We start from the raw sequence: 280,324 nt of genomic DNA on the forward strand, positions 1-280,324 counted from the left end.
TATTTTATATTTTCCTGTTCCATTTAATGTAAACTTCAGTTTTGTTTTGTTTTTAATATCTAGAATGGGAACAATCTTACTTTCATTACCAAACACTCAGGAGTGTCAGTCTCAAAATATAATTTTTCAGTTTATTATTCAAGAAATATTACTCTTGGGGTGGATTCATTACAGTTACAGAGCAAGTTTCTGCAATGAGTTAGGTTGATTGACAATGAAATCAGTCAGATCTCATAAAAATACCCAGCTATTGTGAAAACCTTTTCTTCACTGTGACTGGGGTGGGAAGGTTGCCCCAAATATTCAAATGAATTCTTTTCTTTTGAACCATTATTTCTATAACCATCAAATTGATTGATTTATACAGAATAAGGCAAAAGACTTATCTTTCATAAAAAAAAGATGTACTCTTATTGCTGAGACTTCAAGAGATTCACCAGGCTTTTTAATAAACTCCATATTTGCATGTAAATGTGGGTGTGGATTTGAGTAGGCAGTGGCAGCAATTCATAATTAAGGAGGATTGTTTAATTTTTTAAAATTTGTGTTCATCCACCCACAAATTATATTTTGTCCTCTGCAAACAAAAAGTAAGAAAATATGTGCAGTGATATACTATTTATCAAATTCTGCTGCAGGGAATAATTATATCTAATTTTTAACATTTTCTTCTATAATTGGGCTTGATAAGTTCTGGGTGAGGTTATCCTGAAGAAAAAAAACCCACTATCAATATGAATAGTTTTGTAATAAGTATGTTCCCTAACTCCGAAATATTTTCTCTTTTGCCAGACACATTCCCAACTTTATCTCTCTTCCCCTAACTATATTCTAGCAGTTAAAACTATTTACACTCCTGAATACAGCTTATAACTTTCTTTGCTTTTCGTATTCCCTCTGTTCTTAACACTCTCCTTTACCCCACATCCATATTTGTTTGTTAAATTCTTACCTAGCTTTCAAGTCCTATTTCAAATGTCACCTTTTTTTTTCAGTCACCTCATTAAATTTTCCTTATTCTGCCTCTATCAAATGTGATCTCTTCTCCTTTACTCCCCCATAGGGCATATTTTGGAAGACCTTTCCTATGGCAAGTGAGATATTATGTCTACTAACTTACTAAAATACTAAAATAATTTGAAGGCAAAGACTATATTGTTTTCAATTTTTCAGCTCAAACATCTAATAGAACTCTTTATGTACTATAAGTTGGGAATTTTTAAAAATAGTTTTAATTAATAGTTTAATTGAAATACCTCAGTTCCATTTCCATTATAACATTAGGCAAACAGGGTGAAGTGACATGCCCAAAATCATATAGCTAGTTAGTGTCTGGGGCCAGATTTCAACTCAAATCTTCCTAACTCAAGGCCCAGGGCTCTAAACACTATACCAGGTAGCTTCCTTCTGAAAATTACTTAGATATGTCTTATTCAATGAGCACATAGGGTTCTGGTTAACTATTAAGATAGATTTAATAGGTAAGGAAGGAGATTCAGTAGCCAATTTATAAATACATTAAAGGAAATAGTAGTAGATTTCTAAAAGAAATTGTTATTTTCTTTTTACTAAGAAAACAAAGATAGAACTTATTATTTTATGTATTTTTAAATTAGTCACAAAATTAAAATATATATATATACATACAAGTACAAGCATAGGCTTATACTCTATATAAATACACATATTTCTTATTTGATCTTCATATATAGGCTTGTTACTTTTGTTCTGGTATCACAGCCCCACCATTTTTATTACAAGTGAGACTCTATGGAAGATGAACTAAAATTCATCATCACTACTAGAAAAAAATCTCAATGGGATAAAGTCTTGTTTAAACCATCTTTGTATGTGAAGTACAATAAATGCCCACATACACATATCATATATGTATATAACATTTATAGTATATATATATATATATATATATATACATATATATATATATATTACATTCATACTGTCCTTCAAAGATTTATAGACTATATTGGAACTTTACTATATAATTCTATATGAGAAAGTGAATCAGACCCCCCCTCAATCAATTAAAAAAAAAGTACAAGAAGGACATAAGGTTGTAAAGATTTTTTTTATAGGGAGACTTCAAGAACAAGTTTGTCTCTAATGACAAACCCTCATATCATTGTGGGGAACTCAGAAATTAGAAACTAGAATTTCAAACAATTCCATCCAAGGAAAATCCTTAGATTCATTCAGTTCATGTCTTCCTGAATATTTTTCCTGTAAACATTAAATATATTAAATCTATTACACAAAATGTCATGGATCATACCTTGATGATAGAACAAATAAAATGTATGATTTTCTAGAGAGCATTCAATACAATGCATTATGTAGATTGGGAAAATCTTTAAGATAGGCAAGGGATTTTTTTTTGAAGAATTATGTTCATTTTCCAAGTCAGACTTTTTTTAAAATCAGAACTAATCATGAAAACCCTTCTTGGGACTTCTAGAACCATAGTTGATTTATATCTAAGTCAAAATCTCCATTGTCTCAAAAATAATAAGTGTGACAAATGAAGTAAAAGAACCACAATCAAAAAAGAAGAGGAAAACTATCACAAGGAAAAGTCTGCAGAAAAAATCAATAGTGACTGAAAAAAATGAATAAGCAAAAGAAAAAGAATCATAATAAATCTAAATAATCCAATGAGATAAAGGAAGATGAGGTGAAATCTTCAGAAGAAAGGAATAATCCTACAAAACTACAATTAGATCCTCTCAAGTAGAAAAACCTCCAGAGTAGTTAAAAATCATATTAGAAGAAATAAAGGAAGAAATAATGAGAAAAATAAGAGCTCTTATAGAAAAAAAAGAATCTAAGAATTATTGGCCTCCTAGGAAAAACATGAGACAAAAGCCCAAATATCCTATTTAAAAGAAATCTTACAAATGAACTGTCTGGATATTTTGAAAATAAAAAACAATACACACACACACACACACACACAAACACATATACACACACACATATTATATATATATATAATATGTGTGTGTGTGTATATGTGTATTTGTCAGGGAGAAGATTGAGGTTAGATTAGCCTCAGATAATAGAGTTAGAACAAAATCCTACCCTGCTCATCATAAACTCTCTTTTTCTTTTTTTTTTTTGTTTTTTTTTTAGGTTTTTGCAAGGCAAATGGGGTTAAGTGGCTTGCCTAAGGCCACACAGCTAGGTAATTATTAAGTGTCTGAGACCTAATTTGAACCCAGGTACTCCTGACTCCGGGGCCGGTGCTTTATCCACTGCCCACCTAGCCGCCCCATAAACTCTCTTTAGAAATGCAAAGGACTTTCCTTTTTATGTGCATGGAGAGAAAAAGAGACAGAGACAGAGAAGTGGACAGTAATTTTTTTTAAGTCTACTGAAATAAGCCTATTTCAATCACCCCTCATATTTGGCATATTTTTATATCACAGAAACTAATGAATCAAAAAGTTAGAGGTAGAATTTGAATCCAGGTCCCTCCAAATCTGGTGATCTCTGTTGATTGCATATGCCCTTCAGCACAGAGTATGAGTATAAATGTTTTCAAATGTATATTTCATCCTTAGCACAACAGAGACTAAGCTCTGGGGACAGCCTTAATGTTTTCTTGAGATGTCAGACTTTGCTGCTTATCACATTCTTTAAGTTTTTGCCACTTTTTTTCAAAATTAGGATTGGTGGGAAAAAGGAAGGGAAACATAGACCCAGTAACATCCATAATTATTCTCTGCCTTTTGCAGGTCACAACAAGATGACTTTTTTTTTTAAGCATACATCCCCAGTAGATTAGATTATGTTACTGGGAATGTATAGTGGAAGGGTCCAACCTCCCATTCAAGCATATGGAGATGTTCTTTGATTGTTTCTTGGCAGTTTAGGGAGAAAACATCTTATAATCAGTTGCTAAATTGGAATTAAATGTACATAAAAGGGTCATGAACAGAAGAAATCTTTTTTTCTTCTCTGGTGGTTTTTAAGTGAGGGGGAAGAAGAACTGCTTTTGGGGAAAGGGTGATGATGGAACTTCAAGCTCACTTTTTAAAAAAATATCTGTCCCTGAACACAGGGTATTGTTTCTTTTTGTATCTTTTGGCATTATGCTATCCTAATCTTAGGCGAATGAGTATCAGAGACAGAGGGACCCAGTTACAACAGGGAGTTGATAACCCACTTTATGTTGACCTTGTCAGACTTCAAGTAGAATTCCATGTATATTTCTGGGTGCTATAGTTTAATAAATTAGAGAGATTTTTTAGAGGGTTCTTTACATATGAGAGTCAATTAAAGAAATATAAGGGTGTTTAACCTGAAGAAGAGATGACTTAGAGGGGCCAGAGGAGCATGGTAACATAGAATGAAAATGCATGGATGGAAGGAATTGTGGATATATAGCTTAGAGAAGAAATAATTCAGGGGGTGGGGCATGACAGCTGTTTCCAACTTTTTACTTTTTCTTTTTTTCTTTTTTGTTTTTTTTGCAAGGCAAATGGGGTTAAGTGACTTGCCCAAGGTCACACAGCTAGGTAATTATTAAGTGTCTGAGGTCAGATTTAACTCAGGTCCTCCTGACTCCAGGGTGGTTGCTCTATCCACTGTGCCACCTAACTGCCCTTGTTTCCAACTTTTTAAAGGATCATCATATAAAAGAGGCATATAATTTGTTCTGTTTGGCCCAACAGGAGCAATAGTTACAAGGTATAATAAGGCAACTTCAGGCTTGGTGTAAAATAGAACTTTCTAGTAATTAGAGCTGTCTAAAAGTGTAATAGGCTGACTAAAGAGATAGAATGTTTACCCTTCTTAGAGGCCTTTAAGCAAAAACTAGATGGCCACTTGTAGGATATGTTATAGGGGGTTCTATTCATTTATGGGTTGTATTAAAGGTCAACTCTCTAATTCTATGTTTCAGTGAAATACAAATTCATTTATTTATTTTTTATTAAAGATATTATTTGAGTTTTACAACTTCCCCCCATCTTACTTCCCTCCCCCCACCCCATCACAGAAAAGCAATGTCAGTCTTTACTTTGTTTCCATGTTGTACATTGATCCAAATTGAGTGTGATGAGAGAGAAATCATATCCTTAAGGAAGAGACAAGAAGTCTAAGAGGTAACAAGATCAGACAATAAGATGTCTGGTTTTTCCCCTAAATTAAAGGGAATAGTCCTTGAACTTTGTTCAAACTCCACCCCTCTTTATCTGGATATAGATGGCACTCTCCTTTCAGACAGCCCAAAATTGTTCCTGATTGTTGTACTGATGGAATGAGCGAGTCCTTCAAGGTTGAACATCACCCCCATGTTGCTGTTAGGATGTACAGTGTTTTTCTGGTTCTGCTCATCTCACTCAGCATCAGTTCATGCAAATCCCTCCAGGCTTCCCTGAAATCCCCACCCTCCTGGTTTCTAATAGAACAATAGTGTTTCCTGACATACATATACCACAGTTTGCTAAGCCATTCTCCAATTGAAGGACATTTACTTGATTTCCAGTTCTTTGCCACCACAAACAGGGCTGCTATGAATATTTTTGTACAAGTGATGTTTTTACCCTTTTTCATCATCTCTTCAGGGTATAGATCCAGTAGTGGTATTGCTGGATCAAAGGGTCTGCTCATTTTTGTTGCCCTTTGGGCATAGTTCTAAATTTCTCTCCAGAAAGGTTGGATGAGTTCATAGCTCCACCAAAAGTGCAATAGTGTCCCAGATTTCCCACAACCCTTCCAACAATGATCATTATCCTTTCTGGTCATATTGGCTAGTCTGAGAGGTGTGAGGTGGTACCTCAGAGAAGCTTTAATTTGCATTTCTCTAATAATTAATGATTTAGAGCAATTTTTCATATGGCTATGGATTGCTTTGATCTCCTCATCCTTAAATTGCCTTTGCATATCCTTTGACCATTTGAAATGCAAATTAATTTAAAAGGGAAACTAATACCTGAAGGAGTCAAGGAAAACCTCATATAGGAGATAGCCCTCAAGTTTTGAAAGAACTTTGTTATTCTATGAATTAGAAATAAGAAGGGCATATATTCTAAGCATAGGAGAGCTTGTGCAAAGGCAAGGAATTAATAAAGGAAATATTGTATAAGTGAGAGGACTTCTCCAGAGGAAAGACAAGTCTTAGAATCAGGAGTGTTTTACATCTTTCTCTGAGAGTTTTCCTTTAAAGTTTGACTCTGGGCAATTGATAACCCCAGTGTTCTCCAAACTTTTTTGAGCATGCACTGTTTTCAATGTGAAAACTGAATTTCAAGGTGAAATTTTTGAGCATGCATCCCTAGTAGATGTGTATTTACTTATTTATACATGATAGACTTGTATTGCTACATTGATTTGGATGCATACACAAAAAAATTTTAAAAGATAAGATCCAACTTAATAAAATTTGATCTTAGAGTCAATAGGAAACCCAGTGGAGTTAATTGAATAGGAAACTGACATGGTCATTCCTGTGTTCCAGGAACACTACTTTGGCAGCTGATGTACTGGAGTGTTGCTGCCCTAAGCAGCCTAGGCTACTTTTCCCCCAAAAGTTTTTGAAACTATCCATGAGACAAATTTATTCAGAGGACTATAAACTTAACTTGCTGACATAGATTTCTGATATCCTAAAAAAAAAAAAGAAAGAAAGAATAAGAAAAAGGAGGGCACAAATTGCCAATTTGCTCCTCCTTTAGGCTTTTGGCCAGCAGACCAGCTTGACCAATACTGGGCACAGGGGAGCAATAGTCATCTGAATCAATATTGTATCCTGACTGAATATATTCTTTCCCAACTCTAAATGTCCTTCCCCTATTACTGCTAAGTAAGCTTCCTTTTGTTAATTATCTATTAGTGTTTCATTTTGTTCCATTCTCAAATCAGAATTGCTATATTGGCTTGAGTCAGACTCAAGTTTTGGGTAAAAAGGACAGACAGAGAGAGACTAGAAGACCACTGTAATAGCCTAAGTAAAAAACAAGGAGGAATTGAGGTAGGATGATGACTGAGTAGAAAAAAGGAAGAGGAGGGAAGAGATATTATGAAGCTAGAAATGATAAGATTTGACAACCACTTGGATATGTGGGGAGAGAGATGATGAAGAGTCAACGATATTGCCAATGCAGTAAAACCTGGATGACTAGAAAGATGGTAACACCCTCAGTAGAATTATGGAAAGTTAAAAGAAGGGTAGGTTTTGGAGGAAAGATAATGTAATTAAAACTCAACTATTCCAGTTCACTTGGAATTGGTTATGGGAATGAGTCTCCTAACAGCTTATACGGCCTTTAGGATCATTTTACAATTCACACTTTGGAGACCACTGAGCTAACCTCCCAGTGTTCCAGGTAATTTTTAAAGTGAGATGCAAATTTGTATTGGTAAGAATTTCCATCTTTTGATATCTACATCTTTGAAATCACAGATCCCTACCAAAAAGCAAAGCAAAACAAAACCAACAACAAATTGACAAAGTTGAAATATAAACCAAGTGCAAAAGTAGAAAATCATGTTTACGGTATTTTGAAATAATGTTATTACATAGTTTTAATTGAAAATTTAATTTGAATGTGCATTTTTGTGGGGTAGGGGAGTTCAGTATTTGCTAGGCAGTGTTTTTTATGTTAAGACATTGTAATGCAAAGAACTGATAAAATTAAAATTAAACTCACTGTAAAAATTCTTCCCTCAACATAAAAGTAATTTGCTTCCTAAAGGCCTTAACATATTTGAATCTGAAAAGTAATTAATTTAATGGAAAATATTGTGAAGACTCATTAACAACCTGTTAGTTTTCAGTATGATTTAGTATTCAACTTCCAGTTAAATGGTAGGTAGTGAATCTAAACATAAAGAACTAAAAATCTAGAAGCCAATAGTGGCAGCTATTTGGTTCAGTGGATAGTGCTGAATCTAGAAGAAGGAAAACTAATTCCAATCTGATCTCACACATTTCCTAATTATGTGATCTTGTACAAGTCTTCTAACTTGAGTCTGCCTCAGTTTTCTCATCTTTCAAATGAAGATAATAATAGCACCTAGAGTTATTGTGAGGGGAAAAAAAGAGATATTATAAAATATGCTATAGAAATGCTATCTGGATATTATTATTGTATTATTACCACTATATTCTAATATATCCTGCTCCATGACTTTTGGTAAGTCTAAATTTTATTCCAAAATATTCCAAAATAAACTCATTGACATTTAATCCTGTCAAATTCTAGTGTTTCCCCATCTTGATTTTGTTGTTTGAATTAAGAACGTTTTTTAAAAATAAAAGAGAAAGTTCTGTGTGTGGGGGGTGTTTTTTCATTAATTTTTTTAAGACTTACAAATGGAATTCACAGCAAGAGCAGTAAGACTACCTCCAGAACTGAACAAAAGCCTGCTATAAATGACCATGGGCCGGCACTTCAGCAGATGGGGGCAGTCCACCCTCTGCCCCAGCAACAGCACAAGGGACTGGGTCATCATGTTATTTGTACTGATTGATTCCACTAATTTTTCCGATGATATGCTTGCAGAACTTGTGCAATTGAGTTCTGCCCTCTAACATGGAAGGACGAGGAGACAGGAGACAGGAGAAAAGAGAAGGGAAAAGTCAGCATTTGGGGACCATTTAAATCAATGTGGAATCAGCATATTACTGTGAAGTTGTTTTTGAGAAGGAACTATTGAATGCTTTGATTTCTCAACGACAGAGAATAGAACGAGAGTCTATTTTGTTCTCTCGACTGGGGCCAAAAGATTCCTGAGTGGACAATGCCATTTCTCTGGGGCAAGTAAAAATCTCCCTTTCTCCCAAAGAAATCTGGAAACCAACGAGGGAAAAAAAGCCTCTTTGGGAGGTCCTAAGGTCGTGAGCTGGGTACAGTAAGGGTCCAGTAAAAGAGAATTAAAATCTTCAGACTTAGCCTCCCTTTTGCTAGGACCCTCCTTTCTAATCCGAATGACCACGGGGAAAGCTAGGAGATGAAAGGGGCGGGGTAGGAAGGGAGGCGTGTCCAAGGGAGGGAGGATCTGCGGGGAGGAGGCGGAGGCTCCTGAGGATTGCATTGGGAACTGTAGTCCTAGGCATCTAGGTGCTGAGAAGCTGCCCAGGGACCGAATCCCCTGAATGTAACTACAATTCCCAGCGCTCTCTGGGCCCCAGCCGGGAAGTCCATGCGCAGTCAGTGCTACATTGTATCCTATTAGTCTGGGAGTGATGTCACCTGCGAGCTTGTAACATACTAGCTACTACTGGGGAAACTCTTTAAAAGGATCCCATTGTATTCCGAGCTGCCTTTCGCAGCAGTCGCAGGCTGTCCAGGTAAAGAGGGAGCCCCGCGCGGTGCACGGTCCCTCCCTATAGCTTACGGGGACTCAGATTCTTCTCATTCATTACGAGGCACAGAGGGCACGGTGAGGAAGCGAGCGGGCTGCGTGTTCGTCTCAGGAAGGGCGGTAGGTTTGCGGGATTTGCTCTTCCTCCCTGACTTACCCTCTCTTCCTCTCTCTCTCTCTCTCTCTCTCTCTCTCTCTCTCTCTCTCTCTCTCTCTCTCTCCCTCCCTCCCTCCCCCTCCCCTACCCCCTCCCCCCCCTCTCTCCTCCTCTCCTTTTCCTTGAGCTGAGGGAGGAAGTAGGTAAATTTTAAACCCGTCGTTCAGGTTGGGTATGGGTGGGTACTGGAACAGGACAACTCTGGGCTTTCGGGCTTGGACTGAGAAGTCTAACTGCCCCTAGGGTGGGGGTTGGAAAAATGGCTGCACCTCGGTGCAAAACTGAGGCGAGCTGGGAAGAAGGGAATTTAGGGGGAAAGATGAGGGTTGTTCACCATCTCCCTCCACGCCCCCCTTTTCTTTCATGTATTTTCAGATGTGTTTTTACACGAGGTAAATTGACCACGTCCAATGCGTCGCCCCTCCTCGGGGATTCGGTGAAAGCAAGGAGGCAAAAGAAATTTTAGCTCCAGCTTGATGCTGCTGGGCAGCGCTGCTATGGAACAACTCTCTTCCTTTCATCTAATGCCCCCTCACCCGGGGTCGGGGTGTTGGAGTAGCAAAGGTTAGGTTATGAGAAAAGGGGATCCCTGCCGCCTGGCTGCTCTGAGATTCAGCTCCTAGCCGTAGAGGAGAGGTAGTGAGGAAGACGAAATGCTCTGCGGCGCCCCCCGACCCCCATCTCTAAAAAGAAATCACCGTTTCTTGCGCCAGTTGTAAGGGCCGTGCAAAGTTCGAAGCAGATTGTCGGGGGCAATGTGCATGCAGGACGGCGGGGTGTTGTGGAAATGAGTCTGGTAGTAGCCCTACAGCTGGGAGGGCGGGAGACAGTGCAGGAAACGAATGGTGGTTAAAGCCACCGCAGTGGGTTGTGGTGCCAGCCACTGAGCTGTCTAGCTGGTTGTTCCCGTCCCCATCCCCAAGGCGGTGAGCATCTCCTCCCTTGCCCTCTCCACGGTTTCCGAGATGAAGGGCACCCGGGCCAAGCTTGCATCCTGAGGCATCAACTCAGAAGTGATCTGTTGATATCTCTTCGCTGGGGGAAGGAGGGCTGAAAAATCTGGTTTTCTCAGAATGTCCTGAGAAGGAAGTGGTGTTTGGCTGGCTAGGTTTCCCACCCTTTTGGATAAAGTGTTGGAGGTTAAGGAACTAATACCAGAAAGGTTTTCAGTCCTGCGTACTTTTTTCTCACCTTGTTCTTTCCCTAATGAAGTATTGTGCCTTTCATTTTTACTGCCTCCTCTCCTTCCCAATTCCCCCCCCCCCCCCCGTATTTATATTGTCAACTGGTTTTGCTCTGTTAATTGGATCGGTAGTTTATTGAAAAAATGATGCTGGGCTGTGAATTATTTCCTTGAAGAAGGAGGGGAGGATGAATTCCGTTGCTATGGTAACCCCTTTTAAGAGTGTCTTAATATCTCGGTTTTCTTGATGTCTAGCTTACTAGCCCCCGGGAAGGCATGACTTCGTGGGCGTGGTCAAATGCTTGCCCCCTGTCAAGCTTCTCTTCTAATTGTCCGGCTTTTTCCCATTTGCCCTAGGAAAATTTTCTTTACTGGCTTTTAAAAGGAGTTTTAGAGACTTGCATTTGAAAGTCCTTCTTTCCTCTTTGTTTTTTCCTCTGAAGCCTAATGTCCTCTCATTTATAAATTGTTTTAGAGGACATTGTTATTGAAACCAGTTCTAAGGCTTAGGTTTTTAAACAATCTACTCTCCCTACCTTGGTAACTGTTGTATTCTTCAAGACAATAGCCTAAGGAAGAATAATGTTAGAAACGGTTCTTTGACTGCTTACACTTTTCTGAGACTGAAGAAACATTCGGTATGTTTAATCTAATTTGTGGATTAGGAAATGAGTAGGCCCCAGTTAATAAATAATGAAAATGTCTTCTTTTCTGTGGAATGTGCTCTGCAAATTTGGTATTCGAATATCTAGATTCTAGGCCCAGTTTTGATCATGGCCAAATTGCTACCTCCTGAGATTAAGCTTCCTGCTCTGTAAAATGCAGATATTATTTTTACTAGCTACCTACCCACCAAAATGCAAAAATACATTTTGCAGAATTCATTTTGTAAACTTTGAAGTGCTATAGAAATGAGCTATTTTTAATGTGATAAAACTGTTCACTTAAAAAGGTACTACATATATAACCTAATTTAAAAGATTTTATTCCAGTAGACATTAAATGGTTCTAATCCAGTTTTACTATTAAATTGCTATGTCCTGAGCAAATAATCCAACTTCTGTGACTTTCTTCTTTTTAGGAATAAGGTGGCATATTATGACTACAGTTCACTCAAAATTAGAAAAAGAATATCTTAGATCAGAAAGAGACTGGATAAATTTGGAGAAGGGAAATGAACCTATGCCAGCATAATTATGTAGAAGACATTGTTGGAAGCAATTGGGGGTTTAAAGCCACAGGAGTGAATTATAATTCTCCAGTGATATTAAAAAAAATTCTTAATTACTTAGAGTTGTGCTTCAGTTTTAAAAATTCCAAATGATATATGTACAAAGACTGTTTAGTTAAATCTTTCTCAAAACAATAACTTGCTTCAATCTCCTTCAACCAGAGTTCCTGAGCCTGAAAGAAAACCTTTTTTAAAACAATAGCTGTGGCTGCCAATAGAACAAGCTTATTAGGGTCCAAAAGGAGCCTGTATCACTTCTTCTATGCCATTAATTCTGACTTGTGTTGACCTGCATAACAAATTCATTTATTGTGCTTTTCTTTATTTTTCCATCCTAAAGCTACTTGATGAGTTTTAAAATTGTCCGAATTTTATTTTCTCCCCCAAAGCAAATTCATCTCATTTACATATTGCAATCTTTATAAAATGAACTGTGAGGATAGAAGTGTAGTTTTTCACTGTGTCTTCTGTCTTTCTCTCTCCCTCCCTCCTTTTGTACTAGCTGTGTTCTATTCCTGAAATACTTTCCTCCTTCACCTTCATGTCTTTGAATCCTTGGCATCCTTTTGGATTCAGCTCAGATTCTACCTCTTGCTGGAAGCCTTGACTATTCTTTCCCCCTTCTTCTCCATTCCTCCCCCCCCCACTAGAAGACCAGCTGCTGGTGCCTAGGCTAAGGTTACCTTGTAGGAAGGAGTAGCACCTGTTTTGCATAGGTGGGGTCGGTTTCTCTTGTAAAGAAGCTAGAAGACTGTCCTCAGGATTTGATTGGGTCATATGATTTGGGCTTGAACCTTTTTTATGGTTGAATACCTTTCTTACTATTTAAATTTTTTAGGCTGCATAAATATGTCACCTTGAGGTCCAGTCTGGAGCCTGAATTATTGGATTAGCTTAAACTAGGCATGGTCCAGAAAACCTTTTATTATGGATGTACATTATCATATATAGCTATTTATATACATATTGTCCCTTCTATCCCAATGTAAGCTTCTTGAGAGCAAGGGCTGTTTGCACATTTTTTCTTTGCATTCCTAATACTTAGCACAGGGTCTCGCATTTTCAAATGCTTGATAAATCTTTGTTGTTCTCCTGAGTCTGAAGTCTATCACTTTGTCCGTTGCTTCTCATTTATACACTAAATGTCCATATACATTCATGTTGATTTAGGCATATCATAAAGAAAATACTAATGGCCTGAGAAGCGAAGACAAATTCACCAACTCTCTTTATTAATTATATGTGTGCACATTCATGTGCTAATTTATTTTAATAAGTGGGGTCTTAATTTCATTAGGATTGGGAACTCCCAAATGAAAACTCCTTTACCAATGTGGTTCAACATTTGCTCGATGACTTCTGGATTTAAGAGTTGCCTGGGTCACTGAAAGGTTAAATGAATTGCCTAGGGTAAATATATGTGAATATCTAGTTAAATGTAGTATTTAAAATATAGTGGTCTAGTTTCTTTCCCCAAGCTCAATTCTTTCCCATGTGACTTTTGACAGAACAATCAGAATCAGGATTAACTGAATTTACCCTCTACATTAGGTGAAATTGATTTCAGTTCATTTGATGAGGCAACTTGGTGAAGTAGAAGTATGGATTTGGTGACAGAGGACCTGGGTTCAAGTGACTATTGTTATTACCATTTAATCTCTCTGTGCAACAGTCTCCTGAAAAATGAGGGATTTGCACTATATGACCTTTTGAGACCCTTCTAGCTATTCAAATAACATTGTTTTAGGCAATTTTTCTAGTTTGAATTTTCATTGACTCCATTTCATTGATACTCCAAGGTTTTAAAAAGCTTTTTGTATTCCTTTATTAGTGCTCTATCTTAAAAATATTTTTTAAAAAATCCTTATTTTTGCTATTTCTTTGTTTTTTACATCAGATCTATTTCTGAAATATCATCTTTTTCTCTACTCAATGAGTCATCACCATGTAGAAGATTTAAGAAGGAATAGGGAAAGAGAAAGAAGCAGTTTAGCAAAACTAGCCAATTCAACCCCACATATTTGATAATTTGTAATATTACTTATCCACAACCTGTCTCCTTCCTCAACCCTATTCTCCCTCAAAAAAAAAAAAAAAGGAAGGAGGGATGGACATTTTCTCAACTTTTCCTGGTCAAGCCTATGTAGCAATTCATTGTCTTTTTGATTCAGTTTAATTCTCTATGCCTTAGTGAATACAGGTCTCCTAGGTGTCTCTGAATTTTTCATTTTGTCATTTTTTTTTTGGCATTCGTGATATTCATATACCACTATTTGTTTAGCTTTTTCTTTTTTATTCCCACAAAAAGAATACTGGTTTAATTATTTTAGTATACACGAGAACTTTTTTTTAAACTAGAATTCACAAGTTTTCTCAAATAAAAGTTGTTCAGCGGAATGCTGAGGAAGGTGATGGAAGGCTGACAAGAGGTTAGTCTACCAGAAACCTTTGGAAGGCCACTAATGGCTCCCAAGACACTGTTTAGAAGTGAGTAAAGTGAGTGATTTTATTTTGTTTTTGGTATTTATCATTTTACGCAGTCAAAAAACCATCTCTTTTCTGTGATGATGGAAGGTGTGATGAAGAATAAGAATATCATTTACTTGGTATTGATGTTGCTTTTTGGTTAGAGATGGACTATGGTCCTCAATATAAATTGCCAAGTGGAGTCAGAGAGAGAGGTATGTTAATGGCTCATTGGTTATATAGTTGACTGGCAATTTTAAAGTGTTGAATGAAGGTGTGCCAAGGAATTTAAATTCTTGTTTTGTGAAATAATCTAGTATGCTAACAATTTTCATGTGAACGTGGTTTTTATTTGAGTTACTTTTTGTCAAATTTCTTTTTATTTATGGAATTGTTGCTATCAAAACAGGATGTTACCTTTTGTAAATATATTTTGTGGCATAAAGATTTGGTGGCTTTGGCTTGAAGAATTTTTGGTCTTCTGTTAAATTATGTTTTAAAAGGTTGCAGTTGCAACTCAAATTTACCCCAAAAGCTGGTAACTACTGGGAACTTTAGGTGTTTGGTTCATGCAGTAATAACTAGCACTTGTAACTTCCATTGAGACTTCTTTTGGTTTTTATCTTACTTGTCATATTTCCACATGTTAAATTTGACCTTAAATAGTAGAAAATAATCAACCCAGTTCAGTAAACTTTTTATCTCAATAGGAGCCAGCAACCATAGGCTAAAAGTTTTTCATTTTGAATTTGGGGGGAGATTTTTCTTTGAATGGACCAGGCATTCTGACTCATTCATTATTTTTTTATTTAACTTTCCAACACTTCAAAGATGCAAGATAGAGCTTTCAAGAAACGAAATTCTCAAAGCCTCTACTCAAACTTAATATGCTCTTTTAAAAAATTAAATTTTATGACATTTAAGGTTTCAAACTTTCTTCCTTCCTTTGCCAGCCTGCACTAGAGAAGACCAACATTTGACTCAGATTTATATATGTAAAAATCATTCTTTGTATTCTTTTATTTGTCATTTCTTTCTCTGGAAATGGCCAGCATCTTCCTTCAAAGGGCCTTTGTATTTTTTTTTTGTATTTATACTACTCAGAATAACTTGGTTGTTCACATTTACTATTCAGACAATATTGCTTATATAAAATGTTCTCTTAGTTCTGCTCATTCTGTTTTTCATTATGTCATGCAGGTCTCTTCCATGTTTTTTCTAAAAATAACCTACTCAACATTTCTTACAGCATAGTAGTATTCCATCACAGCTTGTTTAGCCATTCTCCAATTGATGGGCATCCCCTAAATTTCTAGTTCTTTGCCACCATGAAGACAGCTGCTTTAAACATTTTAGAACATGTAGGTTCTTTTCTTTTTCCCTTGAACATCTTGGGGAACATATCTAACAGTGGTATTGCTGAGTCAAAGGGTAATACTTAATATACTCCTTATGATTTTTCTAGATGTGAAAATGATGTGGAATAGATTTTCCTATATGGCGGGGATGCTTAACCTTTTGTTTCATCTACTTCTTTGGCAGACTGTCAAGGTCTGTGTCATTCAGTTGTTTCAGTCATGACAACTATTGGGGTTTTCTGGGAAAGACACTGGAATGGTTTACCATTTCCTTCTCCAGTGCATCTTACAAATGAAGAAACTGAGGCAAACAAAGTTAAGTGATTTGCCCAGGTCACACAGCTACTAATGTCTGAGGCCAGATTTGAATTGAGTCTTTGTGACTCCAGGCCTGGCACTCTATCCAATGAGTCACCTAGCTGCCCTGAAAACCTGTTAACCCTTTCTCAAAACAATGTTTTAGATTCATGAAATAAAATACAGAAGATTACAAAGGAAGGGAATCTTAGAATACAGTTACCACACTTTGTTTTTTAAATTCTTAGAGCTCAGATTAAGAACCCTTGCTTTATGTGGAAAGATGAGTGATCATTACTTGAATAATAGTATGAGAATGGACCTCTTGACTGTTAATAATAACACACTATTCTAAATAAAAAAATATCTTATACTCTCTGGATTCATTTATAAATTCAAAAGTTGTACCCTTTATGTCAAAGACCTATGATTTCAGTGGTCTAGGAACTTCTTCCACTAAGGCAGATTTTAGACCTTGAAACTTACTGCGCAGCCCCCCCCCTCCCCACCCCACTTTGGATGAATTTTTATTCTGACTGTTTACATTTCCATGCTAAGGAGGCCAGGGTCCTTCTTGGATTCAGACTGATCAAATCTTTAAAGTCTGTCCAGGGTGGGGGACCTATATGGGAGTGTTGTGTTTTGCTAGGTGTAAATTCCTCCTTTATGTTTGAGACAGGGGGAAACTCAAAGGATAATATCTTGTGATAGAGAAATAATAACATCATAATAGTAGGAGCAGCCCTCTCATATGGTCAGGCCAGTGTTAGATGTTTGCCTTCATAAACAGCTACTGGTGATACGGTAGGGGAGAGAACTGGGCAAGTTGTTCAGTTAAATTTGAGTCAGGACAAAGGGTTAGTTCTCTTTGCTAAAATTTTGTTAACCATAAGTATTTTTTAATTGCTTAACTCTATTTTCCATGTTATGTGACTTAGTAGATAAGAGTGTTAATTTTGCTGGAGACAGGAAGATAGGAGTTCAAATTTGATAGAAGATAGGAATTTCAAATACTTATTAGCTGTGTGACCCTATAAAAATCACTAAACCCTATTTGTCTTAGTTTCCTCACCAGTAAAATGAACTGTAGAAGGAAATGGGGAAAAGTATCTTTGGCAAGAAAACCTCAATTTGGGTCATGAAAAATTGGAAAAATTGAAAAATGACTCAACAAAATCTATATTCCAGGCACTCATGCTTTTAGTTTTAGAACTTTTTTCATTAGAGGGAATCACTTATAATTTGGCAATAATGATATTAGCTAGAGCTAGGGAGAATACTGAATACTTTTTGCTATTCTAAATGAAAATTATTGCTAAATTATATCAATGATTGCAGTGGTCATAGAGGCCATTATCTTACAAGAGAGCTTAAAATATTAAGCATAGATAATGGTATTTATCTATAGCAAATGGGTAGGATGGCTTATATATATACAAGATATCAAAACTGAAGATACCATTTCAGTTTTCCTATTTTATGGATTTTGTTTGAGGGCTTAAATTTCTTCTTTCTAATAGAGACCTGATAACAATGGGAAACTGGTAGAGGTATATTAATACTAATCCACGAAGGAAATGCCAAATCCAGAGACATCTAGTTAAAAACTCATTATGGAAAAATGCAAGGAACTGGAAAAAAGTTATGCAACAGAAAAGAATGATTTTTTAAAATCAACTGGAAGAAGGTAGAGGAAGTGTAATATGATGGAGAGAACTATCAAATTTGGCATCAAGAGCAGGAGCTTTTTATTGCATGCCTATATGACTTTGATTAAATTTCTTGATCTCCCCGAGCCTCAGTTTGAATTAGATATAAAATCCTATGATTTTGCCACATTTTAATTTATCGTAGTTGGTGAGTTCAATGATTTAGAAAATGATGCAGTCTGAAAGCCCTGCAGAGAGGGAGAGTTGCCAAAAGTAACTATTGGTCATTTCCAAACTGTGATACTGGTAATTATTCTATCAAGCCATCAAATAAGAAATTTTTAACAATTGGTCACTAATTGAATTTTTGTGATTCAGGGATTGGTTTGGGGATGATACTAGAGATGCTATTTTTGTTTTGTAGAGTAGGTCAGCTTACTTGATGTTCTGGTGCCTCGCCTTTCTTTTTTTGTGGGATAATAATAATAATAATAATTTGTTTATATAATTCTATCCTTTTTTAGCACTCATTGTGTTTTAGACTAAAAAGAAGGAGCTAGAGGTGTAAAGCGTGTAGCCATATTGGTAGTCAACCACCATTAAATTTGTTTTAATGTCTTCAAAAGATGAAAAATTCTTATATTTGTCTCTACTTCAAAACAAGTTGGAATGGGCCTAAGAGATTGTCTTGCCCAACTGGCTGAACAGAAATCCCTAACAAGGAATGAGAAGTGGTCATCCAGCCTCCACTTGATGGGGAACAGACCTCCAGGGATGAAGAATAGATAACAATTCTTTGTGGTTAGAACCCACTGCTTTTTTATGCCAACTCCCGCTGGGAGACTGACTTTTATTTTAGACAATATATGCTCTTAGTTTGACCTAATTTCATTTCAGCATCCTTTCTGTAGCTGAAGTTTCCTTTCTCCCATGTCTCATCTCTATCCATTTCTATTCTCAGAATGTAATTTCAGCTCAAGGTATCAGTGAACTGTTTTATTGTTTTTTTCATTACTTTCACATAGCCTAGTGAGACAATGTAGAAAGCTAGTATTCACATTTGCACACCTCTGAATACGAAGTATACATATAAAAACATAGCTCCCCCTTTGCCTTTTAGTTTACAAAAAGAGGAGACTATTGTAGCATGGAGAGAGCTTCATATATTAGAATTCTCCAAGTTCTCCATGTGGAACAAGTTAGAAAAGTATGGAGAGAGTTATTAGGTTACACTTCTATCTTATCACTTGGTTCCCTCTGGGTTGTTATTGTTTATACTGTCTCCATAGCCCAGGAATCTCTTTAACTGAAAACATGCTTGAGGTATAAAGATACTAATATCTTGTCTTCCCTTCTTGTGACTGTACTTACTGATTGAGATTTTAATCTTTACAGCTTCACTTCCAATTGTCCTTTTTGTCCTAGACTATTTAACATTTCTGTTGACTCAAATGTCATACCTAATCAGATTTGCCAGGGACACAGGTCCAAGGAAGAGTTAATCATGCTAGATGTATCAGGATTCAAAAAACAATATTAAAGAACGAGAACAGAAGACCATATTTAATAAAAATGAAATGCAATAGGAATGAAGACAAGTTTTAAAAAAATCAGCTTTCCAGGTACCAAAATAGAGATAATGTAATTGGATGGAATTTCATCTAAATACTTAAACTCTCTGTTTGAGAGATGTAATGACTAGCAAGCTCAAGAGGGTCAGCATTGAGTTGCTTTTTTTTTTTTTTCTTTCTCATTGCTAGACTTGTGACTTCATTGATATAATGAACTTCCCATGAGGAAGGAAACTCCCTTTAACAATTCAGGCACCTGCCTTATAATTTGTTGCTAGAGGGTACTGAGAAGTTAAGGGACTTTCCAGAGAGGACCAGACAGGACCTGAATCCAGGTCTAAAGCTGGCTTCTCTAGCCCCAGCCACTGTGCAACACTGCTTTGGGAGGTGGGGATAGAGAACTTATGTTATTGAGAAGACAACAGTCTTCTCTAATAACTCTACTATCACCTGATCAGACCACATTTAGATATTGTTCAGTTCTGGGTGCCTCAATTTAGGAAGACCATTGAAAAACTAGAGAGCATCCAGATAAAGGTGCCCAGGCTGCTGAATGACCTTGAGTTCATGCCTAAATTGAAAACTGGCTGAAGAGTTTAGGAATGGCTTTTAGAAGAGAGGTGTTATGATTGGGCAGCATCTTAACAATCTTCAGATATTTGATATGCTGTTATTGGGTTGAGATGGGAATAAGAAAGACAAAAAAATGGAGACATATCTTGGCTTGATATAACGAAAACCTCTAAGACATTAGCACTGTCCAAAAGTGGAATAGCAATACAATTGGCTGTTTTTGCAGCTGGAGAAAGCACTACGATAGACACCCCTACATCAGTCTTTTAAAACTATGAATTGAGTGTGAGGGAGAACTTTGGGTGCCTTCCCATGGTGAAGAGGCACCAAAAGATAGGGAAGGAGCAAGAAAAGTGTTCCTTTGCTAATTAGCTAACAACTAACAGGGAGGGAGGCAGGGTCTGCAAATTTGCCATCTGGTAGATTCCTAATTTAACCAATTCCTGTTAAATAGATGCTGAAATGAGTTGATTCTATCTATGATAATGAAGGACTAAAAGTATTCTTCTTACAACTTTGAATGGGAAAAGGCAAAGTCTTTTCATCTAGCCCACCTCCCTGCCTCTGAAGGTAGTAGGGTCTTTTATCTGATTAAGATGGGGTTTGGCCAAATGATTTTGGAATATCCTTAATACAATAGGTAAATCCTGAATTCTTCTGATTTCAAGATGAGACCAACTTTAGATGCTTTCCCCTGAAAAATATAGGGGGGGGGAAGCTAGCTTGGGGAGATGTGTTAATTTTTCAAAAAAAGGGAGAATACAATGAGGAATAAACTTAATCCTTCTATTTTAATTTATTCATATTTAGTTAGAGGTTTTATAAGGAGTACTTTAGTCCTTAAATGAAAGCCTTTTGGTGATCTTTGTAGATGGATGTTAGGATGTTCCATGATTTTAGTAGATGGAATGTAGAGTAACTAGAATCTTTCATAATTGCCATTGTCCCTGCCTTATAACATTGACTTCAACTTATTCTCCTGGCATAAACCCTTCCCCCACCATTATATATTGTAGAGACTAGAAGAAAAATATGGTAAAGGAGATTATGATTCTACTTTGTTCTTGCCTGTCTTATTTAAAATTTGGGATATTTTTCTTTTAGTATTTGAAAATTACTTTTATTATGACTTTAACAAACATTAATATTTTCATATATACAAAAAAGGAAGGAAAGAAAGGGTTTTATGTGAAACTGTGAATCTCTGTTTTAAGAGTACATATTAAATTTCACCTGGAGATTAGGGGGTTTTGTTTGGCAAAGGGAATACATAGAACAAAGAAAAATTTTTTTAAATGTCACTTGGTCCTGTGCAATTCCTTTCTGTTTCTGTAGTGACTACATAGTAGCAAGAGATGAATTAATAAACATTATGTACTAGTTACTATAGATAGACACTGTATAAACTGCTTAGGATACAAAAAGGCAAAGGCTACTAAGAGTATGAATCACATTATTTTTAGCCTATCAGTAAACTTCAATTTAACATTTGAGAACTAAATTGAAAAATTCTCTGGTTCAGGGACTTTTTTTTTGTATCCCTGACGTTTAGAACAATGACTTGCACATGGTAGATACTTAATAAATGCTTATTGACTGTTGGTATTATAAATGTGAAATCTTTGTCCAGTGACCAACATGTTCCTGGAGCATCTGAATTGCATTAATTTTCACATTTTTTCTATAAATGAAGAAGGAAGTTATTGCTTAATGGAAGGAGGATAGGTACTCCTTGGAGAGGCAAGACAAGGAGTTGGCAAAGTGGAATTTATCTTACAGGAAAGGGGCAATGAGAGACCTTATTTCTTTTTTTAAAAATCCCTTTACAATTTTAGTTTTTATTTTAATAGTATGTTATTTCCAAATACATGTAAAGATAGTTTTCAGCATTCATTTCTGTGAAATTTTCTCTCTCTTCCCTTTCCCTTCCCCTTCTAAACAGAAAGCTATCTGCTATAGGTGACACATTCACAATCATATTAACTTATTTCCATATTAGTCATGTTGTGAAAGAAGAATCAGAAGGGAAAAACCACAAGAAAAAACCCAAAAAGCAAATAAGAAAAAAAGTGAAACTAACATGCTTTGATCTGCATTCAGACTCCATAGTTCTTTTATTTATTTTTTTTGAATTTTACAATTTTCTCCTTTTTCAATTCTCTCCCCCCACACCCCCACAGAAGGCAGTCTGATAGTCTTTACATTGTTTCCATGCTATACATTGATCTAAATTGAATGTGTTGAGAGAGAAATCATATCCTTAAGGGGGAAAAAATAAAATATAAGAGAAAGCAAAATTACATAATAAGATAATAGGTTTTTTTTAAAAAAAATTAAAGGTAATAGTTCCATTGTTCTTTCACTGGATATGGACAGTATTTTCTATCACAAACCTTTCAGAATTGTCCTTGATCACTGTATTGCTGAGAAGAGCTAAGTTAATTATAGCTGATCATCACAAAATGTTGCTGTTACTGGGTGTGATGATTAATTACTGTGTACAATGTTCTCCTGGTTCTGCTTACTTCATTCAACTTCAGTTCTTATAAGAGTTTCCAGGTTTTTTTTTAATCTGCCTGCTCATTATTTCTTATTGAGCTAGAGTATTCTATTATATTCATAAACCACAATTTATTAAGCAATTTTCCAGTTGATGGGCATCTTCTCAATTTCCAATCCTTTACCATCACAAAAAGAGCTGTTTTAAATATGCTTATATCAATGGGTCCTTTTACCTTTTTAATGATCTCTTTGCTGGATCAACGGATATGAACAATTTTATAGCCCTTTGGGCATAGAAGAAACCTTATTTCACATTTTAATTAGTCAATATAGCAAGTTTGCAAAAAAGGTTACCAGGAAAATAATTGTATTTCAAGCAACTGATTAGTTACTGATGGTAGAGAAGTTCTATGAAGAATTTTATAGACTCTTTTAATCAAATCAGCAAATATTCTGATACTTAAGGACTTAACTGCAAAGGTGGTTCAGAATGAAGAAAATAGAGACTTATAGACTATATAGTGGTCTCATACCTCTATGTCATGAATATTGTTTTTGAAAAAAGAATATAGTGCCAATAACATCATAAAGAATGACATAGATTATATTTTAATAGACTTGTTTTTAATATAATATATGTATTTGAATTAACTGTCTTTAAAGTTAGACAAGTGACTTGTCAAGCCAAGATGAAAATCAGTTTAAAAAAAGAAGAGAATTAAAAAATTAAAGAACTGTAGCTTAATGTGGGAATGATTTATCCCTGAATTATTTAAGAAAGTTTTTGAAAATCAAAAATAGGAAATGGACAACAGAAATGACATCAACACTGACTGAAATAATATCATCTAGATTAAATTTAACCAATGTACATTAGTTGCCACAAGAGAAAGACCAAAGGACCCCAGAAAGCACTAGTCAGCAAATATTTGACTTATTACCCAAACAACCAAAAAAAGTTAGTTCCAAATATAGCAAAGAATTAGATGTCTGTAAAAATCTCATGAAGAATGACTGATGATTATGAGCAAGTATCTTTTCATACAGCAGAGGGGATTATACTAGTAAAAAGGAAGTTTTGAACGGTATCCTATACAGGAATTTATCTCAAGAGCATTTAATAATGGTAAAGAAAGGAAAGCTACAAGTGAAAGAAAAACAAGGAAGAGATTTGCAAAAAACATGACAGATCATTTGATTTTCTCCTTCAGTGGTAATGGAAGTTACCTCACTTGGACTCTAACATTACAGTTTCGGATGTACCTTCTTTCTAAATGGAATTGGTATTAAAGAGGACTGTGGTTGGAAAAGCTATTGGATTTGGCCACTTCCTATATGGTATTTATAAAAGAGATGTGTACTTGATAAAAATATAGTTCTGAGGGTGTCGATAAAGTATCCAAATGTGGGAAAGGTATCAAACATTGGGAAAAATCTTGGTCTTTATCAAATTGAAAAAATAAAGTGACCAGGATTAAATGGTGATATATATATATATATATATATATATATATATATATATATAGTACCCATTTGTCCACTAATACAGCAACTTTCAATCATTTATACACGAATTGAAGAGAGCCTTGATAAACATATCAATAGGGAGCAAATAGTTTATTGTAGGAAATATTCAATAATAGACTTCATATTAATTACTCTGCTTCTTACAAAGAAGAAAGATCAAAAAGAAGATGGTCAAATAGAAGGAATGTGATCATCACTGATAATCTATAATTGAAGTGGACTATTCACATTCCTCTTGTCCTTCACAAATGGGAGTTAGTTTCTTCTGTATTGGTTCTGACAAGTTTCAGTTAGATGCTGAAAGGCTTCCTTTAGGCTCTATTGGTGTTTTCATCCAGTTGGTGAGCTGACCCTATCTCCTACTAAGAATCCCAGTGCTCCAAGAAGTTCATGATTCATATTGGTCCCCCCTCACAGTGATCATATACTATAGACTCAAGGCCTTTCACCTTCCTAATTGTTCTCACTCTGGAATATGTTGCAGGTAACTCTCTGGGAACTCTTAATGTGGAGGAAATAAATAGCTGACCTATACTTGTTCAATATTGTACATTGAGAACCTTTTTCACCCCTTTTATGGGAACTCTGGATATCTACACAAAGATGTTAGCAACTCTCCCTTAGGGCTCTGGAGTCGGAATATAGTGAACCAGAATCTAAGATAGGGCCAAATTCCCTCTCTTCAGGGAATAGACTCCCATAGGACTAAACCCAATGTGGGTTGAAATCTTAAGGGTCCTTTAATGAGCAATGATGAGGACTCTAGCTTTCATGGACCCCATAGCATTTTATGAGTATTGTTATACTTAAAGGAGACATGGCCAGGATCTAATGGACCAATTTCACTTAATCCTAAGTACTTGATTCCATTTGGGAGCCCTCCCAGAACTTTGGGTTCTTCTGAATTAACCTTTCTGAGCTGTCTGCTTGTCCTAGCATTGTGTAAGTACAAATTACATAACACAGGCTAGTAGGTAACATTAACTAGCTTATGTACACAGAAACTTTCAGATGAGGAAAATCACGGGAAAGCGAGAGTATTTTACAGAAAGATTCACTATGTTTCCTTTTCTCCACATCTCAAACCCTCTTGACATTATTCCTTATTTTCTCTGCTCTCTAATAAAATGACTCTTGTTCTCGACAAGTCATCAACCTATTGTAGTCTCATATGGACTACCCTAGAAACCTTTTAATTCATCTTTCTGCCTCAAATCCTTTCTTCTCCCCTCCATTCTCCTTATACTTGCCAAAGTGATTTCCATAATCTAATTATATCAATCCCCTGAAACTCCACTGACTTCCTGCTGTCCCTAGAATTCAATGTGAATTCCTCTGTGTAGCTTTAAAAATTCTTCAAAGTCTGATCCCAGCCTAACTTTTCAACCTTATGCTTCATTATCCCTCTTCCCACATTCCATGGTCAAATGAGATAAAACTTTTTTTTAGCATGATACCTGAAATAAGCAGGAATGCTTATTCCCTTCCTTTTCCCACATTCTGTCTTTCCCCACTATTTTTGCCCTTCCTAATACATGATACTTTTTTCTCATTTCCATGACTCTCCACTGACCATCTCCCATCCCTGGGATGTACTCTCATTTCACCTGCACTTTTATTTTGTTCTTTCAAATCTTTGCTCAAGTGATGTCTTATGCATGAAGTCTTTCTTTCTCCCCTCCTTTCACATTTATCTTTTGACATATTTACTTACATTTTCTTCCCCAATGAATGTAAACCCCTTGAAGGTGGAGATTTTCATTAAAAAAAAATTTTTTTTTGTATTTTGTCACCAGGAGTTCACATAGTATCTGGCATAAAGGTGCTTAAATCCTTGTTGGTTTATTGAAAAATGGTATTCAGTAACACTTAAAACACATTTGATATGTTCATAAAATGTTAGTTAGAAGGTCCAATGGAGATCATGTAGTCTCCTTCACTTGACAAAAAAAAGGAAACAGACCTTCAGAGGTTAAGTGACTTGTCCAGAATCTTACAACTAGGTCATGGCAGAGCTGAAACCGAAACCAGGGTTTCTTTTATATTATGCCAGCTGCTTTCCATCTCTTGGTCTTTTACTATGATAGCATGTTTGTTTCTTGGGAAAGCATACATATACATTATGCAATAGATGACTAAGAACTTACCAATTAAAGGTTATTTGCTTTGACAGGCAAGTTATTTCACGTTTTACATCTGTGCATCATACCTGTCTTAGCAAAGGAATGCATAGAGTGCTGTTAAAATAGTAAGTAGTAGTTTGTATCTCTAAATCACAGTAGAGAAGAAAAATGGTCAGAAAATGCTTAAAGTAGGGATGTGCTCTAAGGATATGCTTAAATGCTAAGGGATGTGAGTTAAATGTTTAACAGAATATACTCTTTAAAGCCCAGTCTTGATTATTAGCATTTTCTCCATTCCCTTAAGTCTAGACAATAAATGAAATAAAAAAAACCCAAGTGTGATTTGTAGAGCTTACTTGAAGAGTAAAAAGTTAAACAATCAGCTCTTAAAGTTTTCCTTTATTTAAAAAAAATTGCCATGTCAAAAATGAATGAAGTAATTAGTGAAATATATTTTGTGTAGTTAAGATAGTTTCAACTATATATCCTGATAAATACTGTTTCCTTTTTTCCCCCAAGTTTTATAACTATGTGGTGTTGAATACTCTATAAATAGGTTCCTTCATTTAAAAATACTAATTATAAATAAATATGTATATATGTACACACGTATATGAATGTAGATACAACACATGTGCATGTGCATATAATTATAGGGGTATGTGTGTATATACACACACACACACAAGCATGCACATATATATATATGTATATATATAAAACATATACATGCACACACAGATATATGTGTGTGTGTGTGTGTGTGTGTGTGTCTAGATATGTAGTGTTTTACCCTGGATTTGGAATCAATGGAAGTGGATTTCAATTCCACTTTTGCGAAGTACTATTTGTGGGACCTCAGGTATTCATTTGAATTTTGTCATCTTATTTCTTTAGCTTTAAAAGATGAATATTTGGACTAGATGACCTCTAGGATACTTTGCAATTTGCTAAATAAATCCATGATTCTAGGACTGTTAAAATTGGAACCTCATCTCATAAGTTTCCTCATTTGGGGAAAAATAATGCAATAAATTTAGAGATTTACTCCATTTTCACTGTAATCACTATTAAAGTTTATTGATAAACAAGATAAAATTGTATTAAGATATACCACTTAAATTCATTTGACAAATATCCCTTCAAGACATATTGGTTGATTTGAACCAGTTGAAATTTGGATTGTGCTTTATATAGCTTTTCCTATCTAAGCACCTAATAAATAGTTCATTTATATAGAAATAATCAAAGATCACTAAAAATTCATTGAAAATTCTAGATCTCTTTGAAAAAAGATTAACATCCCATGATCCTGTGAAATCAGAGTTGGAAAGGACCTTAGAGAAAAATCATTTATTCCAACTCTTCTATAGTCCACCCCCATTTTGTAGATGAGGAAACTGAGTCCTAAAAGAAATTAGTCAATGTAATGAGTAAATGACCAGTGGGGGATTCAAGTCTTCCCATCCTTTGTTCTATATATCAGATGTGTTGTAAATCAGAGCAAATATCATTAGCATAAATTATTTAATTGTGCTAATCTGGCATTTTCTGTTACATCCTAGTAGTTCCCAAATTATTGTAATTAGGAATTTTTTGAAGGAATAAAAAATAGAGTGGGAGGATAATGAGATTTACTATTTCTCTTAACTGTACTCTCATTGGGAGGATGGGGGGGTATAATATTCCAAATATTTTGAGGTGAAGAGATGCAGAAATTTTTATGAGTAGTTTATATGAGGAAGGAATATGTTATATCCATTATGTATTTATTGTGAAAATGTTATAAAAACGAGCAAATTCCTAAAATTTCTGTTATATTCAAAAGCATTGCTCATTCCTAATTTTTCTTAGTATGCTCTAATAGAATAGTATATTGCATTTGCCAGTTTGTTCCTTTTTTTTTTTTGGTAGCCAAAAAAGTATTATAAAGTACTTAAAATAAGTGTGAAATGTAGATATAGTGATAGTAAATAATAATACCGCAAGAAGTATATGCAGCTTTTTCACTCTCCTTAACTAGATACAGATATAATTCTACTAGAACAGAATGTTACATTCCCGGAATATTTTGGAGGAAAACCCAGGAAATCCACTTATTATAAGCACTGTCTCTATTTGATCATAACTTTGTTTGGATGATTGTAGGCACTGAAACTATAGTTCTTAACCGATCTATAGCTAGGAATTCTATAAAACCTATTGTATATTCAGTTGGAGGAGGTTGGAAATGTAGGTCTGGAAGAAAGACCTGATGGTCCTGGAACCTTGGGGGTATGTCATTCCAATACTGGTTGGAATAAAGGACTTCTTTTTGTCCCTTTTGTAAGAGTGAGGAGTAAGAAATCTACCCCATTGAATGTCAAAATCAGTTAAAACACATGACTTCTTTCTTAGTTTTATAAATTTTTAAAAAAAGGAAATACTAGACAATGAAACCCTTTAATATAATGTTACTCTTGTTTGTAGGCTCAGGTAAACATCTTGTCTCATAGGTTATTTTTAGGGATTTTACTATACTTAATAATATTAGGGAATATAATATAATCAAATATATATCAGAATTAATTAATGAGCAACGTGTTGCTTGGCGGATAGAGTGCTTATCCTGGTAAAATAATAAAATAAAAAAAGATAAAATATGAATTTCCCTCTTGGCTTTTTATGATCATGGATATGCAGCTGCAACTTCCCTACTTGTAAAATGAACATAATACCTGAATTATCCACTATCCCCACCATCCTGTTGTCCTGTGGTTCACGTGAGATAAGGCAGGTAAAATACTTTGCAAATTTTAGTCTATATTAATGTCAGCTGTTATTGACAAAAATGTCATAATAGAATTATTTGGCACAATTTATAGCAGGAAGTGAGGTAGATACATTGGGAAAGACTTTAAGTCATTTGCACTAAAGGACATCTTAATTACTGACCCTCTCATAGTCCTCCATGAATAAATAAATAAATATCTATTCCTAGAAGTCATTCAAATCAGAGAATGATGTGTGATTCATTGTAAAATTAATTTAAGAAGCAAAACAAAGTACCAAAGAAAATGTTTTTGCTGAGAACAAAGGATACTATGTAACTTCTGGAGGAAGGTGTGAAATTGACCACAGTATTTACCTTGAGTCTAAAAGGCTTTCAATAGCTAAATTTTCAGAAATAACTTTAATGTGAAAAAGAAAAAGGGGAAATGGTATGCACATTATGTTTGAGAACCTAAAAGTTAATGTCTTGGTTTATTTTTTCCTAATAGCAAAAAATTCTTGCTTTCTTAACTAAAAATATATTCATGAAATATATAAATGAGCATTCTTTTGTTTATATTTCTACTTTAATGAATTTTATTATGGAAGTTTAAGGGATGTTCTTTGTAAATAAACAATAATGTTCCATGGAATGAACAGGCTTTATTTAAAAAATTTTTTTAAATGAATACATACTTCAATAAACTTAAAAAATCTGACACATAATATTTACCTGAGAATAGAAAGTTGAAGTTACAACCTTGTAAAGTAAAAAGAAATAAGGGACAGCTAGGTAGCAATGGATAGAGCACCGGCCTTGGAGTCAGGAGTACCTGAGTTCAAACCTGGCCTCAGACACTTAATAATTGCCTAATTGCTTGGCCTTGGGCAAGCCACTTAACTCCATTTGCCTTGCAAAAAAAAAAAACCCAAAAGGTAAAAAGAAATGCATTTTCAAATTTTTAGAAAGATTCTAAAATTAACCAGATTCAGTTTTTTCCCTTCTGATTTTGTTCTACTGAAGAAATAGTGACGTAAATCTAAAATTAAGTAGATCAGATAAATGCAAAATCTAACTTCAACTATACCCATGACAAAGAAGTTTCTGTTATTCTGAGACAAACTCTTCTATAGCATCAAATTATTTAAAAGTTGTCTGTTTCAGAGGTATAACTGTTAAAGTTTAGAGCTTTTTATCATTTGAATTCCAAGAAATAAGTAGTTTTTGACAGAAAAAAATGCCTTTTTCAAATCAAAGGGAGTCCTGGTGTTGACTGGAAGAGATCTCAAGGATCATCTAGTCCAATTTCCTCATTTTTACAGATGAAGAAAGTGAGGTACAATTTCCATTATAAATAAGAAAATGGTTGCTTAAGCTGATTAAATGACTCCCCGTTTTATGGATGAGTATAGTGAGACAAAGGATAAGTGACTTTCCCAGGATCACCCTGGGCTTGAAAGCATCTGAGGCCAGATTTTAATTTGGGTTTTTCTTGACTCCAACTTGTACTCTAGAATTAGAACCCTGCTACAAGACTTAAGCACTCTCAAAGTTCAAACAGATAATCTATGACAGGACTTTGGCTAGAAGAACAGTGTCTTAACTCTGTCCAGTATTCTTTTTTTTAATTTCTTTAAGGCAATGGTGTTGAGTGACTTGCCCAAGGTCACACAGCTAGGCAATTATTAAGTGTCTGAGGTCGCATTTGAACTCAGGTACTCCTGACTTCAGGGTGGGTGCTCTATCCACTGTGCCACCTAGTTGTCCCCTCTGTCCAGTATGCTTTTTTTAAAAGAAAGATTGTATTTATTTTGAATTTTACAATTTTTCCCCCTATTCTTGCTCCCCCCCCCCCACAGAAGGCAGTATGTTAGTCTTTACATTGTTTTCATGGTATACATTGATCTAAGTTGAATGTGATGAGAGAAAAATCATATCCTTAGGGAAGAAAAATAAAGTATAAATTACATAATAAGATAACGTTTTTTTTTCTCCTAAATTGAAAGTGATAGTCTTTGTTCAGACTCTACAATTCTTTCTCTGGATACAGATGGTATTCTCCATCTCAGACAGCCCATAATTGTCCCTGATTGTGACACTGATGGAATGAGCAAGTCCATCAAGGTTGAACATCACCCCCATGTTGCTGTTAGGGTGTACAGTGTTTTGCTGGTTCTGCTCATCTCTTTCAGCATCAGTTCATGCAGATCCCTCCAGGCTTCCCTGAATTCCCATCCCTCCTGGTTTCTAATAGAACAATAGTGTTCCATGACATACATATATCAACAGTTTGTTAAGCCATTCCCCAATTGAAGGACATTCACTTAATTTCCAATGCTTTGCTAGCACAAACAGGGCTGCTAATGAATATTTTTGTACAAATGATGTTTTTACCCTTTTTCATCATCTCTTCAGGGCATAGACTCAGTAGGGGGTATTGCTGGATCAAAGGATATGCACATTTTTGTTGTCCTTTGGGTGTAATTCCAAATTTCTCTCCAAAAAGGTTGGATGAGTTCACAACTCCACCAAGAGTGCATTATTGTCTCAGATTTCCCACATCCCTTCCAACATTGATCATTGTCCTTTCTGATCATATTGGCCAATCTGAGAGGTATGCAGTGATACCACAAGAGATGCTTTAATTTGCATTTCTCTAATAAGTAGTTATTTAGAGCAATTTTTCATATGACTATGGATCGCTTTTTATTTCCTTATCTGTAAATTGCATTTGCATATCCTTTGACCATTTGTCAATTGGGGCATTTTTTTAAAAATTTGACTCAATTCTCTATATATTTTAGAAATGAATCCTTTGTCAGAAATACTAGTTATAAAAGTTGTTTTCCAATTTCCAATTTTCTTTTTTTAATTTATTTTTATTAAAGATATTATTTGAGTTTTACAATCCCCCCCAACCTTGCTTCCCTCCGTGCATCCCCCCCATGGAAAGCACTCTGTCAGTCTTTACTTTGTTTCCATGTTGTACCTTGATCCAAATTGGGTGTGATGAGAGAGAAATCATATTCTTAAAGAAGAGAAGTCTAAGAGGTAACAAGATCAGACAATAAGATATCTGTTTTTTTCTAAATTAAAGGGAATAGTCCTTGCACTTTGTTCAAACTTCACAGCTCCTTATGTGGATACAGATGGCACTCTCCTTTGCAGACAACCCAAAATTGTTCCCGATTGTTGCACTGATGGAATGAGCAAGTCCTTCAAGGTTGAACATCACTCCCATGTTGCTGTTAGTGTGTACAGTGTTTTTTTGGTTCTGCTCATCTCACGTAGCATCAGTTCATGCAAATCCCTCCAGGCTTCCCTGAATTCCCATCCCTCCTGGTTTCTAATAGAACAATAGTGTTCCATGACATACATAGACCACAGTTTGCTAAGCCATTCCCCAAATGAAGGACATTTACTTGATTTCCAGTTCTTTACCACCACAAACAGGGCTGCTATGAATATTTTTGTACAAGTGATGTTTTTATCCTTTTTCATCATCTCTTCAGGGTACAGACCCAGTAGTGGTATTGCTGGATCAAAGGGTATGCACATTTTTGTTGTCCTTTGGGTGTAATTCCAAATTTCTCTCCAAAAAGGTTGGATGAGTTCACAGCTCCACCAAGAATGCATTATTGTCCTAGATTTCCCCCAACCCTTCCAACATTGATCATTATCCTTCCTGGTCATATTGGCCAATCTGAGAGGTGTGAGGTGATGCCTCAAGAGTGGCTTTAATCTGCATTTCTCTAATAAGTAGTTATTTAGAGCAATTTTTCATATAACTATGGATCGCTTTTTATTTCCTTATCTGTAAATTGCATTTGCATATCCTTTGACCATTTGTCAATTGGGGAATGGTTTTTTTTAAATTTGACTCAGTTCTCTGTATATTTTAGAATTGAATCCTTTGTCAGAAATACTAGTTGTAAAAGTTGTTTTCGAATTTCCTATTTTCTTTTGATCTTGGTTACACTGATTTTGTCTGTGCAAAAGCTTTTTAATTTAATATAATCAAAATTAGTTTGTTTTGAATGATGTTTTCCATTTCTTCCTTGGTCATAAACTGCTTCCCTTTCCATAGACCTGACAGGCGTACTAATCTTTCGCCTACTAGTTTGCTTATAATTTTTTTTTTATGTCTAAGTCCTGTTTTCATTTTGATATTATCTTGGTATAGGGTGGGAGGTATTGGTCCAATCCAAGTTTTTTCCATACTAATTTCCAAATTTTCCCAACAGTTTTTAATCAAAGAGATTTTATCCCAATAGTTGGACTCTTGGGTTTATCAAAAAGCAAATTACTATAATCATTTCCTGCTATTGCACTAGTCTACTCCACTGATCCACCACTCTATTTCTTAGCCAATACCAGACAGTTTTGATGACTGATGCTTTATAATATTATTGAATCCCTGGAAATTCTTGACTTTTTAATTTCTCCATATAAATTTACTTATAACTTTTTCTAACTCATTAAAGTAATTTTTTGGAATTTTGATTTGGTAGGGCACTAAACAAGTAGTTTAGTTTTGGTAGAATTATCATTTTTATTATATTAGCTTGACCTATCTATGAGCAGTTGATGTTTGCCCAGTTATTTAAATCTGATTTTGTTTGTATAAGAAGTGTTTTGTAATTGTTTTAAAAAAATTTTTGAGTCTGCAGGTAGACTCCCAGGTATTTTAAATTGTCTGAGGTTACTGTGAACGGGATTTCTCTTTCTAGTTCTTTCTGCTGTATTTTGCTAGTCATATATAGAAATTTTGAGGATTTATGAGGGTTTATTTTATATCCTTTGACCTTGCTAAAGTTGCTAATATTTCTAGTAGTTTTTTAGGTGATTTTTTGGGATTCTTGTCTCTTCCTTCCCAATTCTAATTCCTTTAATTTCTTTTTCTTCTCTTATTACTAAGCTAACATTTCTAATACAATATTGAATACTGTCCAGTACTCTTAAAGAGTTAGATTGTGGAAATTTTTTAAACTTTAACATTTTTAATCATTGAGAATATTGACCGTTTACAATAAATTTATATTTTCATAAAGCAGAGGGAATGAGTGATTTCTTTTATGTGACTTCTTTTACTACTTTCCTTTGACCTTCAATGTCCCATTCTCTTCAACCTCCTTTACTTGGTGTGACTTTTCTCCTTCTTCCTTTTCCTTTTCCCCTTAAGGCAATTTCCTTTTTCAAAGTTCCTCCTCTCTCCCTTCTGAGTGAGAATTGGGGTAGGCTTGCTGGGCTTTCCTTTCTTGTTTGATCACTGTGTGTTGTTGCCTTAAACAGATTACTGAATTGGATTATGTGTCCTCTACTGAGTTACTGAGGTCTGTTGATGTCAGGAAAGACTAGCACCTCTGGTGTGAATGCTAGCCAAACTCTTTTTAGTATTGGGATATACCTTTGGGGTCTACTTGTTCCCCAACTCTCACCTCGGGGTCCAAGAAGTTGAAACATGTGTAGCAGCTACTCCCAGGTAAACCATTTCAGCAGATGGCCCAACCAGTTTTGAGGTAACCAAGGGATCTCAAACCCATCATTGAGAGTTAGATAAGTCTGTGCCTAGAACATGAAAACTTCTCCAAGCAGAATGGACAGAAGTGAATAATTTGTCCTTACAAACCTGAGAAGGTGGCAGAATCAAGCACTGTGGAGTACTTAGAGCTTGGTTAGACATAGCAGACAGCAAGCATCCACTGTATTCCTAGCCATCACCAGTTGTCTTGACTTTTTTCCTTGTTTGTAGACTTTGAAAATGCAACTCTGCAACTCTGCTTGATCTGTAGTAGAGCTTTCCGAGCTCTTATTGGTCCAATTAGTCACAGTTGGACACATCGTACTTTGACTCCAACATAGTGGTGTCGTTTTGGTCCTCTTTGAGAACACAGGATAGCAACCAACTGCCTTCCATGGTCATTTGGGGAAATAACTTGAGTTATTTTTTTCCCTTCCATAACTTGATGAAATATTCTCTTGTCTCATTTGAATCATTTGGATGATTTCTCCCTCTTCTTCATCTTTCATATGTTTTTTCATAAGTGTATGGCTTTTTAAAGTTTTCTGGTTAAATTGAGATTTTTCTTTTCTTTCTCTTCTCCATCTCCTTGATAGCATCTCCCTTTTATTGTTTAGTGTTTTTTTAGTTGTGTTCAACTTTGTGGCCCCTTTTGTGATTTCTTGACAAAGACACTGGTATAGTTTTCTGAGGACAAAAATGAGGCAATCAGGGTTTGCCATTTCATTTTATAGATGAGGAAAGTGAGGCAGATAGGATTAAATGACTTGCTAGTGTCTGAAGCTAGATTTGAACTCAGATCTTCTTTAGTCCAGATCTAGTACTCTATCCACTGTACCACCTATCTCCCTTAGATATGAATTACGATTTTTTTATCTTTTCTAGACAAATATTGCCAGTTTGTCAAGAATGGAAAGCTATCAGGATCTAGTGCTGATTGAATTAAAAAAGATTTGAAATCTATGAAATAGGTAGACTGTTGGATTTGGAATCAAGAAGACCTGAGTTCAAATCCTACCTCAGATGCTCACTAACTGATTACCCTGGGCAAATCACTTTGCCTCTGTGGGTTCATTTTTCTCATTTACAGTATGTGGATAACAACAGCACCCACCTTTCAGGCTTATAGTACAGAGCAAATGAATTGTTGAATATAAAGTATTTTGAAAATCTTGAGGTGCCATATAAATGTAGCTACATGACTTTTTGAATGCATCTTTAGTGAAACTATCCAAATCACAGAGATCACTAGAATAGTAATATGGAAATATGGAAATATAATAGTGGTTAATTTGATGATGTGAAATTAGAATAGCATAATTCTTTTGGCCATTACAAATGGTTGTAGGATTGTAGATTAGGAATTCTGTTGCATTTAGCTTGGTCTGATACATCCCTACTAAAATCTTTTAAGAGTGCTTCAGTATCATTAATTGTGTAGAAAAATTATTGTTTGACTAAATCAGATTTATGAATAAATGTTTGTCCTGGAAAAACAATAAAAATGGTAACCTAAATTTAATTCCCAAGAAGAATGAGGAATTAATAAGAGAGTGCCTAATGACACTTAATGAATTCAAGTTGCTTGGTCCAGGTTCCTCAGGTACTAGGGTAACAGGCTGATGTAACTGTTGAGCCACTGACAGGACTGAGAGATTATAGAGAACAGAAAAGGGTAAATTTTGTACAATTTTGTTTTGTTTTTTTAAAGAATAGGCAAGGGGCAGCTAGGTGGCACAGTGGATAGAGCACCAGCCTTGGAGTCAGGAGGACCTGAGTTCAAATCTAGCCTCAGACACTTAATAATCGCCTAGCTGTGTGGCCTTGGGCAAGCCACTTAACCCCACTGCCTTGAAAAATCTAAAAAAAAATAAATAATAGGCAAGCTATGTGCCAAACCTGACTTGTTTGTTTTTTAAAGAATTTTTATTTGATGCAGTGAGGTTTGAGTGACTTGCCCAAGGTCATACAACTAGGCGATTATTAAGTGTCTGAGACAGGATTTGAACTCAGGTCCTCCTGACTTCCAGGGAAAGTGCTCTATCCACTGTGCCATTTAACTGCCCCCACACCTGACTTATTTGTGAGGAATTAGAAAGAATCATTTAAAGACCTGGTTAGGAGAGGAAGTAGTGACAGCAAAAGCTAGAATATCTTTGTTTAAATCTACTCAGTTCATCATCCTTTTGAATTTGTTTTTAAATAAACACAAGGATGATATGCTTATCATATTCATGTGACATAAATCTAGAGAGGCATATCTATCACTAGATTTTAGTGACAATATGAAAAAAGAGTTTATAATCTAGATCAAGGGTTGGCAAACTGTACCTTTAGGGCCAAATTCAGTCCCCCCCCTTTTTTTTTTTGTTTAGCCCATGAGCTAAGAAAGATTTTTGTATTTTAAAAAAGAATAAAACTTTATTTCAAAATGTAAAAACTATTCTTGGCTCACTGGCCAAACGGGATGTGGGAGGAGAGCTGGCCCACCAACTGTGGTTTGCCAGCCCTTAGGCTAGAGAATCGATAGACTTTAAGATGTTTTTGATTGTGGAAAAATGTCAAGTCTTTTGCTTAAGTTAAAAAAAAATCATCTCCAAGTACAGACAGCAGTTTGTGTGAAAAAAAGATAAAGGGGGCTTTAGTGGATTACAAGCTTATTGTGAGTCAGTAGTGAATTGTGATAGCCAAAAAAAGCTAGTTAAGTCTTAATAAATAAATGTTTGACTTAATTTAATCATCCTGCAGCATTTATTAAGGACTCCCTATGTGCTAAGTAAGGGAGATACAAAGAAAGACAAAAGGAGTTTACTTTTTAATAGAGAGACATGTTATCAATAACTTGGATTAACAAACTATAGGACAAATTGGAGATAATCAACAAAGGAAAGACACTGGCATTAAGGGCTATTGGAGAGTCTTCTTGCATCAAGTGGATTTTAACTGAGAATTGAAGGAACTAGGATATGGAAATGAGGGGGAAAGTTATAGTATAGGGAACAACCAGTAAAAATACTTGGAGGGAGTTGGAGTATCATTTGTGAGGACCAACAGAAAAAAAACTAGTGCCACTGAATTTAAGGTTATGGCAGGGTGGGGGCAGTAGAAGAGCCTTAGTAGTCTTCAAATCACCCTCTCCTTAAAGCATGAACTCTTCCTTCAAAGTCCATTAAAATAGGGCAGTAGGTAATGTTATCTAGTTTAGGCACACAGAACCTTTCACTTAGGAGAAATGACTGAAGGTGAGACATTTTTGTACAAAGATAGTATTCAGCAGTATTTAACACAGTCACACACAAAAATCATAACATTTTAGAATAGAAAGCAACTATAAAACTAATAGGTTGAACTTCGGTGCCAGTTTTGCACAATTAGTGCAAGAGTCAGGACTTGAACATAATTCTCTTCCTCCCCCCCGCCCATTCAGTATTCTTTCTAATATATACTGCTGAGCATAGAAAGAAATGGATCGGCTAACAGAGACCTCATAATTATGAGAAGAATATATCTTTGAATGAAGAGAAACTTGTTGTAATTTTAAGGAAAATGTATTTCTATTCCTAGATAAATGGTTTAGGTGGCATTTCTGTTAGATTTCTGTTTTTTTTAAATTTATAACATTTCTTGACTAACTTTTTTTTAAAGGACAAGACAGAGTTTACAAAGCTGGCCTGAATGTTAGAAGCAAGTTACTTTTCCTATTTTTTTTTTGGTTTTTGTGGGCAACAGGGTTAAGTGACTTGCTCAAGATCATACAGCTAGTAAGTATCCAGTGTCTGAGGTCAGATTTTAGCTCTGATTTTCATGACTCTAGGGCTCTAACCACTGCACCATGTAGCTGCCCCCCCTCCTATTTTTATTATTTTTTAAGGTAATCAGAATTAAGTGACTTGCCCAGGATCACACAGCTAATAAGTATCTAAGGTAGAATTTGAATTCATGTCCTCCTGACTCCAAAGCTCTATCCTCTGAGCCACCTTCAAGTTGTCCTTCCCATTTTTATTATTAACTTTAAAAAAATCAATAAAAATGAGCATTTTATTATACAAAGGAAAAGAAATTCAACTATTCAAATCTGAATTTTTATTACATAGTTTTTTTTAGTGTATATTGTTTTATACAAAAACCATCTTGCTTGTTTATGTCCCTTTCCTAAGTTCCTTTTGCTCTCTTCTGGTATAGTTTTTGAAAATATCAATCATTGATATTCTGCTATTGGTCTGTTATGTGTGTGTGTGTGTGTGTGTGTGTGTGTGTGTGTATGTGTGTCTTCATTAATGTAGCTATCACTATCCATTCATCCTATCCATTTCCAACCTCTCTTGGTAACATATAATTGTAAAAAAAAAGTTATATTTTTGCCTTTCTTTTTACTAGAGCTGTAACTTAACTTATATTTGTGGCATGCCTCAATTTGTTCTAATGTTAGAAAGTCTTTCGTCTCCCAGCCTGAGAATTGTAGTTTACCAGAAGGAAACATCTGTGATTATTCCTCTGCAGTGGTCCCTTATCACCATTATTAAATCAATATGGTGACAAGGTGTCTGCTGAGCATGATACTTAAACTAAATCTTGTTCTGGTTTGGCAACTTCAGCCTCACTCAGATCTTCATAGTCAGCTACCCTTGGGAAGCACACTTTGATCTTTAGGATGTCTTTATGCCAGTTTATCTGTTCAGTTTGGAGAGTAGTTGACACAGGAAAGCTAGACTTGTATGACTGATAATGATTTGAAGACTATAAAGCCTCTGTAATAGAAGTGGAACTCTTTTTTTTTTTCTTACTTTTAACCCTTTTTAATAATTGACTTTATGCAAGAGATTGATATTTGCTAAAAATGTATTTTAGGTTGCTTAATTTTTCTTGCTAGAAATATTGATATCTTTTTATATCTTCACAATAAATTGTGATTATAATATTAGAGTTGGAAGTAGATGTTAGAGGTCATTTAATTTAATCTAACCTCTTTTTATAGATTAAGAAACAGAATCCCACAAAGGTAGTAATTTGTGTTTGGTAGAAAGGGGAGAGCCATCATTTGACCTCAGGTCCTCTCACTTAAAATTTAGCATTGTTTCCATCCTATGATGGAAATAGTAATTTACTATTATCTGATTTTTGGATGCAAGAAGAACATGGACATTGATGTTCTTAGACAAATGATGTTATTCTAGTTACTAGGTACAACCTTTTTAGTCTACAAAAAATTTCAAAGGGTCTAGTAATGAGATTTAACTCACTAATTTTGGCTTTTGGTGTTTCCTTGTCATTTCCAGTATATTCCTTCTAGTGGAGAGTTAACTCTAAAAGCTAAGGATATGAAGAAAAAAGGCTGTGAAGGAGTTTCTTTTGATCCAGAATCTTAACATCCTTTACATTTTGAGCTGGAAGAGTCAAAAAAAAGTGACTACAAAAGAGGAAAAATTCTCTTTAAAAACAAAGAAAGGGGATGAATGAGAGGTTTAAGGACAAAGTTTTGCCTATCTAGTACAACACGAGATCTTACTCTAGTGAAATAATCCTGAGTTTGAGATTTCTTTCCATTATGGAAATTTACCTTTGGGGTCTGAGTGGTCAATAGAAAAGGAAGGAGGTAATGACAGCCATCCTTGTTATTAAAATTATTTATCTCCTTAGTAGACTTCCAACTTTGCCTATCAACCAATTAGTAAACAGTATTAATACCAGTTTGTGCTGGTCACTGTGCTGCTAAGTGCTGGAGATAGAGAAAGGCAAAAGACAATACCTACCCTTCAAAACTTGACAATTTAATGGGAGAGATCACAGGCAAACAAATATATACAAAGCAAGTTATATATATATATATATATATATATATATATATATATATATATATATATATATGAAATAATGAAAAAGGGGGGCAGGCTTTCTATAGAAGGTGGAATTTTAGTTGAAATTTAAAGAAAGTGGCGGGGGGGAGAAGAGCATTCCAGGCATGGAAGATAGAGCCAGAGAAAATGCTTCAAAACCAAGCAACAGAGTCTTGTTCACTGAATAGCCATGGAAAGAACCACATGTTGCTAGAAAACCTTCATTTCTAATTTCATCCTTCCCTGGCCACCCCTCACAAGATCATGTTACCTCTGAGGTACTTAGGAATTAAGTTATATTATGGTTTATGGACTTATAATTATTTGTACATGGGCTCTATTTCTATATACATAGCTACACAATGAAGTTCCATGAAATAAGGGGACCTGTCTTACTTATCTTTATCTCTCCCCCTCATGCCTAGAGCACTGAGAGGATGAATAATAACCACTTAAGGAACATTTGTTGAATTTTAATTTTCATTGATGTTGTCTCTTGGAGGACACTTTTTCCAGCTGCTGTGGTTGGAGAGTTTCTCACTATTTGTTTTTGTATTTGGCTAAGGTCTTACCTTCACACTCTGAAAATTCTACCTTCTATATTGCCACATCCTCAATTGATGTCCCTAGATCTCTTCCAAAATCCTTCTCTTGGTATTTCTTCAGCTTTGTGGCTCACAGGATTGTAACTTTAGAGTTGAATCAAAGTCTGTTCAGTCAGTGTTTGAAAGACTATAGCTGGATGCTGGTCAGCTGGCAGCTGGTAGTATTGCAACTGTCCATGTTCTCTCCATGTTGTTCCTTAACTGCCTCATGCACAGGATGCTAATGTTTGTATCTGGCGTTCCTGAGCTTAGGATAACTGGGGTTTTGTGATTGTGGAGATGGGGAGGAGGAGCTTAAAATGTTTCTGGAATCATTCCTGCCCACAGTCAATGGTTTCCTTCCCAGCTGTATCTTCCTGTGCAACAGAAGAAAATGTTTCCCAGTCACTGCCAAACATTTCAGACAGGTAGGGTAGCTACCTACTGAGCCTGTGGGTGAGAACTGACCTGCCTGCATCATTCCTTATGTTACTGCTCAGGCTCTGATTAGGCTCTTTACAAGGAGCTGACAGAGGAAGGAAGAAGTCATAAAGCTCCAATACTTCATTTTAAAGTGCTGACTTCCTCTAATATTACCTTTGAACAGATTGGGCTTTTCAAGACTGATTAGAATAGTAATTGACTTACGTTTTGCTCTTTCTGGAAATTTATTCTGTTTTTTTTAATATTTTGAGCTGTTTTTCAGTTGTGTCTGACTTTTGTGACCTCATTTTGGGGGTTTTCTTGGCAGATACTTGGCGTGGTTTGCTGTTTCCTTCTCTTAACTCATTTTATAATTGAGAAAATTGAGACAAATAGGGTTAAGTGACTAAGTTGTCTGAGGTCAAATTTGAACTCTGAACTTTTTGACTCCAACTCTGATCTCCTTAATTCCAACTATCCACTGCACCACCTAGCTTTGCTGGAAAATGTCTTAACAGTCTTAAAAAAATCTCAGAATTTTAGACATGGAAGGGATGGACTTTTGTGGATCCTATAGTCCAATTCAGTGGTGCCAAACTTAAATAGAAATGGACTGCTAAACAATACCTTGTGGCTGCATATTGACATATAGAACCATATATGAATAATACTGATGTTTGTATTTATTTACTTTTGTTAAATGTCTTTAGTTACATTTAATTCTGTTTCTGATCACATTTCTGAGCTCCAAACAAGTTCAAAGTCACTGATCTAATGTTGAAAAAGCCGGGCAAAGAAGAATACAGAGGGACTATTGCCATGTTCGTAGAAGCTATATCACTCAGTGCATGGAGCCTATTAATTTTATTGGTTGCTCTGTTACATTAAGAGCACCCCAGGTCTTTTTCAAACAAGTTATTGTCTAACCATGCCAAACAAACATCTCGCATTTCTAGAACTGATTTTTTGAAATCAGATTATTGTTTTTTACATTAACTGACATTCATTTTAGTCCAGTACTCTAGATAAGTTTCTAACTTCTTTTGGATTGTGCCCATTAATATTTATCTTCAAATCACTTAATATGCTACTGTATACAAGAAAAATTAAAAAAGATGACCTAAAATAAAAGAAACCATATTAATATTTTTGTTTTAAAGTTCAAAATCTTTTAGCTTTCAACAAAAGTATTAGAATGTTTAGTGAAGGCAATGAATTGCATCAGTATGATATTTTTATAAATCATGATCTAATACATCATATGATATAGTGACTTGAAGATCTGGTTATAAGTTTAAGTTATTTGATAATTGGTTTTAGTGGTTGGTTATCATGCTTGAAAAAGATACTTCATCAAAATACATGGATCCAAGTGGAAGAAGTGAATCACATTCACCAAATTAATCAACAAGAAATCATTAAGTTCTTACTATGTGCCAGATAATTCATGTTACTCCTTTAGCAGTTATATCCATCTCATCGGTAGAAAGGTTTTTGCTGTAATTGAACTAGTAAATTTTCTATCCTCTCTGATGTTGTGGTCTCAGAAAGTCAGGTTTCAGGTTTGGGGGTAGTTGTTCATTTGAAGAACTGGGGGGCAATGAGGGGCAAAGAAGATGGCAACATGCCCAGGTAGATTCTGGTTTCCTTGGTTTGAAATGAATAGGCTTCTTCATTTGCTTCCAGTCTTTCCAGTGACTTTGAAGAGATCTTAGGAGGAGAGATGCAGATCTGAGAATGTTCCAAACAGTGCTTTGCTGTTAGTGCTGTTACTAGCAAGGACTTGTGTACTTGGTAACTGCCTCCAACTAGGAAGATTTTGACCTCTTTGAGAGCAAGGAATATCTTTTGCTTTAGAAACTTAAGCACTTTGCAAGTTTTCTGGCACATGGTAGGAACTTGATAAATATTGACTGACTGCTTGTACTTTCTACAACTATCATGGCTAAGCCCCTGCTGCTTCTGGGCTATTTTTTTTTTTTAGGTTTTTTGCAAGGCAAATGGGGTTAAATGGCTTGCCCAAGGCCACACAGCTAGGTAATTATCATACAACTCCTGGACTGATGAGCCTCTGTTGTTCTCTTGGAGGTATAAGAAGTTAGGAATGAAGTGTCTATTTATTGGTTGCCCTATTATATTAAGACCCCCAGGTCTTTTTCTTTTCTTTTTTTTTTTTAAGAAAGTTTATTTATTTATTTTGAGTTTTACAATTTTCCCTCCATTCTTGCTTCCCTCCCCCCACCCCCACAGAAGGCATTCTGTTAGTGTTTACATTGGTTCCATGTTATACATTGATCTCAGCTGAATGTGATGACAGAGAAATTATATCCTTAAGGAAGAAAAATAAAGTATGAGATAGTAAAAATTGCATAATAATATAATGCTTTTTTTTTCTAATTTGATGGTAATAGTCTTTGGTCTTTGTTCAAAGTCCATAATTCTTTCTCTGGATACAGATGCTATTCTCCATAGCAGATAGCTCAAAATTGTTCCTGGCTGTTTGACTGAAGGGATGAGCAAGTCCATCAGGGTTGATCATCGCCCCCATGTTGCTGTTAGGGTGTACAATGTTTTTCTGGTTCTGCTCATCTCTTTCAACATCAGTTCATGTAAATCCCTCCAGGCTTCCCTGAATTCCTATCCCTCCTGGTTTCTAATAGAACAATAGTGTTCCATGACATACATATGCCACAGTTTGTTAAGCCATTCCCCAAATGAAGGACATTCACTTAAATTCCAATTTTTTGCCACCACAAACAGGGCTGCTATAAATATTTTTGTACAAGAGATGTTTTTACCCTTTTTTATCATCTCTTCAGGGTATAGACCCAGTAGTGGGATTGCTGGGTCAAAGGGTATGCACATTTTTGTTGCCCTTTGGGCATAATCCCGAATTTCTCTCCAGAAAGGTTGGATGAGTTCACAGCTCCACCAACAATGTATTAGTATCCCAGATTTCCCCACGTCCCTTCCAGTGGTGATCATTGTCCTTCTGGTCATATTGGCCAGTCTGAGAGGTGTGAGGTGGTATCTCAGAGATGCTTTAATAAGTAATGGTTTAGAGCAATTTTTCATAAGTATGGATTGCTTTGATTTTCTCAGCTGTAAATTGCCTTTGCATATCCTTTGACCATTTGTCAATTGGGAATGACTTGTTCTTTTTTTGAAGATTTGACTCAGTTCTCTGTATATTTTAGAAATGAGTCCTTTGTCAGAAATACTAGTTGCAAAAATTGTTTCTCAATTTACTACATTTCTTTTGATCTTGGTTACAGTGGTTTTGTCTGTGCAAAAGTTTTTTAATTTAATGTAGTCAAAATTATCTAGTTTGTTTTGAATGATGTTCTCTGTCTCTTCCTTGGTCATAAACTGTTTCCCTTTCCATAGATCTGACAGGTAAACTACTCCTTGATCTTCTGGTTTGCTTATAATATTGGGGGGTTTTTTTATGTCTAAATCCTGTATGCATTTGGATCTTAATCTTGGTATAGGGTGTGAGGTGTTGGTCTAATCTAGTTTCATTTTCATTTCAGTCCAGTACTCTTGACTGGACTATGACTATAGCCTCTGACTTAGATTTCTTTTAGTGTGCTCAGACCTTTCTGAGTTGTAGGGAACACTTCTTTTTTTCCTTTTGCTTTTGTTTTTAGGTTTTTTCAAGGCAAATGGGGTTAAGTGACTTGCCCAAGGCCACATAGCTAGGTAATTATTAAGTGTCTGAGGCTGGATCTGAGCTCAGGTCTTCCTGACTCCAAGGCTGGTGTTCTGTCCACTGCCACCTAGCCACCCCTAGGGCACACTTCTCATCCAATGTTCCTTTAGGGTAAGGTCTTGTATTAGTCTGCAATGTATTGATTTGAATAGAAGTGTAAACTTTGGTGTAGTGATTACTGCTTTAATCTGAGAGGATCCTTTTGGATCTTGATTTTGGCATCTAGTGTGTTAGTTCCCCCCTTTCAGCTTTATGTAGCTGGCAGAATATTAAATTTTTGTTTTTATCTAAGTCATTGTTACAGATAGCTAAAGTTGCTTGGGTTCAAGCACAGATCCCTGAAGCATTCTGCAAGTGATCTCTTGTCAATCAATCAATATACATTTATTTAAGTTCCAAGTGGATCAGTTATGGACACTGACCATTCAACAGCTGAGACTCTCTAAGCATATTATTGTTAGGCTTATGTCTCCATTTTTTCATAAGAATAGTATGGAATATTTTGCAAAACGCTTCACTCAATCTTAACCCCATTTTAAAAAAGGAATAAAGTTAAGTGCAGCATAACCTGTCTTTAATGAAATTTAATGAAACCATGCTGGCTCTTTGTAGTTTCAATCCATTTCCTTTCCTAGATGACCATCTCTTTAATGTTCCATTTTAGAAATTTCCTAATGTAGTCAAACTCACTGGCCAATAATTCATCTACTTTTCCCTCTTCTCATTAAAAAAAAAGAATGTGGGTTAACATTTGTTCTTTTTCTAGTTCTGATTACCTCTTTTAGATATCTCTGAGATCTAGATATGACTCAATAGTCATATATGTACCCAAGGATGTAGTTCATCTGAAGCAAGTGACTTGAAATCACCAAAGGCTACTTAGGGTTCTTCTTATCTTCTTGTATATCTTGGGAACCTGCTTCTTTATTCTTTTTTGTTGTTGTTCTGTCATTTCCAATTCAAAAATCATCTTGATAATGACAATGTAAGAATTGAACAACTCTATATTCGATCCATTATCATTGATATATATGCTTGTAGAAAGCATTGAACCTAGAATTAGGATTCCTGATTTAGGAAGTTTCCACATTAGCTTTGTGACCTTGTCACTAATGACAATTTTCAGATTTCTCAATAAAACAGAAGTGATCCTTGTATTACTGTTTCTCAAGAGTATTATGAAGAAAACGCTTTTTTGTGTCTTTACATTTTGTGAAACTCATAGACAGTTATTCCTTCCTTTCAAGATTATTGGGATTATTTGCTCCCCTCCCCCCAAAAAAGGTGGATAGTACACTGACCCTGTAGCCAGGAGGGCCTGATTTCAAATCCAGCCTCAGATCCTTGACATATACTGGCTGTTTTGACCCCGGGAAGTCATTTAACCCCATTACCTCACTGCAACAAAAAGAGAAAGACAGAAAGTATTGATTGGAATGATTAGCAGTTTATTTAAAAAAAAATGAATCTTATACATTTGTAGAGAAAGGCTCAATGCAGCTTAGAAACAGAAGGATTAACTCATGTTACTGACCATCACTACTCAAAAACTTATATTGATTTATGTCTCATTGTTTTACCAAGTCCCTCCAATGGTGCAGGTCACAACTAATCCATGCCTATCTATCCTGGGAGATGCTTATCTGTTGCACTTGTCTTGTGGATAACTGGGTCCTAACCCACTAGAGACGATTCTCACTTTCTTCTGACATGAGGAAGGCATTAATCGAGTACTCTGTTAGCTCTTTTTTCACCATGTGACCAGCTCATTTCTTCTTAGCATCTGATTTATTGTATATATTTTAATCTTCTTCTTCAGAGTTCCACATTGCATACTTACCCTTTGTATGATACTCATTTTTAATTCTCTCTGGGTAGTTTGTATTCTCTGTCTAACTGCCATATAGCAATGCTGATAGAATGTGAATATTACAAATTGGTCCTTTGTTTTCATAGGGAGCTTGTAGTCCTCAAAGGAACTTTGCAGTCTTCTTCAACTGTGGGCCCAATTTGTCCATTTGTACTCCCTTTTTCTGATATATTTACATACACATAATTACATGGGGTTGAATAAATTCCATGGAGTATCCTTCCAAATGTATATTGTAACTTATACTATAAACATTTTTCATTTATGTGACTTCAGTAATCATGAATAAATCAGTTGTGAAAGTCTTTAAGCTAGTGTCTTGTTTTAGTGAATTGAGTGTTTTTTCATAATCTTACAAATTTACACAATGGGACTTTACATCCTGTCTTTCTGTTAATTGTGGAAGTTTCTCTCATGAAAGACAACTTATGGGAGGAGCCAAGATGGCCACAGGAGAAGAGCCTCTCCTAGGTGTTCTATCCATAATATTTCAAAAATCTTAAAATTATGACTTTAACTAAATTTCTGAGAGACAGAACCCACAGAAAGATCTAGTGAGGCAATTCTCCAAACCAAAGTAACCTGGAAAATAGTGGAAAGGCTCTGATCCATGGAGTTAGAAGGGACAGAGTGAAGAAAGGCAGCCCCAGGGTACCCGGGAGCTGTGGATCACACAGTGGGGGCAGTTTCCTGACCTACACCCCTGGTAGCACCGGGCATAAATTGGAGGATTGGGGGGAGCGAAACAGACACCTCTGCCAAAGCAAGTAGGCAAAGCCCAGGCCCTCAGGGCAGTTGCAGCAGTCAGCACAGTCAGCTCAGCAGCAGCACAGCAACAGTTCAGATCTAGGAAACACAAGCAGGCATGGAGCTGGCAAGCAGGAGCCCCCAGGCAACTAAGCCTTGCATGTTCCACCCACCAAAGGTAGGGGAGTGGAGAGAGAGACTTCTGAGGTCTGTCCTCTGTACCTGGAACAGGACTCTGGGGCTCTGACCACATTCAGATCCTGATTGAAGACTAGGCCCCCCAATAAGCCCCCCATAAAACAGCCCCCCCCAGCTTCATGACAGAGGGGTGTGCTTGTGGTCATTCACAGACCAGGAGGGAAGTCAGAGCTTCACATACTGAGATCCTTGTGGGGTGTGTGTGTGTGTTGGGGGGGTGTCCCAATAATATTCAAAAGCTCAGGCAGTACCCCCAAAACCAGGCACAGGCGGGAGAAATGAGCAAACAGAAAAGAGGACCACCATTGAGTAATACATTTTCTATGATCCCAAGAAGGATCAGAATATGCAATCTGAATATAAGGAAGTACAAGGTCAGGCTATGATAGTGCTCAAAAAATATTTTTGAAAATCAAGTGAGGGAGATAGGAGAAAAATTGGGAAAAGAAACGAGAGAGATGCAGGATAAAACACAAAAAAGAAGTCAGCAGCTTAGTCAAGGAGATCCAAAAAAATGCTGAAGACAATAACATGTTAAAAACCAGTGTAGGTCAAATGGATAAAACAATTCAAAAAGTTATTGAGGAGAAGAATGCTTTAAAAAGCAGAATTGGCCAGAAGGAAGAAGAAATAAGAAAGCTCTCTGAGGAAAATAAATCCTTCAGATATAGAATGGAACTAAAGAAAGTTGCTGACCTTATGAGAAATCAAGACACAATACTTCAATACCAAAAGAATGAAGAAAATGTGAAACATCTCATTGGGAAAACAGATTCTGGAAAGATAATTTAAAAATTATTGGAATACCTGAAAATGATGATCAGGAAAAGAGCCTTGACATCATTTTTAAAGAATTCCTGCAGGAAAATTGCCCAGATATTCTAGAAGCAGAGGGCAAAATAGAAACTGAGAGAATCCAGTGATCTCCCTGGAAAGAGATCCAAAACAGAAAAAAAACCCAGGTCCAGATCTCCTAAGTCTAAGAGAAAATATTACAAGCAGGCAGAAGAGCACAATTCAAATATCATGGATCTGCAGTCAGGATCACACAGGACTTAGCAGCAACTACATTAAGGGTTCACAGGGTTTGGAATATAATATTATGGAAGGCAAAGGAGCTTGGAATGCAACCAAGAATCAACTACCCAGAAAAACTGAACATCCTCTTCCAGGGGAAAAGATGGATTTTCAACAAATCAGGGGAATTTCAATTGTTCCTGTTGAAACAATCAGAGCTGAACAGAAAGTTTGACCTTTAAATACAGGACTCAGGTGAAGCACAGAGAGTAGAGAAGGGTAAAATATGAGGAACTTAATGATGATGAACTACATATATTCCTGCATAGAAAAATGATACTGATAATAATCATATAAAATTTCTCATTTAATAGAGCAGGTAGAAGGAGCTTATAAAGATGAAGCACAGGAGAGAGCTGAATTTGAAGCTATAATATATTGTAAAAAGGGAGTCAGTGGTTAAAAGGGAAATGAACTGAGAGAAAGGAAAGGTGGAATAGGCTAAGATAATTCATATAATAAGATATTTTTTTATTGCAATTAGCTATTGCAATGATATGGAAGGGGGGAAGGCAAAGGGGAATGAGGGAACCTTTGCTCTCACTGGAGGTGACTCGGAGAGGAAACAGCATATACACTTTATCGGGTATTGACATATAGAGTAAGAAGGAGAGGAGGGGGACAGGGGAAAGGGGGGGATGTGAGTGATGGAGGAGAGGGTGGATGGTGGGGGAGAGTGGTCAGATATAACACATTTTCTTCTTTATTTCTTGCAAGGGGCTGGGATTGGGTAATCTGTCTGGGACCATGGGGCCAGGTTGTTGCTGGGCCTTAGGGGTGGTATGTGGGCTTGGCCCCAGGGCTGGTGATCAGTCTGCTGCACCACTCAGCTACCCTACAGCACATTTAAGAAGAGGGACAGAGTGAAAGGAGAAAGAAAATATAGTATGTGGTAGTGGGGAAGTACAAATGGAGGGAGTTATGATCAGCAATGGCAAAGGTGGAAAAATATGAAAGTAGCTTTTGTGATGGACTTATCATAAAGAATGTGAGCCACACAAGAAAGAGCTGGAGGTGTTGGAACACAAACTGAAGCACATTTTTTTTCCTCTTTACTTTATTTCTCATGAGGGTCTATATTTTTTTGGGGGGGATGGGGATTATGTTTACTTTTAAACAAGAATGTTTTTAGTAACATAAAAAAGCATCATTTGTACAAAAATAAAAATAAATAAAATTTAAAAAAAAGACAACTTATTAATTCCATTGGGGATGGGTACCCTTGATTGATATATCTCTCATGAAGCTTTTGTATGGATGTCAGGGTAGACATTAATGAATAACTATTGATATTCTTTTGGTCAATGTTTTTATGTTATAATAAGCTTCTAGATGTTTTTCCATGCTCTCCTATCTTTCCCTCATTTACATTACTCTTTTATCAATCCCTCAACCCTCTTACATAGTTGTCTTTTTACAAATATTTATCCTCAATTATCCAATATATGGCAACCAAAATTCCCATGAAATATTTTTCTTCTTTTTATTTTTATATGATAAAACCCATTGTATATGGGGGAAAAAAAACCTTTCCTAGTCTTTTCCAGGTATGCCTATGGACTGTCCTTCAGTGTCAAGATTGAGATCTTCTAGCCATATGTCCACTCATTAGATTTCTCCTATTTGCAAAGCTCTCATATTTAGAGTGTTGGGAATCAGGTTGATTATTGGTGTTCTTCCCTGGTTCTCAGTATTTACCATTAGAAAATTAAGTGTAATAAATACACAGTTGCTTTCAAATCTTAGTCATCCATCTGATCAATAATCCCATAAGGTGTGATATTTTACTTGACATCAATTGAACTTGAAATTGAGATTTATATGAATGAATGTGAAACTTGACAGGTTTCACATTAGAATAGGACACCTTAGGCTTCTAAAAGCTATGTTTGGAGTTATGGAGATGGTCTCTTTGGAGAATACCATGTTCATAAAAATTTGTAAGTTTCTTTTACCTACAATGATAGTTGTTAATGTTGCATGGAAGTGAAATATTCACAACTGATGGAGGATGTGTCAGAGGACAGCAATAGTCGGTCTCAAGAGGAGGAAGATAGTTGGAAATTTTTTACCAAGATCGTGAAAGTTCAACATAAAATATTGTTCAGGGTGTTTTTTAATTATATTATTTCCGAGCTGTTATTTAGGAAGAAGGTAATTTTGGGTAGTCTGTAAACCTCAGTCTCCTCTGGGGTTGGGACTATTTCAAAGGTGCCTTCCAGCTCTAAATTATGTAATACTACTAATGGTATAGCTTATTTGTGCTCATTAAAGCAACAATACAAGAGCTACATTTGTAAATTTAGGAGGAAAAATGTGCTTTCTCTACTTTAATGTTGTTAAACCATAATTCCAGAAGGTAGGAAAATATTCATAGGCATGCAGATGATCCAAGGGAGTTCTCTCTTCCTCTTTCTCCCTTTCTTAGGAAAACATCTAATCAAAATTCATTTAATCCTCAGTGTCAAATGGCAGTTTTACTCTGATATATCTGCAATTAAGGAAAGAATCCTTTGAAAAAGATTGGCCCACTGACCCTCTCAGAGTAATAGTACTCTTAGATAATCAATACTTCCAAGATGTTTGTATCCTAAGAAAAAATTCCATCCTTCATCACCGAGAGATCAAAAAGATCCTTGTTTCGAAGAGGAGAAAATATTGATAGCTAGTGAAAATTTATGGGGGAAAAAACTAGCTTCATCTATTATAAAAATTCTGTCACATGAGAGAGGTGGATCAGAGAGATTACACAAGAAGGAAGAATGCAGTTGAATAAAAAAGGGAATAATCAAGAGTGAAGACTTTGAAAGAACAGTGACAGAAACTCTTGGTAAATCTGTGGAATGAATAAAAAAAAATTTAGATTTCTCCTTAAGCTATATTATTCCTGAAACAGTCAAAATAGGTCAGAGGCATTGGAAGTATTCCTTTCCCATTCTCTAAGAAAACTTGATACAGTGTTAAAATGTTGTGGGAGAAGAAGCTTAGTAGAGTCATAGGTGTAGGATATCGATTACTTTGTTGTCTTAGCCAATTGGTTTTGAGTAAGACACTGATTTTTAAAAAGAAACCATTGGTTTTTTTAAAAAAATATACTTAATATTGACATCGCTATTCTGCCAACTCTTGGGTATCCATCTTATTTGATTCTCACTGTAATTCTGGGAGAAAGGCATTATTATTATTATTGTCCACATTTTTCAGATGAGGAAACTGAGGTCAAGAGAAATTATGATTTACTCAGGATTATGCAGCTATTTAAGAATCTGAAGTAATTAGTGGCACTGATATGTCAGGGTCAGGACTGATCCCAGTTCTCATTGACTATATCTGACCCTCTGTTGGCTCTATCTCTCTCTGTCAGACACATTGACCTTCAAAATAAAGTTCAATATTCCTTCAATACATACACTCATATTCTGTTGTGTACAATTTTTTAAAAAAGCTGTTTTTTTCCTAATTGCTTTTTTTTTAACCAAGGACTGCACATTTTTGGATTTTAATTTGTTCAATAAATTCAATTCTTATTCTATTCAGTGAATTCTAAGCTTAATTAGAATTGGTTTAAATTGTCAGACTTCCAAGAGAAATTGGTTATTAAGAATGGGAATTCATCTTTCACTTTGGGTTTACTAGTTATAAGTTTATAATTAGAATTCCTCCCTCCTTAACCTCAGACGCATATTTATAATTCATAGATGTATATACAGTTGAGACCTGGTGCTTGTAACTAAATGTAATCCAAATAGTACAGATATAAAATTATATTAGCTTATTCTGGCAATTTCTGAAACAACCTAAAACTAAGCAGAATTGAATCAATATTCCAAATTTTATATTCAGCAGCTTAGAATGAATGTTCTTTGTAGTTGGCTGAAATAATACATTTTATTCTTCAAATATATATATATATATATATATATATATATATATATATATGAACCAAATATAACTTGGCTTTTGTAATGTAGATTTGTAAGCCCAATAGGCAAGGGGAATGTTACTATGCTCTGTATTATGTTGGCATTGATACTTATTGGTAGTAATAGTGTACATGTACAGTTTAAAGCATACCATCTTGTCAAAGCATAGGGCCACACTTGGAACACTGAGAAGGGATTCCACTCCCATATTTCAAAATCTCTGTTGGAAAATTCTATTTTATTGTAATTAATTAGACGTATGAAATCTTGTGGAAGTCAAAGAAATATCATGATAAGAATTTAAGCTTATCCTTTTCATATGCCCAGGTTCCTTTAGTGAAGTAGAAAAACAAGAATACTTTTTTCCCTTGTCATAGCAACCAAAAGGAACTATTTTTTCCTTTCTTCCCCTGTTCAGTTTAATTTCTTTGTTGTCATTTTTGTTTCCTCTCATAGTTTTAACCATCTACCAATGAAGTGACCACATGAGAATTTAGTCTCTGGTCCTAGCACTGATTTTCTTCCCTGAGCTGAAATCTTAAATCACATTTCAAAGTGGTCATCCTAGATACAGCTTTATACACACACACACACACACACAACCCTCCCCCTCTTACCCCTCCAACTCCCCTATTTCTGGCAAAGGCATTCTTCTAGCCTCCCAAATTTGCAACCTTGGTACTGTGGTAGATTTCTCACTGAACTGTTTACATTCCTCACACTGCTGATTGTTCCTTCATTTACCAAATCTAGCTTTATCTACTTCTACAATATCTCTTGAATCTTCTCTATATGCACACAACTATCACCTCTCATCTGTACAATACCAGTTTAGTAGTCCTATCAAAAAAGGAAATGAGGTGAGTCTGGCATAACTTGTTGATGAAACCATAGTGTTTCTATGGATCCTCCTCTTTATAGATATTGGACAACCATTTAAAAATGATCCTTTCTAGAATTACCCCTATCTTCAATGACCTATAATTTTATAGATTCTTTTCCCAACATCTGCAATACTCCAATGCTGTATTACCTTTTCCATTTCCTGTTTTCTTTTAGATAGTATTGACAGTAGCTTACCAGTCTTATTTTCCCTTTCTTTCAGGATCCAAGAAAGTATAGTCAGGTGATTTTTCATTCCTTAAGAGTAGGTAAGAGTTCCTAAGAAAAGTAAGATTCTTGAGAGTTTAGTTTATTTCATATTTTCTACTTTTATCCCCAAAGCTCAGCAAAATGACCAGAAATTTTGTTGATTGACAGTGTTTATTTTCCTTTTTTGAGGAACAGTCTCCCTAGAAAACTATACTACCCTTTCCTCTAGATTTCAAATTGTGAGAACTAGATCCACCACCCTTTCCTCATGCTTTCAAATCTGTTCTAAGCTAATGCTTGGCAGCTGGGGTGGAGTGTGGGAGTTACAACTGTTCAGAAATGAATCACAAATCTAGGAAAGACACTGAAGGTTGCATTCTTTGTAGCTCTGTTCAGATGCACAGAAATGTTCTGAATGAATTGTTCCTTCCTTGGTGATTAATCACAGTCTCAAGTCCCAGAACTGTTCTTTTCTTCTGATTCATTTAATGTAAGTATAACAGACAGAGCTTTCTTCTACATGGTTTATAGCCTGCTATCTTTGCATTGAGACCCTGCTTTGGTCATTTTTTTTTTTATCACTTTTGATTATTGTGACATCTGTTGTAGAAGCAACTATTTATATTGACTGTTCATGCTGGCATGAATTTCTCCACCTTTTTTTTCCTCAAGAAAGGAGATATTTTTGGCCAAATTCTTAGTCATAGACTACATTCCTTTTCCTGGATTTATAATCCAGGATTCTTTCAAGGGGCAGGAAAAATCTTTTGAAGAAGAAAGCTAATTTTCTAGATTCTTAGTTAGATAAAATTCCTTTAGTAGTTGGAATATGATTCAAAAAGAATTCCTATATTTCCATAACTATTGTTATGGTATCTTGTACCTAGTTATGAGTGGCTTGGATCCATGGTCAATTGCCATTTTATGTTAAGGTATTAGAAATTTCTAGAATAGAACAAGTTCTATTTTAAATAATTCCTTATTCCAAAATTGTCTACAACATTGTCCTCTCTCTAATGTTTCATTATTTCCTCTAACTATAACTACTCTAATACTATCAGTGATAGTCAATATTTCTAAAGAGTCTATAAAAAAGGTATTTAATGAGGTAAGATTAGAAAGGTTATTAAGTAGTAGTGGATGGATTTGAATGACTCTCTTATGTTTGGAGGATAGAAGAGGTTGGAAGAAAGAAAAATGAGAACTTTTCCCTATTGATGGGTTACTTTGTATGAAGTATTTTTTTTTAGGTTTTTGCAAGGCAAATGGGGTTAAGTGGCTTGCCCAAGGCCACACAGCTAGGTAATTAATAAGTGTCTGAGACCTGATTTGAACCCAGGTACTCCTGACTCCAGGGCCGGTGCTTTATCTACTGAACCACCTAGCTGCCCCTGTATAAAGTATTTCTAATTACTATTTCCCACACTCCTAATTCTTTCTCCTTGCTACTCTCTTTGTTTTTTGAAATTCTCCTTGCTTAGTAATTGTATATATCTGTACATTTAAATCTGGCATGCCTGCTTGACAAATGACTAGCAACTCAGAACTTAGATGGTTTTATCAGTCAGCTCTAGAACATTAATTGGCACAATTGACATATGAATTCTCTAGCTAGATAATTAGATATTTTTATATGACTAGTTTAAAAGGGACAAGGGGAGAATGAAATTTTCAAAATACCTTGTTGAACATATGTTGTTTATCTGATGGCCCTTCATTTCAACAGTGAATTGCCTACCTGATGGCACCCTAAATCTTAAAAAAATCTAGAGGAATGACCTCAAGGTAGAAGATGTCATTAGAGATTTAAGTATCAAATAGTAATTTCTATTTCTCCCTAGTGTGATCACTGGAAATAATTGTTTAGCAAAAATTCGAACTTGATGCATGGTATATGCATGACGATTAGTAAACTGATGTGTGATAAATAAAATAAGAAAAATTTTATAGCAAAAAATGAAGACTGGGACTACTTTTTCCCTTGAGATCTTTGAGAGTTGTTCAGTATGTCCTTTACAGCGCTTGAGAGCTAAAGATACTCCCTTGGTAATGATGGACAAGGAAATAATTATGAAGAAGCAAATCTTCTACCCCTTCAACAACTACTTCCCTTTTCCCTAACACTGCGGGGGAAAAGCAAACTAAGATTCAGTGGCTGAAAGAAATTAATTGGGTTAGACTTAGGCTGTAGAAGTATGGCAAATTCTTTGAAATTTTTTCTTTTTTATGAACTTGATCATTGTCAAACTAGAGAAAATTATATAAAAAGTATGAAATTTTGTTCTGTGCTTTTTAAGAGCATATAATTAATTTAGTAAAGTAGAAACAGAATTGCCTTGGTTTTGCTTCATCATTAATCTATTGGAGAATGACTTTTTTTTTGCATTTGTATCAATTTCCTAAATGTCATGGGTATCAGACCTTTACATGTGAAATTTGTCATATAGATAATTTTCCTTCCAATTCATTGTTTTCTTTCTAATTCTAATTTAATGAATGTTGTCCTCACAAAAGCTTTTCAATTTAATACAATTTCTTAATTGGCTCTTTAATGTTCTATGGCATCTTTATCCCTTAGGTCAAGGACACCTCCTCTTTCTGTATTTGTGAAAATTGTCCTCCTCCTTTCATTTGTTTATGACGTGACATTTTATATTTAGAACATATATCAATTTGAAGATTATTGGTTCAGAATATGTGAGTCTATGGAAGAATGTTCCATGTCAAAATTCCTGTATTTCCAAGGTATTTTGAAGCATTTCTGTCTAGCCTTTTTAACCTTTTCCCCCTCACCTTAGTTAAAGGGTCCAATATACAGGCAGATCTCAGAGGTATTGCACGTTTGGTTCCAGACCACTTCAATAAAGTGAGTCACAAAAACTTTTTGATTTCCCAGTGCATATAAAAGTTATGTTAACATGATCCTGTGTAATCCATTAAGTGTGCTATAGTAGTATGTCTTTTTAAAAAAAAACCTAATATATATTAAATTAAATTAAAAATACTTTATTGATGAAAGATGCTATTCTTCATCTGAGCTTTTGTAGTCTTAACCCTTTTGTTTGTGGAGTTTCTTGCTTTCATATTGATGACTGCTAACTGTTCAGGATTTTGGTTGCTCAAGGCTGAAGTGTCTGTGGCAATATCTTAAAATATTACAACAATCAAGTTTGCCACAGTGATTGACTCTTTCTTCCACAAAAGATTTCTCTGTAGTATGTGATGCTGTTTGATGGCATTTTCTTTGGAAATTGGAATCAATCCTCTCATCCTGCTGCTGCTTAATCAATCAGATTTATGTAATATTCTTCAACATTGTTGTGTCTCAAGAAATAGGAAAACTGTCAGACTCTGAGAGATGGGAATGGCTGGTAGGTGGAGCAGTCAGAACCCACACATTTATTAAGTGCATTGTCTTATTTAGGTGTGGATCATTGTTGTAGCCCAAAATAATTACCATAGTAATATCAAAGATCACTGTTCACGGATCACCATAACAGATAAAATAACAACTAAAAAGTTTGAAATATTATGGGAATTATTAAAATGTAACACTTTGTGAACACTTGCTGTTGGAAAAATGTTGATGATAGACTTGCTCCAGGCAAGGTTGTCACAAACCTTAAATTTAACATCTAGAGACATCTTGAGCCATCCTGATGTATAACTGGCCACTGGACCCAGATGACTCTGAAGAAGAAAGTGAATCTGGTGTCTTTGCACAGCACCTTCCTCACTCAAATCCAGTTCACATGTATATTTTGACATCACCTCCCTGATGCCATGATTTCTTTTAAAATGAAGAACCAACAATATTTAACAACCCTCCACACACACACTGAGAAGTACAATAAATTATAGTAAAATGAGATATGCCTGTATTCTCTGTAATAATTTCTTCTCAATAATCTAATAAATGTTATCTCTTTTGTCCATCTGAAGATCTAAGTTAGCTTATGATTCCTGAAGGTATCTTTTTAAGGGTACTGTTTTGCCTTTAAAAAAATTGCCAGTTGGACTTTTAGAAAGCATCCTTATTGATTTGTATGCATTTCAAGTGGGTGTGGTATGACATTAATTCTTTTTCTCACTTCAATCCACTTCCCATTCCTCCCCACCACTTTATCCTGACTGCTTCCAAAAAACAGGCAAAAAATCCCTAGTCTTTAGTATTGTTATGGTCTCATATCCTAACTCAAATTATTTGAAAACTAACTTGGTCTCTGTGTTGTACATCTTTGGGGGAGGGGGACACATGACAGATCGCCATTTATTGAGGTATTTTCAGCCCTTTAACCACCCAAGGATTTTGTGTTATTTTTGATTTTTAGAAAAAAATAGGTATTTTGATCATAGACTAAACCTTCAATCAAAAATGATATGAGGGGGGGACAGCTAGGTGGCGCAGTGGATAGAACACTGGCCCTGGAGTCAGGAGTGCCTGAGTTCAAATCCAGCCTCAGTCACTTAAAAATTATTTAGCTGTATGGCCTTGGGCAAGCTGCTTAACCCCATTGCCTTGCAAAAACCTTAAAAAAATTATATGAACCTAGATTGACGTTCCTCATAGAATCCTAAACTAAAATTCAAAGTTAATGCAATACTGCCCCCACCACAGGTCTTATACCATTATTAAGAGGCTCATTCTTGAGTGTTAGGAGGAAGAGGATATATTACAACAAAAGGCAACCTTCTCATGAGGAGACTCTTGACTTTTATTCTCTTTGCCATTTTCAAACTGAGATGTATTATTTTCTTGGAAGCATTCAAGAGGTATATTATGTGTATGTTACTATGTAACCGTACTACATACATCCAACTTTGTATTTATACTGTGTGTGTACAAAGTGTACACATACTATTTTATAGTATATGTAAACACTATATACACATATGTGTATATACTGCATATAAACTGTGTAAGTATAAAACACTCCTAATTACACCCAGCATAAGACATTTTCCCCATCATTCCCAAGATGAGTCATAGTAGCAATCTGTCTCTGTTGAATTAGATTCATTTCTTAAGACCTTTCCTTGTGGTCTTGGATATTGGATCCAGTCATTGTAAAGTAAAGCCCCATTGATTATCCTTTGTTCAGGACATGAACTCGAAACTCCAAACAATGCACAATCTCACCTTGATGAACCCCCAAACAAAATAGTCTAACATGGAGACCTCAACAGCTCCCAGTCCCTATAGAAACCATGCCTCTTATATCCATTACTGGATAAAAAGACTTACTCTCCCCACTATCTACTACTGAAGTCTGTTTGGACACAGCCCACTGCCATTCCTTCCTTCAATAAACAGCTTTGCATTCATTTCCATTTATAGTACCCATCTTCCCTTTTTCTGGTTGTTCACCTTTTGACCTTTCACTGGAGACAGATTTGAAAGATTGCTTTTTTCTTGCTACAACTTCCAGACTTCCCTGCCACCATTCTCAGCACCAATTTCTCCCAATTCAGATTCTGGTGACTGTTATCTACTAACCCCTAGATCATTCTCCTTCCTTTCTCAAAGAGTTCAGTACCTGGTTCACTGCTTTTAATATTAGGGGAATTCAACGTATATGCTAATTTTTCACTCTAGCAACTCACTTTTTCCCCCGATGTATTCAACTCTCATAATTACTTTCTTCTGTCTTCTAAGGTCAACTCTGACATTCCTTTATCTGATCATAAGCTTTTATCATTCCATCTTTCCCTGTCTGCTACTCTTTCTAACCTATCATTTATTCTCACTGAGATCTCTTTCCCACATCATTGCTCCTGTTCTTGGTCATTCTTAACTCTTAAGTTAACTAGTACAATTGTATAGCATTCTTTATTTATACCATTCTATCTTATTTTATTACTACTTATGTGCTGACAAAATCCAACTCGAATTATTCATGTCATTTGTCTTTTCTACATTTAAGTATTTACTATTGAATATAACACAACTGCCTTGAGTCCACACAAACTTGTTATCTAAGTAAAACTGGGCCCTCACTGCAGCAAGGCAATCCTTTTATTCCACCCAAATTTATTCCTTATTCCACTCCCCACAATGGCTCTATATTCTTTGAAGTCAAAGGACCTGCATTCAAATCATGTTTGTTTGATTTCATCATCATCATGCTCATTTTCAGCCCTTTATCTGTATTACAAACCTCTTGTATTCATACCCTTTTTCTTTTTATTTATTCCTTTGTCTGTTGAAGAGGTAGCTTTGTCCATATACCTTCAATCTCATTAGCTCCTGTCTTCTCTAGCATATTATCCCTACAATTATCCCCCTCACCCTTTTCTCCCATTTGATTTAGTGTTTTTAGACACTGTTCTATTTGGGTCATCTCTTATCTTACTGACCACTCCTTTGCTCTATCATTATTCATCTCATGTCTGTAACTGTGGGCATATTCCAAGGCTTAGTCCTAGACCCTCTTCTCTAATTCTTTGTGACTTTGTCTTCAACTTTAATCTTTCTCCTAATCTCCAGTGCCCTGTCTCCAATTGCCTACTGCATATTACAAAGACATTTCAATCTTGATATGTCCAAAACTGAATTCCTTTTTCCCCTTAAATTCATTTAAATTAAATTTTTAAAACTCCAAATTTTCCTATTTCTATGGAGAGTACCACTATCCTTCCATTGAGATGTGCAATCTTAGTATTGTCTTCAACTCCCTATACTCTCTCCCTCACTATATATATGTGTGTGTGTGTGTGTGTGTGTGTATGTATATATATATATATATATATACATATATATATATATATATATGTCTTATTTCTACTTCAAATGAAATAATATTTATAAAAATTTCTTAAGACAGTGGTTGGTACATAGTAAATATAAATGTTTATTCTTTTCCTTTCTCTACCACCTTCAAGCAACTTGCCTCTGTTCTGTTATCTTTGTCCTTCACAACCTGAGATCAGGCTCTCATTGCTTCTTTTTTTAATTGATATTTTATTTTATTTTTCCAATAACATGTTATGAAAGTTTGTCAACATTTATCTTCATGCATATGCATGTTTCATGTTACATAATTTCCTTCCATCCTGCCATGCCCAACCCCCTGCCCCTCAGCAGTGAACAGTCAGGTGAATATTATACATACACATCAGTGTTTAACATGTTTACAGATTGGTCATTTTCAGTCTAAAGAATTAGGATTAAGGGAAAAGAAAGAAAACCACAAGACAGGAAAGAAATACATGAGAATTTTTTTAAAAGTGAATGTAATATGGGGCGGCTAGGTGGCACAATGGATAAAGCACCGGCCCTGGAGTCAGGAGTGCCTGGGTTCAAATCTGGTCTCAGACACTTAATAATTACCTAGCTGTGTGGCCTCGGGCAAACCACTTAAACCCATTTGCCTTGCAAAAACCTAAAAAAAAAAAGTGAATATAATATGCATTCAGATTCTATAGGGTTTTGGGGATTTTATTTTGTTATTTTTCCCCTCTGGATAAGGATAGCATTGTCCATAGCAGGTCTCCTAAACCTGCTCTCTGAACTGCTGAGAGGAGATGCATCCATCAGGGTTGGTCAACTCACAATATTGTTGGTATTGTGTACAGTGTTCTCTCCCTTCACTCAACATCAGTTCTTATAATTCATTCCATGCTTCTTTAGAGTCTGACTGTTCATGGTTTCTTATAGAATAATAGTATTCTCTAACATTCATATACTATTATCTGTTCAACTATTCCCCAATTGATGGGCATCCCCTCAATTTCCAATCTGCTATGAATATTTTGAAACATGGGATTTTTTCCATTTTTTTGTTTTATTATTTTGTCTTGATACAGGCCCAGTATTGGAATTGCAGGGTCAAAGAGTATGATTTGGGCATAGTTCCATGTTACTCTCTAGAATGGTTGGATCAGTTCACAACTCCACCAACAATGTATTAATGTCTCAATCCTCCACAACCTCTCAACAATGATCATTTTCCTTTTCCTCATTTTGGCCAATCTGATAGATGTAAGGTGATACCTCATAGCTGTTTTAATTTGCATTTCTCTAATCAATAATGATTTGGAGCATTTTTTCTTATGATTTTATCTAGCTTTAATTTCTTCATTTGAAAACTGTCTGTTCATATACTTTGACCATTTAGAAATGAGATCTTAATCAGAACCCCAGTGTAAAAAATTGTTTCCCTGTTTTCTGTTTTCCTTCTAATTTTGGCAGCATTGGTTTTATTAGTGCAAAACCTTTTTAATTTAATATAGTCAAAATCATCCATTTTGCAATATATAATGTACTCTATTTCTTGCTTGGTCATAAATCTCTCCACTTAACACAGATCTGACAGTATTTCTTGGTTTGTTAATTGGTCTATGGTGTCACACTTTATGTCTAAATCCTGCACCCATTTTGACCTTATTTTCATATGGGGTGTGAGATTTGGGTCTATATCTAGTTTTTGCCATACTGTTTTTCAGTTTTCCCAACAATTTTTGTCAAATAATGAGTTCTTATTCCAGAAGCTAATGTATTTGGCCCTCATTGCTTTTTACATATTCTCTTTGCTTGAAGTTTCTCCCTTTTCCAATATGTCTTACCATATTGCTGCCAGTGTGAATTTTCTCAAGTGCAAATTTGGAAAAGTAAATAAAGCATTTACTCAGTTAACTCCTATTACCTCTGGAGACAAATCCAAACTCTTCTGTTTGACATTTTAAACTCCCCCAACCTATTTCAAACTTACTTTTCCAACCTTATTATGTATCACTCCTCCAAGCCAAACTGACCTTACTATTTCTTAGACACAATTTACTAATCTTCTTCATTATGACTTTGTAATGAATTCTGTCCTCATGTCTATGTCTCAGGTTTCCTAGTTTCCTACTCAAGTCACTCCTTTGAGAGAAGTCCAAAGGTCTTTTTACAACTGATGATCTCTCTGTCTCCCCTTCTGCAGTATAAATGGATTTTCTCCCATGTGCTCCTTGAACATAGCAACTAATCATAGTAACTAGGTTTTATGTAGCATTTTAAAGTTTGCAGAGCACTATCTTCTAAGAGAGTGGGCATTTTAATAAATATTTGTTGGTTAGTTCTAAGGCACAATGAAATCTGTTTTATTAAAACAATAAATCAACAACAGATATTTCTAGATGTCTTTTTTTTTTTTTGCTTAAGGAAACAAATTGAATTTAACAAATATTCTTTCAAAGGACACAAAGCTTAACCTAATTCCATATTGTTGTTGTTTGTCCTTCTTTCTCAAAGAAGACCATGGCTTGTTTGTTGTCCAGCATGCTTATTTAGAAGACTGACCCTGACAAATCTAGAGGGAAGGAGCTAAAAATTCCTTGCTATCAGACACCAATAAAGGTCCCTGGAGTGTGGGACTTGGATACGGCTGCTTGAAGTGTATTCCTTGGAGATGATTAGAGTTGAAGAGAAAGTTTCTCAGAAGAAATAGTGTCAACAGCTTCATCTACCCTCAATTCCCAGAGTTGGAACCTTTATCATCTGAACATTATCTTAACATTGAAAATATCTACAGTTTGCATAATATTGTGCTTAATTGTTAAGTAAAGTACCACATTTAGATAAAATGCTTTGTTGACCTTCAGGAGAGGGTGATGAAGTTGGGTATAAGACACAAATGCAATATTGTGTATTTTAGGGGCAAAACTACATGAAGCTTATAAGGGAAAACTAGTGCTAAGAATGGGAACAGTGGTGAACTATAAAGGAAGGGAGGGGGAAGGAAAAGGAAATTTAGGGAGAGGCATCAGCATAAAAAGAGACCAAAGCCTGGGAGAATAAAAAGGCTTACTTGTAGAGCTGAACTAGCCCAGGGTTGCTTGGTTTGACCTATACCAGTCTTCAGGGTTTGAGATAAAAACACCAAAATTAATAAGTCTCTTTTCTCTGGATTTAATCAGTCAACATTTATTAAGTGCCTACAATATACTGGATATAACTTTAAGCACTGGAGACACATATATTGTAAATACAAAGTAGAAAACTAGTCCTTCCTTTTGAATCCCAATAGCACCACAAAGGAAATGTGAGATGCACAAAATCTAAAGAAGTTGCCATCCCAAATTTTCTACTAGATAATGAAGTTATCCTATTGGGTCTTGGTAGAGAAGTTAGTCAAAGAAGTCCTAAGGTAGTAAGTATAACCAGGTGAGAATGAAATATCTGAGTTGGACTCTTTAAATGGAATAATATATATGTGCGTGTGTGTGTGTGTGTGTGTGTGTGTGTGTGTGTATTTGCATGTGTGAATATATGTAAAACAGATACAAAATAATCTGGAGTGGGGGGGCAATTACAGATGGGAGAACCTTAAAAGGCGTCATAAAAAAGATAGAATGTCAATTGATTATTGAAGGAGACCAGAGATTCCAAGAAATGGAAATGAGGACAGAATGCATACTAGTGATGGGGGGAAACCTAGCTACAAGCACACAGAGATGTAGAATACTATATCTGAGGGACTACAAGAAAACAAGTGTGTTTAGATTTAGTGTGGGTTAGGGAGAAATGCATAGTCAGATAGGTTGGACCCAGGTTTTGAGCGACTTTAAATGCCAAAGTAATAAATTGGCATTTCATCTTTCAAGTAATAAAAAGTTATGATAACTTACCTATTTGATATGATCAGATCTACACTTGGTATAAAACTTTAGATGTGGAAGATAGAATGGAAAAAGGAGAGACTTGAATCAAGGAGACCTACGGGGAATATAATATAAATATGATAATTCATGGGAGAGGGTTAACTTTGAGACCTTCAGCTGAGGGTAGTTGCTATAGAAATTGAGGGGACAAAAAGGACAAATATGTTATATAGAGATGTAGAAATCAGAAGATTTGTTACAGAATATAAGTTGGTTAAGATTTTTTTGACTTCACCAGTTACATACCTAAATGATCTTACTTTAGAACCTAGAATTTCTCAGTACTATATCATCTGCAATGAAAAATTTTAAATTGCTACTGACTACAAGAACCTGTGCCACTTCTCACACACTCAACCCACTTTCTATGAATTTTTTGTTTTATTCTCATCATTCCTTCTCTTCCCTAGTACCCTCCTTCTCAAAGAAGTTGAAAAATTTTGTAATCAATATATATATAGCTAATGACTGGAGATAGATATGGAGAGTTCTTGCATTGGAGGAATTTGACATTTTGCTTATAGGAGAGAATACAATTAGGGAGTAATGATAACAGAGGAATGTTTTGATTTGTAAGGTTACTGGGATAGTAGTTGGAAATTTGGGAAAACCAATTGGCACATTCTCTTAAATAGGTATGATAGTATTAAAAAATTAAGAAAATGTCTTAGCATTTATTCTTCTATAGCAAAATCTTATATGTCCCTTCTCAGCCTGTATCCCACACATATACAAATATGTGTGTATATATGTGCTTATGAAGAATAAACTTAAAGAGAATAATTTCAAAGCAGTTCATTTGAGGTGATTTGAAGGGGGCACTAGATGATGGGATCAAAAACATCTGGAAAATATGAGCAATGTGCAGCAGTACACATAGGTTCTTAATGTGTTTATTGGATTAAATATGTCATTTTTTATAGTAGTTGTTTCTAGAAAAAATTTTGATTTCCTCCTAGCTCTTCATTAATTAATGCTTTCATGTTGTCTTTCCATGCATGATAAGATAATGTTTAAGACATGAGTTTCTTGGATTATTATGTTATAGAACATTCACTTTTTTCTTCAACTATATTTTAAGAAGGACTTTTTAGTTCCAAATTTGTCTGATGATGCTTAATACCAGTAGGGTCTTGTAGCATATAACAGATTAGAAAGGAAGCAAAACACATTGGATTGAAGGCAAGTATTTTCATAAAAATAGAAAACAGTTTATGCCAACAATACAATATATTTTTTTCTCATTGCAGATGTTTCTGTAATTAGATATATCATAACCATAATGTTTTTGGGTAATAATGTTAGATATTTGTAAAGCACTTTAAGTACATTGTCATTTGATCTTTACAACAATCTTAACAGGAATAAGTATTATTGTCTTCATTTTATCGAAGAAAAAACAGCTCAGAATTTAAGAAGGTAATTTATGGTCAAACAGCTAGTAAACAATTAAGATGAAATTCAGACTTGGGTCTTTCTAAGCTCAAGTTCTTTACATCGAGGTCTGATGAGAGAATTTTATAATCTAACTTTTAATAAGTTGTGATTTTATTTTTTTTTCTAAGCTCAAATCAGCAGCATGCATAGTGATAAGTGAATCTGAATCAGAATAAAGAAGCACTGTTATTTTATCATGAGTTATAGTTAGACTCTCACTTTGATATTGCTAAACAGGGTATAGCTGATATGTCAAAATCTGGTTTTTGTATGTCTAAAACCATCTACTATTTTGTGCTCTGGAACCTTCAAACTTTGTAGATAAACTTTGTGTATCCTTCTTTCAGAGATGAAACTCAGCTAAAATTCTAATAACATCCTTCTCTTTTGATTCCCCATATCTATAACAATTTCTTTCTTGTATTAAAGAAAACCAAATCTAAAAAAAACTTTTCTTCTTTTATCAGATTTTTCCCCTCGCCCTTATACCATGCTAATTGGAAAATTATTGAGTGTGGGTGTTTGTATCATACAGATGAACAGATTATGTTGATGATAAATGTAGCATTCTCAGGAAATAGAGAAATTCATTTTTTGTGTCTTTGAAACTACTATTTGTCAACAGTTAATCTTTTTTAATTTAATATTTATTCTCATTTTGTACAAATAATGTTTTTATACATTAATAAAATATTCTTGTTTAAGAGTAAATAAATACCCCCTCCCCCAAAAATATAGACTCACTTGAGTGATAAAGTAAAGGGGAGAGAAAAAAATTAAAAATTAATAAAAATAATGGTAATAATTGTAGGTATGGCCAGGTAGCACAATGGAGGGAGCACCAACCCTGGAGCCAGGAGCATCCAAGCCCATATCTGGCCTGTACACCCAACAATCACCCAGCTGTGTGACATGCAAGCCACCCCAACCCCACTGCCCTGAAAAACCAAAAAAAAAAAAGAAAACAAAATACAAAATATAAATAAAATAGTAATAATAGTAGGGGTGGTTAGGTAGTGGACAGAGCACTGGCCCTTGAGCCCAGAGCATCCTGGTCCAAATCCGGCCTCAGACACCCAACGATCACCCCGCTATGCACCCCCAGGCAGGCCACCCAGCCCCATTTGCCCTTCACCCCACCCCCAAAATAATAATAATAATAATAATAATAATAATAATAATAATAATAATAATAATAATAATAAAGTGCTTCATTCTGTTTTCCAACACCACCAACTCTGTTGTGGGTGGATCACATTCTTTATGATAAGTCCATCACAAAAGTTACTTCCGTATTTTTCCACCATTGCCATTGCTGATCACAACTCCCTCCTTTGGTATTTCTCCACTACCACGTACTATATTTTCTCTCTCCTTTCACTCCGACTCTGCTGTAGAGTAGTTGAGTGGTGCAGCAGACAGATCCCTGGCCCTGGGCCCAAGAGACGCCGAGCCCCCATACCACCCTTTAGGCCCAGCATCCACCTGGCTCTAGGGTCCCAGACAGGCAATCCAATCCCAGCCCCTTGCAAGAAATAAAAAAGAAAATGTGTTATATCTGACCACTCTCTCCCCATGGTCCATCCTCTCCTCCTTCATTCACATCCCCACCCCTTCCCCCATGTCACCCCCTTCTTACTCCAGATGTCTATACCCCATTGATTATATATGCTGTTTCCTCTCCTAGCCACCTCTGAAGACAGCAAAGATTCCCTCATTCCCCCTTGCCTTCTCCCTTCCATGTCATTGCAATAGCTCATTGTAATAAAGAAAAATCTTATTATATGAGATATCTTGGCCTATTCCCCCTCTCCTTTTTCTTTCTCCCATTACATTTCCCTTTTTTCTATTGACTCCATTTTTTATACTATATTTTATCTTCAAATTCAGTTTTCTCCTGTGCATCATCTACAAAATCTCCTTCTACCTGCTTTGTTAATTGAGCAGGTTCATTTGAGTATTATCAGTGTCATTTTTCTATACAGGAATACATGCAGTTCATCATCATTAAGTCCCTCATATTTTACCCTTCTCCACTCTCTATGCTTCACCTAAGTCCTGTATTTGAAGATCAAACCTTCTGTTCACCTCTGGCCATTCCAGCAGGAACACTTGAAATGCCTCTGATTCATTGAAAGTCCATCTTTTTCCCTGGAAGAAGGCGTTAAATTTTGCTGGGTAGTTGATTTTTCAGTTGCATTCTAAGCTCTTTTGCCTTCCAGTATATTATATTCTAAGCCCTATGAGCTTCCAATGTAGTTGCTGCTAAGTCCTGTGAGATCCTGATTGCAGCTCCATGGTATTTGAATTGTGTCCTTCTGGCTGCTTGTAATATTTTCTCTTTAACTTGGGAGTTTTGGAACTTGGCTATAATATTCCTGGGGGGTTGGTTTTTTGGTATCTCTTCCTCAGGGGGATCTGTGGATTCTCTCCATTTCTATTATTCCCCTCTGCTTCTAGGATATCAGGGTAATTTTCCTGTACTAATTCTTTGAAAATGATGTCAAGGCTCTTTTCCTGATCATGACTTTGAGGTATTCCAATAATTTTTAAATTATCTTTCCTAAATCTGTTTTCCATATCAGTTTTTTTCCCCAATGAAATGTTTCACATTTTCTTCTTCTTTTTTTAAGGTTTTTGCTAGGCAAAATTTGAATCCAGGTACTCCTGACTCCAGGGCTGGTGCTTTATCCACTACACCACCTAGCTGCCCCTACATTTTCTTCTAATTTTCATTCTTTTGGATTTGAAGTATTGAGTCATGATTTCTCTTAAATTCAGCCATCTCCCTGAGTTCTATTCTTTGTCTGAAGGATTTGTTTTCCTCAGAAAGCTTTCTTATCTCTTTTTCCATCTGGCTAATTCTGCTTTTTAAAGCATTCTTCTCAATAAGTTTTTGAACTGTTTTATCCATTTGACATAAACTGGTTTTTAGCATGTTATTTTCTTCAGCATTTTTTTTTTGGATTTCCTTGACTAAGCTGCCGACATCATTTTCATGTTTTTCCTGCATCTCTCTCATTTCTTTTCCCAGTTTTTCTTCTAACTCCCTCATTTGATTTTTAAAGTCTTTTATGAGCTGTCATAGCTTGAACCCAATTTCTGTTTTTCTTGGAGTCTTTAGATACAGGAGCTTGTGCTTCCTCATCTTCAGACTGAGTGTTTTGATCCTTCTTGGGCTCACAGGCAAAATATTTCTCAATGGTGTTCCTCTTGTTTCTCTGTTTGCTCATTTTCCCAGCCTAAGCCTGTTTTGGGGGTGCTTCCTGAGCTTTTGGGACACTCCCAGAAGGATCTCAGTGTGTGAGGCTCTGTCCTCCCTCCTGGTCTGTGAATGTCTATGAGCATTCCCCTCTGCCATGGGGCTGAGGTGGGGGGAGGCCTGCTGTTCTATTGGGGAGGCTAGACTGCCATCAGGTTCTGAATGTGGTCAGAGCCCCACAGTCTCATTCCAGGGGCATAGCTCAGCAGTCTCTCTCTTCACTCCCCTCCCTAGGTTCAATGGGCTCATGCCCTGGGGGCTCTGCTTACTGACACTGCCTGCTTCTGTTTCTTGGATTTGGACTGCCCAGGAGAAGCTGCTTGCTGTGTGCCCTGAGGGTTGGGCTTCATGTCCTTGTTCTGGCAGAGGTCCTCGCTGTTCCCCCAAGTTGTGCCTGGTGCTCCCTGGGGCACAGATCGGGAAAGTCTCCTGCTGCTGTGAGCCACAGCTCCCAGCACCCTGGGGCTGCCTCCAGGAGGATGAAGTTTTTCACTCTGGCAGGCTGCCCCTCCAACCCTGGGGAGCATAGCCTTTCTGCTCTTTTCCAGATTACCTTGAGTAGGAGAACTGCCTCACTGGGTCCGGTCCCTCTCTGGGTTCTGTCTCTCAAAAATTTAGTTAGAGTCCTTAGTTTATAAATTTTATGAGAGCCTCTTTTTTTTTCTTCTTTTTTTTTAGGTTTTTGCAAGGCAAATGGGGTTAAGTGGCTTGCCCAAGGCCACACAGCTAGGTAATTATTAAGTGTCTGAGACCAGATTTTTTTTTTTCATTTTTAAAAATAAGTTTATTTAGTTTCCAATTAGTTTTGGGTCTGTATCTCCCTGGTCCAGTATTGATTTTTATTGCATTATGATCTGAGTAAGATGTATTTACTATTTCTGCCTTTCTGCAATTGATCATTAGGTTTTTATGCCCAGTACATGGTCAATTTTTGTGTAAGTGCCATGTGCTACAGAGAAAAAAAAGGTATATTCCTTTCTATCCCCATTTTTTCCTCCATAAGTCTATCATATCTAGGTTGTCTAACAATCTGTTTACCTCCTTAACTTCCTTCTTGTTTATTTTATGATTAGATTCATCTAAATCTGAGTGTGGGAGGTTGAACTCTCCCAATAATAGAGTTTTGCTATCTATGTTTTCCTGTAGTCCTTTCAGCTTCTCCTCTAAGAATTGAGATATATCCCATTGGGTGTATTCTTATTCAATATTGAAATCACTTTACTATCTATATCCTTTTAGGAGAATATAGTTTCCTTCCTTATCTCTTTTAACACTATCTATTTTTGCAGCTGCTTTGTCTGAGGTAAGGATTGCTACCCCTGCTTTTTTCACTTCAGTTGAAGTAAAATATATTTTGCTCCAACCTTTTACCTTTGCTCTATATGTATCTCTCTGCTTCAAATGAGTTTCCTGTAAGCAGCATATTGTAGGATTCTGGTTTTTAATCCACTCTTCTCTTTGCTTGCCTTTTAAAGGACAGTTCATGCCATTCACATTCAAAGTTACAATTATTAACTCTTTATTGCCCTCCATGCTATATTCCTTCTGTTTGTTATTTTTCCCTTTATCCATATTCCTCAGTATTTTGTTTCTGAATACCATCCTATTCAATGTGCCTTGCAAAAACCTAAAAAAAAAAAATTAACTTTTAAGCTAAGTTTGATGAGAGGAAGATTCAGGTGGTTCTCAGCTCCTCCCTTCTTGCACTAGTTATTACAATAGGTCTTTAGTACCTCTTCAAGTAATGAGATTTACCCCATTCAGTCTCCACCATCCTCCTGTTTCTTTAGTGCCCCCCCCTTTTTTAAAGAGGTATTGTTTTTAAATCATTCTATCTGAGTCACAAAAAAGTTATAAGTGTCCATGACTTCTGGCTAAGTCTATTCTCTCTAATAGAATTACAATTCTTATGAGTTATGAGAATCTTTCTCCCACATGAGGATATTGGATACCAATTTCTTTTTCTTTACCCACTCCCCCTTTTTTAACCTTTACATGTGTATCTTGAACCTCCTGTTTGATGTCCAAATTGTCTATTACGCTCTGGTCTTTTCACCAGGAAATGTTGGAAGTCTTCCATTTCTTAGAACCAAACAATAGGACAGATAGTAGACAGAGCAAATCTTCAGTCATTCTGATTCATATCTGGCCACTGGACCCAGATGTCAGGGTCTTCTTCAAGAACAAAAGACAAACTTCATCAGAACTGGGCTCTGGGTGCTTGGAAGCCTGAAGGTCCTCCTTCCTCATCCTTCATACTCCTTTCTTAGTGATGGACAGAGTCTTCTGGCAGTATCGCTGCATGTATTTTCCCGGCAGAGACACTGCAGTCTCCTCTCCAGAAGGGGGTCTGCCAGGAGGCACCTTGCTGAGGCTGGGTTTGAACTCAGGCCTTTCTGGTTCCAGTTCACACGTCCCTCTCTCCTTGGCTTCTCCCCTTTGTGCTTCCTGTCCCAACGGGACTACAGCGGGGCCGTGCCCAGGCCTGCACTTGGGGGGCTCTGCCCAGGCCGCTCAGAGGACCCAGATTTGAACCCAGGTACTCCTGACTCCAGGGCCGGTGCATTATCCACTGCACCACCTAGCTACCCAGATGAGAGAGCTTCTAAGAGACATTCCTCTCTTGTCGTCATCTTGGCTCTGCCTCCTGTCAGCAGTTAATCTAATGTTAACTGAAGCAATGAACCTGTACTTCGTAGAATTCTGAAAACTACATATTGAAAATGTTCTCAAGTGAGAAATTGTGCTAGATTATTCTTCAGAAAGATGAAAGTTTTAAACCTGTAGATTTTGTCCTAATTTTCACATTTTTCTTCTCTGGATTCCCCTCAAAATATACCTACAACTCCCATTCTTTTTATTAAATTAAATTTAATTTTTTCAGCATTGATATTATTTTATTGTTTATTGTACTTTTTGAATATTATTTTCTTTTTTCAATTACATACAAAGATATAGTTTTTGATGGTCCTCTTCTTGTAAGCTTTCGAATTCCACATTTTCCTGCCTCCATCCCTTCCTTCTCCCTTCCATTGAAAACAAGTAATCTGATATAGACTGTACATGTACAATCATGTTGAGTATATATCCTTATTATGTTATGAAAGAAGAATCAGAACTAATGGAAAAAAGAACAAAAAACAGAACAAGTTATCTTCCTTTATTTCTCTCTTCACTTTCATAGATTCCTAGAAACAGCACTCAATCTACATTGCCTTCACTTTCTCACTTTCCATTCCTCATTCCTTTGAATGAGTCTCATCAAAGTCATCCATGATCTCTGTGAATTCTAAGGTTTTCATGACACTGGACTTTCTCTGTCTTCCTTGTATAATCATCTCTCATGTTCCATCCCTTAGAACTTATGCTCCCCTCCAATTCTCCCCTCTCCATCCTCTGTATTGAGACAGATGTATTTTTTCTCATATCACTTACCTATTGGATAAAACGATATTTTATAGACACCTTGAACTCAACATATCCAAAACAGAACTCTTTCCACCTCAAACTCTCTTCTTTCTAAAACTCCTATTTCTGCTGAGGGTACCACAATCTTTCAGTCACCAAGGTTTGCAGTTTTAGAGTTGTTTTCAACTAATCACTTTCACCATTCACCATTCACCACATTTTAGAAAATTACCCAAATCATTGAGAAGATAGTGACTTCCTCATGGTGGGACTTGAACCTATGTATTTCTGAATCCAAGTAGATAGGGTGCTGAGACCACAGTCAAGAAGAGTTGAATTAAAATATGATCTGACACTTAATAGCAGTATGACCCTGGGTAAGTCACTTGACATGCCTCAATTTTCTCAAATGTAAAAGAGGGCTTTCCAGGGCTGTTAGGATCAAAGGAGGTAATATTTGTGAAGTATTTAGTCCAGTCTCTGGCATATAGCAGACACTTAACCAATGCTTGTTTCATTCCTCTCTTCCTTCTTTCTTTACTCTCTACAGTGAATTGAAAATTTTCTGTGACACTTATAACTTTGGAATTTCATCAGCTAAAGAAAAAGGTTTCCCATCCCCTAAAAGGACCACAGCATAATTTCTTTCTTTCTTTTTTTTTCACAGCATAATTTCTAAATAGGTTGTCCTGGAAGTCAAGAAAATTGGGATTTGAATCATGCCTCTGACATATATATTGGTTGTATCGCTTTGGTCAAATGTCTTAACTTTTTAGTTAATTGCTGATAATTAGTAATAGTTTTCTTAGTGGAATTTCCCAAAGAAGTCACATGATTATTTGGTTTTTTTTGTTTTTTTTTTAAAGGTCATACATAAAGATGTTTTATGAATACCATCTACTTCATTAAAAATTAGGAGCTAACTTGGTGCTTGCCCCTTTTTTCTTTTGCATAAAGTAAAAGAGGGAAAGGAAATCTGCTGCTCACTGTTAAGTGACTTTCTGCCATTTATGTTTTTAAATTAGCCTTCAATGAAATCTGGAAATCCACTTAATCCTGAACATTCTGGCTTCTCACACATTCCTAATACAAAAAAGGAAAAGACCTTAGTACCAGTAAAAGGTTATTTTTAACTTGAAGTGCTTTATTTGGGATTCATTACTTTGTATACTTTCCTTTTTAAAGTTTAAAAAAATTATTTTGGTGAAGTTGTTGGCTTTCCGTACCCACTCTATTTTTGCTCTGATTTACTTTGGATCCACCATACACTTTGCCTAATTAATTCTATAATCTGAAGAGATCTGTGTGAGTCTTCTTTCATCTACCCTTTTCCCAATGTGGAAACAAAGTCTGTATTGCAGAGCAAAGAGTAAATATTTTGAACTTGCCTCTGTTTTGAAATAGTATTGATCTGTTTACTTAATGGTAATTAGTTAGATCTGTGCCCTGTTTCCTTCTTGTTCTTTGTATTTAATTCAGGCAAGAACAATTCTCAATAGATTCTTTTAAACTCCCTTGACAGAGACCTTTCCTTCTCCATATACATACAAATGTGTACACACAAAATACATGTACACATATATGTCCACAGTACATAGAAACACATACACCTGTATAAATGTAAATGTATAGACTTGCAAAAAGGTATGTATATCTACACCTATCTACACTTACATGTATGTATATATATAAAGATATTTGCACACATACATGTGGGGGGGAGAGTAAGTAAGAGAGTACACTGTGCTCTCTCTCGGTTTTCCTACCTGTTCCAATTTTTTAAAATGCATTTACACATTACTAAAATATTCTTGTTGTAAGAGTAAACATAATCTCCCCCCCCCCCAAGAAATTAAAAAACCTCATGAGAAATAAAGTGAAAGAAAGAAAAAAATGTGTTTCAGTCTATGTTCTGATACCATCAGCTCTGTCTCTGGGGTGGATTGTATTCTTTATCATAAGTCCATCAGAGAAGTTATTTCCATATTTTTCCATAGTTGCTGTTGCTGCTTGTAATTTCCTCCATCTATTCCTCCCCACTACCATCTATTATATTTTCTTTCTCCTTTTACTCTATTCCTCTTCTAAAGTATGCTGTGGGGCCACTGAGTGGTGCAGTGGACAGAGCAACAGCCCTGGGGCCAAGAGGCCCCAAGCTTATATATCCCCCCCCCCAGAGACCCAGCAACCGCCCAGCCCTGTGGTCCTAGACATGCTACCCAATCCTACCACCTTAGAAAAAGTAAAAAAAGAAAATGTGTTCTGACTGTCTTCTCCCATGATCTATTCTCTTCTCTATCACCTTTCCTTTCCCCCTGTCCCCTTTCTCTCCTTTTTCTTCTAGATTTTTATACCCTGTTTAGTAGGTATGTTGTTTCCTCTCTGAGCCATTTCCAATGAGAATGAAGCTATTTCTTGACTCTTTTACATGAAATATCTTTGCCCAATCTACCTCTTCATTCCCTTTCTCCCAGTACATTTCCCTTTCACCCATTAACTCCATTCAAAAAATATATTCTACCTTCAAATTTGGCTCTCTTCTGTGCCTTATCTATATATGCTCCTTCTAACTACTCTAATAAATGAGAAGGTTTGTATGAGTATTATCAGTATCATTTTTTCTATGCAGGAATACATGTAGTTCATTATCATTAAGTCCCTCATATTTTCCCCTTCTCCTCCACTCTGTGTGCTTCACCTGAGTCGTGTAATGAAGATCAAACCTTCTGTTCAGCTCTGGCCATTCCAACAGGAACATTTGAAACTCTTCTGGTTCATTGAAAGTCCATCTTTTTCCCTGGAAGAGGACATTCATTTCTGCTGGGTAGTTGATTTTTCAGTTGCATTCTGAGCTCTTTTGCCTTCCAAAATATTATATTCCAAGCCCTATGAGCTTTTAATGTAGTAGTTGCTAAGTCCTGTGTGATCCTGACTGCAGCTCCACAATATTTGAATTGTGTCCTTCTGGCTGCTTGTAATATTTTCTCTTTGACTTGGGAGTTCTAGAACTTGGCTATAATATTCGTGGGGGTTATTTTTTTTTTTTGGATCTCTTTCTCAGGGAGATTGGTGGATTCTCTCAATTTCTATTTTGCCCTCTGCATGTAGGATATCAGGGCAATTTTCCTGTACTAATTCTTTAAAAATGATGTTAAGGCTCTTTAAATGATCGTGACTTTCAGGTATTCCAATAATTTTAAAATTATCTTTCTTAATCTGTTTTCCATATCAGTTGTTTTTTCAGTGAGATGTTTCACATTTTCTTCTAATTTTTCATTCTTTTGGTTTTGAAGTATTGTGTCCTGATTTCTCATAAAATCAGCAGCTTCCCTCATTTCCATTCTACATCTGAAGGATTTGTTTTCCTCAGAGAACTTTCTTATCTCTTTTTCCATCTGGCCAATTCTGCTTTTTAAAGCATTCTTCTTCTTTATAACTTTTTTGAACTGCTTTATCCATTTGACCTATGCTGTTATTTTCTTCAGCATTTTTTTTGGATCTCCTTGACTAAACTGTGGACTTCATTTTCATTTTTTTTTCCTGCATCTCTCTCATTTCTTTTCCCAATTTTTCTTCTATCTCCCTCACTTGATTTTCAAAGTCTTTTTTGAGCTCTGTCATAGACTAAGCCCAATTTCTGTTTTTCTTGGAGTCTTTAGATGCAAGATCTTGTACTTCCTCATTTTCAGATTGAGTGTTTTGATACTTCTTGGTATCATAGGCAAAGTATTTCTCAGTGGTATTCCTCATTTTTCTCTGCTTACTCATTTCTCCAGCCTGTGCCTGGTTTTGGGGTGCTTCCTGAGTTTTTGAGTATTATTGGGACACCCTTCCCCCACAAAGATCTCTGTATGTGAGGCTCTGTCTTTCCTCCTGTTCTGTGAATGACCATAAGTGCACCCCTCTGCCAGGGGGCTGAGGTGGGGGGTGAACCTGATGTTCTATGGGGGGGCCTAGACTGCGATTAGGATCTGAATGTGGTCAGAACCCCAGAGTCCTGTTCCAGGGACAGAGGACAGAGATTGGTAGTCTCTCTCTACTCCCTTCCTAGGCTCAGCACTCCTGACTTGTGGCTCCTGTTTACTGGCTCCTCTTTGGGTTCCTGGATCTGGGCTGGCCATGCTGCTTGCTAAGTGCCCTGAAGGCTGGGCTTCATATGCTCACTCTGGCAGAGTTCCCCCTTCTAATCCCCCAAGTTGTGCCCGGTGCTCCCCGAGTGTAGGTCAGGAGACTGCACCTGCTGCTGTCAGCCACGACTCCCAGTGCCCTGGGGCTGCCTCCGAGAGGCTGAAGTTCCTTCACTCTGGTAGCTGCCCCTCTAACCCTATGGAGCCAAGCCTTTCTGTTCTTTTCCAGGTTACCTTGGGTTGGAGAACTGCCTTACTGGATCCCTCTGTGGATTCTGTCTCTCAAATTTAGTTAGAATCCTTAATTTATAAGTTTTGAGAGAGAGAGCACCTAAGCGACTCTCCTTTTTGCCATCTTGGCTCCACCCCTAGCTCTGGTCATTTCAACAGGAACATTTGAAATTCCCCTGTTTCACTGAAAATCCATCTTTTCCCCCTGGAAGAGGATGTTCAGTTTTACTGGGGAGTTGACTTTTGGTTGTATTCTGAACTCCTTTTGCCTTCTGGAATATTATATTCCAAGTCCTACAAGCCCTCATATAGATGCTGCTAAGTCCATTCTGATCCTAACTGTATTTCCATGATATTTGAATTATTTCCTTCTGGCTGCTTGGAGTATTTTCTCTTTGACTTGGGAGTTCTGGCAATTGGCTATAATATTCTTGGTGGTTATTTTTTTTAGATCTCTTTCAGGAGGAGATCAGTGGATTCTCTTAATTTCTATTTTACCCTCTGCTTCTAGGATCCCAGGGCAATTTTCCTGTAGAAATTATTTAAACATGAAGTCAGGGGGTGGCTAGGTGGCTTGGTGGATAAAGCATTAGCCTTGGAGTCAGGAGTACCTGGGTTCAAATCCGGTCTCAGACACTTAATAATTACCTAGCTGTGTGGCCTTGGGCAAGCCACTTAACCCCATTTGCCTTGCAAAAATCTAAAAAAAAAAATAAACATGAAGTCAGGTCTATTTTCCTTATTATGACTTTGAGGTGGCCCAATAATTTTTAAATTGTCTCTTCTGGATCTGTTTCCAGATTTGTTTTTTTTTATTGAGATATTTCACATTTTCCTTCTAGTTTTTCTTTCTCTTAATTTTGAATTGTTGTTTCTTGATTCCTCACAAATTCATCAGCTTCCTTTAGGTCCGTTCTACATTAAGTAGTTATTTTCTTCAGAGAGCTTTCTTATCTCCTTTTCCATCTGGCCATTTCTTCTTTTTAAGACATTCTTTTTCCCATTGACTTTTTGGATTGTTTTATCTATTTGACCTAAACTGATTTTTAACACGTTGTTTCCTTAAGCATTTTTTTGGATCTCCTTGATTAAGCTGTTGACTTGGTTTTCATGTTTTTCTTGCATCTCTCAATTCTCTTCCCAATTTTTCCTCTACCTCCCTTACTTGATTTCCAAAATATTTTTTGAGCTCTGTCATAGCCTGAGTCCAACTTCTATATTTCTTGGAGTCTTTAGATGTAGAAGCTTGGACTTTCTCATCTTCTGAATGTATATTTGATCCTCCATGGGACCAAAGTATTGTCTATGGTCAGGTTCCTTTTATTTTCTGGTTACTCATTTCCCCAGCCTGTGCCCTGGTTTTGGGGTGCTTCCTGAGCTTTTGAGTATTATTGGGATACCCCTGCAAAGACCTCACTTCCTTCAATGTCTTATAGAAGCTCTGACTGCTTACCTGATCCATGGATGACCACAAGCACTCCCCTTTGCCCTGGGCTGTGAGGAGGGTCCCTGCTCTATGGCAGTATGAGGGCTCCAGACTGTGACCAGGGTCTGAATATGGAGTCCTGTCCCAGGGACAGAAGATAGACCATGACAATCTTCTCCCACCCCTTTACCTTTCATGGGCTGAGAGCCCTGGAAGCAGCTACCAGACAGCTCCTGATGAGTTACTCCACAGGCCTGCTTCTGTTTCCTGGTATTTGGGCTGTGTTAAGGAGAGCTATGCTGGCCTGAACTTTGCACTTGCTCTGGCAAAGGTTTCCCTGCTGATCTACCAAGTTGTGCTTGGGATGGCAGGTCAGGACACTACTTCTGCTGCCAGGAGCAGGGGCTCCCCCAGACTCAGGAGCCCTGGCACTGTTCCCAGAAGAATGGAGCTTCTTTGTTGTGCCCCCCCTACAACCATGTGGAACAGAGTCTTCCCATGATTTTCCAGGTTACCTTGAGCTGGAGAATTGCCTCTTTTCTTTGGGATCTGTCTCTTGAAAATTTAGTTAGTCATAATTTCAAGGTTTTGAAATATTTTGGAGAAAGTTCCTAGGAAAGTTTGTTCTTCTGCCACCATCTTGGATCCACCCCCTCAGATTTTTTTTTAAACTAGATTATCATACATGTTCCATTTCTGATGTGTGATTATACTGTAGGACTTTTCCTGAACCCTCTTCTTTCTTTATATTTTCTCTTGGGGATCTTCCACGTATGCAGACAACTTTCACTATTTCTCGTATCTATCCATCTCACCTGTTTCCCTTTTCCTTTCCTTCAACCAAAGCTGCCAGTTGGACATCTCTATCTGGATGCCCTATAGAAATCTTAAGATCAATTCTATTTCCTATCTAAGTTGAGATCACCAATTTTTTTTTTCCTGGTTTTTACTCTTTACCTCAATCTTCATGGTGAATCAGTGACCAAGTCTTGTCATGTCTGCCTCCACAAAATTTTGCTTTCTTTCCGTTTTTCTTTACTAAAATGGTCATTAGCCTCATTTGGGCCCTCATCACCCCTCATCTGGATTAGGAGGCAATAGACTCATAATTGATCTTCTACTTCCTGTCTATCTTCTCTTTGATCCTTCCTTCATAAACATGCCATATTGATTTTCTTTAAATACAGATTTGACCATGTCACTGCCTTATTCTAGAAATTCCACTGACTTTCTCTTCTAGGATAAAGTAAAAATTATACTGAATTTTTAACACCCTTTCCAATCTGTCTCCAGACTACCTTGCTAAACTACTATTCTCTTTGATGTACATTTATAGATTAATCAAAGTGACCTACAAGACTTTCTATTTCTGTTATTGTGCATTTGCAGTTGACTGTAAATGAAGAGATCATTTTGTTTTTTCCTTTGTATCTCAGCAACTGGTAAGTGCTTGGCACATAGTAGCACTTATACATGCTGCTGATTCAATGTTTGTACATATGAATTATGTTTTAGACATTTAAAATCTATTTTCAGGACCTAAAATCTTTATACTTTGGGGTTGTTCCTTCCTTATCCTGATCTTTTGATTAGCTGACATAGCCTTTAGGAACCCTAGATCACTTCTCACTTGGAATTTATAAATGAATATTATACAATGTTTTATATCACTTCAAATCCACATTAATATATATATGCATCTTAATATACAACTGTATACACATTTTAGCATATACTTCAAAATAAGTTATCTGTGACAAGTATGCAGTTTATATTTTACCTGTATAATATGTATGAAATATATAAAATGCATACAATTGTGTAGGCATCTTATATGCATGTTTATATTATGTTAAATATCTGATATTATTTCACTAAATTCCTCTTCTGTTGTGACATGGGGCTGACAGTAGATTCTTTTTAGGTTTTTGCAAGGCAAATGGGGTTAAGTGGCTTGCCCAAGGCCACACAGCTAGGTAATTATTAAGTGTCTGAGGCTGGATTTGAACTCAGGTACTCCTGACTCCAGGGTCAGTACTCTATCTACTGTACCACCTAGCCACCGTGACAGTAGGTTTTTTTTTTTTTAGGTTTTTTCAAGGCAAATGGGGTTAAGTGGCTTGCCCAAGGCCACACAGCTAGGTAATTATTAAGTGTCTGAGATTGGATTTGAAGCCAGGTACTCCTGACTCCAGGGCTGGTGCTTTATCCACTGCGCCACCTAGCAACCCCAGTAGGTTCTTAAAAGCAAATTCTACCTATCTACAAAACAGTCAGGATGAGATTGATGCTAGATGGTATTTCTCCCTTCCAAGGAATAACCTAGCTAAGTTCAAAGACCCTCCTTACTAGGCTAGCTATAGAATAATGAATTCTTGACCACAGCAACTATTGGATACCAAAAGACAAATTATAGAGACATTAACATCTATGGTGTTAGTGAATGCCAGACCAAGAATTGTAAATCTTTAGGTTTTGAGTTGTGGGTATATAGCCACATCGTACTTTTTAAAATTTGGGTAGAGGAGATCTTTTAGGCCAATCTGGTAGCTTAAGTTTGAGACAGTTCTAGAACATCTAATGAGTAAAAGATCTAATTCGTTATCACAAGAGAAAAAGAGAATCATAGAAGATACAGCATTGATTCAGTTATGCTTAACTTCAGTACTTCTGTGTTGGTCATGCTGTGGGATGGTCAGAAGTCTATGAGAGTAAATTGGTTTTTTGTACTTAGACACCAGGAAGGTTTGCCAGTGAAATGAACCTTAGACCCCTGAGACATTTTTTTTTTAGTAAGGTTATGGGATTAAGTGATTTGCCCAAGGACACACAGCTAAGTATAAGTGTCTGAGACAGAATTTGAATTCGTCTTCCTGACTCCAGGATCAGTGCTCTCTCCACTGCAACACCTAGCTGATGGAGACAATTCTTTATTTTTTTTTTAGGTTTTTGCAAGGCAAATGGGGTTAAGTGGCTTGCCCAAGGCCACACAGCTAGGTAATTATTAAGTGTCTGGGACCGGATTTGAACCCAGGTACTCCTGACTCCAGGGCCGGTGCTTTATCCACTACTCCACCTAGCTGCCCTGAGACAATTAATTCTTAAGCGTGGTTTAATGTATTTTAAGGAAAAACTAACCAAATTCACTTAGAAGATAAAATTCTGATCATGGTCTCAGATACTGAAAGCTATGTATACCAACAGATCTACCAGGTTTTAAGTCTGCCCAATATTCAGGGTGTCTTCCAGACTAGAGGCTGATGAGCATCTCTGATCTTTAAGTTTGGCCATGTGGTAATAGCCTGTGATGGGCACTGACAACCACTAGTACATAAGGATTCTTAAACTTTTGGGGTCATGGATACCTTTGAAAATCAGTGAAGTTTATGAATCCTTTCTCAGAATCATGTTTTTCTTTATTCAAAATTGAAAGAAATGTCAAATTTCATTCAGAGGTTAATAGAAATAAAGATTTTTTTTCCTGTACAACTTCATGGGTCCCCTAATCCTATCAATAATTTGTGGCTTTGTTTTGTTTTTTGGTACCAGGTTAAGAACCCCTACAATTATGGGCACATGACAAAATTGTGAATTGTGTCCTTGGGAAAAGTACTCACAAAATTGCATGCTTATTGAAATACAGAAAAATTCCAAATAAAGACACTGACAAGATCCTTATTTTTATAGTTTGATTGCATATACATAGATAAGGGCTCAAGTACACTTGAAGTATATTTGAGGAATTTTGAATATTTTCTTAGAGCTGTAACTGACCTTAAAATTAAAGTACAAGTGACTTACTGGATGGCTTTTAAAGCTTTAAAAGGAACTGTACTTACATTGTTCATATGAGATTAGTCAGGAACTTTTGTAGCATAATAGAATTTAATGGAAATATTTGGAGACTCTTCTCCAAGTAATTTTACTCAAGTGCCATCACTTCTACTCAACTTCTATAGTGACTATTGAAAGGTATTGATTCAGAGTATCTACCAAAAAGAATCTGTGCATCTATTGAGCTGATGGTGCTTTTTGTAATTTATTTTTTTCCATTATGTATGGAGGACTCCTTCCCAAAACCAGCAGATCATTTAGTTCTCCATTTTCTATGGAGTATATTTGTGCATTATTTAAAACATAAGCTCATGGAAATACTTGTCATTAAGAATGACACTAAGTAATGCAAAATTTTGCATGTGTAAGCTATTTAATGACAAAATAGAATTACATTGTGCAGTCATTATAGAATGAGAGAGCAATGTCAGCTGTTTGTCCTTTGTTACACAGTGATGAGATAGTCTAGAGCTAGGAATCAATGTATTTTGTTTTGTTTTTTTGATTCTGCATTTTTTTCAGTAAAAAAATTAGTTTTGAGCTGCACCCCCAATATATGTTGTTTATGGATTTATAAATGATATGCATTTACTAATTAGAAATTTAAAAAGATAAAATATCTGATCCCAGGCTCAATAAGAAGACACTGGAATTGATTTAAATAGGTGAATAACATGTTGAGGAAGATGGGTTAGAAAAAAGAAAGACTTATGGCAGTAGTTCTTGTAATATAACACAGCTAGATGTTATTGGCTGGTTGAGTAAAGAGAAGAGGACAGTGTAAGGGTATATATATAGAGAGAGAACCAGCAAAATACAGAAAATGTTTGGAAGTGAGGTATTGAGAGAATGTGAGGAATAGGAGATATCAAAGTTATTGAAAAGATGGTGATAGCCTCAGAAACTATAAAGAAGTTTGGAAGAAGAATGGGTTTTTTGGTTGTTTTTTGGTAGGATGATGTAATGTCATTTTCCATGAAGACCACCATTCATCCAAGGCTTCTCATCCTGTGTATCTCTGTTCTACTTAAAATAAAGAGGGAGGTGGGGCTCTTTCCACTTAATCCTGTCCACCAAGTGCAGAGTAGACCCTTTCAGTTTTGAGGTAAACTGAGTAGTCATAGTGGGACAGAATTTTTCTATTAGCACATGCAAAGCTGCTTCTATAAGTGACTGGGAGCCCAGGAAGACAGATGCTTAGAGTGTCAGGACATTGAGGGAGAATGGCAGAATATTGGTGGTCATTATATCTGAGAATACTTTGCTGACTAATCCCACAATTAATTATTGCAATATGGGTAAGAGGAGACCCATCTTCAAATTGTTAAGTTGATCTATACTTCAGGCTTTGGGAATTTCTTAATTGAATATTATGGACTGGGTACTCTGCCAAGCCCTGGAGGTCCAAAGAAAGGTGAAAGATAGTCCCTGCTTGAAAAGGAATTCACATTCTTATGAGAAGACAACTTAGAAAAAACTGTGCAAACTATATATTAGATAAATTGGAAATAATCAACCAAAGGAAGATCTGCAGCATTAATCAGCATGGGAAAAGGCTTCTTGTAGAAGATAGGATTTAACTTGAGATCTGAAGGAAGCAGAAACAAAAGAAATAGCATCTGTGAATAGGGGATGACTGGTGAAAATGCCCAGTGTTTGGAGACTTGAGTGTCATAGTCAAGGAGACCAATGTCACTGGATTGCAGAGTATGTGGAGGAAGTAAGGTATAAAAAGAAAATTTGGAAAGAGACATGGGCAAGCAGAGGAGGACTTTGAATGCCAGAGGATTTTATATTTGATTGTATAGTGCTAGAATTTATTGAATAGCTAGGTAACATGATCAGATCTGTGTAATGGGAAGATACATTTGACAAAATGAGTGGAGTACATAGACCAAAATGAGGAGAGACTGGAGGCTGAGGTTATTTCATTAGTTCAGATGTGACATGATGCCTAACTGCATTTAGGGGAGTTACAGTATAAGGGGAGAGAGGGTTATATATGAGAGATATTATGATCATTAAAGCAAAAGAACTTGGCAAAAAATTAGATATAAGGATAAGAGAGGGTGAGGAATAGAGGATGCCACCTAGATTGTAAACTTTGGTGATTAGGAGGATGGTGGTGCCATTGACAGTCTTAGAGAAGCTGAGAAGGGGAAGGGTGAAGGAGATATGACCTTCTGGGGCCTAGGGAGCAGAAACATATTTTTAAGGCTACCTCCTGGCAAATTCTATCCTCTAATAGAGAATTCATTAAGACTCATCCCATAGACAAGTTAGAGTTCTTATGGAGTTCAGTGTAGGTTGTCACTGATAAGTTCTGAGACTATTTTTATACAGAACAGAATTCCAACTATGACTGGGCAACAATCCACTAACAAATTTTGGCAAGTACTAAATTGCATACCATGAGCCAGAGATCATAGATTTAAAGCTAGAAGGAGCCTCAGAAATTTAGTTCAACCCTACTTCCCTGGCCTAATTTTATAGATGAGGGAACTGGGACCCAAAGAATTGGATAATATCACCTATCATTCCCCCAAACTCCTAGAAAAAACAATCTGTAACATATTGCTTCTCCTCTATTAACCTCAAATCTCAACCTTTTGCCTTCTGGTTTCCAATTATATCACTCAGAATGACTTTCTTCAAAGTTATCAATGGTCTAGTTAACAGTTTCTGGTCATCTTCCTTCCTCCTTGGCCTCTGTGGCATTTATACTGTTATTCACCTTCTCCTTCTGGGTACTTTGCGTTTTCCTATTACAGTTCTCGCCTGGTTTATTCCTTCCTTTGCGACTGTTCTTTCTCAACAAAGTATTTTTTGCTGGTTCATTTTCTTTCTTTTTATTTTCCATTTTATATATTTTTCTATTTATAGGCAAAGATAGCTTTTAACATTCATCCTTTTATAAGCTTTTGAGTTCTACATTTTTCTGCTACCCTCTTCCCCTTCTTTCTAAGGCAGTGAAAAATATGATATATAATCATTTTTAACATATTTCCACATTAGTCATGTTGTGAAAGAGGAATTAGTACTAAGAGGGTGAAAAACCATGAGAAAGAAAGAAAAAACATAAAATAAATATAAAAAAGTAAGCATAGTATGTTTTGCTCTACATTTAGACTCCATAGTTTATTCTTTGGACATGGATGACATTTTCCATAACAGGTTTTTCAGGATTATCCTTGATCGCTGAACAGCTGAGAGGAGCTGTGACCATCATAGTTGATCATCTCACAGTGTTACTATCAATCTGTGCAATATTATCCTGATTCTACTCAATTCACTCTTGCTGGTTCACTATGCACAGTATGCCTCCTATCCATGGCGGTTCAAGATTCAATCCTGACCCCCTCTTATCACTATATATTTTTTATTCATCAAGCTCTTATGGGTTTAATTATACCTTCTGTGCAGGTGATTCCAAAATATTTCACACTGGATATTTCACAGGTATCTCAAGCTAAACTTATACAACATATCAAGCATGTTATCCTTCCACTCAAATTAAGATGCCTTCCTAACTTTCCTATCTGCTGGGGAGATCAGCTTCCTTCCTATACTTTATTTTTATTTTTACTTTTTTAGTGTTTTTTTGCAAGGCAATGGGGTTAAGTGGCTTGCCCAAGGCCACACAGCTAGGTAATTACTAAGTGTCTGAGGCTGGATTTGAACTCAGGTACTCCTGACTCCAGGGCCGGTGCTTTATCCACTGTGCCACCTAGCCGCCTCCCTTCCTACACTTTAAAAACTTTAACTGAATGAATTTGAAGGTCTTTTTGCAATTTACTCTTTTTTTGCTAAACTTTAATATTTATTCTCATTTTGTACAAATAATGTTTTTTTATGCATTAATAAAATATTCTTGTTTAAGAGCAAATGAAATACCCCCTCCCCCCATAAATATAGACTCACTTGAGTGACAAAGTAAAGGGAAGAGGAAAAAAATTAAAATTTAAAAAAATTATAGTAACAATTGTAGGTATGGCCAGGTGGCGCAATGGACAGAGCACCAGCCCTGGAGCCATGGGCACCCAAGCCCACATCCAGTCCCATATACCCAACAATAACCCAGCGTGTGACATGCATGCCACCTGAACTCCACTGGCCTGCAAAAACCAAAAAAAGAAAAAAAAAACAAAATAAATTATAACAGTAATATTAGTAGGGGGTGGCTGGGTGGCGGACAGAGCATTGGCCTTGAGCCAGGAGCACTCAGGTCCAAATCCAGCCTCAGACACCCAATGATCACCCTGCTTTGCGGCCCCAGGCAGGCCAACCAAGCCCCATTTGCCCTGCACCCCCCCAAAATAATAATAAGAAGAAATGTGCTTGAGTCTTTGTTCCAACACCAACTCTGTCGCAGGTGGATCACATTCTTTATGATAAGTCCATTGCAAAAGTTACTTCCATATTTTTCCACCATTGCCATTGCTGATTGCAACTCCCTCCTTTTGTATTTCTCCACTACAATGTACTATATTTTCTCTCTCCTTTCACTCTGACTCTACTGTAGTGTAGCTGAGCGGTACATCAGACAGATCCCTGGTCCTGGGGCCAAGAGGCCCTGAGCCCCCATACCACCCCTTAGGCCCAGCATCCACCTGGCCCTATGGTCCCAGCCAGGCCATCCAATCCCAGCCCCTTGCAAGAAGTAAAAAAAGAAAATGTGTTATATCTGACCACTCTGCCCCCATGGTCCATCCACTCCTCCATCACTCATATCACCCCCCCTTCGCCCTGTCCCCTGCCTCCTTCTTACTCCAGATGTCTGTACCCCATTGAGTATATATATGCTGTTTCCTCTCTTAACTACCTCTGTTGAGAGCAAAGATTCCCTCATTCCCCCTTGCCTTCCCCCTTCCATATTATTGCAATAGCTCATTGTAATAAAGAAAAATCTTATTATATGAAATAACTTGGCCTAGTCCACCTCTCCTTTTTCTTTCTCCTATTATATCTCTTTTTTCTATTGACTCCATTTTTACATCGTGTTTTATCTTCAAATTCAGCTTTCTCCTGTGCTTCAACTATAAAATCTCCCTCTGCCTGCTCTTTTAACTGAGAAGGTTCATATTATCAGTGTCATTTTTCTATGCAGGAATACATGCAGTTCATCATCATCAAGCCCCTCGTATTTTCCCCCTCTCCTCCAATCTCCATGTTTCGCCTGAGTCCTGTATCTGAAGATCAAACCTTCTGTTCAGCTCTGGCCATTCCAACAGGAGCATTTGAAATTCTCCTGGTTCAGTGAAAGTCCATCTTTTCCCTTAGAAGAGGACATTCAGCCTTGCTGGGTCTTGGCTGCATTCTAAGCTCTTTTGCCTTCCAATATGTTATATTCTAAGCCCTACAAGCTGCCAATGTAGTTGTTGCTAAGTCCTGTTTGATCCTGACTGCAGCTTCATGATATTTGAACTGTGCCCTTCTGATTGCTTGTAATATTTTCTCTTTGACTTGGGAGTTCTGGAACTTGGCTATAGTATTCCTAGGGGTTGGTTTTTTGGAATCTCTTTCTCAGGGGGATCTGTGGATTATCTCCATTTCTATTTTGCCTCTGCTTCTAGAATATCAGGGCAATTTTCCTGTAGTAGTTCTTCGAAAATGATGTCAAGGCTCTTTTCCTTATCATGACTTTCAGGTATTCCAATAATTTTTAAATTATCTTTCCTAAGTCTGTTTTCCATATCAGTTGTTTTTTTCATTGAGATGTTTCACATTTTCTTCTAATTTTTCATTTGTTTTTGGTTTTGAAGTATTGAGTCCTGGTTTCTTGTAAATTCATCAATCTCCCTGAGTTCTATTCTTTATCTGAAGGATTTGTTCTCCTCAGAGCGTTTTCTTATCTCTTTTTCCATCTAGCCAATTTTGCTTTTAAAAGCATTCTTCTCCATAACTTTTTGAACTGTTTTATCCATTTGACCTAAGCTGGTTCTTAGCATACTATTTTCTTCAGCATTTTTTTTTTGGATTTCCTTCACTAGGCTGCTGACTTCATTTTCATGTTTTTCCTTCATCTCTCTCATTTCTTTCTCCAGTTTTTCTTCTAACTTCCTCATTTGATTTTTAAAGTCTTTTTTGAGCTCTGTCATAGCCTGAGCCCAATGTCTGTTTTTTCTTGGAGTCTTTAGATGCAGGAGCTTGTGCTTCCTCATCTTCAGACTAAGTATTTTGATCCTTCTTGGGCTCATATGCAAAATATTTCTCAATGGTATTCCTCTTGTTTCTCTGCTTGCTCATTTTTCCAGCCTAAACCTGGTTTTGGGGTGCTTCCTGTGCTTTTGGGGCACTCCCTCAAGGGTTTCAGTGTGTTTAAGGCTCTGTCCTCCATTCTGGTCTGTGAATGACCATATGCGCCCCCCTCTGCCACGGGGCTGAGGTGGGGGGGTCCTGCTCTTCTTTGGGGGGGGCCTAGACTGCAATCAGGATCTGAATGTGTTCAAGAGCCTCAGAGTCCTCTTCCAGGGCAGAGCTCAGCAGTCTCTCTCTTCACTCCCCTCCCTAGTTTTAATGGGCTCATGCCCTGGGGGCTCCTGCTTACTGGCTCTGCAGGCTTCTGTTTCCTGGAACTTGGCTGTGCTGGCTGCTTGCTGTGTGCCCTGAGGGCTGGGCTTCACATGCTGGCTCTGGCAGAGGTCCCCCACTGTTCCCCCAATTTGTGCCTGCTGCTCCCTGGTGTGTAGCTCAGGAAACTCCCCTGCTGCTGTAAGCCACAGCTCCCAGAGTCCTGCAGCTGCCTCCAGAAGACTGAAGTTCCTTTGCTCTAGCGGGCCACACCTCTGGCAAGCCGCCCCCTCCAACCCCCGGGGACCATGGCCTTTCTGCTCTTTTCCAGGTTACCTTGAGTAGGAGAACTGCCTCATTGGGTCCCTCTGTGGGTTCTGTCTCTCAAAAATTTAGTTAGAGTCCTTATAGTTTATAAGTTGTTTTTTTTTTTGTTGTTGTTGTTGTTTTTAGGTTTTTGCAAGGCAAATGGGGTTAGGTGGCTTGCCCAACGCCACACAGCTAGGTAATTATTAAGTGTCTGAGACGGATTTGAATCCAGGTACTCCTGACCCCAAGGCCAGTGCTTTATCCACTTCACCACCTAGCTGCCCCCTTAGCTTATAAGTTTTATGAGAGAGCACCTAAGACACTTTCTGTTCTTGTAGCCATCTTGGCTCCACCCCCTGTAATTTACTCTTAACTTGTCAATTGTAAGGTAGGGAAAATCAAGTGTTTTGGTATTTCACATTTTATTTTGTTTTGTTTCCCCTTTATAATTTAGGGTTTATTTAGAACTCTACCTGTGGCTTAAAAAATTCTCACTAATGAAGTAATTACTATCAATACAGATAAACAACTGTTCTATAACTTTAACTTAAAAGAATTAGCAGGGGCACTGAGAAATGAACTCTATTTTTCATGGTCACACAGTAATTTATATTTAATGAATTTTCTTATTTAAATGGAATTATAACTTGTAAGTATAATGAGATAAAGTATAGGGCTAGAGGACTGGACTTATGAATTTATTAGTTAGAAGGAATTTGCAGGGCTGAAAATGTCTTCTATCAAGTGAATTCAGCAACTTCTCTCCAACTTAGATGGTATTAGTAAGTGCCTGGGTCATTGAGAAGTTAGGTGAGTTGCCCAGGGTCAGATAACCAATATGGACCAGAGGTGGAACAGGAACTGAAATTTTCCAAATGTATTCCTGTGCTCTATCTACTGTCCCTCACTAAAAGTATCTTGACTTGAAAGCTATCCCACAAAGAAACATTAACTTTAGGAACATAGATTTTATCTAAAGATTTTCAACAGTCTCCTTTTAATCCTCTCTCCCCATAATACATAATGATTATTTGTATATGTCTATGCATATATATGAGAACACATGCTCACATGTACTTGCCACAATATAAAGTGAGCTATATCTGAAGTCAGAATTGCAGATTGCATTTCAATTTTATCATTTGTCACTTAATAGCTCTAGATCTTAGTTTTTATCTACAAAATGAGGGAGTTAGACTAGATGAACTCTAAGTTTTTTTCCCAGCTCTTAAAGTTTGTCAAGATATTATGAGTCTTTCTAACTATGAATTTGCAGTCCTATTATATAAATTTATACACATACCTGCAATCACATTTCTACACTCCTACATACATTTGTACATGGCAAGACTGGAGTCAGCAAAACCTGGATTCAACTTTTACCTTCGACTATATCTGTGTGTGTGTGGAGGGTGTGGATGTGTATATAATTAGGGCGAAGAGGGGATCTGGATATGATACCTGATGTAGGTCAATATATCATCTGTAACTTAAGCATGCAAGGCAGGATGTAAACCTAGATTCTTTCTGAAAGCAAGGTTGACCCTCTGCTTTATAACAATGCACCCTCATGTGAATTTCTACCTTTTAAAAATATTAATAGAGAGAAAGAGACAGATTGAAACAAAGACAGATGAAGAGAGACATAGATTATTTCTAAGATTTCCAGAAAATGCAGGAAAAATTACTTGTCAAATAATTAAAATTCAACATTTCAAAAGTGATAAGCCTACATATGGATTTTAAGTGAAACAATCCTGGATTTTAGTCCAAAAGCTAGAAGTGAGATTTCAATGAAGATTTCTTCCTCCTTACCATATTTTTCAAGGGAGGTGGCCCCCATCCTTGGTGTCTAACTCTACCCAATTACTCAATAAAGCAACCATAATGTATGACTAATTATATAAAAAATTGCATAATAAGGTGGAGTAGGTGCTGAGCATCAAATCAACTTCCTTCTTGTTTCCTTTTTGATGACTAGAGTTGTTGACTTTTAAAATACTTGCATTAAGATTGTGGCAATCCACAACTAGTAATTAAAATCTAATAAAAAAATTTTTTTTCAGTTTGATGATAGTCCCTGATAGTACTGAAGTTTCAGAATATTTCTCTTTAACTGTGTGGCTATTTCTAAGAATATTTATTACTTGAAATAGAATTTACTAGATTTTTTTCTTCCTTAGCCTTTCTAATATCAGGTTAGGCTTTGCTCAATGAAATAAGATATTAGATATGAAATTCTCTCCTTAATCCTACCCTGGAAAAAAGCCAGAGTTCTAAAATTCTGTCTAGGATTTTAGAATTGAAAAAAAAATTCTCCATCACCTATTTTTTGGACCCTGAACCTTTGATGTCAGGTAGACCCCAGAAAATATGTTACAAGGCTACTTCAGGCTTCTTGCCATGATGGGGGATATAAGGTTTACTAGTCTGGTTCCTCCTCACACACCTTTGGTCAAGCAGAATTAGCTTTAACTACTTATGGAATTGGGGGAGTTTGGGGGTATGTATTGGTAGTCACTGAAACCCTGCCAAGTTCCCTACCTTAAGTTATAAGGGGATGGAGACCTACTGGTCATCCTTATCTTTGAGCTAGGACTGACTCAACTCTGGAAATTTGCTTTTTCTCTTGCACCTGGAGATAAGTGGAAGAAGGGACTTTGGGAGAAGGGGGCTTTTACTGTAAATCCCTAAAGAATTTTTCCTTGTCAGGGATTTTGTTATCTTTTGTGGCTTTAGCTATAATTACTCTATATTTGGTGCATAATTCCTTTGGGGAGAAAGATGGAAGTTCAGAGTGACTTGGAGAAAGTGACTAATTTGTTATCTTGCTGATTAAGTAAAAAAGAAGACAGGTTCATGCATTTGAGGGAAATAACTTAGTTTCTATGGTTAAGAGGCAAAAAAGTGTTCCTTAAAAACAAACCCGGGGTGGCTAGGTGGTGTAGTGGATAAAGCACCAGCCCTGGAGTCAGGAATACCTGGGTTCAAATCCGGTCTCAGACACTTAATAATTACCTATCTGTGTGGCCTTGGGCAAGCCACTTAACCCTGTTTGCCTTGCAAAAACCTAAAAAAAAAAAAACCCAACCCCGGGGCGGCTAGGTGGTGCAGTGGTTAGAGCACTGATCCAGGCACTTAATAATTACCTAGCTGTGTGGCCTTGGGCAAGCTACTTAACCCCATTTGCCTTGCAAAAATCTAAAAATAAATAAATAAATAAATCCCCAAAAGCTCACAACTGACTGGAGTTGAACCCCAGAAGCAAATTCACAGTGGCTTCTTTGAAATATATATGACTATAAGGGTGTGGATTATGATTTGTTAAAAATATAAGTCTATAGATTCATTTATGAGTTAGTGAAGATTCCTGGACTTTGACATTTTTATAACTGTAACAGGTATCCTTGAACTCTGTGATTCATGCTACAGTATAACAGGATTGAGACTGAATGGGTCAAATAATTAACAAACAACATAAATTTAGAATATTTTTAAAATCATCTTTTCCTCTAGTAATCGATGTAATCATTTAAACTCAAACAGCAGAGAATTTAGTGTTGGACTGTACATTCATAAATTTAGAGCTGAAAGTGACTTTTAAAAGCATTCAATTAAATCCTCTCATTTTACATTTGCCTTTTACTTTATAAGGAGGATATGATGAGTCAGAGAGTATAGGATTTTGAGACAGCAGATGAATTAAATTCCTAAATTCACTGCTTTTTTTCCTATGACTTTAGGCAAGTTGTCTAACCTTCCTAGGTCTTAGTTAGCCAGTCATGTCCTACACGAGAAGATTGAATTATTGAAATGAGATTGAATTATTAAAACAAGATTTGAACTACAAAACTCTACTTGATCCCACATTGGGAAAAAAAAAAGCCTTGATTTTGTTGAAGATCCTTTTCTTCTTTAAATCTGTGATCCCACAAAAATAGTATACTTCTAGAGCAAAGACTTTTTTTTTCTGCTCTTTGCCCAGAATTGCCTATTTATAACTTTTGATATATCCTATGATCCAAGATTTAGAACTACATGGAAAATTAAAGATTTAGTTTAATTTAAATTTTTATTGCAGATTTACTAACTTTAGCAAAAACAGTAAACTGAACAAGCATAAAAAATAGGGCACAAACTTCAGTGCATCTTGAAGTTCTTTAATAAGAGATAAAAAATAATTGAACATTGTCATTTTTTTAAAGACCTGTCCAAAATTTCTCTCCTTGTGAATGTTTTTTTTTATGTTAACTTTTAAATAGGCCACTGTGACTGTTTTGCCTAAAGTTTCATATTCAATATGAAGTTGTCATCACCATAGGGACTGGAGCCCTATAAATGAGACAGATTATAAGAAAAAAAAAATGTCAAAGTTTCTATTCTACAATCTAGAGAGACTTAGATGTATACATTAGGTGTTTTGTTTCATTTTTTTTTAAGAAGGGCCAATGATTTTTTTTCATTTCAGGGGATATATATATATATATATATATATATATATATATATATATATATATTCATGACACTTTCCACAAGTAAGATTCCATTATATAAAACCAGAACTCTAATAATTGTAACTAAGCATAGAGAGAGAGAGGAAGGAAATAAAAAGACTAGATTAAAATAATGAAATTTTTCATTTAGGAGGGTGGATACAACTCACTTTTATCAATGGACACTTTCAGAGATGAGACTAAGATAAAATTATCCAAATTCTGAATTATATTAAAAATAACTTAAATTCAGACACTTCAGAACAAATCTTTTCTGATATTCTACTTTTTCCTGTATGATTTCTTACCCCTACCCAATGAATAATTTTCTCCCTATGGAGTTTTCATTCAACCCTATAGTTACCTATATCTCGGGACTCTCCTGCCTCCCCCCTATTCTTTTAAGATTCATGCCTTGCAAACCCCAACTTCCATTTCATATACTTTTAAAAGTTTCTGGTGAAAGTCATTTTATGACTGCTGGATCTAATGCAAATGTAGTACTTAATTGGGCCAGCATGGATTTCTCCACTTAATCTCCTTAAATCACAATGTCTGTTCTTCACCGTATTTATCTAAAGATTCCCAAATCACTAATTCCTTCTCCCTGAACCTCACAAGTTTGACACTATTTCCTTGTTTCTCAACCATTTATCATGTTTCTAACCTACTTTACTAAAATGATTTTTTTCCCCAAGGTTTCCCATGCTGTCCTAATTTCAGTCACCTTTACTCAATTCTTGTCCTCTTTGAATTCTTCAGCTTTTTAACACCTCTAATCCATCCTACCTGTCTAGATTTTTTACCCTCCTGTAAATTATTTATCATCCATTTCTACCTTCAAATAGGGTATATCCCTCAAGGATCAATTCTGGGTCTTCCCCTACACATTTTCCCCCCTTTCTTATCACCTTTCAAAATTTTAGTCATTAAACAGTTGACTATATATATGTATATGTGTGTATATATATATATATATATATATATATATATATATTCATCCCTAATCTCTGTCTTTTACAAAAGTTCAACAAACGTTGTTAACACTTGTTCACAACTGTCTATCCACTGGATATATCTGTAGGGATCTCAAATTCAATATCTTACAACCTCTTTAGTCATCCATGATTCTTCTTTATCTCACTTGATATACTCTCTCTTCCTTTTTCACCTCAATCCAATCAGTTGCCAAGTTTGACTGATTCTTTCTTCCCAATATTGCTTATATTCATACCCTTATCTACTTCCTTGCCACCACTAAGTTCATCTCTCCCAGGCTATTATAATAACTTCCTAATTGGTCATTCTGTTTCTAGGCTCTTTCATCTTTAAGCTATCTTCCACAGAACTGCCAAAATCTTGAGGGATATCTAATGATCAAGTCAGTCCTCTGCTGAAAAATTTTCAGTGTGCCTCTGTTGCCAGTAAGATAAAACTAAACTCCTCTTTGTTGCATTTAAAGCCTAATCAGACTGAAAGGTGATTTGGGGCTATTATTTCACATGCTTTTCTATGTTATATTTTTAAATTCTAACCAAATTACTCTATTGAATTATGTGGGCATTCTACCATAATTACATCAACATTCTGCTTTCATGTGAAATTCTCATGGCTTAGAATTAACTCTTCTTAAATCTGGGTATTATCATACCTAAGTTCCTCTGAAGCTGGTCTATTTGAATCTCTTGTGTAACCTTCTCTTTTGAAGTTTTCCTTCATTCCCTACACCCCAACTCCTATTATTCATTCTTCCTTCATATTGTCCTATATTTACTAATCTATGAGGGCAAGCATTATTTTTGTTTTTGTCCAATCAGCAGAAAGTTCAAGTTGGTCAATGACAGAAAATGTAAGAAAAACTTTTCATATGATTGTAAATTTTAAGATCAAATGAGTTGAAATGTCAGCAGTGCTTGATGATTTGAACAGAAGTGGGACCTCCACCATTGAGTTATCTTAGACTGGCATATTTTATGCCCTTTGGTGAATAGATTAGCTGTTTTAGGCTTTAAAGACTTGTCTCCTGGACCAATCCAATTTCAGGTACAACTCCCTTGACTTTAAGAACAAAAAACTAACCTATTCCATATGATGAAGATCCTCATAAATATTGTTCCTCCACATAAGGGAAAGCTTTTCCCTGACCTTAAATTGTGCTCTATGACAAGAAATTTTTATTGAGAGGACTGATCTTGGGTTCAAAATACCTGACTAGATTCCTTCCTAAATCTGTGTTCCTAAACAAGCCACCAAATTGCTCAGAGATTATTTCTGTAAAAAGGAGGATACTATTGGACTGTGCCTCACAAGAGTGAGTGTGATTAAAAAGTGAAGTTAGTATTGATGGAGATAGAACACTATCTGAAGGACATTTAGATAAAATCACAATTCATTAATTAAAGGTTTTTTTTAAAAAAATCATTTGGAATTAATGGCAGAGGTTGATATAAGAAATTACCAAATACATACCACAAATCAGAGATAAATGCATATTCCATAAAGTGTTTAGAGGATTCAAATGCTCTAAAAATATTCTATTGTGATCTGCATTTAAGATGATGATGATGATGATGATGATGTCAAAAAAGACCATGACATCAGAGAGATGATGCCATAATAAGCACATAAATTGATTTTAAGTGAAGGAGTGTTGAGCTAAGTCCCAGCCTCACTTTCTCCTCTAGAGCCATTTGGGCCAGTGGCCAGATATGGTTCAGGACACCTGGACATGGCCCTGGATGTGAGGCAGTCAGGGTTAAATGACTTGCCTAAAGTGACAAAACTAGTATCAAGTGACTGAGGCTGAATTTGAACTCCTATCCTTCTGACTCCAAGGCCATTGTTCTTTAATAATGGCCATAATGTAAACTCAACCTTCATTTATTCAGTTAGTTTCCATCAATTCCCTGGATTTCCCAGCTTCCCTTGATTTAAAGGAATTGAGTTTACATAACCCAATTAAGTGTTACATTCTTGTAGTGTTGCTATGTTTTAGGTTAGTTACTCTTTCTGTGTTTTTCTCACCTTCCAAAGATCAAAGCTTGTTAAGCAGAATCTCCTTTAACATAGGACTAGGATTTTGTCCCTAGTAGCCTGTTGATGGAAAAGAAGCAAAGTAACATATAGCACATCCCTTTTTGAGGAATGCATCAGAGTTTTTGAATCCGGTAAACAATTTGCCTTGGCTATAATTTTATACCCAGAAATTACCATGCCCTTCGGTTTCTATAAACATGTATAGCACTTGCCACTACAAACAGTGTTAGTGAGTGTACACATGAGAATGTCCAGCATGTGGTAGATCTGAGATGAAAGGTGTGGGGAAAGTCAGGGGTCCCCCATACCGGGCCATTTTGATCTTTTTTTACTTTTGAAGGCGATTTCACAAATTGCCTAGACAGACAAGATGCCTCCAGGCCCAAAAGAATGAAGTTATTGAATGAAGTTAGTGGCTGAGAAAAATGTTCAAAGAAAGGGGGAAAAAAATCACTTCTTCCCAAATGCTGTAATCTCAGCAATAGCTAATATACTTACTAGATGTTCAATGGGAATTTTTTTTATAGACGGGGTTAGCCTAGCATATTACATTTCTTGGCTATTTCAACTTGCTGGAAAACTAAATTTTTTTTTAAAATAATGCTTCTCCTTTCCCAGAAGCCACTGAGAATTTCCTATACCATGTAGATAAGCTGAATAACCTACAAAGTGTTTGATTTAATATGACAACTGGGCTATGGAGTCTAGACCAGCCTTCCTTCCAGGAATTTGCTATGCTGATATACATAGAAATGTCACTACAAAGGAATCTGGTTGAAATGTTTCCACAGACACCAACTCTTGAATTTGAACCTGTTCTCCTTTCCCTGGCTTCCTTCCACACCCTGGTAATACTTAGCCGAAGAGTTCTAGGCCTTAGATTTTAGAACTGGAAGATTTTGGAGGTCATTTGAACCTCATCATTTTATGGACAATGAACCTGAGACCCAAAAAGGTTAAATGACTTCTCTTATTATAAGGTTTGGTTTATCAGTTTTTCCTCATTGAAAAGTGCTCACATCTGCTATAACACAAAAAAATAGAAGTTTGTTAATAGTTAACAGAGATCAAATTTAATTTTAACTAAGAATCTTTGTTCTACATAGTGACTCCTTTTCTTCTTTTGGAATTATATTAAAATAAACAGCATAAAACTAGTGTAAAAAATACAAAATAAAGAAGCCAGTGAGTGAGTCATTTAGTTGTTTTGACTAAACATTAGGCTATAAGACCACCTGGACTAGTTCATTTTTTTTTTTAGGTTTTTGCGAGGCAGTGGGGTTAAGTGGCTTGCCTAAGGCCACACAGCTAGGTAATTATTAAGTGTCTGAGGCCCGATTTGAACTCAGGTACTCCTGACTCCAGGGCCAGTGCTCTATCTACTGTGCCACCTAGCTTCCCCTCCCCCCCTTCCCTGCCTGAGGTTTTTGGGCTTAAACTTACTCCTTTCTAAGTTTCTTATTTCTATTAGTGGTTCTAAATCAATAAATCACCAATATTTAAAATCTTAGTGTTTAACTCTTTCCTTTTTCCTTCTTTATCCCTACTCCCAAATCAAATAGATAAATACTGTCACTTAAAATGACTTTTATATCTTGTCCACTATTCTCTATTCCACTGCCTTTACAAGTTCTAGTAAAAGCTGTCCCTTAATGACATTCAGGACAGTATAATTTGGTGCCACACTTGGTGTTTTTTTTAAACCTCATACTACTAATAAATATGTGTTATCTATTATGCAAAATAGACTTCTTGCCATTCCTTCTATTTAGTCCTGTTTTACTTCACTTGCATACATTATTTGCCTGTGCCTGAGCTATCTTCATTTTCTGTCTATTAGCATCCTTTTCCTCTCTGTTAAGATGAGCCTGAAATGCAGATTTCTTCCATGAAATCTTCCTTGATTCCTTCCTTCAGGTTAGTAAAATCTACACTCCTAAGATAGTGAAGTATATTTGGTTTATACTTCTCTTATGTATGGAAGTACCATGTTACAGTATGATTTCAAAGCTTTAATGGGCAAAAGCCACCCTATTTACTGGGGAATCATTGACCTCAGTTTCCTTGTATGGAAAAATGAATTTGTACTAGATGAATGTTCCTTAGGAATGTCTTCTGCTCTAAATCCTGGGATGCTATGATTTTTTGCAAAGAATAATAACTTTTTTTTGAAATGAATGTAGGATGCCATTATAATCCCAAACTACACAGTGGGTTTTGTGTATAACTCAAAATCAAACTTATTTACTAATAGGAAGTTTGGGTGATAATCCATTCATATCTTTGAGAGAAATCAACACAACTTTAAATGCTTCCTATATAGCCTGGTGCTGGGAATAGAAAGACAAAAATTTTACGTGTTGTGACATGTTTCTAGATAATGAACTCCTTGAGGATAGGGATTTATTAACTCTTTCTATCACTCCTAGAGACTAGCACAGTGCTTTCATACAGTAGGCACTTAGAGAACGCTTTTCTGTTTTGAAGTCTTTGAAATTAGCACATTTTCAGGTCCAGCCCCAGAGCAGGATAGCACACAGTAAAACACTTTTAAAAGGACTTACTTTTTCTTTCATTAAAATCAATTTACTAAATAGTCACTATTGGCCCTTTTGGGGGAATCTCCTCTTGGGTAATTTGAGTGTGGGGCTTAACTTTCCAATTCCAAGTTCTAGCTGACCAACACAAGTTTCCTAATATAGGAACCTTGTTGTGTTGGGGTTTGGGGATTTATATCCTAAGCTCTTGGTCAAAGTCCTAGATTGCTAAACAGAACAATTGTTGGCAGCTTTTGAGATGGAAACTTGGAATGATGGTACATTGATAGTTTGCAGTTCCGCTGTAGTATCTCGAGATTTATTTTTTTCTCACTGTGCGTGTATGCTAACAGAGTCTGTTAGGCTTCAAAGGCTCCCATCAATAAATACTTTCTTTGGCAAAGGCTCATTTAGGTTAGAGGACAGGCAAGAACATCACTTGATTCTTCTACTTGCTTAGGATTAAGTACCAAAGGAAGTAGAGGAAATAGAAAGGTTCTGATTGCCAGTGGTCTTATTAATAGTAATATAATGGCTATTGAGGTGAAGCTGGACTTAAAGCAGCAATCCAGAAATGCCTTTCTTTTCTCTTCTCTTCTCTTCTCTTCTCTTCTCTTCTCTTCTCTTCTCTTCTCTTCTCTTCTTTCAAAGATGACAGGGTAATAGCAGTTTTCTGCTTGCACTAAGGAAATCATTGGGTTAGGAGGAGTGTCTTTTGGCTAAGTGGAGTTTCCAGAATCCACTCCAAAAAATCCCTTAATATACTTTTGAAACCAAAATGTGGCAAGGACTGCCCCCATTGGGCATGATGGCTATGAAATGTCTTTTCACAGCTTTCTGATTGAGAGGATGTGGATTTTTCAGAGGAAAACACAATTCCCTTTGCATTTCGGGGGGGGGGTTGTTATACTATTTCCAGATTATTTCTATTATTTTGTTTCCAAATCTAATTTGGCATCATATATTCTTGGGAAATAAAATCAAACTTGTGGAATGTGTAAAAGAAAAGGAAGAACTAGGAAAGAAGCAAAGCATTTTTCCCAAATTCCTCTAGATAAGATAATTTTGGTTAATTTACTATCATCACAATTCAAAATGCACATTTGTGAGCTCTTTAGAAATCTTTGAAACTCAGTTTTTAAGCTTTGTCAACTTTGTGCAACTTTAAATACATTTTTTATATTTAAAAATGTATTCTTAGCTTTGTTTTCCACCCCATTTACATTTTCCATTGTATTCTTCTTATCTCTTTCTAGCAAGCCACCCCTCATTAGTAGGAGAAAAACAGAAGGGTTAAAAAGTTCAGCAAAACTAACTAATGTATCAAAAGTCTGACATGTATAGTGATTGGCACCCATCCATGGTACTTACCTCTGCAAAAAATCATCTCTTCCTTGGATGCCATACTTGGTCATTTTAATTTCTCAGTATTCAATTACAACTGCTCTGTTGTTTTTTCCATTTACCTAGTTGTAGTCATTGAATATATTTTCCCCCTGGTTTTGCTTTGTTCACTTTGATACAGTTCGTTTATCTTCTTATTGGTTATTAAAATTCATCTGTATTAACAACAACATTGTGAGATGATCAACCTTGATGGAAGCAGCACTTCTCAGCAGTTCAGAGAGCTAGGACAATGTAATTCTATGGACAATGTTAATCCCCATCTAGAGGAAAAAAACAAAACAAAAAGCCCTTCAGAATCTGATGAACACTTTATAAAAGTTATCTCTTTTGTATCTCTTTCCCTGAATCCTAATTCCTCATATCAAAAATGACTAATCTGTAAACATGTTTATCAAAAATATGTATGTACAATACTAACCTGACTGCTACTGAGGGGACGGGAATGAGAAAGGAGGGTGGAAGAAAATTTAGTAACTTAAAAATATACATGTGCATATGAATGAAAAAATATTATAAAAGAAAAAATCCATCTATATTATTATTCTCTGTATTCTCTAAATTCATGATTTATTGCAGCACAGTAAAGAACTTGAAAGGTAAAGCCTTGGAAATTAGAATATAATGGAATGTCATTATAAGTATGTACCATAATTTAGACATCTATTTTGTTTCCTATCATTTGCTGCTACAAAAAGGGTTACTATAAATATGGTGATGCTACTTTGCTGATAGTTACAGTTCTTCAACTGGACTTCATAGATGTTTCAGGCACCTTTCTTTCTGGAGTATTTAGAGTTTACTAGCCTGGTTCTCTGCCCTGAGTAGTCAGAGGACAGGACAGGGAACTGAGTTTCATTCCAGTGGAACCATTCCTACTGAGTTCCTGTCCTCGTTTGTCTCTCTCCCTTTCCTTCCTCCTTTGGCTAGGTTGAAGAGCATCTATTACTATTATCGCTAGGCCTTGGGGTAAGTTTTCTGCAGCCTTGTGGGTTTGGGGTGTTCTCAGATAGATGGTAGCAAATTTCATTCTTCCCACTCCTATTCCATTCTCCTCATATATCTGAATAGAATCAATTTTTTTCACTTCTCAAAGCATGGGGGTAGGGGCATTAATAGTTACTGAGATCAAAATTTCTGCACAAAAAAAAGGGGATTGGTTGGTTGTATATCATTGCCAGGAAGTTGGAAGCTGATGTGAACAGACATACTAAGTGAGCGCTTCAAAATTAGCATTTTGTAGTTTTAATCCATAAATATTTTACTTTGCTGGATTCTCTTTGTCCTGTGAATTTGGGTGTACTCATTCTATAGCTGACACATAATTCCTCTTTTGAGAGATTATTGAGAATTTATGGGGTCTGGAAAAAAAGTTTCTAGCCTGCCATCTTATTATTCTTAGAACTCCACTATCTTTTATCTCCCAGTGGCATAATTTTTCCTTTAACTTTATCTGCAGTAAAGGAAGAAGATAGCCATTAGGTTATCTTCTAGTGCGTTTTCTTTTTACTCTAAGAGACAGACCTTTCTTTAAAAATCTTGATCTTTTAGGGGTGGCTAGGTGGTGCAGTGGAGAGAGCATTGGCCCTGGAGTCAGGAGTATCTGAGTTCAAATCCAGCCTCAGACACTTAATAATTACCTGGCTGTGTGGCCTTGGTCAAGCCACTTAACCCCATTGTCTTGCAAAAACCTAAGCAAAAATAATATTGATCTCTTAAAAGGAAACTTCAGGATCTGAATATTAGTGTTAATTTTATCAGATTTGTTTGAAATGTCATCCTTTCTTTTTCCTTTAGATTTACTTTTTATCAAAGACTTTCTCTTGTCTCTTTCAGAACCTCATATTGTTGTGAGGCTCAAATGAGAATGTGTATGTAAAGCATTTTGTAAATGTCAAACTATTATATCTGATATATCTGATAACTTTGCTTCAGGAAGCCTAGAGATCAGACAAATCCCTTCTGGCATTTGGGTAACAAAGAAAAAAAAAATGACCTAATTTGATTGCTAAGATGTCAGCATTTTATTGGAGCATTTTTGTAGAATTAAAAATAAAAGATTATCTTGATTGAAATGCAAGTAGACACGCAAGTCTAGTTCTTAACGTAGCTTGCAAATACAGGCAAGCACATCATCACATGCAATTTCTACCGATATTTGGTGCATTCAGCTCTTCTCAACTTGAATGGATGGTACATGCAGCACTTATTTAGAGAGTGTTTATGCCATATCATTGAAAAGATTGAAACCAAATTGTATTAGTCACCAGCACAGTGATCTTATAATGGAAATACATTGCTCAGATTATCATTAGGAAATGCTAATCCGTTAATCAGGGATTATCAATGTTATACTAAAGCCTTTCTGTTAGAATATGGCATATATATTAGTTTTTCAGTAACTGGAAAGGGATAGTTTAGAAAGACTTTTGCAAGTCAAAGACTTGAGGATGATTGATAGCACTCTCCCCATCAGGCTAGAAGAAATGAAGTTGAAAAATTGTTTAAGAAATTCTAAGAAGTTAAGAAGAACATGGTAAACCTGTGACCAATTGTATAGAGTCTTATTCTCTTGGTCAATAAATAAGTCTGGATGGAGACATCTACCCTGGCTACACAGCTTTAGACTATATTTTGAGAATGGATTAAATTGCTTTGGAATAGAGAATTAGTTGAAAGACTGGATTTGCTAGATTGAAAGCCCATTTCATTATCAATATCTTGAAAAGATCCCTATATACTTCATGGAAGGTAATAGCTTCACCTCTGTTGAGGAAAAGCAAGAATTAAAAATAGATCTATTTATATTATAATATAGTATTAATAATAGAAAATACACAGACTGTTTTTCCAGTGTCCTTTTATTGTTATAGGGCACCTGAAGAATCTCCAGATGAAGTCTTATTTTTGAGTTATTTTCATTTTAAGAGTTCCCCACCACTACCACCACCAAAAGGATATTTTGACTAATTGGAGGAATATTATTGACAGACTGTCTGATTCTTTGCTAAGGAAAATGCACCTGTTCAGAATCCAAAATAGCTACTTAATTGTTTCCTTGTGCAGTGCATAGCAGTTTCCTGCAATGTTTCAGATGAACTACATTTTAGATACACTAGAGATTTCCTTTTTTGCTTCTGAACAATGCCAGAAGCTGAAGAGATCACTGGTTGAAGGCTCAGATGCCATGGTAGAATTGACCTGATCTGAATAAAAATGATCCAGGATGAAAGCCTCTGCCTGAAACATTAGGGAATCCTATATGAAACTTGGGACATTTGAATTGGATCTTGAAGGATATTTAGCATTTCTATAAGTAGAAATGAAGCAGAACATTACAGATAGAGGCAATAGCATGAATAAAGTCCTCAAAAAAAGGAAATAAAAAATTCTGTACAATGAATAAGAACATGTAGTTCAATTAAAATACAGGTAGTATATATAATATATATATATGTGTGTGTGTGTGTATGTATATATATATGTATATGTATGTATAGACAGAGAGACAGATATAGTAGTTTAGGCAAAAAGGTATTTGACAAAACACAATCTCATGACTTCATCAACAGTTTATCACTTCTGAGACTGGAAAGGGGAGACCTGCCATAGCCCTAATTGTTTGGGGAAGCTAGTGATCCCAGCTGGGCTGGTTCAGAGAATAAATACATAGCCCAAGAGAGACAACCCTGTGGATGATATCCTTTTGTTTATGAAACCATAGTATTAGGCAATCAACTAGAAGTAATATATTAGCTATTTGGTTAATTATCTCTGAAATTATCTCTGTCTTGAGGATAGTGAAAAATCTCAGGTTTTTAATAGTCAGATTTATTCAGATGTGTTTTTAATGCACTTTAAAAAAAGAACAAAAAAACCCTTCTTATTCTATACACCAGAACTGAGGTGTCAAATTTGCTACCCATAGGCTACAAACTCCTGCAGAACTTCCAGAGTTAGAACCAGATTAAAATGTAATTGAGAAGTGTTTAACAAGATAAATTTGAAAATACAATAAGATATGCATCATGTAAATTTGTGCTCTCCACATGTCCAATAAGGATCCAGAGATCTCTATTTGAGTTTGATACCTAGGAGTTAGAAGATCTCCAGCAACCTGTCTAAAAAATATGTATCTTCCAGTTAGCCACTTCTTTTTGGTGCCCTTAGAGCTCTTTAGATACTCTGAAATTTGGAGATGAGACCTTGTTTGGTGATAGTGTTATAAAAGGCATTATTAAATTGCTTTGAATTCAATTAAGTAATTGTGATGAACAATTTGGCTTTCAAACAAAAAACACCTTGTCAGAGCCATCATTCTGGTTTTTAATCATGGGATTTGATTCTATTACTTACCTCATTATCTCATTACCAGTCAAACAGAACCCAAGATACACATTCTTGTTTTATTGAACTGTTTTGAGTTTTTTTAACTGAAAAAATGTTCTAGATTGATTTTTAAACCTCAGTTTGCACAATTATTTTATTGCTAGTTCAGACAGAGTTTAGTGCTTCCTTGTAAAAATCACAATATGATAGCTTTTTAATTGTGCTCCTTTTATTTTCATTTAATTATTGAGCACTCATTTATTGACATTCTGTTAGGTATCGAGAGGAATACAGAGATGAAGAATGATATGGGCCCTGTTATCAAGAATTTTGCAGTCTAGGGGGAAAGAAATTTACAGGCTATACTAATAACATAGATGGTATGTACAGGAACTTGCTTATGGGCTCCATTTTTCAGTGTTTGCATTTTCTCTTTGGAAATGGACATGACACAAATCAAGACTTGATTTATTATTTCAGTGATTGTCTAGATCAGAGTAATCACTGGCAGGTTGAATAGTACAACTGGAAACAGAATAACATCATTGGGAAATATTTAGTAAAATAAATAAAAATAAGATAGAACACAGATAATGCTAACATGTGATTTTTTTGTAGTCAGTATGGCTCACAGGAATCCTTATGTAAAATTTTCTGGCCCCTATTTCTATTTGAGTTTTATACTACTGGTCTAGACTCAAGAAAGTAATGGAGAAAATGTTAATAATTTAACTTAAATGTATGTCCTTTGTACATTTTTGTTGTTGCTCTGTTTTTATTTTATGAGCAATCTCCTTAATATAAGGAAGTATGCTTTAAGAGAATTAAAAATGATTTTTTTAAAAATAAAAACCGTTAACAATTTAATGAAGGGAAAAAATGTTAAGACTTGAATTTGTCCTGAAAATATCTAATACCAACCTGTTTATTCATTTCTGTAACTGTCTACACTTTAACATAACCTCTTGCTGGTATTGCATGTTTGTAATTTGGTTTGATAGATTTTCTTATTTGAATACGAGTACCTCACCTTCCATTTTCTCTTTTTAGGCCTTAGTCATTTAAGGAGTATAAAGAATCTTGATCATGACCCCAAGGAAAAGAAGTGGACGGATTTCATTTGTCTTTTGCTGTTTCCAAAGTAATGATCCCCCCGAGATCACATATCGATTACGCAATGACAGCAATTTTGCGCTTCAGACGATGGAACCTGCATTTCCCATGCCCCCTGTGGAAGAACTGGATGTTATGTTCAGTGAACTTGTGGTGAGTATTGGGTATGAACTAGTAACTCTAGTAAGATGGAGGAGGACTCCAGAAGAAACCTAAGCAATGACAATTGGCTTCTCTTTCCTCACAGCAGTATCCTGTATTCCTTTTTATTTTCCCTTCCCTCATCACTAGGTTTAAAAAGAAAAAGTAGGAAGATGGGGAAAGATGAAATAGATGTACACAAGTGTTCTGGAGTTGTTTTAAAATGGTAGAATGGATTTAGACCCTTAAGGAGGCCATATTGCATCCTGCCTTACTGTCCCTTCTGGTCAGTAGTGACCTTTGGTGAGACTTGAAAGTACTAAGTAATACCCCATATTCTTCTTACATTCTGGGAAATTGCTCAAGACCTTTTACTCCCATGAACTCTGTGATTTTTTTGGACAGTTCCAAACATACCATTCCTTTTCTTCCTTTTTTTTTCTTTAACAGAAAAAAATGAGGATCCCTTTTAAAAAAAATTTTTGCAAGGCAATAGAGTTAAGTGAATTGCCTGCATTCACACAGCTAGGTATTAAGTATCTCAGGTTGGATTTGAATTCAGGGCCTCCTGGTTCCAGGGTCAGTGCTCTATCCACTGGACCATCTAACTGCTTGATTATTATTATAATCATATATTGTATATTATTATTATTATTATTATTATTTATATATTATATGCAATTATTTATAATTATATATTATTTTCAAAAGCCTGTTTTTGCTTGGGGGGATTGCAAGTCAATGGGATTAAGTGACTTGCCCAAGGTCACACAGCTAGGTAATTATTAAGTGTCTGAGGCTGGATTTGAACTCAGATCCTCCTGACTCCAGGGCCAGTGCTCTGTCCTCTGTGCCACCTAGCCAGCCCTTGAGGATACTTATTTTTAAGACTCTTTGAAAGATATAACCTTAGTATCATTATGTAGTGTAATGATAGGTTTTGGGGGCAGGAATCATTTTTGCCCTAAACAAGAGAAGGAGCTTAAGTTAGGGACCAGAGTGGTTACCTAATCTAATGCCCATGTTTTTTCAGATGAGGAAACTGAGATCTAGAGACTGTAATTTGCCCAAGGTTACACAAGCAATAAGTGGCAGAACCAGGATTTAAAACCCAGGTCTTTTTCCTCCACATTCAACATTCTTTGTGCTGATTCAATCTGCATATGTATATGTGTGTCTGACCTTATAGAAGGTTTTTCAGGAAAGACCATACTGACGATTAGCCCATTGAATACCAGGTTGTCATATATTATCATCACATGGCAAAGACTAGTGCTTTGCCCAGCACTGCTGATATCCCTTGGTGCCTCAATGATATGAAAGGAATCAAACTCATTTAAGGTCAAGACACTCCCGAAGTAGCCAGACCATCTTCAGTAGTCCCGTATCCTAAAAACTGAACCCTTGGATGGAGTGATTCTGGTAAAGACAAGTGAGAAGGATGTCTTGCACAGTATTTCCCGAACTATAATAAACATATTGTGCAACTCACACCTCCAATTATTTGATTGGTTGGTGTGGACTTTGTTCTTTGAAGGACTAGTAGTCATAGACATAGTGTGATCTTTGCCTAAAAGATGATCATCTAAATAGAAGCATAGGCATAGAAATGCAAATTAATACAATATAAGCAATGAGTACAGTGGACTGAAGAATAAGGAGATATGGTAGTTTTTTGAATGATGTTTTCAAGTAGAAGAAAGAAATAGTGATAATTAAAATGTTAGACCTTTAAAGAAAGGAAATAAATCTTAAGTCAAAGCACCATCCCCCCCCCCCCCCGGCCCCATTTAATGAATTTTAAAAACCAAAGACAAGTAGAATCAAATTTGTCGGCTCGGGCTCTTTAAAAACTTTTTTTGGGGGGGGGAACTTTACTTATCAGCATGATACCTAGACTTTCTGGGCATTAGAGCCCCTTGAACAAAGAGCAGAACCAGAGCTCTTATAGATGCTCCTATAGTACCTCAGGTAACTGTAATAGACCTACTTCCCAGGAGAAGATAGGAAGAATTGGATGGCCTGGTGACAAATGAGTGGAGACAGTTCACTCATTGTCTTGTATACAGAAGGGAGAAATCCTCTGAGCTTTAGATTTTTGGTGTCTTAATTCTGGGAGAGCAGCTGTTAGTTGTTAGATAGCTAGTGCCAAACCAAAACTTTAGGTCCAAATCATTGAAAAGACAAACTGTTTTGGGATTTGCAATGTTTCTGGTAAGTAACTGACTCTTGACTACTACTTGATTTCACTCAGAATCAACCACAAGCCCTTTTACAAATTCCATTGCTTTAATGTGAGGAGTGGGAGTTTGTTTACAGTCACAAGACTCAGCTGTTTCTTGGGAGGCCGAGTGAGGGAGGCAAGGAGATAAATTTCTTAATTTTTATATCAACCATAATTAAGGAATCTGTGATCAGCAGAGGTGACACCCTTTGGTATGGTGACATATAAATGGGAGCAATTAATAATCAATATAAATAGGAGCGGTTTTTACATAACAATTATTTCTGTTGCCTGTCAAATCCACCTCCTTCTTTTCACTCACTAAAGCCCCCGCCCCCTTTGTTCTGGTCTCATCTCTTCTCTCCTCTGCTCTCATCTCTTCTCTCCTCTGCTCTTTACACATCTTCATTACCTTTCTTCTCAGTATAACTGGCAAAGGAATTTTTCTAAGGTACAGGTTTGATCACATTAATTCCCTAGACAGAATCTCTTCTGTCTCTCTCTCTTTCTCTGTAATAAAAATGCCAGCTCAGGGCAGCTAGATGGCACAGTGGATAGAGCACCAGCCCTGGAGTCAGGAGTCTCTGAGTTCAAATCCGGCTTCAGACACTTAATTACCTAGCTGTGCGGCCTTGGGCAAGCCACTTAACCCCATTTGCCTTGCAGAAAACAAAACAAAACAAAAAACCTTTTAAAAAAGCAACAACAATAAAATGCCAGTTCCTCAGTCTACCATTTTAAGAATCTTCAGTCTGATGGGAATGAGGGGTGAGGGGTCAGAAGATAATAATGGAAAAATTTGTGTACCAGCATGTTTATGTAAAAATTATCTTGGAGATAATGACATAGCAACCCTATGCATTATTTCTGTTTGGTGGATGAGGAAACTGTGGCCCAGAGATAATACCTGGGACATTTGAATATGTGATTCTGAGTATTGCTTGCCCTAAGTTACAGCTACCCAGTGGCACAGTTCAGTTTTGGATCCTGATCTTCTGATTCCAAATTCCATGCTTGAAAAATGCCTATCAAAATTCTCAAGTTATAATTTCAGTTTACAGTTTCACATCCCGTGAATTAAATAGCTTGAGTTAGCTTTGAATAAAAATCCTCCTTTCTTCCTACACTAAATTTAAGTTGATTCTTTAGGTCTTTTTTCCTCCAACCCCAATGGCAATGATTTTCTATGAGTCTTCTGACCTATTTTCTAAATCCTGTCTTTGGTAATTCTCTAAATCAAAAAGTCAAGGGAGGAGTACTCATTTTATATATTAGTGGAAGGAAAAGTTTCAGGCTCACTTTTAATCCTTTTTTCCAAAAGGCAAATATTCTTATGTATTAAATAGGAATCTTTAGGATTCTCTGTAGATCTGATGACCTCGAGAAATTCTAAAAAGTGTATTCTCAGTACCTGTGTATTAGTGGTAGATTTATCATTACTCAAGATTTTCCCTGTCAGAATACTGGCAAAAAAAAAAAAAAACAACTTTCTCTGCTATGGGGAAGAATATTCATTGATGATTAAAGTATGTAATGTTTTTCTAAGTAAAGTACTATGTTCTTCCCTGACAATTCCCCATTCTCAAACTATCCCTTTTTATGTTTTCAGAGTAGCACAGCAGCCCCAAAGAAGGAATGGGGGTCTCTTTTTCCCAATGTGCAAGGTAAAAAGTAACTGACTCTGGAGTCAGAGACCCGGGATTCAAATCCTTCCTCTGCCATTTATTGCCTCTGTGATCTTAGACAAGTCTCTTCTTGAACCTTATTTGTTAAATGAGAGCATTGGATTAGATGGTTTCTGAGGTCTTTCCCATCTGTCTATCCATGATCCTATGATCTTTGCTCCTCAAGGATTACTTTAAAAGAATATCACTTAATGGTAGTCATAGCAAAGTTAAATTCCTATTACCATAAAGAATATTCTTGTGAAAATGAAGCTTGTTTGAAGTGTGCTTTAAAATAATTCACCTCTTTTTTGGCATCTGTAATTGGTTACTTTCTCTCAACCAGCATACTTAATTGCTCAACATCTTTGGCTTATAGCTCTTAATTCTTTGGTCTATTAAGAAGTAGAATTCTTGGAAAAGAATTGGAAATTGAGGGGATGACCATTTATTGGGGAATGGCATGTGAATGTCATGAATACTATTGTGCTATAAGAAATGCTTTCAGAAAAACCTGGAAGACATGAATTGATGCAAAATGAAGTGAGCAGAACCAGAACATTGTACATAGCAACAGCAACTTTGTGGATGTTTAACTATGACTGACTTAGTTATTTTCAGCAGTATGGTTATGTAAAATGCTATTCACATTCAGAGAAAGAACTGTGATGGAGTCTGAATGTAGATCAAAACATAGTCTTCATTTTTTATTTTCATGGTCTTTTCCTTTTGTTCTGTTTCTTCTTTCACAACATGACTGATATGGAAATATGTTTTATATGATTGCACATATATAACCTATATCAAATTACTTACCATCTTAGAGAAGAAGAGGAAAGGAAGAAAAAATTTGAAATTCAATTTTATTTTGAAAATGAATTTTAGGTGCATCTAGTGGCATCATGAATAGAACACTGACCCTGGAGTCAGGATAACCTGGGTTCACATCCTGGTCCTGACACATAGCTGTATGACCCTGAGCAAGTCATTTAAGCCCAATTCCTTTGCAAAAAAAATTATGAAAATGATTTTTTTCATGTAATTGGAAAAAATTAAATACTATGGAAAAAGAAGTAGAATTCTTTACATCCTAATAATGGTATAGCTTTTTTATTTTTGAAAGCTTCTTGTTTTTCATTAATGAGTTTTTAAGTATTAAGAAATAGTCTTGTTTATTACTGATAATTGCTGGTGAAACAATAATACTAAAAATAGAAGTGTGAGACAGTAGTAGTTGTTGGTGTAAATATATTTCACTTAGGCTGCAGTAAAAATACTTTGCTATTAAATGATTTTAGTAAATGAAAGACTAAGGAAGTCCATTTTTTTAAATGCTGAAGAGAGGAGAAGCTGAGGAAGGAATTAAATATGAACGAAGGAATTCAGCTGATCAGAGTCAGAGAAAGGAATTCACACTGAAGATAACCAGTTCCAAATTAATTCACTTGGGAAACTACATCAGTAACCTCCTCATTACTCAGAGTGTACTGTGAACCATTTGGAATGAAGGGAGCTAAAGGAAATCAGTCTCAAGTATCTAGTACAATACAGTTTTATTCATTCCCTCTGTTAGCTACATAGTTACTTGTTCACTCAGGGCAAAGAATGATGTATGCAGGCAAATAACAAGGAATGTGTTCCATTAGAATCTCATTTTTTAAGGTGAACTGGGCTTTATTCCTTTGTCTTGAACAGGTTCTTTTTCCGCCTCATGTTCTGGAAAAAACCTTTACTTTTAAACTAACACCATGACCAAGGCTAGAGAACCTGAGACACCAACCTTAATAAGAACTCAAGTAATGGAAAATTAGTATGAACTTGCCTCCTGAGAAAAACATAGAACTTGAATGGTGTGTCCTTCAAATTAGAATGTTAATGAGTTCTATATTAATAAATGGAGTGGGGCAGCTAGGTGGTGCACTGACCCTGGAGTCAGGAGGACCCGAGTTCAAATTTGGCATCAGATACTTAATATTTGCCTAACTGTGTGACCTTGGGCAAGTCATTCTTAACTCCATTGCCTTAAATAAATAAAATTTAAAAACATAAGTGGAGAAAATTAGGCTATTTAATAACATCTTGACGTTTCTCTATCTTTTTTGGGGGGAGGGTGTTATGTTTACTTTCACAACAAGATTATTCTAGTAATGTAAAAATAAATAAATATATCATTAAAAAAGAGTCTACCTAGGTCAGCAGACTCTATGTCATAGTGGCAGTATAGAATTCTTTTTTAATAATCCCTTAAAATATATAAAATAAAGTGCATAGATTAACAAAAGAAAAATAATTATATTGAAATATAGCTGTAATTTTTTTCCCATCCAAGTCCCAACTACCCGAAATCTTGGGGTTAGAGAGAGACTTTAGGAACTCTTAAGTTAGATCAGTCTTGTTTCCAGTTGAAATAATGGAATGGAATAAGTATATAGTGTCAGTCTCTTTTCAAATGTATTTCATCTGATCCTCACATCAGTCCTTTGAGGTAGGTTCTGTGATTATGCTCATTTTCCAGTTGAGGAAAATAAAGCTGACTTTAAGTGACTTGCCAAGGGGTTATGCAGACTGAAGCTAAATTTGAATTCTGATTTTCCTGACTCCAGGACAGCACTTTATTCACTGTGCCACCTAATTGCCTCCATTGTCTAGAATCACTTTTTGGTGCAGATGATAATTTAATAGAATGACTGCTATTTTTAGAAAGCATTCTATTTACATTAATTTTTTAAAAAAACAACTATGCATTGCCCATAAAAGGTCACATGTAAACTTGTTTGAAAGGAAGGACGTTAGTTGAAGTAGAAGGGAAAAAATGTAGAATTCCTCTTCTTTTGACATTGCAGTGTTCTTAATATAAATCTTATCCATGATTTCATAGAACAGGTTTGGAAAGCATTGAAAATATGCAAGAACACCACAAAAGGAAGTAGATAATTTGAGATATGGTCTTGAATGAAAGTATTTGTAAATTCTCATGCTATAAATGTGAAACATTGCCAACAAATGACAGATATCAAGAGAGTGAAAATATCCTAAGACTGAGACTTTTTAAACAAAAAGTTGTTTTGACTTTAATAGCAACTGAGTTTGATAATATAGGCTAACATTCAGATCATAGACTTTACTTTTCTGGGTGGGACTGGGGGGTAGGGGCAAAGCATCTGCTTGCACTTTTAATCTTATTGTTACAATGTGTTTCAGTAAATCAATTAGTTTTGGCACTAGACCTCCATCCCCTGGAGAATATATTTGTCTAGATTGGCTAGAGAAGCATTTGATGAAGTATTTCATGCCATTTCAGTGGGAAAAAAATGGAGGGATGTGGGCTAAATGATAATATGATTAAATGATTTGGACCTGGTTGAATGTCTGGACCTTGTCATTAATAGTTCATTGTCAGCTTGGCAAGAAATCTCCATTGGAATGCCCTAACCATTCATATCTAACCATCTTTTCCCTAACTTGGATAAAGATATAGATGATACAAGATGGAAGTGACAGCCAAGATATGGACGATAAAGTCAGACCCCAAGATTTTGATAGACTAGAGCATTTGTCACAATCTAATAAGATAATATTTAATGAGGATAAATGTTTTACTCTTGGTTTAAAAAAGCAGCTTCTCAATTTGATGGTAGATAGTTGCATGATTAGACAAAAATTTGTTTCAAAAGATCTGGTGGTTGTAGTACACTACAATTCAATGCTTAATTCAACAATCAAAACTAAAACAAACAACTAATGCCATCTTGGACCACATTAGAAGAGGCACAGCTTTCAAGGATAAGGTTGTACCCATAGTGTATTATGCCTTGACCAGACCACATCAGAGAATTATATTTAGTTCTGGCCATCAGAGACATGTGGATGACCCACAGGTAACTGCTACCCACCAGAGAGCAGATTGGTACATTTTCAGTATTTACACTTAAAAAATTAGCAATAACTACAAATTAGGGCTTGATTTATAGTTTTGGTGATTGTCTAGATTTAAGAAAGTGATAGAGAGACAATACTTATAAGGCAATTTAAGCTTAAGTATATCATGCATTTTTATTTGGAGAGTTAGTTGTTAAACATTTACTCTCAACATCCCCAAAAGAGCATTAGAAAGCTAGAAAAGCATCAAAAGGAGGGATAATATCAATGTCATATGAAAACAATTTGAAGAAACTGGGGTGGGGCGAGATTACAAAAACCAGCAAAGATTGGTAGCAGTTTTCAAGCATTTGAAAGTCTATTATATGGGAAAGGGGATTAAAAAGTGTTCTGTTTTGTCCCAGTGTGTAGGACAGGGAACAATAACTGAAAGTTGCAGAGAGACATTTAATTTAATCTGTCTCTCTGCCTGTCTCTGTTTCTCTGTCTCTTGTTGTCTGTCTGTCTGTCTCTTTCTCTCTCTCTCTCTCTCTCTCTCTCTCTCTCTCTCTCTCTCTCTCTCTCTCTCTCTCTCTCTCTCTCCTTCTCTCTGTCTCCCCCTCCCTTTCTTTCCCCCGGTTCTTACTCCTCTCTTCTCCTCTGTGTGTGTATATGAGCATACAACACAACTTCTGAACAATTGTCAAAAATGGAACAGGATGTCTCTAGAGGTGATGAGTTTCCCCTCCTTCGGTCAGAGACTGGACAATTACTTCTCAGCTATGTTTTAGGGGATATTTCCATTGGGCTTCATGACTACTGAAGTTCTTCCAAATCTAAACTTGTGATTGTGTGAAGTAGAAGCCAAGTGCTGGACAGAATGACCAACTGGGGCCTCCTATGTTTCTAAGATCCATAGAAACACATTACAATATAAATGAAGCTCTGAGAATTTTTTTTCCCTCACGTGGTTCCCAGCAGAGCACTTTGGATAGAGAGCTCTCATTGAATGAATCTATTTTTTCTTGGTTTATGAATTGTTGACCTTAGTTATTGCCCTTAGTGGTAGATAAATTTTTCAAATTACTTTTGAACCTTGAATGCCTGAGTGCATTCACCTCCTTATTAGATTAAGAGAATTGAAGGGGGAGGAGGAAATGGATTATAAAATATTTGGAAGTGAGAATGCCTTAATGGCAACTGAAATGATTATGGTGATATAAAATTATAACTCCATTCTGATATATATCACTTAAAAATTCTAGGTAATCTTTTTGTCATTCCTGTGACATTTTAGAGCTTGCACCCAGATAGAATGCAACTAGAATGTAAACATATTAATTTAGTGTATTTATTAGGATTTATGTCTTTGGCAACCTAATCATAAATATGTGTTTTAAAAATAAACAACTGTTTGCCCAGAGAAACAAAAATGCAGAATCATTTGAGTCATAATATGCATCTTCAAGTATGATTTGGCTCTTGCTTTCCTGGTTTTTATCTGGCATATGCAACTGAGTTTCTATTTTGAATTTCTCTTTTTGAAAAATAACTTTTTAATTTAGTAGCATTCAAACTATTATGTACAAACTGCACAAATACAAGTTTTTATGTTAATATGGACCAATATAGATATTAAAAGATATATGTGACTTCATTTCTATAACTTCACCAGGATTTTTAATCTAAACCACACTGATATAAAAAATTGGCTTCAAATGTTTAATGAGATATGTAAAAAACTTCACTGTGCAAGGATCTTCAAAAAAAAACCCTTTTTAGATAGATAGATCACTAGGCTTGGAGACTGGAAGAACTGAGTTCTAATTCTACTTTTACCCTAGGCAATCCATTCACATTAACTCAACTTCCATTTCCCCTCTGTAAGAGGGAATTAATTTGTAATTCCACCTATATCACAGTACTTTATTAGGATCAAAATGAGCTTTGTAAATTTTAAAACTATATGTAAATGTTGGTTATTAGTTGTAGCAGTACTTAGACAAATAAAATCATTTTCAATCGACTTAGGTTTAAGTCCAGAAAGACTTAGGTTTAAGTCTTGCTTCCAGTACATCCTAACTATATGACCCTGGGCAAGTCATTTAATTTCTCAGTATCCTAAGAAACTCATAAAGACTATAATTTACAAAGGAGTTACTAACGTGCATTGGTAGAGTTTCCTCATCTCAAAGTTCCCTATCAGTGTAAATGCAGGGCCAATACCTGTCCCTATCCTAACAATCAATGTTAGGTGTAGATACACACCAGTGTGATTACAGATGGATCAAAGTGTTAAAGTGATTAATTAGACTGTAAACTTTCTATGTGCCTTTCCCTTATTAATCTAATTTTTCTCCTCCACAATCCCTAATAGTGTAATTTTACTTTTAAAAGAATTAAAATATGTTGATTAGTACCCTGAGTCCTGTTTCTAGCTAAAGTTAGTTCTGATTTTTGTGACTTATTGTGGGAGGGCTTTGTCCTCTTGAGAGATATGCCCTCAACATTTCCTAGCAAGTCACTGTTTTTCTCCTGGTCAGTTCTCAATAAGTCCACTGATTGACCTACAGCTGCTAGCTGTTTGTTTCTTCACACAAAGCAGTACTTATACAATAAATGGAACCATATGTCCAAAAGCTAACCGAGAGACAAATCTATTCATTGTTTTCTGGAAAAGGTTGACATTTCTTAGCTTTGGACATGAAGTTTCAGAAAGTAAACACTAAGAGATTTTAAGTGTAATCTTCAGAAATGATAGTACTTTTCATTGCACTGACAATCTATACTTATGTATTAGCTTTCATAGAGCATGATGGTTCTATTGCACTTCCTCTCTGAAGGACATGTGCTTTGTGTTGGTTTCCAATAAATGCTGATGAATTTGTGCTAGGTTTGCGTGGACTCTCTTGCCAAGATATCATTTACAGCAAGAAAATAGAAATTCCTGAGCCTAAAGATTAGCAAATAAAAGATAAGCAGTAACCTTTTGATGAGATTTTTGTCTTCTCTGAAAACATTTTTTGGTTTTCTTCTTTTCAAGTACATTCATCATTGCAATCCCTCTATCCCTTACATAAGCCTTACTATACCTAGGTTTAAAGGTGGTTCCCTCCCGCCTCTAGAGGAGGACTTTATTGACACATTTCTCTTATGAACTTAAACACTGACAAATACGGCCATTTCACTATAAGAAGAAAAGAGAATTGATTGCATATGAAACTGACTTTTTATTATTAATAATTAATGTTTAATTAGTAAATAATAAATTCTCTTGCTGTTCTCCATATACTCTTACGATCCAACTACAATGGCCTATTTACTACTCCTTAGTTTTATTATTATGACTTTTCTTTTACCTTATTGTAGAATGCTCTCCCTTCTCACTTTTGTAACTTAGAATCCTTAATTTTATTCAATACTGAACTCAATGCTTCTACCCCCCATTTTTAAAAATTTTTAAGAAGGCCTAGTTTCCCTTTCTATCTGGTATGTTATCTGTTACACTTGCTCAGCCATTTTAGTCTTGTATGATTCTCCATGATTTGGGGTTTTCTTGGCAAAGACATTTTTTTTAATTACAGATGAGGAAACTGAGGCAAACTCATGGTACCCATGATGATGATGATGATGATGATGATGATGTTGTTGTTTTGTCCCTGATGGTAGGGAGTGTTCTTGCTTTTCTTTCTATCCTTAGCATATACTACATGATAAATGCTAACTAAATCCTTCTTGACTGTGTAGTATAATGGTTAAAACACATTTGCCTCAAAATTCTTAGCCTTTCATGCAAAGAAAAGGCAGAAAAGTAATCTCAGGCTCAGTTCCAACTCTTCGGACATCTTCACTAAAACCACCTGTGATTCTGCCACATGGTTGGCTCTTGCAGCCCTTGTTCTATAGCCCAGGTCTGTAGGGCACATGGCTGACATTGTTCCCTCCGCTACGTCTGGGAAGCTGCAATCTCCCCTTTGCAGCTGCCCTAGACTTGCCCTCTCTTCTGGTATGTGATGATTAGGGCTTCTGCTCTTCTTCTCTATTAGATTATGGAACCTGTCAGTCAGAAAGTTAGGGCAGTTCCTTGGGGGACTGAAAAGAGAAGTGATAATGATTTTCTACCAGCCAGCAGCCATTAACCTTCAACACATGGAAAATGATGACAAGTTCAAACCCTGACTTACCCCTTTACTCCCTAATCAGGTCATTTTTCCTCTCTGGGCTTTATTTTCCTTATCTGTAAAACAGGGTTGCAAGAGAAGGTAGATAAAACTTTAAAGTCCACTGCAAGTCTGAAATTCTATAATCCTTTGAAAACTGTGGTCTAGCATTTTGCTCTAAAAAGGATTTGCTTTGAAGAATACTCTGGATGCTAGAGCATGTCATTTTCCCAAGTGGCTTTTCAACATAATTCAGTAAATGCTACTTTTTTTCTTTTTCTTTTTTCTTTTGAGTTTTTGTAAGGCAATGGAGTTAACTGACTTGTTCAAGGTCACACAACTAAGTGATTATTAATGTCTTGAGGTCAAATTTGAACTCAGATCTCCTGATTCCAGGACTGGTGCTCTATCCAATATGCCACCTAACTGCCCTGATGTTACTGTTGATAATAAAAATAGTATTTATGTAGTAAGCTTGAAAAGTATTTTTTTTTTAGGTTTTTGCAAGGCAAATGGGGTTAAGTGGCTTGCCCAAGGCCACACAGCTAAGTAATTATTAAATGTCTGAGACCAGATTTGAATGCAGGTACTCCTGCATCCAGGGCCGGTGCATTATCCACTGCTCCACCTAGCCACCCCCTTGCAAAGTATTTTTAAAATAGTTCATCATCACAACAACTCTAAGAATTAGATGCTATTATTGTTCCTATTTTATAGATGAGGAAATGGGTAGAGAGAGATTAAGTGCCTTTTCCAAGGTCATAGGGCTAGTGTCTGAGACTGAATTTGAACCAGTCTTCCTTGAATCTCAGTCCAGTACTCTATCCACCATACCTCCATTGATAGTTGTTATTTTTTAGTGCTGTCCTCATTTTTGTGACCCCAATTTAGCGTTTTCTTGGCAATGATACTATAGCAGTTTGCTGTTTTCTTTAGCTTATGTTACAGATGAGGAAACTGAGGCAAACAGGGTTAACTGAAGCAAACAGACTTGCACAGGGTCACATAGTTAGTGTCTGAGACCATATATGAATTCAAAAGATGGTTCTTTCTGACTCCAAGCCCAATACTCTACCCACTGTGCACCTACCTACCCCAGACTGCCTACCAGGGTCTAAAGATTTGTTTATGTTGACCTCATTGCTTTATCCCTGGGAAACCTGCTGCCCACCATACCACCTAACTAACATTAAGTACCTGCTATGTGCTAAAGCCCCTTTTGACATTGTAAGTACAAAGTTTTTTTTTTTGTTTTTTGGGGTTTTTTTTGCAAGGCAGTGTGGTTAAGCGGCTTGCCCATGACCACATAGCCAGGTAATTATCAAGTGTCTAAGGCCAAATTTGAACTCAGGTCCTCCTGACTCCAGGGCCGGTGCTCTATCCACTGTACCACCTAGCTGATTCTATGATTCCTTGAGGCATTTGGGAAGCCTCTCTAGAAAAGATTGTGAAGAGGCAAAAAGGACAAAGGAATGAGTTCCAGATATGGAAAAACAGCTTATGTGTATACACATAAGTAGATAGCTTTGACATGCTAGTAAAGGATTAAGATGCCAGTCTAAATTGAAGAAAGCAACATTAAACCCAAAGTTTACAAATTTTATAATTACTATGTCAACTGGATTCATCTTATATTTCCTGCCAATCAACTGGGGAATATGTCTAACTATTTGAAACATAGCATCATAGATTTAGAGGTTTCAGAGTAACTCAGAGACCAAGTAGCCCAACCTCATCATTTTACAGATGAGAAAAATTTGCTCATCTGTGAAATGGGGGGGGGGGGTCAGACTAGATAGCCTCTGAGGTCTCTTTCAACTGCTAAAATATGACCCTCTGTTTTTAATAATAGCAAGCAGACCAGGATATGAGAGAAAGTCAGATAACTTCAAATGTAGATATTATGTCACCGTACTCCATTGCCTCCTACAAAAATAATTTCTGTAGTGCTGATTTTGGTTTTTCTGAAATCATATTGTGGAGGAATAGTTGCCCTGAAATCCCTACTATTGTGGAGGCTGAGGTAGATGAACTTTTGGAGCTTGGAAGTTCTAAGTTGCAGTGACCTAAGCTGAAGGTTCAACACAAATAGGGGAGATCCTGGGAGCAGGGAGTCAAGAGGCTGTATAAGGGGGTATAAAATTATCTGTATCGGAAATAGAACAGATTAAAGGTTCTGTGCCAATCCATAGTAGGCCCAGGAGTGACCATAGCACTTTCCAGCCTTGGCAAATTAAGGAGATTAGTTTTCCTAACAAAAACAAGACCAAAAAATAAATCTATCCAAAGAAATAGGGAATTATACTACATCATAACAGTAACATTTGTATAGACCCTCCAAGGGGGTTGTACAGTGTGCCAAGTGCTTTATAAATATTAACTTATTTGATCTTCACAACAACCCAAGGTAGCGTTAGGGATTATTCCCATTTTATGGTTGAAGAAATGAGGCAAGCTTAGATTAAGTGATTTACCCAGATTCCTACAGTTTGTAAGTATCTGAGATTAGATTTGTGCTAAGCTCGGGTCTTTCTGACTTCAGGCCCAGAATTCTATAATAGTTGCCTATATTTTGCTACAAAGTTGATGAGTAACATTTTTCAGTGACTTAGTATGTTGGAAGAAATGAAGCTTTTACATAGGATTATTTAATCAATACATTGGAATATATAGGATTAATATTTTTAAAGCCAGTGTCTTTCTTGACCCACTTAAGAACCAAAAATTCAGCACTTGCTTCATATACAAATAAAACTATCTATATAATACATAAAACTAGCTGTAATTGATTTTTGTTCTTTTTGACTTCAAGAACAGCTTATTCACTTAGTTCTTTAATTCACTCTGGTTAATTTATAAGTCTTCAGTAGATAAAGTTTTCAGCTTTCTAACCCTCTGCTATGAATATAAAATGCCTATAGGCCATTTTGCCTAGGCTTCAATAGGTGTTTTAGAGCATTTCATGACTACTGTGCATAAATAGTTTTTTGCTGTTGTATAGAAAAAGACCAATTCCATAAAACATTTCAACAATACCTTATCAGTTAAAATATCTTCATTTGTTTTCTTGCTTTTCATATCTAACAAAGATTTTCTCTTCCATGTGTAACACTTCATTTTTGTTAAGATAAGTGGACTCAAGATATTAAATTCCTCTGAGATAGCTCATGCTAATATAGGTACCATTCTGACACAACAGGAAGATTGTGGGTGTCCAATAAAAATAAACAGAATAACTGACACTTAGGTAAAACTTGAAGGTTTGCAAAGAGATTTAGTTGTAGTCTCATTTGAGTGTCAACCTTGTGAGCACAAGAATTGTTTAAAAAATAAACTTCTTAAAGGAAAGAATAGTATCCTTTCTGACTTTGTATCCTTAGGGTCTAGCACATGGCAAAGACTTGGTTTAAGTCTTCAAAAATAAAATGGGAATTTTTCCTTAAGGCTCAAGTGAATTATAAGTATACAATTTCTTCAGATTAATTTTAAGGTTGTTTTTCAAAATCAGGAAACATATGCAAAATATCATTTTAAAATTTTATAAATTCAGTCATGTTCTTTCTTGTTCAGACTGTGTATTTGAGGACCTATTATTTTGGGAAGGGGGGGATCTCTAAAGTGCATGAGCCTAAGGTGGAAGATGTATGATCAAAGTAAAACAGAGATATGGCAATGTCACTTTGCTACTCAATAATCTTAAGTGCTTCTCTATTACTTCTAGGCTCAAATATGAACTCCTCTGTTTGACTTTGAAATCCCTTTACAACTTGTCCCCAGCCTAGCTTTCCATCCTCCACACTTATATATTACTTTTCTTCCTGTCCTCTACAGTCTAGCTGAACTGGCTGGGCTTGTTTCTCACACTCATAAAAAACCAGCTAATGCATCCAAGCATAAATGGAAAATTAAGATCTGATTCCATCCATTAAACAGATCCAGGTAAAGAAGAATATTTATAATAAAAGCTCTGCTAAGTTGAAATGAGAGAATTAATTTTACTTGTGCTTTTGCTGTGTGGTCAATATATATATATATATATATATATATATATATATATATATATATATACTTAAAAAGAAGGAACTTTAAATAACCCTACATATTCACTGATTATTATTACCTATTATTTAATTGTATATTCAAAAGACATGATGGGACAGCTAGGTGGTGCAGTGGATAGAACACTGGCCTTGGAGTCAGGGGTACCTGAGTTCAAATCTGACCTCAGACACTTAAAAATTACCTAGCTGTGTGGCCTTGGACAAGCCACCTTAACCCCATTACCTTGCAAAAAAAAAAAAAACAACCTAAAAGAAATGGCTCTGCTTGGCTAGTCAAGTAATCAAATTAATTAAATAATTAGTTATTAACTAACAATCTTGGAAAATCTTTCTTATCACTGAGATTCCCACCTCCCTCCTCAATGAAGAATATTCAGTTAAATTGCTCTTAACAGTAAAATAGCATTTGCATCATTATTTAGAAAAATTAAAATATTATTCATTTCACATTTATCTAGTCCTTTTAAAATTTCTGTTTGGGAGGATGTTTATATTGTATATAATACATTAATGTAAAAGGATAGGGATAGGAATAGGAACTGGACCAGGATTGCATCAATTTAGTGACATCCTTGATGGGGAAACTACTGATGCAATCAGCATCTTCTCTGCAACTTTAAAGCCTTAGAGAATTATCATTTAAAAGGATAAATGACTTCCTTAGAGTCATATAATCATTCTGTGATATAGGACCCAATTCTCACTGGTTTGAGTCCTGCTTCCCAATTACTGCCATGGCTGCCTCTTAGCTAATAGTATATGCTTAAAATTTATAAACAAATATGCATAGGATGAAAATGCATATTTAAAATTTCTTTCATGATAAGAGTTTATCATCCAAAGTGTAGAGCTCACTGGTTTAGCATTTCCAGAAAAGGTCCGTCAATATTAGCAAGTTTTAGGAGTGTAGTTTTGTTATAATATGAATTCACTTTATTTTATCACTAATAATAGTGCCTTTTTCTTCTAGCACACTTGGCTTGAAGTACTTTGACAAAAAAAACAGCATATTTAGCAATAATTAAAGGCATCTTCTGTCCTGCCTGCCCCTATATTACCACACAACTTTACAAGCTCTCTTTAGTAGAGAGTTTTGTTTTGTTTTGTTTTATGTTTTTTTGCAACACAATGGGGTTACTTGGCTTGCCCAAGGCCACACAGGTAATTTTTAAGTGTCTGAGGCCAGATTTGAACTCAGGTACTCCTGACTACAAGGCCAGTACTCTATCCACTGTGCCACCTAGCCGCCCCGAGAGTTTTGTTTTTTTAATAATAAATTTGAAAACTTGAAAACAGAGGTAGCAAATATCTGGCCCATAACACCAGTGAGTGCAACCTGAATCATCTTAAAATACAATTGGAAAATATTTTTTAAAAAATAAAAATACAGTATATGATAGACAATATCACATTTTAAAACTAAATCAACATTTGCCCCCAGGGGATCCTCATGTACAACTTGGTAACCTCGATTTCTATTTGAGTTTGACAGCTAAAAGATTTCGAAAACTTGAAAACTACCTACCTCTCATTTAGGTTTCTTGATACAAGTGATTGTGAAGTATACAATGTGTGCAAATTTCACAATGGGGTCAGTAACGTGTAGCTAGGCCTATGCTTCATCTTAACATGGATTGTGTTCCATCAGTATGGAGTCTAGTACAAAGTCCTCTGTTATATAAAAGCTTTTGCATAAATAAGTTAGTGGTGTACATTGTCAGATATTTTTCTGTATTTATTGACCCTGCGATTTGAGGTATTTCTGTCTTTAATGTGATCATATTAATTTATTTTCCTTTGGGACCATTCTCAGATTTCCAGTTTAAATTCACCTTGCTCAGTCAGGATCACCTATATAATCTCTTCACTGTGAAGACTGAATCATCCTTAGTTCCCCCTACTCTTTGATAGAACAATAAACTTTTCCCAAAGTCTTCTGCTATAGAGGACTTGGAACTTTGTAGGAATCTTTACTTCCCGATAGTGGGTCTGCTTGGTCAGTTCCACTTGAGCATCATGTCCCACACTGGTCACCCCCTGGTGCTCCCCTTCTCTTTTAAGCTTCCTTTTGAGTATTGTCTTCCCATATTAAAGTGTAAGGTCCTTGAGAGCAGGGATTGTTTCATATTTTCCTATTTATATCTCCAATGTCTGGCATATAGTAGGCATTTAATAGTTATTGAATTGAAAACAAGGTGAATATTTTTGCATACATTCCTGTAGTTTTTGTTAGGATTTAATTTTAAAATTTTGCATCAATGTTAATTGGTGAATTAAGTATTTCTTTTTTCTTTTTATGATCTTTCCCTAGTTTAGCTGTTAGGACCTTATTCATCTCACAAATGGAGCTTGGTATAATGTTACCTTAACTTTGAGAATAACTGGTATGTCATGAGTGGTAACTACTTTTAAGATTTTGACATAATTTAGGGGTGGCTAGGTGGTACAGTGGATAGAGCACCGGCCCTGGAGTCAGGAGGACCTGAGCTCAAATTCGGCCTCAGACACTTAATAATTACCTAGCTGTGTGGCCTTGGGCAAGCCACTTAACCCCATTTGCCTTGCAAAAAAAAAAGATTTTGACATAATTTGCTTTAAAAATCATTTGGACCAGGGTTTCTCCCCCAGTCACTTCAGCTTTATATTGTTAATTTTTTTCTTTAGATTGGATTTAGATCTTTATTTCAAGATCTATTAATTTGGCTACTTTTTAAATCTGTGATTATCCCTTCATTTTTTATTTTAATCATTTGAAATTCTTGCTTTTATTAGTAATATTATTTTGAGCTATCCTAAATTTTTTCTTTACTAATTTCTTCTTTATTCTCTCTCTAAATCTCTCATTGAAGTAATTTCTAGGGTGTCAAATTTGATGTTCTTCCTTTTCCCATTTCTTTGTTGTTATTTTTGTTAATTTTACCCACTTCCCCTTTTTCTTGATAATTGTATAAATACTCTCCCTCTTCTCTCCCCCATTTTTTATAGAAATACCTCAAATAATTTCATTGGCAAATAGACTCATCAAGAAACTTAAACTCTTTTGACTTTTGGAATATGCTGTTTCCCTTTCTCCTAGATCTGGTGAATGAAAAGAAATCTAGGATTATTTGAACACCTCTTTATCTATGAAGGTCTTTTTCCTGGTTACTTATAAATTTTGTTATTGAAATTGTGAGATATTATATTCTATGACATGGAGTTTTTAATGTAGGATTTTTTTCTTTAGCAGTAATCTATAGATTTAGTATATTACCACTCTATTCTTTATATTCAAAACTTGGCAGTTCATGTCTATTATTTCCTACCATGTTATAATCAAATTTATTTTTGGAAGATGATGGGCTATATTCTTCTGGAAAACTTATATGTTTTAAGGTTTTTCTAATTGTATTCTGTCTTCAAGTTTTCTCTTTCACTGTACAGAATAGATATGTTCTTTAAGGGTTGAAGGTTTTTTCCTCTTCTTTGGAACATTTTCCTCTTGTATTAAATTTTTGGTTTCCTAATGTGTCATTCTCTTTTAGAGCTTTTATTTTTGAAAGAATCTCCATTTTTTTATTCTCTTGTTTTGTCTTTTTTTAAAGAAAATCTATGTTGGGAGCTTTGATTTCTATCCTATTTTTTCTTAATAATACCTTCTTTAAACTTTTTGTTTCATTTTAAACATTTTGTTTCATTCTGAAGTGTCCTGCTGCTTCACACTTTCCAAGTATACAAGATTCTCTTTCATTGAATAATTTTGTTTCATTTTTCTTAAAGTATAATAGCTTATTAAGTGTAGACTGCTTTTAGTAATTTTAATAATTTTTCCTAATGTATATGTCTAATTCTCAGTTTGGAGATTACAATATTAACTTGATTGAAGTTCATGCAAAGAGAAGCAGAGAAAAGAACAGCATACCTGAATTCTGAGCTAGAAAGGTAGACTGAAATAGATGAGGCTCCTTCAACCATATAGATAGTGATAGCAGAACAGAATCAAATCAGGCCAGTCCCAACCATCCAATAGTCCAAAGAATATTGGTCTAAGCATGAAATCCCAAATCAAGAACAGAGACTGGAAATATCTGTAAGCAAAAGAAAATGTCAAACAAAATTTAGAAATTCTTTGAATAGAGATATGTGAGAACTAAACCAAGAAGATGAAAGCAACCACCCACTAAATGCAAGTAGACCAGTGGAGAGAAAAAAATAGCTTGTTCATAAGAACTATAAGATTGCAGGAAGAAATAAAATGAGATTTTTAAAATGAAAGGATAAATAGTTCAGAAGAGATGGTAGAAAATCTTAAGCAAGTAAAGACCCCCCCCCAAAAAAAAAAAACAGAATGATGTGAATGCAACTCAATGACTCCTTGAGCCAAACAGAAATTTTAGGATAAAGCAAAAGTTTGGGGAAAAGAAAAGACAATATAAGATAGCTACAAAAAACTAAATTGGACCATATTTTGAGGAAATAATTTAAAAATTATTAGACTTCCTGAAAACCATAACTAAACAAAAACTGTATATCACATTTTAAGAAATCAAAAACTGTCTGCATCATTTAAAACTAGAGATCAGGGTGAAAATACAAAGATCCCACAAATCTCTTTCTGAAAAAAAAATCCTAAACTGAAAACAATACAGAATATCATAGCCCAAATTCAAAGTTGAAGTTAAAGAAAAAATTTTTCAAGCCAGAAAGAACAGTCAAGTTCACATAAGACTTGGCAGAAAATAGTATCAATGAGAAGATCTTGAAATGTTGCAAAAGGAAAAGACTTACAACCAACAATAGCTTACCTCATAAAGTAATTATAAAACAGAAGGGAGAATTTGGAACAGAAAGCAAAGCTAAAATTTTAAAAATGTGATTGTGAAGCACAGTGTGTTCAAATTTATAAGGGTTTCCATTTTTAACTAGGGCTTACATAGACCTGTGTTTTATTGACATCCCTGCAATATTAAATTGCAATATAAAATAAAGGAAAAATGAATTTTTAATAGATAATGGACTTTTAAGCACTCCTGAAGATAAGGCTGAAGCTGAGTAGAAAATTTGAAATGAAAAAAATAGGAGCCAAGAAAAATTGGAAAAATAAACAATGGAAAGAGATTATGTGATAATGAAAGATTTACATTTTGGGATTCTTAAGGTGTTCCAGGGTTAAATAAACAAACAAAAGGCATCAGTGGAATTTTGTTCCCCTGTGTCTGTTTTCAGAGAGAAAAGCAAATGGAAAACAAAAAGAAAAAGATGGAAGAAATCAGGAAGTAGAGGAAGTAATGATTTCTCGTAATCTCTGCATGGGAGAGGCAAAGTGTACAAATGCTGAGGATGAGGATAGGAGGAAGAGACATCTTATTATGTTTAATTGAACAAGATAATAACTTGAACACACACATACACCTAGTTTGTTCAAAAAAAGGCGTGGGGGGGCACAGCTAGGTGTTGAAGTGGATATAGATCACTAGCCCTGGAGTCAGTGGGGACCTGAGTTTACATCTGACCTCAGAAGATTAATAATTACTGTGTGACCTTGGGCAAGTCCCTTAACCCCATTACCTTTTTTTTTTTTTTTTTAGTTTTCTTACAAGGCAAATAGGGTTAAGTGGCTTGCCCAAGGCCACACAGCTAGGTAATTATTAAATGTCTGAGACCAGATTTGAACCCAGGTACTCCTGACTCCAGGGCTGGTGCTTTATCCACTGCGCCACCTAGCTGCCCCTCCCATTACCTTTTAAAAAACCATATTTACCAGCTAGGGCAGGGAGGGAAGTTTAAGAAGGAACAGAATAAGGGAAGGCATTATGACAAGTAAAAAAACCCCAATAAAACAAAACTATTACCCTTAAAGATTTCATCATAATGGGGGGGGGCAATTAGAAACAGAAGTATGAACTCTAAAAGCTAGGATCCAAAAGCAATTCAACACAACTCAGTGTTTGACTAAATTCAAGTATACCAACTACTAAAGTTAGAAACTCATTTCAACAATAACAAAAAATACAAGGAAAATGGGAAAACAGAGAAATTAAGCAATCAATGTTTCACATCATTGATCACAGAAAATTCCAAATAGATATATGAATAAAAAAATCACATTTTTTAAAAAAGAGAAGAAAAAAGATACTTATTATGACTATGGATAAAAAAGAATTCTTAATTAAGTGAAGAAAATTACAGGAGATAAAATGGACTATTTTGATTATATAGAATTTAAGAATTATATAGAATATAAGATTACATAGAATTTAAGAATGTATATAGAATTTTGTGCAAACAAAAGTAATGAAAATGGTTCACTGGGAAAATAATCTTTACAGCAAATTTCTTTGATTAAAATATGATATTCAGGATAAATTGGGAATTGAAAGAAATGTCTAATGACTATGAGATGAAACTAAAGTTAATTTAATTGTATTTCTCTTATTAGGAACATTCATTCATTGTTGATAGTTTGTCATCTTTTCTTTTGAAGGCTGCCTGTTCATATCCTTTGACTACTTGTCATTTGGAAAATGAATGCATTAAAAATTTTATATTTCTATTGGGTTCATATATACCTAGTAGCATGCTTTCACCAAATGTTTGCTACACAGACTCCTTTCCCAGTTTACATTAGTTTGTCTTCTGATTCTAGCTGCATTGATTTTGATCATGCATCTATCTATATCTATATCTATATCTATATACAGAGAGAGAGAGAGAGAGAGAGAGAGAGAGAGAGAGAGAGAGAGAGAGAGAGAGAGGTATGTTGTTGTTGTTGTCTCTTCCATTAGATTGTGAACTCCTTGAGGATAGAGTCTACTGTCTTTTGCCTCTTTTGTACCTCTAGTACAGTTCTTGGTTCACACAGCATCTTGGGCAGGCATTCATCACCTTTTGCTTGGATTGTTTCACATCCTCTTAATTTTTCTCCCTGCTTCAAGTCTCTCATTTGTCCATTTTCCACACTGATGGCAAAGTAATTTTTCTTAAGCACAGATAAAACCATATTTCTCCACTTCTCGAATAGACTCCAGTGGTTTCCTTTCTTCTTGAAGATAAAATATAAATTGCTTATAGTTTAAGACTTATATAAACTAGCCTTAACCTATCTTTTCCAGACTCATTAGAAATAGTTTCAGCTTTTAATCTTTCTTCCTTCTAGTCAAACTGGCCTTCTCTCTGTTTCTTCCACATTCCATTGCACCTTTCTTTCATTGTTGGGATTCCACCTTTCCTGAAAGCTACTCTCTTCTTACCAATTCACCTCTATTCCTTTAAGAATGCTCTGGCATCATTGTCTTCTGTATGAAGCCTTTCCTAGTTGCTTTTCTTTCCATCTGCCTTGTATTTAGTACTTTTTACATTTTGGTATCTGTTCACTTTCTATTTATGCTGTCTATATTTTTATATATACTTATGTGTACTCACTCCCTCCTAGTTACTTCAAGAAGACATTATTTCAGTTTTCAGACTTGCATCTCCAGCATCCTGCATTTATTTCTGGCATTGGAAAGATACTTAATAAATAGTTGTACTTCGATTGTTTATAAACATGCCACCTGGGCACCTCAAGCAGGTGCTACATATGTTGCAAAATTCTGTAAGTATGTCTTCCAGATCAACTCACGGCTACAACAGTTGGTCTTCAGCTAGCTGGGTTTGCATTCTAGAACAGGTTCCTTGAAAACCTGATTTTTGTTTTGGGTTGGACTGAATAAGTCACACTAGATAAGTTAGCAGGTGTAGATATTATAATATATTATTTAAACAATTACATTACTATCAATTCTAAATTTACCTATTAATATCAAATGAAAATATATTTCTTCTGTTCACCCAAGCTTATAACATCATTGTTATCCATTACTCTCTCCTTCACCTCACATATTCAGTCAGTTGTTAAATCTTTCTTTCTCTACATCTTTGCTGTCTCTTTCATACTTTTTATCACTTATTATTTGAACAATACAGTTCCCTAACTGCTTTCTCTACTTAAGTTTTTCTGCTCTCCAGTCCATCTTCTACATGGATGTGTAGCATAGCTTTCCTAAAACTCAGTCCTGATGATATGATTCCCCATTCAGTAAACTTCACTGACTCCCTATTGATTCTAGGACCAGATACCAATTCATATATATATATATATATATATATATATATATATATATATTTCTTTTTAAAATTTCATTTTGTCGTGTAAATTTTATAACATATACAATTTTTGTACAACAGTTAATGTATGCACATTTAGAAAGAAGTAAATGTGGGGAGAACAAATTTTTAAAAATTGAGTAGAGTACAAAGTTTTTTAAAAGTTTAAATCCCAATGCCCTAGCTCAATGTAGATCATAATTCTTTCATGCTATTGGGTTGGGTCTGACATGCAAGATACCTTGTTAGTTCATGCTTGATGTCAAGTTGAAATGAGACACCTGTATGTAGGTCATTTACAGGAAAGCAAAGGGATATTTACTTACTCCTAACATAGAAAGGTTATAAAATAAGGATATAGTAGCTCCTTGGTAAGATATGAAAATGAAACTGGTCATTAGGGCAGGCTGTTGTGACCCCCTGGTCTTGAGTCTTCTATCAAATCTGAAGAGTACAGACTCTAGTAGGTGGGAATTTTTATGCCTTTAGGTAACTAGAAAACCAATTCATTTCAGGCAGTGGCTGAAACTTTATCAAGAGAGATTAAAATAGAACCTTATATTAATCCCGTGTCCCACTTTACCCAACTTTGTCACCAATAGGAAGAATATATCTTAACCCAAGTTGGGTGTCAGGTAGGGGTAGGGTGATCCTGGTTGATGAACCTATCACATGTGTATTAATATTCTTGAATCACTTTAATTGTCATTGTCTTCTGGTGATGAATCTCTCTAAACTTAGCTAGACCTGGTTTGCATGACAGATTGAATGGCTATCTCTGAAGTTAGTACTTAAAGTCATTCTAACTTGGTAAAGATCCTTCCAGAATCTATGTCCTGCTGACACAGTTTTTTATTTCATTTTCTGTTTCACATTTTTTTCTCTTCCTTCAGTCCCTCCTCCACCCAATTAAAAGGCATGAAATTTGATTCCCATTATGTGTATGCAATTACGCAAAATACATTTCCACATTAACCATATTTCTGGGGGTGGAGGGAGAAGAAGGGACAAGAATATTAAAGGAAAAAAGGGTTCAATCTATACTCTGAGTCCATTAGTTCTCTAGCCAAAAGTGAATGGTATTTTATCATGAGTCAATCCTTTGGAGTTATAGTGGCTCATTGTAGGGATAATTAACTATGAAAGACAATTCTGATCAATACAATTTTGCTTCTCTTGAGTAGATTTTTTTCCTGATTCTTTTTTCTTCACTCTTCATTAGCTTACATAGATCTCATCAAGTTTTTCTGAAACCATTTCCTTCATTGACATAGTCTTCAAGAATCTACGATCGACTCCATAGTATGATGAGGTATTAAAGGTCTTTAGTAGAGTGAATGAAATATTATTGAGAGAACATTTTTTAATTTTAAGAAAGGCCTAGGGAAAAAATAAACTTAAAATATCTCAAATTCAGATGAGAAGAATGTCTAGTTATAGAGCAGTTTCCTGCTTTATTTTCATAGCAAAATTCAATATCCTCTAATTGGTTTTAAAAAGATATATCAGGAAGTGCAAAATTAGTAGTTCTCAAATAAATGTGCGTTTTTTTTCCCTGCAAAACCCAAGACATAAAGAGAGTTCCAGAAGCAGGCACAGTGTCTCCAAAGATTAAATGTTTGCATGTAGTTAATAAATATAATAAAGAAAATCAAATTACTGAGGCTATGCCTTCAACTCAGCTTGCACACAGAGGCAAATTGAGAGAGAAAAAGGTTATTCAAGGACTTAACTGATGAATTGAATGTAAAAAAATTCACCTAACTCAGCGTCCTTTTTTCAACTGAAGATTTGATTCACTTTTCTTTCCTAGTTAGCTTGAGATATAAAACATTTTCCCATGGAATCAATAGTAAAACTTGTTCCCAACCAGTTACATCTACTCTCCAACTCCATCCCCTCAAACATCTTTCCACTTCTGAGAAGTCACCTGAAGTTCAGTCCCAAAACTAAAGTCTTTATCTTCTTACCCGCCATTCTTCTAGACCCTAGAGAGAGAATACATTTATTATTTTCTCTGGGCCAGACACTTTGCTAAGTTCTGGGAATAGTAGAACAATACATCAAGGTGGCTTCTATTCTAAATTCTAAAAAGAAGACAAAATATAGAGACCTAGAAGGAGGATGAGAGTGGGATGGAAACTCTGTGGATGGTGGAGCACATGGAAGAGGTGGGGTATTGAGCTCAAAATAGAACATGAGCATCTCAGCTGGACTTTTCCATTATATTGAAGGTCCAGACAGATACTAGCCAATCATTCAGTTGGCCCTAGGTTTGAGTAGTCCCCCAGGGAGGCCCAGGCAGCCAGTATGGAAGTGGAACTCACTAGTGTGGGGGTCACTCTTTGTACTTTTAATTTCTTTTTGCAGTACCTCCAAGTTTTTTCTTTTCAAATACTGATAATTCCAATTGACTTTCTATTCCCATTTTTATAAAACTTAGGATTCTCAGCAACTGACCAAATAAACAATAAGAATATGATTATGGTTTACTGAAGAATATAAATACAATTCTTTGATATTCTTTTGGAATTATTTCAGAGAGAAAATTAATTTCGTTAGAATGACTTTCAAGGTAGCTAATCCTTGTTTATTTTTTTCTTGTCTCCTTTGTCTGATGATGGGGTAAATCTCTGCCTTGATGTGTTTTGACATAACTGCTAAGAACCTGAGTAAGACAAGGCATATAAATATCATGTCATTGTAAAACAGAATTATTGCTATACCAACACTGAACTTCATGCAGGAATGGATAGAACTCTGGTCTTGAAGTTGAGAAAATCTAAGTTCAAATAAGGACTCATACATTACTTGTTTTGTTACTTAATTTTAGTCTACCTCAGTTTTCTCAACTGTAAAAAGGGGATGACAATAACACCTATCTCCCAGAGTTGTGAGGATCAAATGAGATGATATTTGTAAAGCATTTAACACATTGTCTGGTATGTAGTAGATGCTTAATTAAATATGTGTTTCCTTCTCTTCATCTTTTATAGACATTGAAATGCAGTGATTATCACTAAGTCTTGCAGGATTCAATAATACACTTTCATATGAACTTGTAAAATGGTTTTCTTATTCATGAAGACTAATCCAATTTATCTCTGCTTTCCACTGAAATAGCATCTGTAACCATTGCAATTACAGTTTTTCATATAACTCACATTGGATAATGATACAAAAAAAAAATAACTCCTGATTGGAGAATATTGAGCCAAAACTAATGACCTAAAATTAATAGTAAAGGTAAATTCTTAAACTTTAAAAAAAATCAGCTTCATAAACATAAGGTAAGTCATAGTTCAATAGTTTAGCTGAAAAAGATCTGGATGTCTTAGTGGATGATGTCAGCCAAAATAAGCTAATGTAATTTGAGATCTATTAGGAGAGGTACAGTGTCTAGAACACAGAAGATACTGTCACCTTGTCAAAGCACATTTGGAATATTGTGTTCAGTTCTGGATTCTTCTGGTCTTATAAAAGATATCCATAAACTGGAGCAAACTCATCACATGGTAGACAAGAGATGAATGGTGACTGAATTGTTGGATTTGGAGTTAAGAAGACTGTTTTCAGTGCCCACCTCACACTTTTCTAGTTGTATGACTATAAGCCAATAACTTAAACTTCCTATGCCTCAGATGTCTCTTCCTTAAATTGATTAGGTTAGACTTACTGGTGTCTAAATTCCATTCTATGATACCATGACCAGATTAGTGAAAGACCTTAAATTCCTATTGTTGAATGGAGGATATTTAGGTGAAGGAACTGAGGCTGTTTAATCTGCATGTGATTTAGGTGGGACTGAGGGATACACTGTAGTTGTCTTCAAGAATGACTGTTTGTTGTGATAGAAAAGGTATAGGTTTGTCTCTAAGAAGTAAAATCGGGATCTCTAGAGTCATATTACCTTGAAGTAGATTGAGGCTTAATATGAGGAAAACCAACCTTTTTTATCAATTAGAGTCATTCACAAAAATGAAATGGGTTGCTTCAGGAAGTGAGGAATTCCCTCTTATTAGACATCTTCCAGCCAAGACATGCTAGGTATGTTGCAAAGGATAGTATAATTTAGGTTTGGGTTGAATTAGGTGGTTTCTGAGATGCCTTTAGATTTTGGACTTCCTTAGGCTTACAGACCCCAAGGGAGGAGGAAAAAAAAAGCCACAGTAATTGTCATCAAAAATAGTCTGTCAATCAGCAAGCATTTATTAAGTGCTTACTGTATTTTGTTTTGTTTTGTTTTAGGTTTTTTTCAAGGCAATGAAGTTAAGTGGCTTGCCCAAGGCCACATAGCTAGGTAATTATTAAGTGTCTGAGGCTGGATTTGAACTCAAGTACTCCTGACTCCAGGGCCAGTGCTCTATCCACTGAGCCACTTAGCCACCCTAAGTGCTTACTATACACCAGATACTGTGCTACCAATTAGATAGTGAGAATAAATAGCAATTGTGGAATTGTGGTAGTTTTATCACTTCTGTTTGGGTTTACTTGGAAGGTACATGGTTACTTTAATGACCTTTTCATATAAAATGAAAGATTTATACTATCAAAAGAAATGTTTTTGCCATTATTATAGATGAATTCTTAATAAGTATATATTGATTCCTATGTTCCAAGCACTGTATTAAGTACTTACAATTATTACCTCATTTGATCCTCACAGCAACCCTGGGAGATAGGTGTTATGATTATATTCATTTTGCAGAAGAGGAAACTGAGGCAAATAGGATAAATGACCAGGATCATGTTTGTAGTAAGTGTCTTCGACCACATTTGAATCTAAGTATTCCTGATTTTAGATCACTTGATCATTTTCTTTTCTTTTTTATTTTTTTGGGGGTATAATTTGGTGTACAGTATAAAGACTCAAATTCCTTTTTGAATGAAAAAATGGATGTGTGTACATAGATTAGATTTATAAAGAGGTAGAAAATTATATTTTATTTATTGAAAACTGGAGAAATGTATAAAGAAACAGTTACAAAGATATCTAAGAGATAATGTTTTAAGAGTTGAAACCTTCAGAGCTTCAAGCAATATGGGTACTCCAGGTCATTTGCATATAACTTTATGACCAAAGATGGCAAAATTAATATAAAGAGAAATAAGGTATGATTTTTAAAAGGATTTTTAACTTGATAGGGGAAAAAAGGGGAAAGTTGTGACAGGTACCTGAAAGTCAGGAAGCTCTCATTTAGGCAAATGAAGTGCAGAGAAATTTGATAGAGGAATCTTTTTAGGAACTGTCCATACCAGTCAAGCTGACTCCCTGGCTGCTTTCCCTGATGTCACTCTATCTCTCATCTTTTTGCATTTTGTTCAAGTGGTCCATCGTGACTAGAATGTAGTCCCTCTTCATCTCTACTTTACAGAATCCTTAGCTTTCTTCAAAACATTTATTCAACAATTTGTAACAAATAAGTGCCTACACTGTGCCAGACATTGTCCTAGAGTCTGGACATACAATGACAACCAAAGAGTCCTAGCCCTCAAGGAGCTTACATTCCATGGAAATCTAATCTGTAAATCAAGTGCTCTATTCAACTGGAGGCCTTTCCAGCACCATTCTCTCTGATCCTTCATTTATTAGCTGTATTTGCCATTGAGTTGGGGGGGGGGTGGGTTGTATATATTTTAATTTGTGTTGTATTTCCTAAGTAGAATGGAAGACCAATTTAGTTTTTTTCTTAGGAAATATTATAAAAAAAGAATCTTTGATTCTTGTACTTGTTAGAGACCTGGGATCAAAGCCTACCTCTTTTAACTTCTGAGTCTCAGTTACTTATTCAGTTACCTATGATTCTTCAAATGGTTGTTATACGAATCAAGTGATATAATGTACTTAAACTTCATTTCAAGTTCTAAGTCACTGTATTAAGGTCTGCTTTTATGACAATTGTTGATATTGGCTTAAGTTTTTTCTGTCTTAGAATTTAATATTTTGACTATTTGACATCTCCTTTCCTTCTTAGGATGAACTTGACCTCACAGACAAACACAGAGAAGCCATGTTTGCACTTCCAGCAGAGAAGAAATGGCAAATATATTGCAGCAAGAAAAAGGTGAGAGATAGATGCATTTCTTTATAAGCTATGATATAGCTAATTAGAAATAATGTTTTGCATGATTGCACATGTATAATCCATATCAATAAAATTGCTTATCTCAAGGAGAGGGAGGGAAAGAATATGAAACTCGAAATTTAAAAATGTTAAAATTGAGGAAAAATAAATTATGAGTTAGAACTCTTAAATCTCTCCCATTTAGCACTTTATCAGTTCTTCAAATTAAAAATCTGATGAAAGCATCTGATAACCACCTAGTTATATTTTAGTAAAATATCACCATATACCAGGGTTCTTCTCTCTTTCAGGTTACATTTTAATGATCTCAGACTTATGACTGAATCTTCTCCTTAACTTCAAGTAGGAACTTGAGGAAAATAATTTTGCTAGTCTAGACCGTGTGTGTGTGTGTGTGTGTGTGTTCTTGCAGGCTCATGTCCATGGATGTAAAATAAGTCCCCATTTGTGTCTAGTAAAGCCTATGGTTACCCCTTCTCAAAATACTATTTTTGTTGAGTTCCCCTGTTCACTAGGGGATTAATTCAGCTCAGGAGAGAAAAGAAACATGGATACACTTGGGTGGGGATGCTAGCAGGGACAACTAGCAGAGCCACTTATTGATAGTATCAAACAGTTCTTTATAGCAGAAAATCACAAAATTAGCATACAGGATAAAATAATGATGTTTCTAAAACTAGTGCAGGAAATAACCTAGGAGGATGTAACCCAGGTCAAGAAGTTCTGGTACAGGGCTATCACCAAGTGAGGTTACAAATGACGTAGTTGTGCTATCACAACAGAGTTCCATGGAAAGCCTTCACCTCGAGGGTCACCAAAGCTTGGACCTTTTAGTCATAACTGACCTTCTAACTCAAACTCACTCGAGCAGCTCTCATCATATTTTTAATTCACAATTAAAGAAAATGCTAACATTCAATTAGAGGTTAATGAAAATGAAGATGTAAAAGATTTTTCCCACCCGAGTTCACAGATCCCCTGAAATCTATCCATGGAGATCCCAGATTAAGAAACCTTGAATTAGGTGATATTTTCAACTTCTTCCTTCCTATTAAAAAAAATCTGTCCAGCACCTGAATTTGCCTATCTTTTGCCAACATACACAGTCATCATTTAGAATTCTTTTATCCTTCTCTCCTTCCCTTTTTCTCCTTACTTCCTAACTTAAATTTTTTCCTCATTCCCACCCACCATTTCCCTATTCCTTGTATATATAAAATATATAAATAATTCAAAAATATCCAATTTATGATCAATAAAATTTAAATCTGGTCATTGCCTTCTTTTATATTCTCTTTGGTAAATATTCAATTATTTTTTTTTTGCTTTTTGCATGGCAGTGGGATTAAGTGACTTGCCCAAGGTCACACAACCAGGTAATTGCTAAGTGTCAGAGGCTAGATTTAAATTCAGGTCCTCCTGACTCCAGAACTAGTTCTCAATCCACTGCATCACCTAGCTGCCTCTCAATGATAATTTTCAAGGAAATCAGATTGTATTGACTTTGGAAACATACAGGTTGTCACCATGCTATTCTTTAAAGATATAGCAACTATATTTGAGTATAGCCTCATTAAAATCATTTTCCTCTTATCCTTAATAATATTTGTCAAATTACATTATATGCAGAAGATATCTCCTGTTCACATAAACTGTTTTGCTTATACTTCAGGCAATATAGAATGAAGTTTTAGGTCAAGAATTGGGCAAGGGAATAGGAAAGGGTAGAAAATGAGAGTGGAAAGTTTCCCTCTGGATTTTTTTTTATTATACCCGTGACAATAATTGAAAGTTAATCATGGAAATCACTGAATTTCACATGAGGAAAATGTAGTCTCTGGAGGAAAATGACCTCAGACCAACATCTGCTGTCCATTTTTCTACTTACCAGTTTACAGTATCCCATTGAGATATTCCATCTCATGTGTTGGCTATGGGGGTGCTTTTTAGAAAAATGAATGGATATGGATATTAGTTATAGAGTTCCATCTCTTCATGGAGTCTTATTGGTAAGATGCCAGTTTTCACTAGATATTTTGGAATGCAGAGTCACCCACTATCCTATGATTCCTTATTCCATCTGCTTGGATTTGATATGGGACTTGAAAGTGAAAAAAGAGATCATTTAAAGTCCTTTGTAACATGGTACTCATGGATCTGCCTCACTTATAAATAAATAATAACTGAATAAGAGGATATTTATGTTAAAAGCATTCACATTAATATAATTAAAGCATGTTTTATAATATTTAAATAGGAAATTTGGTCAGATTTGAAGCAAACCAGGAATGATAGAGAATGTTTGATTAGAGCTCCTCAATAAACTTGTGATATTTGTTTGCCTAATGTAGTTCCATGTTTTAAGTTCAGAAAATGTTACAAGTCTTTTATTAGTCATATACTAAGAAGAGAACTTCTTAGTTGAAAAATAATGAATTTAGAGACCTTTTAAACCATTGTTTATCACAAGCAAGTCAAATTAGGTAAACTTTTCTTTTTGTGAATAAACTTGCAAAATCACAAATTTCTCAATGTTTTAAGATTAATAACTAGAGAATTATGGAGAAGTATGGAAATTCTTGCACATACTGAACATGTGAAGTAAGTCCTAGCTAAAGCCAATAAAAACATATAATTTTTTTGGTAATAGGAAAAAATTCTAAGGCAAAAAAAGAAGTAGAAATTGTATGAGTAACTAGAAATTGTAGAGAAACTAGACTGACCAGTCCTGTTTTCTTTTTTCTTTCAAGTCTTTCTCCCTCTTTTCCAACTATAACTTGTGATCTGATGATCTGTTACTATTTCCCTAGCTAACCATGTTGTATTCATATCTCATCTCATAAGGAAACTTTTCCCAATGTCTCTTAATTCTCCTTTTCTTTTTTTAAAATGATTTCTTATTTTTCTTGTCTGAAACTTGTTTGCACATATGTATTTGTTGTCTCCCCTATTACATCAAAAGCAGAGACTCTTCTCTCCTTTTATATCCTTGGTGTTTAGCAGTATAGGGTAGATGCTTAATAAATGTTTATTGACTAATTGATAACATAATTTTGTCTCTGAGACTTAGCTGTAGGTTTCCTTCTTAAGTGCCAAAATGAAATTAGAGAAAATATTTTCTATGGATAAAATGATATGAAAGAATTACTTGGGAGTCAGAGACAAGATGGCAGAGAAATCCAGGAAGTTGCCTGGTTCTCCCTAGTTTTCCTTGGAAACAATGTTAATCAAATCTCTAAGTGGATTCTCATGTGACAAAACCTGCAAGAGGATTGAGAGAAATACTAAGACAACTTAGCAGGATTTCAGGAAAAGTCTGTCTCACTTGGATAAAAGGAGAGCATAGCCCAGTGCAATGTGCAGGCAAGCCAAGGGAGACTTAACCACAGTACAGATCAGCAACCAAGACCCTTTGGTCTTGGCACAGCAGACCATTTGTGAGGTCTCAAGCTCCAACGAAGAAGGTAAACTGCCAGCACTGCAACTCCCAACACAATAGCCATGACTGGGTATATCAGCACCTGAGGCTCTGATGCAAAAAGTGATCAGACCCCTGACCCTCCAGTACAAGAAGTTTGGGACAGTTGCTCCTTGTATCCTAAGTGCAGAGCTCAACTTTAAAAGTCATGAAACAGACTAAAAAATAAGCAAAAAGCAAAAAAGAGCTTTAATTATAGAAAGTTAGTGATAGAGGAAAATCAAAACACAAACCCAGAAGACAACAATGTCAAAATGTTTACATGTGAAAATTCTTAGGGGAATGTGAATTGATCCCAGCCCCAAAAGCCTTCTTTGAAGATCTCAAAAAAGATTTTAAAAATCAAATAAAAGAGGTAGAAGAAAAATTGGGGGAGAAATGAGAGATAAGGAAGACAGGTTCAATAGCTTGAAACAAGAACAAAAGTTGACTGAAAAAAATACCATTGATCAAATTGGAGAAAAAAAATCCACTGAAGGAAATAACTCCTTAAAAAGTAGAATTGGCCAAATGGAAAAGGAGGTACAAAAGTTAAGTGAAGAAATTAATTTATTAAAAATTAGGATTGGCCAAATGGAGGCTAGTGACCTCATCATGAATTCATCAAATAAACTCAAAGGATGAAATATACAGAAGAAAATGTAAAATATTTCATCAAAGAAGCAATGGAACTGGAAAAACAAATCCAAGAGAGATAATTTAAAAATTATTAGACTACCTGAAAGCTATGATTAAAAAAAAAAAGTCTGGCTAGCATCTTTCAAAAATTTATCAAATTATTTTATCAAAATAATATTCTCGAAATACTTAAAAGAATTCACTGTTCACCTCCTAAAAGAGATCCCAAAATGAAAACTCCAAGGAATATTATAGCAAAATTCCAGAATTATTAGGTCAAGGAAAAAAATGTTGAAAGTAGCCAGACGGAATTACTTGAGTCTTTGCCTTATTGAGTAAAAGAGAGACAGAGACAGAGACAAATACACACATGCCTACACACATATAAATTTTTGAGACTTTGAAGGCTAAACAGATCTGTAAATGTTAATGGTATAGGTAATGTATATATAAATGCTATAGTATTTATTATGGGGAGTTCCAATGACAATATAATTTTTTTGAAAGTTACAACACTGGGAGCAGCTAGGTGGCCTTATTGAGTAAAAGAGAGACAGAGATATAGACAAATACATACATATATACATACACACATACAAATTTTTATGACTTTGAAGGCTAAACAGATCTGTGTTAATGGTATAGGTAATGTATATATAAATGCTAAAGTATTTATTATGGGGAGTTCCAATGACAATATTATAACTTAATTGAAAGTTACAACACGGGGAGCAGCTAGGTAACACAGTGGATAGAATACTAGCCCTGGAATCAGGAGGACCTGAGTTCAAAATCAGCCTCAGTCACTTAATAATTACTTACCTGTGTGACCTGGGGTAAGTCACTTAACCCCATTGCCTTGCCAAAAAAAAAGTAATAGCACTGTACCTTGACTCTAACATAGTGATGTGATTTTTGGTCTTTTTTGAGAATGGGACAACAACCATTATAACTTTCTTAAAAGGTCCATAAAATGTTCTGTTTATTTAACTGTGGTTGTTTTCAAAAAGAAAATATTTTTGGTTCTTATCTTTAAAGGTAATTCACTTTTTAAAAATTTCCAATCACAGCATACTCTTTTGTCTAAGGGAATTTTTTCCCCAGCCTCAAGCCAGAAATTGCATCTGTTAACAATCTTTTGGATTTTTAACCTGAAGCTTTTAAACATTGAATTGCCTAACAATGAAAGGTATCTTGAATTCTATATTTATTTATTAGCAATGTTATTTCTAGTTAAGATAGTGATGCAAAGGGTTATAGAGAAACTGTCCAATATGAAGTCCAACAAATATCTCAAGCTGATCCCAGAAAGACCAATGACAAAGAAAATGTAAAAGATCAGAAGTAGGCTTTTCTGAATAATTTGTAGCTGCACAAAAAGAAATCCAAAAGTCAACAGAGATGGGCAGAAAAGTAATGCCAGAATAAAGTCAAGTAAACCAGGCAGAAGTAGAAAGAACAGGCATCAGGGAAGCCAGTAGAGGCTTGTAGGTAAATGGCTTGGCCAAAGGTAGGGATAGGAATTGAGCCGGGGAAATCTGGACTAATGTCTACAAATAGAACTGAAAATAATTAGGCGATACTCTGAGCAGAGAGTTTCAAACCATCCTAGGCTCCGATAAAGGGGTACCTGGAGCTAGATCCTGACTTTGACTTGTTGAAACAGAAGCATGAACTGAACTAGCCTCCTGCAAGGTACTGCTCATGGATATGGGTTATAGCACTATGCTGCTTAGAGAACTGGGATTCATAGGAGGGCACTGGGCAAACTTGGCATCTGACATCCAGGTATGTGAGATCCTAGTAGAATAATGGAGGGCATTTGAGGTGAGCATTACACTGGGTTCTATAATGGCCTCAGTAGGGAATGGAGCCAGCTCTAGAAAGAGATGACAATAGAATTCCACCAAGGACAGAAATCTGTAGTATACCATCTGGACACTGTAACAGTAGCTAGGCATTGAAGCAAAGGGCAGGACCCAGCCATCTCATCTGAATTGGCAGTGGCAAAAGTATTCAAATTGTAGAGATGATAGAACCGAACTAGCCAATATAACTGTGTTAAGAAGACTGATCCAAGCACAAAATCCCAAACCTAAATCTGAGGCTGAAAATGGGTATAACCAGAAGAAAAAATCCACTAGGCACAATGAAGTATTGTAGATTAAGAGAAAACCCTAGAGGTAAACTCAGAAAAAGAGAGTAGTTGTCCAATTACTATAAGCAGAGCCTAAGAGGGAAAAGAAGGACCATGGCCAAAAGGACTAAAATAGTAGAGGAAATGAAGCAAAAGATAATAAAAATTAAGTTAGGAATAAAATGAAAGTTTGGAGAGAAAAAAATGAAAGGAGAATAAATAGCTTAGAATATAAGGTTGAAATTCTTCCTCAGGAATGTATTCCTTCAAAATACAGAATAAGGAAACAGAACTCAGATCCATACATTAGCACAAAATTCTAAAAAGTTCAAAAAATTACCTGGTGCAGTGGATAGAGCCCTGGCCCTGGAGTCAGGAGTACCTGAGTTCAAATCCAGCCTCAGACACTTAATAATTACCTAGTTATGTGGCCTTGGGCAAGCCACTTAACTCCATTGCCTTGAAAAAACCTCTACCAACCTAAGGACATCTAGGTGGCACAATGAATAGAACAATGGCCCTGGATTCATAAGGACGTGAGTTCAAGTTCTAGACTCCTAAGTAGCTGGACCTAATAAGTCCAGAAACTGGACAAGTCACTTGACCTAATTGTATCAAAAACAGATGTAACCAACCTGTGAAAGAAGTCAAGAAATAATTTAAAACTATAAAATTTCTTGAAAATCATAATCAACCTAAAAACCTGGATATCATGTTTCAAGAAAGCAATGACAGTGAATAGCACAGTGTATAGAGTGTAAGACCTGGACTGGATGACTTTTTAGTAGTCTTTAATAGTTCAAATCTGGCTGCAGAGGTGAATGTAATTTAAGAAAATGAGTAAACAACAACAACAATATAGGAAAACTACCTGAATGTATTGAAAGTGACAATAGAAAGAAATGACCAGTAACCTTTAAAGAAACCGCAAAATGAATACACCCAGGAATGTCATAGCCCAAATGCAGGGCTTATTCATCTCTTTTGGATGTATTTGGACTCCAGGAAGTTGCTAGTGTCTCTGTCTCTCTCTCTCTCTCTCTCTCTCTCTCTCTCTCTCTCTCTCTCTTCTAGTCTTTTTCATTTGAACAACAATTGAGGCAGTTAGGTAGTATAGTGGATGAATCATTGGACTTTTAGTCAGGAAGACCTGAGTTCAATTTTTATACATTTTATGAAGATCATCAGTAATTGTGTAAAATATATTACTGTAAACTGTTTTACAGATTCAGTAGTATTTTGTAAAGAGAAGAAAAAATGAGTAGCACAGCCAAGACTATCAAATTTCTAAGAGTCTAAGATATGAAGTTAATTTAAAGGATCTAGAATTGGCTGCTACAAACAGCTATCATCACCCGAATTCAGATTTAACTTTAGACACTGATTAGCTGGGTTTGTAGGCAGTTGGTTAGTCAATAGATATTGAAAGAGTGAAGCTAAGGGAGAAGGAGGGAATTCTTGATGTTCTGTCATGAACTCTTTTGCCCATCTTTAAATCCATAAGATGATAGCCATAGGATTGTACACAAGTGTTTATATTGGAATGTGTGTGTGTGTGTGTGTATGCAATTTACACACACAGATACATGTAGACACAGACAAGTAAGGATGAATAGAAGCATTGTCTTTATGGCAGTGAGAGCCCAGATGATATCAGGTAACAAAAACTTGTCATAAACCTAGTCAATAATGTGACTATGTGGCTTCCAGCAAAGGTAAGCTGAATATAGGAACAGTAGACACAGAAGGTAGGGGTAATTTAAGATTGGAGTTTGACACTGAAATAATATCAAGGGGGAAGGGATTTCAGAGTAGAAAACAATGTAAAAGTGAATGGGTTCACCATGGAAAAAGAAGGGGAAGAGAACAAGCATTTATTAAGCACTTACTATGTGTCAGGTTTTATATGAAATGAAATATATCATAAATATATACCTTAAATTATATATTATAGATCATATATTTAATATTCAAATTAAATATATATTTATATAAATTAAATATATCATATATAAAATTAAATACTTTAGATACTGTCTTATTTGAGCCGTACAACATCCCTATGATGGAGGTATTGCTATCACTCCCATTTTACAGTTGAGGAAACTGAAGCAGGCAAGTCATATGATTTGCCCAAGGTCACTAACTAGTCATTTGTCTGAGGTTAGATTTGAGCTCAAGTCTTCTTGACTCCAAGCCCAGCCAACACTCTGTTCACTGGCCCACCCACATATCTGTGTAACTGTTAAGGGACTCTTTATGTTACACTTGAATCTGTTTGAGATTGCTTTCAAAGACTGATTTTTTAATTTTATTTTTTTTGCCCTCTCTGCTGCCAATTCCTGGTTTGATCTCAGCTAAATTAAATCATTTTCAAGAATCCTTTCCAGCTATTTCCACAGTTTAGTTGTTCTAATTGTCATGAAGTGTTTGCAGCTTGAGGGCATTTTTATTTGCAGAGCATTTACATTGGGCATCACAGCCAATAGCAGTGATAGGAGAAAGCCAGAAAAACTAAGGAAATGTTCAGCCAGTTTTCAATCTTCTGCCTTCTCTTTTGCCAAGTTTTTAAATCGTTCAATCCCTTTCTAAAAACAAAGACTCTCTGTCACTTTAGGAGAGAGATTAAGATTTTGTCCCAACCAGCCACCCAGGTATTGTTCTTTCAGCTTCTGTGGTCAAGAGGAACTCCTATGTGAAAGGGACCAAGGAGAGCAGTTTTGTCAGAACCAGATTGGTAGGAATACATGGGGAAACATTTGAATTAAAGACAAAAGAACCAATTCTGTTTTCCATGCTCTTGCCCCTGGATTGTGTAGTCAGTTATCCAAGTGAGTGCTCATAAGAAGACTTTGAGAGAGCATTGATGACTGGTTAAGAGTCAGAAAGGGGGGCAGCTAGGTGGTGCAGTGGATAGAGCACCAGTCCTGGAGTCAGGAATGAATACTTGAGTTCAAATCTGACCTCAGACACTTAATAATTACCTAGCTGTGTGGCACTGGGCAAGCCACTTAACCCCATTTGCCTTGCAAAATAAAAGAGTCAGAAAGGAAATCTTTGAAAGATACTAAGAACCTGAAAGAGACTAGTGCTATTGCTGAGGTTTTATAGATCCAGTTAAGGAAGCTTAACATGATCTGTGAACAGGAAATGAATTGGTATTAGGAGCATTAAGATGTTTGCTTTTTTCACTTCTTTTTCAATCATATTAGACTCTTGACCCCATTTGGGTTTTCTTGCAAAGATACTGGAGTGTTTACCTTTTCCTTCTCCAACTTATTTTACCAAGGTGAAACTTAGGTAAACAGGGTGAAATGACTTGTCCAGGGATCCCAGCTAATAAGGGCTTGAGGCATGATTTGAATTTGGGAAGATGGGTCTTTGTGACTTCAGGCTAGGCTCTCTATCTACTGCTCCACTTTAGCTAACCCTTTCTATTTTCTTTTTTTTTTCACTTTATAAATATTTAATTTATTTTGAGTTTTACAATTTTCCCCCTCATCTTACTTCCCTCTGTCCACCCCCACCCCCTGCAGAAGGCAATTTGCCTGTCTTTACATTGTTTCCATGGTATACATTGACCCAAATTGAATGTGATGAGAGAGAAATCATATCCTTAAGGAAGAAGAAACATAAAGTAAAAGAGATAGTAAGATCAGACAATAAGATATCAGCTTTTTTTCCCCCTAAATTAAATATAATAGTCCTTGGTCTTTGTTCAAACTCCACAATTCTTTCTCTGGATACAGATGGTATTCTCCATTGCAGACAGCCCCAAATTGTCCCTGATTGTTGCACTGATGGAATGAGCGAGTCCATCAAGGTTAATCATCACCCCCATGTTGCTGTTAGGATGTTCAATGTTTTTCTGGTTCTGCCCATCTTGCTCAGCATCAGTTCATGCAAATCCCTCCAGGCTTCCCTGAATTCCCATCTCTCCTGGTTTCTAATAAAACAATAGTGTTCCATGACATACATATACCACAGTTTGCTAAGCCATTCCCCAATTGAAGGACATTTACTTGATTTCCAATTCTTTACCACCACAAACAGTGCTATGAATATTTTTGTACAAGTGATGTTTTTTACCCTTTTTCATCATCTCTTCAGGGTATAGGCCTAGTAGTGGTATTGCTGGATCAAAGGTTATGCACATTTTTGTTGTTCTTTGGGCATAATTCCAGATTGCTCTCCAGAAAGATAGATGAGTTTTGGTGGAGCTCTACCAAAGTTTTATTAGTGTACCAGATTTCCCACAACCCTTCCAGCAATGATCATTGTCCCTTTCTGGTCATATTGGTCAGTCTGAGAGGCATGAGGTGATACCTCAGAGATGGTTTAATGTGCATTTCTCTCATAAGTAATGATTTGGAGCAGTTTTTCATTTGACTATGGATCACTTTGATCTCATTGTAAATTGCCTTTGCATGTCCTTTGACCATTTGTCGATTGGGGAATGGCTTGTTGTTGTTTTTTTTTAATTTGACTCAATTCTCTGTATATTTTAGAAATTAGTCCTTTGTCAGAAATACTAGTTGTAAAGATTGTTTCCCAGTTTACTATATTTCTTTTGATTTTGGTTACAGTGGTTTTGTCTGTGCAAAAGCTTTTTAGTTTAATGTAATCAAAATCATCTAGTTTGTTTTTAGTGATGTTCTCCATCTCTTCCTTAGTCATAAACTGCTTCCCTTTCCATAGATCTGACAGGTAAACTACTCCTTGATCTTCTAGTTTACTTATAATATTGTTTTTTGTGTCTAAATCCTATATCCATTTTGATCTTATCCTGGTATAGGGTGAGAGTGTTGGTCTAATCTAAGTTTCTTCCATACTAACTTCCAATTTTCCCAGCAGTTTTTATTGAAGAGAGTTTTTATCCCAGTAGCTGGACTCTTTGGGTTTATCAAACAGCAGATTACTGTAATCATTTCCTGCTTTTGCACCTAGTCTATTCCACTGGCCCATCACTCTATTTCTTAGCCAATACCAGACAGTTTTGATGACTGAGGCTTTATAATATATAATATGATATGTAATATATATATATAATATAATATAATTTTAGATCTGGTATAGTTAAACCACCTTCATTTTTTCATTAAATCCCTGGAAATTCATGACTTTTTATTTCTCCATATGAATTTACTTACCACCTTTTCTAACTCAATAAAGTAATTTTTTGGAATTTTGATTGGTAGGGTAGTTTAGTTTTGGTGGAATTGTCATTTTTATTAGCTCTACCTATCCATGAGCAGTTGATGTTTGCACAATTATTTAAATCTGATTTTATTTGTGTGAGAAGTGTTTTGTAATTGTTTTCAAAAAGCTTCAGAGTCTGCTTTGGCAAATAGACTCCCAGGTATTTTATCTTGTCTGAGGTTACTTTGAATAGGATTCCTTTTTCTAGCTCTTCCTGCTGTATCTTGCTAGTCATATATAGAAAAGTTGAAGATTTATGAGGGTTTATTTTATATCCTGCAACTTTGCTAAAGTTGTTAATTGTTTCCAATAGTTTTTTGGATGATTTCTTGGGATTCTCTGGGAGTACAGTCATGCTATCTGCAAAGAGTGAGAGTTTTGTCTCTTCCTTCCTAATTCTAATTCCTTCAATTTCTTTTTCTTTTCTTATTGCTGAAGCTAACATAATGGTGGTCCATTTCTATTTTCTAACTTTCCCAAACAATCTAGAATTGTATAAATTAGAATCATGGAATCTTAGAGCTGGAAGAATCCTGAAGAAGCCACCTCTCATTTTATAGATGAGAAAATGAAGACCCAGATTTGCCCAAGGTTACACAGTAAGTTAGGAGGTAGAAACAGATGTAGAATCCTTCAAGTTACTTGCCTTCTTGGTCCAAAGTAGAAGAGGTAATTATAGACTGTCAGTTTCTGCAATCTCTCTTGATTCCTTTCTGTCTATTTTCCTAATGACTTGGAGGCTAGATGCTGCTGGACTCCAAATCCAGAGAAGGAAACAGTAAGAAGAAACAACCCTTAAGGACTTTGGTGTGTCTCTGGGTCACAGTTTCCTCAGCTGTAAATGAAGAAGTTGGACTTCTGAGATGTCTCCCTGCTCAGAATCAACAATCCTATGTTCAATCTTTATGCTTGGTATCCTCTATAGTTCTCATATTTAATGTAGATGCTATGAAGTGCAAGCTGAAAATCGGATTACTGACATTTAAGAGATGAAAACTGAGGAAAAACTGGTTGAATGAAAACTGTTTCTCTTTGGGGAAAAAAGGTTAAGAGATCATTGACTTAAATTTTCAAGTATATGAGCAGGTATTGATTGATAATAGGAACAAGCTGTTATCCAACTTTACTTATAGAATAAGAAGAGGCAGTCTTAAATTACAGCTTTTCACGGATTTTTCAGAAGATTTCTTGACCCCTGAGTATAGAAATAGGTTACTAAGAGAGAAGTGGTAGCATCTTCTCTGGACTCCCATCTCATTCCCATCTTTCCACCCCCTACCCCCACCTCCAACTAAAACCACATTTTTGTCAGTAGAAAATCTTTATAGTCTCTGTTGTATTCATGAATCCCGTATATTTATTTAGTACCAACATGCAGGGATAAGCCCTGGTGGGGGAGTTGTTAAATGAATTATGCCCCTGCTTTCAGAGAATTAGAGAACTTATAAAGTAATAAAGGGTGAAAGGAATCATACAGATAAAAATACAAATTATATATATATATATATATATATATATATATATATTCAAATGATTTATTTTTATCTTAGTGTCAGAGAATGTGAATGTCTACCATTCAATATGATGGATTTACCTAAAATATAAATGGCAAGTTTTTGGAGTAGTCCTAACTTTTTAAGTATAAGAAAAGTTCTTTCCTAATATGGAGGGATAGGGAATGGGATGGAGAGAACAACAAGGGTATTTTTAAATCATTTTTTTAAACTTCCATTAGACATAGTGCAAAACAATTAATTGGTGGATAGTAGGTAATAGTTTTAAATTTCAGCTAGGGATTGTATTAAGAAGTTAAATATAATTTTATTTATTTACCTACTTTGATTTTGATCAACACCTAGTCTCCAGCCCTTCTAAATGAGCAAAAATACCTCATTTCTTGCTTATGTGAAGATCATGACAGAAAAGAATGTAAAGCTATGAAAGACTATGTATTTATCATCTGTTTGGGCAGTAACATTATGATTGTTCTGATCTCAGTCTTGATGAATGTCCCAGAATAGCCTGCAAACTTTCTACAAAAGCATATTAAAACCTTAACCCAGTTTTTCCTTCATTTCTTTCTCACATATTAATGAGTAGAAGGAACTTAATTTTGACTCATCATTCTATTACTATTTCAAAGGCCAGTGCTATAAAAATAAATATAACATAAATATAACCCAGTGTTTGTGGAGAACATGCTCTCAGTTGTTCCTAGTGTATTAAGAATTTTCTCTTTTCCCTGGTTGCTGTGTATACTAGATTCTAGGCATTAGAATAGGATAATGTCTACCCTTCTTTGTCTTCAAACCCAGAAATCTTAAAGATAAGGAAGCTGAGGATCAGTGAAATTACCCTAGTTCACTGTGCTAGTAACAGAGCTAAGATTCAACCTCAGTCTCTGCCTTCAAATATTGCATTCTTTCTTCTGTTCTTCATTGCTATTTTGTATTTTCATTAGTTTTTCTGTAGCAGAACTTAAGATCTGGAGCCAACTGAGGGCCATAGTAATAGTCATGTGAAAAGGTTTGGATATAATAAATGTTTGTCTGGGGGACTTTCAGGCATGCATTTTAATCTCGAAAGAATGATAGACTCATGAATTTTTTAGACTTGTCTACAGGATAACTTTATTTTGTTTTTTTTTTATTTACAGGATAACTTTAAACTGAATTTCTATTATTATTGTTGTTATGAACAATAATAGATACTATAAAATTTTCAAAGCACTTTACAAGTATTCTCTCATTTGATCCTCACAACAACCCTCAGAAGTATGCATAAAGTACTATCTCCATTTTATAGATTATGATGATAAAGTTTGTCCTTTGTTTTCCAAGTTCCAAGATCATATCAGGGAGGTGATGCCATGACAAGCAAGTGAATTGGATTTGGGGAAGGGGGTGTGGGGTGGGGAGGTCTGTGCTAAGACATCAGCCTCACTTTCTCCTTCAGAACAAGCTGGGTCCAATGGCCAGATATGACTCAGGAAGTGTGGAGCCAGCCCTTGATGTGAGGCAGACAGGGTTAAGTGACTTGTTTAAGGTCATACAACTAGTAAGTGTCTAGTGCCAGATATGAATGCATGTCCTTCTGACTTCAGGACCAGCATTCTACCCACTGCACTATCTAGGTGTCCAAGACAGAAGAGGGTTAATGACTTTATCTAGGGGGTTACATAACTAGTGTCTGAGGCCAAAGTGAAATAACATCCAACTCTTGAACCAGTTCTCTCTCCACTAGGCCACCCAGAAGTCTTTTACTGGTTAATTGGTAATGGTTGAGATTTCTACATTACTACAGAGAGTGCAACTACAATGGGCTGGACAGTTGTTAGAATGCCAGACATACACTTGCCAAAAAAAACTATTTTATGGAGAACTCACACAGGGCAGGCACTCACAGGGGGTCAGAAGAAGTGATACCAGGACCCCCTGAAGGTCTCTTTGAAGAACTTTAGAATTGAATAGGAGACAATGGCACAGGACCATCCAGCATGGTATGCCCTCATAAGTGAGGATGTTGCTTTCTATTAGGAAGGCAGGATTGAAGCAACTCAAGGGAAATATGACATTGTAAGTTTAGAGAACCTACCCCAGGTGTTCACATGGACTATTTGTGACCAACCTGTGATAGAGTAGCCACAGTCATACACACTGTAATTTGTCTCATAGTGATGTCATTTTGATCTTTTTCAATAACGAAGGACAAGAACCAACCAATCAATCTCTCTCTTGTTTCTTTTATGTACTTGGTGCCAGAGGGCAGAAAATAATAAAAAAGTAGACAACCTAGAAAAAATTCTGGAGGTTTCATTTTTTTTTGTCTTACATGTTGTGATATCATCACCATCCTTCCTCTCTCTGAATCATATACTATATCTCTCCTGAGAGTGAAAAGCAGAGAGAATCACCTCCAGAAGTCATCTCAGTTTAGAATAGATCCTGCACAAGTTTTCTCTATTTTACTCTTTCCTCCATCTGTTCTTTACTGCAGCAGTAAATTTCCTTAAGTAAAATTGGTCCAGGTAACAATTAGGCATGAAGTACTGAGGAACATTGGTATTTTCTAGTGATGACAAATGCCAGCAAAACACTGAAGGTTGTAGGAAAGTCTATAAATAAGACACAAGACCTTGTTTCAGGGTGGTGGAAACTGTTGGGATTCTATTTTTATGGATTATTCACTCAATATATTGCCATTATTTAAGCATATCTGGCTTCCCTAGATCATTGTTGGTAATTTCAATACTAGGAATACTAGTAAACTCAGTGGGAAAGATTGAGTCTGAAGAATTAACTCTTAGCAGCAGATACTATTAAAGAATGCCACCCTTAATTTGGCAGCATCATAAATATCTGAAAATAGCATTTAACTTATCCACTTTAAACACTGCAAATTTAAAATAGTTTGCGGTTTAGTTCTATCTATGAAGAATGATACCAGATGCTCGGGGTGGTTGAGAATGTGAAGGAAGAGTTAATGATAATAATTCTTAGGAAACCCAACATAACATAAATTATATTGATAAAAATGAGGTTGCCCAGTGGCACAGTGAATAGAACTCTGGACGCAGAGCCTAGAAGACCTGAGTTGGAATGCTGTCTTAGAAATTTAGCAATTGTGTAATCCTAGGCAAGTCCCTTAAGTTTTCATTGCCTCAGTGTCCTCATTTGAAAAATGGGGATAGTAATAGTACATATTTAACAGGGTTGTTGTGCAAAAGAATTAACTTATATAAAGTACTTCCAAGCCTCATAACCCTATGTAAAATGTCATATCTTAGTCCAATAGGATCCTAATTCTCTCCTTGGGTTTCATCTAACCACTTAAACGATATCCTTAGATCCTAAAATTCTTATATTGATCTAAGTATGGCTGTGAGTTTCTAACAGGTCAAAAATCAAGGGAAAATTAGTATTGTCTCAATTAGCAACTCCTCCTGCTTTTGTCCTAGTCAGAAAACCCAGACCTAAATTCCAGAACAAACCATAGATTTGTTTTTAATCCTGAAACTTCACATTTTTTACATATACATCTCCCCTATAATTATTTTTAAAATAAAGGTTTAGAACTTCTGATCCTTTTCCTCCAAAGGCTTTGGAGTAATTAGTGTTTTCTGATCAGTATTTGTAATCAATATTTCTAATACCCAAAGTGATCCCCAAAGGATAATAATTATAGCTAATGTTTATATAGCACTTTGAGGTTTGCAAACTTATTTGCAAATATTTTTCCTCATTTTATATGCAGAATAGTTCTGGGAGATAGAAGCCATTATTATCCCCATTTTACAGATGAGGAAACCAAGACAGACAAAAGTCAAGTAACTTGCCCATGTTCATACAGGTAAGAAGTATCTAAAGCTGGGTTTGAACATAGGACTTTCTGAGTCCAGGTCCCACATTCTATCTGCTATACCACATAGCTGGCCTTATTTGGGGTTTTGTGCAGAACTTGATTGGAAAAAATGCTGGCCTAAAGATTTTAGAGCACTATAGATGAATTTTGGAAGCCCACTAAAATTACTGAGTATGAGAGCATGGACAAAATGACAAGGTCACTTATCACTTAATCTGATGACAGAGGACAGCTGTAGTTCAGTCTGTAACACCCTCTAGCTTTCCTTTGAACTTCTTTGCCCTGTGGCTTTCATGCCAACTCAAGTAAATTATGTTTCCATCTTTAGCAGACCCTTGACTGATGACTACATGAATATCCTGCCATCACCAAAAAAAAGGAAACTCCTCTGGACCATTCACCATTTCCTATATATGACTAAATTGCAGGTGTAAAGTACAAAATGTTACATCTGCACAAATAAGCCATGTCTGGACTAATAATTTTAGGTTCACAGGTCCCTCTTTATTTAACTAGCATTTATCTTACTCCCTTTTTTCCCCGATCAGTACCTTATTATCAAATTATGAAATTGTCTTTGTTCTTCAGGTTTTGTGCAAATAATAATCTTGACATGTAAGATTTGAAAATCTCATGTGAGCCTTGCACTTGAGGGTATTATTATCCCCATTTCACAGATGAGAAAATGAGAGGTTAAATGATTTCACACAGATAGTGGGTGTCAGATTGAAATCCACATTGTCCATGGTATGGTATTCACTGTCATCTTAGTGATGAAGATATTTAAGGGCAACACTCTTTTTGTGCATGTTGTCCTGTAATAATAATAATAAATAATAAATATTTATTAAATACCTACCCTGTGCCAGAAACATAGCACTGGGTATTTAAAAAAATTGACTCATTCCAAAGATGTAATCCCTTTAGAAACTTTTGTTTCATGAAGCAGGTTATAGTAGAAAGTGTGTTGAAGGATCTCATACTGATTTGGCAGTCTTAGATATTCTTTGCAAGTTGTTTAACTCAATACTGAGCAGCACCTATAATTCTGACATAATTTTGTGATCACATATAGCTGCTATTAGTTCTTTCTATGAGTAAGAAAAACAATAACTTTCTTCTAAAAGATATGAATGCTATTCTCATTAATATATTTCCTACCACTCAAGACCATTTTTCCTGACTGAAATCCCAGAATCTGCCTATTACTTCTCTTGATTCTCTCCACATTGTAAAAACTGATTTCTATCAGAGTCTTCCATTAAAGTCTCATGTTAAGCATTATTTGCAAATCATAAACATACTTTGATTGTTTTCCTAAGAGCAGGTTAAATTGAAACCTGCTTTTTAGCATTCTGACAAACTGGGCTAGTAGTACCAAATCTGGGAGTAATATGAGAGGCAGCAAAGGCCATTGACACCAATCTCTGGATTTCCACATGATGCTTAGAATTTATAGATATGCTAAAAATGTGATTATTTACTAACTATATAGGCTAAAAATTGAAAGCATGTCAAAGATTTGACAAAAAGTGATGAGGTTTGATGAAGTGATTTCTTTTTATAAGTTGCTTGCTAGTTTTGTGGTTTTATGCTTATTTGACTGAGCCAGCAAAGTGCTAACTCTGTAAACTATGTCAAGACAGTAGGACTTTCCCTAAAACCCCAACCTCACCCCAAACCCTCCAGATCCTTCCTTTTATGTATGTAGCAAAGAAAATATTTAAGTAAAAATGGGTCATATTTGACAGTATGCACTATTTATCTCCCTCTCTCACATTCTTCCCATTCCTGTTTTTTGAAAAGAGAAAGTTGTGTTTCAGTATCCATTTTTTTGGAACAAATTGACTTTATTGCCTTTCATCTGAGTTCAACTGCATCTTAATATTTTCATTTAGAGAAACGTAGCCATTATAAAAGTCTTAAAACTACAGGGAGTCCTATAAAGATTCTTCTGGTGTTTCTTTCTTCATTCTTGGTCAGTTTGTACAAGTAAGTGATCAGTGGAATTCTTAAAAGTACATGAAAGAACCCCAGAAAGACATTTGATTTTAAAGTTTGTCCATTGGGTCATATATTAGAAAAAGGGATAAATGTTTTGATATTTCTAAGATAAATCAAATATGGAATTCTATTTACATATACTATAAATAAGAGGCAATATACAGAGGATAGAAAATGAACCATGGAGTCAGGAAGAGCTTGAAGTCCTTCTTACACTACTGGTTCTGTGTGAGGTAGTTTGTTTCTTATTGTTGCATATCCTGTCTTATAAGAAGCCTTTTAGGGACATGATTTTATTAATTGAGCAACTGTAATGCTAAAAGCATCAGTCTTTTTAGTCCAATGTGACTTTCTATAATACCTCTATCCTCCTTTCAACCATTAAACCCTTTTCCTGTAGCAAAGAAAAATCAGCAAAACTCATCTATGATGGCTGATTCTGGGCAAGCTGCTAAATTCTCAGTTACTGAGCTACATTGATTAAAAACTGTTTACACACACACACACACACACACACACACACACACACATTCCTTATACTAATAAAAACACAAGTATGATTTCCCCCAAATAGTATTAAAATATTATCTTTAAAAATTTGAAAATTGCTTCAATAGAATTCACTAAATGTTAATGTTTTCATTTATTTTATGTATTTCATCAACATGAATTTTAATGACCCATCATTACTGTCATTTTTCTTATTTGATTGTATGCTTATTTGATTGTATACTCTTTGCTTCTAAGACTCTTTTCTCTTGTAGCAGACCCTGCATTTTCTCTTTTCTCAAGAGAACTAGTTGTATCAACAATGTGATGGAGAACAAAAGGCCTAGGAATATAAGTGAATATCACTCAATGTATACTAATATTTCTCTATTGCCCCAACCTTGTATTTCTGGGTAGAAAGATGCAGTTTGTACATTGGCTAACAGAGACACATCATAGTGAACAAAAGACATGAACTAAGTTCTGAAAGAATTGCAAAATACTTAACATATACAATTTTTTTTTCAAATTATTAATAATAGGAAAGCAAACTCAAACAGGTTCACCTAGTGTCCAACAAAATGGCAAAGATGACAGAAGCTGGATTCAGTCACTGGTGGAGGGGCTATAGAAAGTTAGGCAATCCCTTGGAGGAGTTGTGAATTGATTTACATTACAAAAAATAATCTGGAATTAGACAGTGCCTATGAACACCCAGACAATTTATATACTTACATAAATTCCCATAACTTTGAATCCAAAGATCACATTGTTAAGCATATGCCCCTAAGAGGTCAAGAGTAGAACAAAAAGTCTCATCTATTTTTTGAATATTCATAGTGTATTTTCTATGGTGACAGAGAACAAAGAGGAGGGGGAAGAGAATAAACATTTATAGAATGTCTGCTATGAGCCAGGCATGATGCTAATTAGCACTTTACAAATATCTCCTTTAATCCTTCCTACAACTCTAATAAATGGAAAAGTTCTTGTTTCTTTAGTAATCTCTCTCTTTTTTAAGAGATTGGTTTTAACACCTACCAATAAGGTAGGTACTACCCCCATTTTACATTGTAAGAAACTGAGACAAACAGACATTAAGTACCTTTCCTAGAGTCTCAAAGCCAGTGTCTTAAGGACAAATTTGAATTTCAGTCTTCTGCTTTGAGTCCCAGTGCTGTATCCAGTACACCACCTGACTGTCTTCTAAACAAAATATGTGCTCATTGATAAGAGAATAGCTAAGAATTGCTAAATTGTAGTAAATAAATATAATGGAATTTTATTGTGCCAGCATCAGACAGTAATTGATATGAGAATTTCATTCATTCATCTATTCTTTATTTATCTTGGCTAATAATTTATTTTTTCCAATTACATGTAAAGACAATTTTTTCCTTTTATTTATTCTTATTTTGTGCAAATAATGTTTTTTATACATTACTAAAATATCCTTGTTTAAGAGTAAACATAATACCCCCTCCCCCCAAAAAAATATATACCCACATGAGTGATAAAGTAAAGGGGAGAGAAAATAATTAAAATTTAAAAAATAATAATAATTGTAAGTATGGCCAGGTGGTACAGTGGATGGGGCACACATTTTTTAAACCTTCAAGTTCCAAATTCTTTCTCCTTCCCTCTTCTTTTTCAGACAGAAAAGCATTTAATCTAGGTTATTTATTCTCAGTCATTGCTTAACGTGTTTCCGTATTAGTGGTGTGAAAGAAGTCATAGACAAAAAATGAAAAAAAATAGTATACTTCATCTGCAATCAGACACAGACAATCAGTTCTTTCTTTTGATATGGATAACATTTTTCATCATAAGTCCTTTGGAATTGTCTTGAATCATTACTAAGAATAGCTAATTCATTCACTGTTGATGATTGTACAAAATTGCTGTCATTATGTACAATTTTCTCCTGGTTCTACTCAATTCATTTTACATCAGTTCATGTAACTTTCCCAGGTTTTTCTACAGTCATCCTCCAAGAAAATTTGGAGAAGCCTGGAAAAAATTTGTATGATTTCATGGAGAATAAAGTAGGCGGAACCAGGGAGAAAAACCTTACATGTGTAATGTAGTAAATAGAAATAAGGATAAAAGGAAACTGTTCAGTTATAATGACTTAGCTTTTCTTGGTAGAAAACACAGATACTTCCTTTTTTTTCCTTAGAAAGGTGGGAAACTATATTACCAGATATAGTCAATGCATTACTTTTGTTTAACTTTTTCCTGTTAGACATAAAGGAAGGCCCCCTGGGCAGATAAGGAAGGGAAAGAATATATTCCAGAAATCACTTTGATGTAAAAGAGAAAAGGCATCAGTAAAACTTTTTAAAAAAGGGAGACATTGCTAAGATCCTAGAATTTTTCCATTCATTTAGCAAAAGGAAGAAGACCATAACCCTACACAATTATATGATTCATCTAATCTAAAGGATAGATCTCTTTTCTTTTAATCAAAGAATAGAGAATATTTATGGATTTGGTAACAAAATATTTTCATACTTAAGTAACAAAAGCATCTTTTCCCCCTCCTTCCTTTAATCATTCACCTTGGTAGTAAGAGATTAAAGGAATGGAGGATTGATGATTTGGAAGATGAAAAGATTTAGGAGGGGAGGGAGAGAAAAAATCAGACTGACAAGGGATAAAACTTGTCATTTTTAAAAAGGAATTAGTTACTGAACTCTTTGCCATTCTCAAAGTTTAGAAGGCATGGACTCAAGGATTTTGTATGTGTATATACATAAATATAAATACATTTTGTATTTTGCATATACATATATATTCCACAAAGCAAGTTATTAAGAAAGGCATATTAAGGTTTCCATCTAAATTCTTTTATTTTGTAAAGAGGGTTCCCCTCTCCTCTCTTTTCTAGATTTTTATCAGTATCTTGTTTACTTTTGATGATCTGTTTAGATTACTGCTTGCTTACAACATGTAAGGAATCTCTCCTTACAGATACTAATCTTGCTTATCTGGTTTTTAGAACCTCTGTCCTGCAACAGTGACTAGTAGACCTTAACTTGGGCAGGCCTTCACATGATCTCTGGTGTACATGTGACTTTGGTTGACTTGTGGAAATTCGGCTCAGCATTTTATCCTTTTTATCTCCAGACTCCATTGAACAGCTATGGATTGGGGCTTCTTAAATAACCTTTTAATGTTGGAAGTTTATTTAATCCTTTGGGGAGAGGGAAAGAAATACAAAGGGGTGAAGCTAGGGACTGGTATCTAGGTCACAAATCTAGTATTTTGTTTACTTATGTAAAAACTGTCCAGTGCTACTCTGAAGTGTAATGGAGTCCAACATCAAAGCCATTTCTCTAGTGTTTGTTCAATCATCTAGTGCCTACTTTCTAAATAAATAAAGTTCATGAATCTTCTGAATATAAACTTACAGATTAATACAATCATGTGTCCTTGTATGCCTACTCCTTTTACTTGAGACTGTTTAATACTTCAATTTGAAATTTATTTTCCTTCTGCAGAATAGATCTCTCTCAAAAGATTTATTTACACTAAAGTGTTTTGTGGGCAGCTAGGTAGTTCAGTGGATAGTGCCCCAGGCTTGGAATTAGAAAGACTTCTCTTTATGAGTTCAAATCTGGTCTCAGATACTCTTGTCCCTGGGCAGGTTACTTAACTCTGTTTGCCTCAGTTCTTCATCTGTAAAATGAACTGGAGAAGGAAATGGCAGACCACTTTAGTATCTTTGCCAAGAAAACTCCAAATGGTGTTAAAAAGAGTTAGACACAATTGAAAAATGACTGAAAATGTGTTTTATTGAAGTATGCCTATCATTTAGCAGGCACTTTTTAAAAGCTAATTGACAAAACAGTAAAATACTTCAATGTGAAACAACTACAATTGGATTAGATGATACTAGTAATAATATGTCCCTTGCCATATTCTTTCATAATGTTAACCTTAATTTTCATTTATTTAATCAAATGTTATAAATGTATCTATTTAATTATTAAATAATAAACTGGCACAATTCTGTTTTTTTCCTAGAAATTAATAGAAACTATTTAATTATTATTTTTGAAAACATACAATTATGTTTTGTATAATTTCATTTGTATAATTAACATCATCATTTCTTTCCTTCTCAATGGATAGGGAGAAGCTAGAAGGAGGGAGAAAATTAGTACTACAGTTTTTCTTTTTTTGAAATTTATTTTTTTTTCACATTACTACAATAGTCTTGTTGTAAAAGTAAAGATAATCCCCCTCCCCCCATGAAGATATAGAGAAACCTCCAGAAAAATGGGGGGGGGCCTCATTCTATATTGGAACAATTTTTTTTTTAGGTTTTTTTTTGCAAGGCAAATGGAGTTAAGTGGCTTGCCCAAGGCCACACAGCTAGGTAATTATTAAGTGTCTGAGACCAGATTTGAACCCAGGTACTCCTGACTCCAAGGCCGGTGCTTTATCCACTACGCCACCTAGCCGCCCCGGAACAAATTTAAAAAAAAAAATCTGAAATAAATAATAAATTTTAAAAAGAGAAAACAAGAAGAAAAATATAGAACTATCAAACAAATGATATGTCTTAAGTTCTGTTTTTCAAGCCATAAATAGTTTGTATGAGACTCTTGAGCCTGGAAAATACCTGTAGTCATAGTTCTGATTTTAGTCATATTTGCAGTATTGCTTGGGAATCCCCCAAAATAGTATTGCTTTATAATGTGAAAGATAATTTTACTAAGGTAGTTTTTATGTGTAAACATGCATCTATAATCTAAATGTTTGTTGCAATATTTAGAATCACAGACCAAAACAGTTAATTCCCATTCCACTCATCCCTACCATCATTCAGACCCTATTCCTAATGATTCCCAGTTATCTACAGTAGTACCATGGATTTATATTAGCCTTATCCATTTTTTAGTTTATCACCCTTGAAAGGGAGACTGAAGCAGGTTTGAGATTTATGTCAGAATTAGGATCAGGTAGATCAATGGTAACCTAGACTTTAGACTTCTAATTCCAGGTCTTCTGTATATTCCACCTTAGTCAATCTAATACTATTCCTCTCCCTAACCCTTTACTAAGGTGCAGGCAGTTAAACTACTTTTTATTTGAGAAATGACTAAATACTGTGGGGGTTTTTTTTTGCTCTATTTTCATCTATTGCAAGAGATTTAGCCACCTTCAAATGAATCTTTTTTTAATTGTCCCCTAGATCTAAAATGGTGACACAATACTGCCCTTTGTTAGAATTAAGGACTCACTAAAAACCATATGTAAGTGCTTTGAAAACCACTCAAGCACTTATTTAAATGTAGATTGTGATGATGATGATGATGATGATGGAGAAACCTAAAGTTTTTTGTTTATAGTTTTGCTCCTATTTATTCATCCTACAATCTGTGCTTGGTGCAGTTCAAAACCTAGAGACCACTTGATGATTGAATAAAATTAATTTCTTTATGAGGACTGTCATTTAAAAAGCATCTTTGAATATATGACAAAAGAAATATGAGATGTGCAGATTTAGAGACATTTCCTCTCCAAATGTTCATATGGATTATTTGTGCCCACCTGTGGGTAGATCATTCTGAGCTAGTGTTGTTCTAATTAGCCACAGTTGGACATAACTGTACATTGGCCCCAACATAGTGGTGTTATTTTGGCTCTCTTTAAGAACAAAGGACAACAATAATTGAATTACCACCTAAAATATATTCCTGTTATTTCAATGTGCTATTTAAACCAGAAAATGTCCTTCAGTGGCTGTTATTCATATCTGTAGATTTCTCTGAGCAGTTGGCATCAGGAACATCTTCCTTGTTAGGTGGTCATTTAAGAGGATTCATTCAATAGATTGCTACACGTGCTTTCATCTGAGTTACCTGGATGTTTTGGAAGAGGAATATCAGCTATTAACTCATAATATTGCCCTGGAATTATGTATGCAATAACATGTATGGGATAGGTTTATTCTTCTGGTATCTAATTTTTGCTTTTTCCTCCCCTTTTAGGATCAGGAAGAAAACAAAGGAGCTACAAGTTGGCCTGAATTCTATATTGATCAGCTAAACTCTATGGCTGCTGTAGGTACATTTTATATATTGTGACACTGTAGGGAAAAGCAAGTCTGGTGCAAGATATTATTGCACAGTAAATAGCTTAGAATCAAATATGAAAACTTTTACTCTAGAAAGACATTCCAATCCCAGTATCTTTCTACAACCCATCTTGAGATCCTCTTTTAAAAAAAAAAGTCAGAAAATAATTTCTCCAATGTGTTCTAAGTAAAGGCATGCAACAAACTGTGTGTTTAATATTATAAAGGGAAATTTAATCTCCTGAAATCTGGTTTACATTTATCTTTAACTTGAATCCCTATGACAACTCATTTGGATACATGGCAACACCTGGAAAATTAACACAGTTTAATATGGTTAAGTTGAATTCTTCCACTAATTTTTCATATTTCCTTTATTACTTGGAGTAAATTCCAATGTCTCATTCATTTATTTTTTTATCCTTCTACTCTAAAGAAGCAGGCATATTCTTCTTTTAAGAATACCATGTATTTTTTCCAGGAGTATAAAACGCAAGGAAACATCAGACTGAATGATAATATTAAAAGTCAGCTGAATAGTTTTGAGGTGTCCTTGGGAATTCTTTTAGAACATAGATTCCTAGTACATTGTACTTATTCTGCCCAAAATTTGTATCTTAAGCAAGCAGGTATGTCCATTCTGGGTTTACAATAGATGAGCAAGCATATTATTAATTAAATGTAAACCATGCAATAGAATTGAACTGACCATAATTTTCATATTCAACATCTTAAATGAAAATACTAATAATAAATATTTTGATTGCTAATTACAGAATATAATTTTTCACCTTTCCAGCCTACCCCAATTTTTCAGTCACTATCAGATAATTTGTAGTTCTTAATACATTCTTCTGTAATAATTTATGTGAGTTGTTTTTCCCAATTTTATCCTTTATCTTTGAAATTTCAATGGAGGAAAAAAATATGTTCTCTATAATTAAAATGTAATCTTGAACTCATTTTCCTACATAGAATTCTCCTTGTTTTAAAACTCTGAACCTTCTCACCAAATCTTCATCTTCCTTATTTGAAGTTCACTAGTTTGCTGATGAGCAAAAGTTTAAAACAGACTATGATAAATTCATGATAGGTGAACCATTTACTAGAGTTTAGAGTTTAGAGTTTACTTCACTAGAGTTTAGAAATTAAGTTTTTATGTGTTCTGCTTTCTCCTTTGATGATGCTCTTATTGCTATTTTATATTATATATTAAACATAATATATGATGTGTTAAAATAATATATAATATGATGTATAATATAAAACAAAATTGTCTTACCAGAGTTCCTTTAGCCTGATTCCCAGCTACCCCTACCTACCATAAAGTCTTACCTGCACAGATATACAAATATATGTGTATATTATATTCATATTTGATTATCATAGTAGTTTATATTGGGAGATGAATAATGGGCCCCAGTGACTTACATACTTACTCCCATACTCCAGCATGAAAAAATTGTGTTTTTAAACCTTGTTCTTAATATGAATTTTGCCAACTTTTGAAGCTGTTGAATGGGATTTTGTGGGGGGAGGGAGTCTTTTTGGTCCTAAACACATTCTAGAGTAGTGTATAATTCATCCCTTGCCCTTTTCTATCCCGAAGTGTTTGTACCTAAAAAGGTTCTGTCTTAAATGTCAGTTTGTTAGCTTCCTGTATGCAGAAGAAGATATAGACTATCCTGGATTAAGAGAAAATTAGCAGTGATCTGTTTTAAATTCTCTTTCAATGAAAACTAATTCTTAAAGCCCCTAATTCTACCAAGGGAATTTCTTCTTCAGCCACCCTTAGCTTGATAGGACTGAAAAGAATGAATAATTACAGTTTTTATTCAACATAGCCGACAAAGCAAAGTATTTGCTAGTGATATTTGATTATCAAACGACTTATTAAAAATATTGACTTCTTTTTTTAATGCTCTGTGGGTTCAGTTCAGTCTTTCCAAAGGTAAGTTATGTTCATAAATGAATTGATTCTTAGTTGCAAATTCAGAGTTACTGCTTCCATATCTCAAACTACCCTAGCTGTGGGGGGAGATTAAATGTCTTTTGCTAGATATGTGCTGAATTTTCCAGTGAATGAACTTTAAGAACCCATGATGGAATTAAAATGACTGTTTCTGCACAGTATCTTCATTTTCTTTAGCATACTGACAGCAAGCTGTCTAACTGCATCACTAGCAAGATGGCAGCTTTGCTAGAAATAACATTTAAAACATTAAAGTGCCTTCTAAATTTACTGTCATGTTATTTGTGGATTCCAATGATGCAGTCATTTCCTTTAGTCTCATCTTTTCCATTTTGAAGTGAAATTCTTATATTAAAGAGAAGCAAGAGAGATCCATGACTTTAAATTATTTTAAATCTGACTGCTACTATTTATGTGCATATGTATATAAACCACACATATTTGCTAAAAACAATTATAATCAACTTATAAATGATCTGAAGAAATGAAGAAGAAAAGAGGATATGGGCATTTGATTAAATGAAACCTTCTCTATCCTTTTTTCTTTCTTCCTTAAGCAAACATTTCTCAGAATACTAATAAAAATAATAAAACTGAATTCAGTTCATCATGGGTTGCAGTGAAGCATAAAAAAAACAGTTGCTAGTAGCTTCATAGTCTTTAAGTATTTGACTATATTACTTCAGTAATAGCTTATAAGAGAATGAGAATTAAGAACATTTCTAAAAACACAAATTACATCATATAACATAGAGGGGAAGAGAAAAGACATCAAAAAGTCTGTCGTTATTTTCCATTAATAATGGATTTGCATATTTAATTATATTCTTGGAGTAATTTATCAACTCTTTGATTTGAGATAGTTCTCAAAAAATCTCCTGGAAAGTAATACCTCATTGCTTGAATAACATATTCAAGTGAAGAAGTTGATCCTCAGGGTAATCTTCCAATTTCGTATGAGGCCAGATTTAACTATTCTTTTGATTTTATTTTTAAAGAATTTATCTACTTTATATGGTATACTTGGACCTGCACAAATATTGAATTAGACTTTTTATGTATTCACAACGACCTTTGATACACTGAGAGAGCAAGCATATTTGAATTTATGTAATTTCACTTGCCTAGCTTTCCTCTGGGGTTCAGTGGCTTTGAGAATGAGGGAAAACTCCTTCTGTGGATGCCAGTCTCATGTGACCTTCAAAGCCCATTCATGTGGCAATATTACATTTTATTATTATATTCATTGGTAACATGGGTTACAGTAGTCATAAATAAATATTAAGCTCTTTATGCGGCCCCTGACGAGTTTTTCTTGGGGTATGAGACCCAGAAGAGCTAAAAGGTTGAACATTCATGGTTGACTCTAGAGGAACCTCACTGAACTTTTGTAATAAAATCCCTTTGATCTCAGGTACCTTCTTGACCTCTTTTTGATTGATCCTTGTATTCCCACAGCACTAAGTAGAATTTTTTTTAAACACTTCAATGTCTAGAATATAGTCTGACTATGGATTTAATTTTCCTTTTATGTAATCAGAAGATCTATATTATAGTATGATTATAAGATGCATTTCTTTGTATCTATTTCCATATATTCAAAGCATTTCCAAATTCTGACTTGTTTCAAATATTTGATATTACTAAAACCTTTTTATTTAAATTTAATTTTATTATTTTTCCAATTAACAAGCTAATATTTTCATTTCTTTCCTTACAAAACAAAGTTTTGTTAGCCAGAAGGCAGGTAGGCAGCAAGCATTTATTGAATGTTTACTTTGAGCAAAACTTTGTGCTTAGATATTATTAACTACCATAAGAAAGGGGAAAAAGTATTTGCCCTGAAAGAGCTTCTATTTTAATGGGAAAAGGCAGAAAAGAGAGAGGAACTCCAGAAATGGTAGCAAAGTATATCCAACTTTGGTCCTTCCTCAAAATGGAAGTCAGAGGAACTCCTCAAAGAGAAAAGAAAGAAATAAAGGAAGGAAAGAAGAATCATTTATAACAAATAATCACGAAAAACAAATTCTTCCTTTTATTGGTTGTGTTCAAAAATGTATATTTTATTCTGCATTTTAAGTCCTTGGCTACTCTGGCTAGAGGTGGCCACTGGACTTTATTTTCAGTCTTCTGAGACCATAATCTGTCCTTTCAGAATCCTTAAAAATGAATGTCTATTTAGGCAGTCGTAACTGGATGATCCTTGGAGTTTGATTGCTATGTGATCTGATCTAGAAAAACGTGTTGGATACAAATTTCTCATGTGGCTTATTTTCATTAACTGTGGCAATGATAGAACTGTTGTCCTTGCTATAGACTCGTTCATTTGTCATGATCTTACCTGTAAGATGAAATGGCTTTTGATTCTACCTCTATTTTGCTCTCTCTTCATAGAGAAAATCCTTGCTAATTTTAGAAAAAGAAGAAGAAGAGGAAAGAAGTAAAACAATAGAGAGTTTGAAGACTGCACTAAGGACAAAACCTATGAGGTAGTTCTTTTTCTTTTGGTCTGTTTTTTTCCCCCATCTTTCCTCTGGTTCAGAATTTGGCAAGATGCTCTCTGGTATTGACAATCCATTTCTTCTGCCTGCCCTTCACAACAAAGTTGCCTTACCCTCCATTTTCCAAGAGCTCCTGAGGGATTTCAGAGTGGTTGAGGATTATCCAGGTGCATTTCATGAACACAGGTGCTCAGAATCAAGCACATCTGGAATATCAAGTTTGGTTAGATCTCTGTAGAATGGGTTTCACCAGAAAATAAAAACGTTCTCACATTATCAGATAGTTTATGTTGGTACAGGGTTTATGATTACAAAGCACTTTCATACCCATCATCTCCTTTGATCCCTAAAAAAAAAACCTGTGGGGGAAGTTAGGGTAAGTATCATTGTCCTTTTGTAAGATGAAGCAACTGACAGTGAAATATCAATTAGGTAGGATCTAACTTGCCTTCTGTCAATTAGTTGTCTGGCAGAGACCTGTTTAATCACAGTCACTCTATGGGAAGAAATTTTGAAAATGAGTCTTTTAATGACTTTATCTAGCTTTGTATCTCTCCCCAAAGTTTCTACAGACATTCTTAAGGAGAAGTTAGACATATGAGAAAGTCAATGTAAGATCCCAATGATCTAACAAGTCCTATAGGAGAAAGCTATCCTCACCATTATTCTAAGTACCTCCTATCCATCTTTTTTTTTTCAGTTATATCTTACTCTGTACTAAATCCAATTTGGGTTTTTCTTGGCAAAAGATATTGGAGTGGTTTGTCATTTCCTTCTTCAGTTCATTTTATAGATGAGAAAACTGAGGTACACAGAGATAAGTGACTTGTACAGGGTTACCCAACTAGAAAGCATGTGAGGTCAGATTTGAATGCAGGAAGATTAGCCTTCCCAACTCCACACCCAGCATTCTATCCATTGTGCCACCTCTTAACTGTCCATTTTCTTCTCTTACAATTGAGTAGACAATTATTAAATCCTTATTCTGTGCTTAGCATTAGGCACTGATAAATATATTAACATTACTAAGCTGTCTTCACTCCTCCTTTTGAGTGTTTACATTCTTTTAGGGGAATATGATATGTTCACAAATAAATAAAATGCAAAAAAGAACTAGATAATTACAAGATATAAAGTTACATCTGTTTCTTCCCCCCCCCCAAGGAACTAAATGCATGTATCACATACATTCATTTATAAGGACAAAATCTTGGTCTCTGAGACAAAAAACTCATTTAAAAAAAAATTCCTCTACTTAAGTAGAGAAATTGTTCATTAGCCAAACATATGGTTCATTAGTTATATACAATCCTATGGGTGTTTTCTAATACTGATGGGATGTGGACAAAGAAATTTCATTTGCTAGTTCTCTCATGGAAATTGAAGTTTAGACATTTGAACATTTTTTAAAAAATCATATGCATTGTGAAATAGCACTAAAACTTTTACCTCTTCACTCTATATAAATTATGTATATAAAGCAATATTTCTATATATTTTTATAAATTTATATAATATAAATCTATATATGAAAATTCATACTTTATTGCCTCTTAGAAATTGTATTCAGCTATACTTTATTTTACTTATTTAAGGCAATGGGATTAAATGACTTGCCTAAGGTCACACAGCTAGGCAATTATTAAGTGTCTGAGGTCAGATTTGAACTCAGGTCCTTCTGATTCCAGGACTGGTGCTCTATCCACTCTATCCTAGCTGCCCCTCAGCTATACATTTTGAAGTATAAGAATAGTGTCTTAGTTGAGAGGCCTCAGGGTTATGGAATGCTTTGGACACAAAAATTTTATATCCATGATTTTTAACTTTCAGTAAGAAATGCAAGTTCCATTGATGACTGGTCTTTGAATGTCTATGAATTAGTTATCTAGACTCCATATATTTGGGACTAAAATGGCCTAATATTTATAAATATTCTTCCTCTGTATGGAGGGAAAGGGAAGGAAGGAGGGAAGCAGAGTTCAACAGCATATCAAACAACATACACTGGGTACAATCTGAACAAAAATTTATTTCTTTTACAATTCCCACTTTCTGTGTTGTTCTTGTTATCTATAAATGGCATTATGTATCATTGAGATTTTCTCTAGCTTTATTATTGCCTCACTAGTAAGACATGTAGGTCCTTGCCATAGAGAAGCCTTATAATTGACATTTTAATAAGCTCCTGTTGATATTAACCCAATCCTCTTTGGATGAGACCTAATTGGTTAAATACAGGGTCCAGATTGTTAAGGGAAGAGAATGAAGTTAGAGGAGGATAATGACCTGAAGAAGTACTAAGGAATAGAAGGATTGGAAGTTTCTATCAGGGCAAAGGAGTGATTTAGGAGAAGTGAGTCGAAGGAAGAGAAAGTATTATACAAAGTTACAGTTATATTAGAGGAATATCTAAATTTCTCATTCTGAAAATGGATACTTATGAGTAATGTTCTACAGTGAATAATAGAGCTCTTTAGTGAATAATAGAGCAAAATTCCAATATTGGTCCAATCTTAAGGATTAGACAGATTTTCTGCTTAAGAAATGTGTCTATACTGGGGCAGGGGGATAGAAAGGACTTTTAGTTGTCTTAATTTTAACCCATTTATTTTCCTAACAGGTTTGTAACCAGATTTATTGATTTAGATGGCTTATCATGTATTCTGAACTTTCTCAAAACAATGGACTATGAGACATCAGAATCTCAAATACATACCTCACTCATTGGATGTATAAAAGCGCTAATGAACAACTCTCAGGGCCGGGCTCATGTTATGGCCCATTCGGAGAGTATTAACGTAATTGCTCAGAGTCTGAGCACCGAGAATATTAAGACAAAGGTGGCAGTGCTAGAAATCATGGGTGCTGTGTGCCTGGTTCCTGGTGGTCACAAAAAGGTTCTGCAGGCTATGCTACATTACCAGAAGTATGCCAGTGAAAGAACTCGTTTTCAGGTATGTGGTCTCTAGAAGTTACGTGCTTGAAAAATAGGCTTTAAATTGTTTCTTTCTGTTTTGGAGATGATGACAATGAATATCACTTAGAGTCCTATTTTTCTCAACCATTTCTGTCTTGGTTCCAGTGGAAAGTAATGGTGGTCACCATTGTCATTGCTCTTTTAATTGATTATCTTTTGTAGTATCCTTACTTGGGATTTATAATAAATATTGTGTATCTCTTCAAAAAAGGAAAATCTTCCTTGAGAAATTCCCAGTTATCCATTTGATTTTAGGGGGATGAGTTTGGAAAAGTTGGTGTGACCATTTTTTAATCCTATCATAAAAAGCAGAAATTGAGAAACCAAATGCATATATTCCTATGGACTATGTGGATTTTCCATATGGATTTAAATAGAGTAGCATTTTTAAGGATATGAAAAATCTTAAATTTTAAATTAAGGGATCTCGTGATAATTATAAGTAGACACTAGATTTTTTTTGAGCTTCAAAGTACTAGAAAGTTTAATAAAATTGCTAATTCTGATTCAACCGTTTTCATTCTTTTTTGGTACACTTGATAGACGCTAATTAATGATTTGGATAAGAGCACAGGCCGGTACCGGGATGAAGTGAACCTCAAGACAGCCATCATGTCCTTCATTAATGCAGTTCTAAGTCAAGGGGCTGGAGTGGTATGAACATTTTGTGCTATATCATTTAAATAAAATTTTTATCAAAATCTATTTGATATCCATATTCAGAAAATTCTTAAATATGTTTATTTGTGTTTCCTTTTAGGAAAGTTTGGACTTTAGACTTCATCTTCGATATGAATTTTTGATGTTAGGAATTCAGCCTGTAATAGATAAATTAAGGGAACATGAAAACTTGACATTAGACAGGCAAGTTAAACCATTAAGTATTTTCCCTTTTACCTCTTTTGTACTCTTTCTCCTACAGTCTTATCACTGTTTCTAAGACAAGTCCTCTAACTTCTTGCCAATTCTAGGTGACAGATTTCCTTCTCTGGTTTGTATTGTCTTTTTGCCAATTCTAGGTGATAGATTTCCTTCTCTGGTTTGTATTGTCTTTAAGGGGTTCTTTGAGAAACCAGGATTTCCTAAATGGTGAAAAGTCATGTTATCCCTATATTGAATGTGTACCTCATAATTTTAATTTGATTGTATTTGTCTTGATTCCTTTTAGTACTTTAGACCCACTCCAAATTCACAGTTTGAACTCTTGTAATGAACTGTAGGCATTCCCAGGGTGTTTAGGTTTTCAATTGCATTTTTTTGAAATGTTGATTTTATTTTTTTTGTCAGGCACTTAGACTTCTTTGAAATGCTCAGAAATGAAGATGAGCTGGAATTTGCTAAAAGATTTGAATTGGTGTGTATATGCATGACTTTGTAAATGACTTGTTCATCTTATTTGAAAGAAATGCTCTTGTTCTAGAATCATCATATACATATAACATGTATAGGTGATGATTCTGATAAAGATAAGGTGATATCTCATATATATGTAGCATAATATATGTGTATGATGTAATATAGATATATATATATTTATAATATTCTCCCTCTCTTCATTTCCCTTCTCACTTTTCCCTCTCCTTCTCTCTTCCTTGCTTTCCCTCTCTTCTTTTCTTCCTTCTCTTTCCCTTGTCTCTCTGTCTGTCTGAATTAAGTTGTGTGGTATAAATTTGTTTACTATGCATTAAGGAAATCCTATGAAAATACCAGATAACCTCAAAGGACCTGATGTTTGACTTAGATTTTCTTTTTTATGTGAAATAGGTTCACATAGACACAAAAAGTGCCACACAAATGTTTGAGCTGACAAGGAAGAGGTTGACTCATAGTGAAGCTTACCCTCACTTCATGTCTATCCTGTACCACTGTCTTCAAATGCCTTGTAAGTAGAGACCATTTTCATGTGGACTAAGATTAAAAGTACATTAATGTTTTAGATATTATCAGAGAGAACCCTTTTCCAAAAGAATCCTGATTTGTTGAGTACAGATCATGGATTCTAATCTTAGTTCAGTGACTATCTACTTTAGAGTCACCACCTGTCTTTAATATGGTTGACTTGAGTGTTTTTTTAAACATGTTAAATAAAGATGTATTTAAAAACTATTCTTAGCTGGATGGAGAAAGGATGAATTTTGCCCTAAGGTCATAGTTTATTCCCCCTCTCTCCCACAAAGACTTAAGGTATTTCAGTTATTTAAAGGAGTACTATGAAAATTTCAGAAGCAAATAGATTTATTATTGTTTAAAAGTGAAATTTTATATATACCTCACAACCCATTTAGAATCTGCAATGAGAAATTAGCATAATTACATATTTAATCTTTCTTTTTTATTTCTTTCTCTCCCTCTTTTAGACAAGAGAAGTGGAAACACAGTTCAGTACTGGCTGCTACTAGATAGAATTGTACAACAGATTGTTATACAGAATGACAAAGGGCAGGACCCCAATTCTACTCCTTTAGAAAATTTTAATGTTAAAAATGTTGTACGAATGTAAGTTTCTTCCTTTTTTATATGCTATACTAATGTATACTATGCTCTCTTAACAAATACACCAAACACCTGTACTTTATTCATTCTAATATATTAGTAAATGCTATAGATTTATTTTTTCAGCAGAAAGGAGGATAGGAACTGAACTTGTAATTTTAATGATATGGTGAACTTAAAAGTTGTGATTTGTCCAAGGTTACATAGCCATTGTGTATTAGAGATAGGATTTGAATCCAGGTAGGTCTTCCCCACTTCAAGGCTGGTTCTTTATCACTATACCTATACTGCTTCTCTATTATAGATGATTCAAAAAAACTTTTGTACATAGGCAATTTGATCATTTCTCTAAAGTGAATTTCTAAAAACACCTTTGACCTTGATATTTGTTTAATAAGGGGACTTCTACATGTTTTTATTTACATTTACATTTATTTACATTTACATCTTGCTCTGTTTATTTAGGTTGGTTAATGAAAATGAAGTTAAACAGTGGAAAGAACAAGCAGAAAGGATGAGAAAAGGTAATAAAGCATTTGAAATATAATTAGATTTTTAAATGTTACAAATTAAATCTTTTGTAAATATGCTATGATGTTACATATTGACATTTATACTTTGAATGATTAAACCTGTGGGTTTTTAGAGTGCTTTGCCTTGGCTTTTTTTGAATAAATCTGCTATTATAACAGACATGCCTTTGACCCTTTTGTTTTTCACTAAATTTCACATGAGTTCTTTTGAATAGCAATTTAGCATTTGCCTTCCAGAATTCAATAATTAAAATTTATCTTTGCTTCCTTCTTTCTCTCAGGGACTCTCCCACATTTGGTCTCTTTAGATAGTTGTTATTTAAATAAAAGGCAGTTAGACACTGAGGAGTATGCAGACTTGTCTGTGGTTTTTCAAATGAGACAGTAAAAGTGCCCTTGTTGGCCTTAGCACCCTTAGAATATTTACATTTGTTTGTCTTTGTCTTGATTCCTTTTAATACTTTAGACCCACTCCAAATTAATTTTTTAAAGTACAGACAACACTAACTTTGACAGATTTTTGGTGTCATAAAAGGTTAGTAGGCAATCTGTTGCTATTTTGAATATATCATTGTTATTATCCTTCAGAAATCAAATCACTGGCAAGTGAAGAGTCAAGAAAGCTAATTTTGGACTAATTCTATGCTGGTCACTCCAAAAAATGGAGTTTACTATTTTGTTGGTTTTAAAAGTGTTGACCTTTTCCCCTCCTTTGTGAAGGAAGGGAGGGAATGAAGAAGGAAGGAATGTCATTGATTAGACACTTACTATATGCACAGTACTATGCTAAACACCAGGAATACACTTGGAAAATGATTGTTTTCAGTAGTCTACTCTTTCATTATGTCATCTCTCTCTCTCTCTCTCTCATTGAGATTATTAGCTGTCCCAGATTAAATTAGGACTGACAAACTGGATCCAAGAGGTTCCAGTTTTCTATTTTATTCTATCTATCCCATTTAAGTTAAAAAAAATAGAGCCACTAGGGTTCAAAATAGTTATGCTCTTTTTCTTCTTCTTTTCAAGTTTTTAAGGGTAAACCTTTCCAGAAAAACTAGGCAATCTTTTGTGTTAAATGATAAGAAGAATTACCTAAGGAAAAGGGGAAGAGAATATATGCCTAGGAGAAAAGTTTTAATAACAGTACATATTTAGGTTCACTAATGAGAGAATTTAGAGTGTGAAATAAAAGGGTATGAGAGTAATAAAAAGAATGGTAGTTGTCAAAGGGAGGAAAGAGATAGTGTGAGATGTTGCTTTGAGGGGAAAAGGTGGCATTGATAAAATGAATGATGAAAGGAACATAAAGAGATTCTTTAGACAGGTTGAAGAAGAGATTTGGAAGTATAGTTGGTTTTAGGGAAATGGGAAGCAGGAGGTGGTGGAGAATAAGATAAGTTCAGAGAAGAATTCCATAGTACTCTGAGCACAGTATTTACTAATGAAGTACTTACCAAGTGGAAAACACTTTACTAGGTGGGGTAGGTATACAATGGAGCTAAACCATGGTCTTTTAACTTACATTGTAGTAGGGATTCTCATGAGTATAGTGAGCTCAGAGGGGATTCGTGTTACAGTATGACCTCAACAAATTGTAATTTAATAAATATGTCTAATGACATACCATAAGTAGGAAATCAGAAGAACTAATTCTTTTTGGCAAATTTAATGGGCAATTTGGGAATAGGAGATTAGCATATTGAAGGGGGGGGAACCCTTATAGTTTTGTAATAGATTATATGAGAGGCATCATAGTTAAAAAAGATGGAGAGATAGCTCCAGCATTAGCAAGATTGAGATTATAGTGCCACCTCTGACACAAGCCACCTCTAATAACAGCTATTTTTAATCTTTGAGATAGACCCTGAACCTCTCTGTATTGGTTCTCATTCTGCACTCTGGGGCCAACCAGAATAAGTCTAATTCTTCTACCTGAAAACCTTTGAGATACTTTAAAACCTAGTAGTTGTGTTATCTAAGTCTTCTCTAGCCTAGACTTCTGAAAAGTTTACCATAACATTGAATCCTTTAGCCATCCTTGATGTTCACCTTCTCATATGCATCAGTTCTATCCAAGTCCTTTTTAAAATGTGATGGGCAGAATTGAATGTTCTAGGCAACATCTAAACTGACCAGAGTACTGAGTGTAGTAAGCAAATCTATCACCCTTTCAAAGCTCAGTATTCTTATGGTGCCAAAATAATTTGAATAAGGTTTATTCTAAATTCAAAGGTCTATTGCATAATACTACAGCAATGAGAAACCTGTATTGGCATTGACTTGGATCAACTTTTTCAAACCAAATCATAGTGATTTACTTTTCCTAAAATCTACTCATGAATCTTCCCAGACTAGACTTTGATATGTTAACATATAGCATGCTATTTTCTGCCATTTTAATTGCTGTTTACCTGTAGTGTTAAGATACTTAAGGTCTTAAGGGCACCTTTTAGGGTAATGAAATGGATGATTCAGTGGTGGGAAAGTTAATTTAATGAATAAACCCTAGGTCTGATAGTAGCAGTCCTTCCCCACATTGCAAAAATCTTTCTTGAGGATCCTTTGACTTGTCAGATAAAATCCAGCAAATCTACTTCCTTAAGAGTTGGGTTCTCTGGTTTCCACTTTTGCATTGCAAAATAAAAAAATTATTTTTCTTCAAGTTCTCCTCAAGAGTTCCTTAGACCTTACTGAGATTAAATTCTAATAGAAGAGTGCTTAATTTGGGGTCATCCACCCATAGTTTTCTTAGTTTCTTTTCTGAAGTGGGGCAGAGAGGCCCAGAGGTGGGTGTGGTGGCAGGATTTAGAATTAAAAGACTGGCTCTCCCTACTTCAAGACAGTGGGTACTAAACTCCAGAAGTGTCCCTTTATAAATTTCTAAGATGGAAATAATACTTGTGGAACCTGTCTCTCAATAGGTTAAATTGGATGACACATGAAAATTGATTTGCATACCTTCAAAGGGCTATATAAATGTCAGAATTAAACCTTCAACTTTCTAGAAATGAAATATACATCCCAAGTCTCTTGTTGCTTTTCGATACTGGACTTATTTCAATGGTGGCATCTCCCTATGAGGAAATTCTTTGCCAATGCAGTTGGGAAATTGGTTTTGCAACTTAAAGTCTTCCTTGCCTAATGGGGGAGGAGCAAGCATTTATTATGGACTTTCTATGTGTGTCAGATACTGGGATAAGCACTTTATGGCTATCACTCACAATAACCCTGTGAGGTAGGTCATTATTATTATCCCTATTTTATAACTGAGGAAATTGAGAAGATAAAGGTTAAGTAAATGTGTCCAAAGTTACATGGCTGGCATCTGAGACCAAATTTGAACTCAGGTTTTCCTGACTTCAGACCCAGAGCTCTATCCATTGATAACCTTGCAGCATTAGCACTTAAGGACAGGAAAAAGGTAGGCGACTTGCCCAAGGACTCAACCAGTTTTGTGTCAGATCCAAGACTGTGAACCCAGACCCTCCAAATTCACTAAATCATCTCTCTAATATGCCATACTTCCTCTCTACTAATTATATTAATGCTTGCAATCAAGGGGGAGTATTTCCATTAGACTGCAAGCTCCTTGAGAGCAGGGACTTGAATTTACAGTTTGTAGCAGAGTATCTGTTGGAGAGCAGGTACTTAATAAGTATTTATTGACTGACTGATTCATGTTAATTGAGGAAGTAATCCAACAAATAAAAAAAATTCAATTTTCCCCATGTGACTATTTTTGGATAAAGTCCTGTAATTTTGAAGAGTTCCTCTGGCAAAATGATATCATGCCCTATTTTTGTAGAACATAGTGATCTGCAGCAGAAATTGGAAAAGAAAGAAAGAGAATGTGATGCCAAGACTCAAGAGAAAGAAGAGATGATGCAGACCTTAAATAAAATGAAAGAAAAGCTTGAAAAAGAGTCCTCTGAACATAAGCAAGTCAAACAACAGGTGGCTGACCTCACAGCACAGCTCCAAGAACTCAGCAGGGTGAGGGGACTTTGTGAAGTTTTCCATTTATGGTTAAATGTCGAGATCTGATTTTGATTCAGTTGGTGTTCAGAGTTCTTCATCTATACCCAATTAGATTTTTGATTGGTGGAATAAAATGAAAGACTTGTCATCTTATTTACCACTAGAATATCTATGAAACTTGAGTTAGATGCTCCCTGCTAGAAGGTAGAGATAGATATAATGTGGTAGGCAGGTTAATTTAATAGAGGGAGAAAGGGAAAAGGTGGTGGTGTTTGCAATTACTTTATAAATGTGTTAAGTTTAATACACATTAATGAGATTCAGGCTCCTTATTAAAGAAATCAAAATTTAAATTTATGAAGAATGTTAGGAGGAGGGCAATAACATGGATATTATAACATTAATTATGTAATAAAACATAATGAATGATATAGGAGGTGACACAGGAGAATCACAGAGATTACCTTTTTTAAAGACATCTTACATTATTGAGGTGATTGGTGCTGTGAATAGTCTGTTAGGTTTGCCATCAGGAATACCAGGATTCAAATATTTTTCTCTTGGAGTAAAAACCCGTATATAGCTGTGTGATTAGAGAATTCCCTTTACAACTCTTGAATGTCTACTCTTAGTAAAAAGAAATTGCATCCCAGGAATTCCAGATGCTAAAGATATCACAAATCATTTGTCTATTCACAATTTTAATCACTAGTAACCTACTCATATTTGGAAATATTAAATATTTATTAACCAACACTTTATATATAATGATAGAATCTCCATTTTAGCCTAAAATAATAGCTAGAGGGTGTTAGGTTTGTAAAATGCTTTACATAGATTGCCTCACAGTAACAGTGTGAAATGCTATAAATATTATGTCCATTTTATAAACAAGAAAACCTTTTTCTAAGAGAAATAACTTACCCAAGATTACACAGTTAACATGTCTGAATCTTCATGATTCTAACTCAGACACTATCCACTATATTCAGCTACCTACAAAAAGTATTTAAATCAAAGTTTCTTGAAAGACTGCTCACTAATCTCCCTTCTTTTGCTCTTTTACTTTTACAGAGGGCCATTTGTGCATCAGTTCCAGGTGGCCCTTCACCTGGAGCACCAGGCAGTCCCTTCCCCCCCCCTACTCCAGGATCTCTTCTTCCTCCCCCTCCTCCCCCTCCTCTGCCAGGTGGATGTCATCTTCCACCACCACCTCCTCCACTTCCTCCAGGTGGTCCTCCTCCCCCACCAGGACCTCCTCCTTTAGGAGGAATCATGCCACCACCAGGTGCTCCTCTGGGCCTGGCCCTCAAGAAGAAAAACATTCCCCAGCCCACAAATGCCCTCAAATCCTTCAACTGGTCAAAGCTCCCAGAGGTAAGCCATTTATTTCCTGTCATTTTGTGCCTAATAGGCAACATGATTCTTTCACTATAAAGGAAAATGACCCTGACTGTTAGATGGTTTGATTTTTCTCTGTGTGAACTCAATAGCCACAATTCCACAGAGATTTAAGGAATACAAACCTATGAAATGAATGACACCTGGTTCAACCTTCAATAAAATGAATTAGTTGATATAGCAGCAATCTTTATAACACAATTTTGCCTTGGTTTTTTTTTTTTGGTGTAGTTGGGAAATGTAGCACTTTCTCTTGATATTTTCAGAACAAACTGGAAGGAACTATATGGACCGAAATCGATGATTTGAAAGTATTTAAAAACCTCGATCTTGAAGACTTAGAAAGGACTTTCTCAGCTTATCAGAGACAGCAGGTAAGCTGCAACACATGTTCTCTGAGGTCACTTAATTAGCTACAATGCATTTACTCATGTGGTTAATATGTATTATTACATGTCCCTTCACCATGACATGAAAGGAAAGAAACATTAGATTGACTCAGACCCACTTTGACTACAACCTTATTCCTGGGCATGTTTAATTTTGCAAAAGATTTTCTTGTTGCATGGCTTAGCACACAAATGCATGGAAGAACCTATCTCTCTATGCATTAGTGATTTTTGAAAGTGAGTGACTGAAGGAAAGTGCTAATAATAAAAGGAGTGCATACAATATCAACTGACAAGCATTTATTAAGCTTGCTATGTGTCAGACATTGTGTACTAGATACTGAAGGCACAAAGAAATGAAATGTCCCTGTCCTCAAGGAACTTGTGATCTACCATGTACCACACTTAAAGTGTATACCAAATAAGTACAAGGTCATTGGGATAGGAACTAATCTGTTAGGTTTGAGTATCAGAAAGGACTCATGTAGGAGATGACATTTGATCTGAACTTTGAGCAAAATCTGGGATTCTAAGAGACACAGAAGAGAAGAAAATGCTTTCTAAGCATGGGAGTGAAGAACAACTTGCACATAAAAATGGAATGTCATATGGGGAAAACATCAAGATGGGTGGTTTGGCTAGAGTCTAGCCAAACTAGACCATAGAAGGTGAGTAATACAAGACTAGAAAGTTAGGTTGAGACTGTATTATGAAGCACTTGACATGTCATACACAATGAAATGTTGCTTTGATCATAGAAGTAATAAGGAGTCACTGCAGTTTATTGAACAGAGGGGTGACATGGTCAGACTGTGTTTTAGTTATGTCCCTTTTGCCATTGTGTAGAGGATGGAATAGAAAGAAGAGAGACTTGAGGTAGAGAGACCACTTAGACTACTGCAATAATACAAGTGAGAAGTGATATCAGTCAATCAATAAACATTTGTTAAGCATCTTCTATGTACCAGTCTTTATGTACTTGTTAAGCACCTTCTATGTATCAGTCTTTATGTTAAGCATTGGAACCACAAATAAAATAAAGATATTCCCTGCCCTCAAGGAGTTTATAATCTAATGCATGATGTGGATCTGAACTCAGGTGGGGAGGGGTTGCAAATGATGCTATTACAGTGAAATAAACAAGACATGTAGCCAATCAGGCATGTGAGATGAATAAATAAAAATGAAAAATTATAGATGATTCTAATTGTGGATGACCCTGGAAGGATGATAATGTGGGTTTGAGGAAGAAGTTAGTTTTGTTTTGGACATGTCAAGTTTGAGATGTCTGGGCAACATACACTTGGAAATATCTAATAGGTAGTTTATAATGAGAAACTGATCAGGAGAGAGTTGTGGACTAGATATATACATCTGGAAATTATCTGCATAGAGATCACTGAATTTATGGAAACTAACGAGTTCAAGCAGGAAAAGGGCCTAAGAAAGAGATTTCAGGGTATACTCACAGGAGGGTAGGACATGGAAGATAATCTAGCAAAATTTAGTGGGAAGGAATAACCCAACAGGTAGAGGAAGATTTAAGAGAATAAAACCAAGAAAACCGAGAGGGGAATATCCAGAAAGAGGAAGTTGGTAAACATTGCTAAGTATTGCAAGGAATGGTAGTATAGGAGAAAATGCCTTTCTGGAGCTGCTATTCTATAAAGGAGACTGCTTATGTATGTCAATTTTAGGATGGAATGGGTAAATCAGGGAGGATGAGGATTGAGAATATTAGATTTTTGTAAATTTGAGAGTTCACTGGTAACCTTAGAGACAGCAGTTTCAGTTGTATCATGTTCAACATGCCTGTCAGTCAACAAGCATTTATTAATTCCTTATTGAATTTTAGACACTGGGCTAAATTGTCGGGATATAGGAAATAAAAAAAAATCATAATGAGACTTGAAACCAAATTGCAAGGGATTAACAGCTGAGTGAGAGTACAAAAAGTAGAGCCAATGAAAATACAGGATTTTTTTCCTAGAACTTTGACTATGAGAGGGAGACGAGGTCTGGCAATTAATTGAGGAGATAGTGAGGAATGTTTTGCACAGACTTCTTGAACGTCTTGGTTTGCATGGCTCAAAGTTGATTTGTGTAAGTCTATCCTAGCCTGGGATATTTGGTGGAACAGATGGGATTCTTTAGAAATGTGTGGGAAATCAAGGAGCAAAATTTTGGTGAAGATTTATTGCCAGACAGATGGAGAAGGGAGTTTCTGTCATCAAGGCTGACAAATGACAAACAGTGAAGTAAGAAGATGCTAAATGTTCAGAATAAGAGAAGCCAAAGCCTATTCTAGAAAAAAGAGTGCTATGGTCATAGCAACAGGACAAAAATGATGATCTTGGTAAAAGCTTTATATCTATCTTTTGCCAGACTTCTAAAACCATGGAATTTCTTCTTTTTCTTCAGATATAGTTTAACAGAACTTATTTGTTGTTGTAGAAATAAAATTCTTCCAAGGTAGTTTGGAAGGTAATTTTGAGCAAAATAAAGAAAAAAAGTGTGGATATTTAGCAGTTAATCAGAAAAACATAAAATAGAATGACAAAATTACAAAAGAATAGAAAATCAAATGATTGGAAAAGGAAAAATCTAAGTTTCAGAATTAATAAATGAAATTGTCAATGAATGGAGAACTCGATTTAGGGAACTTTGGTATCCTTTAAGTCAGAATGAATTTATAGATTATTTATAGAAGGAAGGGTTAAATGTAATTATAGACATTATTGGGCCTTTCAATTGATGGCACATGGCTATCCTGGTGAATTACTTACATGTCACTGACCCCACCATTCACCATGGTGATCAATTTTCTTCAAGAGAGCAGTGTGTCTCTTGTTTTGATTAGATCTAGTTTAATTATCCAGTGAGGGTCAATAAGGGTATCTGGAAAGCTGAAAGAGGTAAAGCAATAACCATGAAGGCTAAAGCTCACCTAGAATGCTTTCAAACTTATCTTGTTCATCACTTTAAATATTGCTTTCAGTTCACCAAAGATCAAATGCCTCGAATTATTCCATAAAGAACGAATACCTGTCGTTTGTTAAAAGAAGGTTTCTTTCTTAATTCTAAGTTGTGCTATTTTATTTTAATTATGAAAATACAGGCTGAAACTCTTAAAGTTATTAAATGAAATGTGATAAACGATGCTACCTTATTTTTCCAAATCATGAAGCCAAAGCCTAGCATGCTTCTTTATAAACAAAGAGGTGATGATGGAAAAGGAAATGAATTCTCAAAGAACATGGATTCTAAAATTATTAAACTCTTGGAGCTCAAAATGCTTCATTAGCAGTCTCTTTTATGTACCATAAAGATATCTTTCTAGCTTTGTCAATCAAGAGAGACTTTGAATTTAGATGAAATAGAATTGTTTTAAAAAAAATAACATTTATCCAGATGCTATTTATGATGAAATGGCAGATGCTGAGGATGTTAGACCATTGTGTATTTTCTGTCACTATAAAGTGAAATCAGTGCAGCTTGATAGTTCTCAGATCCTGTCTAAGGGATTTTGATTACCAAGGTATAGAGACAAAGACCAGATCTGTGATTTCATTGATATAGGGAATTTCCTATCAATTCAGGTCAACCTGTATTCTTAAAATGCTACCTAGAGCCCAGAAATGGTAAGTAACTTGCCCAAGGTTACTACTAGCCCAACAATATGTGTCTTCCTTAGTCCTTCCTAGCTGAGAAGCCAGCTCTCTCTATCCATTATGACACACTGACTTTTTTATTTTAGACCAGAACATACAAGTTATTTTACAAAAAAGGTTATCACAAAATGAAGCAAGGCTCAGGTGTATGACAATTCAGAGTCCCAGCACCTATTTAGATATACTAAATACTATCTTTATTCCTAACTTCTGGAATAACTGGTTGTTTTGATGAAAAAACATGAACATGTACCTGGGAATTTCAAGAAGAGAATTTAAAAAATCAAAAGTTCTGGGCATTCATAGTGGTTCTTCTCATGTCTGAGCATGTGGGCTACATTTATTTTAATGAGCAGGTGGTTAAAAGGCCTAAGTTTACAAGACTCATAATTAACTGACTTTCAACAGAAGGTGTAGGATGCTGTCTCTCTGTGCCAAAATGTTCTGGGATGGGTACACACAATGTGTGAGATCTGGTAAAAAAAAGAAAGGGTGGAGAAAGTGTTATAATTGGGTAATTGCCATAGCAACTAATTCCTGTTTAAGTAAGTGGTAGCAGTCACAGACTAGATCAGATTAAAAATAAACTCCTAATGTGTTTAAGCACTAAGGTAGGTTGGTACGAATGAGTAAGTTGTGCTATTTATTAATGCTTGTAAGCACAAGGCATTGCCACATTCCAGTACAGAACTTCATTCATTTAATTTGAAATGAGCAGGTCATTTACCCTCTGGCTTGTAGGAAGAGGTTATCTTCTGTCATCTCCAAAGACAGAGGAAAAGGAACAATTTGATATCATCATCTTTGAAAAAAACTACATAATAGAATCAAGAACACATCGATTCAGATCTCTTTTGACATACTATATGACTCAGAATGGCGTTTAATCTCTCTGACTCTTGTTTTCTTCTTCAGTAAATTGCGAAAATTCTAGTACATAAAATCTTCAAAGTTGGAAAAATTCTCACAGAAACTTAGAAAAATGCAGTTATGGTCAATACTAGGAAGTGGAATTCTGAGAATAGACTCTCTTTTGGAGATATGTAGGAAAGACCAAAAGTGGATCCAGTGACTTCTTGAGTTACTTCCGCACATATCTTTTTTTTTAGGTTTTTGCAAGGCAAATGGGGTTAAGTGGCTTGCCCAAGACCACACAGCTAGGTAATTATTAAGGGTCTGAGACTGGATTTGAACCCAGGTAGTCCTGACTCCAAGGCTGGTGCTTTATCCACTATGCCACCTAGCTGCCCCAGCACATATGTTTAAGAAGGGCCCTTATTTTGACCTGAAGTTCCTTCTGTTTAAAGATGTCAGCCAGTCTGTGATTAAGTTGTTAAAACTATCAAAATTTAAAGTAAGATTTTAAATAAAAATTCCTTTCTGTCATTCCATTCAAATTGAGAGAAAAGTGCTTTAAATCTACTTTTGAATGATCGTTTTGTGCTTGACTTAAGCACTTTCCAGTGGTAAATATAGTATGTTCAATGTCATTTTGTTCCCAGTTCAAAATTCTGCATCAACATTTTTTCAATGCCAGCTGTGAGGAGAGACAACATTTAGATAAGACATGAGCCTATTATAAGGCAATAAGACTCAGAAAATTGCAATATATAAAATTGGATCTTGGAAATCCAAGACCTGAGTTAGAAACTCAATCTTACTTTCTTTTGCCTTGAGACAAGTCATTCAACCGCTCTTGGAGTTTCCTCATCTGTTAAAAAAAAAAATGAGAAAGGTTGAATCATATCATCTCCAAAGACCTTTCCAAATATCAGCCAAATACTGTGATGTCTGGCACATAGTAGGAGCTTAATAAATATTGATTGGTTGATCCTAAAGAGTTACATGCATATGAAGAGACCACCCAGAAAAGGACAAGAAAAGTTTTATGGAGTTGGGAGGGGCCATTGAATTTGGACTCAGAGTAGTCTATATTAGTTGGGATGTCTAGTGTTTGGAAGGAAATAATGAGATAAGTTGGAAAGTGGAGAATGGGGTAGGATACTAGACAGTAAGTGTCCTTGAATGCAAGGCAAAGATGTTTGAAGGATGTTTGAGAACAGAAGGTTATTACTGGTTTCTGAGCAGAATATGATGTGATAGTCGTGGTAAAGAAAGATTATTCTGATAGTGAATTGAGAACTTTTTGGAAAAAGGAGAAAGCAGAGGAAGAAAGACCTGTGTTGGGTCATTGTAATTGTCCACACAAGTGGAAATGAGGGGACTTGGTCATATCAGTAATACTTAAAGAGGAGGAGTAAGCCATGAGAGATGGTATGAAGGCAGAATTGACAAGCTTGATAGTTCTTTTGATATGAGTTAAAGGAATAGGAAAAATGAAAGACAATAAATGAATTAGAAACATGGAAGCTTGGGTAAATGGTAGTGTTATAGGGGAAAATCCAAAGAAATAGCAAGAATAAGGAGAAAGTTACTAAGTTCAGTTTAAACATGATTTTGAAATATTTGTGGAGGATCAAACTAGGTAGTTGGAGGTAGAAACTCAGAGAGACTTAGTAGACATAAAGGTCTGGATTTAGAGGAGATAATATAGTGAGAGAAGAGGATTTTGCTTTTTAAATTTCTTACATTGCCTTGAGTAGCTTTTCCCTAGAAAGCAAAACAAAATCAATCAATCAAGGATCTCAGTTTAGTGTGGACATTTTTGGTCATTTGAAGTTTTGTAGAACAAATGTATCTTCCTAAGATAAACTATGGGATGCAATTCATTGTTCTAGTAGTGCTTTTTAAATAGCTATTGTAACCCATTTAGTGAATTCACTAATAGTTTCTGATTGTTTATGACTGATTGTTACTTATACCGCTAATTTTTATATTTCAAAAGGTTCATCATGTAACCATTTAGTGTGAACTAAATGTCAGATTTAGTGTGATTCATTGCTATAGAATTGAGAGTTACAAATAATTACAAAATTTGAAGCACAAAATCTATGAAATGATACATATAGATTGTTGAAGTAGAATGTTGTATGAATAGCTCCCTTAGGACAAGGTGCACAGAGAGATGTTCTTTTCTTGCCTATGCTCCCTTTGATAAGCCAAGTATAAAAAGATCTGGTTTCTAACTAAATTAAAGAATCAGCTCTTTTGAGTATTGAAACTAACTTCTGATTTTAGAGTGAATAATTAGAGAGTTAAAAAATTGGATCTTTAAAACCTGTATGAAGACATTCTTTTTAATCTTAGCTATCGGGGCAGCTAGGTGGCATAGTGGATAAAGCACCAGCCCTGGAGTCAGGAGTACCTGGGTTCAAATCCTGTCTCAGACACTTAATAATTACCTAGCTGTGTGGCCTTGGGCAAGCCACTTAACCCCATTTGCCTTGCCAAAAAAAAAAAATCTTAGCTATCAAATGGAAACATTTGGTTTGGGTTTCAAAGAATATATTGTGTGATGTCATAGTCTTTAAAGGCAAAGATGATTTAAAGAAAGAATTAATCATGCTTTCTTATAAACCTGTGCCCACTGCTAGTATATTTCATCATATGTTCTTTTTTTAAATTTTTTTAATTCATCATATCTCCTAAATAAAGTTAGATTTTTTTGACTTATAGACACCGCAACTTTTTTCCATCTCATATGTAAGTGATTAAGGATAGACAATGATGACTTGTGAGTTTATAATTAAAATGAAATTTGAAAATTGAATAAAAGCAATGAAAACAGAATAAAACTGAATGAAAGCAATAAACATTTTTATTTAGCACCTATTATCTGCCAGACATTGGTTCTAAATGGAGAAAAAATGGGCTTAAACTTTTGTGTAAAGAACACAGCATGAAGAACTCAGGCTAGAATTCTAAATTCTTCTTGCTGTGAGAATTTTTACATCAGAGAATGAATTATCAGGAATTTTTAGAAGCTTCTCCTTTGGAGGCCTATAAAAAAAAAACAAAGGATCTATTTACATCTGGCTGCAATGCTGTAGGTGTGGTCCTCCCTGAAGGTGTGAGGGAGTACTTTAAGAGGAATTATTGGGGCCCATTCCAATTTGGAACTTTCTCTGCCTTTGAATGGAATGCAGTCTTATAGGATGGGAAGGGAAGTCTTGGGAGTATAGAGGAAAACTCTTATTTCTTTAGGGACAAAGGAAAATTGACATCATTGAGTGGGGGGGGAAGTTGTTTGTTGATTATTGACTTATTTTAAAATGCTATTCTAGAAAGGCAATCACTGCTAGGATGTGTGGGACAGGAAAAGGATAAACTTTTGCTTCCCACTAGAGGAATTATATGAAACAGTTCATTGACCCTGGCAATATTGCCAGGACCAATGAGACCTTAAGGAATACATTGAGCAAACTTCCTTGTGCAAGTTTTTGGCCTGAAAACGTAAGTGGACTTTTTACAACCAAGTTTTAATCCTTCCAACTTTGAAAAATTATGTAACATAAGTTGCAACTTCCTTAAGTGAGATACCACCATATTTTCCTTTTCCTTTGTTCTGAATATTTTCTGTGTGCTGTTAATTATTAGTCTTTTGTCCTGACTTTCTTTTTGAGGCAACATTTGAGGCAAATAGACTTTAACAATGTACCAACACTTCTTTCAATTTGAAACTTTCTTCCTTCATTTTAAGTGTTCTACTTTTCTTTCTTTTCATCTCTCTTAGTGACATTCACAGGCCTTATTTATATTCCTCATTGTTGTGATTATGATTTTTTGACCTACATTCAGTTCTATTTCCATTCAATTTTATTTTAGCAAATATTTGTTGAATGCAATTGAATAATGTGTGTAAATCTTAGAGGGTCTAGTCCTATGGAGATCCTTTAAAGTCTTAATTTTGTTGTTCCATATTTAGCTTCACACTGTTATCAGGGTGGGAAAATGGACTGATCCGAGAGACCTTTTTTCCATGTAGACATCAACTATTAATTCAGTCTTTTTTTTAATCAAGTTGTTCAACCCGATCCACCTAATTTCCATCCCATTCCTATTTCTCTTGAGTTCACTGAGTTTTACTTCAGTTCACTGTTATAAGGCAAATAGAGTGCCAAAGCTCAGTGAAATGAAAGTACTTCAACTATGTGGAATTATGACCATTGTTGAGAAAGCTGAGGTGGAATGAAGATATGGGTCACGGGATTTGTAGAGGTAGCTAAACAAGAAAGATGGGGTTTTGGAGGAGAAATCCATACAAAGTGTAACTATCTTTTTTTTTTTTTGATTTTTGCAATGCAGTGGGGTTAAGGGATTTGCCCAAGGTCATATAGCTAGGTAATTATTAAGTATCTGCATAGTGTAGCTATCAAAAACAAAACATGGAGAGGAAGATTAGGAGCTCTTTAAGGTACCTGAAAATGGAGGAAGAATGACCTCCTTTTCATAGATGAAAGTTATTTGATGACTTGGGATAGGATGCTAAACAACAAATGGAAGAAACCCCAATGTAGAGAGGTTGAGTGTTGTCATTATATGGAGTATCCAGTAATGACAATGGGGAGCAAAGAGAATGCTTATCTGTTTCTTCCCCTGGGCCAATGTGTCATGCATGGAGCATGAGAATAGAAACACCACTTACTCGAAAGGGTGACCAGTGATGCAAAGTCTTCCAAAGGGGAAACTAGGTTTTCAGAAGAACAAAATGATTAAAAGAAAAGAGAAAGAAGTCCAGGGTGAAAGGGACTTTGTTAATGAAGCAACATGATTTCCAAATGCCCGAGGAAAGGTAGAGATGAAAGAGGTAGGATAGAGTTAAATGATGATGAGAGAACAAGAATTGGTAGCTAAGGAAGAAAAGTCTGTTTCATCCAAGTACAGCTGTGAATCACAGGTATAAAGAAAGGAGTAGCCTTTGCATCAAGCAACTCTGTTACCAGTTTTCCTGAATAATTGATGACTTGTGGGGGGTTTTGCTATGACTATTAAATTGCATGTTTCTGATTGCCTTTTCCATGCTTCTGCTATGGCTGTAGGATTTCTTTATCAACAGTAACTCCAAGCAGGTAAGGGAATGATTGCCAAAAATCTTGTTTAATGGAACTGGCTCATAGCCAACTTGGAAACTCTTAGGCATGTTTGTCTGTAGACAATACAAAATACAGTGCATGGTGAAAATTGCATTGTACACTTAACTATAGAAGCTTTCATGCAGATATTGCATTTGTATTCTGAATCTCAGGATGCCAAGAAGATAATTGAAGCACAATTTCATTTTTTCCCCTGTAAACTAAGTTATATTTAGTAATAAAACTATGTTGTTTTCCTGAATTTCATTGAAACAACCTTGAAACCCTTTATGGATCCTGAAATTTAATGATGTAAAAATTGTGCATTTTTGTTCTTTCACAGAAGCCTTTTCAGCTGATTCATCTAACACATCTTTATTTAACTTTGGCAAAATAAATTTAAAAAACTGAGTTTCTTGTGTCTGTCTTCTTATTTAATCCCTGAGGTCTTTGGCTACCTTTGCAGGAAGAGTAAGGCAACAAATAGGTTATGGAAATGAAAGTTTGATCTGATGCCTTGAGCACTCTGTTCTGCTCCAGGATGATAAGATGTTAGCTGTACTGGACAACCTCCTGGTGCTTGTAAAAAAGCAAGGCTTTATTGTTCAACCTTTGGGGTGTTTGTGATGCAAATAATTCTAGCATGAATGAATGAATGACTACTTACTACTGTATCTGTCTCAAGTGGCCAATGGAAGACTGAAAGTGAACTTGATTCATTGTGAGTTTTCTTAGGGAGGGAACTTGGGGAGACAGCACACATATATACAAGGGGAAAATGTTCATTAATAATTTATGCTTGATCATGTTGTCATCACAAACTGTACCTCCAAATAATAGCTTTTAAAGTATCATTCTTTGTTGGGGTTTTTTATTTGAAGCCTAGATTGTAGTCTTCTTTTTTTGTCATACAAGGAAACTTTATTAAAAATGACTCTGTGTGTGTGTGTGTGTGTGTGTGTGTGTGTGTGTGTGTGTACAGAATGTCATTGTTTAGACTTTCATGGATTCCTATCTTTATAGAAAGAAACAGATGCCATTGATGACACATTGAGTTCCAGACACAAAGTGAAAGAACTTTCAGTGATTGATGGCCGGAGGGCCCAGAACTGCAACATTCTACTCTCAAGGTATTGTTAATATTGACTAATGAGTATTTTTATTGTAGCCATTCACTGCAGCTAATGATTTTGGTATGTGACTCTCAATCGTATATATTTGTAAACTTTAAAAATCTGTTTCTATGTTGTAATAAGTGATACTTAAACATCCCTCTAAGAAATAACTGGGAATGAGTTGAAATTTCTTAGATTATTCTCTCTCTCTCTCTCTCTCTCTCTCTCTCTCTCTCTCTATATATATATATATATATATATATATATATATATGTATATGTATATATAATTTTGTATTTATATATACATAATATGCATGTAATTTTGTATTATATATGTATACATATATATTAAAATGCCCATACTTTTTAAAATTTTCATTGACCTGTTTTCCTAGTATACAAATGTTTGTGAGGGAGCTCACATTCTAACAAATACTAGAATGTTAGCTTTTTAAATGTCTTTGACCTTTTTTGTTTTCCTAGTATACAAATGTTTGGGGTAGCTCATGTTCCAAAAAATACTAGAATATTAGCTTTTTAAATGTCTATTCCTTCAAGTTTTAGTTTCTTCTTGGTCTTTTGTTTTAACATTTTCTTTTTTTTACTAGGTAGAAAGATCAAACCAAATTAAAATAATTCTTCAGGAGCACATAGCATCCAAACTTGAATGAAAGAAAATTTAAAATTCTGTCTACAAATTCTCCTTCAGTCCTAGTTGGATTGGCTTGTCACATTTAGCCATCACATTTAGCATATTGGTCTCATTTCTTTCCTCACCTTAATTCTTATTAAAGATAGTTACAGTGATTATGAGAAGTAATGGAATTTTTTTTTAAAAATCTACAAAATATATATTAGAGAAATCATGTTGGGCAAGTTCTTCTATGAAAACTTCATGTGGGTTAACATTGTCATAAAATGAATTTTTTCAGGAATAGGAATAATAAAACATTTATTTTTTTATCTGGTCATAAAGACTGCTTTTGAGAGAAGACCTTTATAAAGCAGAAAACTAATTTTATGCTTTATCTTGTAACACCATAGCCAGATTATAGTTACATCTTACTGTAGGGATGAAATATCTTGTGACAGGGGAAATGAGTTTGGAACATTAAATTTTAATCTTGTGATTAGAAATTTGAAAATGAAAAATAAAATAAAAAAATTTTAAAAATGAAAAACATTTCAGTTCAATACCTAATTGAAAAACATGTTTCTATGTTTGCCTGGGATTCATTCATTCAACTCATTTACTTCAGTTTTTCCCCCCCAAGAAACCCCTTGAGGTTACTTCACAGTCTCTATTGTGCTAAAGAAGAATGTTATATTTTCCTCAGGAAGTCACCATTGAAAATAATTTTATATTTAAGGCTCCCCTCCCTCCTCTAACAAATAATGTTGTTTGTTGTTCAGTCATTTCTGATGCTATGTAACCCTTATGTATAAGGTTTTCTTGGCAAAGATACTGCCATTTCTTTCTCTACTGTTTCTCCATTTGTAGATGAGAAACTGAGGCAAATAAGGATTAAGTGATTTGCCCAGGGTCACACAGCTAGTAAGTATCTAAGATTAGATTTGAACTTAGTTCTTTCTTAGTCCAACCTGGTGCTTTCTCCACTATACCATCTAACTACCCCTAACAAAGAATGTATTCTTGTATAAATGCTGAAATAAATGTAAATTTTTGAAAATAATTTTTAATCTTTTAGTTCTTTTTTCTACATTATATCCAGTTTTTTAAAAAAATATCATTGGACTACAGAAAAAAACTATTTGAAAAACTTTTCAAAAAGTTTACTGTTATTTTTCCTTTGTATGCCATAAGGTAAAAATCCCTATGGGAAGTAAATACATCAGTCCAGTTCCCTGCAGACAGATTGTACTCAACAGAGACTTTAGCATTAAAGATAAACTCACAGTTTTTCTGACTTTTTCTGTCAGTCCTTGAAGAAGTGATTTCTTTTAATGCCATATAATTTATTATATGTATCAGAGGTTAGAGTGATTTAGGTTTGGAGGGCTCCACAAAGACTCCCTTGAAGTGACCAAACTTAGTTTTGTAAATTTTAAAGGAAATGAATTAAAATATGGCCCAATCTGTTTGTGACATAAATCAGTAACAAAGTTAAGGAAGCAAAGTTCTATCAGAGTGACCATCAATTCAAACAAAAGTGAAAAGTTTTTGTGGCATATTAGAGCTGCCCTAAAATATAATGGACTGCTTTGGGAAGTCATAAGAGGTCTTTTGAGTTATAATTATTAACTAGATATGGGGCAGGGGTATTCTTATTTCAAGTACAGGTTGGATTAATCAGTCATCTCTGAAGCTTCTTCCATTTCTAAGATTCAAGGATTATAGGGACTCTTGTTCTGGATGACCCAATAGTTATAATACTTTGTTAATATGGTTTTCTTTTGTGTAATTCTAATGGATGACATAGTGCCCAGCATATAGTAGGAGATGCTTAATAAATGTTTGATTGTGTTCATTTATGGTCCCTACATTTTAGGAAGAACATTGATAAGATAACATTCATCCAGAGAAGATTGACTTGGATGGTGGAGGGCCTTCTTTGCTTAGCCTTGGATTTTAAGGCCTGGTTGGGATGTAGTAGCTGTTTTTCTCAGTAGAAGGCAGATCAAATTTTGTGTCTGGATGGAACAAGGAACAATAGGTGGAAGTTTTAGGGAGACAGATTTGGGTTTTGAATGAGGGAAGAAATTTTGAAATACCCCCAAAGTGGAATGGAATGAGTTCCCTATCACTGGAAGTTTTCAGGTTGAGGTAGGATGACTCTTTTTGGCAAGGATTATAAATGAGATTTCTGGTTAGATTTTAGTTGAACTGGATGACTTTTAAAGTCTCTTCCATCTCTGAGTTTGTGTAATCTAAAGAGCTTAGTTAAGAGAGGAAAAAGATCAGGTTAAAGGTAAGTACTGTTTTATCCTATTTTGTAAGCAATATATTTATTGAGGGCCTATTATATGTTTAGTTCTATATAAGGGTAAAAGCAGGAGACAAAGAGCTTATCTTATTGGGGGAGACAAAATAGAAACTTGAAAGTTATTTTTTTAACAGTACAAGTTGGTTCCTGATTAAGTATCAAGTGAGTGATATATAGCTATTAAGTGCTATAGGATTTCTGGGAAGGGAAAGCCCCCCCGCCTCCCTCCCAAGGGTATCGAGAATTTCTATCTCAGTTCTTCAGAGCTGTTTTAGAGGACCCTGAAATTGCCACAGAAGAGTTAGATTGTTTCCTAAAGCTAAAAGCACAGGGTGTTTTTCCTTTGTTTTTTTTTTAATAGACATGTTTCAGCTTATACAGGGAAAGACTTGTTTCTTTGAGTCACTGAAGAGTATGAAGGGATGTGGGCATGAGAAATTGAGGGCAAAAGATATATCCTAGTAGTCACCCAAAAGATCAGAATACAATTGGGTCCTTTATAAGAACAGGTTACTTACATATGTGCCTCAGCCAGTGGAGTGGTAGGGACATTAAAACCTGAAGAGATGATCTTTGGGCTACAGTAGTAGTAAGAGGAAGGAAATTGATAACAGTACAAAATGCCTACTTTCAGTCTAATACTCAAATTACCACAAACTCTTCATTCATTTTGGTTTGATTCAGGAACACTTGGGTTGGATCCATTACAGAAAGACAACTCAGTGATACAAAAGAGATCTAAGGGTTTTTTTATAGGGAGAAGTGCATAGGGGTGGGGTGGGAAGGGTGATTTGGGGAAAGGTTCATCAGATAGGTTTTATACTTCTACAGCCATACATAGGCAGAAAATCAACTCTGCTCAAAATGAATGAGGCATTTAAGTTAATAGAATAGAAGATTATAGGTGCAGATGATTCCAGAAAAACGCTAGGAAGGGTGTATCAAAATTAAAGATAGTTTATAGTACACAAACTTATGAATCTTAGAAACCCTCATAACAGACTGGTTCCCTGAAATTGTATAATTTGAAGAGGCAGAGCAAAATTTGGGATAAGGCCAAGAAAAGAATAAGCAAAAAGATAGAGGTAGATTTGCACCAGACTTATTTAAGCAATGTTTGAAGTAGAGAGAAATAAGTGGATAGGTAGAATGGGATGAAATTATAGGGGCTAGACTGAGAGAGGTTTGAATTTGAAATTCCTAGAGAATTGGGATTGTTTCTTTCATTATATTTATAGCCCCTGTTGCCTGGCACATAATAGATTTGATAAGGATTTGATGTTTGAAAAGTCTTTTCCAGCTTTTCCTGCCAATTTCCTTTAAGCAAATACATGACACCTAGGATCATTTCCCAATGGACATGGAAAAGCAGTTCTAAAAAGAATTACAAATGATTACAACCATTCTTTTTGTGAAAGATTGTTTGAAATAATAAATAATCAGGGAAATGCAAAACAAATTGGCATAGATAACAGTTCTTCCTTTTGGTTTAAATGCATTGATTTTGTTTATGCAAAAGCTTTTCAATGTAATATAATCAAACTTATCTGTCTTCTCTTTTGTGATTGCTATATTCCTTGTTAGGAGAGATCTTTTACCATAATGGATGGATTCTCTCTCTCCTGTCCTCTATTTCTCTTCTCTCTCCTCAACTGACTATTAATGTTCTGTTAAATTATTTATTATTCTGCCTTATCTAATCCATTCTGCTAATCTACTTTTTTTAAAAAAAGCAAGTAATTACCAAATAGATTTATTATTGCTTTATATAGAATAATTCAAAGTCTAGAAATGCTTGTCTTCTTTCATTTCTTCCCCTTTCCACCCCCCCCCAACCTATTTCCCTTGAGCATCTAAATCTCTTGTTTCTCTAAATGAATTTTCTTATTAATTTGTTCAGTTCTGGAAAGTATCATTTGGTAGCTTGGCATTGCACTAAATTTGTATATTAATGTAGGTAGCATTGTCAGTTTTATTGTATACACAAGGCCCAAGAGAACAGTATCTTAAGAAGAATTAGATTAATATATCTTGATCAAGGTGATAGAAGAAAGGAGAAGTAAAAGTCAAGAAAGTCAGATAAAAGGCGATTGCTATAATTAGGTTGGAGGTGATAAGCACCTAGTCAGAACTAGCATTAATAGAGGCTAAAAGAAAAGACACGGATAAGAGGAATTACAATTTTTTTAATCAATAGAATTTGGTGATTCTGGAGATAGAATCTTATGGGACTGATATGTAAACTATATCTCATATCTTTTCACTTAATTTGATACCCAAAGGCTTAACATTAATGTTCTTATTCTTGTCTAGTGGCCTAGGAATTTGATTTCCTGTGATGTACTTTGCTAACTAAATTCTGCTAAAATAAAATAATGAGAATGTGACAAATATTACAAGATGGGGCCAATTGTAAAAATATTATCATGTATCTATTTGTGTTAAGTCTAATATCTGGTGACCCCTTAAAGATATTCATTGCCCAGAAAGAACAATTAGTCAAATCTTAAAAGAATATATCTAGGGTAGTCAAAGCAATAAAAGTGAGGCCATGTTTGTGTGAATGTTCAGTATAAGATGGAACATGAAATCATCTTAACATTTGATCTAGAAGAGACCTTAAAGATCATCTGTTCCAGCCCACCATTTTATTGACATGGAATCTAATATCCATAGCCTCATGGTGGAAAGATCACTATGTCTGGTCTTAGAGGACTTGAGTTCAAATAAAATTCTGCCACTTGTCTTCCTTGAGTGTCCTTGGGCATTTCTATCTATGTTTGAAATTCTTCATTTCTTACATGAGGGGCAGAAATACATCATTTCTATGTTATTTCAGCTATAAGTACTGTGACTAGGAATTTGACAAAGGGAATTTGAAGAAAATCCTTATATTCTTTTCCTTTCCTCTGGTTGCCTCCTTAAGGGAACAATTCACAAGTACAGAAAAATATTGGCAGAGATTTGAAATGCCAATTCTATACTATAGAAAAAGTTTGATATGGATAGAAAAAAAAATATGCCCAACAACTGTTGGTAAACTGCAAGTATTTATTATTCTGACCTTTGCTAAAGTGTCCAAGAATTTTTTCTTGTATGGATATGAGGCCTAGTTTTCTCTTTTCCCTAAAACAGCTTTCAAAGAAATTGAAAAACAAGGTTTATATTGCAAAATGAAACCACATAAAATACATTTTTATGAAGTATCCTGCCATATTTTTTTCCAAACACACAACTTAATGTCTGTAACTTTAGTACAGTAAACTATAAACATGCCCCATTGTTCTCTTTCCCCTCATTTTTATAGGGGTAAGGAGCAAGTCTTTCCCTTACCTGCAGAGATTTTATACAGATCTCATGCAGTGAATCAAGGATGAGATTGGATGACCTCAGAGGTCATTTCTGATTTGGAGACTGGGAGGAAAACTTTCATATCAGTATAGTAGGAGCTGAAGCAAGCTACTATGAATTTCAAGCCTCTGATGTAAACCAAAACACTGAGGTTGATCCTATATTTTTGGTTTACTTAATTAGACCTTTATATTTCAGCCCCCATAGTAAATTATTAAATTTATTTACTTTATCTAAATTTTGGTACTGTCAAGTGGTACAGGCTGGATTACCTGTGTGGCCCTGGCTAAGTCACTTTGCCTTAGTTTCCTTATCTATATGATGAACTGGAGACAGAAATGGGAAACCACTACAGTATCTTGGCCAAGAGTATTCCAAAAGAGGTTGTGAAGAGTCAGATACAACTGAAAAGACAGAACAACAATTCTTTAGTGCATGAACTACTATTGGAAGCTATTTCTTTCATCTTCCTGTTTTAGAAATAAATCTGAACTGGAAAACCATCATATCAACCAATAATTTGTTTATTTGCTTTGTATCAGACACAGAGCTACAAAGAAAAACAAAACAATCTGTACTTTCAAGGAACTTAGTATAATAGGAAATATAACTGAAAACAACTATGTACAGACAAGAAATATGTAGATATAGAGGCAGCTATACATCTTATAAAAACATCTGGATATATTTCAGATGTGGTTGTATCTATATCTACATTGTAATGTAGTAATAGTACATAGTAATTTGCAGTTATAATCAAAAGTGAGAAAACCAACATTGAGGGGAATAGGGAAAGACTCTTTGATAATTTGTAATTTTCTACCTTTTCAAAAATCTGCTGTGTTAGAAAAATGAAACTTGGAAATTTTAAGTTATCACTAATACAAAGGCATTCTGTGACATTTAGATTAGCAATTCAGAGTAATATAGAGTTGGCATTCCCCGTGCAATTTGTAGGTCATGGAGGTGGTTATAAGTCTAATTAGAAAGGTCACTTTTCTGGAGATTTATATTTCTTATTCTCCATTTTTAAAGGAGCTAAAATTGTTTTCTGATCCTCAGGTTGAGTTTAGTCCAGACACAGTCTCTGGGGGTCAGATATATATAATTTCAAAAGCAAGAAATTCTGTGATCCATATGGAGAACTAATGAAATGCAAATTTAGAACTTTTTGTTCTCACTCTGATTTTTTAACTCCATTTCTTTTAAATGCAAAACAGAAGGCCTTTCCAGAACTAACTCATAAAAGGGATTCTCTAATTCTGTGTGGAAAAGGACACAGAAACATTTTTTCTTAGAAGCAACAACCTCCTAATGACATTTATAGGCATTTCCTTATCCAGTTGATTCTCACTGATGGCACATTAAACCTTATTTAAATAGCATATTGCCCCTTTACTTTTTGTTGTATTTTCATTTTCAGTTGTGTCAGACTCTTTATGACTCCATTGGGGGTTTTCTTAGCAAAGATACAAAAGGTGGTATGCCATTTCTTTTCTCCAGTTCATTTAACTTATGAGAAAACTGAGGTGAACAGGGTTAAATGACTTGTCCAGGGCCACACAGCTGGTAAGTGTCTGAGGTCAGATTTGAAATCAGGAAGATGACTTTAGGTTCAACACTGCACCACCCAGCTGCTGTTTCCTTTCTACTTCCTTCCAAAAGTGATTATATTTCTTTTTTGCTTTATGTCAACACAAGAAGAGTTCTTGGCATCAAGTAAGCACTGAATAATACTTAGTGACTTGCTTCATGTACACACAGCGGCATAGATATCTAAGAATGCATTGGTTTGTTTTGAACCCATTTCTATGACATATGTTAGTTTATTTTCCTGTCCTGCCTGTGCAGAACAACTCTGTTCAGTTTTAACCATTAAGTTTAAAGGTTTTTCTGCATGATAATATGATGAATATGTTGGTAAGTTAAGAATTTTTAGGGAAGTCTACAAGTCCAAAGTTTGGTTCTGATCTAGAACTATGAAATTGCCATTACTGCTCTCTTTATTACCTTTCATTTTGATAATCTTTTTTAATGAAATCTGGTTCAGAAATTGGAGAAATCTCAACTGAGAATGACACCAGCCCATCTATCCTTGATCATCCCCTTTGACAATCCTATATCTTCTTTCTTTTTCTCTCTTTCCTTAGATAGAAAGATGTATAACTATAGTCTAACAATTATTTCTTATGTATTTCGTTGTTTTGTAGCAACAAACTAAAAAAAAAAGATTGAGTATTTAAAGCTTATATAGAAAATGGTGTGTAGACAGATTTATGACAGTGTATCTATAGTACTATTGATAACATGCTAGATAGGATTTGAGAAGAGGCACTAAGTTTAGATTAGGTAGTCATACATACAGCACCTACTATGTGCAAGCTAAACTAAGTGATGAGGATATAAACAACAGCAACAACAATAAAAGGACCAAACAAATAAAAAACTATCTTTGATCTCAAGAAGATTTTTACTGATTTATATGATGATATTGTGTGTACATACACACACACACACACACACAGTCATATTACAAAATGTGGTTGTTCAGTTTTATCTGACTCTTTGTGATCCCATGGACGATATCACACCAATATTGTCCATGGTGTTTTCTTGGCAAAAGTACTGGAGAGGTTTGCCATTTCCTTTTCCAGCAGCAAACCTGTCAAGTGACTTGTTCAGAATAACACAATTTCCAAATGCCTCCACTGCGCCACCTAGCTGCCCCTGTGAGACTGGATTTGAACTCAGGAATTGACTCCAGACACAGCACTATATCCACTGAGCAATAAGAAATGTGAATTAAACACTTTGTGAAATCTTAAGTATTACTATTTTATTATTGATTTATTGGGTTTTACTGAAATGAGGGAAGGATTAGAATCTAGAAACCTTTGTTTTCTTTATAGCAATACACAATATTTTATACAGAAGTAATAAATGTGATACTTCTTTGAAAAAATGAAAAATATTGCACTAATGCTAATTATTAATTTAAAAAGTTACAAAATTTATGGGTAACTGATGCAGGAAATATCAGGCTACTTGAAGTCTGTGATCTTATTTATGTGGATACTTTCATGTATACCATCTGTGAGAATATTGCAAATACAGAATTTTTCTCTTCCCTTAAGAGGAAAAAAAATTGACTTTCAAACTAGAGTTTCTGTACAGCTGCTCTCTTTTCTCCCATGAAGGCCAGACCTAAATATAATCCCTTTTTTGGGAACAGTCTGTGAAAATACAAATCTTTCATCCTTGGTATAGTTGAGAAAGTTATTCAATGGGCTTGAAAAAAAATAGATCATCAATGTCTTTTCTATAACAGGGCAGAATGGTTAGCAACTTAAAGAATTCTGTTAATGTTTGTATTATTGAAATGAATTGTCTAAAATGTTCTACTTGGCTGTTTTCTGAGATTAAAAATCTGGGCTCAGTCAAGCTGTGTGATCTTGGGCAAATCCCTTAACCCTTTTTTGCCTCAGTTACCTCATCTGTTTTGTGAACTGGAATAAGAAATGGCAAATCACTCCAGTATCTTTGCCAAGAAAACCCCAAATGTAGTCACAAAGAACCAGATATGTTTTAAGTGCTGAGCATTTTAATTTCCACAAATGTTTGAATATCATAACTTTTATTTTATAGCACCTAAATAAGGTAACATTTTCATATGCTAACTCTGGTAATCAAAGCATAACACCTTATTTAAGTCATTATGATGACAGATATCTGTGATTCACAGATGGGCAAACAGAAGCTGAATTGATGAATTTTTTATCCTCTGCTATGAATATTTGCTAATGCTCTGTCTTTAACAAGATAATATAGCTTTATTTTTAATGCATTTCTAATATTTGACATTTTAGGATCTTTAAACATTCCCCAAAATGAAAATATGCAAAAGTTGCCAGATTCCTATTTTTCTGTTTTTTCTGTTGCCAGATTTATGTTTTTTATTTCTTAGGCGTTATGCAGAAGTGATATACTAATCTCAGATTTAGTAAGTTTAGACGATAAAACAATATTTTTTAAGCCTACAAACCTAATACATAGTCTCAGTGAAGGGAGTTCTAACCTTTTTGCTTTTGATTTTGAAAAAGGGAATGTCTTTTCTAGTCCATGTAAACTTGTGGAACCTTTTTCACAATGTATATAATTGTATAAAATAAAATATGTAGAATTACTCAAGAAACCAGTTATATTGAAATAGTTATAAAGATTTTTAAAGTTCATTAGACGGGTTAATAATATCCCTGTATCCTTTATGGGTGGACCATAAAAGTTTTGTTATCTGTGGTAAATTCTCCTAGACAAAGCCCTGAAGTAAAATTAAAATAGCTTCAAGATGCAATTTTAAATATTTTCAGAAAATGACCAGATCCCTAATTTAATAAAGGGAAAAAAACCTTGAACATTGATAGCTAAAGCATAAGAATAAATATCTTCATTAACTTTTCAAATTCAAACCAATTTTATTGATATTTTAAAAATCTTTAATCTTTTTTCCATAGGCTGAAATTATCCAATGATGAAATCAAACGGGCAATTTTAACAATGGATGAACAAGAAGACCTACCAAAGGACATGTTAGAACAAGTGAGTCACATATATACTTGCACTTTATGGCCCAAGTTCCACCCTAACTTTACAACAGGGATTAGGAGATAGAGAAAAATTTGATCTTTTCTAGTAAAAAGTCCATCTCCTCAAAGGGTAGTTTAGGCATTCCAACTCTTACATCCTGGGCATATTCATTACACCACTAAGTGAAACAGTGAATACATTGAAATCTTTGGAAAGAATATGATGATTCACTTATCATTTCAAGGGAATTACTACTTCAGTAGTTTAGGGCCTTGACAGAAATTAAAAATGAATTTTCTGTGCCGTTCAGAGATAGATGAGGCATCTAGGTGGCACAGGATGATGGCCTAGAGTCAGAAATATCTGAGTTTAAATTCTGTTCAACCCTGAGAAAATCACTTAAGCACTCTTTGCTTAAGTCACCCCAGCTGTAAAATGGGGATAATAATAGTAACTACAACCTAGGGTTTTTCTGACATTCAGTTAAGAACAAGTAAAGCACTTTGCAAATCTTAAATCACTTCATTATGTTATGTTATATTATCATTACTCTTTAAAATGATGGGTGATAAAGAAATTAAATCCTTTATTTCTCCTATATTTATTTTGTCATATTAAAAGGGTGAGAATTTCTTCACTTCACAGTGGTATTACAGTACAATCTTAAAAAACATAGATGGCATTTCAAATTTCCAAAGCTGGAAGGGAATGCTGATATGTCCATCCAAAGATACATCAATTTGCTAAAACATTGAGCCAACTAATGGAACCTTAAATTACACTTGGTTTTAAAAATCAACTTCACAATTATAAGAGAGAATATGTAGGTCAGTAGAAAGAGCCCTGAATTTGAAGAATAAGAACATGGGTTCAAAAACTGTTACTACCTTACATACCAAATAGGACATTGGGTCAAGTCATTGTGCTCTTCTTGGCTTGAGTTATTTTCCATCTCTAAAAAGGGAGGGGGGGGCTATACCTAGGTGACTTCTGAGGCTCTTTCTTGTGCTAAATCCACAATCCTTTGAAATATATTAGTTTATAAAAAGATCTGAGAGTTGGAACTTCTAGGGATTTCTGAAGCACTAGAATCCATGGGGCCTTTGAAAGTCACCTAACACCTGTTCGATTGCAGGCAGTAGAATACTGCTGTTTCACAGGGGTATCTCATGTCTTATGCTCTTGAATTGTGTGGTTCAAAAGATCTGTTATTTCATCAGTATGAGGCCTCTGTCTTTCCTGATGCTCATCACGCACCTTCTGAGTCTGAGCAGGCAGTCTTTGTGAATTGCTACAGCTTTAAAAAATTCTTCATCTGATGGTCAACCTCCTGGTTAATGAAGCTCTCTGAGCTTAGACTGATTTTTCCAGTAAAAGACACAATATCATTGAGTCTGTACTTGAAGTCCTTCCAGGTTGTTGCAGAGAGTACCATTACTTTTATTCCATTGCCATAGCCTTTGAAAATCTGGAATCCCTTCCATGCTGTCTAATGCAACAGAGTAAAGTGTTAGTGGAATAAATTAGCATTATATAAGCAGATTTATGTATTACTTAATTCTCAGGGATATTTATCTTTTTTGTAGCAACAGAAGCTACTGACTTGTCATCATTGAACTGTCATCTTTAGTTGTTTTGCATGGGGAAGCAGAAGTGGGTGATATTTTGACTTAACTGTCTATGTTCTCTTATCCTGTCCCACACCTAGACATTGTCATGTGTGAGACTTCTATCCAAGCAGTTATACCAGCCAGTCTTATTAGCACGTCACAATCTAGACATTTTCAGATTCTACAAGCAGTTTTATGCTGCTTACTTTAATACTGCTCATTAAGGAACCTAGAATATTTGAATAAATTGACTCCATAGATTGTGGGTGTATGTGGGTACATTCATGCATACCTTACTCTTAGTTCTTCATTGTGCCATCATGAAATGTTTTATAAAAGACAGCAGGAAGTGGTAAGGAGGCATGAAGTTGCCACACCTAAAGTTAACCTGGTCTTTAACCTCATAGTCCCTTTTTAGAAGTTCCTGTGGGATTCTGGAGAAGTCCCCTTATCTTTTGGGGCAGTTTTCTTACCTGAAAAATGGCACAATTGGTCAACTTTTTTATTTATTGGAGTCAGTCAAATGATTAAAAATAATTGCAAGATCATTAGGCTTCCTTTTGTATGAATGGTTTGGAAAAGCTCATTGTTGAACCTCAAATGTTTTTTTCTATGATGCTTTATTGGTATTGAGTTTCCCCTGCCAATCAAAGCATAGAGCTGTGACATTACAGACATGAATTGAGCTTTTCAAATAAAAATAAACAGGTTTAGGACCTACCCTTCTTTTGTCAAGAAAACTGCATTCCAATTCCTTGATAAAAAGATACTTGTCCTGGGAAAGAGACCATTTGCAAAGCTGTTTTCATCCTAAGACTTTCAGCTGCTATGAACAAGGTAGTCCATTTAAAATTCCCCAAGATCCATTTACAGTGAAACAATATCCAGCAAAATTCCTCCTTGAGTGAAAATATTTCAAAACCCTGCCAAAAGATCATGAAATGCAAATAGAATACACATCAAAAAAGCACTTGTCAGGATATAGTGAAATGTAATCTGCCCAAGTGACACATTTTATATTCCCTTGTGATAATTTGTGGTAGAAATTATCTTCTCTATCTTTGTTTTTGTCATTTCCCTAATTTTCCCTCTCCCTCCTTATTTTCTTGTTTCTGCTTCCATTCTTATTCATGCATCATATTTTCTCACCTTATGCTTTCAGAATAGGATTTCTCTTAAACCTACTTAAGGTGCCTATCTACCAGATAAGTCTCATATACTCAATAAATATATATAGTTGATTCTCCTTAGCTCCTGTCATCTATTCATCTTTCTTATTCAATTTTTCCTAAATTGTGTTTTGCAAGGAAGTGTGGACTAGAGAATCTGAATTTCAACTTTGACCATAGTAGTGTCACAACTCTGTATTGAATATATGAGCTAGTTGTGAGCAGGGGGAAAGAACAGGTAATCAGCAGGTGGCTTCCTCCATCTCACCTGAAAGTGGAGGGAAGCTTAAAAACATTGGACCACTTATCCACAGCACTATAATAATCAACCTTTCCAGGATTACTTTTTATTATTCTCTTTTATGCACTTTACATTCTAGCCAGACTGACTTCTTGGTTAATTCCTAAGCTAGGCATTCCATTTCCTCCTTGGAATGCACCCCCTTCCTACTTATTAGAAATCCTAATATCTTCCATGAGGCTCAACTCATATAGTACTTCCTTTGGGATACCTTTCCTGATCTTCTTGAATCTCTCTCAAGTACATATTTACCTATATGTATACTTTCTCTTCCCCAGTAGAATATGCTAAAGCTCCCTCAGGATAGAATCTGGTTTGGATTCTGCTTTTTTATCTTTCAAAGTTAGTTCTTTATCTTGCCAAGTAACCAGCTTACTTGGCTTCAACCCCGCGTAAGATTTTCTATTACCTGACCAGGTAATTTCTTCTTACTTTTGCTTCTCAGAGTCCCTATAATCTTTTAAGCCTCAGCTTAAGTTGCTGCTACCTCCTTCAGGAGGTCTTTTCTGGTTGTTTGTGTCCTCCCACCACCAAATCACTGTTCTGTATGTATGTGTATAAATATATATGTATACACACACACACACACACACACACACACACACACACACTCTCTCATGCTTTCTGGGGGTTTTAGGGAGAGAATCAGTTTTTCCTAAATTGAGCTTTGCTTTAAAGGGAGATATGAATTAGAGAATCTGAAATCCAGCTATGATCATAATCATATGACAACTCTTTATTGAACTCATGAACTAGTTATGGGCAGGGGAAGAGAACAGTAATCCTAGTGGAAGGCACACTCATAAGCAATACAGTGTTATCTACTCAGAATTACTCATGGTCAAATATTGCTTTGCTACTAATGAACTATGTTACCTTCAACAAAGTGAATTTACCTCCCTGTTGGAACTCTGATACCTCATTTGTAAAATAGAGTTGGGGAAAATAATTTCTAAAGTAAAATTCTGAGGGTAAAGCAATTTGCTATGGAACTCCATGGCAATTCATGTTTCCTCCTAAGAAAAGTAACCATCAAAAAGGCTGTTGAAGAATGAAGAAAAAAGGAAATGTCCATATAGAAATATTCTTCATAGTTTTTACAACTCTAGAAGGAAGGTATGACTTTTATCACCATTTTACAGATGAGGAAACTATGACAGACAGGTGAAGTGTCCTGCTCAGAATCACAAAGCTAGCCGGTGTCTTAAGGATAGATTTGAATTTGGATTTTCCTGAATCCAGGCTTATCACTATATATAGATATAGATTATATAGATTATATAGATATAGGTATACATACATACTGTGCCACCTAGCTGCCTCACTTAGTTCTAGAGATGCCAGAAAATTCATTTTTAACATCTCTAAAAGTCTTGAGCCTATTAAAGAGCTCTGAGTCAATAAGTGAGCTATCATAGGGCATACACAGATCTCAAACTTAAACACTGCCAATATGCTCTTTTAGGCACAAACTTTGCTTATGAGTCATTTCATAAATATAATAGACAAGCTTGCCCTGCATGACCATTTATCTTCTCAACCAAAATGAAAAATCATGATTTTTAAAACTTAAATTTTCTCTTTTATTATGATCTTAACAAGTATTAATATCTTAACATACAGAGATTAGACAAGATTATTTTATTTGAAACTTTTTAAAATATATATTAAATTTTAACATAACAAAATTAAACAACATAGAAAAGCTAGAAAACTTTCAAAGGGATAAAAATTGATTTGCTGAAGTTTTGAAAGACTGTAAATGTGTTAGGTTTGAATATGAGAAACAGCCAAATGCTCTTCCAAGAGCATCAGGTATTAAATGTTGGAGAAGGACCAGGAGTTTACTTAACCTTGCACAATAAGACAGGAAAAGGACAGTGAATCTACCCATGGGACTTGTAGTATGAAACCAACAATACCACTCTGAAATAAAAATGTTGGCAAAGGATCTCAGAGGATGTTAACGTTGTCTTTATTTGGGAAAGAGAATATTTCTAAGAGGATCATCCATTGAACAGTGACATAAAAGCTTCTTCCTGTTGTGACATTTAATCAATCCTCTCTCCAATATGGCTCCAATTTACTTTTCCAGCCTTAGTTCATACCCCTTTTTTTTCTCACCTCATCTTATACTTGCTAACCTCAATGTATCTTCACCTTCCTTTGTTCATGTTTACAAAATACTTTTTCCTCATATCTGCTTACTGAAGTTTTGCTTTTCCTTCAGAGTCTCTCCCTGGATTGTCCCACTCCTGAAACTGAAAATGATCCCCCCTCTACATACACACACACACCTCAGGTTTTCTTAAAGTGCTTTGACATTTTTCCCATCATGTATTCCTTTATATCATTTTTGTTTTAATATATGCCATATCTTCTTGATTAAACTTAGTTTATTGAGGGATGGAACTATGTTTTTATTTTTATTTTTCCAAAATTCAACACCATGTCTTATCATATAGTGGATACTACGACTATAATGATAATAGGCTTTCAAAGCAAGAAGTTAGACATTGTCCAAAGTACCTATTGTCTTTCCTAATGTAGTATTATTTTTGTGGATGTTTAAATTTGTGGATAATCTTTTATAAATTCTTTCTAAAACAACTGACCCCAGGATCATAGAATCAATTGAATGGACATTTACTATAAATTATGACAAGGAATCAAATCCCTTTTTGTTGTTGTTATCTGGCCCAGAATATATCAGATACAGGAGAACAAGACCCTAGTCCCTGTCCTCTAATATCTGTAGCCCAGTTAGAAAGAAAATACTTGAATGGTTCAATAGATAGAAGATTTGGACTTGTAGTTAGAAAGACCTGAGTTCAAATCCCATTTGAGAAACTGTGTGACCCTGGCCAAGTTCATATACCTCTCTTGGACTTAATTTCTTCATCTTTTTAAATTAAGATGATAATAATAATAATACCCACCTCATAGAGTTTTGAGCCAAATGAGGTATGTAAAATACTTTGCAGTTCTAAAAAAATGCTAGCTTTATTATAAACAATTAGAAGATAAGATGGTAAATTGTCAAATGTGGTGCAAGTCATAAGGATATCAAAAATTCAAGAAAACAAGAGATGGAACAATGTAAAGTGTGGGAGGGCAAGGATTTCATAAATATGTTATCTTTTCATGTGTTTCTGTTAGCTCCTGAAATTTGTTCCTGAAAAAAGTGATATTGATCTCCTGGAGGAACATAAGCATGAGCTGGATCGGATGGCAAAAGCTGATAGGTTCCTTTTTGAGATGAGCCGGTAAGTTGGAACAAACTTAAAACTGGTTCACTTGTCACTTATTACCCTGAGTATGATGTTGTCACTAAGGAATAATTGCTTTTAGTTCAGGGACATATTCATAGATCATCTTAGGAGTTCAAATTATATTCATCCTGTAGAATCAGCTTGACTATATAAATGGGTAATTTCCATTTGAAAACTCTAATTGATCTAAACTTTTCCTCATTCAGAATTATTTGAATTGATGTTATTTTCTTAAATAATTCTCTTGTCTATCATGCTAGACATGGATTCAAAACTTTTCCCCCATTTCTGTCAGTATCACTTTTCTCCCGCCTCATTCCTTTTTTAAAAAAAAATATTATTTCCCTCTCTGCCTTCTCACATATGTGGATCACATTTAACAGTGCCAATGCTCTAGAAGTTGGTTTTTTCCAGACCAAAGCAGCAGTGGGCCCTAGACTCAGGTCCTTGTTCACCATGGCCCATAGACTGCTCCAACTTGAGAAATAGTGTACTTTAGAGAATATCAGTCCAGGACTGATCCACAGGGACCATTAGTTCCTAATTATTTGAATTAAATTAGAAACAAACTTTTCTTATAAAGGCCTAAGGGTAGTCTGAATTGAACCTAATTCCCACTTATCCATTCAAGTTCTTTACTGCCATGGCTCAACTACATATTCTCCTTTGCTTTAGGCTGTTGAGGGGAGTAAGGAACAATTTACAATCCCACTTTACTATAGGAATTCAGAAATGGTGAAATAAGGGCCAGCCTCATGAATAGTTAGGAAAAGTCATTGACCACCTACACTTTATGATTTGGGGCATGTTGTCCTCCTCCTAGGCCTGAAATCAACACCATTAGATTTGCTAATAGAGACAACAAAAATGTTCTCATTATAAAATGCAAATTGTTACCTGGAGTTATTTTCCAAGATATCTCCTAAACCCAGGCTGATTTTTTGGCTATCTATTTACAGTGGGAATAGGGAGAGAGAAATCCTGTATATTTGGGGAGCAGGCTGAACTAATGGGGTTCTAAGTGTGAAGGACCAGATGTAATAATGAGTGCTTACTGAAGACATTAAACAGTTTTGCCATGGACTACCTCTGAAACAATAGATTATTTTCACAGTTAATAAGTTTTCCCTTATTACTTCAAAAGAGCATTATTTTTTATTTCCTCTGGGTATAAAAGAAATGTCCATTACTTTCCAACTTCTGAGTGTGTGACAATGAATTTGTTTGGCAGTGGTTAAGGTATCTTCTTCTGAAGAGCATTTACTTCCATTTGTTGTGTTGGGTCAGAGGGATTTGCATGCTATTTTTCCAAACCCAGGTCATAGTGGGGAAACATCTTCTCAAAGCAAATTTGGCAGATTGCCTTTACACCTGTGTCTGAGAGCCTTTGTGGATGTCTGGTGGCAACCCCTCCCTATTCTCCCCATCCTCTTGCAAGCCCTGGTATCAAATGAATGTTAATTAACCTGTATTTGCCCTTACAGAATAAACCATTATCAGCAAAGGTTACAATCCTTATACTTCAAAAAGAAGTTTGCAGAGCGCGTGGCTGAAGTTAAACCCAAAGTTGAAGGTAAATGAATGGGCCTGACCTAAAGACTAACAATGGGGATTATCATTTTCCTAGCAGAGTCAAGTATTTTGTGTCACTTTTTTTAAGAGTGCAAATAGTGAACACCAGCCCCTTACTGATTTTCAATGAAATACTGGTGACTCTTTTTGCCTTGTTTGCAAGGACAGCAGAACCTTTTATGATGGTGCCTGGAGATAGGACTAACACCAACCTCATAAACCAATGTATTATAGCTTCTTCCTGTGTTGCTTTTGTTGGGAGCCGGAGAGAAAGGGATAGGCAAGATTTGATCCCATTATATGACTGAAACTGGGTAATGAGCTACGTTATAGCATCTGCTCTTTCTGAGGGATAGTATTGTAGTCTCAAAAATGCTACTGGGAAAAGAAAATCCATACATAATTTTTAAATATCAGACATTTTTCAATCAAGTCACTATGAAACAGAGGCCTGAAATTGAGAATCCTCTGGAGAATCTGTTCTAACATTCACCAGCAACATTGTGTGAGACAAAGCTGGAAGTTTCATTGTTGGGATGGAGGTAAGGTTATCTAGTTCAGAAAAATGAATATAGAAGATGCCATCTATGTAAGTGATGTTCTTCCATTTATTGATCAGTGTTTAGGGTAGATGATCAAGGTCAAATTTTGTAGCATTTCCAGTGCTGACATTAACAGCATTGCTAAGTGATCTTAGTCATCCCCTTTCCTTCATTCCCTTCACATTTCCTTTTGACTTTTAAAATTTTCAAAAATAGTCATTAATAATCTGGAGTGAGTTTTATGTCCTTTTCAAGCTCATTTTACAAATGAAGAAACTGAGGCAAACATCAAATGACTTGCCCAGGGTCACACAGCTAATTAAATGACAAAGACTGGATTTGAACTCAGGAAGTCTTCCTGATTCCAAATTCAACAGTATTCTTCACTACCTAGAGACCCTATTGATAGAACAATAGTTTAAAACCCCAAAAAAATGAAAACAAAAAAATTTTAAATAAAAAAATCTTTCATTGTTCACATGGATGACACTGAGATAACATAGTTTGTATTTTGTCTTTTAGCAATTCGAATTGGTTCAGAGGAGGTCCTGAAAAGCACTGCCTTGAGGCAATTGTTAGAAGTAGTCCTGGCTTTTGGAAATTACATGAATAAAGGCCAGAGAGGCAATGCCTATGGATTCAAGCTTTCCAGCCTCAATAAAATCGCTGATACAAAGTCTAGCATTGACAAGTAAGTACTTTTAGATATTTGGTCTGAGGTTCCACCTTTTGTAGTTTCTTCTGTCACCCAAGACTGCTGTGAGCCTATATTCTTCCAGTATTTCCTTCTATTTTTCTTCCATTATTCTATTTTTCGCTGACATTTTTTTCTGTCTCTTACCCTGGCTCCTTTTGTCTTCACCCTTTAATCTTAATTATTTTTTCCCCAAGGGATTACTGCTTTCTCTAAACTTAGACCTGAAGATACTTAGCCATTTATATGGTTTTAATTACCACTTATCTGCAGATGATTCCCAAATTTCAATTTATAGACACACATCTTCATCCCTTTCTGAGTTTTCTCCAATCAAGAATATCATTCACTATTCGTCTATGCTTTTAAACCCTGGCTAAAAATTCATTTCCCTCAGAAAAGCTTCTTTTTCACATGACTGTGCTATTGGCATCTCCTCAACCCCTATGAACAATGCCTATACTATATTACTTTAAATTCATTCTTGTGTGAAGTTGCCTTTTTTTTTCTTTTAATGTGCATGTTATGTGATCTCACCTGGATTTTTAAGATATTTTAGAACTGGTTCCATGATTTCAGTTTTCTTATTTCTCTCTTCCTCTTACCTCTGCCATAATCTTTCTTCTAATGATATTGAACATATATTTGAAAATCTATAAATTTTGGTTTAGGAGTGCCTGAAAGCACAAATTTCAAGGAAGCACACCCATTTATCTTTTCCCCTCATGTAATTAGTAACCAACTACTCTTGTCAGAATATTTGGCCAATCTCATTGATATCAATTAATGAGTCTTTCTCGGTGGTGTAATAGTTGTTAATAATGATGATAATGGAACCAGGACATGAGACAAACATTCTTTAAAAATAAAGTTGACCATTTTTTTCCTATCATAAGCATTTCTTATTTGGAGTTGACATCCATTATAATTATCTGTTTAATTCTTCTACTGGTAGGGAAAGTTTCTTTTTAGGATCTTGAGAAGTTCATTCTAGTATTGATACTGGGATGTTGCTAAATTCTGGATTTTAAAGTTCTCTTCATGGTAGATATTGGGGAGAGGTGACCTGTTTTGTAATGATTGCAGTGCTGAAAAATTTTTGGAATGAATGCTTCTCTCATAGGAAAATGGCATAATTTAATATAGACAAAAGGCCAAGAGTGTTGACTTTTGTTTGCTCCTTGATGTATCTATGATGCCTGAAAAAGCTGTCACTTAGGAAACACATTTCTCTTTTAAATTTTCTCTGGATAACTTTTGTCCTGTATTGTCGATTTCATTCACTGAAAATAAAGAGGTTCAACTCTCAGGGCATGTTTTGAGGAATCCAAAACGGAGCTCTTCATTGCTATAACATTTAACCTTCTGAGCAAGAGGCAAATGACAAACTATGTATCAAAATAATGTGAAAAGATCTGGAGGGAAGATATCCAGGATATAGGCTGGACCATATTCTCCCCCCCTTGAGGATTTACCAAGGAAAATATGAACAACTATCAAACAAGATGAGATGGTATAGGTTGATTGTGACCTAATCCTGTTGGAGAATGTATTCATATGAAAAGATTACAGATCCATTAAAGCACATTATCTATGAAAGCCTCAAAAATTCACATGTACACTTGCTTCTATGCAGTTTTCAATAAATAAGTCCCTTCCTAGTATATATAAACTTAGTAAATATTTATTGCTAAGAGATACAGTGGATAGAATACTGGGCTTGGAGTCAGGAAGATATGAGTTCAGATCTAACCTTAGACACTTATTAACTGTGTAGCCCTGGACAAGTCACTTAACTTTATTTGCCTCAGTTTCCTCATCTGTAAAATTAACTAGAGAAGGAAATAGTGAACCACTCTAATATCTTTACGAAGAAAGCCCCACATAAGATCTTGAACATTCCTGTTAGTTGTATACTCAGTAAATAGTTATTGCTAGGATATCTATACTCTGAACTGTATTTTTAATATAGTATTATAGGACACTTCATTTTTTTTTTATCTGGGACAATGGAAAGAGCTCTGGGTTTGGAATCTGAAGATCTCTTGAGTTCTCATTCCAACTATTACTTAACCCTCTATATTCTTACACAAGTCACTTAACTTTCTTTGCCTCCATTTCCTTATCTGAAAAATGAAAGAATTGAAATATTTGTACTCCAGCTCTGTGGTCCTGCAATCTACCACCTTCCACCTCCTAGCCTTTGAACAACTAATCTCTGTTTAATGCACTTTAAATGTACTAACTTTACCTCTACCTCTTATAAGCCTAGCTTCCTTCATCTCGCCTCTAACAGTAATATTTTCCCTGATGCCTCTAATTGTTGGTGTTTTCTTCCTCTTCAGATTATCATATAATACTTATCCTGTTTATATATGGTATCTCCTCTGCCACCTCAATAGAATTTTATAACTGAAAGTGACCTTGAGAACAGAAACTGGATTTTTGTTTTGTCTTTGTATCCCCAGATCCTAGAGTCATGCCTGGAACATAGTAAATAAGTGCTTATTGGAATTTTTTTTGTTGTTAAATTCTTTTTCAGTTGTGTCTGACTCTTTGATAAGGCAAAGATACTGGAGTGCTTTGCAATTTTTTTCCCCTAACTCATTTTACAGATGAGGAAATTGAAGCAAATAGGGTTAAGTGACTTGCCCAGGGTCACACAGCTAGTGTCTGAGGTCAGCAGATTCGAACTCGGGAAGTTGTCTTCCTGATCCAGATCTGCCTCTCTGAACACCATGGTACCACCTAGCTACATTGTATTGGATACCAAGTACCAAGCCATTGAGAATCACAATCCCTCCTCCAGTTTTCTATAGAGAGTTGTTTTTAGTGAATTTGCACTCTTCTCTATGTATTGTAATTAGTAGAGCACACAAATGTCAACCCTAGCAGCTTTTATTGTTTAATCTTCATTTTAAAAGAAGACCAATGGATTTATGACATTGTGATCAAGGTACAGCGTGCTCAGTCTACAGGTCAGTTCATTAGAACATTTCTACACAGCTCACACTGTAAATCCTCTCTTGAAGAGGCAACTATTGTAATATCTTTGTAGCTCTCTCAAATCATGGTGATATCCCTGCTTTTCACATTTGGAAGATGTGATTTATTGAAGAACAGACAATTCATCAACATTTCCTTCTCTTGAAATTTTTACTGTTTCATATATATCCAAGATTTTTAGTGAGTGGGTTCGCACCAGTGACTTCATTTGAACCCCAAGAAGTAAGCTGGACAAGAAGTGTTACTTCTATTTTTACACATGAAACTGAAACACAGAATTAAAATTAGAACCTAAGCTAGGTTCCTAAAAAAACACTCTTATAGAGCAACTTCCACTACATACAACCTTTCCTTAGTCTAATGCTCATTCATTCATACTGTAAATATGGCAAAAGTACCTACGACTTAAGGGAGGAAACCAGGGTGTGAGGAATAGAAGTGGGAACTTGGGGGTGAGGAGAGTGAAGAGGAAAATTAGGTCCTCCTCACCAAGTCAGCATCCTGATAGGGGAAATTAATACATGTGCACAAGTTGTTATAATTTAAAGTAGTGTATGCACATAAGAGAGATGAATGTGGTGCTAAGAGATATCAGAGCGAGACTGACAAGATTTAGGTTATATCCGCCTAAAATACTATATGTTTTGACAAATCTTACTATTCTGTTCTTTTTGTGGCTTCCTGAAGTTTGAATTATAGGATTCTTTATAAATGATAGGTTGGCCAGGATTCAGTACACTGGATGAAACAAAGCTTTGAAAAAAATCAAGTTACTATTGACTTTATTGAAGTGTAGTCTTATTTGGTTCTTTGTATAGTAATAATTGTTCAATATTCACCTTTCTTCTGTTAATCAGTCTTCAGAAGTCAGTGTTTAGCTGGATGAGCCATATTTGGACAGAAATTGAATGTGGAAAAAGTAGGTCATGTCTTATATAATCAAGGTTTATAGACATGCACCCCTGCTGTCATCTAAAATTGTGATTAAAATATTTAAATTAATTATTTGCTCCATTCTTTCTGATGTTAGCAAGTGTCTGGGTTTTAAAATGAGAAGGAAATTAGAATTAAATCTAAAATGCTTTGCTAGGTGCTAAGGGCTTCATACATATTAATTATCATATGTTGATTGATTTTATTCTGCTTATTGGAACCCTACCTCCAAAATGATGGAAAGTAGAAAGACTTGGATATTCCGAATTACATGAGCAGGCACATAATCAGACTCTGACTCCTAGCATAAAGCAGAATATTTTCCATCTGAACTAATTATAATTGGAGAGTGATCCCAGACATTGATATTATTATAATAATAATTATAATCATTGGCATTTAACTCTTGAAAATTGATAAAACATTTTATATCTCATTTGGACCTCAAAACACTGTGAGGTAGATATACTGTGGATATTATTATCCCCATTTTACAGATGAGAAAACTGAGGCTTGCAGATGTTTAAATTTGCCAAGATCATCAGAGACAGGTTTGAACCCAGATATTCTCAACGTCAAGTCACTCATGTTAGTAGAAACATTTCTGGACAACTATATGCAACCCTACTTTTAAAAAACATTATTACTTTTTTAAAGAAAAATCTGTTTTAAAATACTATTTTGGAGTACATACAGTAACTCTGAGCTAGTAGAGTATTACTCAGCACCTAACTAACCTGTAAACTGTAGGCCAGATGTGCCTATGTGTACTCTTGGGGTGCAGTGTACCTGACATGTTTAGGCAAAACATGCTAACTTAATTGCTAACAAAAATCAGCTACTAGGTAAATAGAATCTACCCATCTGCCCACTGCTACCATTGTTTGACTAGGTATCATTCTAATAGGCATAGATGATTTATAATTAAACTGTAATTTAATTATATAATTAAATTCATGGAAGCTATACATTATTTTCATATTATGTGATTCAGTATGGAAGTCTTTGTATGTGTCTTAGCCTGGAGCAGAAGTGGGAATCATTTTTCTGCCAAGGGCCATTTGGATATTTGTAACATCATTCAAGGACCATATAAAATTTTTAATTTAAAAATTAGCCTATTATATTGCTCCTAGATTTATGGAATTTCAAGTTCTGCCTGCAGTGCAAAGCTGGATCAAATGATTTCTTAGACCTCATATGGCCCATGAATCAAATGTTCCCTAGCCATGACCTAGAGTATCAAATTCTCATCTTTTTAATATGCACAGACTTTAAAGAATCATAGAATGAGACAGAAAACACCTTAGAGACAATGAAATACAGCCCCCTCGTTATATAAATGAGGGAACTAGGGCTCTTGGAGGTTACACGAACTGCCCACAGTCTCACAGCTAGTACATGCCTAAGGTAGGACAGTTCTTCCTGACTTCTAGTCCAGTATCCTATCTACCCTGCTACCTCCCAAGTCGTTCTCATGGAAGGAGCTTACAAATCCAAATCTATGTCTTGGAGCTAAAAAATTTGCATTTTAGGATTATTTGAACCGTGGGAATGTCACAGAGTTTCCAACACTTTTACATGGTGTTATGGCTAGAGCTCACTTTGACATCTTGCTTTTTCCCCTTCAACCCCTGTTCAGATAGCAAAATGAGCTTATTCAATAGAAGCATTTAATGAAAGAATCTTTTTAGTTTTTGCAAGACAATGGGGCTAAGTGACTTGCCAAAGGTCACACAGCTAGGTAATTATTAAGTGTCTGAGGTTGGATTTGAACTCAGATCCTCCTGACAAGTGCTCTATCCACTGCACCACCTAGCTGCCCCATAATGAAAGGGTCTTAAAAGTAGAAGTCAAACTTTGACAAAATGATTTATAGATAACATATCAGTTGTGGGCAACTGGGTTACTGGAGTCTTAAATATAGTTTGTTCTTGAGGGAGAATATTTATCCTGCCATGATAATATTGGTTTTCCTGGCAAACTGTTATTTTGTATAACTACTGTAAAATCAACTTTATTCCCTTTAGCAATTGTGAACTTTTATACATATATAGATAGATAGATAGATCTATACTTCTTTTAAATCCTCTAATAGCTTTAAACTTCAATAAGACTTTTGAGTCACCTCATTTTAATAAGGTGTTTTTATTGTCTATTTATATGTATATATTTATGTATGTATATGTTTATATGTATCATTATCTTCATTGCCAATTAAAGACAGTTAAATTATATGAATCAAAGATGACTGTTAATCTTTCCTAACACTTTCCCCTGCTCTAATTATAGGAACATTACCCTGTTGCACTATCTCATAACCATTGTGGAAAAGAAATATCCCAAGGTCCTCCATCTGAATGAGGAATTACGTGATATTCCACAAGCAGCAAAAGTGAAGTAAGTGCCAGACTCAATCTGCAAGAGCAATCTGCTCTGTTTTCTCTAATTTTGCACATCACTTGTAAGTTACTTTATCCTCGGAAATCATTGACATTTCTTGCTGAGATTGCTCCTATTTGTTTTTCTGAGACTAGAATGTAAATATTGAGGTACCCCTTCTGCTCAAATAGAATTCATGGTAGTGAGTTCTTTATTTCTGGCACTCATAGAGTGTACTATGATCTATTCACTTTTACATTGTGTAACCACTAAGCCTACTAAATGGAAAAGAGGGTGAAAACATGCCCCAAAGAATGTAGGAGGCTATTGGGTTTTTTAAAAATATTTTCCAGCTTTGCTTATAATTTTCTTAAGCATCAATAAATACTGACTGATGGGCAATTGCCCCTCCATATTTCTTTTAAATTTGCTATAGACTCACAGAAAAACAATTAATTTTAAGGAAACAAACATCCCAATTTGTATTAAGCAAATACTATGAAAGGATAATGATATTTAAATAGTCAATGACTTTGTTTAAAGTAATATATAGTGGACTGGAGTCCCAAAGAGAGTAGATCTCAGGATCACATACAGATAGGACATTACTGAAAGATAAAGCAGGCAGATCCATGCATCCTTCTGCAGAGGAGCATCAAATACAGGGCCTATGTTAAAAGATTAATTTTTTATTACTATTCATTTCTTTGAAGTCTTCCCCCAGCCCAAAACACACACTTTAGTGATAAGCACCAATGAAACTGAAAAAGGATGTGGAAGAGTATGTACACCAGAGAAGAACAATTTTATAGCTAGGAATTTGAGAAAATTCATAAATTTGGGTTTCTCATTTTCTTCCTCCAAACCTTCATTTACATTTACTGCTTTGGGGCTTTCTTTGTTTACTTCTAAATAAAATTGTCACCATGGATATGTTCATTTCCTTATGAATAAGTTGCAAGTTTGGCATAATGAACAAAAATAATTTTCTTATCTGAGTATGTACTGTTTAGGGATGTGGACTGAACCTTTGCTATCACTGATATAGGGAACTCCCACATAAGGAAATCCCTCTCCCAGAGCGGTTCTACACCTTTTCCACGATTTTAGAGTTGGGTGAACATTATATGACTCACTCCAGATTACACAGCCTGTTTTTATCAGAAATAGGAATTGAAGGAATTCAGATCTTGGCTTCAAGACTGGCTTACTGCCTATCAAGGAATGTTTGGAGATATAAAATGGCAAAGCCTAAAATAGTGACATGAAAAAAATAATTTAAATAAGTCAACTTGTGGATAATTTCTCTAGTGTATTATATGCTAAAAACTCTACACTTTAGTAAAAGACTAAAAGACATTTGGGGTAAGGTCAAAAAAATTGTTTTATATGGACAAAATGACTAAAACACAAATGTATATGCATAACTTTTATCAGACTGCTGCTGAGGGGAGGGGGTTGGAAGGGAGGACAGTAGAAAAATGTGTAACTTACAATATATGCAAGCAAATGAATATTGGAAAACTTTATAACATGTAATTAGAAAAAAATTTTAATTTTTTTATATTTAAAATTTCTGAAAATCTGCTCAATATAATTCATTTTGATTTGAATTTAAAACTGCCACCTTTAGAATTGTAGGGTTGTAACAGCACTCAAGCTTTAGGGTCCCAAATATAAATATAACTTTAGCTCAACCCATTTTACCTATTTGTCCGAAGAGAACCAACTATAGTCATCATCATATGGTATAGAGTGGTTTGTATCAATTAGGCTTTTCCCTTCATTTTAGATATAATGCTGATAGGGTTGGATCTACTATATAGTTTTTGTACAAGTTTTCTTGCTAGTTGGTTAAAAAAATCAAAAAAGGTTTAAGAAGCAAATATTGCTATTTCCAGAATTTATCATTGTTGTTGTTGTTGTTGTTATTCTGAGAGAATCTTGAAGGAGAAAAAAATTGCTCTAATGAGTATGATCACTGAATGTTATTGTTTATGAATGAATTTCTTACTGAAGTGTTGCTATTTACAACAGTATGACTGAACTGGACAAAGAGATAAATACCCTGAGGAGTGGTTTGAAAGCTGTGGAGGCCGTGAGTATTCCTTGGTTAGATTCCTAAGCCATTTTCATTATTTTGGGTTGTAGTCATTTTTTTCTGGCAATGAGATGAAGAATATGTTTGTGAGGAGGGGGCTGAAGGGGGATGGGGGTGGGAAGCAGGGATAGAGAGTATGCTTTTTCCAAAGCAGTGTGGACTTTTGAGAAAAAACCTGGAATGAAAGTCTGACCTGAAATTCTAGATGAATTTCTGTTTAATTGCAATTATTTAAAGCCCATCTAAGTACTATATCCTCTTATAAACTTTTTCTCCTTTTCCATTCCTCCTGCCCTTCTAGACCATTCCTCTTCAATTCTGCATGAGACTTAACTTGTATTTTCTTCATAAACTTTTTTTTAAGAACTTAATTGTATTTTAAGATTAACATAACTCTGCCTTCTTTTCTTCCCACCTTTCTCTCCTTCCATTGAAAAGGAAAGAAAAAACTCATAACAAATATCCCTAGTCAAACAGAACAAATTTCTTTGTTGTCCGTGTGTGTGTGTGTATGTATTTCAGTTTGCAGAGTCCATCACCTTTGTCAGGAATGGGTAGCAAGTTTTACCATGAATTTTTGTTTTTGGTTTTTGCAAGACAATGGGGTTAAGTGACTTGCCCATGGTCACACAGTTAAGTAATTATTAAATTTCTTCCCCTCAGAAAAAGCCGTAATAAATCAAACAATTGTACCGGAGACAATTTTATGAACTATTGCACTATTTTATTATAATTCTGTATATACATACCATTTTCCTCAACTGAAGTCTAGCTCACATTTGGGAAGGATCCATGTTGTTCTAAATTTTATATATCTTCCCCTTCACTTAGAATTTTCTATCTTAAGTACTTAATAAAATGTTAAATTCAAATTTCTTGAAAGGAACAAATATAGTACTATAGGAGTTGCAAGAGTGAAGAAATGACTTCAGGTTAAGGTTTTAGGAAACAATAAAACTATACTATTTAAAGTAATTTAGTTTTTGAAGTTGTTGTTCAGTCATTTCAGTTATGCCCAATTCTCTGTGAAATCATTTGGGATTTTTTTGGGAAAGATACTAAAGTAATTTGCCATTTCCTTTTCCAGTTCATTTTACAGATGAGGAAACTGAGGCAAACAGGGCTAAGTGACCCGTTTAGGGTCAAGCCACCTTGTACCTGCCCAGCTTTTTGATCTATTTAAGAAAGATAAGCATTGTGTATAAAGAACTGACCTCAGAACTTAAAAGCCCTGAGTCCAAGTCCCACTTCTGACATGTACTGGTATGGTGACCTTGGATGATTTAAACTTCACAGTGTTCTGTGTAATACTCTATAAAATGCAAAAAAAAAAAAAAATCCTGACCTACATTGATAGAGGAAGTTCCTGTTGGCGGGAGCTTCCCATATCGGTTAAATCACAGCGCCAGTCCTTATTCCTAATATCTAATTATAAATAAAATGCTATAATGCCTAACCTGCTGTTTATTTTCTTATAACATTAGGAGAATGTGTTGAAAGGAGAAAGGGGAGATTGTATGCATAACCCCCAAATTATCTCTATTTTTTTTTGAAAAATTAAGTAACAAAAGGTGATGACCTCATTTAGTGAAATATTTTTCTTTTGGCCCCAGTAGCCACAGGCATCATGAGATGAGCACAAAAGGCATTCCTGCAATTTCTTTTAGGTCATTCTGTAGAAGGGTCAGTCCAGAGATCATCTTGTTTTATGACCCTATTCTGTTGCAGTTTCAGCTCTGTATAGTGAAAGCTTTCATGGGAATAGTAATGAAGGAAACTAAACCCAAATGCCTGTAAGGACAGTACATTCTGTCCTTTGCATCTGAGCTACTGATTTAATGTGGCCTTTAAAGAGATGAAAGGAAATTCAAATAACCTCCTTATTCAAGCTCTAATGATGGAATCTTTAGTTAATTAGAACCATTTTTTCTGGAACTCCCCCACTCCCTATTTCAAAGCAATATGGTGTGGAGTCCCAAACTCAGTCTCAGGAGGCACCTAATCCTACCTAAGATAATTATTAGCTGCAGGCAGGACCATGTGCATTCATTCTACTTAGCCCCCACTAACAAAATGGGAATTAAACTATAGCTATTGCTAAGGGAGTTATTGTGAAGGTAGCCCTTTACAGAAAAATTTTTCTTTGCCATTTGGGAGGGGATTCATAAATTGCTTAGGTTAAGAAGAATATCAGAGCAATCTTAGAATTTTACAGATCAGGAAACTTTAACTCATAGTTGTAAAATAATGTACCCAAGGTCTTATAGCAGGTTAACGAAAAACCTTGAACTCAATTCTTGTCATTTCACTCATATGGGTATTTCTTTTCCTTCATCATTCTCTATATCATTCTGTGCCAGTCTACCAATCAGTATTTAGAGATATAGGAAAATGGTCTCTTCAATTTATCCAGATTTTCATATATCAGTGGCTACTGCTTGATACCAACTGATAGAAATAGGGATTGGATCTGTGATTTCTATTAGAATTCCTCTTAGGTGAGGAAATACCCTCTACTGATGCACATTGACTCCTTTTTCTTTATAGTCTCTGAATTTAAGTGACTTACTTAGGATCAGACATCCAGTATCTTTCTGGCTTGGAGGCCAGCTCTCTATACACTCTGCCACCCTGACTCTCAGTTGATATTAATACACAATGACCTCTTTGGAAATATCATCCCCTTAAGAGATAGAGCTTCTTATGAAACCCACATTTTGAGAAGTATGTGAAAAGAAAGAAAGGGGAAAGGTTAGAATAAGCATTTATGCATAGTCTCTACTATATATCAGCCACCATTTGATCCTAATTCTTGTTTTGAGAAGCATGAACTCAAGCCTAAGCCAAAGATTCAGATTATTTTATTTTAGAAGGGAAGATGATAGATCATCTAAACCTTGAATCATGCCCATATTATGCTTTCCATTATTTTAGTTTGTGTTTTTTAGCCAAGCTATAGTTCTTCCTTAGTATTCAATTCCCCCATATTTAACCACAGAATTTTTTCTCCCATTTTCCTTTCAAATGTCTGCTCTGGGTTTTTACATAGGTCACTAGTATCTACCAAAAATTGTGCAGAAGAATTTAAAGACAGTATAACTCTAGGTCTTACTTTTTTTTTTATTTGCTTGCTCCAAATCTTTGGCAGGTTGGACAGAAGTAAATGGTCAGCATTAAGATTATCTGTTGTCATTATTAATTCCCCCTTCTACCCCTAACCCCAGAGAAAGCTTGATTAGAGGGTCGAGATCTGGCCTCAGATTCAGGATGCATGGGGTTCAAACCCTTCCTCTTACTCATATTTACTTTGTGACCCTCGTTAGGTTATTACCTCTTAGACAATTCACTGAGACTATAAGGTGCAGAGCAATTGTGAATTTGTAATAGTGAGAGTTCTTCATTAATGAAATCACAAGTCTGGGAAAAAATCCCCCCTTAACATGGCTAGTTGAAAGTTGACTATTTGAAAGATGAATGTGTATTATAAGAACGACAACAAGAACAGTAAAACCAGCTAGCTATGAAAAAAAGTATAATGCCTCGCTTTCCTAGAGGACAATTAGGTGGCATAATATAGAGAGCACCAGACCTGGAGTCAGGGAGACCTGAGTTAAAATCTTGTCCCAGACACTTAGTAACTGTGTGATCCTTTTTGCCTCACATTCTTCATCTGAAAAATGAACTGTGGAAGGAGATAGCAAACCCCTGCAGTATCTTTTCAAAGACATCTCCAAAAAGGGTAATGGAAAGTCAGACATGGACTGAGCAACTATAATAATAGGATTCCTAAAAATCCTTCCTAAACCAGAACTTTAAGAGTAAAATTACCAGATTCTGAAGATATATCCTGTTGATCTGCATAACTTCTCAAAGAAACTGAATTGACTGAAGGAGAGAAGGAACAGAGTAAAGAATTAATAAAGTCCAAGAGCAGAGTTTGACAGTCAAGACTTGCAGTCATAAAGTCCTTGAAAGTCAAATAACCATTTTTTTTTCAATTTCTCATCCATTCAACTTATCCAAATTCTGATCTACTTCACAAAAGTGTTTATGGGTAGCCACATTTGAGCATTTAATTGGTAAATATCTATTTTTACTACTATATATTATTCTACTCTTTGCAAGCCACAAAGAATGATGGAGATAGATAAATAGAAATAGTGGAGAATAAAAGGATCTGGTGTGTCATATTCCATATTCCATGGGATCATGAAGAGTCAGTCATGAATGATCAACAACACAACAGACACGTGTATTAATGTATGTAAAGATGACATAGCCCTCATCTTCAAAAGAGCAGGCCCAAATGCTTTATAGAAATTTGGAAAAGAAAAAAATCACTTTCGATTGTAAGAATTAAGGAAGGCTTCACAGAGGAGATGGCATTGGAGTTGATTTTTTTAGCACAAGAGGAAGACAAACTACAAAGGGAAGATAATGATGTGGAAATACAAGCATGGAAGACAAGATTGCACATTTAGTTCTTCCTCAAACCTCCATTGAAAGAGATGAGATGGGGATATTCATTAATTGGGGAATGGCTGTTCAAATTGTAGCATATGATTTTGGTGGAGAAGTATTGTCCTGTGGGAAATAATGAAGGGGATGATTTCAGAAAAAAGTATGGCACTATCTATATGAGCTGATGCAAAATGAAGTGATAACTAGATCACTGTACACAGTAATGATGATCAACTGTGAAAGTCTTAGGTACTCTGAGCAAGACAGTGATCTTAGATAATTGCACAGGACCAATGATGAAAAACTGTTATTCACTCCCAGAGAGAGGATTAATGAACTCTGAATGCAAATTGAAGTATAATTTTTCTCACTTTATTTTTCTTGCTTTTTAAAAGAATATGATTAATATAGAAATATGTTTTGCATGATTTCACATTGATATCATTGATTGCCTTCTCAGTGAATGGGGGATAAAGAGGGAGGGAGAGAATTTGGAATTCAACATTCAAAAAGATAAGAATGTCCAAAATAAATAATGAATTGAAATATTGGGAGGAAAAAAGACATGAGATTATAAGGAACAATAATTTAAGATGACTGAAGCATAGCATGTACATTAAGAAGAAATAGTATGAAATAAAAGCCAGAAAGTAGTTTGAAGTCAGACTGGAGAAAACCTTTAAATACCAGTTCAAGCAATATGTATTTTATCTTCTAAGCAACAAGAAACTACTGAAGATTTTCAATAAGAGGGAAATATGACAATAACTATGTATATGCATTAAGAATAGAATGTAAGAGTCGGGAAGAATATTTAAGTGAATAAGTGAGCATGGATGGGTTTGGTTAAATTTGGGACAGGCTATAGAAAATAAGAGTTATCTGTGAATATGAAAAAAATAACATTAAGAATAAAATTATATGTGTTCAAGGAACTGGAATACCAGAAATCTCAGGTGTCTCAGCCTGGAGACAAGTTTGTCTCTGTTGTTAGCCAGTTCATCGCAGTAGCCAGCTTCAGCTTTTCTGATGTTGAAGACCTTCTAACAGAAGCCAAAGAACTGGTAAGTTTCACCTAGCACAATCCTGTTTTCCATTATGAGATACAGCGATTATCTTCTGGCTTGATCCTGTTGATGAATATTTAAGCAGGAACAAGAATATGATCCAAACACTGAGGCAGGAAGGAAAGTGGCAATTGATTATTTTTCTTAGTCAATAGATTGGTTTCATTTTAGGTCCTGAAGTCGGTAATTAGAGGAAAGAGTTTCATAAGCATTTGTTTTATTCTATAGTTTTAAGACTCTAAACAATTTAGTGGTATGTTTATTTTTTTTTCCTTAGACACTTGAGAGTAGCTATTTTTAACCTAGGCTCCATGAATTTGATTTAAAAAAAAATTTTGATTTAAATTTTTTTTTTACTTCATTTCATTTCATTATTAACAGTACTAAAGGCTAATTTGAAATACATTTACAGGTGTGCATGTCTGTGTATGTTGATAAAAAAATCGCTGAAATTAGCAAATTACTTTACAAATATTTCTTTGATCCTCACACTAATCCTGAGAGTTAGGTGCTATTTGTTTTCTCCATTTATTAGATTTCTATAGAACTTTCCCTGCAAAGCACGTAAAAGGAATGAATCACTGGAGGCAACCTTAGGTCCTGGAAGAGCCCCTACCAACTTCTACCATGACTTACTCAACCTCACCTCATTGCTTTAAATTCACTAGGACCTCTAAGATCTCCATTCCTCAATCCTCCTCAGCCTTTATCAATGCTGATAAAACTTCTCTCCTGTTTCAATCTTGCCCTTATTTATAGTTAAACATTCAATACTACTCTGTAATCCTTTGTCCCCTTATCTTACTTTTGCTTACACATTAATCAAAATTCACTTCTGTATCATCCAATGATATTCTCTCCCTTACTTTTGCTCACATTCTCCTAAAAGGAGCTAGAGGAAAGTGCAAAATTAAGTCAATTAAATCCTGTATAAATTTATATTCTCTCAATTTCACCTGCACCCTAAACACTGAGCAATCATTTTGCCCTTTCCTAAATAATTCTCTACCCTCTTTCCCACCAAGTGTGTTTTAAATCTTCTCAATTTTTCCCATACCATACCCTTCCCCTACCCTCTTAGCTAAGGACCTCACCTCATACTTTACTGAGAAAATACAGGCTGCTTATGATAGGTACAGCCCCTTCTCCCTTTCTTTACAATTTAAAGCTGACATCATCCCCATCTAAACTGTGTCAATTAGCATTTATTAAACTTTACTATTTGCTGAGTATTAATATGAAAATACAAATCCCAGTAGAAAGAAAGACAAGGAATCTTCATTCTAATAGGGGAAGACTATACATAAAAGGAAGCTGAAGAAGGAGATAAAGGTAGCTAAAACAGAAGATGGAATGGAAATCCAAAGTGTAGTCTGGATAGGACTGAACTACACCCTACTTCAGCATCCTCCTTAAATGTAGATTCTAGGAGGAGCCATCTAATCAGAGTCCACAAGGGCAGAGTTGGTGTGTGTCCCAGGGAATGATAGCAGAAGTCTGGAGTACAGCCTAGAGAGGAATGGGAAAGTGTATGTGATAATAATCAAGTGTTATTGAGTTATGTCAGTCCTATGAGGTCCTTTTATTATCAATGGACTCATTCTTAGAGCTTTTTCAGCATGGCGGAATTTTAACCTTCTGAGTATAACCTTTAAAAATCCAGTGTTACTTTCTCACCATAATGCAGAATCAGAGTAGAATTTTAGTTATGGAGGAAGATAATACTAGGACTTGGTGAAGAAGTGTATGGTTGTCTATGGTTGATAATTTGTGATATTTAGTCATAGGGATAATTATATAAGACAAGACAAAGCTCACATTACAAAAGGTCAAAGGATTGTAAAAAAGAAAGAAAAGAAGACTCAGAGAGTAAGGAAATTTGCCCTGGGTCACAGCAAGTAGGAACGGCAGAACAGGACCTGGAATCTGGATCTTCAGATTAAGTCCAGTACGGTCCTACTACATATCACAAGGATAGGAGTCAACACCATCTGGCTAAATAATATCTATTGACTCCTCAGACACACATTTTGAAATTAGTTAATGTCAGCATAGATGCTTCCATCTTCAAGTTCCATTGCATACCCCCTACAAAGTGTTGTGTGGGCCAAGGTCAACTTAGCCTGTCTAAATGGTTCTTGCAGCAAAACCATGAAAAGTAACTGGACAGGAGATAATGGAGGAGTTAATCTTTAAAGAAGCAACCCCAAATCCATAGAATCCACTTTTGAAGGAGTATATGAATTTGGGTTTGGGCTTTGATTTCCACAATATTCTGCATCTAAGATATACATACATTTTCCAGTATTGGATTTGTTAGATAATGAAGTTATTCAGGACTGCTAGAAGTTGATAAAGTCTAATATTTTAACGACTCAGGCATAGATTGTCTAGTCCTACCTTGATTCATCCTTGAACTTTAGGAACTGGAAAATTGGCCTATCTTGTGAACAAAGTAATTACTTTCTGTTGTTTTCTTTCTTTTCTTTTTGATGATGGCTTTATTATATATTGTTGATCTTTTAAATCTTTTAAATCACATTAATTTTCATAAATGAAATGGATGATTTCCTCCTTTCCCAAGGAACCATCCTGTGAAATATAAAATTTTTTGAAAAGAAAGAAGAAAAAAAGCAGCTAACGATAATTGCAATATCCCATTACTCTTATCTCTCACCTCTGCAGTGGAGGGAGATACATTATTTCAGTTTTTTTCTAAGAAAAAGTTTCTCTTTTCTAGAAAGTTCAATGGCCTTTCTACAATGCTTAACCCTGATTACTTTCTACACCTGGTACTCTTCTGTGTTTTCATGACACTATACACTTTTGATTTTCCTTCTGCCAACTGCTCTTTTTTCAGTCTCTCTTATTGGAACTTCATCCAAGTCTTGGCCATTAACTAAGCCAATACACCTTTTGTTTTTGCTATAGATAGTTAGATGGCATAGTGGAGAGAATTATTGGTCTGTAAGGAAGACCTTAAGCTAGTGGTTTCACAAGTCACTTACTCTCTGCTGCTTTTCCTCAACTGTAAAATGGAAATTTTAATAGCATCTTCCTCAGAGTTGTTTGTGAGAATTAAATAAGATAATTTTTTTTATTAAAAGCTCACAGGACAATGTTTGGAGCATAATAGGGATGATCTAAATGCTTATTCCCTTCCCTATGTGTTTTATGATATTTAACTGTTCTGTTTCATCCTAGTTTGTTTCCTTATTTTTTAGCTAATAAAAATTCATTCAATTAATCTATTCAGTTAAACAACATTGGATTGATGATGTTCCACTGAAATAAAGGCATCAAAGATTCAAAAAACTTTAGATACCCTTAATTCAATTTAATAAATGTCTACTAGGTTACAATGATTAAAAAAAACACCCTGCTCCCTTTTCTCCAGGACAATTTTAGTAAAGGGCTAAAACATACAGAAAAAGGAAACTATAAGTTAGAAATGAAGCTTTCATATTAGAGTTAATAACCAATATATTTCAGAAGATTAAGTTTGTGCTCACTTCATTTCATCAAATTATTCAGATAGAAAAATATGAGAAGGCTTTTCTTAAGCATATTCTTTCTAGTGAAACTTTTGAACTTGTCTTGTACTTGAACTTTCCAAATACCTTAATCCTCCCTTCCTGCAGTTTACAAAGGCAGTGAAGCACTTTGGGGAAGAAGCAGGCAAAATACAGCCAGATGAGTTCTTTGGTATCTTCGACCAGTTTCTTCAAGCTGTCTCTGAAGCCAAACAAGAGAATGAAAATATGAGGAAAAGAAAGGAAGAAGAAGAGCGACGAGCTCGTATGGAAGCACAGGTAATAGGAATTTCCTGCTCCATCTTCCTCTCTCCCACCATCCACCAGATATTCTTATGAGTTTACCAGAAATAATTTAAGGGAGAGAAATAGCATAATCTGAAAAATGCTGAAGGAAGATACAGTGAGAACAATTTAAGATCTTTGTTTTGAGAAGGCTATTTCATCAAGTAGCATCTGATGCCCAAATAACTCAGCCCTTCACCTAAAAAGAAAAAAAATCTATTATTTTTGGTCTGTTCTGTGGTTTCTTTGGTTTTGTTTGTTTGTTTTTTAGTTTTTGCAAGGCAATGGGGTTAAGTGGCTTGCCCAAGGCCACACAGCTAGGTAATTATTTAAGTGTCTGAAGTCAGATTTGAACTCAGGTACTCCTGACTCCAGGGCCGGTGCTCTATCCACTGTGTCACCTAGCCACCCAGCCACCCCCATCTGTTCAGTGGTAACCCCCCCAAAAAATTACTCATGTTCCTGAGTCTTAAATGAGTACTAAAAGTTTTTTTTCTTAATTCTTACTGGTAAGACCTACCTTATAAATAGAAAATGAGGAATTTACTATTTTCATTGTTATCTATGTTTTGTTCTAGACTTCTCATAAGACCTTGTGTGAATTACAATTGCTCCTTTTTTCTAACCTAGAGGTGGCTAGCAATAACTGTCCCTTTTTGATACATCTAGTACATTAAAAAAATTTGTTTAGTCTTTATTGAAAATGGAAAGCAGGGGGCAGCTAGGTGGCACAATGGATGGATCACCAGCCCTGGAGTCAGGAGGAACTGAGTTCAAATCCCTCAGACACTTAATAATTACCTAAGCTGTGTGACCTTGGGCAAGTCACTTAACCCCATTGCCTTGCCAAAAAAAAAAAGAAAATGGAAAACAAAATTAAATATACCCTTCAAAATCCAAGCTTCTTATGTTATTGTGATAGAATATTATGGTGTTCTAAGAAATGATAAATTGGATGCTCTCAGGAAAAACCTGGAAAAACTTACTGAGGGTGATGTAAAGAGATATGTACTGTGAATAAAGTAACAGCAGTATTGTAAGATGATCAGCTGCAAATGACTTAGCTATTCTCAACAATATAATGATTCAGGACAACTCTGAAAGACTTATGATGAAAAATACTTCCCATCCCTAAAGAAAGAACTGATGTATTTGAATACAGATTGAAACATACTTTTTTAACTTTCATTATTTTTCTTGATTTTTTTTGTCTGTTACCTTTTACAACATGATTCATATGGAATTATGTTTTGCATGACTATATGTGTATAATCTAGATCAAATTGCCTTCTGAATGAAGTTAGTCGGAAAGAAGAAAGGGAGAGAATTTGGAACTCAGAAAGTTTTAAAAATGAATGTTAAAAATTATGTTTGCATGTAATTGGGGAAAAAATAAAATACCAAAAAAACCCAATATAAACCTTTCAAAATAAAAAAAATTTCTTTTTAAAGGGGCAACTTGGTGGCACATGCTGGGTCAAGAAGACCTTAGTTCAGGGAGGCTAGGTGGTGCAGTGGATAGAGCACTGGCCCTGGAGTCAGGAGAACCTGAGTTCAAATCCAACCTCAGACACTTAATAATTACCTAGATGTATGGCCTTGGGCAAGCCACTTAACCCCATTGCCTTGCAAAAGCCTAAAAAAAAAAGACCTTAGTTCAAATTCAACCTCAGATTAGCTGTACGAGCCTGATCAAATCATTTACTCTTTGTCTACTTCAGTTTCCTTAGCTGTAAAATGTGGATAATACTAGAATCTACTTTCTTGGATTGCTATAAGAATTAAACAAGATAATATTTGTTTTTTTTATATTTTATTTTATTAGTTTTCAAACTACATGCAAATGTAGTTTTCAATAGTGATTTATTTGCAAGGTTTTGTGTTTCACATTTTTCTCCTTCCCTCCCTTCTAATATAGGTTACACATGTACAATTATGTTAAATGTAAATCATATTAATCATGTTGGGAAAGAAGAATCAAATCAAAATGGGGAAAAATATTTTAAAAAATAATATATAAGATAACTTTTAAAATAATTTTAAAAACTAAAGATAGTAAGTTTTGGTCTACATTTAAACGCTATAGTTCGTTCTCTGGATATGAATGGTCTTCACAAATCTTTGATTATTGTATGGCTGAGATGAGCAAGTCCATCATAGTTGATCATCACCCAGTCTTGCTGTTAGTGTGTACAATGTTCTTCTGGTTCTGCTCACTTCACTCAGAATCAGTTCATTCAAGTACATGATAATATTTGTAAAGTACTTATTGTAGTGTCTGGTATATATCAGACTTTAATAAATATGTGTTTCCTTCCTTATAACAGCTCAAAGAACAACGTGAAAAAGAACGCAAGGCTAGGAAGACAAAAGAGAACTGTGAAGAAGGAGGAGAGTTTGATGACCTTGTTTCAGCTCTACGTTCAGGAGAAGTTTTTGACAAAGACCTTTCTAAATTGAAACGGAATCGCAAGCGCATTACCAACCAGGTGACGGACAGCAGTCGGGAGAGACCAGTCACAAAACTCAATTTCTAAATTTTCCTTTTACTTTTTTGGGAAAGCTCATTAGCAGTCTTTTGAAGTGGCTAGAACTTTTCATTACACTGCCTTGTAATCCAAACGGTGGCTGTCCTTTTTTTTCCCCCATCTGTGAATGAAAGTATGTATGTATGTATGTATGTATGTTTGTATGTATGTATAAAATGTACAAAGAGATCTTCATTGTGGAAGTGTCTGAAGACAAGTATGTATGTGTTCTGTGTACTACAAGTACACATGTGTACATTCACATTGAGTGTAGCTTTATTTTTCTTTCCTTAATGCTGGTGACTGTTCAGAAGCACAACATTGTCTACTGAGAAAAATGACAGAGACATTCCTTATAGTTTAAAAAAAAGAAAAAAGAAAGAAAAAAGGATTAAGAATCATTTATAGTTTCCACATTTGATATACTTTGAAATTCTTCACACTAGTATAACTAGTGCTGAAGAATCTAGATTTAAATGGTTTTTGACAATTTGATGTTGGTACATCCTCTGAAGTGACTGCAAGGACTAGTCTTGTGGATCCAAAGTCCGTGTGAGGATACAGTCTGTTTGTTAGAAATACCTAGGGGTTAACATTTTGTTAGCAATGCCTTGCACACATGTAGACCATCAAGTGGAAAATTTTTTTTTAAATATTCCAAATTTGAACTTCATCTGTGCCCCTGCACTGGTTCCTTTGAGTTCTACAATGTGAATCATTCCTTTAAATTGCTTTTGAAAACAGTTCAGTTTCTCTAACTGCAACCTATGCTCTTGTTGAACAATGAGGGGTCACCAGAATGTGCTTGTCACTACAACACAAAAAAATGCATTTTAACTTTTCCCCCCAAACAAAAATTGTCTACCCAAGACAGGAAAAGAGGAATTCTTTGAAGGGACAGAAATACTAAAATTGTTTTTTTTGTTGTTGTTGTTGTATATTCCATATTGTATTCGGCTGGACAAATTGCATCCTCTGTAAATGTAGGTCAGAATGAAAGACCGTGTTTAACCAATGCACAAAATGTCAACATTGCTAATTGAGATGCCAAGATCTATATGTCTCTGTGTACATTTGAAGTGGTTTGCTGTTTATATGTTGTCATTTTGAATCTTTTGTAAGTAAAGCTACCTGTAAAATTTCAGTCCAAAAAAAGTAAACCTCTCAGGGAGAAATTAATAAAAACAAAGAAAATTGGAAAATAAAAAAAAGGATGCTTAACATTAATGTAGCAACCCTTAATATCCTTAAGTTATACATTATATGAGGAGGACTGTTACTACTTTTTGTTTTATTTATTTGTCTGGGGGGGGGTGGTAATTAAATTTTTTTTTTCTTTTTCCATCAGTACTGCTATGGTTGGTTTTCCTGTGGAGAGAGTAGTTTATCCTGTTGCATTAAATTTTCTTGTTCCCTTAAAGGAGTAGATCATATAAAGGGGATTCTTAGTGGGGACAGGATGCCATTTTCTCACATGTACTGTATAGCAAACATGCTGTTTAAAAATAATTTGCATAAACTACGATTCTTAGCACAGTCAGTGAGGTGTCTGTGCTGTGTGAAAGCTGTGAAATTTTATTCCAAGAGCTATCAAGAGCTGTGGTTTATATGTATTTTCCTTAATGCAACTTAGCAATTTTCTACGCACTGTAAGTAAAATTCTGACTAGGGGATAAAACAGTAATAAATACCAAGCAAAGACTGAGCATAGCCACACACTTAGTTTCCAAGTGTTTGTCAACATGCTGATTTAAAGGTGCAGCTCAAAGACTTTGCTGAAAAATTGTGGGGGAAGAGGAGGGGGTTGGGGTGGGGAGGGCATGCATATTGAGATGATTTTTTTTCTTTAACTAAAGTGCCTCTATTTATATTTTTATTTATGACAGAAACAATTTGGTCTGACTGGATTGAGAAAACTGGCATTTTAAAATGGCTTGTGTATGAATTAATGGCTTGAAGAATAATCAAATGTAGACAGAATCAAATTGGGGGATGTGTACAATCTCAAAAGGAGCAGGTTTGCCAGTGCTTTGTTCCTTTTGCCATTAAGATCATTCTCACTTTAGGGTGACCATCTCGTTGGGCTGAATTTGCCATTTCTCTTATGGTTTCTTCCTCAGAAGTCTGTGTGCAAGTTATTTCTTGTGCCATTATAGAAAGGTTCCTTTTTGATTGGTGCTGATGTAAGTAGCCACTTTTCTCTGGAGTATGTACTTTAAAGACTTTTTTTTAATTAATGCCAAAAAAGGAAGAGCATAATTTGTAAACTTTTAAGTATATGTCATGGTGTGTGTATTAAAGATTTTTTAATTAATGCCAGAAAGGAAGAGTATAATAATTTGTAAACTGAAATATGTCATTAGCCTTCTGAGCTTAATAGTTGGAACAATTTAGTCATTAGTTGCAAGGCTGTTGTTAGTGTAGCAAGCAAAAAAAAAAACCACAATGGATATGTTATGAGATTGTACATTTTTTAAATGGTAAAATGCAATAAAGAAATGACTCCCATTGGTTATACATATTTGCTTTTCATGAGTTATTTTTTAAGTACCGCCATGCTGTCACTGTGAACCACTGATTTTAATGCTTGCAAACTCATTACTAACTCAAATTTGCAGCTAAATATTTTCTTTTTTATTTATACAATAAGAACTTGCAGGTTCACAGAATTTAGTTGTGACAGCATTCATTAATATTTCATATGTTTCAAGATGTTAGTATATTATTATTATTATTATTATTTCTTTTGTAGATGATTCATTGCCAGCTTTATCTTATATAGCATTCTTCCAGAGTGTATGATTTGTTTGAGTCTTAGAAAAGAATCTTTTGCCCTAATCAGAGAAAGTAAAATAGACTTAATTTTGGAGGAAAATATCCTGATTTTGAAATTAATCATTTAAGCAACATATTACAGTATGTAGAATTTCACGGGCTAGAAATGATCAAAGTGGGTATAAATATGATCTACTTTCCTTGAAAATGCTGGGGTTGCCCATCTTGTGTTACATTCTCTGCCAGACTTCCCAGCTCATAACCAAGCCAAAAATATTTGTCCTAATACTAGTTGAGGCAACTATCTTGCTCAGGCTGCAAAAGTGAGGAAAGGGGGGAAAAGTAGTAGCAGAGGGCAGACACCTGGGAAACAGAACAATTACTGTTCATTGCAATCCCCCATGCAATGCTTTGTCTATCATCCATTGTGTATATTCTTTAGAAACCAAAGTTAAGAAAATGATACATTATTTGGGTAGGGGAGACTTTTTTAGTTTTTTATCAGAGTTCAGAGCAGAGTTTCTTTTTAAAGTGAGCTGTCCGTGAATTTGCTTAACACTCTTCAAGATGATGCACATTGCAATATGTATTGCAATTGGTAAGACAATAGTTTTTCATTTGTCCCAAGAAGTTAAATACCGGGACAGTATATCTTAGTGAGCACACTTTGCTTTTCTTCTTTCTTAAATACACATACTGAAGAAGTAACCCCACTTCCATGTTTTCTTAAACCCTATGCAAAGATGAAATGAAGAAGTAATCTGACAAAAATGAGAAAATGAATTAAAGGCTCTGTAGTAAAATTACCTTTTCCTAGTTTATTTTGTTCCTGCACTTTTTTTCTTCTCAAATAATAGTAGCTCACATTCATATAGCATCCCAATGTTCACAAAGAAAATATTTCCCAGCATCATAAAAATTATGTATCTGGTGGTGGTAGTCATCAGTGACACCAGGAAACCTGATTTTAGAGCAATTTTAAAAATCTTTTCTACAATTTCAAATTCTCTTGATTTATTTCAGATCTTCTATTTCTGGGTTTGTGCCTAAACAACTATGATAAAGGAGAAGAAACGTCAATTAAAGCATGTGTCTGGTTTGCTTTCTTCAATGTTTACCAAAGCTTTATTCTTTGCCAAGGATATCAAATTGAAGCATACTCATACTTTGATCCCTCAGACTTTTGGAATGGTCTTGGTGATGATTACATTCTATTAAAATGAGGAAATAAAATAGTTGTGAACAAAACTTGTTTTTTCTTCTCATCAAAATGAATCTGTATGAGACCCAAAAGAATATATTATTCAAAACAGATAGTCCTTGAAGAGACAGAAACATCTTTCTGTAATGTTGTACAGAATTTTCAACTTTTACTCCCACAAAATCTCACAAAGGAAGACCTTTTATATTGATAAGTACTGACTGTGCTATGTATAAAATCATGTCTTAGAATTTCCCATGGATTAACAGAGATCCTTGAAATAGTCACTTAGACAAAGGCTTCCACTGTACTGGATATAGAAATTCTAGAGGATTTGGAGGACAACGTGAACAAGAATTATACAAAGTAAGAGACATGGATAAGCTGCAGATGTACCAGCAAAGGGAATTCAGATCCACTAAAATACAAGCAACCACAATTCTGAATAATCTTAAAGAAAAAAAATCTTTCCCTCCTCCAAAGAAACTGTTTCTTCTTAACAAGATATTAGAGGGATAATGTTTAAATTACTCAACTATTTTGAGAATGCTTTTAAAAAACTTCTCCTTTGGGGAAACTAATGTATTATATTTGGTATACTGGTTTTATTTTTTCCCTTCTAAAAGTAACCTGGGCCTATTGATAAATTATTGATAGAACTATGAATTGCTATGGTCAATTCAGCTAGGACAGCTAGGTGGTTCAGCAGATAAGAGCGCAGGACCAGACTCAGGAGGACCTGTGTTCAAACTTGACCTTAGGCACTTACTAGCTAAAGTGACTCTGAGTAAGTCACTTAACCCTGTTTGCCTCAGTTTCTCATCTGTAAAGTAAACTGGAAAAGGAAATAGCAAACCATACCAGTTATTTTCCAGTTAAACTCCAAATGGGATCACAGAGAGTCAGACATGCCTGAAATGACTCAATAGCAACAATAACTAGCCATTCTGGAAAGAGTTTGGAATTATGCCCTAAATGTTACTAATCTGTGTACCCTTTGATCCAGCAATACCACTTTCAAGTCTTTACACAAAGGAATTCAAAGAAAGAGGAAAAGCCTACATGTACCAAAATATTTATAGGAGCTCTTTTTATAGTGTCAACTAGAAACTATAAGGGCAATATCTATCAAGTAACATCCATATATGATGTTTCAGAGAAAACTAGGAAGGCTCGTATGAACTAATACAGAGAAGTGAGCAAAACTGGAACAATTTATACTATATCATCAGCCTTGTGAAAAAACAAAATTTTAAAGACATGCAAAGTCTGCTCAACATAATGCTCTATCATGATTCCAGAGGACTAATTGCCAAGATTGTTACCACCTCTTGAAAGGAAGTGGATCCTGGCAGAAAACGTTTTTGTACATAGCCAATATCAGAATTTATTTTTCTCGACTATAGAAATCTTTGATATGAGGACTTTGCTTTTCCACAACTCTTTCTGTCTTATACTCAAATACTCAAAAAATGAATAAATGACAACACCTTTATTAAGATTTCATATATGGGAAAAGAAATGGGTTAAGCTGTTAAGACCAGATTTCTGGTCACCTGTATCGAATGTTTGGGTCAGAGCAATACTAACATGAACTGAATGTACTGAGAGCCTAAAGGTGTTAAAAACCACCTTGTCTGGGAATAACGGAAAAGGACTACTGGACTACTAACTTAATGTTAATTAGCTATAACATACCTTAAAAATCTGTCTAGCCTTTTTTTTTATTTTTTAAGATTTTTGTAAGGCAATGGGGTTAAGTGGCTTGCCCAAGGCTACACAACTAGGTAATTATTAAGTGTCTGAGGGCAGATTTGAACTCAGATCTTCCTGACTCCAGGATTGGTGCTCTATCTACTGTGCCACCTAGGTGCCCCTAGCCTTATTTTTTTAAATGAGCATTTTAATCTCAGGAAACATAGGAACACAAGAAGAATTCTTGGAGCACAAGATTCAGACAAGACTCACTCAAGAATCGGCAAGAAGGAAGCTATACCTGAGAAAACTCCAAGAATGCTAACCTTAAAATGATTGGAAAACTAAGCCATTTGATCTGCAAGCAAAGGCAAGCTTTACTGAGGCAACAGAGGAATCTACTCCCTAAAGCTTGGTTTAACCATATGTGTGTTAATGATGACATAAAATTAAACAAGAGGCTGGGATATCTTGGATCTTTTTGTATTCAAAGACCCTTTAGGAAAGTTTAAAAGAGGAAAAATTCCTATCAGTATCATGAAGATAGAAGGGAAGAATGGGTCTTAGTAGACAAAAAAAGTCATATATTTCTAGAAAAAGTAGATATTTTAGCTATCTTGGCCATTGTTCTCCATAGCTGCTGGCAAGAGAACTAACAAAAATATTTTTAAAAATCAAAATTCCTGATGGCTCTACCCCCCCCCCCAATATTATTCCTAACCATAATTAGAATGCAGGGACCACTGGGAACATCATTTTATTGTACTGAAACCTAAAAATCAGAATTTTTAAGTTTTACCTGATGTCAGTTGCCATTCAATCTTCATAGCTTTGACAAGGGGTAGAAGGCTGCTCCCCAAGGCCTGGTCTTAACTTTCCCATCTTTAAGGACACCATTGCTCCTTACAATCACCTCACACTTCATTACTCCATATTTACTTGCACAACATCTATGTCTGTTTTCTTCTCTAACCTCATCTAGCTAGCTTCCTAACTAAGGCCCTTACCACCTCTTCTGGACTACTGAAATAGACTTTTGTTTGGTCTCTTTACCTTTCAGACCCTTCCCTCTCTACTCCATCCTCCACATAGTGGCCAAAATGATTATAGCAACACACATCTCTGACCTTGTCATTCCCTTACCCAATAATCTTGAATGGCTCCCTAATGCCTCTTGGATCAAATATAAGTTCCTCTATTTGATATTCTAATTCCCTTCCCACCTGACTCTAACTTACCTTTCCAACTTTGTTAGACATTATTTTCCTTTGTACACTGATGATTAACCAAACTGACCCTACTGCTGTTCCTCACATACAACATTCCATCTCCTACCTCCACACCTTTATAAAGGCTTTCCCATGTATCTGGAATGTATTTAATTATCATTTCTACTCCTTGGAAGCATTTCTTCCTATAAAAATAGCATTAGCAACTTCTACATGGATTCTCTTCTGATTCTTCCCACTAATTGCTTCTGAAAAATTATCTTGTATTTATTTTATATATTAAGGGCATATGCTTATGTAGCAGTCTTCCCCAAAGAATATAAGCTCCTTGAAGATTGGGACTTTTATTTTTATTCTTGAATCCCCAGTGCTTGTCACATAGCAGTTAATTAACACTTGTTGATATGTTAAATTTGAGATATATTGATCAGGGTACCTAAAATGTTCTCTCTTGGAAATGTTATTATTTGCCTGTGGAAAACTCATAATTTTAGAATCTGTCAGTAATCTTTTCGTTTTAAATTCTTAAGACCAATTAAAAGTAGAGAATCTTACTGAGACTGATCAAATTAGCAGTTGTGAATTATTTTTATTTCTTCTGAATTTTCCCTTTGGGGAATAATTTTATTCTACAATGGCCCTGTAGAATGTAGAGTCAGTGGTTTTAAACTTTTTTTAAATGTAATCTAGTGTTTCAAACTATAGAATTGCTTTCCCCCCATTTTAAGGAGAAAACACCAAATTTTCTCTTCAACTGCTTCCCTGATGTATGACAAAATCATGTTGCTGTGGTATCCATCAAATCACATATGCACAGAAATAAGGGAAGTGCAAGATTGTTTTCAATGAGACCTTTATCTTTGTTAAATATAAGATTTGTTTTTGTTACAGAAAAGGACAACTTTCATTTAAATAGCAACATAAAAGGTCACAAAGAAGCCCAAATCTCCCACTCTAAAAAGGGCATCAGATCAATCCAAGGAATCCAAAGAAAACAACAGGAAACTTTACCACCAGGCCACTATTGCATAAAAAGCCAAAAACCTATGAACTCTGACAGATTAATTCAGGAAGCAAAGCCACTAGTTAAATGTCTTACCAATGTCCTACCCAGGAATATTCCCTAGAAGTACATAACCCCTATAATACTAGGTGGTGAGGGAGCAAGGAAGAATCTGAAACCTCTACCAGAAAGGCTGGGGTTGGAGGAAGAGGGCAGAGGAAATGTTTTGGTAAACCAGTCCTCTTTTTTTAAATTTATTTTTATTAAAGATATTATTTGAGTTTTACAGTTTTCCCCCAATCTTGCTTCCCTCCCCCCACCCCCACCCCACAGATAGCACTCTGTCAGTCTTTACTTTGTTTCCATGTTTTACCTTGATCCAAATTGGGTGTGATGAGAGAGAAATCATATCCTTAAAGAGAACAGAATTCTCAGAGGTAACAAGATCAGACACTAAGATATCTGGTTTTTTTCCTAAATTAAAGCGAATAGTCCTTGTACTTTGTTCAAACTCCACAGCTCCTTATCTGGATACAGATGGTACTCTCCTTTGCAGATAGCCCAAAATTGTTCCCAATTGTTGCACTGATGGAATGAGCAAGTCCTTCAAGGTTGAACATCACTCCGATGTTGCTGTTAGGGTGTACAGTGTTTTTCTGGTTCTGCTCATCTCACTCAGCATCAGTTCATGCAAATCCCTCCAGGTTTCCCTGAAATCCCGTCCCTCCTGGTTTCTAATAGAATAATAGTGTTCCATGACATACATATACCATAGTTTGATAAGCCATTCCCCAATTGAAGGACATTTACTGGATTTCCAATTCTTTGCCACCACAAACATGGCTGCTATAAATATTTTTGTACAAGTAATGTTTTTACCCTTTTTCCTCATCTCTTCAGGGTATATACCCAGTAGTGGTATTGCTGGGTCAAAGGGTATGCACATTTTTGTTGCCCTTTGGGCATAGTTCCAAATAGCTCTCCAGAAGGGTTGGATGAGTTCACAGCTCCACCAACAGTGTAATAGTGTCCCAGATTTCCCATATCCCTTCCAACAATGATCATTATCCTTCCTGGTCATACTGGCCAATCTGAGAGGTGTGAGGTGGTACCTCAGAGAAGCTTTAATTTGCATTTCTCATGATTTAGAGCATTTTTTCATATGGCTATGGATTGCTTTGATCTCCTCATCTGTAAATTGCCTTTGCATATCCTTTGACCATTTGTCAATTGGGGAATGGCTTTTTGTTTTAAAAATATGACTCAGTTCTCTGTATATTTTAGAAATGAGTCCTTTGTCAGAATCATTAGTTGTAAAGGTTGTTTCCCAATTTACTACATTTATTTTGATCTTGATTACATTGGTTTTATCTGTGCAAAAGCTTTTTAATTTAATGTAATCAAAATCATCTAATTGGTTTTTGGTGATGTTCTCCAACTCTTCCTTAGTCGTACACTGTTCCCCTTTCCATAGATCTGACAGGTAGACTAGTCCTTGATCTTCTAATTTGCTTATAGTATTGTTTTTTATTTCTATGTCCTGTAACCATTTGGATCTTATCTTGGTAAAGGGTGTGAGGTGTTGGTCTAATCTAAGTTTCTTCCATACTAACTTCCAGTTATCCCAGCAGTTTTTATCAAAGAGGGAGTTTTTATCCCAATGGCCAGACTCTTTGGGTTTATCAAACAGCAGATTACTATAATCATCTCCTGCTTTTACACCTAGTCTATTCCACTGGTCCACCACTCTATTTCTTAGCCAATACCAAACAGTTTTGATGACTGATGCTTTATAATATAATTTTAGATCGGGTAGTGCTAAGCCACCTTCGTTTGCACTTTTTTTCAAAACCAGTCCTCTTAAGAACAATTAAGCCAAGGAAGGTAGAAGCCAATGAGAGAAGTGCCAGAAATTGGGGATAAGAGCAAACAGGGTCTCACTACCCTATCTGAGAGTACAGAAGGATGAATAGCCTGGCCTTGGCACAAAAATCACAACCAGGAAACTAAGGCTGGAGATACAAGTAAATAAAAAAAAATACAAAACGAAATTTGGAAATGCTATGCATTGAAATGCCTAAGAGGCACAAATCAAAAAAGAATAAAACAATTACAAAAATTATAAGAAGAACCTTGAAGGGAAAAAGTGAAATAAAAGGAGACTATCTTCAAAGAAATGGTGGAAACCCTTGCCCAAGCTTAGGGACTCTGAAAAAACACGTAGAAGCAAACAATTTAGTGACTCTAGGAGAAAAGAACAAAATCAAAAGACTATGGAAAAAAATAGAAAAAAAGATAAGATTTCTTCTACAAAAACTGAAAAATGGTTCAATGAGAGATCATTTAAGAATCACTGGATCATCTAAAAACAATGATTAAATAACATACATATTTCAAGAAATCATCATTGAAAGCTACTCAGATCTCTTAGAAGTTGAAGGAAAAATAAAAACAAAATCCACTATTCACTTCCTGGGGGGGAAAACACAATTAGAAAATAGATGAGAATATCATAGCCAAATCCAGAGAGACCAATTAAGAGAGAAAACACTGTGTGTTTGCTGTATGCATATCAATGCTAGCTATTAGGTTTTTATGCATATACAAATGCTAGTTATTATGTCTTATGTATATAGAAGCAGTTAGGTGATGTAGAGGATCAAACACTGGACCTGGAGTCAGAAAGATCTAATCTTAGATGCTTATTAGTTGGTTAAATTACTTAACTTCTGGTTGCCTCAGTTTCCTCAACTACTAAACCCTTGAGAGGGTTGTTGTGAGGATAAAATGCATTCATAATTGTAAGACACTTAACACAGTAGTAAATCTATATGTGTTAACTTATCATCACCATCATCATCACAAACATAAATTTTTTTCCTATTCATTTTTTTCAAATAGAAAAAGGTTACTTACTATGAAGCAATTTGGTGAATAACCTTCCTATTGAATTGAGATAGGATAGGGATTTGAGTGTATGACTTCACAGGTATGGGGCATTCCTTTTTTTGTTTTTTGGATTTTTTTAGTTGCAAGGCAATGGGGTTAAGTAACTTGCTCAAGGTCCTGCAGCTAGGTAAGGCTTGAGATCACATTTGAACTCAGGTCCTCCTGACTTCAGGGCCGGTGCTCTATCCACTGATATCCACTGCACCACCTAGTTGCCTCTGGGATATTCCTGAGAGAGGAAATTCCCTCCACCAAACAATTGACATTTCTGTACTTTGGTCTCAAATTAGAATACTGAGAGATTAAATGATTTTCCCTGATTTCACACTGACATGTAAGTTTTGAAGCCAGGTCTTCCAGGCTTTGAAGCTAGTTCTCTGACCATGGCACATTGCCTCATGGAATGATTCATTCAATATAGATCTACTTGTTTCTTTTGTTCCAAAATACAACATTATAAAATTTCAGAGTTGAAAGATACCCCAGGGACCATCTCCATTCTGTACTAGAAAGCAGTCCCCTCAGTGTAACATGTGGTCATCCAAGCCTCTGTTTAGAAACCTCTGATGCCCACTACCTCCTCTTACTGCTTTTCACTTAGAGATAACCTGTAATGTCTAAAACAAATTTTCCTGACATCAAAGATAAATATTTTTCTTTCAAACTTGTACCCTGTGCTTCTGTTTCTGTCCTCTAGGCACAAATGGAAAAAAATCTAACCTTTCTGCATTTCAACTCTTCAAATACTTTAAGACAGCTATTATATTCTCCCTCCCCTCTTGCATCAGTCTTTTCTTCTTCAAACTAAACACACTGAGTTTCTTCAACCATTCCTCATTTGATATGGACTCAAACCCTTCACCATTTTGGTTGCCATATTCTCCAAGTCTATCCATGCCCTTCTTCACCTGTAGAACCCAAAAATGAACACAGTATTTCAAATATGACCTGACTAGGGCAAAATAGGGATCCCACCTTTTTCTTCCCCACCCCACATTACTCTGGGAAGCTAGGCCTCTCAATACAGTCTCAACCGGCAATCAGTTTGTTATTAATATTGTTCTTTGCCACATCACACTGCTAATTACTTTGTTTAGTCATTTTTTGGTCATGTCTGACTCTTTGTGATCCCTTTTGGAGTTTTCTTGGCAAAAATTCTAGAGTATTTGTCATTTTCCTTCTCTGTCATTTTACAGATGAGGAAAGAGATAAATAGAAATAAATAAATAAAATACTTGCCCAGAATCACACAGCTAGGTAAGAATCTAAGGTAGGGTTTGAGTTCAGGTCGCTCTGACACTCTATCCACTGCATAATCTATCTGCTAGCATATTACTAGATAGGTTAAACAGCATGAAGCAAATCATCCATCTCCAGGGAAACTCCATTGGAGACCTATTGACATTAGAGCATTAACAGCCTTTTGAAACTGACTCTTCACCTATTTGAAATACATCTGATCATAGTTTCTAATTATATTCTGCATTTCATATCATTTCCCACTATACTCTGTTGGGAAGAAGAAAATTTGTTTTTAGGCAATGCTAAGTGAGAATAAAACTTTGTGATACTGTTCTTTCTTGACACTTTTCCATTATATTTACTTTATTCATTGATGTCTCTGGATGGAAGAGATTAATAATGTTTCTCTTGCAAAAACCTAAAAAATGGGGGGGGGGCAGCTAGGTGGCGCACTGGATAGAGCACCAGCCCTGGAGTCAGGAGTCCCTGAGTTCAAATCTGGCCTCAGACACTTAATAATTACCTAGCTGTGTGGCCTTGGGCAAGCCACTTAACCCCATTGCCTTGCAAAAACCTAAAAAAAAAAATGTTTCTCCCTTGTGAGTAAAAATGCAGGCACAACTCCTATGTACGAAGACCTCCCTAAGAAAGGAAGATTGTCAACCTGAACTCTGTGCTGCTAGGACATCAGCAAACAGCTGGATCAGCAGGAACAAGATGCTCTTCCAAATTATAAATAAAAGAAAAAAAGCCACAAAGTTTGATCTGCTTTGTGAGACTATCCTGTTCTGCCAAATGCAGCTTTTGGTCAAGCTTCCTTTTACTGTTGCTTCTGCTTTCAAAGATATTAGTCATTTAATTTATGTTTTCTTATTTTTATTATTATTTTTTCATTCTCTTTTTCAAAGGGATTCAAATATCAACAGTCTTGGCTGACCACCTTAATGATAGTCACTTACATTTGTATATAAGATTTGCCTTACCCACATTTTCTCATTTGACCCTCACAACAACATTGGGATGAAGGTGCTCTTATCCCCATTTTTAAAGATGATGAAACTAAGGTTTAGATAGATAGGTTAAAAGGGGCAAGTAGGTGAAGCTGAATAGAGAGTTTGAGTCAGAAAAATTCATCTTCCTGAGTTCATATCTGGCCTTTGACCCTAACTGTGTGATCTTGGGCAAGTCACTTAACCCTGTTTGCTCCAGTTTCCTCATCTGTAAAATGAACTGGAAAAAAAGAAATGGCAATCTAATATCTTTGCCAAAAAAAAAATCCCAAATGAGATCCGAAAGAATCTGTCACAACTGAAATGATTCAACTGCAAAGAGAGGTTGACTTTCCCAGGGTTGAATGACACTAAGTATCTCAGTCCTGGTCCTCCAACAACTCTGTACAGAGCACTCAAGACACTATACCATGCTGCCTTTGAGGCAGAGATAGATACATACATACAAGAAACATGAAAAGATATTTTTCAAATCCTTTCCATGACAAGTCTATTCCTTGGTTCTTGTTTCTAGAAAGTAGGAGAGGAGAAAGGGGAGGGGCTATTAATCATTGTAAAAAATGTTCTCCCAACATTTCAAGTGAAAGGACTTCAAGAATTTCAGATGTTAGTTTTTCCACTTGAAAAAATATAGGGCAGATTTTTTAAATAAATTTTTTTCAATGAATAAGTCTATTTTTCTCCCTCCCAGTTCTCCCCAAGGATCAAGATACATAATCAAGCAAGGAAAATTCTCATATAGGTAGTATCCAAAAATGCTTTGTCTCATTCTGCACCATCACCTGTCTCTGTCAAGAGATGGCTAAAAGAAGAAAAACCTAAGCTATCAAGGGCCATAGGAAAATGCTTCAAATCACTGAGAGAAAAACAAATTGAAGAAACTCTGGGGACATCTAGGTAGTGCAGAGGATAGAGCAATGGCCCTGGAGTCAGGAGGACCTAAGTTCAAATACAGCCTCAGACACTTAATAATTACCTAGCTGTGTGGCCTTGAGCAAGTCATTTAACCCCATTGCCTTGAAAAAAAAACCCTAAAAACAAAACAAAACTCTGAGGTTCTACCTTAAGTCTCTCAAATGGACATAGTTGACAACAATGAAAGAGGACAAACATATTGTTGGTGGAGCTGAGTACTTTGTACTTTATAACTATACCCCAAAGTCATTAAATAGTTCATTCAGGAGCATAACAATGGCAGAAGTTTTCTTCTAGCAAGGTGAGACCTTTCCTTCTTCTTAGAATCCACATGATGAGGGGAGCCACCAATACAAATTGGGGCTTGGTCTCTGAAATGAATTTTTAAAAATATACTTTGAGGAAAAGGTGAGAATTAGGAGCCAGGCCTGTGGTTTCATTCTTGGGTGAGAAACCATTTTTTTTAAACCAATGTAAACTGGTACCCTCTGGGCAACATAGTCTTTTTTTTAAAACAGTATTTTTTCCAAAATACATGTTAAGATAATTTTTAGCATTAATTTTTAAAATATTCTGAGTTCCAAATTTTTTTCTCTCCTTCCCATTTCATCTTCTGAAAATGGTAGACAATTTAATATAGGTTAGGTATTTGCTATCATGTAAAACACATTAGTCACAGTTGTGAAAGAAGAAAAACATCAAAAGAAAAAAACCACAAAAAAGAATGAAATAATTTAAAAGAGTATGCTTTGATCTATATTCAGAATCCATCAGTTCTTTATCTGGATGTGGAAACCATTTTTCTTTGTGAGTCTTTATACTTGTCTTGGATCATTGTGTTGCTGAGAAGAGTTGAATCATTCGTTGTTGATCATCACACAATATTGCTAACACTGTGTACAATGTTTTCAGTTCATACAACCCTTTCCAGATTTTTCTAAAGTCTGCCTGTTCATCATTTCTTATTGCATAATATTATACTATCATATTCATATGTTCAGTATTCCCCAATTTATAGGTATGCCATAAAAATATTCCAAAATTTTGCCACAAAAGGGGGTGCTACAATATATCTAATATTATCCAAAATATCTATTTTATATTTTTGTAATGCTGTAATTATTCCCTTCTTAAATCTGATAGACTATTCATTGCTCTTGTAATTTGATTATTGTTATCACCTTTTATGATTAAATCATATAACTCCTTTCCTATTTTCCTGTTGTAAAAGACAGATTTCTTGTGTATATTATTGTGTGTGTTAATCCCTTTTTGAGCCAATACTATTAAGAGTAATTCAAGTAATGCCCATTGCCCACCCTCCTCTCTTTCCATCAACTGTGATAGATTTTAGCAGCTACTAAGTACTGTGTAATCCTGAATGACTCTACCTGATATTTAAATTGTTTCTTTCTGATCATGCAATATTTTTAATGACCTGATAATTCTGCAATTTGGCTATAATATTATTTGGAGTTTTTATTTAGGAATATCTTTCCTGAGGTGATTGGTAGATTCTTTCAATGTCTATTTTGCCCTCTGGTTCTAGTAATAACAGGGATGGTTTTCCTTGATAATTTCTTAAATGGTGTTGTCCAGTTCTACCTTTTGATTAAGACTTTCAAGTAGTCCAATGATTCTGACATTGTCTCTTCGGGAACTATTTTCCAGGTCAGTTGGTTTTCCAATAAGGTAGTTTATATTTTCTTCTATTTTTTTCATTCTTTTGAATTTGTTTGATTGATTCTTGATGTCTTAGAGAGTCAATAATTTCCATTTGCCCAATTCTAACTTTTTTTAGTTTTGGTTTTGTTTTGGTTTTGTTTTGGTTTTTTTGTTTTTTGCAAGGCAATGGGGTTAAGTGGCTTGCCTAAGGCCACATAGCTAGGCAATTATTAAGTGTCTGAGGCTGGATTTGAACTCAGGTACTCCTGACTCCAGGGCCGGTGCCACCTAGCTGCCCCTCAATTCTGACTTTTAAGGAATTGTTTTCCTCAGTTAACTTTTGAACTTCCTTCTCACTTTGACCAATTGTACTTTTTAAGTAATTATTTTCTTTTTTCAAGTGAATGACTTTTTCCCCCATAATTCCTTACATCACTCTCATTTCTTTTCCCAATTTTTCTTCTACCTCTCTTATGGTATTTTTTGATCTTTTCCATGAGTTTTTTCCTGGACTTGAGACCACTTCTTGTTTTTCTTTGGGGCTTTGCTCACAGGTGTCTTGACATTGTTTTCCTCTTCTGAATTTGTGTCTTGATCTTTCCTGTGACTGTAATAACTTTCTTTGGTCAGATGCTTTTTTTTGTTGTTTTTTGTTCATTTTTTTTCTTCCTTTCTTTTAAATTTGAACTCTGCTTCCTGGGTGGAAGGGGCACTGGCTCATGCTTCCTGTGCCAGGGATTGCTGGTCCTGGCTGTTTACCTGGTGCTACACTAATGTCTTGAGGCTCAAAGGGGACCCTCATGTCTGATGCTGCACTGAGAAGCTAGTGGGGAGAAGGAGTGGCTGACACTGCTGAAGACTTTAAGGGTCTGGGAGCTTACCTGGGGATAAGCAGGAGTCCTAGTGCTGGTGCCCAGTGTCCAGGAGGCTAGTGTAGTGTTTCTGTGTTTCCCTGGGGTGGTCTGACTACTGGAAGCTGTCTGGAGGGAGCCATGCTGAAGCTCAGAGGGGTCTGGGCACTAGAGGCTGTCCATTCCTTCAGCTATGTGGGGGGTCCTGGTGATGGTTTTTGCATATACCACCATACTGGGGTTCATGATCTCCTGCTAGTTTGCTGAGATTGGACTTGCTGCTGGCTTATTGGGACACTTCCTGTCCTGTACTGTGCTCCCCCTTTTATTGAGTGAGACAGACCTTTCCTACTTATCTCTCAAATCTTGGGCTGAAAGATTGTTTCATCCTGCCTTTTTGCTGGTTCTGCTGTTTCAGAATTTGTTTGGGGTGCAATTTTATATTGTTTAGGGGTGAATATAGGAGAGTTATTGTTATTTACTGCTTACTCTGCCATCTTGGTTCCCAGAAGTCTGGGCAATATAATGTTAAAGCATTGCCTAGACAACAAAAAAGTTAAGAGGCATATACAGGTCACACAGCCAGTATATGGCAGAGGCAGGATTTGAATGCAAGTCTTTCAGGTTCCAAGTCTGATTCATCTTCATGATGCTAAGTTGCTTCTTATTAAATGAAAGCATACATATATGTATATTTTATATATGCCTAAATTAATGTATATATGCACATACACAGAAAGATTCATACACGCATATACTCTCTCTATATATATATGTATATACATATACATATATATATAGAGAGAGAGAGATATCAGACTTTGAAACCCAGATGCTTAACACTGAAAAACAGCAATTCCTTATGCCTTGACATTTTTGCAGCTATTAAATTCTTACTAATAACTTCTTGTACTTCCAGTATCTACAGCATACTCAAACAGATAGTAGGGTCACCCAGATCTTTTACTTCTGTAAAGGAAATTTAAGCAAACCTTTACTTCTCATGCTAGATAACACCTGCCTGTGTTCAAATCTGGCCGTAGACATTTCCTAACTGTTTGATCCTGGGAAAGTCCCTTAAACAGGTTTGCCTGAGTTCTTCATCTTTAAAATGATCTGGGGAAGGAAATGGCAAACCACTGCAGTAGCTTTGACAAGAAAAACCCAAATGAGGTTGTGAAGAGTTGGACACAACTGAAAATGACTGTACAACAGCACCTCCAAAGTATGTGGTTTGTGGCTTTGGTCATCAAATATATAGATATATAGATACTATTGAGTGTCTCTGACACCAAACCTTCTAAAAGATAGGCTGAAAACATTTTCTGTGAGTAAATTTGATTTATACTGATTTATAACTTCACAGATTATGTACTCTATATTTCTTTGGTTCTATTTAACACAGCCTGATGTTTAAAATGACAGGTGCTCTCTATTGTACAGTTTGCCTATCCTGTTCCTATCAGTCAGTATCTTATTAACAGACTGAAAATCCAAGGACAATGAGATCTAATTTGCTCTCTATTGCATTTGGTGTGATCTCTAGTCAGTCTATTTTTTCATTTTAAATTTTAAAAATTAAGAAATAAAATAAAGAATAACATTGTTATGTATGCAGCAAAACATGAGGATTCCTAATAAAAAGCAACATATTTCATTTCAAGAAAACCTATTATAAATACTACACATTGTGTTCAGAATTGTCCATCTTTTTTTTTTGCTTCTTTGTAGGTTTTCTTCTGTTCTCTGTTTTGCTGAGTTTTTTCCTTCCCTACCCCATGACTACAATTAAGTATGGATATATACACATTCACATATAGGCATATATATATATATATATATATATATATATATATATATATATACACTATACACACATGCCTACAATATTTACAAAGAGATTCAAAGATATATATATATATATATGTATATATACAAACATATTCAAAGATATCTATCTATATTTGGTTTGTGGGAATCTCCTATTTTTATGTGAGAAAGGGAGTGTTATCCCTTATCACTTCTCTGCTTTACTTCTACTCATTACCTTGCCCTCCAATTCCTTAACCTATCACCCTTCCAAAATTCTCTCCCTTACATACCCTTCTTTCTCCCTCCCCTCCCACACACCCTTCTAGATATCCTCTTATCCTATTCTCTTATCCTCTAACTCAGGACCAGTCCTAGAGTCAGAAGGACCTGAGTTCAAATGTGACCTCAGACACTTAATAATCACCTGTGTGCCCTTGGGCAAGTCACTTAACCTCATTGCCTTGCAAAAGCAAAAAAAAAAGATTCTTTTTTTGGTCATAACTTTCAAGTAGTCCAATTATTCTTTTGTTTTCTCTTCTAGATCTGTTCTCAATATTGATTGTTTTTGTTTTTCTTTTTGGCAATGGGATTAAGTGACTTGCCCAAGGTCACACAGCTGAGTAAGTATTAAGTGTCTGAGTTCATATTTGAACTCAGGTCCTCCTGAGTCCAGGACAGTGGCTCTAAACATAGTGCTACCTAGCTGTCCCTTGGTTGTTTTTCTTATGAGTTTTTTCTTTTATTCATTATATTTTGTTTTGTTATTTCTTGGTCTCATAACTTCACTGGCTTCATCTTGGCCACCTCTAATTTTCAAAGAGTCATTTTCTTCCTTAAGATTCTGAATCTCGGGACAGCTAGGTGGCACAGTGGATAGAGCACTGGCCCTGGAGTCAGGAGTACCTAAGTTCAAATACAGCCTCAGACACTTAATAATTACCAAGCTGTGTGGCCTTGGGCAAGTCACTTAATCCCATTTGCCTTGCAAAAAAAAAGGAGATCCTGGATCTCCTTTTCCCATTGGTTTACTTTCTTCTCATAAGCTTCTTGTTTTTATTGAATTGTTCTTAATTTTCTTTTATAGTTTTACTCAGTCTCTCTTATTTTATTTTTAAAGTCTTTTTTGAATTCTTCTACATATTCTTTCTGAGCAGATGTAACTCTTTGGGGTAGGAAAGGCTTTTGTTTTCCTTCAGCATTTTCCTCTGATGATGAACCCGGGTCTTCTCTGTTTCCATAGTAACTGTCTATGGCTGCAGTTTTTTCTTCTTTGTCTCTTTACTTCAAAAAAAATTAACAACTCCTTATTTTATTCACCTCCAGTGCTGCAATGTGAGGAAAGTTGCCTCTGACTTCAAGAGTTTTGTGTGGGCCTATCTTCTATAATCTTTTCCTCCTTTGAGCCACAGCTGGGGCCCTTCAGTACACTGTGCTGGAAATGATATTCCCAGGGAACCCTCTAGTGTCTATACCCCTCAATTCTTCCCTCTAGCCTGGATCCAAGATTGAGAACTCAGTTCTGGAAGCATCCACAACCAGCTGCACCCATGAGCCACTGCTTCTGTACTCCCCTGACATGTGCTGTTTCCTTTTTGCCCAAGACCACCTCAGCAGCAAAAAATTCTCTCTTTTCCCTATTCAGAAGCCTGACTACCCCCACTCCCCAACCCAGTCCAGGAGGTGTGAGTTCCTGTAATTGAAGGGGAGATTCCCAGTCTCTCAACCCAGAAACCTCTAGTATTGGCCTCTTGATTCAGGGAGCTAGCCTGGAGGTATTTACATTTCACTGTCCTGGGATGTTTCTATCTTCTCTGGTTGTCCCAGAAGGACCACTATAATTCCACAACTCTTGTTTATTTTTGTTGCTTTATATTCACTCTAGGGTCTTTTTTGAATAGTTTGTGAAGGAAATCTGGAAAGCTTAGAATTTTCTGACCTACTCCACCATCCCCTAGAATCTTCTCGCCAATCAGTCTTCAATCCATTTTAATTTCCTCATTGATAAACTCACTCCTTCCTTCCACTTTTTAGTTATCTTGGCTACCCTTCAAGACAGCTAAAATCCTACCTCCTCCCCCCATTTAATTTTTTTTTCTAGTAGAAATTTTACATAAAATTCCCCTTTAATTTTGGTGTGACAATTTCCAACCACAAGCCTCTTAAAGAGCAGCTTTGATCAAGAATGGAATGAAATGACACATCCAAAAGACATCACTGTAGTTAAGTTTGGTTTTTTTTAAACCAATACATATACAAATTATGTTCAAAGAAACAAAAACAAAGCATCTGCAAAGGGTATTTTCTCATTGTTGACTTGTGGTCAGGTCTTTCCCATCTTCATGCAAATGCTATCAAGTATATGTCATCCTAGAAAATTGAAATTTAGCTTCACATGATTCATAGCCTCTAAGACTGAAATCCCAAGTTCTTATTGTTCCATCAATGCCAATGGTGCCAAATTTGTGGCAGTCTTTCTTGTCCATTTTATAAATAGATACTTAGGTGATGCTGGTTCTTGGAGTTTTGCAGGTGAGAGAGAATCAGATGAATATCAAAGGTAGATGAGCAATCTTGAAAAAGGTTCAAGACCTCGTAACAAAAGTACACATGGAGAAGGTCATTTCACACTTCTGCAATGATATCTGTTTTTGGTGATGTTATTAAGTCACTTAGGCTCTCTATTTGGCCATGTCTACTATGTGTTACACTCTGCTTTTCCAGTTGTCTTCAGAATCATCTAATCTCCTGATCAGCATCCTCAAGAAAATGTTGGAATTAGAGAATCTTTGTCTTTCAGAGGAAAACAGTACAGCTTCCACACTCCTGTTCTGCCTCAGATGTCTACAATTGAGATCTGTGTTTGAGATTGGCAGCAAGGTGGCCAGGAATCAAGAAGACTTGTGATCACATTTGACCTCAGATACTTACTAGCCTGGTGACCTTAAGTGAGTCATTTAAGTTTATTTGCGTCAGTTTCCTCATTTGTAAAATAAGATGGAAATGGAAAATCACTCCAGGATCTTCACCAAGAAAACTCCAAAATGTGGTCACAACTAAGAAAAATCTTTATGATCATCTGCTATTTTTTTTCTTCATGCAATGGGGATTACTATGGTTAACTTCTCTTATGGAGAAGACAATTGCTCTCCCCAGTGAAACTTCTCAACTAATGGTTATAAAGTTTTTCCTTTCAGTCACTCAGCTCACCCAAGCTAATAGATAACCAGGTTAAAATTATATCTGCCCTTCACATTTTTCTTTGAATTCTTCTTCAGATTAACTGTCATTTATTTTCTTCTCTATCTGCTTAGTTCCCCTATGAGTTAAGATCACAAATCTATTTTAGTTTATACTTCTTACTCCTTTGGCAAGGCAAAAGGCCCCAGGTTCTACTTCCTCAATTGGAAATGTAGTTAGTTGATATAATAGTGATGAAAATTTTTAACCTCTCACATCATACTCTTTGTTTCCTATGCAAATAACAAGGACTAGTCTTATTAGAGAAGGTTAAAAAGAATGACAACTTTAGTCCTACTTCATAGCCTGACCTCTCTCTGACCCTTCTAGACATGTAAAAGAATTACTCATTGCAAAGCTAAAGAACATGTTGGCAGTAAGTTCTTGTCCATAGATGCCCTTCTTTGCTGTAATGGAAGTTATCTAATTGGCACAGGTTTCAGAACTATCAGAGATCCTGAACCTAATGGCATAAGAGGCATTAGAGGGCCTTTGCTTCCAGGGACTCAGTTTGGGAGCCAAATGTTTGTACCATACATAAGGGATTTGAGGTATGCCTCATCTCCTACTAATTTGAAGCTCTGGAGCTGGGACCAGTAGAATTTCAGCCCACCATTTCATAAATCATCATGTTGACATTAGGCACCTACCAAGATGTTAGAGAAATCAAGGATCTAAGACTTCAGAGAGCAAATAAAAATTTTAAAAGGGGGGGGGGAGAAAAAGGAGGGGAAAAAGAGATAACTCACATATATTAGATTATTGAAAGAGATCCATTAGAGATCCTCAGTGTCTGGATATCAAGGGTTACAAGGGCCTAAGGCTTTCAGGGATGTCTAAGAAATGTTAAATCAATGAACTATTTAAGAAATGTTAAATCAATGAACTCCTACTCTGACATTCACTTTTCTAATAAAAAATTTTTCTATTTCTTTTTTCTGCTGCACCCTTCCTAACCTTGTTCATCTTTATCAAGTTTATTGTCTTCATCTCTCTCTCTCTCTCATCTCCTAGTCCATTACATCTGCCTAATTCACTATTTTGACTCTATAGTTGATGGGCTCACTTTTATGCTGGTCTATGCCCTTTAATGACTTAGCCACTTGATCGACTTCTCTCTATACTCTTTCAGTTCTCAGTGCTAGATTATCTCATATACTTTCTCTGATGCTATTAAATGCTTCTAGAGGAAGTTATACATACAACCATGCTTATTGTGTCCATTATAAGTTCATATTTATAAATTCATTTCAACTGAGCCCTCACTGGCAATCCATTTATTCTTCCCTGATTGACCATTATACTGCTTTAGACTTTCTCCTCTCTTTTCAAGCCCTATATTCTCTCCCTATCTTTTCTGTCTCAGCAGATCCCCTCATGTTCTACTTTACAGAGATAAACTGTCTTCACCTATCCTTTCCTCCTTTGCTCAAGGTGGTCTTCACCTTTATAAAGACTAAACATTCTGCTTGCCTTTGATCCCAATCCATCCCATCTGCTCTAAGAACTTTCTTGATTCTCATCTTCATCATCTTCTCTGCTGCCTACAAACACAATCTCTCCCAAACATAAAAAAAATCTCCATTTGATTCCACCATCCCATCTACCATTACATATATATCTTGCTTACTTGTCAGATGATTGTTGACTGATGAGTCAGAGATATAAGAGAGATATAGAAGCTCCATTTCTCAGGATTTCTCACTAATTTCTTAACTATTAATCTTATGATCTTTTTTTTTAGCCTTCATACTACTTGAAGCCTATAACATATGACTATTCCCTCCTTCAGAATACTTTGTCTTGGCTTCCTGTACGTGAGTTGTTTTCTTCTGGTTCTCCTCCTATCTGTCTAACAGGTTTTTGATCACTTTTCTGATTCACCATCCATTTTGTATACCTTAATATTGGGTGTATTCTGGTCCCTCTTTTTTACTTTATTTTCCTCTCTTAGTAATCTAAACCGAAATGATTCCCAAATCTATATGTTTATTTTTTTTTATTTTTAGGTTTTTGCAAGGCAATGGGGTTAAGTGGCTTACCCAAGGCTACACAGCTAGGTAGTCTCAGGCTGGATTTGAACTCAGATACTCCTGATTCCATCCTGCTCTATCCACTGTGCCACCTAGCTGTGTATGTTTAGTTTTGATGTTCTCCTGTTCTCCGGTCTTGCCCCCAAAATGATCAGATGGACATTTCCACCTAGATGTTCTATCAGCACCTGAAATTCAACATATTTGGAATCCCTTTCTATGAAATTTATCCCTTCTTCATAATTTCCCTGTTTCTTTTCAGAGTTACCACTATTTTTCAAGTCACACAAGTTGCAACCTCATGATTATCCTTATCTCTTTATTTTCTCTCATTTCCAATCTTTTATCAAGTCTTACTCTATTCTACCTTCACAACACATCTCAAGTCTATCACCTTCTTTACTCATGCAGCTAACACCCTAATTTAGATCCTCATCACTTCTTCACTTCTAATTGAACTAGTACAATTGGCTGCCTAAAGCAGGAAATTTCTTTTTTAACTTCCACATAGTTAAAATAATTTTCTCCAGTCCCGGACAATATCATCTCCTGCTTGAAAAAGTTTCCATTGTTCCCTATGGCCTCTATATAAAAATCATTTTGACATGTAAAACTCTCCACAGAACCTTCCCAGCTTTAAATCTCATTATTCCCCTTCATAAACTCTAGCTTGATTAGGAGCTCTGCCCCCCCCCCCAAATCAATTCTCTATCTCCTGACTCAGGACATTTGCATGTCATCCCTCATTCCTGGAATGCATTCCTTTTTAGAATTCTTAACTTCCCTCAAGGTTCAGTTCAGGTCTTTCCACATCTTCTTACTCCAGTTGTTAGCACATGTCCTCCCTATCTAGTTAATTTTGTATTTAATTATCTATTTATATGTTTTAAACATGTAACCTCCTTGAAGGCAGGGACTAGAGTGAATTGGTTTGAGTTTTCTAGTTCCAACACCTTGCATAATGCCTTTTACAGGTTATTTGACAAAATGTCGATTGAATTGAATTGAACCACCAGATGGTACCATCTGTTACACCATTAGCACACAGGGACTGGGATGTTTCTCACTGACAGCATGGATGACTCTTTTTTTCCTGCAACCCTTCCCAATGACCTCAGGAACAGCTGTGAGAATATATGGGATGAGTTTTCCATTGTGACCTTAGGTTCTTCCCCTTGGGACTTACTTTCCTGAGACATATGCTCTGTGTTCTTTGGAGCCCTCTGGGATATTCATGTTATTAATTAGGGAGAGTTGTATGCCTTAGTTACCTGGGATAACTTTAACATTAGAGTTTGTCCATATGAACAAACTTTCAAGAATACCCCTTCCTAAGCAAGGCTGTGAGAGCATTCTTAGAGTATGTGTTTAATTCTGCTGTGCAAGGCATGAAGTAAAACTTAAGGTCATATGGGGTAAATGTGCAGGAGAGGCCGTGCGAAGGTTCAATTGCTTATTAAGATTCCTCCTGCAGGCTATCCCATGTGCTTATCTTTGAAGTGATAGCCAGATAAAGAATCAGTGGTTAAATTCCTGTTTGTTTATGCGAACAATGCCAGCTCTACAGTCATGTAATTGGAAATGCCAGAGTAAAGGAAGCCCCCTACCTACCAACCCCCAATATTGGTAGAAGATCTGGGAATTGTACTACTGTGGTTTATGAATCCTTATCATAGAACCCTCCAGATTAGTCAGGCAGGCAGTCAGTCAACTTGCATTTATTAAGTCCCTACTATGGGTCAGTCCCTGTGCTACCTCTTGCTGGAGATACAATTTCATGCAGGTTAACAGAAAGAGAGGCCTTCAACAACTAAGAATTAGCCATAAGGTGCCCCATTCTCTTCCTTGATCTTTTCCCCAAGATAGGGGGAATATTTTTATATCTGAAATAGTTAATGCTTCAAGATTAAAGAGTTTTCCTAGATACCAATGATAATGATGATGGGAATGCTACTATTGGGGGGCAGTTGGGTGGATAGGGTCAGGCCTGGAGTAAGGAAGATCCAAGTTCAAATATGCCCTCTGAAACTAGCTGGGGGACCCTTGGCAAGTTACTTCATTCTGTTTGCCTCAGTTTTCTCAACTATAAAACAAGCTGCAGAAGGAAACGTTAATCACTCCAGTGTCTTTGTCAAGAAAACCTCAAATGTGGTCTCAAAAAGTCAGGTAAAACAACAGTAAATATTCCTGGATTTGGAATTTCCTTATTCTGAGCAGTTTTGTATTCACTATTAGAGACACTTGTCTAAATTTTCTTTTTTTTTTTTTTCAAGGCAAATGGGATTAAGTGGCTTGCTCAAGGTCACACAGCTTGGTAATTATTAAATATCTGAGGTCGGATTTGAACTCAGGTACTCCTGACTCCAGTACTTTATCCACTGCGCCACCTAGCTGCCCCTAAACTTTCTTGAGAGTAGGAATTGCTAAATATTTTATTCCTAGAACTTAGCAAAGTAACTGCCACATAATAGATGACTAATTAATGCTTATTGATTGCTTTACATGTGAAAGTTTATTCTTTTTGTTTTTGCAAAAGCTACTCATAAAATCATAGAAGGGAGGAAAAATAAAGGGATGAGCAAATAAATGAAATGAAATGATTGATGAAGTATATACTAAATGTTGGAAATATAAATACAAAATCAAGACAGTGCCTAAACTCAAGGAGCTTCTGTTTTAATAGGGATAGACAACACATAAGGGAGCAATAATCAGCAAAAGGTGTTTTGGTTTAGAAAGTGGGAAGAAGGAAGGAAGGAAGGAAGGAAGGAAGGAAGGAAGGAAGGAAGGAAGGAAGGAAGGAAGGAAGGAAGGAAGGAGGGAGGGAAGGAAGGAAATGAAGGGAGGGAGAGTGGAAGGAAGGAAAGGAAGGATTTAAGTGACTTTTTCCAGGTCACCCAATTAGTAAGTTTCTGAGGTCACATTGGAACCCAGGTCTTCCTGACTACAGATCCAGCACTGCATCACCTAACTGCTATTCTTTGTATTCTCAGCACTTAGCACAGTGCCTGATTCATGTATGTAAAAATATGCATGCATCCTGAAATCATTCCTTCACTGTTTCTTACAGCATAATAGCATTCCATCACCGTGATGTACCCTAGCTAGGTTAACTGTCCCCTAACTAATGGGCACAAGGAAAGAAAAGTGTGCATTCCAACAGGTTGGGCCCAGTTTGTGAAGGGTTTTTATGTACATGATCTCATTGAATTCATTAATACAGTGGTTGTGGAATCAAGAACACTGGATCCAAATTTGGACTCTGGTTTTGAGTTCTGTCCCTGGCTCCAGAAACTTACTTTTAAGTTACTTGCAGTTCATTTTAAATGTCTGGGCTTCAGTTACCTCATCTATGAAAAGAGGTAATTTAATTAGATGACATCTCAGATATTATTTTTATACCATCTCTAAGTCTCTGAAACTCAGTATGTCCAGAATAGAACTTATCTTTTCCTTTAAATTCATCTTTTTTTCCATCAACTTTCCTATTTCTGTCCAGGATTCCACTTTTCCTCCAGTTACACAGTTTGCCAGATTAGAGTGATTATTCATGACTCTTTCCCCTCCTTCACCCATTATTTCCAATCAGTTGCCAAATCTTGTTGCCATAACCACCCTTGATTAGGTCTTGACTGGATGACTGCAGAGATTTCCTAACTGGTTTCCATTTCTTCAGTCTTTGCCCTCACCATTCTTTCCTACTTATAACTGCCAAAGTTGAGAGTGCTAAAAATAGGGGCATGAATATGTCATTCCCTTGCTCAAAAAGCTTCAGAGACTCCCTATATCATTTAGGATAAAAACAAATCCCTCTGTTTGCCATTTAAAGTCCCTACTTGTTTTTTAGGTGGAGTTTAGAGGGCAGATACTCTTTTGTTTTTGTCTTTGAAGGCCCAGTACTTCACCCCAGCATTAAATAAATACTTGCTGATTGAGTAATCAGTCCTATGGACTTATAATGGTATTAACAAAATTTCAATTTTGAGAGCCTCCCACTCTTTTTGAATCATCTTCTATATCCTCTGTCTGGTCAGGTAGGCTGCACTGGGTATTCACAATGATATCACCTCTCTCTCTCTATTTATCCTTATCTAAAATTTCTTTACCACACTTTCTCTCTTCAGTTTACATATTTCTATGCAGGTAAATTTTCTTAAAATACAGTGCTACTCTGCTGCTCCACCTATTGGATTTGTTCCATTTGAGCATGTCACTTTTGTTGTATTGCAGGCATGTTTCTCCTATAATCTCATAGACTTTGTAGAAGAAGCTTGTGTTATTTGCCATCAGTAGGTTCAAAACCTATTCTGTGACCTTTGATTAGCATTTAACCTCTCTGACTCTCAGTTTCCCCTTTTTAAGAATAAGATTAAGAACTTTTAATCTTTTTTATTTTTGCATTATAAATATCTTTAGCAAGTCTAGTGAAGCCTATGGATCCCTTCAGTGATTGATGGGTTTTTTTAGGTTTTTTGCAAGGCAGTGGGGTTAAGTGGCTTACCCAAGGCCACACAACTAGGTAATTATTAAGTGACTGAGGCCAGAATTGAACTCAGGTCTTCATGACTCCAGGGCCAATGCTCTTTCCACTTTGCTACCTAGCCACCCTGCTACCCCATGTTTAATGTTTTTAAATGCATAAAATAAAATAACAAAGATTGCAAATGAAACATTCTATTGAAATAATTACTTTTAAAATATATTTTCTTTTGTGTGTATTAATAGTATTTTGTTTATTTGTTTATTCCATTTATTATAATGATAATTTTTCAATGTTCGTTTTTATAAGGTTTTGAGCTCCAAATTTTTCTCCCTTTTTTTCTCTCCCCTTCACTCTCCCCAAGACTTCAATCAATCTCACTATGGGTTATACATGTGTAATCACATTAAACGTATTTCCACATTAGTCACATTCTAAAAGAAGAACTAGAAAAAAGGAAAAAACACAATCCCCCCCAAATGAAAATATTATGCTTCCATCTGCCTTCAGACTCCATAGTTCTTTTTCTGGATGTGGATAGCATTTTCCATCATGTTTTTTGGAATTGTCTGGGCTCATTTTTTGCTGATAAGAGTTAATTCAATACTAGTTGCTCTTCTGGTTCTGTTCACTCAGCATCAGTTCATACAAATCTTTTCAGGTTTTTTTTTTTGAAACCTGCCTGCTTATCATAAAATATATTTGTAAAAAAGCAAATTTGCAAATCCTAGGTTAAGAACCCTTGGTCTCCATATCTTCCAACTGTAAATTTATGATAATCAAACTTCCTGCATTTCAGAAGTTATCTTTTGGGAAAATGCAATTCAAAAAACATTTATTCATTACCTGCTACATTCATGAGATTTTTTTATTCTGACTCTGTTCATGGTAGTATTTTGTTAAGGATTAATATCCCTATGATATTAAATAATAATGAGTTGTATTCTTTTAGACTATAGTGTTATTCTCTCCTAGATCTTCAGTGTAACACTGTATCTTTCCAAATAGGTATAAACAATAGTTCATTGTTTTCACTCTTTATGGACCTTCACATATTCTGAGAATACTCATGGGAATTTTTAATGGTGATTTGCATATCTCTGGCCCATTTTTCTGCAATTCAGAAAACTGGAATCTTCTATAGTTTTGGGCCTCATTATTCAGCTGTTCTGCATGCTAACATGCCAAAGCAAGGAGAAACATTGAACAACAAAATATTTATAGACTTGGTGCTGCTGTTTTCAAACTGCTCCTACCAGTCATTGTATGCTATTTTTTTCTTGTTTTTTGGTTGCTTTGGTTTCTGATGGAACTGCTGCCTTAGTTAAGTATTCCTACATTATATGGTCTTTATACTGCCACTCATACAAATTATGGTTCCTTTCTTGTCATGAGCTCTAAGAGAGACTTCTATTAAGCCTCCATCTTCATGAGAAAAACCTTTACCTCTCTCATCCCCAGATGCTTAGTCAACCTATATCTTTCTTTTTTTTCTTAGTTTTTTTTTTCAAGGCAAATGGGGTTAAGTGGCTTGCCCAAGGCCACACAGCTAGGTAATTATTAAGTGTCTGAGACCAGATTTGAACCCAGGTACTCCTGAATCCAGGGCCGGTGCTTTATGCACTGCGCCACCTAGCCGCCCCAACCTATATCTTTCGTAGAGAACTGGACAGAGGAGGGAGTTGTCCATAGGTAAGCATTGAACTCCAAGGAGCCAGAGACTAAATGTCTCCATGGCATTTGTCAGAAGTATACCCTTTAGATATTCATGGGGCAGGAAGCCAATATTTAAAATATGAATCCTTTGAGGAAATCGTGATTTACTTTTCTCTCTGAAAGAAGGGATTGTATCAAACCATTCAGAAGATAAGACTGAGAATTGCTATAACTATACTGCCTTTCTGGCAACATTCTGACTATTAGCATTGGATTAGCTGACAAATCTCAATTTAAAATAATATTAAAAGGGGAAAAATTCCAAACCTTTATGAAGTATTTCCTTGATAGTACACAGGATATCCTGCATCATAAATGACTTCAGCAAATTGCTTATTCCTCCATACATGGCCAAGTAACACATTCAGACACTATTCCCTAGCGTACAGAGAGGATTCACAGTGAAAATGCTCTTCTAAACAGAAGAGATTTTGCCAATTTTGCTGAAAACAGACTATAGAGAGTTTTCAGATGAGTTTATAGGTTTAGAATATTTGATAAGTATTTACTGTCTCTCTTCATCTGTCTCAAATACTATGGAGAACAAGTAAGATGGAAATTAAGCTCTGTTTTTCTCCACTTATGTGACTCATCTCCTCTAGATTGTGAGATTCATAAGGGTGGGAGACTATATCTCATACTTTCATATCAACAAGAGCATAGCAGATACTTAATCAATATTCATTTGTTGATTCAATTTAGGGGACAGGTGAAGTAAACAAATTAAGTTGATTCTAAGTTGCCTATTACTGGACTTTCTAATACTGACATTTATCTCGGGAAAGGAAGGGCAAAGTTTGTAAATCCACATCTCATCAGGAAGGAAATGTGTTCAGTCAATGAAGAGGTGGGAATGTTTTCCTCTCAGACAGCTATACTCTGGTCAGCCCAGGACACTTCATAAGTATGCTTTAGGAAAAAAAATATTTTTTCCTATTTTTGTCATTTCCTACAAAGTACTTTATGAGTAAAGGATGTCATTCCACCACTGGCACTTTTTGTTCCAAAGTCCATACTCTGGTTTGTTCTTTTTCTCAAGCAAATGTTATTGTATTATATATTTATATATTCCATGGTAGCCAGTGTTCCCTAGAGTCAAACTCTGGCTCAAACCCCCCTTATATTTAGTCATTATGATGAACAGTATTGGAAAGAGAGCTTGACACTTAAGTTCAAGTTTTTCTGCTGGCTAGGGGTAAAGTTATTTTTAGTCAGTTTCCTCAGCTGTAAAATGTGGGTAATGATACTTGTACCACCTATTATTGTGAAGGGTTATTGTGAGGAAAGCACCTTGTAGAACATTATATAAATGTTTGGTTGTTCTATTATTTTTAAAAAATCACTGAATTTTTTCTACTTTTTTCCAGAACATGAAGCTGCAGTTAAACTACTAGAAGAAGCAACTTAAAGTCCATACTCACAACTTTCAACAACCAAATATTCCACTAGCTTCAAGAGATGTGAGAAATAGTAAATCCTTTAGTACATAAAATAAATAATATCAAAGTAGAAGAGTTAGTAGCTTCATGAGAATAATGTTGCAATTTAAGTAATATTAATTACTTTACATTAGTGAAACTTCAGAAACTTCTTAACAAACAAATCTTAGCACCCAGGGTTCTAAAACAAAAAAATATTATATATTAACTGTGAGAAAGATTGTAGCCAAAATTACCTCAAACTCTCAATGCAATTTTTGATTTTCCAATTTTGGAAACATAAACCCACCATTCAAGTTTTCTCAATGCCAAAGTCTCTTCGCAGGAAGAGACTCAAGAATTGTACTCTGTTGTCTTTACAAGATGAGAATCAGGGGTGGCTAGGTAACACAATGGATAGAGCACCAGCCCTGGAGTCAGGAGTACCCGAGTTCAAATCCAGCCTCAGACACTTAATAATTACCTAGATGTTTGACCTTGGGCAAATCACGTAACCCCATTGCCTTGCCAAAACCTAAAATTTAAAAAAAATTAAAAAAAAAACCAAGATGAGAGTCAAACTTAGTTCTTTTAGGAAATAAATTCTTTTAGTCTTTTCTCTTCTCTCCCAATCTTTTTGATTTTTGATAAAACAAAATTTAAAAAAAACTATTTATATATTGCTTCCTTTTCTCACATCCCACTATCTTCTCTCTTCCAATTCCTTATAGTCTAGCTTCTAACCTCTCTCCTCATCTGAAACTACTCTCCAGTAATTTTTAATTGCTAAATTCAATGGCCTTTTCTTAGCTTTTAAAATAACTGTTTTACCTCGTTTCAATGTTTAACCTTTCTGATTAACTCTTCTTCTGAATATGATCTTTCTGAACTTTTGTGATTTTGCTTTCTCATGTTTCTCCTTATAGCTAACTTATCCTTTTCAATATTCTTTATTGAATCATCATCCATGATCCATATATAACTTCATCCTGAGCCTTTTACCAAGGTCCTCTTTTCTCTTTCCATTGATTTAACCAACTCTAGTGGATTCAATTATCATTTTTTTTTGCAGGTGACTGCCAAATCTATTTGTCCAGCCCTCACCTCTTTACATTTTCATATCCCTATCTGCCAAAATACTCCACCTAGATGTCTGTGGAAGGATTTTAACCTAGATATTCCTCATTTCATTTAATATCCAAAATTCAATATGCCTCTGTTTCAGATGGATTGAGTCTAAGGTACTCATGGAACATCTGGGAGAAGTTTTCTTTACAAATTACCCTGTCACTCTCCTTCAAACACCATAACCAATTAAATGCCAATTCTTACTGATTTTTCCCTCTAGATCTCTTATATCCATCCCATTCCCTTCCACTCACAAGGCCACTACACTAATTCAAGTTCATTGTTCCTCCTGAGGAGCAAAATGATAACTTTAGGGCTCTGAGGCTAATGAGGAATATCATCTTTCCTTTCTGCCTGTGCATCCAGGGAAAAACTGTGGTTTGGTTTTGTTTGTCTGTTTTTTTCTTTCCCCCAATCTGAAAATCAATCTTATTTTGTTTCTTTTTCCCAATTTGAAAAATCAATCTTTTCACAATACTTTTCCTGCCCTTTCTTAACTATTAGGCAAAACAGCATGGGATTTTTATTTCTATGTTTAATTTAATGTCTTTAAATTGTTGCTGTAAAATTTAATGGCCATCAACTCTAATTGTTTGCATTGTGTACTAGTTGGGATTAGGATGGGAGAAAAGAGTGTGCAAAGACTTTGATCAACTGAGTTCTCTTTGACTCATTTAATGAAACTGTATTCTGTACAGGGCTGGTAATAGAAACAATTCAATGTTTTCGTTTAGTTATTTTTCAGTCATGTCAGATTCTCTGTGACTGCTTTTGGTGTTTGGTATTAGTAAAGATACTGGAGTGGTTTGTCATTTCTGCCTCCAGCTCATTTATTAATATATATTAGCTTTAAGAAAGATCATAACTAAAGTTACCTTTAACTCTTAATGCAATTTTTGATTTTCCAGTTCCCTCAATACCCAAGTATCTTCTCAGGATGAAACTCACATATTCTACTCATGTTTCTTTACAAGATGAGAGTTAAACTTAGTTCTACTAGTTCTTTCATTTTTGTTCTCTTTGAGTAAACTTAGGCAAATGAGATTAAATGACTTGTCCAGGGCCCCTTAGATATGAATCAGGATGACTATAGAGATGTCCTGGATGTGAGGCAAGCAGTGTTAGGTGATAAGTCCAAGGTCACACAGCTAGTAAGTGACAAGTGCCTGAGGCTGAATTTGATCTCAGGTCTTCCCTATTCTAGGTCTGCTGCTCTATTTGCTGCATCACCTAGCTGCCCCAACTCAAAGTTAATCTTTCTTTGAATTACCAGAACTTAGAAAGATGCCCAACATATAATAACTGATTAATAAATGTTTATTGGAGACTGACTATAAAGAAGTATTTATATTTTATTATTCCTTTGGGAAGTATGAAGAAGTATCAATCGATTTGATGAAAATTATTGATTAAGTAATCATTGCTGACCAAATAATTGATCAGTTACCGTCTAGTATGGAACTAGATAATCAGTTTTGTACCTCACCTATTACAAGAATGTGAATTAGAAGGGTATCCCCAAAGAAGTGCTATAATTGGTTATTAACAGAATAGATAACACTCTCTAGAAGTCAGTTAAGACAGGAAAAAACTGAAAAGTGTGAGCTCTGGCAGTGGAGAAGAAGGAAGGGGGTTTCTCTCCCTCCTTCCTTTCCCACACCAACATTGACAATAGTCCAGTAGTTATCCCTATAGTAACTACTATATACAGAATTAGTATAAAGAATACACTTTAGTCAGCAGAAAGCAAGTCCATAGAGTCCAATTACAGAGGAGGCAGATAGGGAGACAGAGACAGGAAGTTAGTATTAATATTGGCAGTCAGAAGTTGATCTGCAGAGAGGTAAAATCCCAGAAAACCCAGATGAGTGACCTGCCCAGGAGAGATCTCCAGATTCAGTAGAAAGTAGTGTATAATAAGAGAAAGGACAGTGGGGTCATTGGCACTGGACACATGAACTGCCTTGACCATGTGTGTTTCCTGTTTCTCTTTATCTGTGAACTCTATGTGTGTGACGACTTTCCTCACTGATATGTAGAATGTATGTTTATGGAGAAGTATAGCCCAGATTTATGGGGAGAACATCTTATCACTACTGTTCATTTTGTTCCTTACTAGTAAACACCTTAACTTTGAGTTAATTGTCAATTGGCTGACTATTCAATGTAAAGGCCCTATTGGGGACTTAAGAGATTTAGTTTTAGGAGTTTAGGCCCATGCTGAGTGAAGGGAGCAGAACCAAAAGAACATTGTACATCTTAACAACAGCATTGTGAGATGATCAATTATGATGGATGCAGCTCCTCTCAGAAGTTCACAGATCAAGGACAAGCCTGAGAAACCTGTTAGGGACAATCCTATCCTCATCCAGAGAAAGAACTAGGGAGTCTAAATGTAGAGCAAAGCTTACCATGTTCACTTTTTAAACACTTTTTAAATGTTTTTTCCTTTCTTTCTCATAGTTTTTTTTTCTTTCCCCTTATTTCTAATTCCTCTTTAACCACATAAAAATATGGAAATATATTAAATATGATGGTACATGGCACACAAATTTTTCCAATTTTTTTTGAAAAGGAAGGAGTAGGGAAGGGAGGGTGGTAGAAAAATGTGGAACTCATAAATTTTCAAATGATGAATATTGAAAACTACCTAATCTTATTGAAAAAATAAAATTTCAATTAAAAAAGGAGTTTAGACCCACAAAGTATCTTGAATACCAGGTGATTGTCCCCTGAGTGCCTCATCTCATAAGAATGTTGAATTGAAAGTGTACCCCCCAGAGGAATTGCTACAACTGGTTATTAAATGAAGAGAGAGAGGGAGAGGGAATGAGCTAAAAATCCCAAAAGTGAGAAGAAGCTGATGTGGGATGGGGTGGACTAGAGAGAAAGAGTGTCTGTAACTTTGTAATAACCCTTCTGCAGTTATTAGTCCTATATTATACCCTAAATATAAAAAAGAAAGGTTCATTTAACTTGCATGTTGGAGAAAACAGTCACTTTTATCTGAGACCACTTTAGGAGAGCTGCTGCCTGAAGGAGCAGCCTTGCTTATGCATGAAGGATAATGAATTCTTGCATGTTTGAAGCAGAATAATTCCAATTAATCATGTCAATTTTAACAAAATTGTAATTGGAATACCATTGAGTTTGGATCTGGAGGGCTCTTGGTCTTGCTCAAACACTCCCCCTGGTGGTTAGAAGAAAATTGAAGAAAAACTAAACCATATATTTAACCTGTATCTGGCAGAGGACAGTCTCATAAACTAATTGAGGCTTTATGCCTCAGGAGACTGAGGCAGTTTCTAAATTTATGAATTCCAAATTTATATATTCCAAAAGTTTTTCTGGGACACGTTTTCCCCCAGAACTAATACTTTATGAGGCAATTCTGTTTCCAGGTTAACTTAACAAAAACTATATAAATCTTGAAGTGTGATCAGGGCTATGGCCCTGATCATAAATTTGGAATAGGCAAAGTATGTTTTTGATATTCTACTTCCTCCATTTCTTAATCATCCTTCTTCAGCTATCAGACACTTAGAGTCTAAAGACCCCACCTTCAAAGCAAACCTCTCCAGTCTGAGACCTACTCTTCTAAGATATTCTTTTCTAAAATTTATTTATTTTGAATTTTACAATTTTTCCCCAATCTCACTTTCTTCCCCCACCCCCACAAAAGGCAATCTGATAATCTTTACATTGTTTCCACATTATACATTGATCAAAACTGAATATGTTGAGGGAGAAATCATATCCTTGAGGAAAAACAAAATATGAAATAGCAAGATTACAAAATATGATTGTTGGGTTTTTTCTTTTATTAAATATTTTATTTGAGTTTTACAATTTGCCCCCATCTTACTTCCCTCCCCTCCCCCCCACAGAAAGCAATCTGTCAGTCTTTACTTTGTTTCCATGTTGTACATTGATCCAAATTGAGTGTGATGAAAGAGAAATCATATCCTTAAGGAAGAGACAAAAAGTATAAGAGATAATTGTTGTTTTTAATTAAAGGTAATAGTCTTTGGTCTTTTTCAAACTCCACAATTCTTTCTCTAGATACAGATGATATTCTCCATCACAGATACCCAAAAATTGTGCCTAATTGTTGCACTGATGAAATGAGCAAGTCCATTTAGGTTGATCATCACCCCCATGTTGCTGTTATGGTGTGCGATGTTCTTCTGGTTCTTCTCATAAGATATTTTTAGTTGCAATTTCTTGCATTCTTCCATTTCTAAACTCACAAGATTCTTTACAAATATCTAGATCCAGGCAGCTAGGTGGCACAGTGGGTAAAGCACTGGCCCTGGAGTCAGGAGTACTCTGGGTTCAAATCTGGTCTCAGACACTTAATAATTACCTAGCTGTGTGGCCTTGGGCAAGCCACTTAACCCCATTTGCCTTGCAAAAAAAAAAAAAACCTAAAAAAAATAAAAAGAATATCTAGATCCCAAGATTTTGAGTTTTACAATTTTTCTCCCTAAAAGAAAGAAAAATATAAAAAAAACCAAAAAATCACAAATGATAAAGATTTTAAAAACAAACAAAAGACATTTAAATCCCATCCCAAAACTAACCCCTTCCAGCCCTCAGACACTTCCATGTCTGTGGTATAGGGAACTGGAAGGTATAATTTAGCTCATATTCCTCATTCCTCAGTCTTTGAACACTTTCTGACCTTTAAGCCTTCTTTTCTTCTCTCTTTTATCTCTGTTGGCCTCAGTTTCTTTGTCTGTAAAATGAGTAAGTTGAATTAGATGATCTTTAGAGTCCATTTCAACTATAAAATCAATGATCAGCCAGTCATTTGCAAGTCAAATATCAATATTTCTAAAACTATTTCTATCATTCTTTGGGTTTTCTGTTTCTAGGTATTTGTCATATCATCAGAACCTTTCTGTTCCTATCATCTAATAAGATCCTTGTTATTAGAAGACAATTCAACATAAACATAAATAGCAATGGATCATTGTTATTGTTGTTTCTCAATATATCAATGGCATAACAGTAATTCAGAATGTATCTGTATTATGTTTCACTTTTTAAAACAGATTTTATATATCTCTGAGATTTCCTCCTGTCTCCCTTATCTCCCTTCTTCTCAGAGAGCTATCCCTTTTACAGATTTTATTTTGAAAAATAAGAAAAGGGGAAAAGTTCAACAATATTGATGAATACATTGAAAAATAATCTGACATTAGATGTTTTATTTCATACTCTTGGACTACCCTCTACCCCTACCCACACCCATCCCCACCTCTTCAGAGGAATGAATCTCATCTCTTACCTGTGGTCAAGCCTTGTCTTGTTAATTTTGATTATTTAAACAAAACCATTAAAACAAATAGATTGAACTTAGAAATCATGCTTTGAGCCACTATATTACAGTATTAGACCAAGATTTTCAAAAATAAAGAAGTATTTTGAAAGATTAATATTTTATTCACATTTTTCCTAACAATGGTATATGATCAATAGTTGTAGACCACTATGCTCTAGTACAGAAAGACCTTGTGGGCAGGAAGGATGCTTTAGACCAATTTTAACCACTCTCTCTGAAGAAACACCACTTTGTTTCAAAAACCTTGTATGTATTGTAAAAGATAAGTTAATATATGTGCCCTCAGTAGTCTGTTTTAGGGGTCAAAGTATCACTACAGTTTCAGTGATTAATGAATAAACTTAAGGATTGTTTTTAAATCTAGGCCCCACAAGCTGTGATTCCAAAGAGCAAAGAAATCAAAGAAAAAAGTGAACCATCAGAAGACTTTTAACTGCTGTCTCTGCTCTTTGTCTTACAAACCAGTTAAGGATACTAGAAACCTTGGGTTTCAGTTCCAGTTCCAGTTCTGCTTCTAACTGGGTGACCTTGGGTCAAATGTCTCACCTCTTTGAGATTCACTTTTCTCATCTATAATATGATAAGTATGATTTCTAAGACCTCTTACAAATCTTAATGACTGTGACGTTGAGATGTCACTGAACTTCTCAATTCCATCCTCTTTAAGTGGATATCAAGACAACGGTTATGACTGCTTCTTAAGATTGTTGTAAAAATTTATGTGAAAGTTCTTCAAAGCATTTTGATGTGGTATATACCAATAATATAACCATTATATAAATGAAAAATACATTGTGGTTATAAGGAAAGAATTTAATCAGAAAAGGATACCCACATGGGAAATGAACTTTTACTTTTCAGCATGGAATGAAAAAAACAGAAATCCTAAGAACAGTAGGACAATGGGGGGGGGGGGGGGCAGAGATTGGAAATGACCAAGACCATTCACATATATCAGCAAAAGCAGTCATAGGAGTAATTAGCATGTTTGTTAAGAAGGGACCTCTTAGGGGGCCTTGACTGTATGATGACAAATGTTTACCAATTGGATCAAGATGAAAAAATGAAAAGAAAATGTACACAAACATACTCTTAAGCTTATTATTAACATTTAGCATTATTAACATTTTCTTCATCACTTTTTTAACTTTAAGACAATCAACAGAACAAACCATGCCCTAATTTGTAGTTTCTTTTTTCTTTTGGTTTTTCAAGGCAGTGGGGTTAAGTGACTTGTCCAAGGTCAAACAGCTAGGTAATTATTGTCTGAGACTGGATTTGAACTCAGGTCCTCTTGACTCCAGGGTTGGTATTCTATCTACTGTGCCACCTAACTGTCCCTGTAACCACTACCTCTTAAGGTAAACCATCCCACATTTGGAGAGATGTAGTAGTTAGGAAGTTTTTCATGATATAAAATCTAAATCTGATTTTTTTCCACCTTTCACTGTGGGAGGGTGCTCTTCATTATAGTCAATATGCCCCCTTCAATCTTATTTTCTTCACCTCCTTTAATTAATCCTCATATGCCAAGAACTCTAGGCCCTTCACTGTCCCAGTCAGTTTCCTTTGGACACTTTCCAGTCTAACAATGTCCTTCTTAAATTCTAATACCTAGAAGTGAATAAAATATTTCAAATGAGATTAGATGAGGGCAATATACATTGATCTAAATTGAATGTGTTGAGAAAGAAATCATATCCTTAAGGAAAAAAATAAAATATAAGAGAGAGCAAAATTACATAAGATAATAGTTTTTTTTTTAATTAAAGGTAGTAGTAGTCTTTGATCTTTGTTCAAATTCCACAATTCTTTCTCTGGATACAGATGGTATTGTCTATCACAGATACCCCAGAATTGTCCCTGTTTGTTGCACTTAAGAAATGAGCCTGATGTTGCTGTTAGGATACAACATTCTTGTGGTTCTTCTCATCTAGCTCAGCATCAGTTGGTGCAAATCCTTCCAGCTTTCCCTCCTGGTTTCTAATAGAACAATAGTATTCCATAATGTATATATACCACAACTTGTTCAGCCATTCCCCAATTCATGGATATCCACTCAATTTCCAATTCTTTGCTACCACAAACAGAGCTGCTATGAATATTTTTGTACAAGTGTTGTTTTTACCCCTTATCATGATCTCTTCAGGGATCATGTAGACCCAGTAGTGATATTGCTGTATCAAAGGGTATGCACATTTTTATTGCCCTTTGGGCATAATTCCAAATTCCCCAAAACTCAACCAACAATACATTAGTGTCCCAGATTTCCCATATCCCCTCCAATGTTGATCATTGTCCTTTCTGATCATATTGGCCTGTCTGAGAGGTGTGAGGTGGTACCTCAGAGATGCTTTAATTTGTAGCTAATACAATTTTTGATAACATTTATACAGGTCTTATGTATAACAATGAATTAAATCATATATTTTTAAAGATTTAGTTTTTTAAAGATAATTTTCTTTTATATTACTTTCTTAGTTTTTATAATATACAGAAATTTATATTTTATAATTTATTATGGTTTTATTTATTTTATGTTCTGCAACTTTATTAAAGCTAGACTTGTGCTAGAAAAGAAAAGGTGGTCATTACTGAAAAAAACCACTGAATAACAAATCAACATATGGCCAACAGGGATCCATTTCTATTTAAGTTTGACCTTACTGGGAGGTTCTCATGATCCTTTTGAATTTATTCTTTCTCATCCACTGTGTTAGCTGTTCTTACTTTAGTATGTTCTACATACTAAATGTATGTAAAATATGTAGCACATATATAATGAACAGATCATCTAGCCCTTGACTATTAAACAGTATAGAGCCAATCACAAATTCTTGGGATGATGCACTGAAAGCATCCTGTTATATTGACATTGTCATCAGCAATAGCTTTCAGTTCAACCAGTTCTATATCCATGTGATTTTTTTATTATCATTTAATCCATCCTATCTATATTTTCCATAAGAATAGTATGAAATGCTTTATCAGAATGCTTTACTAAAAATCTAGCTAAACTATAGTCATATAATTCCCCTTAACTAAAAGTTTAGTAATCCTTGCCCCCCTCCCAAAAGGAAATGAGAGTAGTCTGGCATGACTTGTTCTTTTTTTTAAGATTCTATTTATTTTTAGTTTTACAATTTTTTCTCTAATCTTACTTCCTTCCCCTCACCCCCCCACAGAAGGCAATTTGTCAGTCTTTACATTGTTTCCATGGTATACATTGTTCCAAATTGAGTGTGAGGAGAGAGAAATCATATTCTTAAGGAAGAAACATAAAGTATAAGAGATAGCAGGATCAGACAATAAGATATCAGGTTTTTTTTCCCTAAATTTAAGGTAATAGTCCTTGGTCTTTGTTCAAACTCCACAGTTGTTTCTCTGGATACAGATGATATTCTCCACTGCAGACAGCCCCAAATTGTCCCTGATTGTTGCACTGATGGAATGAGCGAGTTCATCATGGTTGGTCATCACCCCCCCCACCTTGCTGTTAGGGTGTACAGTGTTTTTCTGGTTCGGCTCATCTCACTCAGCATCAGTTGGCATGACCTGTTCTTGATGAAGGCAAATTTGCTTTTTTAAAATCACTTCTTTTCTTTCCAGATGTTATCAATGTTTTCAAAGATCCTTTCCTAGAAAATTCCAAGGATTCAAAGTCAAGCTCACTTGGCTAAAATCTGAAAAATTTATTCTCTTCCATTTTTTACAAATTAGAAACTCCTATGTTTGTAGAAAATTTCTATTCAGGCAATAAATCAGGGAAGTGACAGTTCCTCATGGTAGACCCCAGGGAATCAAGTAAGGGTGAAAGTATATATTTGTTTGGAATGAATTTTCCTAGGAGTCAGATTGAATATTTGGATGTTATAAGCACTATGACAATAAAATATGTATATCATAAGCACTGAGAATGTCATAGGGCCAGTTAGTTTACCTACTCAATATATATTCATATTTTTGCAATTTTGCAAATAATTCAAGGTTTAGAGGCAGGATTTATTCTAAGTATCTCCTGACCATATACCCTGTGTCCTATACTCCTCACAAACCCAATAAAATAAAATATAATTTTAAAAATTGGAGAAATACTAAATATTCACCTCATTTTTAGAAAACCTAGCTCTTCTGATCATGACATCATAACCATGGAACCAGTATCCATTTCCTGGCAGCTTACTTAAACCCCAGGGATAATGAGGGAAACTAATATGAGTAAAACTAACCTTCCAGCTTTTGGTCATGTGGTAACTCAGACATGAGCTCTTTGAAATGACAAAATAGACCCCTCATTGGACACTGAGCCAGAGGAATGGATATCCCATTGAAACTTTAACTTTTCATTTTTTTAAAGCTTTTGCAAGGCAAATGGGGTTAAGTGGCTTGCCCAAGGCCACACAGCTAGGTAATTCCATTGAAACTTTAAAAAAGGAAAGACAGCTTCTAACTTCATCTTTCTTTAAACATGGTTTGTTATATGTGGGGGAGAAAACTATGAGGTAAATGAAGGGTTTTCCCTGACATAACTGATACTTCTCCATTGATGGCCATATGATAACTAGAGTGAGGTGTCTCAAAGGTAAGACATGCTTCCCTTGGACACCTAGCTGCCTTTTCTATTTTCTTGCCTGAATATGTGACCAAACATCAGGTTGGAGGTCAGTGTTATCTAGGCTTGGAGATGACCTTGAATGTGAGAAATCTGGAGGTCCATCAAGTCTATGAGGTATAGCTTTGACTGGTGACTTCATTCAAGAAGGTAACTGCCAGCAAGAAGATGCCCAGAGTTAATCTGAACAGTGCAAGTATGAAATGAAATTTAGCCATGCCTGTTGGTAGTTCCACAAACTGTTAAGGGCTCTGATGAGGTTTAGATAATCAGTTTCTGCAGAGACTGTAGTTATGGAACTGACTTGTTTTTAAATTACTCTGTTAAAATGAACTACAAGTCTTTTATGTCCTTTTGTGTGAAGGAAGTAAATAATACCCATATCTGATTAATAATTTATATTGATTACCTTTCTACTCCTTGATTTTGGGGAGACCTAGACTTGAGTCAGAACCTAAGTTTTTTTTTAAATTTTTATTAAAGATATTATTTGAGTTTTACAGTTTTCCCCCAATCTTGCTTCCCTCCCCCACCCCCACCCCACAGATAGCACTCCATCAGTCTTTACTTTGTTTCCATGTTGTACCTCGATCCAAATTGGGTGTGATGAGAGAGAAATCATATCCTTAAAGAGAACAGAATTCTCAGAGGTAACCAGAGCAAAGAATAAGACATCTGGGTTTTTTTTCCGAATTAAAGGGAATAGTCCTTGTACTTTGTTCAAACTCCACAGCTCCTTATCTGGATACAGATGGTACTCTCCTTTGCAGACAGCCAAAAATTGTTCCCAATTGTTGTGCTGATGGAATGAGCAAGTCCTTCAAGGTTGAACATCATTCCCATGTTGCTGTTAAGGTGTACAGTGTTTTTCTGGTTCTGCTCATCTCACTCAGCATCAGTTCATGCAAATCCCTCCAGGTTTCCCTGAAATCCCATCCCTCCTGGTTTCTAATAGAACAATAGCGTTCCATGACATACATATACCACAGTTTGATAAGCCATTCCCCAATTAAAGGACATTTACTGGATTTCCAATTCTTTGCCACCACAAACAGGGCTGCTATGAATATTTTTGTACAAGTAATGTTTTTACCCTTTTTCCTCATCTCTTCAGGGTATAGACCCAGTAGTGGTATTGCTGGGTCAAAGGGTATGCATATTTTTGTTGCCCTTTGGGCATAGTTCCAAATAGCTCTCCAGAAGGGTTGGATGAGTTCACAGCTCCACCAACAGTGTAATAGTGTCCCAGATTTCCCACATCCCTTCCAACAATGATCATTATCCTTCCTGGTCATACTGGCCAATCTGAGAGGTGTGAGGTGGTACCTCAACGAAGCTTTAATTTGCATTTCTCTAATAATTAATGATTTAGAGAATTTTTTCATATGGCTATGGATTGCTTTGATCTCCTCATCTGTAAATTGCCTTTGCATATCCTTTGACCATTTATCAATTGGGGAATGGCTTTTTGTTTTAAAAATATGACTCAGTTCTCTGTATATTTTAGAAATGAGTCCTTTGTCAGAATCATTAGTTGTAAAGATTGTTTCCCAATAGAACCTAAGTTTTAATACACACACACACACACACACACACACACACACACACACACACACAAACTCAGGTGACAGGATGAGGATATAAGGAGCCAAACAGATAGAGAATTGCAAACACATCTTCCCTCTCATTAGAAGTCAGGCTTCTAATGTTTTAAATTCTGGCTTCTACAGAACTTATAACATTCCAGCGGATATAGCTGGGTTCAAAATAGAGGAAGCGCATGGGGAGAGAGAGAGAGAGAGAGAGAGAGAGAGAGAGAGAGAGAGAGAGAGAGAGAGAGAAGCACCCCAGCGCCTTGTTCCTTTTTTGTTAGGCAGGAATGGTACCTAAGGGTGAAGAGAGCTTATACAAAGATCAAGTGATGACTGACAACAAATGTCAGACTCTAAATGGGGTTTTAAAAACAATGCTCTCAACATGGTAAGCTACATTTGCATTGATTTCTCTGTGAGAAATCTGCTCAAGGCAGCTTTATAAGCAACATAGAATTTTCCTCCTGCTTCTTTCTTAAATGAAGGGTGACTGCCCAGTGACTCCGTGCTGTGAACAGAACACTGGGAATGGGGTGGGCCACCAGTGTAGCTGACCCAGATTTCATTGATGTCTAAGTGAAGGAAGTTGTTTTTCTCTCCTTGATTTATCTTTTGTTTATAAGAGAAATTATTTTTTAGGTCAGAGGATTCTGGGTCCCCACCACCAGCAGCTTTGTAGTGCAGCTGAGATTTTCTTTGGTTGTAAGTGACAGTGCTGGCCATTGACCCAGGATTTTTCATGGCCCACTTACTGTGATGTGTGGAAGCTGACCATGAACGGTGGGCTACTGCTCTGTTTCTGGAACAAGGGCAGAGATGTCATTTTTAATCTTATTAAATATAGCAACAGACTGACCAGCCTGTCTGCCAAGTTGCTGTGAAGATGGGGCAAAGATCTGCTTTAGCATTTGAATTCTAAGCTTGCCACTTCATATTAGCATCTGTATATATACATAAAGTGGCAATGTCAACATTACTTAGGACAAAAAATCAGGTTCAAATAGGGACAAAAGATTTAAAAACACCAATGCTGTTTAAATAAAGAGGTATAAAAGGAATATCCATGAACAAAGGCAAGGATCCCTTTCTAAGCAGCACTTACTTAACTAGGACTTAGTTTTCTAGGAAATTGATTCTTAGGCATAGTATAACATGGGCAAAGTTGCCCTGCTTCAGTGTACAGACTTTGGGTGTTTTGAAAATCAAGGTATCATCCTTTTTTGTAACTACTGAACAGGAAGATTAAGGCTATCTTTGACCAGACTTGCCCCGACTTTTCACCAGACTTTTCTGAACCAAGGACCTTTGACAATCATTCCCAAATGACCAATAGAGAATTAAGCAAGTGGACCTGGAGCCTTGGCTGCTTCCTTTGCTTTGTATTTTCTTTTCTGAATGACTGAACATTACACATAACTAGGCTTAGGAGTTTAAGAGATGTAGTGATTCTAGGTCCGTTGATTATAACTAACAGTGGCAGGGAAAGTTTTCTGCAAAGGAGAAGATGACCATTGACCAGAGGAGGAACCCCAGTCCTGGCCTACTTAACCAATACGCACACATATTTGTATACATTAAATTTTTTAACTAATATTTCATTTTTCCCAGTTTTATGTTAAAACAAATTTTAAAAACCCTTTTAAAGTTTTCAATGAAAAATTCTACCCCTCCTCCCTCCCTGAGACAATAGGCAATCCAATATAATCTGTACCTGCGCAATCATGTAAAACATTCCATATTAGTCAATATAAACATATACTTATAGAAGCCACTCCAGAGTCAAGGAGAAATGAAACAGTACCTATTGAACAATACTGTAAACTGCTTTATGGTCTGATGATGTTTACAGCCAATTTTCTAAGAGAGGGTAACAATAATTAGGAGTTAAGATATTGAATTTTGTTTTAAATCCTTCTCTCAACATTTGATTGTATTTCATGTTTACTTACTGTAAGAAGTAAATATATGTCCCTTATCTGATTCATATTTTGTATTTAGTGCTTTTCTGCTCCTAATCTAAGGAATGCCTAGACATTGACCAAACTTTAAGTAAATCAACCCCAGGGTTCTGGGATGGAAATTTAAGATGAAGATTATGGAAGAAGAGAGCCTAAACCTTTTCATTAGGGGAAAGCCTCCCTTAGAACCAAAATGTACCCCTGTTCTCAAGGAGCTTAGATTTTAATAGGGGAAGACAATGTCCATAGAGGAGTGATGTCCATGGAGGAATGGTTTGGACTGGAAAGTCACAAGGATGTCAATGGAGACATAATGAAGGATGAACATATCCTAGGTATCAGTGATTTGATTACTTTTCTAAATATCTATTAATTATTTCTTTAATAAGGAGTGATTCTGATATTTTCTCAGAAAATATAGTCAAGGTCATTGACATAGCTTGAAGATTCCTCTTTCTTCACTTTGTAAATTGAGAAATCACATGGCACAATTCTATTATCCATAACGTTCCTTTAACAATGTTTAAATAAATATTTGATATTTTTTACATCACTCATGTTTTTCACTGTATTCCCCTCCCAGAGAACTATCCTTCATGACAAAGAATAAAAATAGTTCCACAAAACTAGCCAATATGTTGAAAATATCTAATATCTTTCAGATTGTCCCCATTGTCCCCAACTCCTACAAAAGAGGGAGAGAGGGGTATCATCTTATTACTTCTTTGAGGATTACCTTATTCATTATGATTTCACAACATTATTTCATTATTTGGTTGCCATTTTTTTGTTATAGTTGCACTGTAACAACTGTTGTAGTGACTCTGCGTATTATTTTCTAGCTCCTTAATTAACTAAGGCTCCAAGAAAGGAGCCTGCATAAAGGGAAGTTTCTTTTTTTGATTGTACTGGGGAAGAAAGGAGAAAGCACTCATTTGGATAATGCATGCTCAGAATATTTTTAATATTTCTCTTATTTCCTTTTCTATTCCAATGAAATGATTTTAATAATTCTATGCTGCTATTTGTTTAGGGTTTTTTGTTAGCATAGTGATAATTGACTATATAAACCTGACTTGACTGTAGAGGTTTCCAATTTTATTCTAAGGTGCTCAACTCACAGCTGAAATGTTCTTGGTTTTAAAATAATACACATTATCAACACAGGATGTTCAGAATGATAACAACCTTAACATGTTGCGTGGGTGGTCACATGTATGGAGACAGCACAGTAAATGAAAAGATCAATGGATTGGATAAAGTGAGAAAATCTATCTTGTTGTCAATAAGCAATCAGACATTTATTAAATTGTTGTTGTATGGGGCGGCTAGGTGGTGCAGTGGATAGAGCACCAGACCTGGAGTCAGGAGTACCTAAGTTCAAATCCAGCCTCAGACACTTAATAATTACCTAGTGGCCTTGGGCAAGCCACTTAACCTCATTGCCTTGCAAAAAAACTGAAAAAAATTATTGTTGTATGGTAAACCCTGAAAATAAAAAGAAAGATAGAAGAAAATCCATGTACTCCAGGAGTTCATAGTTGAATATGAGACATAACATACCAACCATTATGTACAACCAAGATATTTACAGGATAAATTAGTAGTTGTCTCACAATTCAGGGAAGGCACTAAAGAAAAACTGAGATGAAAAAACTAAGGCAAATAGGGTTCAGTAACTTGCCCAAGGTCACTGAGCTAGTAAATGTCTGAGACTAGATATATTTTCTTGCAGAAAATGAGATTTTTAGATGAGACTAGAAGGGAGCAAGGAAGTAGAAATGAAAAGAGAAGGAAAGTTCCAGGCATAGGGGACTGACAATGAAAATTCCTGAAACAGCAAGATCAGTGTCCATGGATGGCAGAATACATGGAGAGGAGAAAGGTGTAAGAAGTTTGAAAATGTCTATGTGCCTGTAAAGAGGGGAGGGGACCTTTGGGAGCCAGGTCATCAAAAGCTTTAGAAGCCAGAGGATGTTAAAAAGGAGTTAATAAAGGAGCCACTGGAATTTATTGAATAGAGGACTGATATGATCAGATATGTGCATTTCTATTACTATTTTCATCATTAGCATCAACGGAACCACCATTTTGGATCCCTGATTTTTAACTACAATGAAGTTAAGATGGCCCTTAGGTAGTGCCATTGATGGAATGTTGGACTTGGAAGCAAGAAGACAGAGTTCAAATCTTGCCTCAGACACTTCCTGCTTATTTGTCTCTGGACAGGTTACTAGACCTCTGATTCCTTGCTTTTTTTTCATGTGAAGATAAAATTAGAAAATATTTGTAAAATGCTTTGCAAATCTTATAGTGCTATATATAAATGATAGATTACTACTCCTACTACCTCTGCTACTACTATTACTACTACTACTACTACTACCACCACCACCACCATTAATACTATTACTAGTACTCTGGATGAAGCATAGGGAAAATAGTTAGACAAGACCAAGTACATATCTAAAAAATCTATGAGAGAAGACATAAGTTGGACAACTTCAAATACTATCTCAGAAGGAAAAGATACTTAGAGAATGAACAAATTTACAGATGTTAGTATTCCAAAAAAGTTGATCAGATGAACATCAATGACTACTGATTCATATGTCTACTCTCTAATCTTCATAACATTACTTGAATTACATACCTATCAAGGTTATAATTGAAAATTGATAAGAGAAAAATTCAGTTGAGGTGGGGAAACAACATTGTCTTCAATGAGCCTAAATTGCTTTCTACCATAAAAATTCAGTTTTTTAAGATTTAAATTCTTCAATTTTGAATGATTGTGAATCTTGAAATTCCATAATTGTCATAGAAATAAAGTTTTTCTTGACCCAAAGGTTAATAGAAAGATGTATAGTAGAAACAGGCTATAAAATATTTCTAATGAGAATCTATCTGCCATAAATGTTAAAAGGAATTTCATTAAGAAAATGTATGGTTGGAAAAGATGAGGTTAAAAAGAAGCAAAGGATTATAGGTGAGCAATTATGTATCCAAATAATAATTAATATGGATCTATGTCTAGCATTGTTGTACATGTAGAGCCTATATTAGATTACTTTCTGTCAGGGGAGGGGAAAGGAAAAAATGGGAATGAGAAAGCAGAAAACTCAAAACCTTGCAAAAAAATTGTTGAAAACTAGCATTGTAGGTAGTTGAAAAAATAAATAAATAAAATATTTTAATTTTTTTAAAGGGGATCAAAAACCCCATTATATTGGATGGATCTCATTTGGAATATCTATAGGCAAGCATGGAATCACACACTATAAAAGTAATCATGAGATTTGCTCTGTGCTAGTGATTGGATCACTTACATCAGTGAAATCTTAAATCCACTAAAGTATACATGTAAGTATGGAAGAGATTAATATGGATTTTAAAATTCAAGTGTCTAATATGCTTTTATCACCATGGCAGGTGCTGTGAGGGATATGGAGAGAGTACTTATTCCTAGTGTTTCCAATTCCTTCTTTGCTTGTCCCCTTAAGAATGTATTTAACTTCTTTAAGGTCCATCTGCCACAGGCATTTACTAGATTATGAATGTCTATGTTATAAAGCAATGATGTCAAATGTAAATAGAAATGGGAGCCACTAAGTCATTCATAAGGACGTTTGCAGGCTGAATATTGAGTTAGAAAACCACATATTAACCTTATCTGTGTTTATTGCACATTTATTATTTTGTTAAATATTTCTCAGTTACATTTTAATCTGGTTTGGGAATATAGGCAACACCACATCAAAGCTACTATTCTTTCCTTTTACTTCCTGCCCCCAATTAAGTTGAGGAAAATATTTTTATAGGATCTACTAATGTAAGAAGCTATATTAGCCTTATAGGAAATACAAAGACAAATAGGACAAACATCTATCCCTTAAAGAGCTTATTGTCTAGAAGGAGAGAAAGATATATTTGTGAATAAATTATAATGTAGACTAGAATATGATGAAAATATAGGAGATGTTCAGGCAAAATGTTTTGGGATAATACAAGAAGACTTTTCTGGTGGCAGGAAGCATCATGATACAGTAGAAAGAACATTAGATTTCGAAAAAGGGGGTCAGAACTCAAATTTAAGTCTTTGCATATTGCCTATCTTGGACAAGGAGCTTCTAATGTTTCTTATAGATTTAAATCTCTGAAACTTCTATGGTGACCTAGAGGTATTTACAGTCTGGGGAGCATAAAAGAAAACATCATAGTTGGGGTGGCATTTGAGTTGGATTTTGAAGGGCTGCTAATATGTCAAATAAACTGGTTGACTTTGCAGAGATAGGGCAGGAAGAGAACATTCTAGAGAATTTAAAAAGATTTTTGCTGCTTTGTTGATCAGTTGTGCCTGATTCTTTGTGATTCTATTTGGCATTATATTGGTAGAGAAACTAGAGTAGTTTGCCATTTCCTTCTCCAGCTCATTTTATAGATGAAGAAACTGAGGCAAATAGGGTTCAGTCACCAGCCCAAGGTCACCAAGGTGGTAAGTGCCTGAGATTGGATATAAATTCAAGAAAATGACTTTTCCTGATTCTAAGTCCAGTACTATCCATTATGTCATCCAGCTACCCATTAAAAAGGACAAGATGAATTAAAGCAACTCAGAAGTTCCATTTCATAGGCATCAAATCAACATAGCTGGCAAAAAAGGGAAATGATAAATATTGGAGGACTACAGGGGAAAAGGCACAATAAATCACTGTTGGTGGAACTGGGAATTGGTTCAACTAATTTGGAACTATGTCCCAAAAAATACTAAATTGTACGTGTATATCTTTTGACCTACTAATACCACTACAAGTCCTTCCCCCAAAGAAATCAAAGAAAAAAGGGCAGCTAGGTGGTGTAGTGGATAAAGCACCGGCCTTGGAGTCAGGAGTACCTGAGTTCAATTTCATTCTCAGACATTTAATAATTACCTAGCTGTGTGGCCTTGGGCAAGCCACTTAACCCTGTTTGCCTTGCAAAAACCTAAAAAAAATCAAAGAAAAAAGATCAAGGAAAGAGAAAAGGGACCCTCATGTAAAGAACAAAACAAAATAAAGCTATTTATAGTATCTGTTTAAAAATATAGTGGCAAAGAACTGGAAACTAAGTGCATATCCTTTCAACAGGGGAATTATAGCATTTTAAGACAGACTAAGTTCTTTACAAATTTTAATCTTATTTTATCATCCCAGCAACCTTGGAAGGTAGATGCTATTATTATTATCCCTACTGAGATAAATAGAGGTTGTGACATCCACAATCACATAGTACTTAAGCATACGTCTGGATTTGAAATCAGGTCTTCCTGACTCCAACTCCAGCTCTCTATTCACTTCAACTTAGCTGCCAAAGAAATGCAGCTGAATAAATTATGGTACATAATACAATTATGCTAGGACCTGAGTTTGGCCTCAGATACTTAATGATTACCTAGCTGTGTGACCTTAGACAAGTCACTTAACCCCATTGCCTTGCAAAAGCAACAAAAAAGAGTTTATGTGATGGGAAAATTATATAAGATCAGAGTCAAAAATCTGCCTGAATGAATTCACCAGTGAAGAAAAAACTTTCCAGTTGCTCTGACTTATTGGCACCTCTAGAACAAAAGAAAATGAATGGTTCCT

At 35.5% G+C, this 280,324-nt stretch overlaps 1 protein-coding gene across 3 annotated transcripts; it reads left to right on the forward strand.

Annotated features, from left to right (window-relative positions):
- Window positions 1-9,160: 9,160 nt before the first annotated feature.
- On the forward strand, window positions 9,161-231,353 carry DAAM1 (dishevelled associated activator of morphogenesis 1). 3 transcript variants are annotated; one of them, XM_074235915.1, is made up of 25 exons: window positions 9,161-9,450; window positions 105,738-105,953; window positions 136,008-136,097; window positions 161,407-161,478; window positions 165,859-165,953; window positions 168,586-168,919; window positions 169,486-169,596; window positions 169,703-169,806; window positions 170,230-170,296; window positions 170,707-170,824; window positions 171,300-171,438; window positions 171,901-171,959; window positions 175,774-175,961; window positions 177,021-177,323; window positions 177,614-177,721; window positions 188,403-188,509; window positions 199,304-199,388; window positions 205,616-205,722; window positions 207,213-207,301; window positions 208,365-208,533; window positions 214,768-214,875; window positions 216,895-216,955; window positions 222,352-222,483; window positions 226,128-226,298; window positions 228,632-231,353. In XM_074235915.1, the coding sequence occupies exons 2-25, from the start codon at window positions 105,774-105,776 to the stop codon at window positions 228,839-228,841; spliced, it is 3,207 nt and encodes a 1,068-aa protein (XP_074092016.1). In that variant the 5' UTR covers window positions 9,161-9,450; window positions 105,738-105,773; the 3' UTR covers window positions 228,842-231,353. The 3 variants fall into 3 exon arrangements, with proteins under 3 accessions (XP_074092016.1, XP_074092017.1, XP_074092018.1); XM_074235916.1 differs by having other exon boundaries at window positions 9,161-9,408; XM_074235917.1 differs by having other exon boundaries at window positions 9,161-9,316.
- Window positions 231,354-280,324: the final 48,971 nt, after the last annotated feature.

The sequence above is a fragment of the Macrotis lagotis genome, chromosome 4 (assembly GCF_037893015.1).
Source record: "Macrotis lagotis isolate mMagLag1 chromosome 4, bilby.v1.9.chrom.fasta, whole genome shotgun sequence".
NCBI classification, from domain to species: Eukaryota; Metazoa; Chordata; class Mammalia; order Peramelemorphia; family Peramelidae; genus Macrotis; species Macrotis lagotis.

Excerpts from the sequence above, each read along its gene's own strand:
- DAAM1 (XM_074235915.1), top strand. The coding sequence starts at position 105,774 with ATGACCCCAAGGAAAAGAAGTGGACGGATTTCATTTGTCTTTTGCTGT. Across the intron at positions 214,876-216,894 it reads CCACAAGCAGCAAAAGTGAA|TATGACTGAACTGGACAAAG; the intron begins GTAAGTGCCAGA and ends TATTTACAACAG. Across the intron at positions 226,299-228,631 it reads GAGCTCGTATGGAAGCACAG|CTCAAAGAACAACGTGAAAA; the intron begins GTAATAGGAATT and ends TCCTTATAACAG.